The following is a 243,838-nucleotide window of genomic DNA, read 5'->3' as shown; positions in this document are numbered from 1 at the left end:
GTCCAGGTACCGCAGTGATGCCCTGGTCCAGATCTGGGAGGAGATCCCCCAGGACACCATCCGTAGTCTCATTAGGAGCATGCCCCCACGTTGTCAGGCATGCGTACAAGCACGTGGAGGCCACACAAACTACTGAGAATCATTTTGAGTTGCTACAATGACATTTTAGCTAAATGGACCAGTCTGCTGCATCATTTTTTCACTTTCATTTTTGGTGTGTCTTTGATTTCCCCCCTCTATAGGGTGATCATTTTCATTTCTATCAAATGATGTGGCATCATTTTGTTACTAATACATCACCCACTTATTATCAGGAAACATATTCAACATCATTTTCCCCCAGTTTAGATCTGATGTGTTTTCCAAGTGTTCCTTTAATTTTTTTGAGCAGTATATATATATATATATATATAAAACAAACCTGACAGAACATCATTGTGATGATCAAGACTCTTCTGCCTTGTATTTAACAAACATCAACTGCTTGTATTGTTTTTTGAATGTGCTCATCTCTGTACTTTGAGTTCCTTACTCAATCCGTTCCATCATTTAATTCCACATACAGAAATGCTGTGGCTTTTCAGCGTTGTTCTCGCATATAAAAGTTTAATTTTCCTCTAAGATCATATTTCTCCTCTCTGATAGAGAAATACTGAGTGGGGACAATTTTGGGCATTTGTGCATATAACTCCACAAAAAATGGTCAGAGCACTTGGAAAAAAAAAAATACACACACGTTTCCAACAGGTTCTACAAAACATCAAAGACTGATCCAAAAAATGTAGAATTATTATTTTGCCGTGAATCACAATATGGGGGGAACTATGGTGCTGGGCGGAGGTCTGCACTCTCCGAGTGCTTCTCTAGTTTATTTGAAAAACACTTTCATGGTGTTATATGGTTTAAAAATGACTGTTTTGACTTGACTTGTTTTGTCTTTTCAATAAACATATTAGAAAATAACACACTGTACTTACAATACAGTCAAGCCATTAAACAGTGATATTTTTGGCCAAGGCTATTCTACCAACAGAATCTAAACGGCCCATGCCTAGAGTTTTACACAATAAAGGTTCTGGAAACAACATACTTTGGCTACAACGGCTTCCCTTTGGGCCAAGGTAGCTATCATTTATATGCCAAAGAAGAAATAGTGATATGTGGCTGCAATGTTTACAGGTCAGATAGCCAATCTCTGCCAGACACTGATGCTTTTCTTCAGTCTATTTTCTTGAGTGCACTTGAGCACCTCTGCTGGTTGCAGCCAGGTGGTGCACTCTAGTTTTCCTAACAACGATTCTAACAAGCGAGCTTTTGCATTAGATTTTAATATGGTAATATGGAAACCATGTCCTGCAAATGCGTCCCCAAGCCGTGTTGCAATGAACACGGTAGTATTAGTTTGCAGCAGGATGAGTTGTGTGGCTCAACGCTGGCGGATTGTGTGTCCCCATATCGTGCCGTCTATCTTGCATGGGTCCATTACAGAAGGCGGCACCGTGCAACACCTTTCCACCAGCCAAACATGTCCCCAGCGCCTGAACAATGACGAGGAGCGTGCGTCTTTCTCTGCTCAGTGGACTCATTCAAAGGGAAAGGCACACAGATGATGCTGTGGGAAAGACGGCCTTGGGATGTGGAGATTAAAAATAACAAAAAAATGACTACCTACTTTGCTCACAAGAAGCATCTTCAGTGGAGGTCAGACAGAAATGAGATAAATGAGCTTTGTGTCAAGTGCCTGCTACTATGAGCTGCATGACGTCTCGTGAAAATAGAAATGTATACATTCCTCCCTCGCAATATCACCGTTCCATTATGTATCGCAGCTTTCACAAATGAATGAATGAATGAATGATGGCTGTTTGGTGGCAGACTACGGTCTATTATTAGTCACAACTTAAGGAAATACAAGTGGTATGTAGTATTGTAGTCACTAGGTGGCAGTAATGACACATTAGCTTATATGACATTACCTTAACACTGCATAAGGTCATGAAGTCAGCCATGGCATGTCCCACATCATGGAGGGAAAAAACTCCTGTCATTCCTTGTGGAAGTGGTAATTTTTTGGTTTCTTAAGTCATTTAATACAAAGACGTATTTATACGAGCGCACGAGCCCAACAACGTATTTCTACGTCTTTTATTTTGATTTGTGTGAGAGGCAAAAGGGGTGATGATGCAACTCTGCACTAATGCACATTTCAGAGCATTTGATGAGAACTCGGCATGGATCATTGCAATGGAACAATCACACATGACAGCAAGGAGGAAGTGAGAGAGCATGGAGGAGTGTAGCGCGCAGAAGGTTACGCATTATAGGGAAATTTTAGTGCATGCGCACACACACACACACACACACACACACACACACACACACACACACACACACACACACACAGTTGTTTACATATTTCAGCTGTCACAAAAGAAAAAAATATTTGTGTCAAAGTGAAAGTTACACTTGAAATTTATCTTTTCAAAAAAGCCGTTTTTCTCCCTTTTTTAGTCGGGAACTGATATTTTCCTGAAACTTACATAGTTTGTTCTCCTGCTGACTACTAAAGAACGGAAAAAGGTGCAAAAACAAAATGTTTTTTTTTTTTTTTTTTTTTTTTAAAGACAGAGGTTAATCTTTCTTTTGGTAGGTTCCATGTTTATAAGGCCATAGAACACAATATTCTGTGTGCCAGAAGGGGTTGTATTTTGAAAAATGACTGGGATTGAATGGGTTTAGATTTTAGAGGAAAGAAATTCAAGGCTAACCGGTTAGCTCGCTAGCTAGCAGCTGTCTCAAGTCCCTGCAGCAAGCAACAACAATGAATAACAGGAGAGTAAAGGTGAATATAGGGGTGTTATTTCATGTCTAAAAGTCATAATCAGGTTTTTATTCTCCAAATATAAAAATATTCAATTTTTGAACACTGAATCCTATATTACAGAACTTCAATTCTGGTCATCAGGTGTGGAACCAATGAACCGTGATAAAAACAACATGAAATACTTTCTGGGTTTAATTGCTAATCGTTTGATTCTTTTCCCCCCATTTTTAAAAAACAGAAACACAGTACAGTTGTCCCTCATTTATGGCAATTAATTGGTTCCAGACCCGACTGTGATAAATGAATTTCCGCAAAGTAGGATTCCTTATTTATAAATGAAATATAAATACGTTTATTTTACATGATTAGAGCCCTCCAGACATGAACTAATACCCCTATAGTCACCATTACACTCCTATTAGCCAACATAGTTGACATAGGAAGGACAGGAAGTGGCGTCAGGCGTTCAGAGTTGAGTATTCGCTTGGTGTAGGTCATGGCCACAACAGCCTGTGCTTTTATTATAAATTGGGGATTACTGTGCCTGTTGTGAGATAATTCCAACCTGCAATAAAAGCCTGTTGTTCTGGTGCTTGTGTGTCTCAGCCAACATTGGAGTAATATTACTGACACCTAGTAACCAGTGTACAATACTACATATCATTACAATGTCTTTCATTGCGTCATATGGACGCCTTATATTTGTATTTTATTTCATTTAGACATTTTTAGGCTGGAAAATGCTTCATTTAAGACAAAAATGTGCGAAATTTGCTTAAATATGCTAACTAATAGGCTGTAGTCAACCACGAAACGGCCTGATTTATTAATGAATATATTTTAGGAAAAGTGTGGTAGGGTGAAGCTGTGAAATTGTTAGCGTGAAGTGGTGAGGGATTACTGTATTATCACTTTCTCATTCAACGGCATGAGCAAGTGTCTGAGTTACATCCCATCATTCCCAATCACTTCAAATATAATGTTGGGTGATGCTGTAGGCTAGTTTGAACATGCGTTAGCGTAGCCGCCTAGCTACATAGCTGCATGCGGGACTTGCAAGGTAAAAAGAGCCTCTTCTACGAGTAGAAGGAGAGGCAGGCAGCTTCTTCCTCCAACCTACTTCCTCATTCTGTCACATTTTCACAAGCAAGCTACTGATGTTTGTGAGCATGTGGACGGAACACAAGGTCCAGAGGTAGCGCGTTCTTTACTCAACGTAGCTAATGAGCTGGCCTTCTGTTTTTGCCTCGCTGTGCTCCACTGCGGTCCTGTGACGTCAGGTTACCTAGCAACCCCTCTTCTGAGTCGTCAGCAACATTTCAGTGGGATTTTCCCATGCATGTGAAGCACAGAGCTCTGACAAAAACACAACGCCGCATGTAAATGTCATGGTGCATCTTTCCACAGCAACACAACAGAGTGGGCATTGTCATCGTTCTCTCGTTCACGGAGCCTTTAGCTCATCTGTTACTCCAGTAAAAAACCGAAGTCCCTTATGAATATCAGTGGGATGCTGTTCGGGCTGGAAGCAGGGGCATGGCAACAAACCAAGACAGGAACAGGCTTCTTTCATATTATTTTTGGTGCAGGGTGGAGAAAGCCGCAACAGATGTGGGCGGTGCCGACGGCAGGGAGAGAGATGGCGTCAGAGCCCACCTGTCAGCTAAACGACGACCGAGTGCTGTGAGGAGATGAGTGACAGCCGTGGTGTCAACCAGGATAGCAGGACAGTCCTAGTGCGTCCACCATAACACATTTTGCTGGACGATGATTGTCCCACTAATTGCCGATAAACAATATCTTTTTTTTGGTAACATTATTTTGAGACCTTTTTTTCATTCATGTAATGATAGTATATGGTATAGTGGAGTATTTAACATACTTAAAATGTCATGCGTTTAAAATAGAATGAATTAAACAAACAACTTAATACATTAAAAACAACATCCATCCATTTTGTATGCCGCTTGTCCTCACTAGGGTCGCTGACCTGTTCCCAGATGACTTATGGTCGAAAGGTGGTGTACACCCTGGACTGGTATGACAATGACATGGACTCTCAGTCTCTTTTAACAAAAAAACACAACCAAAAGCAAGAAAAAATAGACCTCTGTGAAGACGAAAAAAACACTCCAATAAAAAGCACACACAAGAATAAAATCAATAAATAAAATGGAGTATCAAGTACGGATGTCCTGATCCGATCTTCAGGATCGAGATGGGCTGCTGAGCCGCTGTGTTTTGAAGATGGGTAGTATCGGCTTCTGCCACGAGATCGGGCCGATCCGGTTGCCGTATAACTGTGGGCCACCCTCCAACACGGTTGGTACGGTAATGCGCCTCAAAGCTGGTTGCCACTCGACTCCCGCCACCCGCAAGAAGAAGAAAAGGCAACACCACCATGCAGACATGTCAGTGGTGTACCGTGGTGAAGTTAGTTTCACGTTGGACGCTGGACATTCGGCTCCGTAGCTGTGCCTGGAATGCTGTGTCAAGATACTAAAAGGGGTGGGGGAAATAATCCATTCTTAGATACATCGTGATGCAGACATTGACGATTATTAATCGATCCGGAAAGCGGAAGTGCCGCCTGGACAGTTTATGCCGGTGCACCTAAGACGCTATCAGAACTGCTGAGTGTGAACTTCGACTCGCACCTGCTGGATTTAAAGCGAGCGTCTGTTAGCACTTTGGCTTTCACGTAGTTGAAGGTAAAAGCTTTGCAAGCTTTGTCAGACAACCTTCAGATATTTTGGGAACACAACAAATATGAGAAACCACATAGCACGTTTCCACCCCAACCAGGAGGAAAAATAGCCAGCTGAAGTTGCTGCCGACCGGGGAACCATCCAGCAGGTGATAACTCATTTTCCACCCGGCTCGGAAAAAAAGTCCTTACAGCCTCCATCACTGTTTGGTACGGTAACTGTACAACACGTGATAGGAAGGCACTCCAGCAGGTGATCAAGACCTCACAGAACATGGTTGGGGCAGCCCTCCCCTCACTGCAAGACATTTATAAAACTAGAGTCCTACGAAGAACACACAACCTCATCAAGGACAGCACACATCCACAACACTCATTATTCACACTCCTACCGTCAGGCAGACGCTACAGGAGTTTGAAGTCCAGGACCACAAGGCTGGCAAACAGCTTTTACCCACAGGCCATCAGGCTTCTCAATGAAGCACTCACACACGCCGCACGCAACACACACACACACTCATAGCACTTTATTTATTTATTTATTTATTTATTTGTATTATTTATGTGTATTAATGTCTCTTCTGTTGTTGTTGCTTAATTTATTGGTATTTATGTTTCTTATGTTCTTATTCTTTCTTGTGTTTTCTTTCTTTTCTTGGGAGAATGAACAGAATAAGAATTTCATTGCATAGTAGAACTGCTGTTTTACTGTGCATATGACAATAAAACTCTTGAATCTTGAATCTTGAAAAGGTGACGCGAATCACAAAGTCAATGGCAACTTTTATTACGGCCGTATTGGGTTGTTGAGAAGCAGGGCTTTCGTGCTTTGTTGCGCACTTTGCAACCCAAATAGAAACATCCCATCGCAATGTTATTTCACTGCCACTACAATTGTGAATAAGGGCAGCCTAGTTGTTTTGCTTATTCATAATATCCTGACGTCTGCAAGCATGATTCTTTGAGAGCCGCTGGTACAGAAATCTATATTTTGCATGAAAGCTATACAACAACAAAAATAATTTTTGTCATATTCTATGCTTGAGATTTTAGTTTGAATTCAGAAGTCCTTATTATTTCTTTATGAATAATGACATTTGTTTTATGCTTAAGTTTTCATTTTCTACACGCTGCTACTGGTGCACTTGGCTTTTCCTGCAGGTTCTGTGCAATGGGAAATATGTTGGTAGATGGAACCTTCCAATCATTCACAGATCATGGAAGACAATTCATCTGTTTCATGTTTATTTCCCTTGTGGATCATTACAAGCATGCTTTGTTTTAGAAATGATGTATAGGAAAAAGTATGCATTAAAAAGCTGACAAACTATTCATCACAAAAAAAGATGCATTGATAATCGTTTTATCATCGCATCGCAGGCCCCTGAATCGTAATCACATGGAATCGTGAGGTGGCCAGAGATTACCACCCCTAATCGGTACCAGATTGGATCGGCAAAACTAGAAAAAAAAAATCATACCGGGAGCCAAAACATGTTGATCAGGACATCCCTAGTATCAATCTATGTACACAAAGTTGCACTTGAATAAATAATGAACATTGGCTATTATTTCTTAACAGGAATGCAAATTAATAAAGCTATGGGGTGATGCCTGCTGTTGTGTGATCGTGCAAGGCACGCCCCATGCAATACACGCACACTAGCCATGTACTGTATGTTGTCAGCTACTGACAGCGATGTGGCAAAGTTTAGCTACTCACATTAGCCATCTTTGAATGTATAGCCCAACGCAACGACAGCACAAGTGCAGCACATGTGTGCATGTGCATGCGCGAGACAGCCATCTTATTTGGGCCAAATGACACATTTCCACTCAACTGAAATTGTGAAAAAACAGAGTGGCAAAGTGGCATCCTTTCATTTTTCACTCCGTGGTCCTTGCTGGAAAAAGTTAACCCCTGGTCTAAGTGGTTAACGTAGCTTTTACAAATGATATTAGTGAACGATATTGAGTCACATGATGGCAACCTCAAAGCATATCACATCTATTTCCATTTTCAATTCAAAACAACGTTTTAGTACGATTGTTTGAGGCGCACCTTCGGTTTGGTTGAGTAGTTATTGCATCCCTGGCAGATCTGCTCACTGACATCGACAGAAATATCCAAACATTACATGCTCAGACTTGGGCAGTAAGCCAGACTATAAGGGAGACAGAAGCCCTAATACTACTTTCAAAGAGAAAGGACACGTTTCAGAAGCAAATCATGATGCATTGTTAAAAATAGTGCAGGCAAAGAGGCCACCATAGGCAGTAGCCAGGTCACATGACCTTTGAGGGGCACGTACACGCTTGATAGTCCCAGACAATGGCCTGCCTGTCGCCCCTCCTCCATCATTGTCATCTCCTGCGGTCGTTGACCTCCTAAACTTAGGAGTGGGACGGGGGAGTGAGTGAGTGAGCATTTCTGCATACGATGTACATTACTTCAATTTCTCATCGGCCTGCTCATTTAAATCGACAAACACAAGAGGATTGTTAGCCACGCAAATAAGAATATATAATCCTATGGGTTGTGCCATACAACCCCCTCCCCCATAAGACACAACTCATCCTGGGTGACTGTAAGAAAAGATGAAACTATTACACCTACGCGCTTCCAACGTCTTTATTTGTGCTCTTATGGTCTCACGCCGCTCAAACTGCGGGTCAAAACGGAAATAGAGACGGGGTTGCTGCAATCGCCTCAGTCATGCTTCCTCTGAACTCACGTGAGCGCCACATTCTCTATTGTCTTCTTCTCAGCCACGCACGCACGCAGTAGTTGTCACGTCATACGCAGCAGTGCCGCCGATTGGCTTCGATTCTCCCCTCCCCTTTCCTCTTGCGCGTCACTTGATTTTCTTATTTAACAAGCAAGCCTGAAAACGCGTAGGAAGAGACGATGTCTAAATATAGACGCAGCCAAAACAGCTCATGCTGCACACGCACGGCAAAACCTCTCTCCCGCACGGCAAGGAGACAAAACACAATGACGCATGATCACTGCAACAAACATCGCTCAGAAGACACGCTGGCCCATTTCTTTTGTAAAAGATGACCGATGCTTTGAAATCCCACACTGAGAAAAGTATCAAGAGCTGGAGTAAAAGAAGCACGTAGGTGGCAGGAGAGGCAGACAGAGGCCAGACTGAGTGGGATTAACATGCATACGGTGAAGGAGCGTTTAGCTCTCCATGTGGAGAGCCTGCTATCATTATCCTCTCACTGGCGAGCCACAACAACACACAGTTCAAGTGGAATAATAAAGCTGCCTCAATGAGCGAGTCCAGTCCATTGGAGCCGCTCCTGATGACAATATTGGAACAACACCTGTGCGACAACTACTTTCACCTCACCTGCTTCACACACTGGCATCAAAAGTCACGCAGTCACGCCATCTAGCATGACTCAGTACTTCTGCTAGATCACCCGTTTGCTGATGGAACGATCTGGAGTCTTCCCAACTTGACGCAAGGAATGGGAGATGTAGGGGCTATGCACACGGAAACATTTTCAAGTATTTTATGGTTTCAGCCGCTCGTCCACACGGGAACGGCATTCCGGGTGACCTGAAAAGGTATTTTTTGAAAACAGCTTCCAGAGTGGGAAAACTTGAGAATGCCAGCTTGTCGTTGCCGCGTATATCGGCAATATGAAAACGATGCCGTCAACGACTCACCGCCATCACGTCACCAGAAGTGAGTTTTGACGACAAAGCAACATAAGCTCTGAATATTTGGACGGACAAGACTCACCCCAGTCGACGTTCTCCTCCTATTTTTCTGTCTTGTACTCCATATTGACTCGCAGAAGTACTTCCCCTTCTTGTAAGTCTTGAAAAGCCGAAGACGACGGACCTCTATGGTTTGGTGCGTCACGTGGTTTGTTCACAGCGCCACACGTAGGTGTGCTTGTGTATGACATCCTTTTCACTCAGTGATTTGTCCCGTCTGGATGCAACTATTTAACAATCCACAACAGTTTGGACACGACTTTTTTTCAACCCGCCAAAAGAAAAAATCTCAGGAACATTCCCGTGTGGACAGGGCTACAAACTATTTGGAAAGGATGGAATTGTTTGGGAAAATATTCCATTCCTAACGTAAAACTGATATAAACCATATCATTTGGCCTACGGTCGAGACTTTCATTTTATCCATGTAACCTCGTCATGTCCTGCAAAACAGAGTCGTCAATGTAATGTAGCGCTGTGGCTAGTGCAGCCACTGCAGCCAATAAACTACATTTCTGACAAGTATCATTAGCACTAGAGGAGGACGAGGACTAGCGCCAAGCTAAGACAAAGAAGCCACGTAACAGCCTTGCTAGCTTGAATGTAGTGAAGTAGTGAAACAACAGAAGCATAAGTGCTTTTTGGTGCACTTTAACAGACGTCAAGCTGGAACGGCGTTGCAGAGGAGACTAAGCATCTATGAAGAGGAAATGAGCAAGTTGATGAATAAAAGTCTAGGTTCGGGTTATTAGGTCCAGATAAGCTAAGCCAAGATCCGGACAAAAGGGCTTGAAAGCTTTATTTTCGCTGTCCACTTTCCTCTTCTAAGAGAGCCCGTGTGGATTTCCTTTTCTCTTCGTCTCGTTGTCCTCTGTGCCGTATCTCTCTCTTCTTTCTCCGTAACTTTCACATGTTTTGGTGTCTTCTTTATCCGCATCTATCACTCCTTTCATCTTCCTTCACTGTAAGTCGCACTCGTTCTTCATGTCTCTCATCATATCTACCACTCCTTTCCCCGTTTCGCACTCATTTTTCTGTCTTCTTTATCCATATCTACATGTCTCACTCCTTCTTCTGTGTCTCTTGCCTCATCTATCACTCCTTTCTCTCTTCCTTACTCGTATCGCACTCGTCCTGCTGTCCTCTTTATTCATATCAACCCTTGTTTCTATCTGCTTTCCCTGTGTGTCTCACTCACTTCTTCATGTCTCTAGCTTTAGCTATCACTCGTTTCTCTCTTGTTTCGCTGTCCTCTTTATCCATATTTATGTCTCAATTGTTCTACCATGTCCCTTGCTTCTCTGTCTCTCGCCATATCCATCACTCGTTTCTATCCTGTTTCTCACTGGTTTTGCTGTCCTTTTATCTGTATCTATCCCTTGTTTCTATCTTCTTTCCCAGTGAGTCTTGCTTGTTCTTCCATGTCGCTCGCTTCACGTCTCTCTTCTTTCATGTGTCTCTGTCGTATTTAGAGTGTTTAGCGCCACATCTGATTGGCTGAGTATGAGTCTAAAAGAGATGCACTGGTCAAAACACGCCCCGTCAAAGTTATGAAAACATTTCTTGACTATAGATCCAGGTCTGTATAGGACAGAGTCTTTATATGCCAAAGGCATATCAGGGGTGTCCCCGTCTGATATTGATACTGGTCCAATATCAGCAAACAACAAGATGATGATGATCAGGATTCTGATACATGCCAAATTAATCCTTCGATGTTTGTGTTGAATTTCTACTAGGTTCTTCCATGTCGCTCGCTTCACGTCTCTCTTCTTTCATGTGTCTCTGTCGTATTTAGAGTGTTTAGCGCCACATCTGATTGGCTGAGTATGAGTCTAAAAGAGATGCACTGGTCAAAATAGACACGCCCCGTCAAAGTTATGAAAACATTTCTTGACTATAGATCCAGGTCTGTATAGGACAGAGTCTTTATATGCCAAAGGCATATCAGGGGTGTCCCCGTCTGATATTGATACTGGTCCAATATCAGCAAACAACAAGATGATGATGATCAGGATTCTGATACATGCCAAATTAATCCTTCGATGTTTGTGTTGAATTTCTACTAGGGATGCAGCTAACAATTATTTTCTTAGTCATTAATCTGAAGTGTGTTGTTTTGATGAATGGAGTAATGGGTTATGCCCTACACGCACCAAATCAACATGAAGCAAACACAAACAGTAGGTGCTTTTGGTACGCAACATGTCACAAAACAGACAAAAATGTCTTCCAAAGTCAAAGCTGATGTGTGTGAATATCTTGTTTGGCCTAAAACACAAACATAATAGCTCTGCTTTCATGCATGACTAAGGACTTAAAAAAAAAATCACATTTGATAGGCTGAAATGAGAGGATACTTACATTTTTACATCAAAAAGCGATTAAAATAGTTAATAATTAATTGGATGATCTTATTTATTATTTATTCGATTAATTGTTGCAACTCTAATTTCTACAAACAACTCTTTGATATTGCATAACAAAATGTTGAAAGTGGAAAAAAAGTGAAAAAAAAGGTGGTGGAATGAAATAAGAATGTATATTTTCAACAAAAAAGAAAAAAAAGAAAGTGACAGGTGCAAGTTTTAGCAGGTACTGCTCATCCATGTCGTGTGTGGAGGAGTGTTAAACAAACCACAAGAGGTAACTAAAAGATGGCAAGCGAACTGACTGAATCCATGACACATACCAAAGGTTTCTACATGAATCAAAGTATTGACTCCATGCAATCCTAACAATGATTGGTTACTGTATTTATGTATTTCAAGCATCTAATGGAGAAACACCAAGAAGTGATGTTTCAGTGGAAGACACTTATGTCCACACACCTTTCATGAGAAAACTACTATGAGTAATACTTCACAGAAATATTACTTCACTGCATTTTGCAATCTCTTCATAAATGACATTTTTGGAGGAAAAGATACATAATACATGCGAGACAAGTGATTCTGCAGAGAATATGCAAAGAGAAGGTGTGTGTCAGGCATTGGAAACATGAACTTACAAAGAGAAGACAAAGCGAGAAGAAATGAAAGTGGCAAGATGGCAAGAAGTGGTGACAAAACAGTGCTGGTAAAGACAGAGGAAGTAAGAATGCTGACAGCTCCTCTTGACCATAAAAATGCTGCAAAAGCACCTGAAGACTTTACTGGGTAGCTCATCCTTACACCTCCACATCATCACTGCAATGCATCTTTACAAATACCACTTTACAGTGAAACACATCACATGCAGGGGTGTCTGAGCCCATAGTCCACTATTCCACAATTCCATTCAGAGGAGTCTGATTCAACTATCAGTCTATGAAGATGTCATATGATGAAGATGGTAGCATGGTGACTACGTGGGGGGTGGACACACAATGTCTCTGTTTTCCTTATAAGTAGCCTATTTTGATTGTAAAACAGCCCAATTTGTGTTAGCAAGGAATGAAAAATGAGATGCATGTTTAACAGAAGACGTATACTTATCACGCATTCATAAAAAAAACACCTGCTACAAGTGGTACAGTCCAAAGGAGTGCTGGCTTTGAATGCTAGCAAGACAGTCAACATCCACAGTGTGCAAGTATTTTGAAAAGGTTGAAGAGGACTCCAGAAAGTGAAATGCAACTTGTGTCAACTGACAACGTATCGTTTCAAAGAGGCGATCCTTGTGTTCCTATTCTACGTGCCCTTTTCTCATGTGTGCTCACAGCGACTGTGTTTGGGTTTCATTCGTCGTGCTTTCTGTGTCACTTAAATGAAGGTACTGCTGGTGCACACCTACCATGCTTATTGCTTTATCTGAGTGTTTTAGCCTGTTTCTTTCAGGTGGAAAATGTCGCAAATGAGATCTATTTATTTGTCAGGATCGCCAAAAAAAAGTCGACTATGGACAAAACGTAACGATCAGCCCTAAAAACATGGAACTAGCTTTCCAAAGCTTGATACTAGGAATGGTCGATAGAAACAATAGAAAGCATACAAATTTGAAATTTCATTCTAGTGCCATAATGCAAGCTGATGATGCAACCCATCATAACCCTAACCCTACCCAAACCCCACCCCTACCTATAGTACGGGTAATCTCGACTCATTGGAGCATTTTTTTTAAATGATCAGTTATCGGAGCTATTTTGGTATGAGATTTATGGGATTGATGTCATAATTCCCTCACATTAGCCCGATAGTTATGGTGCACCCCTAGTATTTATAGTAATAAAAGTCTAGAGAGAGAACGCACAGAGCAGCTACACTGCCAGCACACGCATCTGAAAACCAGCGATCGTTCCCAAAGTGGGGTACACGTACATCTACAGTACGTACATCGCAGAGGGCACAAAGATACAAATGAAAAACAGTGTGACTAGATTTGTGCTTCACACTGAGAGTTACGTAATGCGCCTGAACGCACTGAGTGAGACTTGTATTGAGTTCATTTCCTTCGTGATTAGGTAATGATGTAGGATCATGATGGTTATGTGTTACATTGTTTTACTGTTTATTCTTTGAATGCAGTGTTGTTAAAGAACCACAGCACAAGAGCAGAAAGATCACAGTTTACCACCCCTTATCATATACTACACACTATAAATATATCAAAAAGATCTTTTATTGTGTGTTTATGCTTTTTGTTGGTGTGCGCGAGAATATTCAATAGTCATAGCATTCTGGAATATTCCTTTTATGGACTTCTAAGTTATACACACATGGATAATTCATAACCAATCAGCAGCCTTCCTTGCATCCATTCAATAAATAAACTGTGAGCTAAAAATAAAAACATCCATCATGCCTCCACGATGACAGCATGGGTCAGGAAGACATATCAGTCCATCTGAAGAAAAACACTACACATCAAAACACACGAGCACTTCATCCCTTCCTCCTCCTCCTCATCATCATCAGGAGAAGTGGCATTGTTCCTAACAACACGATGCTCTTGGCATGGAGTGATCATCGTGGGTCAATTAACACAGGGCGCACCGTCCGCTTGAATAAATGAACGCCACACCTCAAGCAGGCGCCTCTTTGGCCGTAATTACCTTTCCAGTGACACCCGATAGCGACGCGTGTCACGGTAGACGCACAGCACCTGCAGTGTTGGCATGGCATCTGTAAAGCCGACGTTTATGCTGCAAAAATTGCTGATAATTTAAGGTTAGCATGGACAGGAAATGTTTAGAATGGATTGATTCTGTCTGAAATAGAGTACATCCATCCGGGTCAAGACAGCGACAGAGGATGGAGTGCAACAGATAATATATTTCCAAAGTTTACAAAGTACACTCAACACAGAGTTATGTAACACGCCTGAACGCCTCGTGTGAACAGTCTGTGCAGTGCAGGGACAGTTTATGCGCATGTGTTTCCATCATTATTGCTAAATTATAACGTTTGCGTACTGGTTATTCATTCTATGCCGTGTTGTTGCAGATCACAGCAGAAGAGATGAATAACAGCTTTTGTGTTGCCATATCAATGTCATCTTCTCAGGGCCTTCAGAATTAGGAGTGCTGGCCTGTGTCATCTAAACTATTAGCAAAGGGGCTGTTTCTTTAACCAGGAGACCAGATTGGCCTCACGGGGCCAGCTAACTAGCGTACAATATTATACATGATTATTATTATGATTTTTATGATTACAGTCAAACCTGTCTATAGCGGCCACTGAAGGGAAACGGCAAAAGTGTCCGCTATAGGCAGGTGGCCGTTATAGACAGGTTGGCGGCCATTTTGAATTTGTGCATGCACATATTAACATGCCTGTGATTAGAAGCTTGTTGTGTTTGCAGATACATATTAATTATATTGTTACATGTTGACCAGTAGAGGGCACTGTGGGACTGCGGATAAAAGTTGTAAAGAACTACTAGGTTCATAAACCGCTGTTAATAAAGCCATTAAAGTGCATCGGCGACGTGAGTCTCTCCTTCCCCACAACAAGCAGAATTACAGTATTGACCAGTGCACATTGTCTCACACCACGAAATAAACGGTGTCACTGTCTGCAACAAGCTCAAAAGAAGACGGCTTTTTTATGTGGACCAACTGACAGTTTAGACTCAGTAATTAAAGTCTACACACGACGGCTTCATTGATTAAAAAACAAAACTTTTCCATGCATGAACTTGCTTGAGTCGGCATTTTGGCCGCTATATGCGGTCAGATATTGACCAAGGGAGGCAAAATGGGTGGCCGCTGGCAGCGTTAGACAGGTGACTGCTATACACAGGGTCTATAACATGTAAATTTTCTGCGGGGGATTTTTCAGTGGCCGCTATAGGCAGGTGGCTGCTAAGACAGGTTTGACTGTATTATGATAATTATTATATGTACTCTCAGAATATTTCCTTCCTTTGATTGGTTGGTCAGAGCAAAACAAGTTCAGACAAGCAGAAGGTGGTGGCGGTGATGCCAACGGACAACAAAACCACAGAAGAAGAAGAGTAGGCAGTGATTTGCCCACAACAATGCTCACGATTGCTGACGGAGGAGAACAAAATGACTCGTGTCGGAAACAGTCGTCCCTCACAATGTTGCAGTTCGATTATCGCTCCCTCACCATATTATGGTTTTTCAAAAAATAATTCATAAATGTTTGCTGTTTCATGGTTGAATACTGCCTATTATTAGTGAGAAAAAATCATATTTAAGCAAATTGTATGTATTCTTGGCCTAAATTAAGCTTTTTCAAGCATAAAAATGGCTCAATAAACTAAAATACAAATACAAGGCAGAAGAATCATTCTACTTGTGAATGTAGTATTCTACATTGGCCACTGGGTGTCACCAGAAGGTAAGATGTGATCGCCAGCACAGGCAGTTATTGTAGGTTGAAATGATCTCACACAATAATAAACAATAAGAACATGGGCTACTGTTGGTGTCATAACACATAACCTCCGACGTCACTTCCTGTCCGCCTGGCACTAAGGTCCCCAGGGAACACGAGCGGGAGTTTTATTTGTTTTAAATAGCTTCTTTACTCCTACTATGTCTACTACTTGTATAATGGCTAATATGAGCCATTTAAAGCCGCCATTGATGAGACAATAGCCAGGGAATACGCTGCCCAGAAAAACAACAACAAGGAACTGCTAACATGAGTCTGTTATCTTATTTATGTCTTATTTTATCTTATTATGGCTACTATTTTGGGTGATGTCAGCGTAAAGGTGATTATAGGGGTGTTATATCGCATCTAAACTAAGTGAGCGGTGAGATGTCTATCACTATAACAAAAGTTATCTTTGACTTGTAGCGGGTAGTTAAGTACAAAAACATCAATTGTTTGATGTCTTTGCTTGGCGTCATGAACTCCACTATAGAAATGTGTGTTTTCTACACTTGCCTTTCTTAAACTATGATTTCATGATGAATTGGAAAATGTGCTTGTTGAAGAAAGCGTTTTAATATGCTGCCTTGACTTAGGCTGCATTGTCTTTTGCATCATCATTTTCATTTATTGTGTATGGGGCATGTTTGATAGCAAATGCTAACTGGATGTAATACATGAGGTGTGTGCCTGATGAACGCTACGTAGCTATTTTCACTTACATACTACTCAGGTTATGTAAACTATTGAGGAATTATGTGTCATTATCTTTACTGCCATACTGAATTGAATTGCGCATTATTTGACAATAATATCAACTACTTTGATGACCTGTCAACTTTGAAATTGTGAATGTGAAATATGAATTACTATTTAGAATAGCGGTTTCAAACTTTACTGGTTAGACTTGATATAAACGTTATATGTTTTATAGTAAGAGATAGATCATAGATCAACAACTTGCATGCTGAAAAAGTGCGTGCACCCTGATATACATGTGCAATGTACATAAATACTGCTATAAATAATAATAATAATAATCTATAAAGACAGTAAATATATATTTTCTATATTTGTAGAAGGAGGTAGATCTTTGGGACCTGGCCATTTTAAAAGTAGCTGGCAGGCTGAAAAAGATGAGGTAGATGACATATTGGTAAAAAATGGTATTCATGTAACGCCACGCATTGTTATATTGAATGTTTGTATATTATTGATGGGTTGTATAATTGTGATGTAATAATGATGGCATTAAGAGGTGGACTGGGTTGCTCAAGACCCACTCAAGGCCCAGGGATGAAATGAATGAAAGCATGCCATTAAATGAAGACTGATTGGCGTAGGGTCATTATTTGGAATAACGCAGGCGCGTGCATCCATCAAGTGGCATAGCATGGTGCGTAAAGCAATGTCAGGTCATTGCAATGCTGCACAGCTTCATGCAACGCATAGAAACACAAGAACATGTCTTTGTTTGCTAGCGGTGTGGGCCTCTCGGCTCCAATACTACATGCACACCGCAGCATGTGCACTTCTACAAATAAATGCAAAGATTCTATATTAGGTCGAGATGAATGGTGCTATGAAGCAAACAAGGACACAAATCAGAAAGAGGTGAAAGGGGAGGACATGTTGCATCCTTTAGGAGGCGATGCACATAAATAAAGATAATTTTGGGGTCTCTCCAGAACGCCTGTGAGCGCAGGACGTCATGACTCCGCAGTTTGACAAGACACACGACGGCTGGCTCGGCCTTTTTTGTCACATTAGCAACATTTACCTCCAGTGTGCGGATTTCCTGCTGCGTGAGGTCGTTGGACGCGGCGCATTTGGTCCTGAGCCCCTGCAGGCTGGAGATGGAGATATCTATCATGTTCTGGATCAGTTCGCACTGGTGGAGCGCGGCCATGGCTAAGTCTCCTCCATCGCCGCCGCTGTCCCTCTCCGGCTTCTCGCCACTCTCGACCATGTTCCCGCCGCTAGTAGACACACTATCCATTCCTCGGCATTTGGGCTCGGCTGGGAGGGCTGGAGTGGAAACGTTAATGGCTAAAATCCGACATATGCAGCAGCCACGGCGACCTATTGTGGAAGGAAAGCACCTGACCGCGCCGATGTCCCCCCAGCGTCCACACTGGAGCCTGCGAAACCAAAAAAATAAATCTTAATCCGAGGGGAGGCTCGACGCGATGAGGTTGTTTAAAAGTCCCTCGACGTGACGATGAAGTCCGTTGTTGAGCGACAAGAGCGTCCTCTTCCCCACCACAGCAGACAGCTCTATGCTAGTGGCTTCACCGTCTGTCAGCTGTTGGGAACATCATGGGGCTCGCAATGCACTCTGGGAAACGTAGTCGACAAGGGAATCGTCTCTGCCCCACGCCTGTGAAACACAGGGGAAGGATACAAATATCCATATCATGTTGGATCGATACTAGCTTCATGGGATCGACATTTTGGCGATCTCTTTCATGTACGGTCGACGTGTTATTGTTGTGTTGCCCATAATGTTACATCTGTCATATCGTTACTGTATCTGCATATAAATGCATATATTGTATAAAAGCCACCTCAGATAACCACTCCTTTTTGCTTTTCTTTACTTATTTTGCACTACTAACTTTATTTTGATTGTATGCCATGAAAAGGAATAATGATATCAGACACTGTGGCTTGTCATTCAGTAATACATTCATTCATTCAGGATAAATGATATCAGAGACTGTGGCTTTCATGAAGTAATATTAAAATAATGAATTCAAGATAAATAATAAAAAATAAAGTCATCTGAATAAATTATATCGGACAATGCTTTTCATTTCATGAATGCATTCGGGATAAATTATATCAGACAGTGTGGTTTTCATTCATTGTTTGCTGCAACAAAAGTGTTTCTTGACAAAGTAGAGCTGCAAGTTGACATAAGAGTGAAAGAAAGTCAGGTGTCTTGATGAATAACAATAAGAGGTCAAGGGATGCCATCCAAGATGGCTGCCATGCGTCTTAGGAAAAGAAGCAGCCATTGTTTACCAGAGATGTGATCTGTCTAACCGTGGCACAACAATAACACGCATGTTCTACTTTGACGTCACGATTCAACTGCAACGTCTGCGTGGAAAAGAAATATAAAAGGATCATTCTCATGCGCTTTCCTTCTGCCAAGCCACTGCACGGGCATGCCGTCCATTTTCTTATCCTGTTCAGGGTCATGGGTCAGATGGAACCAATCCCTGCTGACTGTGGCCAAAAGGCAGATGGACTACACCCTGGAGTGGTCACCAGTCAATCATACAGCACGTATGAAAACATTACCATTACCATTAGCATTACCACTACCACTACCATTACCACTACCACTACCATTTCCACTACCATTACCACTACCACTATCACTACCACTACCATTACCACTACCACTACCACTACCATTACCACTACCACTACCATTTCCACTACCATTACCACTACCACTATCACTACCACTACCACTACCATTTCCACTACCATTACCACTACCACTACCACTACCATTACCACTACCACTACCATTACCATTACCACTAACCATTACCACGACCAATACCACGACCATTACCATTACCACTATCATTACCACTACCATTACCATTACCACTACCACTACCATTACCACTACCATTACCACTACCACTACCATTACCACTACCATTACCACTACCATTACCATTACCACTATCATTACCACTACCATTACCATTACCACTACCACTACCATTACCACTACCATTACCATTACCACTACCATTACCACTACCATTACCACTACCATTACATTACCATTACCACTACCATTACCACTACCACTACCATTACCATTACCACTACCATTTTCATTACCACTACCATTACCACTACCACTACCACTCACACTACCATTACCACTACCATTATCATTACCACTACCACTACCACTACCATTACCACTACCACTATCATTACCATTACCACTACCACTACCATTACCACTACCATTACCACTACCACTATCATTACCATTACCACTACCACTACCATTACCACTACCATTACCACTACCACTACCATTACCATTACCATTACCACTACCATTACCACTACCACTACCATTACCACTACCACTAACACTACCATTACCACTACCATTATCATTACCACTACCACTACCATTACCACTACCACTATCATTACCACTACCATTACTATTACCACTACCATTACCACTACCATTAACACTACCACTACCATTACCACTACCATTACCATTACCACTACCACTACCATTACCATTACCACTACCATTAACATTACCACTACCATTATCATTACCACTAACCATTACCACGACCACTACCACTACCATTACCATTACCACTATCATTACCACTACCATTACCACTACCATTACCACTACCATTACCACTACTATTACCACTACTATTACCACTACCACTACCACTACCATTACCATTACCACTACCACTACCACTACCATTACCACTAACACTATCATTACCACTACCATTACCATTACCACTACTATTACCACTACCATTACCACTACCATTACCACTAACACTACCATTACCACTACCACTACCACTATCATTACCACTACCATTACCATTACCACTATCATTACCATTACCACTACCACTACCATTACCACTACCATTACCACTACCACTACCATTACCACTACCACTACCACTACCATTACCATTACCACTACCACTAACACTACCATTACCACTGCCATTATCATTACCACTACCATTACCACTACCATTACCACTACCATTACTATTACCACTACCATTACCACTACCATTACCACTACCACTACCATTACCACTACCATTACCACTACCATTATCATTACCACTAACCATTACCACGACCACTACCACTACCATTACCATTACCACTATCATTACCACTACCATTACCACTACCATTACCACTACTATTACCACTACCACTACAACTACCATTACCATTACCACTACCATTACCACTACCACTATCATTACCATTACCACTACCACTACCATTACCACTACCACTACCATTACCACTATCATTACCATTACCACTACCACTACCACTACCACTACCATTACCACTACCATTATCATTACCACTACCATTACCACTACCACTACCATTACCATTACCACTACCACTACCATTACCACTACCATTACTATTACCACTATCATTACCATTACCACTACCATTACCACTACCATTATCATTACCACTAACCATTACCACGACCACTACCATTACCACTACCATTACCACTACTATTACCACTACCACTACAACTACCATTACCATTACCACTACCATTACCACTACCATTACCACTACCACTATCATTACCATTACCATTACCATTACCACTACCACTACCATTACCACTACCATTACCACTATCATTACCATTACCACTACCACTACCACTACCATTACCACTACCATTATCATTACCACTACCATTACCACTACCATTACTATTACCACTACCATTACCATTACCACTACCATTACCACTACCATTATCATTACCACTAACCATTACCACGACCACTACCATTACCATTACCACTTTCATTACCACTACCATTACCATTACCACTACCATTACCACTACCACTACCATTACCACTACCACTATCATTACCACTACCATTACCATTACCACTACCACTATCATTACCACTACCACTATCATTACCACTACCACTATCATTACCATTACCATTACCACTACCATTACCACTACCATTACCATTACCACTATCATTACCATTACCACTACCACTACCACTACCATTACCACTACCATTATCATTACCACTACCATTACCACTACCATTACCATTACCACTACCATTACCACTACCATTACTATTACCACTACCATTACCATTACCACTACCATTATCATTACCACTAACCATTACCACGACCACTACCATTACCATTACCACTTTCATTACCACTACCATTACCATTACCACTACCATTACCACTACCACTACCATTACCACTACCACTATCATTACCACTACCATTACCATTACCACTACCACTATCATTACCACTACCACTATCATTACCATTACCATTACCACTACCATTACCACTACCATTACTATTACCACTACCATTACCACTACCATTATCATTACCACTAACCATTACCACGACCACTACCATTACCATTACCACTTTCATTACCACTACCATTACCATTACCACTACCACTACCACTACCATTACCACTACCACTATCATTACCACTACCATTACCATTACCACTACCACTACCACTATCATTACCATTACCACTACCATTACCACTACCATTACCATTACCACTACCACTACCATTACTATTACCACTACCATTACCATTACCACTACCACTACCATTACCACTACCACTACCACTACCACTACCACTACCATTACCATTACCACTACCACTACTATTACCACTACCACTACCACTACCATTACCACTACTATTACCACTACCACTACCACTACCATTACCACTACCATTACCACTACCACTATCATTACCATTACCACTACCATTACCACTACCATTACTATTACCACTACCATTACCACTACCATTACCACTACCACTATCATTACCATTACCACTACCATTACCACTACCATTACCACTACCATTACTATTACCACTACCATTACCACTACCATTACCACTACCACTACCACTACCATCGTCTTTCTAGTCTGAACAGTAGGGGTGGGCGATACTGCAAAAAAGCAACAGCTTGTTTTGGTTTTGGTTTGCTTATGCGGACATCAGTGAGCCAGTGGATAAAAGCAGGTTCTACTGTAGTTGAAAAACATTCTACTTTGCTCTGATGTTAGCATAATACATGAACACACAATGTCCTCCCACTCACACTGGGACACAATCCAGCAAATGTTTGGAAACTTATGGCACCTCAGCGTGAAGTCCTCACGTTTCAGGATTCAGTCAAGTGAGGGGGAGTGTGCCACTTTCTAAAAAGAATAACATCGTGGCACACCAAGGTGTGATGTTCCTTCTTGGAATATAGGCTGATTACACAATAGAACGTGAGTCGCCTCTCATGGACTGTTCCTTCTCTCCATCTGCCATTCTTTTCTTTCCTCAGTGCAAGACCCAGCAACACTACACTATGTGCTAAATAGTGGTATGCTCGGTGTATATGTGCTAAATAGTGGTATGCTCGGTGTATATGTACATCAGTGCAAGGCACTATATGCTAAATAGTGGCATGCTCGGTGTATATGTGCTAAATAGTGGTATGCTCGGTGTATATGTGCTAAATAGTGGTATGCTCGGTGTATATGTGCTAAATAGTGGTATGCTTGGTGTATATGTACATCAGTGCAAGGCACTATATGCTAAATAGTGGCATGCTCGGTGTATATGTGCTAAATAGTGGTATGCTCGGTGTATATGTACATCAGTGCAAGGCACTATGTGCTAAATAGTGGTATGCTCGGTGTATATGTGCTAAATAGTGGTATGCTCGGTGTATATGTACATCATTGCAAGGCACTATGTGCTAAATAGAGGCATGCTCGGTGTATATGTACTGTACATCGGCTTGTGCACAAGTGATCCAACAATCATTTACAAATCTAACCTGTAGCCATGAAATCCTACATCTAAACAGCAGGGATTATTTTCTTATTACGCAACTTTTCGTTTGAATGAGGTCGTGGTGTGCTAGCAGCACAGACTTGGTGGTGTCCAGCCAGCAGCAGTGTGTCTTTTTCAGCTTTGCCGTGACACTCAAAACATTAGCACACTCGTAAAAAGACACAATAAAGTTTTGTTTTAGCAATCAGTGGTGGGCGATGCATTTGGTGCCTCAGCCTTCAGTGGAGTTTAACTGTGAAGGCCAGTATTGTTCAAAAAGACAACTCTAAACCTCTACACTACAACATCCTTTGGAGCAGTTCAGAATCTATATATAAAAACAGCAGGAATAAAAAAACAGGATAATAAAAACAGCCCCATTGTGACATGCACTCCTGATTCTGAAGGCGGTGGGCAGATTGCATTGACATGGCAACACTGAAGCTGAATCTGATTGTACAACAAAAATACAGTAACATACACATACATGCACATATACTACTGGAAGCAGTGCACCCAAATGAAGATAATCAATTGGTGAAACAAATGAACACAATTTCATGAAACAAATCCTAGTTGTAAATGTTGGTCAGTGCTTATGATAGTGTTTAGGCCAGCAGAGAAGGTGTTGCTGGCCATGGCTGAGATGGAGTGTGGAAAAAAAGGTCCTCCTCTCATTCTGTGTGGCTTCTGAGTCCTTCTTCCTCACACTATCTTAAGTTTAGAATAAATGAATTGGAGAGGCTAACTAGTTAGCTTGCCATGCTAGTGGTGGCCGTCTGTTATGTCCATGCAGTGAAGTGATCCTGTATCCTGTGCAATGTGATGTAAACAAAGACTAATAGGAGTGTAAATGTGACTATAGGGGTGTTATTTCATGTCTGCAGGGCTCTAATCATGTGAAAAGGTCATACTGAGAAAGTCCTCAACAGGTTTTCTATGCTCCAACTACTGACATATTTCATTTATTAATATTGAATCCTACTTCGTGGAAATTCACTTATGGTGGTCGGGTTTGGAAGCAATTAACCGCCATAAATGAGGGTGACTGTATTACTATTTGTGGTATCCATCTAATCACATGATATGAACTCACTAGCCACAACATTTAAAACTAATGGGATCCACTGTTTTTTTATTTTTTATTATTTAGTGATTCTATTTTTTCCCTATACATGTTATTTTTCTATCTATTGTATTTTTTTTGTATGTATAGCATGTATGCACATTTTTCCATTTGTAAGTTATATGTTAAGAAAATTCAATAAAAAGGTGCCAATAAATAAATAAGGCATATTGTTGTACACACTAGCACCAGAAACATAGATGTGTATTTTGGTAGCACTGCTTTAAGTTGTCAGTGTGCAATTTAATGTTATAAGGCAAAGTCTTTTAACCAGTGTTGGCGTTAAAAACAATAGTTATTGTCTACTACTTCAAACGTTACAACGACTTGCATGTCGCTTCAGCGGCCATGGTTCCCCACTAAGTAGTACCACTGTGACTAGTACACTCTACACACTACACAGGAAACTGTCTAGCTCGTCAGAGCCAACGACAACTGTGGTTGCGCACACTCAGGAAAACACTGCGCCCTAGCGTTTCGGTAGAGAATTGCACGTCTTCTCACGGAACTACAAAAACTACACCCCGATTATTTGACATATTTCAAGGTTTTCATAAAAGTAGCGCAATAATGACTTCTGACAGTATAAGAGGCCACGCAGCCCCACTGGCTGGTTAAAAGTGCGCTATTTAGCCACTGGAAGTTGCTAAGTCGTCACGTTGCTTCACACAGGAAGGAAAGTGTATGTGCTGAGCTTTCACACCTTGTGTCTTATTGGATCATTGGCAACACGTGACTGAGTGCGACATTCGATTTCAGAAACTTCACGCGCTTCATCAGAGAATACAAAAGTCGGGGCGCTCACCTCTTGTTTGTCGTTCGCTTCGCTGCAGTGCTTTTCTCTTCAGAGTTCATGCTGTTATACTTGAAACAATGACACAAATCTACGGTATATACACAGACATAGACCATGTAGGGGTAAAATAAGGCAACACTACCCACCTTATGAGTCACTCACCTGAGGACAACATTAATCCCGTCCCCGTCCAATGGTGTCTTCTTAAGCGGTTTGAAGCCAGAAGGCTACACATAGCATGGAGCTAACTCCTTCATACGAAAGCAGATTGGAGATCATCCGACAGAAAGATAAATGACAAGACATTAATACTGTATATATATATATATACAATACCAGTCAAAAGTTTGAACACACTTTCTCATTCGATAGCATGAACACACTGTGGTGCTCTTAGAGCCAATTTGTTTGTGAGAAATTTGCATGAAGAGATGTGACGTAGTTTGACCTAATTTGTCTATTCATTGAGTTTTAAATAAATCAACTTAAATGATGCACTTATGATATAATGTATTTTTACATTAGTAATTCATTTTACACAATACACTCAATTTTGTAATAAATTCAAAACAAAAACATCTGAGGAGCCACTTGGGAGTCGAGAGAGCGCCCCTTTTTTAGTGAGCCGAGGCAAAAGAATCGACACTCTACAAAGAGCCAACATTTCCATCACTAATGCCGGGATATACTTCAACGAATCATTTCAATATGAATCCATGGCGCCATCTGCTGGACACCTCTCATTAGTCAAGTTTCTTTTGTTTTTTTACAATGTAGTTTTTCATGGTTTGCAATATATATGGTCCTTCTAAAAAAAAATAGCATATTGTGATAAAGTTCATTATTTTCTGTAATGTACTGATAAACATTAGACTTTCATATATTTTAGATTCATTACACACAACTGAAGTAGTTCAGGCCTTTTATTGTTTTAATGTTGATAATTTTGGCAAAAAAGTAAAGAAAAACCAAAAATCCCTATCTCAAAAAATTAGCATACCATGAAAAGGTACTCTAAACGAGCTATTAACCTAATCATCTGAATCAACGAATGAACTCTAAACACCTGCAAAAGATTCCTGAGGCTTTTAAAAACTCCCAGCCTGGTTCATTACTCAAAACCGCAATCTTGGGTAACACTGCCGACCTGACTGCTGTCCAGAAGGCCATCACTGACACCCTCAAGCAAGAGGGTAAGACACAGAAAGACATTTCTGAGCGAATAGGCTGTTCCCAGAGTGCTGTATCAAGGCACCTCAGTGGGAAGTCTGTGGGAAGGAAAAAGTGTGGCAGAAAACGCTGCACAACCAGTAGAGGTGACCGGACCCTGAGGAATATTGTGGAGAAGGGCCCATTCCAGACCTTGGGGGACCTGCGGAAGCAGTGGACTGAGTCTGCGGTAGAAACATCCAGAGCCACCGTGCATAGGCGTGTGCAGGAAATGGGCTACAGGTGCCACATTCCCCAGGTCAAGCCACTTTTGAACCAGAAACAGCGACAGAAGCGCCTGACCTGGGCTACAGAGAAGCAGCACTGGACTGTTGCTCAGTGGTCCAAAGTACTTTTTTCGAATTAAAGCAAATTTTGCATGTCATTCGTAAATCAAGGTGCCAGAGTCTGGAGGAAGACTGGGGAGAAGGAAAAGCCAAAATGCCTGAAGTCCAGTGTCAAGTACCCACAGTCAGTGATGGTCTGGGGTGCCATGTCAGCTGCTGGTGTTGGTCCACTATGTTTCATCAAGGGCAGGGTCAATGCAGCTAGCTATCAGGAGATTTTGGAGCACTTCATGCTTCCATCTGCTGAAAAGCTTTATGGAGATGAAGATTTCATTTTTCACGACCTGGCACCTGCTCACAGTGCCAAAACCACTGGTGAATGGTTTACTGACCATGGTATTACTGTGCTCAATTGGCCTGCCAACTCCCCTGACCTGAACCCCATAGAGAATCTGTGGGATATTGTGAAGAGGAAGTTGAGTCACCAGACCCAACACTATGGATGAGCTTAAGGCCGCTATCGAAGCGTCCTGGGCCTCCATAACACCTCAGCAGTGCCACAGGTTGATTGCCTCCATGCTACGCCGCACTCAAGCAGTCATTTCTGCAAAAGGATTCCCGACCAAGTATTGAGTGCATAACTGGACATAATTATTTGAAGGTTGACTTTTTTTTGTTTTAAAAACACTTTTCTTTTATTGGTTGGATGAAATATGCAAATTTTTTGAGATAGGGATTTTTGGTTTTTCTTTACTTTTTTTTGCCAAAATCATCATTATTAAAACAATAAAAGGCCTGAACTACTTCAGTTGTGTGTAATGAATCTAAAATATATGAAAGTCTAATGTTTATCAGTACATTACAGAAAATAATGAACTTTATCACAATATGCAAATTTTTTGAGAAGGACCATATATATACTGCTACACCTGGAGGACAGCGGGAGCGCTGTGAGGGTCATGTTTGTCGCCTCCACCTGCTGAGGAGACTGAGGTCCTTTGGTGTGTGCAGGACTCTCTTACGGACCTTTTATGACTCTGTGGTGGCCTCAGCCATCTTCTATGCTGTGGGCTGCTGGAGAGGGGGCAGCACGGACAGGGACAGGAGCAGGATCAATAATCTGATCAGGAGAGCGAGCTCTGTCCTGGACGGTCCTCTGGACTCCGTGGAGGAAGTGGGGGAGAGAAGGATGTTGGCTAAGCTGACATCCATCATGGACAACACCTCTCACCCGCTACATGACACTGTGGGTTCCCTTAGCAGCTCCTTCAGCAGCAGACTGTTACACCCACAGTGTAAGAAGGAGAGGTTCCGCAGGTCCTTCATACCGACCACTGTCAGGCTCTACAACACCTGCACCACCTGAACCATGTTGTAGTCACTATGTATTCTTTACTTGCGTATCTTGCTTGCTGCTGTAACAAGTCAATTTCCCTGCTGTGGGATTAATAAAGTACTATACAATACTATATATATATATATATATATATATACACATATATATACATACGTACATACACACATATACTGTATATATGTTGTACCCCCCCTGCAAAGAAATAACCATTTAGTTGAGCATGGTTTGGTTTTAGGGGGTCCATGCTTAATTCTATGAAACAAAATAAACATGAAAAAAAAACAAACAACCAACCAGTCCACTTTCTATTTACTGTGCAAAAATAAATGAACTAAAAGTGAAGTTTGCTGAGCTCGATGGTGATGAATACACTCATGATGCTTTTCTTTTATTTAGACAACCCAAATAAAAGGCACATAACATTGCGCATGTTCATGTAATCATTTGACATAACATACATTTTTTAAAAATGCAGGAATGTTTCAGCGTTCTGCTAACCAGTTTTCTTGTATATACAAAATTACCAATGTTAATGTTCTAATACAAAAATTGTTTTTTTTAATTAAAAAAAGTGTTATCTTTCTATCTACTGTATCTTCACTACCATATCGTCAGAGCTAAAATAGCTTTGTACAAAGATATACATTCAACTGCTTTCACAAGGGTGGTGGAATTTCCAATTCTTATTTGTTTTCAAAAATAAAGAGTGTTCAATTCAATAGGAAATCATCACATTATTGATCAAATTTGGCAACAAAGCTATTTATAGTGTATCTACGTCATACAATAAGAAAAAATACACTATTTTGTAAAAAAAAAAAAAAAAAAAAATCTAACAATGACAGTCATGCATATGTGTTGCAACACTGTCGAGACAACAAGGCATTGTTTAAAAAAACAGATTAGTGTTTGGGGTCATGCAATCTCAGTCTCTTCGCTGACTGAGACCCATTTTTCTTTTAAAAAAATATCAAACGTACAGTAGATATGCTATTGTACAGCAAATGCTCATCTCATGGACGGTTATGCTTTAAAACTATTATTATTATTATTATTATTATTCGTGTCCCTGATGGAAGTCAACCAAACTCTTGTTGGTCTAACGTCTGCCAATAACTTTCAACGATACGCTGTTTAAAAATCACTCAGCTTGGTTTCAATCACGTTGAGCTGCTGAGTGACTATAAATGTGAAATATGGGGGCTCCACTAGACTGCACCTCTTCTGCTCTTCATATTCCAGTGCCATCAATATCACTAGAGGAAACAATCATTGGAAAAAAAAAAGTCGACATAAGCCACTCACCTCTGTACGGCACCCCAGAAGGGACATGGAAAAAAAAAAAGATTCGAGGAAAAAAAAAACTAATCTTGAGAAAGTTTTGTGAGATCCTGAGTTTGTTTCCACCTTCCAGCACCTTAGGAGCTGTGCAGTACGGAGTGCTACTGGAGGTCTCACATGCAATGTTTAGCCTCTCGAGGATAATCAAGTCCACATTTGAGAAGTCCAGGTGCTTTTCCTACTGGACCGGGTCCAATGCCGCAGTCGCACTGCACATCAACTTTGAAATGCAATCAGACGCTGAGCGATGGGAATAACTTCAGCATCGTAAAGTCCTCTTCAAACGTTTACCACGTGCATAAAAGTCGTGTTTACGATTAACAACACATTTTAGCTTTTATATTTGAGGTCAAGGTCAATCTCAAAATAAAATTCTATCAAAGTTCTCCTTTAGGAGAAAAAAACACAGGAAATACCACAAGTAAACAAAAGCTATTTCTCAGGATCTCGCAAAAGTTTCTCCGCAAAGTTTTTGCAAAAGTGTCTCGGGATTTTGCAAAAGTTCCTCCAAAAAAGGTTTCTCGGGAAAGCTTCTCTGGATCTCGCAAAACCTTTTCAGAATCTCACAAAAGATTCTCGGAAAACTTTTTGCACAAATTTCTCAGGATCTCACAAAAGTTTCCAGAAATCCATCAACTTACTCGGGCTCTTGGAGAAGTTTCTTTGAAAAGCATCTCGAAATGTCGCAAAACTTTCACAAAATCTCGCAAAAGTTTCTCAGGATCTCACAAAAGTTTCCAGACATCTGGCAAAACTTTCTCTGGAAACCTTTTGCAGAAGTTTCTCAGGTTCTCACAAAACTTTCTTGGGATCTGGCAAGTTTCTCAAGCTCTTGCAAAAGTTTATCCAGAAATTTTTTGCAAAATGTCTCTGGATTTTGCAAAAGTTCCTCTGCAAAAGTGTCTCAGGATCTCACAAAACTTTTTCAGAATCTCGCAAAAGGGTTCTCTGAAAACTTTTTGCAAAAATTTCTTGGGATCTCACAAAAGTTTCTTGTAAATCTTGCAAAGGTTTCTCAGAAAAAATGTTGGCACAAGTTTCTCAGGATCTCGCAAAAGTTTCCAGAGATCTTGCATAACTTTCTCGGGATCTGGCAGAGTTTCACAGGAAAGCTTTTGCAAAACTTTCTCGTGATCTCGCAATAGTGTCTCGGGATCTGGCAACATCCCCCCCACCACATCATGTCCCCTTAGGGGTTCTGTACTTCTGCAACTCAAATGAATAAAAAAAAAAAAAAAAAAGATTTGACGTGGAAGTCTACAGAGAGTGGAAGCCAGATTTTTGTTGTGACATGAAATTCCTTGGGTGCCAAATGATTTTCCAAAGGTAAGAAAAAGAATCCCAGAATGAAGACGTGCAGCACACATTCCTTCAAAGATACGTGTTTCCTGAGTGAGTCTTTTTGGGGCAAAAGGAGATAAAGGATAAAAAAAACAAACAAACAGATGCACAGACAGCGGATGACAAAAAGTTTCCCCAGATAGCCACTAGGTGGCCCCATAGCGTAAGTAGGCATACTACTGTAAGTAATACTGCTCCTGTGTAGAACATGTGCTCAGTGCAGTAGTCCATCCACTCGGACTACGTTGGGGGGAAAAATGATAAAACCTAGCATTCAAAAAAATAAACAAGCAATATAAAAATAGAAACATTTCAGAATCAACTGGAGACTTTTGGAGGTAAAAAAACATGAAAATACATTACTATGTCAAAAGTACAAGTAAGCTGTACCTCAAGAGTGTAGTAACTACTATCTGACAAGGGAATGGTCCCTTTTACTATTCCTACGTGAAATATGGATTAGCAGGCTAGCGTTACACAACAAGCAAGATCCTCCTCTCCCGCATCAACATAAACATCAGTCGTCTTGTCTGGCCTGTCGTGGTACAAATCACAGTTTCATCACTCCAACCGACTACGCTACGTCCTACATGCGTCCTCATGTCAACGTCAGTCCTACTTGGGTTCTACTCAAGTCTTCTCCAGTGGCTTGGAGAGCGTCCCCTGGCTGCAAAACTCATGGAAATACAGCATCCACATCCACTTGATGGGGAACACAAAAATAAGATGGGCCTGAGGAGCAAATGGTGAGGAGTCTCATCTTCCCTTTCTTTTGATTTTTACCAAGGTGGAGAAGACGGCAAGACTTGGGACAGGAAAGGCATGCTATCCACCGGCCTCATGGCAATGTTGAGTGGCCCGGCAATATTCATTGGCATGGGCGTGGTTATCGCCACCGGGTGGGCGATATTCATGGGCGCGGTGGCGGGGATGTTGACAGAGGCGATGTTGACGGGCCCAGTGATGGTGACCGGGTGCTGGAGGCTGACCGGTGACGTGATGTTGACTGTGTTGGTGCTAATGTTCATTTGCGCCGCTATGGTGACGGCGTTGTTATTGTTTGAGTTGCCGCGGTTCAACGCTGTGGTGATGGGAGCTGAAACACTCACGGGGGTCGCGGAGGCCGAGTTGCAGACCTCGCTGCCGTCTGGGGAGGGACAAGGAAGGATTGTCAAATGTTGGTTTGGCAGCCACGCACACACAGTACAGTCATAACTGCAAAGCCTAGCAGCACCACAACTCAACTACACACGTGTCTTTTCAGTTTTATGCCAGCCTGCAAACCTTGCTTAAAAAATACAAAATTGCTTAAATGTGGGGGCACATTTATGGATTTAAAAAAAAAGTATTCTATGTATTACTGAAAAATTAAAATGAAAAACTGTATTTTATATTTTATGCATTATTATTGTTATGCATAATTATTATATATATAATATTTCATATGATCTAATGCATTTTAATGCCCTTATATGTGTATGGATTTTTTTCTAAATATGAACACATTTTATGGTTTCATGTATTTTATGCATTTCAAAAATGTCATATATTTTATATTTTATACATTTAAAATATTTTTAATGTAATTAAAAAAAAAATATTGATGTATTTTATATTTTCATTTAGCCCTGCGATTGGCTGGCGACCACTCCGGGGTGTAGCCCGCCTCCTGCTCAAAGTCAGCTGGGATAGGCTCCAGCATACCCCTGCGAACCTAATGAGGATAAGCGACATAGAAAGTAGATGAATATTTTCATTTATTTTTTGAAATAATTATAATGTATTTTTATTTGAATGTATTTCGTTTTTTTTTTTTAGCGCCGTGGGCCGGTAAAAAAAACAACAACAAAAACACAAGCCACGGGGCACAAATGGCCCCCATGCTGCACTTTGGGCACCCCTGCTTTTATAGCTGTTTGCCAAGGTGGAGCATGTGATGTGATGTGCCAACTGTGTGAGCGATTAAATATGTAGCAATTCAAGAGAGAACGCTGCAACTAATCGATGCGTGAAAACAGTCAAGTCGGAGGAGGAGGCATATTTTCCAGACGACAAGTTGCACTTTCTTTCCATAATTTGGCTGGTCCTGAGACTTGCATATGTGATAAGAAAATACACAATATTGTATAGTTCAACATATGCAGCCTTTAAGTTGAAACTCAAGGTGATCAGTGACACAAGAACGCTGCTGAGATAAAAGCATGTGACGTGAACAACGGCTGTTGAAGTAAAAGAAGAAAATGAAAGCTGTTAACCACACGTCAGGCTCCTGGTGGACATTTAAGTCAAGGTGTCAAATACCTTTGTTGCAAGCGTTGAAGTTGCTTTGTCCGTGAGTCTTCAGATGGCTGGTGATGTAGGCGGCACTCAGCATCTTCCCGCAGATGCTGCAAGTCACCTTGCCCTCATGTCTGATCATGTGAGAACGCAGCCGGTCTTTGGTGGCAAAAGCAGAGGTACACGCCTGCACACACACGCGCGCGAACACACCGGGTTACAGGGTGAAGGGAGTGTCAATGGTAATGATGAACGTCAGCCAAACAACAGTCAGACGGACACTTACTGTCACTTGACATTTGAACGGTCGTTCGGAAGAATGAACATGCTTCACATGGCAACTCAAGTGGTCTGGTCTGCAAAAAACAAACAAATTCATGAGAAAAACTCCAGTAGAAGCTTGGTGAGTGTAACCCCGGTTAGCGTCGAACATTTAGGCCAACATTTTGCCCCCGTTTGCATACAATACAGCACGTGTCTTGCAGTGTTATTAGTACACTGCACTAATAATTTACTTTATCACTAATAATAATAATCATAATAATGAATTAGATTTATATAGCGCTTTCCAAGGTACCAAAAGCGCTTTGCGTTGCAGTCATTATTCATTTATTCCTATTCTACATCTGTGTCCACAGTTAAACGTGGCTGTCAATTCGCACCCATGTCCTCTCCGCCCACCACCAAACATTCATTCCCATTCATACACCAGTGTGGGCAGCGGTGGAGGTGAGGAGCTTGAAGTGTCTTGGCAACAACAACAGTGACTGGGTGAAGGAATTAGCTTGCTAATAAGTGGAAACAGGAAGCGCAAGTTCGCGCCGTCACCTGTCTATGATGTCATCAGTGGTTGACTCTGTAGTTCTTTGCTAACTAAAACAGTTACACCACAAGTCCCAGAAATGTTAACACAAAACACCTTTTTATAGTTTTACAAAGATACTTTTACATGCATAAGACAATTGTAAATGCATATAAATGACAAATGAAAGGAAACATGAATATTTGGGCTTACTTTACCTTTATTGAGACACAATGTGGCAGTGAGATCAAGACGTTATTTGTTGAATTCAATAGTGTTTCTCACCTCTTTTTTTTAAATTATTTTTATTTAATCAAAATGCTGCCGCTTGTGACTTCCTTGAACTCAGAAAAGCAGAGACTAGAGATGAGAAACACTGTTGATTTCAACAAATAACTCATGGCTCGACTTGTCACCATAACAAATTTTGCTGGTCGATAATTACGCTACAAATTATCGTCAATAATCAATATCAAGGACATATTGGAGATCTTTTTGTTTGTTTGTTTGTTTGTATGTACTTTATTTATCCCACAGCGGGGAAATTTACTTGTTACAGCAGCAAGACAAGTAAAGAGAACAGTGTAAAGAAAGCATAGTGTCTACAACATGGTTCAGGTGGTGCATGCCATGAAATGTATAATTCACATTTGAACCACTAGATGGTACTAAAGTATAGTGCACCTGTGTGAGCCATATTAGCTTGACACAGAAGTTGCGTATGTACAGTATGTTGTTTAAAATGTATGCCGTATAAATGGTTGCGTTTCTTTTGCAGCGAGCGACACTGTCTGTGAGCACGCACCATTTTGTTTATACTGTATTGGTCCGTGTCGGTCGTCGGTGTTCATGTGCTTACCTTGTTCATTCTGTTTAAAACCAATGTTTTGGTTAGTCGGACCTGCTGGAAGGGATTGTGACACTAACCAAGGTTCCGCTGTCATTCATTCATCAGCGATCAAGAGGCGTGCCATTCAGACTTGGACTATACACGAGTTCTGAATTCTAAGACAATGACTTTGACTTTACTTTTCTGGTTAATGCTAAAATTGCTCACATGCTAATGTGACGCGCTTGCTTTGATAATGAGGGGCTCGGCCAAATCCTTCAAAGTCGAGTCAGAGGCAGTTGATTGTCTGTGATCAACCATGCGTGATTCAGTTTGGCCTAGTTTCAGGAAGGACCACACTGAGATGGTAAAGCATTATATTATACACTTGTTTACTCTCCGTAAAGTGGCAGTTGATGCGGGCCCAATTCCGAGCCTCCTGTATTTTATTGCATGAACATAATGTGAGGAATATGGTTGTGCAAGATTGGTCATCAGTTTTTCTGCTGCTAAATTTGCACAGCATCTCTCTCAGGATTAAGAGGAAAATGGAGTTCAACCTCATGAATACCGCCCTGGAGTTGGAATGCTGTATGCCCAACAACAACAAAGCACTTTATTGCTGAATGACCTCCAAGACTAAAGTGCTGTTTTATTCCATAACACACCTCACTCAACACTGACAAAGCGCAACAAAAATCTTCCGTTTTTAGTGTTAATATGCCTTTGTCTGATTGCTTTCTCATCCTACTCTAAAAATAGGTTGTGTATAAACCCTTTGGAATGCTTGCGCTGTCATGCTTTATACTGTAATATACTGTACAGAGATACTGGATATGGAAATGATATGATGCTGTATATAAAAAGCCGTGGTTGACAAGACTGTGTCTATTGCTTCATGGAAGTGCAGTTCCTTGCCTGCTGACCTTTAACAGTGAATCTCCAGTCTTCATAAAAGTCAGCTTGGCGTGGATCCACTGCTGACAGCTGGATGGTTCTGGTGACGCTGATAGCTGAATCACGTTAGCAGGGTGACTAAGGGCGACTGTGTTGGCAACCGCTTCCAAACCGGAAAGTTTCATTCGTCTGGAATTCCATTTATTGCTTATACATACAAAGGAGGAGTCGCACTAAAGCTTTTCGGTGGTGCTATGAAGCAGATATTTTTTGGGGTTGCTTTTCTGCCCGGGACGGGGTTGAGTCCAGACAGTGCATGGCAACAGATCCAGCTAAGTGCCAGTGACTCAGTGGCCTTTTCTTCGCTGCCCATTCTGGCTTTCCAGCCTGCAGATGAATGCCTTACCCACGTCACTGTGCTGGAGGCGTGCCTGTCCGTGTCTCACATAGCACAGACTGAACATCACCGTGTAACACCAATATGCCCTTCTTATTACTTATTAACCCTAACCCAATTAACCAGTTTTACGGCAGCGGACAGGTGAAGAATGTGGCAAACCTGTTTTCTATGCTCTTAAGTACCTAAATATTTCATTTATGATTTAGGAATCATAATTTTCAGAAATTCACCACTCATCACGGTTGGGTGTGGAACTGATTAACTGCAATATACTACAGTCAAACTTTTGCAGACTCCCTCTAGTGGCCGCTATAGACAGGTGGCCTCTATAGGCAGGTTGGCGTCCAGTTTGAATGTTGACCAGGAGAGGAAAAAAAAGAAATAAAGGGGAAAAAAACGATCTCAGTTTTGCTCCCGCTGCTTTTTAAAAACATATGCTAGCAAGGTTTTAGCGTGCAGGCAGTATTATATTGTATTGTAGCGTCGCTGGGAGCACGTCCTGTTCCCAGCCTACTTTGCGGTAATGTTTTGGTGCAAATGCTCTTAAAGTTACATGTTTGACCAGGAAATAGCAAGCTCAAAAGAAGACGGCTTTTTTTTATGTGGAACAACTGACAGTTTGTGTGGATCTTGTGAATGATTGTGACTGAGCTAGGACTCAGTAATTAAAGTCTACACACGAAGGCTTCATTGATTGAAAAACGAAGTGCATGAAGCTTCTACTTGAGTTGGTAATTTGGCCGCTATATGCGGTCAGTTATTGACCAAGGGAGACAAAATGGGTGGCCGCTGGCCGCGTTGGACAGGTGACTGCTATACACAGGGTCTATAACATGTAAATTTGCTGCGGGGGATTTTTCAGTGGCTGCTATAGGCAGGTGGCCGTTCTATAAAGGTGGTCGCTAAGGCAGTTTTGACTGTGTGACTGTGTGTGTGTGTATATATATATATATATATATATATATATATATATATATATATATATATATATATAAATAAACACACACACACATACAGCAATATATATCTCCTTGTCATGCCAGTAACATTGGAAGCCATCTGGACCGTCAAGGTTACATTTTTTCTCATCAGAGAATAAAACTTTTTTCCACATTTCAATGTCCCATGTTTGATGCTCCCTGGCAAAGTCTAAACGGGCACTTTTGTGGCATTTTTGTTTCTAAAGCCTTTTCCCGCAGATGGCGTCTGATGGTTACTGCACTGCAGTCGGCACCAGTAAGGTCTTCATGTGGGTGGAAGACCGCCCTGTGTCTTGATGGACAGCCAATGGGATCCTCTGGCTCAGCGTAGGTGTGATTTTTTTTGGGTGTACCACTTGACTTTTTTGTTCCATAATGCTCAGGATCTTTCCAAAAAAGTAGAGTGAATGATTTCCTGCTCCCAACCTCAGCAGCCATGGCACACTGTGAGAGGCCTTGCTAATGCAGCTCCACAATCCCACCACGTTGAAAAAGAGAAAGCTTCTTAGCTTTACCATCAGGAGGGCATGACAGTGGGAATGATGACGCTACATCAACATTTGGAGCACATTTGGGCTTTTATAGCCTGTGGTCTTTTCATCAGCTGATAAACAGCCTATTTCAGTTTTTTTTTTAATTACAAACTTTCTTTAGATTTTAATCATATATATATAGTCAAACTTGCCTATAGCGACCACTAGAGGGAGACTGCAAAAGTGGCCGCTATAGACAGGTGGCCAGTTTGAATGTTGACCAGTAGAGGGGGGAAAAAAGGGGAAAAAAATAATAATAATGTTGGCCAGTAGAGTGCACTGTGGGACTGCGGATAAAAGTTGTACAGCACTACTAGGCTTGTTATTATCCACGACCCACAGAACAAAGCTGTGCTAGTAATGTCTTACGCTTGTTTTTAATATTTTACTTTTTATACGGCAGAGTGTCATTACAGCTTTAGTTCATCAGGAAGTGACGGGAAGTGACGGTGGGCGTCCCGAGCAGGAGAGCTAGGCTCAGTGCTAGCTGTGAGTTTGGAGAGAGTTGGGAAGTGTGTTTATGTTGGCGTGGATGTAAAGTCCTGCAGTGTTCTCCGCTGTTAATAAAGCCATTAAAGTGCATCGGCGACGTGAGTCTCTCCTTCCCCACAACAAGCGGCATTACAGTATTGACACACATTGTGCATATTGTCTCACACCAGGAAATAAACGGTGTCATTTCTTACAGGCATTGGCTGGACAGCTATGTAGTGGGGCTTGTTTAACCTTTGCCTTGTGGGCAAGCAGGAAGGAGAGACGATGCTGAAAGATGTGTGTGTGTGTTCTGAGCTGCTCTCTGGTGGCCGCGTTCAATAAATAAAGTTGGCAGAAGCAACAGGAGAAGTTTCCTTCTTTGCTGGAGTTAGGTTGCCCTTACTACGGTTCGGAGCTGAATAACACTGACAATTTAACACACTGTAGTAGCGAACGGAAAAGAAGACGGCTTTTTTGTGTCGAAGACAGAAGATGAGGACTTTGATGGATTTGTGGATGATGATTGATCAAAAATAACGTGAGTACATTCTAAAATACTTCAATTAAGTACAACCAAACTCAGTTTTGCTCCCACTGCTTTTTAAAAAACATATGCTAGCAAGGTTTTAGCATGCAGGCAGTATTGTATTGTATTGTACTGTAGCGTCGCTGGGAGCACGTCCTGTTCCCAGCCTACTTTGCGGTAATGTTTTGGTGCAAATGCTCTTAAAGTTACATGTTTGACCAGGAAATAGCAAACTCAAAAGAAGACGGCTTTTTTATGTGGAACAACTGACAGTTTGTGTGGATCTTGTGAATGATTGTGACTGAGCTAGGACTCAGTAATTAAAGTCTACACACGACGGCTTCATTGATTGAAAAACAAAACTTTTTTGTGCATGAAGCTTCTACTTGAGTGGGTAATTTGCCCGCTATATGCAGTCAGATACTGACCAAGGGAGGCAAAATGGGTGGCCGCTGGCCGCGTTAGACAGGTGACTGCTATACACAGGGTCTATAACATGTAAATTTGCTGCGGGGGGATTTTTCAGTGGCTGCTATAGGCAGGTGGCCGTTCTATAAAGGTGGCCGCTAAGACAGGTTTGACTGTATACATATCATCCACGGATGATGCAGTCAACACTGCCATCCACACAGCCCTTTCTCACCTACAGGGCCAGGACACATACGTCAGAATGCTATTTATAGACTATAGCTCTGCTTTTAATACAGTCTGCCCCCACAAACTCACAAATAAGCTCCTCACACTTGGCCTGTCTCCCTCCCTCTGTAACTGGGTGTTTAACTTTCTCACAGGCAGACCCCAGTCAGTCAGAGTCCACAACTGCACATCCAGCTCAAGAATTGTGAGCACTGGGACCCCACAGGGGTGTGTGCTGAGTCCACTCCTCTACACGCTCTTCACCTACGATTGCGTGGCCTCCCAGAACAACACCAGCATCATTAAATTTGCGGATGACACTACAGTCATCGGACTGATCACTGGTGGTACTGAAACATCATACAGAAGAGAGGTGGCGGACCTCATAGCTTGGTGTCGTGATAACAATCTCCTTCTCAATACAGATAAGACTAAAGAGATGATCATTGACCCGAGAACAAGGGAAAAGGAGCCGCATAGACCCCTGTTTATTGATGAGACTGAGGTGGAGAGGGTGAAAACCTTCAAGTTCCTTGGCACACACATCAGCGAGGACCTCACCTGGTCTCACAACACCCAACAAATTCTGAAGAAGTCCCAAAGGAGACTGTACTTCCTGAGAAGACTGAGGAAATTTGGCATGTCCACCACAATCCTGAGTTGCTTCTACAGATGCACTATCGAAAGTGTCCTTACCGCCTCCATCACTGTTTGGTACGGTAACTGTACAACACGTGATAGGAAGGCACTCCAGCGGGTGATCAAGACCTCACAGAACATTGTTGGGGCAGCCCTCCCCTCACTGCAAGACATTTATAAATCTAGAGTCCTACGAAGAACACACAACCTCATCAAGGACAGCACACATCCACAACACTCATTATTCACACTCCTACCGTCAGGCAGACGCTACAGGAGTTTGAAGTCCAGGACCACAAGGCTGGCAAACAGCTTTTACCCACAGGCCATCAGGCTTCTCAACGAAGCACTCGCACACGCCGCACGCAACACACGCACACACTCATAGCACTTTATTTATTTATTTATTTATTTGTATTATTTGCTTGTATTAATGTCTCTTCTGTTGTTGTTGCTTAATTTATTGGTATATATGTTTATGTGTTTATGTTTCTATGTTCTTATTCTTTCTCGTGTTTCCTTTCTTTTCTTGGGAGTATGAACAGAATAAGATTTTCATTGCATGGTATAACTGCTGTTTTACCATGCACATGACAATAAAACTCTTGAATCTTGAATATGATCAAAATCTCTATATATGATCAGATATCATATATATAAAATCTATATGATCAAAATATATAAGGACTGGAGAATATGGACTGGAGACCCCTAGATCTCAATGGGAAACACCTCCAAAGGGGGTGGAAAATGAGAGGGCTAAGATCCTGTGGGGCTTCCGAATACAGACCGATAAGATGGTTGTGGCCAACCAACCGGACATCATGATCATGGATAAGCAGCAGAGGACAGCCATTGTGATGGATGTAGCCATCCCCAATGATGGCAATATCAGGAAAAAGGAACACGAGAAACTAGAGACATACCAAGGGCTCAAGGAAGAGCTGGAGAGAGCCTGGAAGGTGAACGCAACATTTGTTTGGACAAATATAACAATGACAACAAAAATAGCTCATAAGAGTTCCATGTTTTGACAGTATAATGCTATAGCTATTCATGTAAGAAGTTATTATCAAGAAAAGCATGGAAGTTGCTCGAGATCAGCTCTTATTATGAGCTATATTTGTTATCATGATATTTGTTCGTAGCTTTAATGTAGCTTCAGTTGTAGCAGGCATCACAATGGATCGATCATCTGAAGAAACAAGGCTGCTCTCATCACTTTTTCCATGACTGTATATGATTAAAGTTCTTGGACCTCGCTATGAAATACCATCACATCCTCACTTTAGCCAGAAGGTTATACAGCATTTTATGAAAAAGCTCAAAGTAATGTCAACAAGCACATGAGTCCAAAAATTAACCGAGCACTTAAAAGAACTGAACCGAACCGCTAGCACGGCTATGTTGTAAAAAAGTGTCTATATTTGGACATTGAAATGTTACATGTAAAGCATGTCTACTTTTGTTGTGAAATTAACAATATTTTCTCTGATAATTTTGTCATGAATTCTACTTAGAATTAAAGAATGATGTCTGAAATTGGTTTCTAATGTGTTTTATTCAAATATTCTCAGTGTAAAAAAAAAAAAAAAAGAACTGTTGCATAATCATTAGTGAAAAGTACATAGCCTCGTGTCCGCCTGTCGATGAAAATTTTGAAGAACATAATTCCATGGAAAAACAAACCCCATGGTGATTACAATGGTATATATTCATGGAATAATTACTCAACTCTGCAACTAAAGTGATTTTTTTGTGTATAAAAAGAGTAAAATAAGATTATTTGAACTAAAGTCTAACACCGAGTGGACACCGAGTTATGTACTTTACATTTAAGAAAGAGTGAACTTCGGAGGGTTGCTATGGGAAATGGAAGATCAATTAATCAATCAATCAAAGTTTATTTATATAGCGCTTTACAATAGCCCACGGGCTCCCAAAGTGCTTTACAATAAGACAAAACATAAGAACACAGCATAAAACATAAACACAAAGTAAACACAGAATAAAAACTCTATAAGAAAATGCTTCAGTGCTGCAGAGTGCTAAAAGCCTTTAAAAGTACTTTAAATGGGAGTCAACAAGAACTAAAAATGCATAAAATACAAGACCGCCCTAGTCGGTGTTGTACGCCTGTCTAAAAAAATGAGTTTTCAATTTCGATTTAAAAAGGCCGACTTCAGTAGTGGTGCGAATATCAGTGGGCAGTTTGTTCCACAGTCTGGGAGCAGCGACGGAGAAACAGCGTTCGCCCCACTGTTTGTATTTTGCCCGTGGGACTTCTAACAGAAGCTGTCCCAAGGAACGCAGGGCCCTGCCGTGATTGCGGATAGTTAAAAGCTCCGACAAGTACGACGGAGCAAGGCCGTTAATGGCATTAAAAACAAATACTAACATTTTAAAATCGATTCTAAAACAAACTGGAAGCCAGTGGAGTGATGACAGCACCGGGGTGATGTGCTCACGTCTGGGCGTGTTTGTTAAAAACCGGGCAGCAGCGTTCTGGACCAACTGCAGACACGAAATTGAGGTCTGACTGAGGCCAACGTAAAGTGCGTTGCAGTAGTCCAGTCTTGAGCTGATGAAAGCATGGATCGCTTTCTCAAGATCCTGCTGACCTAAAAAAGGCTTCACTTTAGCCAGAAGATGGAGCTGAAAGAAGCTCGTCCTAATGACACAGCTAATCTGTTTGTCGAATTTAAGTCCACTATCGAATATGACCCCAAGATTTTTGACATCAGGTTTAAAAAAGGGGGCCAGAGAGACGAAATTCGCTGCAACAGTGTGCAATGTTGGTGACATACCAAATAAAATACATTCTGTTTTGCTGTCATTTAAATGTAAAAAGTTCTGATCCAGCCACTGCTTTACGTCAGTAATACAATCGAGCAGCCTAGTGGGAGCAGTATTGTCAGTGGGTCTAATAGGCAGATATATCTGCAGGTCATCAGCATAGAGATGAAAAGACAAATTATGTCTTTCCAAAATTGAACCCAGGGGTAATAAATACAGAGAAAACAGAACAGGGCCAAGGATTGATCCCTGTGGCACCCCGTACGAGAGGGACGCATGGGAGGAGCAGAGGTCATCGATCATAACGGAGAAGCTCCTATTTGCCAGGTATAACCTAAACCACTGGAGAGCAATGCCTTGGAAGATGTCTCGAGCTCTGGTATGTTGGGTGTGTGTTTTACAATGTTTGAAGTTTGTGTTTATAACATTACCAAGGTCTATCCACCAGTTTAAAATTTTAAATGTAACACTTGGGTACCCTTGATCTGAGCCATGCACACACACACACACACACACACACACACACACACACACACATATATATATATACACATATATATATATATATATATATATATATATATACACAGTATATATACACACATACACACACACACACATATATATATATATATATATACACACACACATATATATACATATATATATATATATATATATATATATATATATATATATATATATATATATATATATATATATATATATACATACACACACACATATATATACACACACACACACACATATACATATATATATATTATTGCATGTTGGGCCAATGTGTCATATACTTTCCTCAAGTGAATACTGTTAAGGAACAGCTTGAGTAAAAGTTTGGATGAACGTAGTCTTACCTTGAAAAACCTTTCCCACAGACGGAGCACACGTAGGGCTTATGAACGCCACCATCATGAGAGCGAACGTGGTAGGTCATCCGGTCCTTCCTTTTGAAGCGCTGATGGCAGATGGGGCACTCGAAGGGCTTTTCGTCAGAATGGGAGAGCTTGTGGCGATTCAGGTGGTAAACATCGCGGAAGGCCTTGCCACACATCTCACACCCGTGGTTTTTCTTGACAGGTTTGGCAGGTTTCTTAGGGACAGTGTGCTGTTGTATGTTGCCCATTGCGGACGATGTCATGACGCTTGCGCCCGAAGAAACCGACGTGGTTGCTGTGGAGAGGATGCCCGCCGCTGTCGAGATGTAGGAAGCGTTCCCGTTGTTTTCTCGCGTCATCGTCGAGATCATTGGGACCATGGTGGGGGCCGTCTGGGCGGTCTTCTTTGGCCGCGACACCATTTTGATACCTGTGTGGCTGGACTCATGGCGTCGAAGGTGGTAGCTGTCGCGGAAGGCCTTGTTGCAGTAGCCACAAACGAAGGGCGTTTTGCCTTTGTGCTCCTTCTTTATTCCAAGCAATGGCCGTGCACTGCCTCCACTGGCCATGTTGTCTTTAAGGAGATCTGCAGCATTGGAGGGGGCTTTCGGTTCTATTTGGATGGGCAGAATAGGCTTTTGGTCGATTGGTTCGGTCCCTGCGTTGAGAAGAGGCAGTAGGCTGTTCTGCGCCACCTGGTGCTGGTGGTGGAGGGCTTCATTGGCCTGCTATTGGAAAAAAAACATAGCGATAAATGCTCGTACCAGTAACAGATACACTAGATGTGACGTGACCGATATTAGTTCAATTATCATCAAAGTGCATCTGTAGGACATCTATTACCAATTCTGCGAAGTCCTTGAAAATATTCCTCCTATTTTTTTTAAGAGCTGTCAAATAGTGCAGTTGAGGCCCAACATCAAAATAAGCGTTCCAAATGGTTTCCACGGTACCCAAGCAGCAGTGCCTCTCAGTGCAATGAAGTGACTTGTGAACGTACGCATGACAAAAATGCATTCTGAACAACTTTTTTTTTTTATTATTTAAAGTGTGTCCTCCTTTTAAATCAAATCTTTCATTCAAGGGCTTCTATGACTGACAGACAGATATACATTTATATGTCATCCTCGCCTTCCAAACAAGTTCCGTTGCGAGACTGTCTTGTAGGTCAAGTTTTGGTTTAAGTCGGAACTTCTACCAAAAGTAACTCCTAAGCCACTCACACTGTACACACAACACATAAAATACAGTAATAACAGACTAAATACAAGAAAAAAATCTAACCAATAAAAAAATAGGCTTTCCATGTCAAAAGGTCACTACACTACTGCTTTTAGAGGGTCAGCGACTGGAAGTTATGTGTACTATATATATATATATTAATTTAAAAATTTAACAAGATATATATATATATATATATATATATATATATATATATATATATATATATATATATATATAAACATCAAAAATTAGCTGAAATTTTACAAGAACAAAATCAAAATATTTAGAAAAAAAGTTGTAATTTAATGAGGAAAAAGTCATACATTTTACGAGAATAATAAGGGGAAAAATAACAGTCTACAGTTGAAATGTTCAAGAAAGTGATGGGTTTTTTTTAAGTTGTAATATGACGAGAAACATAACAAAGGAAGTTATATTTTTGGGAAAATTTGGTTATGATCTTACAAGAATAAAGTCCAAATATTATGGGAATAACATCATAATTGCGAGATTAAAATCTACAAGAAGAAAGTTTAAATAGTTGGAAACAAAAAAAACAGCTGTAATTTTAAGAGAATAAAGTCAAAATATTAAGAGAAAAAGTCATTGTAATGAGAAAAAAAGCTTCAATTTTGTGATAAGTACATTATTTTCAAGTAGTACATAATTACATTATTTTTAAAAAGTTGGAATATAATGAAAAGCAGAGTCAAAATATTACGTGGATAAACTCAAAATTATTAAGAAAGTTAAAATATTTGGGGGGAAAAACAGCAGCAAAAATAGAAAAAAAAAGAGTAAAGATTGAAGTTGTTATTAACAATATGCTTTTTCACATATATGACAAAGCTAAATGACAACACCTCAATGAACACAACAAGAATTTCATTGCATAGCAGAACTACCTGTTTTACCGTGCATATGACAATAAAACTCTTGAATCTTGAAGCGTAGATGAAATATACCGTAAAGCACCGTGTATAAACCGCAATTTTTTCCACTGGTAAGAAGCAAAAAATCGGGGTGCGGTTTATACACGATGACAGGTCTGTGACCAGACGCAGAAATTGACTAGAAGCCCATTTTAGAATCGCTGTCTGTGGGTCAGACAGTTGCTTTGATTTTAGCGCCCTCTGCTGTACAGTTGTTGAAAATGCTTGTGTATGCAATTTCTTTCTAACTTATTTGACGGCTGTCTTTATTTTCACACAGTGAAACGATCTCTATATACACTAAAGCTAACCTAAACTTCCATTAAACATTGCAGATGATGTAAAATACAATACAACGTTGGAGTTTATTCAAATTCACACTGAAGCAATGCAGCGTTGTGTTATGTACAATACATGGATAACTGATCCCCATGCAAACTTGCATCCTTTCATTTTTCACTATGTGGCTCTCTGCGGGAAAAGTTTGGACACCCCTGTGTTAGAGTTTTGTGATTTCCGACAGACTGGGAATGTGAAATGAGTCCTGTGTGTGTGTGTATGAGAGGTGTGAGAGAGAGAGAGAGAGAGAGAGAGAGGGTGCGAAAGGAGAACACCTCCTCGTCATCCTACAGAATGAATTATGGTTAATGTTGGTGATGACAGTCTAGCGACTGAAACAAGTGCGTCCAATATCAAGCACATAGTGTGTTCTTCTGCGCTGTAACTTGTTCTGCAGCGAGTTTCATGTTAACGGACCAAGATGTAGTTTTCATTCATTTATGGAAGCGTGTTTGTAACCACGAAACGCTGTAAACCTCAGACTACCTGTATTCACAACTATTAATACACTGTTTTCAAAAATATAAACAAGAATGTCAAAATTAGGCTTCCAAAAAATGTATTCAATGCGGTCTTACGGGAATCATCTTTATGCAACTAAATAACAAATTACAGACCTGAGAGTTGCATTATACTCACATACAGACCATATAGCACAAAGACAGCAGCAAAGGTGAGAGACTAGTGTGACAGCAAAATGGGTTACAGAATTTTGCTTACGGAAAGGGGCTGGTCATTAATGTAGCCCACACCGCATGATACCCATCCATAAGAATCCAAATACTGGATAAAAAATGCTCCAATTATGACCCCACTGAGTCATCCTTTGACCGAAGCAAGCATTCCAAACAGAAGGCAGTCTAGCGTGCTGCCAAAAGACTCTCAAGAGTAGGCCATTGTTTTTGCAATTGAACAACTACACATTCATGTAATCACAATGTGGAATGTGGCACAGAATCTTATTGGTTTGGGTTTGGAACCCTGCCACAAGTTGATTTTTCATTGAGCATCTTTTAAAAACCTTAGTCTGTTCCTGATTCGAGTGGATGGCAGCAATCAGTAAATTGTGGCATTCTACACACTCTTCTTGAGAAAATTGCCCTTGTCTAAGACACAACGACATTGAATACTAATTTGTTGAAGCAGAGACATTTAAAGAACAAGTAGAACTTGAAGGTTGAATTGGAAACTCCAACTTTTCCATGTCAGACCCTGATGCCCCCAGAAGGAATCAGTAGTTGTAGTGGCAGTTTCCCTCTTGCACACGAGCACCTAAACCAGGGGTATTCAACTCAAACTCAAATACAGGACAGATACAGAACATTTAGTCAAACTAAGATCCAGTCAGAAAATACAAGCTACGGACCAAAAATGGAACCTGGGCCACACTTCAGAAACCTGTGGGTTAGGATTGAGAACCACTGTAAGGTTTCCCTGTAACTTTCACCTATCTAGCTGTCTTCTTTATCCGTATCTATCATTCGTTTCTCACTGTCCACTTTATACCAATACACTAGGTCCCCAACTTACGAACACCTGACTAGCGAACATTCGCGGTTACGAACACAAGCCGACTGGTCAGTATATTTTATTTTATTTTGCCTTGTAGTCGCTGAATCAGTATTTATACTGCTACTGTACATGCTTGACCAGTAGAGGGCACTGTGACACTGCTAATGGGACCAACAGAGGAAGAGTTAGACTGGGGAGATACAGTGTAAAGCTAAATGGAAAGCTAAATGATACAACCCGGACAGAACGTGTGATTAAAGTTGATGAAGAGTTAATAGGCCTGCTTAATTCTACACCACCCACAGAACACTACCTCTTTTAGAAGAGTCTAACGACGACAACGATTTGTTCGTTTTTTCAATAACTCCTCCTCCAACTCCACCACAACGACGTATGCTCGACCACTCCTCTTCAAAGGTAAATAACATTTATCATTACGTATTATTATATCACTTTTATTATTGTTTTTACATTAATTATCCTGGTTTAATATTACTACTGCATCCAAACTCATTTACATACATACACATATACTGTATATGTATCTACTTAAGAACAATTCGACATAAGAATGGTCGTCTGGAACCAATTGTGTTCCTAAGTTGGGGACCTAGTGTATATCACTCCTTTCCCGCTGTCCACTTTATCTGTATCTATGAGTTGTTTCTCACTGTCCACTTTATCCATATCTATCACTTGTTTCTTACTGTCCACATTATCCAGATCTATCACTCGTTTCGATCTTCTTCCCCTGTATGTCTTCATGTATCATTCTTCTGTGTCACTCACTTTGCTTTACTCCTCTTTCACCTGTCTCTGTTGTATTTAGAGTCACAATGTGTAGTGCCAATGCACAGATTCGATTGGCTCAGTAGCATCACATGGGATGGCTTAACTCGCATGCAATTGATCAGTGGATTTCCTGAGCTGATGAACCATTACCAAAGTCTAAAAAAAGACACACCAGTCAAAACGGAAGCGCCTCCTGAAAATTGTACAATCAAACTTGTCTATAGTGGCCACTAGAGGGAGACTGCAAAAGTGGCCGCTATAGACAGGTGGCCTCTATAGACAGGTTGGTGTCCAGTTTGAATGTTGACCAGTAGAGGAAAAAAAAATAAAAAAAGGGGGAAAAATAGTGTTGACCACTAGAGTGCACTGTGGGACTGCGGATAAAAGTTGTACAGCACTACGAGGCTTGTTATTATCCACGACCCACAGAACAAAGCTGTGCTAGTAATGTCTTATGCTTGTTTTTAATATTTTCCTTTTTATACAGCACAGTGTCATTACAGCTTTAGTTCATCAGGAAGTGACGGGAAGTGACGGTGGGCGCCCCGAGCAGGAGAGCTAGGCTCAGTGCTAGCTGTGAATTTGGAGAGAGTTGGGAAGTGTGTTTATGTTGGCGTGGATGTAAAGTCCTGCAGTGTTCTCCGCTGTTAATAAAGCCATTAAAGTGCATCAGCGACATGAGTCTCTCCTTCCCCACAACAAGCGGCATTACAGTATTGAAGAAGCATTGCAATTGTGAATGTATTATTCTAAATTGGCCTCTAGGTGTCTGTGTTTGGTGAGACAGGAAATAGACTCCTCACTAAGGTTCCCTAGGGAACACATTTACTGTGACACTGCTCGAGCAGGAGTTTTGACGTCTTACATGGCTTATTTACTCTTATTCTGTCTACTATATTTGCTAATATGAGTGTAAAGACATTTAAAGCCGCAAGGAAGTACGCTTTGCAGAAAACAACATTGAGCAGCTAACGTGTCAGTCTATGTTATCTTATTTATGTTTGATTCTTATTTTCTCTGATTATATCGACTATGTTGGGTTATACAAATGTAAAGGTGACTATGAGGGTTTTATTCCATGTCACTTTTCGCGGTCGGGCCTGGAACCACTTATCCGCCATAAACCAGGGATTACTGTACTAGACTTGTAGCAAGTAAAAGGTTTTACTCTTCTATTTGTGTTTCTATTACCAGAGGTGAGTACCACACTGGAAGCAGACCTCTCAGTCAACGGGCTGAGACAAGAAAACGTCCACCAGTGGCAAGAAAGGCCAAGGTGAAATGCTTGACCTTTCCCTTTGAGGATCAATCATCCATCAAAGAAGGCCAACCAAGAAAGAAGTTGCAAAAGAGAAGGGCTGGGGCCAGGAAAGAAAAATGAACCACACAATGTCCTCCTTATGTCATCTAGCCCATTGTGAAAGACACAAATCTGAGCAGTGATGCACTAGGGCCACAGCAGGGGTGCTTTGTATGCTCATCTTCATTGATTTGGCTCATCTATTCATGAGACAGGGACATTGTTTATCCACACACCACTCGGCAAAACTAGCCGTCACTTCGCCGTGATACGCAAGGGGACCTGGGGATTCGTGGAGACCGCCAATGAGCCCACCCAGCCACCCATTTGTCTGAGCACCTGCTCACACTTACCACCTTCCAGGATTAGTCACCACAATGCCAATGCGGGCCCATCCACTGGCACATCAGCGGTGGTGTTTCTGTTTGGGTTGTGAACAGCAGACATAACCAAACAGTGCAGACGGCTGGCCCCAATGCAGAGGTGCAAGGCCTGGAAAAGCTGCTGTGCCTTCATGCAGCTCTGACCATTTTGACACAAATGCGCTCTGACAAGTGAGGCTGCTCCCTCATAAATAACATCAAAATGGAGGGAGTGTCCTGATGGCTCCACAGGCCACTGTAGACTTGCTCACGGTCTGAGTCAGATTATGCGCCGTCTTTCCTCCATCTTTTGTGTCACACTTTACAGCTGCTTGGCATAATCCCATTTTGGCCAAAACAAAGAGCATGTAAAAAGTGATGGAAGGGAGGGGGGTGGGAGACTCAAGCTGCGCAAAACAGAACTTCATGTAAAATCCAATTCGGTACAGAGTCTTTGAGTTTGGTCTTGAAATGTCCAGGAGAGTTCTAATATTTTTTAGCACGGGTTTTCAAATACAAAAATATTTACAGATGGGGCTGTGCCTTATATTGAAAACTATACAATGTGCAATGTAGTCAAGAGCCTATCAAATGTGAATATTTTTGAATGTTCTTAGTGATGCATAAAAGCAGAGCTATTATGTTTGTGTTTTAGGTCCAACAAGATATTCACACATATCAGCTTTGACTTTGCAAAACACTGATGAACGTTTTTGCTTCATTTCTGATATGTTGCGTAGCAAAGCACTAACTCTTTGTGTTTGCGCCATGTGGAGTTGGTCCGTCTAGGCCAGGGGTCACCAACGTGGTGCCCGCGGGCACCAGGTAGCCCCCACGACCACATGAGGTGCCCGCAAGCCTGCTTTTCATTCAGGTTTTCAGTTAATAATGAAAGAACAGTAGAAAGAAATGCATTGTGAAATACAACATGTGAGTTGTGGACACCAGCATTTTGTTCATGTTCTGGTAAAACAAGCATATTCGCTTTGTTTGGGTTTAAAATAAGCTCTGAAAATAAATGTTACAAAAATGAGTAGCTATTGGACATTTTCATTTTGTAAAAGTAGCGCTCACAAGGAAAAACGTTGGTGACCCCTGGTCTAGGCCCTAACCCATTACTCCATTCATCCAAACAACAAGTTTCAGATTGATAGACAGTCGAGCTAGCATGCAGCATCAATCACTTACAACCATTATTGCTATAATCATGACAATGATTATTTATTTCCTAGAGGTTTACCGCACATCATACTTTTCATTTATTTGATGTTGAAATTTTTCATGTGCTGCTGGTCCACACAATTTCTGATAATAAAAATACAGTCGTCCCTCGCCATGTCACAGTCCCAATTCCACGGCTTCACTATCATGGTTTTTCAAAAATATAATAGCCTAGTGGTTAGCACATTGGCTAACACAGTAACAGCCTGGAGATCGGGAAGACCTGGGTTCGATTCTCCCCTGGGCATTTCTGTGTGGAGTTTGCATGTTCTCCCCGTGTGCACGTGGGTTTTCTCCGGGCACTCCGGCTTCCTCCCACATTCTCAAAAACATGCAGGTGAGGTTAATTGGCGACTCTAAATTGTCCATAGGTATGAATGTGAGTGTGAATGGTTGTTTGTCTATATGTGCCCTGCGATTGGCTGGCGACCAGTCCAGGGTGTGCCCGAAGTCAGCTGGGATAGGCTCCAGCATGCCCCCGCGACCCTAATGAGGATAAAGCGGTATAGAGGATGGATGGATGGATATTAATTAATAAAGCATGCGGTTTCGTGGTTGAATACAGCCTATTAGTAAAAATAATAATAACTTTACATACTTTATAATAACATAATAATCATAACCACAATAATAACACGGGATACTGATATGGCCATAACCCATGCCAAGCTAAAACTCAACTCTGAACCCCTGATGTGACTTCCTGTTCTCCACACACCTGGAACGCATTCACTGGAGCACACAAGCACGAGTTTTGTTTATGTCTTAAATAGCTTATTTTCTCTTATTATGTCTACTATATTGGGTAATAGGAGTGTGAGCACAGGGGTGTTATTTCATGTCCAGATGGCTCTAGTGTTAAACTGCGCATTTACAGTAGAAGGTAGTAAACAGGTTTTCTCTGCTCTCACTACCAAAATATTCCATTTATAGATAAGGAATCCTACCTATGACGTTTGGGTCTGGAACCAATTAACTGCCATAAATGAGGGACTACTGTATTCGAAAATAGTAAAATATTTCCACTTCAATTAAGTATAGAACTACAGTCAAACCTGTCTTAGCGGCCACTTGTATAGAACGGCCACCTGCCTATAGCAGGCACTGAAAAATCCCCCCTCCTCCCCCGAAAATTTACGTGTTATAGACCCTGTGTATAGCAGTCACCTGTCTAACGCGGCCAGCGGCCACCCATTTTGTATACCTTGGTCAATATCTGACCGCATATAGCGGCCAAAATACCGACTCAAGTAGAAGCTTCATGCATGAAAAAGTTTTGGTTTTTTTAGCAATGAAGCCGTCGTGTGTAAACTTTAATTACTGAGTCGCAGCTCAGTCACAATCATTCGCAAGAGCCACACAAACTGTCAGTTGTTCCACATAAAAAAGCTGTCTTCTTTGGAGCTTGTGGCAAACAGTGACACTGTTTATTTCCTGGTGTGAGACAATGTGCACTGGTCAATACTGTAATGCCGCTTGTTGTGGGGAAGGAGAGACTCACGTCGCCGTTGCACTTTAATCGCTTTATTAACAGCGGAGAACACCGCAGGACTTTACATCCACGCCAACATCCACACACTTCCCAACTCTCTCGACACTCACAGCTAGCACTCAGCCTAGCTCTCCTGCTCGTGACGTCACACCGTCACTTCCCGATGAACTGCCATATATATAGTAGCACAGCTTTGTTCTGTGGGTGGTGTACAATAACAAGCCTAGTTTTATTTACAACTTTTATCCGCAGTCCCACAGTGCCCTCTACTGGTCAACATGTAACAGTATTATTATATGTATCTGCAAACACAACAAGCTTCTAATCACAGACATGTTAATATGTGCGTGCACAAATTCAAAATGGCCGCCAACCTGTCTATAACGGCCACATACCTATAGCGGCCACTTTTGCCGTTTCCCTTTAGTGGCCGCTATAGACAGGTTTGACTGTATAGTTAAGCTATCAAAAGCAGGCGTTTCATTGTTTTTTTTTATTGAAAAATGTAAATTTAATGTAAATGTAAATTTAATTTGCTGATATATCAGAATTTTTTTATTCCCAAATGACTGGTATTAATGATCAGCTGCCCCCAAAAAATACATATCGGTGGGGCGCTAATAAATATTGCTGTGGCTAAAAACCTGTGCCAACATTTGGATTCTGTGTGCTGGCAAAGGAATTCAGAGCCTGCATAAAAATAATTACAGACAGAATTATTCTGCTGGGAAAAAACCCCAACATATTTATATGACTAACACCCAAAACATCTAACCTAAAAAGGATAACACGTGGCCAGGAAATGAAGTAAACAAGAATTTCAATCCATGACTGACATATAGGGCAAGTCAACCTATTGACTGTGTTGTAAGAAGTATTTTAGCTTCAGTATATCCAGTTAGTAAACTGTGTTTGCACTGCCTTCTGAGCCTTGTGAGAGCTCTGCTTTTCTACAATGATGCTAAATCCTGAGGTTTACTACGGGTGTCAGAGCTGTAGTCATTAATATTCTGTATAAACAGGCTAATTCCTGTGTGTTACACAAAAAGGGCCTGCTGACAAAAGACGCTGTATGCTTCCCTTTCTGTTAAATAGGACCAACACTGAGAAGAATACTGGACTTGCACTTTGCACACAGTGTACAGACATGATTGGAACTGGGTGAATCAAATCATGTGCAGGATAGTGCAACCTACTGCACAGGCTCACAAAGTTAGAGCGGAACATTTGTCCACTTGAGCCTTTGTCTGTTGTATTATTTGTTGCAGCTGCCGTTTCATTTTTACTGCTTCATCGGGTTGTCACAAGATCTCGCCAGATTAAAAACCTGACAAGATTTGTCGTTCAGAAAAAAAACTGTCTTGCAATAATGAATAAATAAATTAATTAACCATATATTAATCATCAATTAACTCATTCAATACAAAGATGCATTTAAATGTTTTTTTTTTTTAAACCTGAACGCTTGCTCCCAAAGACGTATTTATATGTCTTTTACATTTTTTGAGCGAGAAGCAAAAAGAGGTGATGATGCAACTGCTGACTAAAAGAAGTCACTTTTCAAGCAGTTGTAAGCTAAAAGTGCATTTGATAAGAGCTCAGCATTGATCTTCTGCATGTATTTACACACTCAACAGCAAGGAGGACATGGAAGAGCATGCAAGAGTGTTGCGTGCAGGAGGTTACGCATTGGAGGGGAACTTTAACGCATGCACTGGTGTTTGGTGGACAATGTAAATAGAAAACGGAACAGTGCAAATTGGTGTGCGTTCACAGAAAGTCAGGGCAAAAGAAATGTAGCTCTTTAATACTGTTGAAATGCCAGCATTTCAAGAAATGCTGCAAATGTTAGACAGTACCAACTGCGTGTGAGAAAATACATGTCACAAACGACAACTCCACAACTTTCCAACAGTGAAAGATGTAGACTTATGACGTAATAAATGAACTATTGCATTATTATGACATACTATTACTGTTTATTATACATTATCATAACAGTGGTTTAGTTGGTCTCCAAAAATGTTGACAATAATATTGTTTAGCGTCAATTTGTGGGACAAACATTTCAAATGAACTTGAAATCTTTGGTGACGTAGTTAAATAAACGTTTGTTTGTCCAGTCACATTTTTTTAACTGTATTTTTTTACAGTTAATGTTAAAATCTTGTCTCGTCTTGTGGACCCAATCTTGTGCATTGTCTCGTCTTGTGACACCAGTCAACATATCCAAGTTCTAAAGAAGTTGGAAAGACACTTGGCAAATGCTGCTATAAGCAAGGATTTTGGTGCCTTCATGATCACAATGCACACAAAAGACAAACAAAGTAACAGTGTGAGGTAGAAAATACAAACCTGACCTCTGGCAAGATGCCAGATATTTTAAAACAAACTACACTGTCCATCTGTCTTCATTGTGCAAACAGCAAAGTGCTTAAATAGGCACCAATAAGCCGTGGTGGCATAAGACAGATAATACATACTGTAGTGGGGCTGCACAGGTATGGATGACCATCACAGGTATGGATGACCATCACAAAAATTCATCAGTTCACAAAACTTTTGGCTCATCTCAGTACTTGATAGCAAATTCCAGGCTGTCTTGCCTGTTCTTCTTGCTAATGAGTGCTTTGCATCTTCTGGTGTATCCGTTGTGTACCTAAATATATCAAGTATTGTATTTTTATGATATAATTTCAAATACAATACTTTGGAAAGTACTTTTGCAGGTTGTTGCTGATGTTGTGTCTTTACACCACTCACTCGCTTTCTGTCATCACCAGCTGATATTTTCCTTACTCTACCTGTTCCACGTCTGTTACTTAGTATACCAGTGTTTCTTTCTTCTTCAGAACATTCCAAATGCTTGTGCTGGCTACGACCAATGCTGGTCTCACAATTCCCCAGAGACAGCGCTCTGCTTTTCATGTTGTTTTCACCTTTAAATGCAGTCTACACAGAAAAAAAAAAAACAACCCAATCTGAAAGTGATCACAGACATTCAGTGCTATTTTTAGATTGACTAAGCAATGGAAATGGACACACCTGGGCAACAGAACACACCCGTCACATGTCTCAAGACTTTTGATATTGTCTACGCTGCTGTGCATGGGATCCACATGTAAATACCTGCAAATAAAAGCTGAAATGTTGCTCTCTGGTCTCATACAGGTATTTGTCTTCTGATGTCAAACCAGAATATTTTCAGCCTACAGCAAAACATCAAAGAATCACCCTCACTGTTTCAATACTTGTGGAGTATAAGTGTTACCAGTCGCATAGGATTATGTAAGAGTATGTTTAATCATCGCTGGCTGGTATGGGCAAGAACCCAACAGAAAGCTTAATACCTTCATAACCGTAAACGTCACATTTACATCCATTTCTGCTCATAAGTACAGCAATATACTGTACCTACTGTGCATGTACTTTCAGGCATGTGCACACCACTAAAAACAGTATTCATGTGCAATTTGTGACCTGAAGTTTCGGGCTTTACAATATGAGAACAGGGTTTCCCATACATTCATCTGTGGCGGAAAAACAGACCGCCACAGATACTGGTAGCGATGTTGCTTTTTTGAGTGTTTGGCACTACCTACTCACCCTGTATGTTATAATTGCGTGGCCATCCAACTGTCTGCGTCGCAGGTCTGCACTGTCAGGAGCAGTTCAGCATGCCATCGCCACTAACCAGCTTTACAACACAGCGCAAAACGGACCCACCGTCAAACCGAACAACAGTCTTACTCATGGTACACACAATAACAACCAAGCAACAATCATTCTATGTGGTTAACGACGACCAAACGCACACGCTAACACACAACTTTAACAGTTTTTTTTTTTACAAAGTACAACTACATCTTGTAGCCGGTAAACATCCACCTTCAAAATAAAAGCATGCCAGTAAAATATCACTGTTGGACCACAAAACCAATACGTTCATGTTCTGTTGCTAAACAATGTTTAAAAACATGCCATAATGTCGCACTTTTCTTATGACACAAACCAAAAAGCGTTGTTTTACCTGTCCACACACAAACACCAAGTTTTACGTCATAGGCGATGGCATCAGTTACCAGCAGTGACCAGTTTTCGCATTCTCTGAGATACTGTGTACTGTATAGTAAGTCTACAGCATATACGCCATCACATTTTCAATGGAACTACTGAAATGAATGACCTTTTCCAGGATATTCTAATTTCTTGAGACGCACCTGGACGTAAAAGCATCAAGATAGCATGTTATGGTAACACATTAGTCAATCCATCATCCTCATACAAAATCGCATTCATTGCATAGTTACTGAAATCATTTCAGTTACGTGAAGAGAATATTTGTTTGAATATTTTCGAGCTAAAAAGAAAAGGATAAGCGAGTATTAGCATCATCGCAGCTAGTGTTAGCTGCGCTGTGCTTAGTTTACCTTCCTTTCCGACACTCACTATAAGCAAATAGACACATAAATGAACAGATAGACGGCCTTTTAGTCGCAAATAAGTTAGTGCAAGGTGAGTATGTGGTGAGTCACCTCGGCTGTTGGAGAGTGTGAGGGAGGTCGGTTAGCTAACTTGGCTAGTGAACGCTACAGTCGCAGCGGGAGGAAAGTTGGCCGCGAAGCACCGTTATCAGCTGCTGAGATTTACTTAGCGCTCACAATTCCTCGGCGTCAAGGAAAACGCATCTCTTTCCACGCGAGGCAGGTTTGCTCAACACTGGGCGTCCGAGGAAAGCTTTTATTCAAGGGCTTAAACTGCGTGTGTGGATTGTAACGGTGCAGTGGCTCACTTGAAATAATCCCGCATGTTTTTTTTCTGGCGTCGACTTGGAAAACTTTGGAAAAAATTACTAACGCGCAATTTACAACAGCATTTATTTTGTTGATATAAACAAAAACAAATTGAGGAGGATTTTTTTTCGGATAAGCGTCATTCCTGAGCCTCACAGCTGGAAGCCCGGATTCATTTACCATTGTTTTGCTTGCTTATTTGTTCTTCGAACTACTCGTTTAAAAACTACTTTTGCCGCCAAAAGACGCACTGGTTACGGTTAAGGCGTTTATCCCCGCCGCCGGATCATCCCATGAGCCCACAAAGAGTGAACTTACTTGGAAAAGAAACGTACTCCAGCTCGGCTCCATTTCCACACTTAGTAATTCTGGAGGAAACCTAGTGGAAGCCTACAACAAAGCAACCAAACATGGCAGCTGAAACAACTTCCGGTAACCTTAGGGGCTGTACCATTTTACCAATAACACGGGGGTTACATCCTTGTGTGTTCCATAAACGCGTATTGTCTCCAAACTGACTTCAGACCAATGATTTATAATGATTTACCGTACAAACTAATATTTAGCAGTAAATCGCCACACAGATTTTTTTTCTCACCGTACTTCTTGCCTAATTAAGCATGTTTTCTAAACACCCTCGTGGAATCGTTTTTGATGATTCTTCGAGAGACATGTTTTTTTTATTTATCGAGTATTCTCTCTGTCTCTCTGCTCCATAGGTGCTTCACGACTCCGTCATTAATGGATGTGTTATATTAAAAATATGTATTTCTCCTTTCAATCAATGAATGAGTTTCTTTCTAAAAAGAAACCGTGTGGATAGTAGCTTGTTTTCATTCATAGAGAGGGAATGAATGGACATCCTTGGTTTATATCGCCTCTAGTGGACCAAAATATCAATTACTGCACAGCAAATTGAGGAGTGTTAATTTTTTGGTGTTGATGAGAATCTTGAAGTTGGAGTGTCAATCTTGCAATATTTGGAGTTGATCTAACACTGCATTTTCTTAAAAATGTTAAATTTAACACTGGATCATGATAGTGTTGTAGTTAAAATGGAGTGTTGAAAATGTTCAAATCTTGTTAGTGTCACAATAAAGACATTCAACACTTCCACACCCCATTTAACACTTAACAGTGTTCACGTGTCTTAAGCTCCGCCCACGGACATTTCATTTAGACTCCACCCCTCACTTCACGTTGCTGATGGAAGAAGTTGATAATTAGGAATCATTTTGCATCAGTCGGTAAGTAAACGTTTAAATAGATGAACTAATGAATTGTGTTGTACCTTGTTTACACATAAAAAACGTTACTTTTTGGTGTGATATTTAATACTAATAAACTGAGGCAGCTGTTTCCACCCAAAGCCTTTGCTAATGTTAGCTCGTGTTTTTTCTAAGTTATATTTTCTATTTAGTGTTGCTGTGAGCTGAATCGGCACTGCCTGTGCAACATTTGGCAAAGTAAGTGAACGCTACGTTATATCTTCATTTTGAATGAGCTAATGGCTAACTAGCTAATTGGCAGGAGGAGCCCCCACACGTAGGCCTGCTGGCCCCCAGCAAAGGACTTGATATGCTGTACAAGATACAAGATATCAAGGTTGGCAACTCTAATTGTTACTTTAACTTTAAAATAATTGTCAGGCATGTGTTGGAAGTGAACTACACATTTTTTTTTACAATGATGCATCTTTATTTTTCTTCTTGATTCACAGAAAACCTTTGCTTGAGTCTTACATGAATGTGGTAAGTAATACTGTATATATATATATATATATATATATATATATATATATATATATATATATATTTTTTTTTTTTTTTTTTTTTTATCAAGGCATAAGCCCTGCAACTGTGGCTTTTCTTGAGTCTTACATGAATGTGGTAAGTAATATATATATATAACACCTGCAACTGTGGCTTTTCCATATTTATTTAATTATTTAAGTAGGATTTTTAAAAATATTTTATTTATTCTTATTCTCAGAGGTGGATGGAGATGTCTTTGATGAGCTTGTCAAGTCAGGTGTTTTGACTTTCAGGGTCCTTTTATCAGTGACAGGTAAGGATGTGAAAACGTTTGAAAATGCATGAGGTGGTTTAGATATCACAGACAGTGTGGACCCATCAGGTACCTTGGTTTTGTCCAAATGAGATATTGTTGTCATGATCTTTGAGGCCTCAAAATGTATTTTTGGTCTCACTTTACAATAAGGTACACAAAAATACAGTAGTTACTGAGGAACTAATTACTAAAGCACAAATTTACAGGAGTAGAGGATCTAATGAAGAACTAAAAAGGAACCAATGAGCAGAGTAGTTACTGAGGAACTAAAACACAATATGGACAATATACATTTAGAGTAGTTACTAAGAAACTAATGAAGAACTAATGAGTAGTGGTTAGGGTTAGATAGGTTTGTTCCTCATCCTGCACGACTGTAATTTTGTGTACCTTATTGTAAAGTGAGACAGTATTTTCATTTGATATTCAATTTTTAGCCCCTTTTCCATAGGTTGAAATGCCCCAAAATTATTTTTTTGGTTTTAGTAGTATTTAGTGTTTTGTACTGTTTTGTAGAGTAAGAGATTCATTTGACTGGAGATGAAGCATCCTCCACTATCCCCAGCTTCACCCCAGTTATCGCCAGTTGGTGGCGATAACGGGTTTGACAATTTATCCTTCAGCCCACAAGAAAGAGGAACCCAACAGAACCAATGGATCAGGATGAATCAAGACAGGTAAGCTTTGAGTAAATGAATGTAAAGTGTTTAAATGCATGACATTGTTTTATTTAAAAATCTTCTTGAATTCCCATGAACACACTATTTAATGTTAAATAATTAATAATAAATAATTAATTAATAATAATAATTAATAATTTTAATTTTTAATTTGGCAGAAAGTCGGTGGTGTTTCGAGGGCCAATCCGAAAGGTGAGGAAATCTTCAAGGAGCGCAACAAGACTAAAACACTACCCGATGCAACGTGTAAACGCATGGTGAACATCCTGGTTGCAGATACATGTATGATGGAGCTGCCTGGGTCACTTCCCCCTTTCCATTAGAACAGTCATTCCAGACTGTCATCAACTGCAGTAAGACCATGTAGTGTGGGAAGGGTTCTATCTGTGATCATTAACTATGACGTGTTTTGAAAGGAGGGTTCCACCATCATGTGTGACGACAAATTACGCCCTTTTGTGACTTGTTTTCCATACCTCAAAGATCCATTCTCCAAACCTGGATATGTAAGAGTCTTTTCAATGTAAAACCCAAAGTACTGTTTTTGTTTTTCCTTTAGGTGTGTAGTTTGCATTAAAATCTTGTTTCGAATATGTTCATAGGATGCTTAGCTTAGCGGCAGTGGCTCAGGAGGTAGAGCAGGTCGTCCAGAAATCGTAAGGTTGGTTGATCCTTGCTCCCTCCCCCTAGTCACTGTTGTGTCCTACACTTCTCCTGGCTCTCAAAGTTGTTCCAAGACTGTTTCTTCACGATGGTCCAAAAACCAGAGGAGAACATCTGTTAACTGGTCAACAGCTGTTTGATGAGGAGTGCAGGGAGGCACTACCTACAATAAGACATTCAACCGATGAATCCGTGGTCGAAGAAGATGAGAGCAACTTTCCAGTATCGACAGAATATGATCCAAGCACAAGATGTATACAAGATACAAGATACAAGAGAGTTTCATTGTCATGTGCATAGTAAAACAGCAGTTATACCATGCAATGAAAATCTTATTCTGTTCATTTCATCGTCTGTCCTCAATGTGTTCCCTCACTTCCTTGATGTTCCTGGATTGGTAAGGAAATCTTTAGTATTTGGACGAGTTCAGTATTGGATTACCCATTACGTCAGCCATTTGTAAACCTGTAGGCCTACAGTATATGAAATATTCATGTCTTGTTTCTAGATTGACCAGGATTTCTCAATGATGTTTGCTGATGAATTATCTCAGAGGTTCCTGGCTAAGTGGTCAACTGTCTTCAAAGCAAAAGTCATTGCAGACTGCAAGACTCTCCGGCAAAAGCAGAACATTGATGAGTTGCTGTCAGGAACTGAACCTCAACCCGATGTGGTCAGTAGAAACAGTTCTGTATTACGCAAATAACTTCAAATATTTATTTCCTAGCTGTTTTAAAAATGATTTTTTTCTTTTAGGCTGGGGCAGTGATACATCCTCCATCCTTCTACTCCTGCATCTGCTCCCTCTGACTTCTAGAGGCCATGAAAAAAACAGCAAAGATCAGTTTGTCAAGCAACCAACCATCTTCTCAGACATCTTAAGGCATGCAAAGGTCAATTTTTACATATCAAATATGATTTCTGTCTAAAAGCATTCATTTTAGGTTGCAGATGTTCTTGAATTGGCTAATTGTGTTGATTCAATGTCGTAATAAGGTGTGCTAAACGCCTGAGAAATGGAAACAATGCAAACGGGTTTTAATTGTTGTTGTTGTTCAAGATTCAAGATTCAAGAGTTTTATTGTCATGTGCATGGTAAAACAGCAGTTATACCATGCAATGAAAATCTTATTCTGTTCATACTCCCAAGAAAAGAAAGGAAACACAAGAAAGAATAAGAACATAAGAAACATAAACACATAAACATATATACCAATAAATTAAGCAACAACAACAGAAAAGACATTAATACAAGCAAATAATACAAATAAATAAATAAATAAAGTGCTATGAGTGTGTGCGTGTGTTGCGTGCGGCGTGTGCGAGTGCTTCGTTGAGAAGCCTGATGGCCTGTGGGTAAAAGCTGTTTGCCAGCCTTGTGGTCCTGGACTTCAAACTCCTGTAGCGTCTGCCTGACGGTAGGAGTGTGAATAATGAGTGTTGTGGATGTGTGCTGTCCTTGATGAGGTTGTGTGTTCTGCGTAGGACTCTAGTTTTATAAATGTCTTGCAGTGAGGGGAGGGCTGCCCCAACAATGTTCTGTGAGGTCTTGATCACCCGCTGGAGTGCCTTCCTATCACGTGTTGTACAGTTACCGTACCAAACAGTGATGGAGGCGGTAAGGACACTTTCCATAGTGCATCTGTAGAAGCAACTCAGGATTGTGGTGGACATGCCAAATTTCCTCAGTCTTCTCAGGAAGTACAGTCTCCTTTGGGACTTCTTCAGAATTTGTTGGGTGTTGTGAGACCAGGTGAGGTCCTCGCTGATGTGTGTGCCAAGGAACTTGAAGGTTTTCACCCTCTCCACCTCAGTCTCATCAATAAACAGGGGTCTATGCGGCTCCTTTTCCCTTGTTCTTGTTGTTGTTGTTGTTGTTGTTGCTGTTGCCCCTTTTCACCCACAGGAAGGAGCCAGTGTGACCCCCTTCCAAGACTGTTGACACAAGACAAGCATTTCTCCTCTGCATCAGTGAGCGAAGGTGACATCCAGAGGTTCTACATTATTATTGACCAAAAGCCGGTTCCATGCAAGGCACATACATTTATTGCAGCTTTTGATGAACTGTTCAAAGCTCACTATGTCTTCAGTCTCCCGTATGGTTAAAAATGGATAAGAGCAAAGATTTGGGTCTGAATGCTTCCCAGTCATGGTGTCTTCTATGTAACACTCCACTTATATTTGGTGATGTCATTGAAAGGAAGAATGATCACTGGAACTTCCTCCTCCTTTTGATGCAGATTGTCAACATACCTGCAGTGTTCTCCTACACCATAACTGATGGAATGATGCTTTACTTGAAACATCTGATAAGTGACCACCACACTCGGTACAAAGCATTGCTTCCTGGTAAGAAGTTGATTCCCAAGCATACAAAACATTGGCCCTCTTATCCATACGTGGTGCAAGTGTTTTGAAGCCAAACACAATTCTTTCAAAAGGTGTGGTTAAAATTTTCAAAAATCTCAGTCGTTTGTCATGGCCTTTCACTATGAAAATGATTATTTTAGAAGATTTGCATTTGGCCCTACAACATGAAAAACAATCTGCAACTTCAAAGGAGGGGAGGAGCGTGGTCAGGCATGATGTCTGCAAGCATCTTCCAAGTGTGTCAAGTATCAACTGGGTGAGACGTTACAGTATAGAGTACCATGTTGGTGTGTTCATATGTACTGGATGTAGCTTTGATCTACCTGTGTTCAAGAAGATCTGTGATATACTAAAACTCAAAGAATGTGCTTTCATAATCACCTGTAATGTAGAAACGATGTACTATGAGGACCTGTTTAACGCGTACTGCATAGAAGACCAAATGCTTGAGTTTTCTGTCATGTGTTTACATGAACTGACTCATTTCAGACCATTTGACAAGCAGTGCTCTAATGACAAGTGTCAAGGAGCATACATACTGTAGTGCCCTGCTGTTATTTAAGCTACTGTCTGTTTGAAATAAAATGTTTTTGAATCAAATGTATGAAGCCGTCAACTAGTCATATTTTTTATTTTTTTAAATTTTATTTTGAAGTAGTATATTAACACTTTTATATTGTTAATGTTGCAACTCCTTTTGAGAGTAAAATGACACTATAAGAGTCAATAAATGACTCTTAAGAGAATTAATTTGTGACACCTCACACTAGTGTTAAAAAAATGCAACACCGGTTGGTGTCGAGGAGTGTTAAATTTTAACTATATAAATAGTTAATATTGACTCTACAATGGTGTAAAAATGCCTACACTTTCAAAAGTGTTAAAATAACACTTTGAAAGTGTTGAGATTAACTCCTACATTGTCATTTTAGGCCTGCTGAATTTGCTGTGTGTATTCAGAATACTCCCAATTAAATACTGTATTTTTAATATTTTACTGTGTACTGTGCATTCCCCACCTCCAAATTACAAAAGGTTGGCACAGCACAAGTAATAAAAGAAAAACAACTGACACTGAGTAGACGACTTGCAATATCAGATCAAGCCAAGGTAATGCCAAAGTTAAACATTTCCTCCAATCTTTTGGATAGTCAGGTAAAAAGGTATGCACAAAGCTTATACAGGCCTTCAGTTTGGCATATTTTTCACAATTTAAATCCAAATAATCTACGCAAACTTCAAATTCAGATAGGCCTCTTATTTAATAAGACAGCAGTCGGGAATACATTTGAAAGGAAGACGTTTTGTGCCCTCACATGCTTATAATGCCGGCATATGCAGTATAATAAATGCAGTATAATCCAGCATGCTCTTTCAACTTCCTACTCATTGTTGTTCAGTGATGGTGTTCCTATTGTGTATTTGAAACTTTGTCCATCGGATGCCTTTATTCCCGTCCTGTGCAATGGGCCCCTCAGTGAGTCAGCTGATTCTTTTCACATCTTAATCATAAGATGAAAAACACACAACACAATCTACCAACAGGATGAACAACTGTAAGGCTGTGTAACATACTCGTATTTAAAGTGTGTTGGCTCTTTGGTGGCAACACAATAAATGATACAACTGGTTGTACGACCTGAACTTGATCCACTATTCAAATTGACCTTTAGGTGTCGCTGCTGCTCAATTGCACCAATGCTACCTTCATGTGCAGTGGGAATATCACACAAGCAGCGTCAACACACAAAATAGTGGAAACAAAACATTTAAATAACTATTTTTTAGCTACTTTCGGGGCGCTACACACAAAATGGAAGTAGAAACTGCTCACCTTAATAATCATGTTTTTCCCCCGACCACACCGACTTTGTTGCTAACATGCATGTTTCTTTTAAAAGTAAACAATGGATGAATAGTGGTTTTATGTTGTCCATTCCATTACTTTCCCACTATACCTTTAGGAAGTCTGAGTTTACCGGAAGACATGACAAGGTCATCTCACTTTTTGGTAATTTCACGGAAGTACAAATCGAAAAGTTCATATAACACCTCACCTTGACGTGCCGACAGGCTACAGGTAGGATGCTGTTTATTGTGACTTGTATGTACCCGTTATACTATGTGTGTCAGACGCTGTACCGACATCCTTCCCCGAGGCTAGCAGGCTTTTAATGAGGGCAAAGCAGCTTAGAATTATATCCAAGCACTCGGGATGCGGTAGACACACTTGGTAGCATGCAGTCACCTCGCTAGTACTACTACAGATATGCTAGATCATAGCCAAAAGTATTCACGACAATTGACAAGATGTAAGGCAACGTTAATGATATTTCTTTTTTTTAATCGACTTTTTTTATTGGCTTCCTGACCTCAGTAGACGTGATTGCGGTTGGATTTGGAGGGAAATTGCTGCTTATAGATTTGGCACCCCAAGGTTGGGATGCTGCATGCACGTGCAAGGTAAGTCTATGCTACTTGTATTTCATAAATGTTTGTTCCATGGTGATGTCCAATGTGCTTCCATGTAGGGCAACATTGCAAGCCACAACATTAGGTACACTTGCACAGTCTAATGACATCAAAAAAAGATAATGATGCTAAGTTTTCACTGACACCGTCAGACAGGTGATTTAACAGCATGTTTATTCGTGTGACTTGACTTTGCTACGGTGTGCAACCACACACATACTGGAATTAATGTATTTAGGTGAAATTCAAGCTGTTGGGGATGGGCATAGTATTAGAATTACTGGAGTGTAGCTCTGCACAACTACACAAGTACAGCCACAGTAAGAAACATATTGATGATGTCAGTCAAACTGAGCACTGTAAAGGCAGAGTTGTTGGTACGTGTCATGTATCGATTCATCATGGACGAACGTGTTACAGCTGGTGAGTGTCTGGGCATGAATGTGTGTCACTGATCTGTGGTGATAATTAGGTCAGTGATCATTTCTGTTATTAAGAGCATGATGTATAACCCGACTGGTGTGGGGATCCAACCAGAGTCCAACAGATGAGAGTCGAGAGCACTAGGGATCTCACTACAAGCCACAGCTATCAACTCCACATCCAGCACGACTCTGGAGGCATTTTTTGGACAGCTGGCAGCCATCCATCCATCCATTCATCCATCTTCAGCTTATCCGAGGTCGGGTTGTGGGGCCTTGTACAAGAATCCCAGACTTCCCTCTACCCGGGTGATTCATCCAGCTCCTCCGGGTGGATCCTGAGGCGTTCCCAGGCCAGTTGAGAGATAAAATCTTTCCAATGTGTCCTGGGTCTTCCCTGAGGCCTCCTATTGGTTGGACATGCCCTGAACACCTCCCCAGGGAGGCGTCTGGGAGGCATCTTGACCAACCACCTCATCTGGATCCTCTCAGTGCAGAGGAGCAGCGGATCTACTCTGAGTTTCTCCCGGATGACAGTGCTTCTCACCTTATCTCGCAGGGAGAGCCCAGCCACCCTACAGAGAAAACTAATTTTGGCCGCTTGTACTCGCCATCTTGTCGTTTTGGTCGCTACCCAAAGCTCATGACCATAGGTGAGGGTAGGAACATAGATCTTACACACAGTTTTTACCCACAGGCCATCAGGCTTCTCAACGAAGCACTCGCACACGGCGCACGCAACACACACACACACTCATGACTATTTATTTATTTATTTATTTATTTGTATTCATGTCTCTTCTGTTGTTGTTGCTTAATTTATTGGTATTAATGTTTCTGATGTTCTTATTCATTTTCTTGTTTTCTTTCTTTTTTGGGAGAATGAACAGAATAAGAATTTCATTGCATAGCAGAACCACCAGTTTTACTGTGCATATGACAATAAAACTCTTGAATCTTGAATCTTGAGATCCACCGCTAAATAGAGAGCTTTGGCTTTCGGCTCAGCTCTCATCACTGCAGACGCTGCACCAATCCGCCTGTCCATCTCACGTTTCATCCTTCCTTCACTCTTGAACAAAATTACAAGGTACTTCAACGCCTCCACTTGGGTCAGGATCTCATCCTTGACCTGGAGATGACACCTCATCCTCTTGTGGGCATCTATGACACTCGCCCCCTAAACTTTACTCTCATCCAGGGTCATGGCACCAATGTAACCCAACTTGTGTGCCCCCGCACCTGCCCAGTTATCCAACCAAGGTGTACTGAATGAGAGTCGAGAGCGTTAGGCATTGAGCTAAAAGCCTGGGCTGTTAACTTGACATCCAGCGCACGTCTGGAGGCGTCAGGGAGTGAGGTGTACCGACGTGCTTTTGCACAGTTACACCTGTACAAATGCATGAGTTGTTTTTGTTCACATAAATGCAAACATCTTGACTGCCTGCTAATTGAGTGTAGGAGACAAGCTCAAATTGTATCCCCCTCCCCGCTCACATGATATCATAATGCTTTCCAGGGCTCGATGGATATCTCCCATTTGTGGCTGTAAACACACACCAAGCAAGGGTCTCTAGAAGATGTTTCATTTGATAAAGAAAGACAAGGAGAAGGAGAAGAAAGACAAAAAGGACAAGAAAGAGCGCATGTCCCCTGCCGAGTTGAAGAGTCTGGAAGAGATGAGCGTACGTCGAGGCTTCTTTCACCTCAATCGGGGGAGCTCCAAGAAGGAATCAAGGAGCAAGTTGGAGATCTCAGGTCCTATTCCTATTAAGGTGGCAAGCAGCCAGGATCTGGGCCTGACACACCTGGATGCTGAACACCTGAACAGCTGCGACACCTTAGCGCAGGATGTGTTACCTGGTGAGGAGATGAAGGATGTTGACCACGACCAAATACGCAGCTCTGTGAAGGAGAGAGCGGCTAAGTTTGGGGAATTAGCGAGGGTGAATTCTGGAGCAAGCCTCCGGTATCTAGCTAGCTCTCAGAGGAACAACGCATTTGATGCTTCTAGACTTTATGGGCAGAAATTGAGGCCGCAAATATTTTACCAAGGCAGCAAAGCACAAAACCCATACGGGGTTCACATACCCGAGCTGGTGGAAAAGACCTTCCCAGGGGTTGACCTGCAGTTGCCTGCGCTCGTTGCACCCCCGATACCCCACCCGAGAGAACTGAAGCTAAAGCGGCGCAACACTGGGGATTTTGGCTTCTCTTTGAGGCGGACCACCATGCTGGACAGGCAGCCTGATGGAGGCGTGTGTCGGCGAGTGGTGCACTTCGCAGAGCCCGGTGCTGCTGCCAAGGACCGGGCGCTGGGCCTGGTGCCAGGAGACAGGCTGGTGGAGATCAATGGGATCAAGGTTGAGAACAGGAGCAGGGATGAGATTGTGGAGATGATCCGTCAATCTGGAGAGTCTGTGCGGCTGAAGGTGCAGCCCATTTTGGAGCTGAGTGAGTTGAATCACAGCTGGCTGAGGACCTCGCAAGGCCACAACAAGGAAGCCTTAAATGTAAGTTACACTTTTCAATCATATTTACTCCTTTCAACCCCCACGGGCCTGCCCGCGGGCCGGTGTGTCATACATCACTAGAAAGCTTAGTTCAGTGACATTCTACTGCTGTACACCAACCCATGATAGAATTACAGATGCAGGCTTGGTAAACACTACTTTTACACCAGTCACAAACAAAACAAACATGGATGCAACTCACCTTTCAAGCCTCAGACAAACGTGCACATTTACTGTGTGGAAACAGTCCACAGCCAGCCCTACAGCCGTAAACACACTGTTCAAAGTGGGGCCTGGGGGCCATTGGATTATTTCTTTTATTTTGTGTTTGCTTTTTTATTGGCCGGCTGGCTGCACGTTCTAAAAATGTCACTGAACAAGAAAACAAAACAAAACAAAAAATAATAAAGGATCTGAAATTTAATTTAAGAACGACATAATCTAATGAGGAAAAACTTGTAATTTTATGAGAGTAGTGTTGTAAAATATTATGAGGAAAAATAAGATGATGTGAAATATTAAAGAAAAAATATTTAAAATTTTTTTGGGGAAAATTACATTGCAGAGAAAGTTATAATATTATGGGAATAAAGGCAAAATATTCTGAGAATAAAGTCATAATAATGAGAAGAACATTTACAAGAGGAAAGTAGCAATAAAATAATTTTCCGATAATAAACGTATAGTATGATGAGGAAAAACAATGTCATGTTGAGTAGCATAAAGTTGAAATATTGAAGAAAGAAATTGGATATTTTTTCAAATGATAATATGATAAAACCAAAAAAACCAAAAACCAAATAATGTTGGAATTTTTGAAGGATTAGGCTGGGGAAAAAGTTATGTGGAAATAAAGTTCAAACATGATGGGAATAAAGTGAAGCTATTGTGGGAGTAAAGTCATGAGATTAGAAATTGAAGAAGAAAGTTGAAATATTAAAAAAATAAAAAAACAGCAAAAAATAAAAAAAAGAGCAAAGAGTGAAGTTGCTATGAATAATGTTCTTTTTCACCTAAACTGAGATGAAATATATATCTATATATATAAAACTTGTTAGCATATCTTCATGTGTTGCTTGTGGCAAAGTCGCATCCTTTCATGTTTCACTATGTGGCCCTTGGAGGAAAAGGTTGGGACGCCCCTGGTCTAACCGCCACTGCAGACTTTCATCATTTTTGTCAAGTGTGCATATTTTTGATGCATGATGGACATATTACACATCTGGTTAGCCTGGATAGATTAGACACGGAGTGCTTTGAACTTTTGACTGATGTCTAAGAGACTCGTCTGCTGTGACACGCTAATGAACTTGTGTGCGTTAAGAAGTCTTCTAACGTACGGAGCTCGTGCCAGTTACGTGGAATGTTAATATATGATAGACGTGTATAGCATTGAAAACACACACGCGTCATGATGGCAAAGAACTCCTACGTAACGGAGCAAGCATGGCAATTATGGATGGTGCAATGACGATGTCTTTATTTTACAAACAATCATGACAAAGGGCCTTCAAAGACAAGATAAAGTGTCAGGTTTGCTTTGACCCAGTGTGACCAAGGGTCTCCTAACCTGTGTAAAAGAATCCATTTTTGTGGTACTGGGGTGAGTCAAGTCCCCAAGATATGGTCCCATTGTGTTTTCCAGTCCATACCTGTAAAGTAGTTACGTTCAAGGCATACTGCATTTTTATGAAACAAACTATTCCAAGTCCGGTAAAGTTGGTCATTATCAGCAGCACTTCTACACATTGTGACTGTTGGTGAGACAAAACGTGTTGGCTTCCAAAGAGCCCAAAGCCAACGCCTGTACGCCAAGGGTTGCTTTTGCGTGTCGTTCCTCATCTGCCGCTTCTTTCCATTAATCGGGGCTTGCACCAAAGAATATTCCGACTGTTCAGACATTGCTTGTGTGTGCTTTTGTGCTTGTATTCACTGGGGAGCGAGTGTGTGTGTGTGTGTGTGTGTGTTCTGGTGTGTGTATATATAATCCACCCCATCCCCCATACCCCCTTTGACACCAAACAATGGGACGCTGAAGTAGACAACGGCCCAAGCGCCACTCCAGCGCTGGGCCATATGGTGGTGTGAGCCTATTCAACTCTTTTGATGTGGATTATCATGTGCAAGCAAAGCTCACCCTTTACCGGATTTCATTCCTTTCCACTGTCTTACATACGCTACAGAAGAACACTGTTCTACCTAAAACTTACAAAGGTCCATTTTAAGCTCAGGTATAGGATGCATATGTTACGTACATACAGTATTAGGGCTGCAACTAGCCATTATTTAATTAGCTGATTCAACTGAAGCTTGTTGTTTCAATTGATGAAATCATTCGGGAGGCCCGAGACCACGGGTGTCCAAACTTTTTCTGCAAAGTGAACACGTTGATTTTTTGTGAAGATGCTAAGAAGTTGTATACTGTATGTATGTATGTATATATACTCTATATTCACATTGTTGCTGGTTTTGCTTTTTTAGTTTTCCAAATATTTCAACTTTTTATTTTTTATTTTTTTTAAGTGATGTTCGGAAATGATCTTTTCACAATATTATGACTTTACTTTTTCCCTGACCTAATTTTCCAAAGATGACCTAATTTTGTTTTGTTTGTTTCTCATAAAGAATGCCTTTTTTCTTTAACTCATTCAATTGCAGCCATTTTTCAGAATTCAACCCTTTCAGTAGTGGCCATTTTACACCATGTTGACTGATCTTTCAAGGCACACAGAATATTGTGTCGTATGGTTATATAAACATGGAACCTACCGAAAGAAGTATTAGACTCTCGTCTTTCATCAGAAAAAAAGTTTGTTACTACCTTTTTCCGTTCTCTAGTAATCAGCAGTAGAACGTAAGTAAGTTTCAGGAAAATATCAGTTCCCAACTAAAACTGGGAGAAAACAAACTTTTTGTGAAAAGATACATTTCAAGCATAACTTTCACTTTGCACCAATGTTTTGCTTTTGTGACAGCTGAAATATCTAAACAACTATACCAACATAAACAACACAAAACAGGGTTGTTTTTACAACAAAATAGCAATTGATTTACAAATATAACACCATGAACTATTTACACTTTTCACATTTGGAACTAAACTGTGTGTGTGCATTTGCATGCGTTAAAATTTCCAGACAATGTGTAACCTTCCGCACGCTACACTCCTCCACGCTCTCTCACTTCCTCCTTGCTGTTGAGTGTGTACATGCAAAAGATCCACGCCAAGCTCTTATCAAATACACTTCTGCCACCTAGTGGCCGTTTTTATGGCTTAAAACTGCTCTAAAAGTGACATATACGTATAGGTAATGACATAAAATGATATATATTATAATTCTTGTCAAATTTTGACTTTTTCTTGTTAGATTACAATTTCTTTTTTAATATTCGGACTTGTAGGACTTGTTGCTGTTATTTTTTTTTTTGAATGTGCCATGGGCCAATAAAAAAACATGGCAGTGGGTTGCAAATAATCGCGCTTTGGACACACCTGGGTTAGGCCGTAGACGGAGCAAATCAATATGAAGCAAAGACAAAGAGTTGGTGCTTTGTAGGCTTGTCATGATAACACATTTCGCTGGTTGGTAATTGTGCTATAAATTATCGACGAAAATTGATCATTTCGACCTTTTTCAGACCATGTTATCGTTAAGTTTCATTCAATGATAACTGTGTCATGTCCCATTTGAGCCACTAGATGGTACTCAAGTGTGAGCCTTGTATCTGTGTGAGGCACAGATGATGCCTACTATAGCACTTACGAATCGCGGGGCGTCACCACTTCACATACCCTGGGTATCGCAAGCTTGCGCCGCCCGGCACTACACATTCACTTCTCCGATCAAACGCCCCAGCAAGCCCCAACTGCCTGGACGAATGCCCCACAGCACATCCACACTGGAACTGTGGCAAACTATCGCTTTTGTGCTTTCATTCATATTAGCGTTTACTTGCTAACTGCTAGCTAGCACTCAGTGTATTCGATCACTACGTAGTTAGCCCCTGCCTCCACGTACTGTGACAAAGACGCTGGATAAATGACAGGAGGCTCACTCTTTCCCTCCATTTGACTATACAACCAATGCGCTCAGACACAAGCAGACTGAACCCTCTTGTCATCCAGCCTGTGTGCTGCAGCGAGACGAGGAAATGGAACAGGCATACGTACGTGTATGTAGCGCATGTCCATTTATCCAGGCCTCAAAATGATCGACCTCGTTTGTTCATTCGATTCATTGTTTTAGCGATTATTGTGACGGGCCTAGTGCTTTGGTACGCAACATATCAGAAAAGAGGCTAAAGTGCCCATCAGTGATTTCCAAAGTCAAAGCTGATGTGTGTGAATTTCTAGTTTGACCTAAAACACAAACATAACAGCTCTGCTTTCAAGCATGACTAAGAACATTTAAATATATTATTCATTTGAGAGGCTGAAAGCAGGGGACATTTACATTTTTACATAAAAAAAACCTCTTAATCAAATAGCACAATTGTTGTTGATGAATTGTTTACTGTGCTGGATTAATCATGGATTAATCATGGATGAGTTGTTGCAACTGTACTATATCATGTTATAGTTTAGCAGCAGATATGATGTGATAACAAGCGAGTACTCCAGCTGTAACAATATTAATAGGTTGACTTTTGCTGGTGTAAAACCCGCAAGAGGTGTCGTCGGGATGATGGTATGCCATAAAAGACAAGTGAGTGCAGATTGTGAATGTGGACACGGCAGCAATAACAGTCCCAGCTGGTGTTTGTCATCAGATCACTGAAGACGATGCACATCATTCACGCCCCCCTCTCCTACATCCATTCATGACCTGTATGTCAGCATACAGGTTATTTAGGGAAGATGAACAGATCTACGTGTGAGGCTGACCTAGAACCAGCAGCACTATTTATAGGCGCTGATTAGAATATCATCCTGGCTGTGTAGATAGCACATATGCTGCACAAACGTGCCTTGCTCTATTTAGGGGAGACATTTTGGCAAAATATTTCTTTTGAGACAAGAACCTAAGCAGAAGGTTTTGAGAGTCGTACTTAAAATGAGAAGATGTGCTTTTACAAGGGTTGCTTTTGTATTTTTTATTTCACGGGGTGCATTGATTGGCTTTTCTTGTGATGTTGCGTGCGGTTGCTTGGCAACCAATTGCAGCGATGTGGTTGGAAACGATAACAAAAACAACTTTGTTATTAGGTGTGTGCCTGGTCTACCTTCCATCGTTTCTGTTCCTATATTCAACACCAACATAAATTGATTTTTTTCAAGCTGATATCGATACCATTAACTTCCCCCCTCACAAGACCTGCATTGACTGATAACTCTTTCAATCTACATTATTTTTTAAATGGATATTTAATCGTAATCTCTGTGTGGAGTTTGCATGTTCTCCCCGTGTGTGTGTGGGTTTTCTGGGTACTCCGGTTTCCTCCCACATTCCAAAAACATGCATGTTAGCTTCATTGGCAACTCTAAATTAAAGTATGAATGTGAGTGTGAATGCTTGTTTGTTTATATGTGCCCTGCCATTGGCTGGCCACCAGTCCACAGTGTACCCCGCCTCTCGCCCAAAAGTCAGCTGGGATAGGCTCCAGTATACCCCCGTGATCCTAATGAGGATAAGCGGCACAGAACATGGATGGATGGTAGTTTGTGTACACCTGGAGGCAAGAAACTCAAACAAAGTTGGATTATACAAACTGTACCTGTACATTTATCCCAAGTTTCCATATCATGACATCGTCTGTGTAGGCTCTCAGTCATACAGGAGTTGTCCAACGAGGGAAAGGCTTCTTGAGACGTCATCTGTACTTCTGTGAAGAAGGTGTCGGACGTTTCGCTCCTCCACTGAATTTTCTCATCTGTATGTACTGTAAGGCCTAGGCTACCAGCACTTGTTATTTCGCTGACGAAGCTCTTCGGATGAGGAGCGAAACGTCCGACACCTTCTTCACAGAAGTACAGATGACGTCTCAAGAAGCCTTTCCCTCATATCATGACATCGCTACTATTAAATAAACATAATAAAGTAGCATTGGCTGAGAAGTACAAAGCGTGGCTCAAATGACTTTACTAGCTGTTATCTTCAACGGTGGTCACCCAGCATCATCATTTCCATGATGCTTTAGCCCTCCTGTCGTCCCTGGCAAACTTTCTGCACTTTTCAAACGCTGCGGCGATAGGGACAAGTCCCGGGTCCTTGGGTGTTGTATGTTGTAGCAGTGATGGTGTTTCAGGTGGCTGATAAGGTTTGGTGTGTTGAAGTGCCACGTTTGTGTTTTTTCCCCTCATCGTGGAACGTTGGCAGAGCGTTTGGTGAAATGTCTTCCTCCAAAACACTTTCTGCGCCATGTTTGTTTACAAGCGTGACAGGCATAACCCACCTGTAGCACATTACGGGTAATCTTGCCTGGGTTCATGGATCCCAATATGCAGAGGACAGAGGTACTGTATGTGCACAAATTGTCTTTTAATAGTCACTGCAGCACAAGAAATGTCATGAACAAAAAACAATGGTGCCAGTTGCGCAAAAGAAAAGGACACCGCGGGAAAATGGGCAAAAGGAGAACAAATTTTAACAGCCTAACGGAGCTACAAGACGTGCAGCAAAACCGGATGGCAGTCTGGAAGGCCAACCGCAAACTAGCATACCTGGCGGAGGAAGAATGGACACCAGGCTTGTCGTCTCCAGCACGTGGAATAGATGAGTGCCAACCATTCGCCAACCAGTCGTGAACTTAAGAAGATGAGGGTTCCGATGAGGGGCAGCTGTGGCACGTCTCATAGCTCCGCCCAATACAGGAGTCGTCAGAATCTAAACAAGAAGCACAATGTCAGAACAAATGGCAAGGAAGGAGCAAACAGGACAGAGAAAAAACAAAACAAAAGTAACATCACAACTAAACCGGAGTTGCAGGGAGTGTGACAAATCATTCATATAGGCCCGATAATTCTAATCTAATAATTAGGGCTGTCAAAAATAGCGTGTTAATGACTATTTTATTTCATTAATTATGTTACATTTTTTAGCGTGATTAATGCATGTCACTCACTCCCCACAGAGTGACGCGCTTCTAGAACTTTATTCTGACCTGAACACATCAACAGCAGTGCAATTCCAACACCACATATGCATCTCCAACTCACAAACAAACACGTCTCTCGTCAGCCTCGGAACCACACTCCCTCACTGTCACTTGACCACCGCCAGATGCATTCATGGACACAACGACGTCCTCATTATGCGTGTACATGTGGTCTAAATGAACAGAAAGACAAAGAAACAGAAGAAGTGGATATTCTTATCACTCACTTTGCAACTATTAATGCGGAAGTACAGTTTGCCACATTTAAGTGTGCCCGGAAATCCCAGACAAATAAACTCAAAACATGTGAATTCAACTTAAGTCACGTGGTGTCTTTGAACGCAACCCCTCATTGCATACATGTTGTGCTCCTACTAAAGAAAATAGGTTTTCAGACTTTGAGCTTGAGTTACATTTTCAGTTCATTCGGAGCTCTTCATACATACAAATATACTGCATGATCATCCTGTCTTTCATCTTCCATTAGAATACAGTCAAATACTTGCAAATGGAGATTAATTCATTTGAAACCTGTGATTAATTTGATTAAAATGTTCAATCCTTGGACAGCCCTAATACTAATATGAATGCTCCCATTTTTCATGAGCTGAACTCAAAGATCTCAAACGTTTTCTGTGCATACAAAAGACCTGCACATTTTGGAGTGGCCTTTTATTGTCGCCAGCTTAAGTGAGGCCCGCCTGTGCAGTGATCATGCCGTCTTGATATGCTACGCCTGTGAGGTGGATGGAGTAGAGGTGTTCACCAGGACATATTTATACACACGTGAGCAATATTGGAGCCAGACGGGTTTTTGCGTACAGAGAAAAAGTTTCTGATGTTTGAGTTTAGCTCATGAAAGATGGGCGCAAAGACAGGTTTTATTTACTGAATAAGTGGAGTCAAACATGTCCATTGGAATTGTTGGGTGCCAAGTGTGTCCATTAGGTAGCAGCCAACTGTACAGTACATGCAGTACATACTGTACATACTGTACAATACATGCAGTACATGCGATACATGCAGTACATACTGTACATACTGTACATACGATACATGCAGTACATACTGTACATACTGTACAATACATGCAGTACATACGATACATGAAGTACATACTGTACAATACATGCAGTACATACAATACATGCAGTACATACGATATATGCAGTATATACTGTACATACTGTACAATACATGCAGTACATACAATACATGCAGTACATACGATACATGCAGTATATACTGTACATACTGTACAATACATGCAGTACATACAATACATGCAGTACATACGATACATGCAGTACATACTGTACATACTGTAAAATACATGCAGTACATACAATACATGCAGTACATACGATACATGCAGTACATACAATACATGCAGTACATACGACACATGCAGTACATGTTTTTGTAGCACAACCACGTAATGCTGCTTGAGTAGGGTGAATGAATCCAGAAAGGTGATTGTTCCCAAAGATCAACCACCACCACCACCTTATTCATTTTCTCCTGTTTTTCTTTCTTTTTTTTCCTGGGAGAATGAACAGAACCAAAATTTCATTGCATAGCAGAACCACCAGTTTTACTGTGCATATGACAATAAAACTCTTGAATGTTGAATGTTGAATCTTCCTGTTTTCACTCACGTCAACAATCACTGAGGGTGAAAGTAAGCTGAAACGTTCATGTATCCCTTTCATTCATCACTTCTATGCATTTCACATTGTTTTCCTCATGTCACACCAGTGAAACTATAGTAAAACTATAGAAACGTGTTTTGGGTCAACATTTTTCATGATTTCTTATCAGGAAAATGAATTTGGTTAGAGTCCAACCTTCTGGAATGAATGAATAACGCTAACCAAGGTTCTGCTGGACAAATTAATTTCCCATTTTTCTCATCTTATTCCAACAAAGCATGGCCAATGTTCACACTTGTTCCTGTCCTTGCTGTTTTCCAAAGTCAAAGCTGATGTGTGTGAATATCATGTTTGACCTAAAACACAAACATAATAATAGCTCTGTTTTCATCCAACAACAATATGAACTCTGAACAATCAAACATTGGATATCAAGAGCATGTTAACTCCTAATGACGACCTAATCAACATATTCTGCAATGAAGCAAAAATGCAGCAAAATGTTGGGAGAAAGAGTACCACAGGCTACCCAGCATGCCTTGCGGAAGGAATAAAGGTGTTTTTTTGGCATGGGTATTCTGCGTAGATATTTATTTGTATGCCCACATGGTGCAGTAGCTAGGTTACTTTGTGCGTCGTGTATATTGACGTTGTTATGTTGATTGGATGACTTTTTTGTACACGCTACAGATTGCATCCGACCATTTTGGCGACTCAAGCGCGCCACAATAGCACTCCAAATCATGTTGCCAGCAGCCCTTTCCATGTTAAACGTTTAAAAAAGGAATTTGGTAATGCCCAGTGGGCCGGATTAAGATGCTTGGCCTGATGTGGCCCACGGGCCATAGTTTGCCCAACCCTGCTATTGGCGGATTGAAGTGGGTCAGAATCAGTTGATATGCTTTATGGGTTTTTAATCTTTGCTGTACGCTAAGCATGTGTGGACTAACAGCTTACATGGTGTTGCGTCCCACTAACTAACTGAGGATTAGATTAGCAGACAAGCTCGTCCATGTGGCGCGGTGCTAATATGCAAAGATCTAAAGCTTTATTGCACTTGAAAATGAAGTTGAGTTAAAATACAGAACATAGGAAAAAGAGTAACACTATAGTTAAAAAAAAAATAGTGATAGGTTGCATATCCACCCAATGACTATGGCAGCGGTTGTCACTTAGAAAGACGTACGATTTGTCAGACCTGTGTCTTGTTGATGCTTAACATGCATCATCTGTTTAATGTACATTTAAATGTCTAATTAGTTGTCACATTTCCACGTGTTTGAAATCCGCATGTAAATCGCTAATGCTAACCGCTAGCGCGTGTCTGGAATTTCCAATGTGAGTTAGCATCATGCCTCTGATGTGGGTCATAATTGACTAGAACTGCAGCAATTCATTGATTAATGGATTATTCCATTAATCAACAACTATTTTGATATTTGATTCATTGTTTTTTTATATAAACATGTAAATATCCACTGATTTCAGCCTCTCAGATGTGAATATTTTTAAACGTCCTGAGTCATGCTATGATGCTATGGTGTTTTAGGGCAAACAAGACATTCACACCCATCAGCTTTGACTTTGGAAAACACTGATGGACATTTTTGTTGTGCACCAAAGCATTAACTCTTTGTGTTTGCTTCATATTGATTTGGTGCGTTTCAGCGCTTGCCCGTTACTCCATTTATCCCAACAACAAGCTTCAGATGAATGGACTAAGAAAGTTGCTATTTTGCTTTATTTCTCCATGTTCTCTTTTCAATGTAAAGGCTGTGAAATAAAAGTTTACTGACAACGTGTTGTCTGTCTGTCGACCGAGTAAACGTTAACGGGGGCAGACCGTCATTAAGCTGTTCCAGAAGGTCAGACTCTAACCAAAATGTAGTCAATTTTTCTCCTGAGAGATCCAATTAAAATGAATCAATATTAACACAAAACACTTTGAGAGTTTTATAGCTGTGAGATGGAGCTAACTCCTGGTTAGCATGCTAATAGGCTAACAATGCCCACGGTTGGCGGTGTATTAATAAGACAAGACACGTGCCATATAGTACGCAGACCGAGGCGGAATTTAGGCATGAGCCGAGGTTTCCATGGCCCCATCCGACGCTCCAGCCAACCAGTGTCCCTTAGCACTGTCACACTTCATCTTTTTGTCTGCGGCCATTTATTTAGACTGGACATGCAGTAGAATTTAAGATCCTGCTTACGTCAGTCGCCTGGATACACGAGGAGCTAAATCTATGACATCCAGTACAGCTAGGAAGCATCTCTTCATGTACTGTAGATGTGTGACAGAGTTGTACGTTTGATTGTGGCTCCCTCTTGTGGTCGTCCCGGCGAAGTGACGTGACTTTCTAATTTGAATTGCTTGACTAGATGAGCTAATGAGCCAATGATATGTTCTATACAGTATGAATATGATCATACACAGGCTGGGAGTGAACAGATAGCTTGTATTAATGGAGTTTTCCGTTTAGATGGTCAGTGCTTTTGCGCTTCAGTGTTTTGCTTGCTTTGTTGCAATTTTGGCTCAGCCAAGTAGGAGCGGGGTTACAAATTTGACACTTTGAGTAAGTGAATGGGGGAGACCCCCACTTTGATTGCCTGTCGCCAGGGAGGAGGGTGGCAGGAGTTTACGCACATTCTATTTATAGTCTATCTGCGTTTCAGCAGCTGTCCTATCTCACTGCTCAGCTCTTCTCACATTACACCCCCCAGCCCCCGCCCCAGACTTGTACCACTTTGACCCCGCCCTCCAGGATGCCCTCGCCCCTCTCTCATTCTAAACCCGACCGGCTCTTATACCCCACCCTGGCCCTGCTTCAGTGACGGAGCAAAGATTGGAAGGTTAACCAGGCCTAGAGAGAAGGTAATGGACTTGGGCCTCTGGTGGATTGAGTGTGTGTGTGTGTTATTTGCTGCTGTATGGGTGCTTGTGTTCTGCTTTGCGGTTCCATTTGGGCTCTGATGGCATCTGAGAATGGCCTCCTTTTGCTGCTGAAACTATTTATAGGTGCAAACTGATGAAAGCTGGGCGAAACCTCTCACTGTGACACTCTTTTCTTTTTTTTAAATACTTAGTGCTGTGAGAAAAAGGCCAGAATGTGTATTCTGTGCCGTAGAGACGAGGAAAACACACAGACCGGCGAAACTAGCTAGTTCATTTTCATTCCTTGTGTGAATAAGGAATTCATTTATTAGCGTCACAGGCCTAGAGAAATTTTTTTTTTCTTCTGAGTGAGAAATCTTGTCACATTTTAATCTCACGAGATCTTGTGACACCCCTAGTTGTTTATGTCATCAGTGTCTCATTTTCCCTCGTTATGTCTACTATATCGGGTAATAGGAGTTTTACGGTGACTATAGGGGTGTTATTTCATGTCTAGAGGGCTCTAGTCATGTTACAAAGTGTATTTAGAAGGAGGTAAACAGATTTTCTATGCTCTAACTACCAAAGTATTCTATTTATGATGAAGGAATCCTACTTTCCGGAACTCCGCTTATCACAGTCGGGTGTGGAACCGATAAACCCTGATAAAGGAGCGATGAGTGTGTAGTGATTGAGGCAAACGCTCGTGATTTGTACGCTTGTAGCAATCGTCTCATCCTGTTTTGTCATCATGTGTTCTGTCCCCAGTGCTGCATGGTCCTAGTGCCCTGTTGGTGTGTGAATTCCACTTCATAACCCCCCCGACCGCTTCATATCCTCCTGTGTTGCATACATTCATTCTCCTCGCCACCAGCAGCTTGTTTCATGACTTCTGGCCCATCACCATGGCGTACAAATCACGCTTTTCATTTTGGGAACAAAAGGGAAGTCCAGTTTTTATTGTTGTGCTTTTGCTTTGATGTCATTTCTCTATATTGATCCATCCGTCATATGTGACGTGAGAAAGGAAGCTGTGGTTTGATCTGTTGTGTTGCTTCTCCTTGTGTAGGTTAAAGTTGACAACAAGCCAGATGTAAGTGCTTTTTCATACTACTTAGTAATTTGCCCTTCTTGGAAGTTTGCCACCAATGTGATGAATTCTGGCAAAGATGAAGCGTTTGAAGCTGCCTTGGCTGTGGTCTAACTGCTTGAATAATGCAGTCACAGCATGCAAGACAGTGGAGCCTCGGCTTTGGTCGTTCATGTGTTCCAAAACCTTTCACCAAAACCGAAACATACCAAAACCCAATCCATAAGAAATAATATACCGTCATTTCGGGACTACAGAGTGAACCGCTATTTTAGCCACACACGCCAGATTTAAAGAGAAAAACAGCCACATGTGTCCAGAAAGTGACACGATGTGAATGAAATGCTGTCATTGTCAGTCGAAGGAACCTTCATGTGGGGAAGTATTTCCCAGGCGGACTGCTCAATGGTCGCGGAATATCAGCACAAACACTAACGGAACATGTCCAAATGGAAGTTGGCGGAAACTCCTCTTACAGAGCGTGAATGCAAGCTAGCAGGATTACAGCGTTGCCTCGCTTTCGATCGGCTTTTACATTTTATTTTATTTTTTTACAGCACATGAATGTGCATTGTGTTCTGCAGCCTTATTGTCAATCAATCCCGTTTGTGCTGAACTGCCGTGTTTCCTGTTGTATGATCGCTAGCAAACAGCTAGCAGAGACTCTGAACTTTGTATGTTTGCACGTTTTCTCCCCGACAAAACCAACAATGTTGACGAAACGTTCTGCATCCAAAAGGCAGAATAAGATGCTAACCATCGCACAAGAAGTTGGACTTCTGGAAATGCTGAAGGAAGGTAGACGTTACGCGGCTGTAGGGCGCCATTACGGAATAAATGACTCTTCGGTTGGAGTACGAGGAGGAGGAAAATATGACGACAGGAGCAATATGTTTTAACAAGGATACCAAAATGTTTCAGCGGAGCGGCGCCAGGACGAAGAGGCACAGTCAGAGGAGAAAAAAATAAGAGCATTCAAAATAAGAGCAGTTTGTTGAGGATTTTGTGTGTGCAGAGGCTGACATCCCATGAGAGAAGTTAGCCAGGCTACATCCCCAGCTGAAATACTGGGCAACATTGGCCAGCGATGTATTGCATCAGTAAACGCAAGGATTTTTGCATTTTTATTAACTGACACGTTATTTAGTATCACAAATGTACGCACTCTATGCTGGTAAAATAAGTGTAAAATGTAAAAAACGTCATTCTAAAAGATGATAACAGAACAAAAAGGAATTTGGAAAAAATAAAAGAGAAGTAAAAGAGAAGTAGTACACAGAAAGATGTTAGACACAAAGATTAAACATAAACAGCAGCCCACCCGAAAAGCAACACTGTCATTACCATCTTCATCCTTCTCTTTAAAAGACCAGACGTCTTGCTGAATGAGCCTGTGATGGAACACGGCAGCCTGGCACAGCAAGCTCAGTAGAACCAGGATGTTGAGCGGGTGGAGCCACCTGGCATGGCCCAGCAAGGTGCACTGTAGTCAGACACACTCATCGAGCAGCCCCGGTGTGCCACCACGTTCTCATGCTAGAATACCAGAAGCAAGTGTCTGGTCTTCAGACGCTGGCTCAACATTATTGAGGATATAACTACATCTACTGGTCACATTAGGTATTACCTCACTCTCACGCGCCTCATTAGCATACAGTGCCCAGTACTTATTGATAGGTACTTTATTCATCTCCAAGGGAAAGGAAAGTGGCACGTGTGTGTTCTATCGACAAATAAAGCATCCGCACACACATAATAAAGACAAATCTGTCTTTAGTGTCCCCAGTGGAAAATAACCACTATCCGTTCATCACAGAGCCGGAGTCGCCCATGTGTGAATGCTTTCTTTCCGCGGACTAGTTTGTTAGGCACACTGTTTGTTAGGCCCTACCAAAACGAGACATATTTTTCACAATAATCTTTGTCAAAAACTGAATCCTACAAAAACCAGGGTGTACGAAAACCGAGGTTCCACTGTTGAAAGTACAGAATTTGCTCCAAATTCACTATTTACTGTCAGCACTGGTTATCATGTTACCCCCTTCCAAATTGAAACATCCTCTTCTTTTTACGAGCCAATTTAGCGGTGATGAGCTAATGCCATAAATGTTTGCAGTTCCGCTTAATGCACTTTCATTGTCCCCTGAATCATTTAATTAAGTGATGCCCACAGCTAGTCGTTTGCCAGGAAAAAGCAATTAAAAGAAAGTGCTGAAGGTAATGGATTTATTGCATACACATTTGTTTTAATGGAGGCTTTAAAGATACCTTTCCACCGAGCAGTATAGTTGAGGAAAGGATACACACCGTAGACGTTACACTTGTAATGTATGGAAAGCAGCAGTATTCCATTTTCTTGAAAGGAAGTCAACAACATTCAGTCTGCTCTCATCAGCGTAATACACTTTACTCATCGAACATTGACCTACAGTGATGTGAAAAAGTGTTGGCCCCTTCCTGATTTCTTATGTCTTTGCATGTTTGTCCCACTTCAATGTTCCAGATCATCAAACTAATGTAAATATTTGTCAATGACAACACAACTCAACACTTTATGTACTTTTTAAATGAAACTTTTTATTCTTAAGGGAGAAAAGACATCCAAAGCTACATGGTCCTGTGTGGAAAAGTGATGGCCCCCTAAAGTGGTTGGGCCCCCCTCAGCAGCAACAACTGCAATCAACTTGCAATGAGTCTCTTCCAGCGCTGGGGAGGAATTTAGCAGAATTGTTGTCATTCAGCCACATTGGAGGCTTTTCCTTTTGAAAGTCATGCCACAGCATCTCAATAGGATTCAGGTCAGGACTTGGACTAGACCACTCCAAAGTCTTCATCCATTCAGAGGTGGACTTGCTGGTGTGTTTTGGATCATTGTCCTGCTGCACAACCCAAGTTGCTTTCAGCTTGAGGTCACCAACATTCTTCTTCAGCACAATTCATGCTTCCATTGATCACAGCAAGTCTTCCAGGTCCTGAAGACCATCACGCTACCACCACCACGTTTTACTGTTACTATGATGAAATGCGGCATTACTTTTACGCCAGATGTAATGGGACACAAGCCTTCCAAAAAGTTCAACTTTTGTCTGGTCAGACCACAGAGCATTTCCCCAAAGGTCTTGGAGATCATCAAGATATTTTCTGGCAAAATGGAAACCAGTCTTAATGTTGTTTTTGTTCAGCAGTGGTTTTGGTCTTGGCCATGCAGGTCGTTTTTGCCCAGTGTCTTTCTTATGGTGGAGTCATGAACTCTGACCTTAACTGAGGGAAGTGAGGCCTGCACTTCTTTGGATGTTGTTGTGGGGTCTTTTGTGACCTCTCGGATGAGTCGTCACTGCGCTCTTGGGGTCACTGCGCTTTTGGTCGGCCGGTCACTCCTGGGAAGGTTCACCACTGTTCCATGTTTTGGCCATTTGTGGATAATGGCTCTCACTGTGGTTGGCTGGAGTCCCAAAGCTTTAGAAATGGCTTCATAACCTTTTTCACACTGATCGATCTCAATTCATCTCAGTTATGTTATGTTTTAACGGTGGGGTGGGGGGGAAATCACTTTTTCACACAAGGCCATGTAGCTTTGGATTTTTTTCTCCCTTAATAATAAAAAAGTTTCATTTAAAACTGCATTTTGCGTTCAGTTGCGTTGTCATTGACTAATATTTACATTTCTTTGATTTGAAACATTTACGTGTGAAATAAGAAATCAGGAAGGGGGCACACAGTTTTTCGCACCACTGTATCGATACAGTAGCTTTACTCAAGATTTATTTGAGAATATTTAGAGTTCCTCCTTTGCCACGGATATTTTTGGTGACTAGGACTGTATGGCTACCCTTAGGAAGCGCACCATGAGCTTGGTAACACAATGAAAGATACAGAGCTTTTATTTTGGTATCCATGACATCATTTGATCTTGGAAAAGCAAGTAACTGTGGTCTATATCGTAGTGAAACCTACTGTACTGCATGGTGCCAATGGGCAAATATGCTGAGAATCCAATGACTTCATCCATAAAATGACTGTTTTGATGTGTTTGCACCAGTCAGATGTAGATGCTAGTCAGTCACAGGCAAGTACCAAACCTGGGCTAGACACAGCAAGTGGTCCACACTCAACTGCAACATCAGCTGAAGAGACCAATAGTAACGCAGCCATGGGCGGTCCAGACACTCCAGGGGAGGAGCAAAAGTCCAGCGGTAAAAAGGTGGTGAAGATTGTTAGAAGAGTCGTTCGGCGTGTGGTTCCTGCTGGGACGGTGCAGCAGAATCAACAAGCTGTGCCCGAGGCTGCTAAGGCCACCGCAGGCTCGGCACCGAAAACCACCAAGTCTTCTGGGGAGGACAAGGATGACATCTCCATGGGCTTGACCAGCCTCATGGGCAGAGGAAGAACGAAGGAACACCGGCCTCGCACTCGCACCCAAGACCACAAAGAAGATGTAAAAGAGGAGCTCAAACAGGAGGAGAATCATGCGGAAATACCCAAGGAGTCTCCATCCACAACTGGACCTAAGAGTACATCAAATCTTGCACCACCAAGCTCAAACCCCCTCACACCACCGACTGGCTTTATCCCTTCGCCCAAACCTGACCCTTTGGCCCCACCTGCCGGCTTCATCCCACCTCCAAAACACAATCTTTTGAATCCTCCGGCTGGCTTTATACCTACCAGAAAACCCAGTCCGGTTCCACCCAAACAAAATCAACTAGCAAGACCTGCAGGTTTCCTCCCTGTCCCAAAGACAGACCCTCTGGCACCCCCTGCAGGGTTTATCCCAAAGCCACGTCCAGTTGCTGTAAAGAAAGCAGAGGTACAGAGTGAAACAATCTGCATGTTTGCTGTTTAACCCCTGAGGGGAGCATGTGGGCTGATAATAACAAAGGTCATACCGTTTGCTGAAGGACAACTTCCACCTTAGAGACCTTGTGTGTGGGTGTGTGTGTGTGTGTGTGTGTGTGTGTGTGTGTGTGTGTGTGTGACCACCGCTTTTCTCAAAATGTCTTAATTATCTCTAACAAAAATGTGCTTTAATATAATGAAGCCTTCTAAAATGAACGTTCACTGAGTGCACAAAGCAGTTTATGATCAGTCCAGACCTCATCAGTGGGTATAATGGTGCGCTCACGGCCCAGTCTAGTCAGTAAGAGTTGCTATTAGGCACTGAGCTGTGACTCATTAGTGTCACTCTCTGCTAGCGAAGCGTTACCATGGTGCCAGGAGAGCCCTTGCTGAGGAAGGGTCTGTAAGAATCATGTTTTAGTCAAATCCAAATGAAAACTTGTTGTATGTTACGTGTCTTTAGCAGGGGTGTCCCCGTTCACATTGTTTGGCTTCCGATCCCATCCCTTCTTTTTATAGTCTTGCTGGTCCGATCCAGTACCGATCCATTTTTTTAATAATGAGCTTTTGTTACAAACCATGCATTTGTGGAATTGACTATGGTTATGAAAATAGCTCTTCAAAGCATTAAAAACTAATGCCACAAAAGCATTGCTGAATTTACGTTTTTGTTACACAGCATGACCAACAATATTGTTTGGCTTTTGTAACAAACCTCTGTGAGTCAGGTCCCTAATCCAATAAAAGATCCAATAAAAGATCAAACTGGAAAAAATGGGCATCCAAAATACTTTTGTGGTAGGACTAATCATTTGACATGCTTATAGATCAATTTGTGGTGTGATTTAGAATATATGACATTCTTTTAACAAACTCGCTTCAGCATAATAGTAATTTATGGACGGTCCCTAGTATAAACAACCAGCGGTTAGAGCAGCGCTTCCTGTGCGAGCAGTGGCAGACCCAGAAATGTTTCATTGGGGTGGCCAAGGTGAGACCATTACTCCCATCAGGGTGGCAATAATATGATACCTGACATGTCTAGATGGCTGGTGGGGTGGCCGGAGAGTGACCAAGGATGGCCACGGCCACCACGTAGCTCCGCCACAGCGGGCGTGCTCCCCGCACCATGACACAGCAGCCCGGGCAGAGTGAGGGGGAACTACCGTTGTAGCTACGGAACCAAATATCCGACGTCCAATGTGAAACTAACTTCACCACAGTACACCGCGGACATGCCAGCTTTGAGGCGCATTACCGCACCTACCATGTTAGAGTGTGGCCCAGAGTTATGAGTGTGATACAGCAACCGGATCAGCCCGATCTTGTGGCAGCCCTGATATCTCCAGCATCACACCTGACTGCAATCGTTGGGACAAAATGTTTCGTCAAACATCAAGAGATATGACAAATAGTGGGGTGTTGCATACCATGGATCGGTTGGGATTGAGCTTCTGAATCTAGTGGTGCAATATGGAGGGTGAACTTAAGCTAAAGCTGGGGTAATACATCAGTGCACCCCAGGGAAACCCCTAGACGACATGGCTTCAAGCTGCATGGGGGATGACATTGGAACAAATGGTTGTGTCTAAGGCAGGGGTAGGCAACCCAAATGCGGCTTTTTAGTCTTCTTGTTGTGGCTCCCTTTGGCCTTGGCAAAAGAAAGAAAGAAAATAAGAAAGTAAAGATTGCCAACCCCTGGTCTTACGGTTTGTGTGTAAAGTCTTTGTAACTGCAAACTGATAAAACTGTGTGGTTTCATCCGTAAGTTAACACGACAACGGTATTTGTGGAGTGTGAAAGTGCGTTTTTGAAAATGATATGGTTACATTCTCAGTTACACACAGACCATAGCTCTGTTGGTTTTATTGGCGCTCCAGAAAAGTCCTACAGTGACATGATATGCATTTAAGCTTTATTAAATTTGGACTTGATACAGTGATACAGTATATTTCCATATGGCAAAGAAAATGCAAAGCTTCAACAAAATTCATTCCTTCACTCATTGTCATGCTTCCGTTCCATTTTTGTGTTAAACTGTCTGTGTTCATATGAAGGAGACCTGTTGTCCATCTGTGGCCACCAATGGTAAGCCATCCCCCTTTGCAGCCCCCCAGGCCGGTGAACAGGTGTGTGTGTGTGTGTGTGTGTTCATCTTTCCATACGTACCGCTATGTATTCCCTGCATCCAAAAGCACATTTCATGGATGCATTCCATTGCATGCAATTGCTGGTCCTGCACTTGCAGGTCCCGGGGCTCATACCCACTGAGGAAGATTACAAGCGTGTGAAAAGGATCTTCACCATCTCTGGCAATGATGTAAGGTCTCTCCCTCAGTTTGTTTGTTTTGTGCCTGCCATGATTTTCTTTCTCTTTTAAAAACTCCCCCAGCCAGGAGGACACATCACCTAAAATTATACCCGGGGCTGTCCCCAACCTTCTCCCCTGACAGGGAGGTTTCCAATTACTGGGATCCCAGACAATGTGAAATTGGAGACCAATGAGATATTTTCATTGCACTCAAATCATAGACTTATGAAGGGAAGTTTAGGAAAACATGCAGGCTTTTATCGGCTTTGTTGCATTACCTGCATATGTAATGCACTTTTCCAGACACACGTTAACAGCGGAAACCCGTTTTTTTGTCATTATGCTGTTGAACGCCTCATCGCTGCACTATGCAGTGCTTGAAAGGAGGAGGGAAGGAGACAGATACAGAGTTGTTCATCATTCTGTGTGTGTTTTAGAACAAATAAACCACCACACACACATAATAAAGATGACTAATGGATTCCCTGGGCTGAATCTGTCTATAGTGTCCCAACTGTAAAAGAACAACAATCCATTCTTCACAGAGAGTCATCAGCGCATGGATGCTTTGTTTGGCCTGTAAGATCATTGAGATGTGTACAATGACCGAGACGGTGTACGATGACGAGACGATGTAGGATAACCGAGATGGTGTACGATGACCGAGACGGTGTAGGATGACTGAGACGGTGTACGATGACCGAGACGGTGTAGGATAACCGAGATGGAACGATGACCGAGACGGTGTAGGATGACGAGACGGTGTAGGATAACCGAGATGGTGTACGATGACCGAGATGGTGTACGATGACTGAGACGGTGTACGATGACCGAGACGGTGTAGGATAATTGAGATGGTGTACGATGACCGAGACGGTGTAGGATGACGAGACGGTGTAGGATAACCGAGACGGTGTACGATGACCGAGATGGTGTACGATGACTGAGACGGTGTACGATGACTGAGACGGTGTACGATGACCGAGACGGTGTACGATGACCGAGACGGTGTAGGATAACTGAGACGGTGTAGGATAACTGAGACGGTGTAGGATAATCGAGACGGTGTAGGATAACTGAGACGGTGTAGGATAATCGAGACGGTGTAGGATAACCGAGACGGTGTAGGATAACTGAGACGGTGTAGGATAACCGAGACGGTGTAGGATAACCGAGAGGTGTAGGATAACTGAGACGGTGTAGGATAACCGAGATGGTGTACGATGACCGAGACTGGGTAGGATAACCGAGACGGTGTAGGATAACTGAGACGGTGTAGGATAACCGAGACGGTGTAGGATAACCGAGACGGTGTAGGATAACCGAGAGGTGTAGGATAACTGAGACGGTGTAGGATAACCGAGATGGTGTACACAAACGGAGACATATTTTTTTCAATAATTTTCATCAAAAGCAAGGTTCTGCTGTATAATATTTTTGATCTATTATAAATTTTCAGTGCAGCATGTCCTCCATTTTCTGCAGTGTGTTGCAACAGGCCTCCTTGCCGTGTTTTGCAGCGTGTGACTGTGGTGGTGGGTTGAAGATAATACCATGGGATGAAATGCATTCACTTGAGCGTGCCCTTATCTTTGGCTTGTTGCTCGTGTTGTGTTGCTGTATTGTAATGCAAAAAGGGCAGAGGTGAAATACTTTGGTATCGTATGTGATGATGACACTGTCTTGTTATTTCTGCTCTCTGCTTCTCTGTGGGTCGTTGGATCTCGACATCCCGCTGTCCCCTTTGATGCTTGCGTGGTTAGCATGCGAGAGGCCACAAATCCTCTCAGGTACAACCTGCTTGACCGCAGGCTTTCCCTTCTCCCTCGGCTGTGTTTCTTGTTCCTTCTTTGTATACGCTACCTTGTCTGCACCTGGGTCTTCAAGGGCAATGCAGGGGGTCTGGAATGTTAAGTGTGGTGATGCTTCCTTGCTTGGGTCTCAAAAGACACATTTGAGCAGTGGCGCATTGACTTTGTTATGAATACCTTAATGAGTATTTGAATGCTGCTGTGCATTTCATTGATATGGCTGGCATGGTTATTTATTTATTGTCATATGCAGTAGCGTGAATAACATAATCACATTTCTCTAAAGGCTTTTTATGTATTTAAAATGTGGCATGCTGTGAATTTGTGTCTCACTGTGAATTTGGGCCACACGTTCACAGTAGGGATGTGAAGGATAAACTTCAATTGGATTCAACTGGATATCCGGTTTGACAAGAGAGCGATACGGTTACATGGGTATCAGCCTCTTGGATGGATAAGAATCAGCGATAAATCCTTAGATGAATGGATTGTAAAGACATGCGCCAGGTATCGCAAGACTAGCAACTGCTTGACAGTCCATCTCTTAAACAACGCGAGAGCCTGTGCTGCCGGAGAAAGGATTGTTTCGCTTCCTCTGTAGCTGAGCATGACTGAAGACCAGAATGGATGTAAATAGCATTAGCAGTGCTAACATTAGCAGTGTGCTAGCTAGTCACCGGGAAAGATTTTCAAAACATCAGCAAAACATAAGTACATCATAGATTATAGCCATCTAATTGATCTTTTACACAATACATCATATATAAGTCAGAAAGGAACAACATCAAATGAAAAGCATTAAATGAATACAGAGCCACCATCCACCAGTACAAGCCTGGACTTTGTTTTACAGAGAACAAATATGCACAGTAACACTCAATAGGGTCATTGAATCTTACCTTTATGCATTCCGACATAGTATCAGCATTTGGGAGCAAATACAGTATAGTAGTCTATCTGTGCAGCCTGGGACAAAGTTACATGGTGGCTTCAAGGACGGCCCAACAAAGTGGGACAGGTTGCTGCTAAACATGCGAAAACTGGGGGATTTCTAATTGTGTAATAATGGCGCACATTCCCAAAATCGATACCCATTTACATAACATTCAATGCAGTTATTTAGAAATTATTATTCTTATTAAGTGCTTTTTTTGTTGTTTTTTTTATCATTGCGCCTGTAAGTTTGGGGACCCCACTTTACAGCATGCTTGGGGATATGATGCGCTCTTTTACACATTTGAAAATACAGTAAGAATGACACTTTTATATAATGGATTCTTTATTTTACAATGTAAGATCCATGTCTACTGTATCGACAAATGTAACTGTCCAATCGTATCGTTTCTACATCGTATGGAATGGTTTAGTTTTTTGAATGGTACGGTGACCCGTGTATAGAATGGTCTACCACAAAGAGATGTCCATCCTTAGTTCATAGCAGACCATCTGCTGCTGCCACAGTTGTCCAGGTGGTCCTCGGGTTACGTACGAGTTCTGTTCCTAGCCTGTGACGTAAGTTGAGTTATACTGGTTCACACTGTACACAGAGGACATGAAGGACATATAAAGTAGGCTCCAGTACTAACATACAGTAGTAAGTATGGACTATTACTTGTTCCCTGTGACTGTGTGACTAATCATATTAACTGGGATTATTATGAAGTCAGATGTAAAAGTGTACTTTAGCAAAGATGGAAATGCCTCTTATGAACACATTGATGTGTCATTGCTGATACATTGTAGCGTTTACGCTAAGCTTGTTGCCTTTTCCAGCCCAAGCCTTCTGAGGACCCTGTGGCCATTCTACAAGCGGCACACTCAGCGGCAAAGGTTAGCATTCATGTTTGTAATATGTTACAGCATCAACAGAAAGCGCTCGTTTTGGTTTGGTGGCTGCTCTTTACGGATATTTTTCCATTGTGTTTGCCATGTAACCTGCCAGTCACTTGTCTTTTTCTCTATAGCGTGTTGTGTACTACCTTTGAGGAAAAACACTTTCTATCTGAGACTTTTATTCTCATGAATATGTCTGATAGGCTGTGAGGGTTCAAAGCAGCCTTTTGTGTTGTGCTTTGAAAGGGATAGTGCTGGAAGGAAGGGCTCAGGCGTAATGGACGTAAGACAAGGTGATGGAAACTGCTCATACCAGTTCACACCTCCATCAGCTGAGTGCTGTGGAAAGCTTCCATCAAGGATGCTTGTGGAGTTTCACGATAGATTATTTGTCACTCCACAGTAGGGCCCGACTGATTCACCGTCCGATCCGATTCTAGCCGTTTGAAAAATAATCGCTCATCGGCAAAATGCAGGTAATATGGTGTTTTTCTTAGAAATCAACTATCCTTGGTCTGAAGAAGGTTGGTGACAACTGATATAGACTTTCCTAGAGGTTTACTGCCCTTCTGCACATCACATTTTTTGGATTTGTAACACAGTCGTTCCTCATGACCTCGCGGTTCGAATATCACTCCCTCACTCTATCGCGTTTTTTCCAAAATGAATGAATGAATAAATGATTGCTGTTTTGTGGCTGACTATGGACGATTATTCCGTGTGGAAGTGGTATGTTTTAGCCTGCTTGTTTCTCGATTTCAAACCCATTATTACATTCGGAGGCTAAGTAGTTAGCTCGGTCTACAGTATTGCTATGTTCAAAGCAGCATGTCACTTCAGAGATGCCGTGCTAAATGGGATGTAAACAAAGGTAGCAGTACTCTCAGAGTATACGGGGAATATGTCTATGTATGGCAGACTTGCATGAATAGTATTGTTATTTTTTCAATGCCATGCTCAATTGACCCACATTACATGAGTGGAAATTTTCCCAATGCTAACGCTGAGTTATTTGGATATTATTGCTTAAATTGCTCTCCTATATGAGGTAATATGAGTATAAAGGTGACCGTTGGGGTGTTGGTTCATGTTTGCGGGGCTATAATGCTAAGAAATGTTTTTAGAAGGTCATAAACAAGTTTTCTATGCTGTAACTACAAAAATATCATTCGTGATCGAGTCTGGAATCAATGAACCGCCATAAATGAGGGACGACGGTAGACTGATAAAGACTTTCCTTGAGCTTTATTGCCCACCTGCACATCTTGTGTTTTGTGTTATGTTCATATTGTTTATCTGCTACTTGTTCCACACAATTTCTGATAATAAAAATATTTGAAAATATTAAAATCTTTTCATCATTTATATCTTTGTAACACTTACGTAACTAAATGTAAGCCATAAAAATCAGGTATTTTGTCATTTTTAATGAAAAATGTAAACATTTAATCTGCCAATTTTTCAATTAAAGTCATCCCTTCTTTATAGCGGTTTATTGGTTCCAGACCCGGCCGCGTGAATTTAATGTTAATAAAGTGAATATTTTCACAGTTAGAGCATAGGAAACCTCGACTTGAGACTTTCTAAATACAGTTACAGTTAGAGTTCTAAATACAGTCAAACCTGTCTTAGCGGCCACCTTTATAGAAGGGCCACCTGCCTACAGCAGCCACTGAAAAATCCCCCCCAGCAAATTTACATGTTATAGACCCTGTGTATAGCAGTCACCTGTCCAACGCAGCCAGCAGCCACCCATTTTGTCTCCCTTGGTCAATATCTGACCTGCATATAGCAGCCAAATTACCAACTCAAGTAGAAGCTTCATGCACAAAAAAGTTTGTTTTTTCAATCAATGAAGCCGTCGTGTGTAGACTTTAATTACTGAGTCCTAGCTCAGTCACAATCATTCACAAGATCCACACAAACTGTCAGTTGTTCCACATTTGAGCTTGCTATTTCCTGGTCAAACATGTAACTTTAAGAGCATTTGCACCAAAACTTTACCGCAAAGTAGGCTGGGAACAGGACGTGCTCCCAGCGACGCTACAATAATAAAAAAAAAAAAAAACATGCTAGCATGCATGCGGCAGCGGGAGCAAAACTGAGTTGGGTTGTACTTAACTGAAGTATTTTATCAGTTATCAGTTATTATTAAGCCTCTAGCTTCCTTTTAGTAAGTAAAAACCTTGACTATGATTGCACTACATTGTCATGTAGACCTACAAAGTACACTTGGAAGAACAAGAGGTGAATAAATGTATTGCAACTGATGTGAAACTGATGAGGGGTAGGATTAAATAAGCTTTGCTTCTTCCTACTCCTTTTTGGACATGCAAAATTGTGAATTGTACTATGTGATGTGCTACTGTTTGACTCATATGCATGTTCAGGATTAAAACCATGAACCATGATAATAACAAGCCTAGTAGTGCTGTACAACTTTTATCCGCAGTCCGCAGTGCCCTCTACTGGTCAACATTATTATTATTATTATTTTTTCCCCCTTTTTTTCTTTTTTTTCCTCTACTGGTCAACATTCAAACTGGACGCCAACCTGTCTATAGAGGCCACCTGTCTATAGCGGCCACTTTTGCAGACTCCCTCTAGTGGCCGCTATAGACAAGTTTGACTGTACAGTAACACCCCTGAGTCACATTTTTTGTCTTCCGAGCCAATCTGATTTTTTTTTTTTTTTTTGTAATCATCTTGCTGTTCCGGTACCCATCCTTTCCTTTGTTTGTTTTTTTTGTTGTTTTTTTTTTTTTGTGGAATTGGATATGGTTATGAAAATATCTCCTGAAAGCATTAAAAATAATGCAAGCAAAGTATTGCTGAACGTACTTTTTTATTACACAACAATACTGTTTGGCTTTTGGAACAAACCTCTGTGAGTGAGGTCACTGATCCAATAAAAGATGCAATAACAGATAAAATTGGAAAAAAATGGGCGTGCAAAATAGTTTTAGTGTAGGACTAATCATTTGACATGCTTATAGATCAATTTGTGGTGTGATTTAGTATATCCATTTTTTTAACAAATTCTCGCAATAGTAAACACAACGCAATAGTAAATTATTGACAGTCCCTAGTATAAAGAACCCGCGCTTAGAGCAGCACTTTCTGTGCGAGCTCCCCGCACCATGATACAGCAGTTCGGGCACATGGCGGGGGAACTACCGGTGCAGCTACGGAGCCGAATGCCCAACGTCCAACGTGAAACTAACTTCACCACGATACACCGCAGACATGTCTGCATGGTGTTGTTGCCTTTTCTTCTTCTTGCGAGTGGCGGGAGTCGAGTGGCAATCGGCTTTGAGGCGCATTACCGCACCTACCGTGTTGGAGTGTGGCCAAGCGTTACCAACGTTATGAGGCAACCGGATCTGCCTGATCTCATAGTGGAAGCCGATATTATCCAATCTTCAAAATGCAGCGGATCGGCAGCTGATCCCAATCCTGAAGATCGGGTCGGGACATCCCTATTATAGTCACCTTCTTTGTTGACACCACATTGCAACTCTTATGCTGCAAGCAAGCCAACAAGCTAGCAAGCTAACCAGTTAGCCTCAAATTTATTATAAGAATCCAAAAACGTTCCACGTCCACACGGGATGGGAGGGGGAGTTTTTTCACTCCATGATGTGGGACATGCCATGGCAGACTTGATGACTTCATGCAGTGTTAAGGTAATGTTATGTAAGCTAATGTGTCAGTGTTTTGTGTCATTACTGCCACCTGGTGACCACAATACTCCATACCACTTGTGTTTCCATACGTTTGGACTCATAATAGACCATAGTCTACCACCAAACAGCCTTCATTTATTCATTCATTCATTTCTGAAAAAACATGATGGAGCGATAATCCAATCACGATATTGGGAGGGACGACTGTATCTGAATGTTATATTCGCTACTATCGAGCCCACAAAAGTCCTGCTGTAGTTTATGTCGCGTGTCTTCACTGTGCGATTTGGTTTGCATGAATGTGACTCATCCTGGTTTGTGGACTTTTTAAGCAGGGCAAGACAGAAGAGCACATTGCAGCAGAACGAGCCTGGTACAACACTGAAAAAGTATGGCTTGTCCACAAGGATGGATTTTCCTTGGGTGAGTAAAGTGCCGTGCCCGTGTGGTCTCACTGAAACTTAGAAGGATTATTTGACAAATACAAGTGGCAGACAGGTAAACGATGCATTCTGGTTGTTTGTCATCGGAAGAGAAATGAATGTTGTGGTCTTGCAGCAACTCTCCTGAAGACCGAAGCGGGCAGTCTGCCAGAGGGGAAGGTGAAAATCCGCCTGGAGAGTGATGGATCTTTATTAGACGTGGATGAAGATGATGTGGAGAAGGTAATTCATCATCACCTCGGCTCTAAAATGGGTCAGGAAGGACGGCGTGAAACTTCTTGTTCCTTTGAACTCCAGGCAAATCCTCCATTGTTTGAGCGAGTGGAGGACCTGGCCTCTCTCCAGTACTTAAATGAGTCCAGTGTGATGCACTCACTACGGCAGCGCTACGGCGGCAACCTGGTGCACACCTACACCGGGACCAACATGGTGGTCATTAACCCCATTAGTGCCCCTTCCATGTACTCTGAGAAGGTAAGCGCTAGCCAGCACTGACAATATTTTACACCATATCAGAGTTTCCCAAACCTCAGCTGAGGCTCTAGACTGAAAATGAGTCACTGGTCAGGTTTTGTCCTTGTAAAATGATTTATGCCGGTCAACCAAGCACATTCTTTCTTGGCTATTTTATTTGTTTGAGTCCTGGGGTCAGAGAGTCATGTTTTTATTTTTGGGTCTTGAGCTAAAATACTTTTCCACTGCTTCAGAGTCCTCGTGGCAGTCACCGCTCCATCTGCCACAAAAGCATCGTACGCAGCTGTTGGACCATGAAACCTTTACCATCAAGCTCCAGGCACACTCGTTTGGCTTCATTTAACACTAGAAAGGCTTCATGTGTCCTTATTCACTCATTGGTCTTGCTGCTTTTTATCTTTTTATCTTTACAAGACAATTTATATATTTATGTATATTTATTTCTATTTCCAAGAAAAAGGATTTTCACAAACTGCCTAGTCCTGACCTAGACGCTGTCCAATACGGACCTGGACCTATAATCAACCTTTCTGCACCTTTCTTTACGGTACTGATGATCAGCTCAAGAAATCCACTGACCATTTGCAATCAAATTAAACCATCCCACATGATGCTACTCCAAATCTGTACATTGTGACTCTAAATAGCACAGAGGCAGATGAAAGAGGAAAGAAGCCATGTGAGTGATACGGAAGAACGATTGGGACATACAGTGAAAGAAGATAGAAACGAGTGATTGATACACATAAAGCAGATAGCGAGAAACGAGTGATTGATATGGATAAAGCAGATAGCGAGAAACGGGGGTTGATACGGATAAAGCGGATAGTGAGAAATGAGTGATTGATCTGGATAAAGTGGATAGCGAGAAACGAGTGATTGCAAGAAATGAGTGATAGGTATGGATAAAGTGGATAGAGAGAAACGAGAGTTTGATGTGGATAAAGTGGATAGCGAGAAACGATTTATACAGACAGAGTGGACAGCGAAAAATTAATGATTGATATGGATAGAATAGACAGCAAGATTCGAGTAATTGATACGGATAAAGCAGATAGCGAGAAGCGAATGATTGGTGTGGATAAAGAGGACAGCGAGATTCTGTATTTTGTGTATCTGGACCTGTTTGAATGTGTGTTTAATACTCTTGATATAGTCTCTGGCAAACAAGCCAGCGATACATTCCTCTATTTCTGCGTCTGTGATTTCGTGGCAGGTGATGCAAATGTTTAAAGGCTGTAGAAGAGAGGACAGCGCCCCCCATATTTACAGCATGGCCCAGTCTGCCTATCGGAACCTCCTGACCACTCGCCAGGATCAGTCCATTGTCTTAATGGGCAAAAGTGGCAGCGGCAAGACGACAAACTGTCAACACATCATCCAGTATCTTGTCACCATTGCCGGCAGCACCAACAAAACCTTTTCAAGTAAGCTGGAAGAGAAGCAGAGTACAAATGAAAAATGGGACATGGTTGTTTACCATACTCTTATTTGTCTGCAGTGGAGAAGTGGCAGGCGGTGTACACACTTTTAGAAGCCTTTGGGAATGCTTCCACCTGTATGAATGGGAATGCGAGCCGCTTCTCCCATATTGTTTCTTTGGATTTTGACCAGTCAGGCCTGGTGACTTCAGCCTCTATTCAGGTATTTTTCCCCTATTTATTCACATATTTAGTGTGTGTTGTAGTCACGCCGCTTGCGCTGTGGCCTTGCAGACAATGCTTCTGGAGAAGATGAGGGTGACAAGAAGACCAGAGGGCGAGTCCACTTTTCATGTGTTTTACTACCTAATGGCTGGAGTCGACAGCTCTCTCAGGTCTGGATCACTACCGACAGACCCTTTGAATGCACACTGCACCACAGTCTCTCTATCATCTTGATATACACTCACTAGCCGCACCATCACGTATACCGGCACGGGAAAAACACATTGCACCGGGCGATACGTCTCATTGACACGTATTTATGATCACGCTATCATCATAGCGCCACTTGTAACAACATTCAGTTCACATAAAGCCAGAGGGGGGGTCCAATGTTTACACCAACAAGGACACAAACGACAGCTACACAAGCTGAAATAAGTCACATTGTTTAAGCATATGGATGCAATAAAACCTTACCTGTTTAATAAATGTTGTGGAAGAAGACACTTGTAATATGTGACAAGACACCTGGGTGCATCCTGATGTGTAGAAATGTATCAAACCGCCGTATGTTAACTAGGAGTGCACCAGAATTATTGGACGCATAATTATGTGGCCGATATGAAGGAATTATGACATCATACTGATACATTTGATAACAAAGCAAGCACTCCTTTTTTCCCTCCTGCTGTGACGTTAACGGCCTGCCGTAACTTCCCCTGAGCTCACTTTTAAACAAACATTCACTTTCGGAGAAAATGCGCCGCGATGAGGGGATAAAAAAACATCGAGCACACACACACTTGAAACGCCAGCGCTGCGGCGTTTGAAAAGAGCGAAAGGTTTGCCAGAGACCTCCGTGGCGTCACACCGACTGCTTGGAGCGTGTGCCTGAATACAGTGCACCTTGCTGCGCCACAGCAGGTGGCTCCTCCCCCTCTATACTCTGGTTCTCCTTATGGTAGTGATGTGGTACTAGTAATAGTGTCATGATATTTGATTCGGACAAATCCTAATTAGTTCCAGTCCTTTACCTCTTACCAGGTGTGCACAAACTACACGTAAATCTACTTTTATATAAAAAAGTTACCAGTTTTGAGAAGTAGAAAGTTATTGGTATCTGAATCGGTAGAAAAAAAAAGATCTTGTGCATCCCTGATTTGAACACTAAAACTTCATTTTTGTATTCACCAATGAATGAAAACAGAGTGGAAATCAAAAGTGTCAATTTGTTTAGTCAGTGGCTGATGCAGCAGCTACAATGTCCAAGCTAGACACAATGAGTGTCCTAATGAAACAAGACTGCTGTCTAAAATAGCACATTTCTCTATAGTTGCACATTACTTACAGACAAGGCAGACGCATATTAGAAAGCATCCCATCGCAAAAAGCATGCGATATGTTGTGTATTATTCAATTTGTGTGTGCCAAACTTTGTCGCAGACACAAGTCAATGAATTATTGCAGCCATTACCTGTCACCAAAAATAAACAACCACCGCATGTTCAATTATGTTATGATATGTTAGTTTGATGTATAATCTGATCAGGCTGATCAGGAGAGCGAGCTCTGTCCTGGACGGTCCTCTGGACTCCGTGGAGGAAGTGGGGGAGAGAAGGATGTTGGCTAAGCTGACATCCATCATGAACAACACCTCTCACCCGCTACATGACACTGTGGGTTCCCTTAGCAGCTCCTTCAGCAGCAGACTGTTACACCCACGGTGTAAGAAGGAGAGGTTCCGCAGGTCCTTTATACCGACCGCTGTAAGGCTCTACAACACCTGCACCACCTGAACCATGTTGTAGTGCTTTACTTTACTGTTCTCTTTACTTGTCTTGCTTGCTTGCTGCTGTAACAAGTAAATTTCCCCGCTGTGGGATCAATAAAGTACATACAAAGTCGCACATGACAATAAGTTGCAGGACAAAAAATGCAAAAGTACTGTATATGCGGGCAAATATGGTAATGAGGTACGTGTATCCAAATGTCTGCCTTTACCAAGATGATCATGCTGGTGACTGGTATTCATGTACAACTGCATTCACGAACATGTCCGTCGTCATCTTCACCACAAAAGTACTTTTCATATACCTGTTGTGTTGGATCTCATTACATGTTCAAGCGGCTGGTGAGTGTAATCCATGCGTGTGAAAAGAGCGAAACTTTGTGTTTCTTCATCAGAACGGAGCTTCACCTCAACCACTTTGCTGAAAACAACGTATTTGGGATCATGCCACCGACCAAGGTAAATACTGCAACAAGTCCCCCATTCGCCAGTTCATCAGCGACTCTTCCATTCCTCCTTTTTTTCATTTCAAAAAGTAAATATCCTCTGATTGCAGCCTCTCAGGTATGAGTAATTGTTGAAGTCCTTAGTCATGCATGAAAGAGGAGCTATTATGTTTGTGTTTTACGTAAAACAACACATTTGGAAAACACCCATGGACATTTTTTTTGGGTACCAAAGCACTAGCTGTTTGTTTGCATCTTGTTGATTTGCTACATCCAGGCCCTAACCCACGGGTGTCCAAACGTTTTCCCTCCAGTGAGGACCACGTGGTGAAAAATGAAAGGATCCAACTTTGCCACTTTGGTATTTAGTAAAGCAACACATGTAGATATGATATAACAACTTAAATATATTTCATCATGTACGGTAGGTGAAAAGCATTAATATCAACTTCACTCTTTGCTCTTTTTCCCCCCATTTCTGCAGTTTTTCTTTTTTTATTTTCCAAATATTCCAACTTTTTTTCCTAAATAATCTTTTAAAATTGTATTCTGACTTTATTCCCATAAATCTAGTTTTCCAAAAATTACAAATTTATTTTGTTTTGTTTGTTTGTTACAACTTAAAAAAAAAATAAATCATTTTTTCTGTGCTATGAAAATGACATGAGTTTATTCTGCTAAAACAGCTATTTTTTTCTCATTAGAATGTGCCTTTTTTCTCGTAATATTTTGCCTTTATTCTCGTAAAACTAAGCTGTTTTTTTCCAACTGTTTCAGTTGTCTTCTTGTAAAATGTATTCTCATAATATAAAGACTAATTATTCCCATAATATTTAGACCTTATTCACATAATATTATCACTTTTTCTCCAACCTGATAGTTACAAAAATTACAACTTTATTTTGTTTGTCATAATATTAAAATAAATAAAGTATTTTCTAATATTTCATCTTCATGCTGATAAAATGACAATTTTTTATTTTATTTTTTTACATTTTGACTTTATTCCTGTAAAATGACTGCAGGTTTTTTTTTTTGTGTGTGTTAAATTGCAGTTTTAGAATGTGCCCCACACTGATGGCCCCCGGGCTGCAGCTTGAAGAACTCTGGTTGAGTTCCTGACTGATTACTAAATTCAGATTAATCGTGGACTGCTTCTGATATTGATGTAAAATGTAGCAGTAGTTAAATGGAACATGATTTCATGAATAAGGCTGTTTGTATTCACTAGTGTAGTGTACCTGTACATACAGTATACCTGTACAGTATTCTATACTCCACCACTCTTACATGATGGATGCATACCAATAAAGCACAAAGACAAATGGAATGTGATGTCCACCAGGTGGAGGACAAGCAGCGGGCTTCCCAGCAGTTTTCCAAGCTGCAAGCAGCCATGAAGGTCCTTGGGGTCAGTAATGATGAACAGAGAGCCTTTTGGCTTGTCCTGGGGGCCATCTACCACCTGGGAGCTGCAGGGGCAACTAAAGGTACATTTTTTTTTTCAAGTAGAGCGCAATTTTGTGATTCAAGGCCACTTTAACTGGATGAAGAAGGAACAAAAAATCTCTCTGAAAAACAAACTCCTAACAGTGTATGTGCAATTCAGCATTGTAGCACAAGGGGGCAGCAATGATCTCTTAAGTCTGTTGAAACTGATTTGAGGGAGAATGATGAAATGAAGTGAAAAAACTACAGTGCATTGCTGTAATAATTCATACTCCAGTGCTTCATTTTTACTCAACGATATTTAGTAATTCTGCCAAGTTAAATTTCTCCACCTTGGTATTAAAGCAAATGAAAAAGAATTGGTGCATCAATGCAAATCTGGAGCATTTAGGATTTACAGAAAAGTCTGTCCAAGCCTCCTGCTTATTAGCGGCCCCGCAGGGGATCCGCCGGCTGGATGAGAAGTTCCTAGCGTCATACATCACTACTGTGCACGGTGGGGACTCCCAGTCTGTCTGCTCAGTCTTAGAAGATGCCAGTTCACAGTCCATTAAAAGTCGTGTTTGCTCAGATATCACCATCACTTTTCTACTTCTTCACATAACAGGGCAGAAATGCTGATTTTGAAATATAAATGTAGATATGATATGAGTGCTCACGAGCACCACACTCACACACATCATATTCACAACAATATTTGGGAAACAAAAACCTGCCTTTTGTGCCCATGGAAAAAGTGCTGTGAGTTCAGCTGGAAAGTGTTGATGTTTTTGTTGAGTGTAAATATCCAAACGGCAGGGGGGCCACCCTTTGTTTTGCTGTGATGTTAGGAGTTGCACTGAGAGGTTATTCTGCTTGCCTGACAACCCTGATGTCAGCAGTTCTGTACCTACCAGGAAACGTGTATGAAATGTCAGGTGAACGAGCGCACCTTAGAAGGAGAAGAATTTGTTGGCGTACGACACATCAACGTTACTTTCAACGAGAACGCTTTGAGCTCGGACCTGGCAAGCTTACTTTCCTACTTTTCATCCGGCCTTCCAGAATGCAATGAAATCTCTTACATCTGAACAATACTGACATCACTGCAGTGCAACGTGGCCACACCCAAAGAAATGACATGGGTTCGATATCATATATCTATATTTATGTCTTTTCTCAGCACACAGTCATCCTTCCACACTTTGCTCTTCCAGTTTCACAGCTTCACTCTATTACGGCTTGTCTATTACTAAATCTACTAATAAATCATGGCGGTTTGGTGGTTGAATACAGCCTATTATTAGTAAAGAAAATATGCATATGTTATGTATTGTTTACCGAAATTAAAGTAGGGATCTCAAATTAAGGCATTAAATTGGCTCGTTTCGCATCGGCTGATAGGCTGCCTTTGCAGCTGGGAGGACAAGGCGAGGAGCGGTGAGGAGGCGTGAAAATGAAGGAGCATGTGAAAGATGTTTCCATTTCAACAATGCTCTGACATCACCACTGATAAAGATAACGTGATATGAAAATGAAAAGGCTTTCTAAAGCCACTTTTGTTTGTTATATCAGTATTTTGATCTGCCACAATAATGTCATGAATTTCAATGAAAATACTTAAAGGTGAGCACCTTTCTCAGCAATTTTTAAATGAAATTTAAAAAGACCATTCATAAAATCAACTAATTACAGATCAGCGGGAAGCTTTTAGGTGCAATGGTAAATAAAAAAAAATACATTTGTAAATATCTACAACTATAATGTGATGTAAATGCAATTTCGGAAGTAAGGGTCATTATTCTTTTTTTAAAAATAATATACAGTTACAAATCCCATAGTTTTGGCATTTATATGTTTTTTGTTGCAAGCCGCGACCCGTCCCACGTTGTTCGACGGTCCCTGAACGCATAATCGTGCGTGTGCTGTCTTTGTCTCATGCCGCACAGATAGACTACTATACTGTATTTTTAACATTTTTCTTTCACCTCATATGTGGTGTCAAATGCTGATACTATGTGGGAATGCATAAAGGTACGTTTGGATGACTTATTGACTGCTAATGTGCACATTTGTCTCAAGTGAATTCATGCTTTTACCACACACGTCAAACAGCCATGTAATCATCTCTCTGGAAAATAAACTCCAGGCTGGTACTGGTGGATGGTGGGTCTGCATTCATTTACTGCTTTTAATGTGATGTTGTTCCTGTCTTAGTTTTACACAATACATCATAAATAAGGTAAATTAGATCGCTATAATTTACAAACTCCCCCCTGGTCCGCGGGTGATTTGTGGGAACACAAGCCGGTCCGTGGGTCAAAAAAGGTTTGGGACCACTGCTGTATGTCATATATGTCTCATATTCTCTTATTAGGTCTACTACATTGGGTAATAGGAGTGTAAAGGTGACCACAGGGGTGTTATTGCATGGCTAGAGGTCTCTAATGTTTAAAAAAGCATTTCAACAGGTTTTCTATGCTCTAAGTACAAAAATATTTGATTTATATTTGTACTTTGTGGAAATGGACTTATCACGGTCGGGTCTGCAAGCGATTGATGCTGATAAGGAGGGATTACTGTACAAGCTTTTTGTGCATTTCAAAGCTGGCCAGCTGTGTCAGCCTCCTCCTCAACAGACACTGGAGACATCCTCCATGGTGCCAGAGACAGAATGATCACACATGCACGAGGCCAGCCATGTGCAAAGAAAGGGGTTGTTGGCGTCAGGGCTAATGAAGGTCTTCATGCACGCTTCTCAGCTGGCAGGAAACAATTTGCACGTCACGAGTGGGCCCAGAAGGCAGCCTACCTGCTAGGCTGCACCCTGGAAGAGCTCTCCTCCTCCATCTTCAAGCACCAGGCCAAGGGCACCCTGCCCAGATCCAGCAGCATCCGCCAGGCTTGGGAGGAAAGTGGCACAGCAGACGCAGGTACCCCACCGCCATCCTTTTTTTGTCACACTCATTCTTGTTTCCACAGCAGCACATGTCTCTGTTCCTTACCTGGGGGAAATTGCAAGTGTAGCTTATCTTGGTAATGAATACCGCAGCTGAACAATGCCTATTGACAGACTCTTATGTGACGACGGGCAATTTTGGATCCTCTCTTCATTGTCCTTGAAATCATAATTGCCTCGCATTGATTTCTCACATGTGACCGCCATGACACTTTGAAGGACACGAGGAGGCTCGCAAATGACCTCTGTTTCACCTGTCCTGTGCCTCCCCCAACCCCCTCCTGCTTGACCTGCGTTAGCACGCTTGCAAACATCCCCCGGGTATGATAAAAGTAACCCTTGTACGAGATGGCGCAGTCAATTAGATCAACTTAACAGGTGGCGATTGACACGAGCACACACGCTTTCTTTCGCTGCAACCGTTCAGGAGCACCCGAGGCCTCAAGTACATCCAGATCATTTCAGAAACAATCCAAGTCCTTGATATGCTCAAATATGATGCTATTATCCATGAATTTCCATGCAAATGTACGCAGCACCCACTGCTGAAAATGCCTTTCTTCATAGAATTCAGCTCATTGGATCAAGCTGATTGATGATGTGCACCTTTCTCTCTTCTTTCTTTCCACCTGTGGCTGCTTTGCAGGATCCAAAGCTTCAGCCACGGAGTGTTTAGAGGCCATGGCGTCTGGCTTGTACTCTGAACTCTTCACCCTCATCGTTTCTTTAATAAACCGGTTCGTAGTTCTCCTCCATTGACTGTACTAACGTGTAGAGCTGCAACTGACCTCGCTGTTCTTTGTCCATTCATCTGAACTTTGTTGCTCTTATCATTCATAGAGTAATCCGTTAGGCTGGGGGTGTCCAAAGGGCACAGCCAGGGGCTGTCAATTGGCCTATGGAAACATACTGTATAATTGTACAAGAAAACGTAAAATAACAACATAAAAAATAAAAAAAAACAGTAATTGTACAAGAATAAAGCCATTTAGTAAGAGAAAAAAAGTAATCTAAAGAATAAAGTCAAAATATTATGGGAATAAAGCCATAACTACAAAAAGAAAACTTACATGAAGAAAGTTGAAATACTTGAAAAAAAAAAAGCAGCAGAAATGGGAAAAAGATCTTGTCACTTTATGAAAGTAAAGTGAAAATATTAAAAGAAAAAAGTTGTATTCTATCAAGAAAAATAAAGAAGTAAATGTCTAAGTAAATGTAATATAAATATAACATCTAAAAAAGAAAATATTATAAATATAAAATATAATACACCCCTGGTGGCTGCACACTGAAGAATGACAGGATGCAGGCCCCATTGATATGGATGTACAGTATGTATACTGTATGTGTACAGTATACATACTGTATGTGTACAGTATGTATACTGTATGTATGTACAGTATACATACTGTATGTGTACAGTATGTATACTGTATGTATGTACAGTATGTATACTGTATGTGTACAGTATGTATACTGTATGTATGTACAGTATGTACACTGTATGTGTGTACAGTATGTATACTGTGTGTGTGTGTGTACAGTATGTATACTGTATTTATGTACAGTATGTATACTGTATGTGTACAGTATATATACTGTTTGTATGTACAGTATTTATACTGTATGTGTACAGTATGTATACTGTATGTGTGTGTATATGTACTGTATGTATGTACAGTATATACTGTATGTGTGTGTGTATATGTACTGTATATATATACAGTATATACTGTATGTGTGTGTGTATATGTACTGTATGTATGTACAGTATATACTGTATGTGTGTGTGTATATGTACTGTATATATATACAGTATATACTGTATGTGTGTGTATATGTACTGTATGTATGTACAGTATATACTGTATGTGTGTGTGTATATGTACTGTATGTATGTACAGTATATACTGTATGTGTGTGTGTATATGTACTGTATATATATACAGTATATACTGTATGTGTGTGTATATGTACTGTATGTATGTACAGTATATACTGTATGTGTGTGTGTATATGTACTGTATGTATGTATATACAGCCTCCATCTGAACTGTTGTGTTTTCGGTGATAAGTGTATTATGAATATATAACTTTTTGCACTTGCATTGCACTTTTAAAAAAAGCATTTTTCCATGTTCATTATTCTTTTTTCAATTGTCTTCTTTTTTTGTCGTAATATTCTGACTTCATCCCAAAATATGTTAATTTCAATCTCGTTATGCAACTTTTCCCAAACTCATTTTACAACTCATATCATCCATCCATCCATCCATTTTCTATACCGCTTCATCCTCATTAGGGTCGCGGGGGCATGCTGGAGCCCATCCCAGCTGACTTCAGGCGACAGGCGGGGTACACCCTGGACTGGTCGCCAGCCAATCGCAGGGCACATATAGACAAACAATCATTCTCACTCACATTCATACCTATGGACAATTTAGAGTCACCAATTAACCTAACATGCAAGTTTTTGGAATGTGGGAGGAAGCCGGAGTACCCGGAGAAAACACAACTCATATCACAACTTTGATATTCCAACGTTATGCTTGTAAAATATACTTTTTCCTCATAATGTCATGACTTCATTGATGGAAAATGAGGACTTTTTTCCTTGAAGGAGTACCACTTTTTTGTGAATATTCTAAGTTTATGCTTTTAATATTTTGATTATTCTTGTAAAATGACTGTTCTTTTCTTCCATTTTTGCTGTTGTTTTCTATGTTTTTTGAGTGTGCCATCAAATAAAAACAGCAAAAATAGTGACTGCTTTCATGGATGACGAAGGACATTCCAAAATATTGACAACTGAGAGGCTGAAATGAGAGGATATGTACATTTTTACAGGAAGAAATGATGAATCAAAGACCAAACTAGTTGGATAATTGATGAATGGTGGGTTGATTGAGTAGTAATATTGCGTGTGGTGTGATGATGGTATTTTGAGAGCGGGGTTGGGATTTGAGTGATTAGTGGATGAAAGAGAATGAGGCTTATCTAAGACTTTGAAAAGAAAATGTGGCTAAAGTTGAGGCAAGGCTGGGATGCAATGGAGAGAAGGAAGGTTAAAGCTTGGGGTGATGAAGTGAACGTTATCAATAAAACATAAAGTATTGCAATAATAATAATGTTTGTTTTCTCTCTTTGCTTCAGGGCCTTGAAATCAAGCCAACTTCCCTTGTGCTCTCTGCTCATCGTGGACACGCCGGGCTTTCAAAACCCCAGGCTGGTTAAGCGTGATTGTGGCGCAACTTTTGACGACCTTTGCCACAACTACACCCAAGAACGTCTGCAGAGCCTCTTCTACCAGCGCACCTACCTTCAGGAGTTGGAGCGATACAAGGAGGTGGGAGCACTTCTCGCTCGCTCTTCTACATGTTCTCTCTCCCCTTTGTCCAGCTCATCTATACTCTATCCATGTCTCATGTCTCATCTATACTCTATCCATGTCTCATCTATACTCTATCCATGTCTCATGTCTCATCTATACTCTATCCATGTCTCATCTATACTCTATCCATGTCTCATCTATACTCTATCCATGTCCTCTATCCATGTCTCATCTATACTCTATCCATGTCTCATGTCTCATCTATACTCTATCCATGTCTCATCTATACTCTATCCATGTCTCATCTATACTCTAGCCATGTCCTCTATCTATGTCTCATCTATACTCTATCCATGTCTCATCTATACTCTATCCATGTCCTCTATCCATGTCTCATCTATACTCTATCCATGTCTCATCTATACTCTATCCATGTCTCATCTATACTCTAGCCATGTCCTCTATCTATGTCTCATCTATACTCTATCCATGTCTCATCTATACTCTATCCATGTCCTCTATCCATGTCTCATCTATACTCTATCCATGTCTCATGTCTCATCTATACTCTATCCATGTCTCATCTGTACTCTATCTATGTCTCATCTATACTCTATCCATGTCTCATGTCTCATCTATACTCTATCCATGTCTCATCTATACTCTATCCATGTCTCATGTCTCATCTATACTCTATCCATGTCTCATCTATACTCTATCCATGTCTCATCTATACTCTATCCATGTCTCATCTATACTCTATCCATGTCTCATGTCTCAACTATACTCTATCCATGTCTCATGTCTCATCTATACTCTATCCATGTCTCATGTCCCATCTATACTCTATCCATGTCTCATCTATACTCTATCCATGTCTCATGTCCCATCTATACTCTATCCATGTCTCATCAATACTCTATCCATGTCTCATGTCTCATCTATACTCTATCCATGTCTCATCAATACTCTATCCATGTCTCATGTCTCATCTATACTCTATCCATGTCTCATGTCCCATCTATACTCTATCCATGTCTCATGTCCCATCTATACTCTATCCATGTCTCATGTCTCATCTATATTCTATCCATGTCTCATCAATACTCTATCCATGTCTCATGTCTCATCTATACTCTATCCATGTCTCATCAATACTCTATCCATGTCTCATGTCTCAACTATACTCTATCCATGTCTCATGTCTCATCTATACTCTATCCATGTCTCATCTATACTCTATCCCTGTCTCATCAATACTCTATCCATGTCTCATCTATACTCTATCCATGTCTCATCTATACTCTATCCATGTCTCATGTCTCATCTATACTCTATCCATGTCTCATCTATACTCTATCCATGTCTCATGTCTCAACTATACTCTATCCATGTCTCATGTCTCATCTATACTCTCTCCATGTCTCATCTATACTCTATCCATGTCTCATCTATACTCTAGCCATGTCTCATGTCTCAACTATACTCTATCCATGTCTCATCTATACTCTATCCATGTCTCATGTGTCATCTATACTCTATCCATGTCTCATGTCTCATCTATACTCTATCCATGTCTCATCTATACTCTATCCATGTCTCATCAATACTCTATCCATGTCTCATGTCTCATCTATACTCTATCCATGTCTCATCTATACTCTATCCATGTCTCATCTATACTCTATCCATGTCTCATGTCTCATCTATACTCTATCCATGTCTCATCTATACTCTATCCATGTCTCATGTCTCATCTATACTCTATCCATGTCTCATCTATACTCTATCCATGTCTCATCTATACTCTATCCATGTCTCATCTATACTCTAGCCATGTCTCATGTCTCATCTATACTCTATCCATGTCTCATGTCTCAACTATACTCTATCCATGTCTCATGTCTCATCTATACTCTATCCATGTCTCATGTCCCATCTATACTCTATCCATGTCTCATCTATACTCTATCCATGTCTCATCAATACTCTATCCATGTCTCATGTCTCATCTATACTCTATCCATGTCTCATCAATACTCTATCCATGTCTCATGTCTCAACTATACTCTATCCATGTCTCATGTCTCATCTATACTCTATCCATGTCTCATCTATACTCTATCCATGTCTCATGTCTCAACTATACTCTATCCATGTCTCATGTCTCATCTATACTCTATCCATGTCTCATCAATACTCTATCCATGTCTCATGTCTCAACTATACTCTATCCATGTCTCATGTCTCATCTATACTCTCTCCATGTCTCATCTATACTCTATCCATGTCTCATCTATACTCTAGCCATGTCTCATGTCTCAACTATACTCTATCCATGTCTCATCTATACTCTATCCATGTCTCATGTGTCATCTATACTCTATCCATGTTTCATCAATACTTTATCCATGTCTCATGTCTCATCTATACTCTATCCATGTCTCATCTATACTCTATCCATGTCTCATCAATACTCTATCCATGTCTCATGTCTCAACTATACTCTATCCATGTCTCATCTATACTCTATCCATGTCTCATCAATACTCTATCCATGTCTCATCAATACTCTATCCATGTCTCATGTCTCATCTATACTCTATCCATGTCTCATCTATACTCTATCCATGTCTCATGTCTCATCTATACTCTATCCATGTCTCATCTATACTCTATCCATGTCTCATGTCTCATCTATACTCTATCCATGTCTCATGTCTCATCTATACTCTATCCATGTCTCATCTATACTCTATCCATGTCTCATGTCTCAACTATACTCTATCCATGTCTCACGTCTCATCTATACTCTATCCATGTCTCATCAATACTCTATCCATGTCTCATGTCTCAACTATACTCTATCCATGTTTCATGTCTCATCTATACTCTCTCCATGTTTCATGTCTCATCTATACTCTCTCCATGTCTCATCTATACTCTATCCATGTCTCATCTATACTCTAGCCATGTCTCATGTCTCAACTATACTCTATCCATGTCTCATCTATACTCTATCCATGTCTCATCTATACTCTATCCATGTCTCATGTGTCATCTATACTCTATCCATGTCTCATCAATACTTTATCCATGTCTCATGTCTCATCTATACTCTATCCATGTCTCATCTATACTCTATCCATGTCTCATCAATACTCTATCCATGTCTCATGTCTCACCTATACTCTATCCATGTCTCATCTATACGCTATCCATGTCTCATCAATACTCTATCCATGTCTCATGTCTCATCTATACTCTATCCATGTCTCATGTCTCTTTTATACTCTATCCATGTCTCATGTCTCATCTATACTCTATCCATGTCTCATCTATACTCTATCCATGTCTCATGTCTCAACTATACTCTATCCATGTGTCATCTATACTCTATCCATGTCTCATGTCTCATCTATACTCTATCCATGTCATATGACAGTAACATTACTGACACCTAGTGGCCAGTGTACAATTCTACATATCACAACGTCTTTGAATGCATCTTCTGAATGCCTTATATTTGTGTTTTACCTCATTTAGACTTTTTTATGCTTGATAATGCTTCATTTAGGGAAAGCAAATACTTAATCTGCATATTTGGACTAATAATGGGTTGTATTCAACCATGAAACAGCATCATTTATTGGTGAATATATTCTGGAAAAAGCTGCTGTAAAGGGACTACTGTGTAAATGTAGTGTATACACAGCGCCATCTGCTGGATGGAGTGAGTGACTAGGCCACTTGGCTCCAATGCAAACATGAAATGTGAATACGGTCATGGATAAAATTAGAACATTGGAGATTCGAACCCTGATCTCCTCTATCTCATGACTGTGTGGCCAAAATGCTACCCACTAGGCCACCGTGCTGCCCTGACAAATCTAACAATGACAACAAAAATAGCTGATAAGAGTTCCATGTTTTGGCAGTACAATGCTATGGCTATTCATGTAAGAACTTATCATGAAGAAGTTGCTAGAAATCAGCTCTTATTATGAGCTGTATCTGTTCTCATCATTATACTGTATTTGTCCAAACAAATGTACCTTTACTTTTAAAACGGATCGATAAAGTGAAGAAACAAGGGTGCTCCAATCATGTTTTCCATGACGGTATGATACATATGCTGCTATATGAATCATCACCAGCAGCACACATCAAGCTTTAAGCCGACCAACGGTGATGTCATCGGGGTACACCCGTGTGTTTGTGATATTGTTGTCGATCCAGGTAGAATCTCACCAATTGTTCTGTGAACATGGAAGCTGCCAGGCTGGCAAATAAGTGGAAGAAAATGAAATGGTGTGTGTGTGTGTGTGTGTGTGTGTGTGTGTAGGGTAATTCTCTTTTGTCAGTGTATTTCAGACTATAAGAAGGCGTGAAAGTGTGGCAGAGAAGTGGGTCAAACTCCCTTTTAAAGCTCTCCCACTTTGAGTAATTGCAGTGACAGGCAGGTTTAACTGCAATGCACACAATGGACTTTGTACTTAAAGAATTGGCAGCTGCGTGGATTGTCTTTATATTTCTGCTGCATATTGCTCTGCCACGCTCCAGGAGGCATCATCATCATCATCAGACACACAGTCAAGTTGAACACCAGCATCTGTCATGCTTGCACCATTAGCTCCGCAAACACTTTTACCACATTTCCAGTGCTCACGCTTGAGAGCTGCTTGGCTTTTTTTTTTGCTCCAGCGCAGATCGTTTATCATTATTGTACTACACGTGATCCATGAAATGTTAGCATCTGCTACATAAATGACTTCTTCAGCACTTCCTTTCTGTCTTTCCTTCTTTATCCATGATGAAGACGTTTTAGAAGATGTCATACCTCATGGTTATTATAAAATACCTCAAATGTGGCTTCTACACTAACTGAACAACACGATACGGTAGATACGGTAGGTTAGCGTACGCGTCTCTTTCACTTAACCTTCAGCATCTACACCGAGGCTGTCCTAACTGTTCCCCCACGACATCATGAAAAATGAAAGGATGCAACTTTGCCACTTTGATATTTAGTAAAAATATGCCAACAACGTCTTCATACTGTATTTCATCTCAGCTTTGTCATATAAATCATATTATTCATATCAACTTCACTTCACTCTTTCCTCTTTTTTTATTTTTGCTGTTGGTTTTTCTTCTTGATTTTCCAAATATTTCACTTTTCTTCTAACATAGTCTTCGTAAATGTTCTTGTCGTAATCAGTCCATCTTCTCCTGCTTATCCGAGATCGGGTTGCGGGGGCAGCAGCCTAAGCAGGGAAGCCCGGACTTCCCTCTCCCCGGCCACTTGGTCCAGCTCGTCACAGCAGATCCCAAGGTGTTCCCAGGCCAGTTGGGAGACATAGTCTCTCCAACGTGTCCTGGGTCTTCCCCGAGGCCTCCTACCGGTCAGACGTGACCTGAACACCTCCCCAGGGAGGCGTCTGGGAGGCATCCTGACCAGATGCCCGAGCCACCTCATCTGGCTCCAGCAGTTCTACTCCGAGTTTCTCCCGGATGACAGTGCTTCTCACCTTATCTGTAAGGGAGAGCCCAGCCACCCTACGGAGAAAACTCATTTCGGCCGCTTGTACCCGCCATCTTGTCGTTTGGGTCACTACCCAAAGCTCATGACCACAGGTGACGGTAGGAACGTAGATGGACGGCTTTGCCTTTTGGCTCAGCTCCCTCTTCACACAACGGACCAATGCAGAGTCCGCATCACTGCAGACGGAGCACCGATCCGCCGGTCCATCTCGATTCCCATCCTTTCCTCACTCGTATCATATCTCAGCTGTATGCCACTAAAGTAACATTAGAATATTACAACATTATTCGCGTACAATTTCAACTTTTTCTCTTTAGATTACAATTGTTTTCTCTTATTTTGAGTTTATTCTTGTAAAACTACTACTGATTTTTTTCATTTGTTTTTTTTTTTTTTATTTTCCAAATATTGCAGTCGGCTTCTTAAGTAATCTTTGTAAATGTTCTTGTGGTAACATTACCACTTTATTCCCATGCGATCCTAGTGAAGACTCATTTGCACATCGCTGTGCTGTAAATGAATGTGCTATGATGCCGGTAGATGTTTCGTACTGGCCGCTACACTTTCATAGTACAAGAGACATGGCGCTTTGGGACTGGATCGTGGAAGAATCAACATACTGTATGTTGGTCCGTCCTTACACTTTTAAATGTTTGCTTTTCTCCACCAACTTCTTACTTTTGGTTCTGTTGGAAGATTAGCGGCATAGAAACTGAATGGATGGATGGTACCCGCCAAGTAAACAAACAATTTCATTGGCTCATTTGGAGCGACGTCACCTCGTTTGCTGTCACGTTAACCGTAATGCGTGAAGTAATTACGCCGCTGCAATTGGCCCGCGAGCATGGTGGCATGTTATTAGATTTCCTATTCACATGAATTGGTCACGTCTCAGTGAAGGGCCATCACGATCCGGTCCGAGGTCAGCCGTTTGGTGATGGCTGCCAAAGACGTATGAATGAATGAATTGTGCGCAGGAATACAGAGTTTTCCACAAGGTGGGCAAATGATGCTCTCCAAAGGATGCTATAATGGCCAACTCATGCAGTCTATGGGCCAAATACCATCAAAGGTCATTGTAAAGTCTTACCTGTGAAATGCGGTTTGGTCTGCAGCACATGAATGAGGCATCTGGCCACATCCAATATGGCGGCGACGTTGACGTACGGCTCAGCACTCGATGCGGCGTCTACGTATGTGTATGTCCACCCCGCTCGCCATTAGCCGTGTTTTGACAACCCACCCCGAACACGGTTAAGCAAAGCATGGGCTCTAATATACAGTATGCTGCCTGTTGAATTATGGCAACGGCAACGTTACTTGTGGCGCTTAAAGGACCATATCGGCTTTCATTATAGGGAAAAAAAAACATACCGATATCTGTGTGTGTGTATGAGAGAGTTGAGGCTTTTCTTGCCAGTTGCATATATTTGTAACCATTGGATCCATTTAAATGGAGACTTGAAGGTAGAGATAAGAGAAGAGGTGTCCTAAAAGAGGCCCATGATACTTGTGACCCAATGGTAGCCGTGTGGGACTGGGCCCATTAGGAAAAGGCCACTGGTATTGTCCAGCAAGGGGAAGATAGAGTATAAGACATACTGGAGCAGAAAATAAAAGGGAAGGTTTTTAATGAACTTAATGCGTGTGAGACATTCTATAGGGACTAGACCGCTTTCTGCTTGGCTTTCCAGTTTTTGACATTCATTGAAAAAGGGACTCAACATTCATTTCAGGAGGCGGGGTCACACGGAGGTCATGTCTCCAAGGACTTGTACAGAATTGCATCCAGTGTTTTCCTCCCGATACTCTGTTTTATTCGGCGCTGTGAAAGTAGATCATTTATCATAGATTTTCTACAGCAACAACGCTCCTGCATCACGCTGCAATGCAATAAAGAACTACTGAACTTTGCATCATTTACTGATGATATTATCCACTCCTCATCAAACTGTTAACAACAGTAGAGAAATGTCAAGAATGTACATTTTACACTGCTGGATGTCCTTCTCATTTCTGTGCCTTCTAAAGAGAGAAAAACAGCTTAAAAAAACAGCTAGCATGTTGGAACTAACAATGCACGTAACAAGACACACCTATTTGGACAATAAAGCCCTACAAAAAACCCTCCAAAAAAACACCAACAATGTTGTTTGTGCACAAGTGAGCTGTACTGTATCTAAGCCAAGCTACGATGACATTGTTATTGTAGCAGCTAACACCAAGAACCATTTTTCTGGCGTAGTGACACAGCGCATTTATCCAAAAGTAGTCATTGTAGGCAGTTCTCACAAGTCTGCCATGATTAGTAGTTGCAAAAAGACACGCCCTTTCTATGCCATTGTTGGTGATGGAAGAAGTGTCATCAAGAAGTCCTGCTAATGTTTAAAATGATGAAAATACTACAAGTATGACATGTTATCATGAATGTACCTGTTACTACACGCTCACAGGATGGATGGAAAACCACTAAACCTTCTTGGAGCTTTTTTAGAGGGATTTCTAGGCCAAATAGGTGTGTCCTATTACATGCATTCATTAGCTGCCTCTTTTTTACTAGTTTTTATATCTTTAGAAGGCACAGAAAAGAGAAAGACATTCATGTTCATGTCTCACATATGGATTGTGGATGATGGACAACATTCCAAAAAAAGTGCACTTTTCCCTTTAAGGAGGTTCTAAGTAGAGCTTGAAAATGCAAAAAGAAGAAATGGGAGTGACGCAAAAAAGCAATTTGTTGCAAAGAAGCATTCAAGTGAAATCGGCTGTTCATCAGCTGGTCAAAAATAAGCTGGAACCCCCCTAAAATAGAAATAAAGTGTAAAAAAGGAGTGAGTAACGAGTAGCTGTGCCATTCTCGTTAATGAGGTGAAAAATGGGTTTGGGCATGCTTGGATTTACATGAGCGGAACATGTAGGATGGTCCAAAAGTGTGATCTAAACAACTTTCCGTGCACCTTCTGACTGCCTTATGTTTGTATTTTACTGCATTTTGACATTTTTATGCTTGAAAAAGCTTCATTTTGGCTACACAAATGTACAATTTGTTTTAAACATTTTTTTAAAACTAATAATAGGCTGTATTCAACCACGAAACAGCATGATTTATTCATTGATATATTTTTGAATAAGGGTGATGTTGCCTGCCCCCAGAAATAAAGTAATTGAGATCTATCAGTGTGGAAAAGGTGATAAAGCCATTTCTAAAGCTTTGGGTCTCCTGCCAACCACAGTGAGAGCCATTATCCAGACGTGGAACAGTGGTGAACCTTCCCAGGAGTGGCCGGCCAACCAAGATGACCCCAAGAGCACAGCGATGACTCATCCAAGAGGTCACAAAAGACCCCACAACAACATCCAAAGAAGTGCAGGCCTCACTTGCCTCAGTTAAGGTCAGGGTTCATGACACCACCATAAGAAAGACACTGGGCAGAAACGGCCTGCATGGCAGAGTTCCAAGACCAAAACCACTGCTGAACAAAAACAACATTAAGGCACAAAAACATTTTGATAATCCCCAAGACCTTTGGGAAAATATTCTGTGGTCTGATAAAATAAAAGTGGAACTTTTTGTAAGGTGTGTATCCTATTACATCTGAAAAAGAACATCATAGCAACAGTAAAACGTGGTGGTGGTAGTGTGATGGTCTTCAGGACCTGGAAGACTTACTGTGATAAATGAAAGCATGAATTCTGCTGAAGGAGAATGTTGGTGACCTCAAGCTGAAAGCAACTTGGGTTGTGCAGCAGGACAATGATCCAAAACACACCAGCAAGTCCACCTCTGAATGGATGAAGACTTTGGAGTGGTCTAGTCCAAGTCCTGACCTGAATCCTATTGAGATGCCGTGGCATGACCTTCAAAAGGAAAAGCCTTCAATGTGGCTGAATGACAACAATTCTGCAAAGATGAGTTCCTCCCCAGCGCTGGAAGAGACTCATTGCAAGTTGATTGCAGTTGTTGCTGCAGAGGGGGGCCAACCACTTATTAGCTTTAGGGGGCCATCACTTTTCTCACACAGGGACATGTAGCTTTGTCTCCCTTAAGAATAAAAAGTTTCATTTAAAAAGTGCATGACGTGTTGAGTTGTGTTGTCATTGACTAATATTTACATTAGTTTGATGATCTGGAACATTGAAGTGGGACAAACATGCAAAGACATAAGAAATCAGGAAGGGGCCAACACCTTTTCACATCACTGTATACAGTATATCCAGTACTGTATAGTTCTTGCTACATCTTGCTTCAGTTGAGTGTGTTTTTGTGTGTCAGACTGTAATCTTCATGTGTCTCCTCCTCCAGGAGAACATAGAAATCATCCTGGATGACTCCGAGGCCAACACGTCTTTGTCCGTGGCCGTGGTGGACCAAGCATCAAGCCAATCACTTGTAAGTTCAACAAGCTCTATCTTGTTTTATATTCATGCACGGTACTGTTAATAACTCGTCTCTGAATGCGTGTCATCAAGTCCCAGAGGGACCCTGCTCACCTTTCAAGGTCTATCATCACTCACTAGTTTATCGCTGCAGCTTTCATTGAGAAATAAACATCCTCCCTCGCCATCACGCTTTCTTTCTGCAGCTTTCATGCTGTGAAAGGGCTGCTTTGGCAAAGGCTTTGGAGAAAAGGTAGGAGCAGGGAGGAAAAAAAGGTTAGCATGTCGACTTGAAGAGAAGAAGAAGAATCAATGTTTGGCCTTTGCAATCTGTGGTCTGCACCATGGAAACACAAATCAGCAGACTTCACACAGGCAGACATCATCTTGCTATTATTGCATTCACTTTCATTTTTCATTTGCTCATAAAAGACACTTTTTTTTAATACACTCCTGATCCAAATCTTCAGACCAGTTGGAAAATTGGTAGAATTTGCATTTTTGCACATTTGGATCTTAATGAGGTTTTAAGTAGAGCTACAATATGCAAAAGCAAGAAGGGGGGTGAGACAAAAAACATTTGGAGATTGTAATTTAAAGAAAAAAAAAAACTGAAATAGGCTGTTCATCAGCTGATCAAAAGTTTAAGACCATCGCTCAAAAAATACAGAAAAACTCTCCAAAGCAGAACCAAAAATGTTGTCAGTAGGACTCAGTAATGAGGAGCTCCACCGTTGTTGTTCATCACTTCCAAAATGGCTTTGGGCATGCTTGATGCCAGTGTTTCCAGGAGGCTAGTGGGAACATTGCTCCAAGTGGTGAAGATGGCTTCACCAAGGGCATCAACTGTCTGGAACTGATGGCCATTTTTAGAAACTTCCCTTGCCATCCATCCCCAAATGTTCTCTATGGGATTGAAATCAGGATGGTCCAAAAGAGTGATGTTATTCTCCCTGAAGAAGTCCTTGGTCAAGCTAGCATTGTGACCTGCAGCGTTGTCCTGTTGAAGAACCCAGCTGTTACTAAACAGATGAGGGCCCTCGGTCATGAGGGATGCCTGCCGCAACATCTACATCCGTTTGACGACCCTGCACCACCTGAAGCTCCGGTGTTCCACTCAATGAAAAAGCACCCCAGATCATGATGGACTCCCCTGTGCTGGGTAGAAAACATCTCAGGTGGGATCTCCTTGTCATGCCAGTAACGTTGAAAGCCATCTGGACCATCAAGGTTACATTTTTTAGCGTCTGATGGTTACTGTGCTGCAGTCGGCACAAGTAAGGTCTTCATGTGGGTGGAAGACCGCCCTGTGTCTTGATGGACAGCCAATGGGATCCTCTGGCTCAGCGCAGGTGTGATTATTTTGGGTCTACCACTTGACATTTTTGTTCCATAATGCTCAGGATCTTTCCAAAAAAGTAAAATGACTGATTTCCTGCTCCCAACCTCAGCAGCCATGGCACGCTGCGAGAGGCCTTGCTTATGCAGCTCCACAATCCCACCACGTTGAAAAAGTGAAAGCTTCTTAGCTTTACCATCAGGAGGGCATGACAGTGGGAATGATGACACCACATCAACATTTGGAGCACATTTGGGCTTTTATAGCCTGTGGTCTTAAACTTTTGATCAGCTGATAAACAACTTATTTTGTTTAAATTACAACGTGACACCATTATTGAAGATTTTGACGAGTTACGGATATGACTTTCACTTGAAGCATCATCAGACGCACGTGCTGTACGTGCACCTGCTGACATGCACGGCCATTTCAAAAACATTCATGCTGTTTTTTGTTGTGAAAAGATAAATGTACACGTCATTGCACATCTAATAGCTCACAGTGTGGAGCAACAGAGGCGTTATAATGCGCAACCAAGGTTGCTCTGTCAGGATTTTGATTGGACAAAATGCAAAAGACTGTTTTTATGCTTGAAAATGTAACATTTGCTTAAATAAGCATTTTTTTTACTTGCAGTGTCCAAAGGCCACTTGGAGCCCAGGGGTGGTTTCTTATTGGCTTATATGTATCATTAAACGAGAAAACTATTTTTTTTTAAAAAACAACAAATAACAGAAAAATAATAAAGAATTTAAAAAGAATAAAGTGAAAATATTACAAAACGTTGTAATCCACAGAGAAAAGGTCATCATTTTATGAGAATAGACAAACGCATGCGCCCAGCAGCTCTGCAAAAGTGTCCTAATAAACCTAATCACTTAAAAATAAAACAAACAAAGCAAAATAGGAAGAAAATGGAATAAGAATAAAGAAATAACTATGCAGCAGATGACTTTAGTTTCAATAACATGTAATAATAATAATACAGCGTGTATGGAATAACATCGTAATATGAGGAAAAATGTCATTTTAGGAGCACAGAGTTGAAATATTGAAGATAGAATGTTGTTTTTAGTCTCATTGATGTTATGATAAATAAACAAAATAAAGTTGTAATCTTTGGCAAATTATATCGGAGAAAATGTTCTAAGCTGACGGGAGTCAAGTCAAGGCACATAAAGGAGAAAGACGTGTGTTCGTGTCTCACATAAGGATCGTGGATGATGGGTATGATGGGTAAGTGCACTTCTCCTTGAACACAACACAACATGTATTTCTACTTTCCACAGTGTGTTGCCTTCGTAAGAAGAAGCAGTTTGTTAGTGAAAAGTAAGCGTCAACGTGGGAGATGACTTTCTAATACATTTCTCTGACTGTGTGATGAACTAAGTGGCCGTGGCCGTGTGGGCGTGGTCTAAGATTAGCAACTGAGTGACTGAAGCTTTGTTTATTTGTGTGTAGTGAATTGCGTTGACAAAAAAGACATGTAGTCGAAAAGTATTTTTTGGATATGTTTAGTTATTTTATCACATTTCAATGCAAGTTGTCACCTGTCTCTTCCAGACTGACACCTTGTGTTGCAGTCAGTGTGGTGTGCACGGCTGATAAGGATGTCACTTTCTGATAGCCGCTCAAAGCCACTTTGCTTTTGTGGCTCGGGTTTCTCAGAGGCTAGCAGGGAGCATTCAGGCCGCAGACGTGTTGGACGGAGCCGGCTACCAGAACGTGGGGATCATTATCTCTGCAGCTCATTTTCATCCACAAAACAAAAGTGACTTAGGCAGAGTTTTGTTTATGCCCGTTCTTTGTTTATCTCTCCTGACTGTCAGCAGCAACCATGCCAGAAAATAAACCTGTGTGGCCAATTTAGAAGCAAAGTTGTGGAAATATGCAGAGTGACACCAGGCCAACCCATTCGGTTGTGCTGCGCTGCTTTTCCCACCTTGATTTCACTTTGTAAGAAAGGACATTGTTGACAATGTGGAGGGAGAGCAAGCGTATTTACTCTGCTGATCTTTACTCAAGGTTGATCACAGCCTCGGTTGACGTTTTTAGTCACAGAGGAGGCTGCAGGAACATGTTTGGTTACTCATAAAATAATGCTGTAATTTGGTATGCAAGCTGAGGTTCATTGGAGACTCTAAATGGTCCATAGGTATGAATGTGAGTGTTTGTCTATATGTGCCCTGCCATTGGCTGGACACCAGTCCAGGGTGTACCCTGCCTCTTACCCAAAGTCAGCTGGGATAGGCTCCAGCATACCCCTATGACCCTAATGAGGACAAGCGGCATAGAAGATGGATGGATGGATGGATGGATGGATGGATGGATGGATGGTTGGTATACAAGTACAGTGGATCCTTGGTTAGCATGTTTTCTTGGTTTAAAAAAAAAAAGCCAAAAAATCCTTGTTAGCAGACTTTCAGCGTGCTAATACATGGAAACAGGAAGTGGAAGTCAACTTCGTCACCCGTCTATGATGTCATCACCGGTTGACTCTTTGCTAACTGGTCCTAACCTAGTTACGCTACAAGTCTCAAAAACACAAAACATGTTTTTTATGCATAAAACAATTCCAAAGGCTTACAAAGTAATCCCTCCTTTATGGCACTTCATTGGGTCCAGACCTGAAACCAATAAGTCCATTTTCACAAAGTAGGATTCCTTATTTATAAACATAGAAAACCTGTTTATTCCATCCATTTTCTTATGGGTATCTGGGTCCGGGTTGCGGGGGCAGCAGTCTCAGTAGAAAAGTCCACCTCTTCCAGTTGCACCTGAAGGACACCAAGGCGTCCCTGGGCCAGCTGTGAGACATAATCCCTCCAGCGTGTCCTAGGTGTGCCCCGTGGTCTTCCCCGGCCGGCACGCCCGCCAGGGTGAGTCCAGCCACCCCACGGAGGAAACTCATTTCAGCCGCTTGTATCCATGGTCTTGTTCTTTTGGTCACGACCCCAAGCTCATGACCATACTGTATGTCAGTGTGGGAACATACATCTACCAGTAAAACCTGCTTACAACCTTCTAAATACACTTGTTGACATGGTTAGAGCCCTCTAGACATGAAATAACACCCTTATACTCACCTTTACACTCCTATTACCCAATATAGTAGACATGATCGCAGAAAATAAGATATAAATAAGACTTGTGCTGGTTGTTGGTTGGTTGTTGCATGCTGCATGCAGGATGCTACATGTTGGTTGCTGCATGCCGCATGTAGGATGCTACATGTTGGTTGCTGCATGCCGCATGTAGGATGCTACATGTTGGTTGCTGCATGCTGCATGTAGGATGCTACATGTTGGTTGCTGCATGCCGCATGTAGGATGCTACATGTTGGTTGCTGCATGCTGCATGTAGGATGCTACATGTTGGTTGCTGCATGCCGCATGTAGGATGCTACATGTTGGTTGCTGCATGCCGCATGTAGGATGCTACATGTTGGTTGCTGCATGCTGCATGTAGGATGCTACATGTTGGTTGCCGCATGCTGCATGCAGGATGCTACATGTTGGTTGTTGCATGCCGCATGTAGGATGCTACATGTTGGTTGCTGCATGCCGCATGTAGGATGCTACATGTTGGTTGTTGCATGCCGCATGTAGGATGCTACATGTTGGTTGCTGCATGCCGCATGTAGGATGCTACATGTTGGTTGCTGCATGCTGCATGTAGGATGCTACATGTTGGTTGTTGCATGCTGCATGTAGGATGCTACATGTTGGTTGTTGCATGCTGCATGCAGGATGCTACATGTTGGTTGCTGCATGCTGCATGTAGGATGCTACATGTTGGTTGCCGCATGCTGCATGCAGGATGCTACATGTTGGTTGCTGCATGCTGCATGCTGCATGTAGGTTGTTCCGGTGATGAAGTCTGGCGCCTGGGTGTCTCACCGAACACGACATTACTTTTTGAATGCATTTGTAATAGTTTTGTGCAGGTAAAAGTATCGTGGTAAAAGTATAAACATGTGTTTACAGGAACAAAGGATTGGGTTAACGTGCGTTTGGGTTGGAGGCGGACCGTGTAGAACAGGTTAATGACACTAAGTTTGTAAGTTTAGGTTCCAGTGAATTAATTGTGTCTTTGATGCTGAGTTGCACTTTCTTTCTGTCCGTCCCAACCCTAACTGTGTTACTTGTTTAGCCCCCCTTTTATTTTTTTCAAATCATGGACATCTTTATCTTTCCATTTGAGGAAAAGCTGAATTGATGATGTAATTATCAGTGCAGCAGGATAGGGCGCAGGAGCACAATTACTTTTCAAACTTGAATTTCCAATGTCAGCATGAGGTCTGCTGCACTCTGGAAGCTTTCCACGTTTAGTGACCTTTCAGAGAACACCTTGCATTCAAGTAAATGAACAATTAAGGCTGAAATATCCTGCCTATTTATCATTGCTGACCGTTTGGGAATGTGCTGTTGGATTGGGTTGGTGGTCCATCCTTCTGAATGACCGAACAGGAAGTCAGGAAAATGGCAATAAGGACTTGTTTGTTGTGTCTTGTGGGACAGGTGCGTAGCGGACAAACAGATGAGGCCCGTGGGCTCCTGTGGCTGATGGAGGAGGAGGTTCTGCAGCCTGGGGCATCGGAGGAAACGCTGCTGGGACGCCTTTTTAGCTACTACGGCCCAGCTGAAGGCGAGGCCAAAGGTGAGGGTCTACGCAGAAATAACAACTGACTAAATGCAACTGTTACTGTCTATAATGAAGAATTCTAGCACATATCAGAGCAGGGATGCTCACACTCTGTCAGCCCGCAAGCTACTTTTAAAATGACCAAGTCCCAAAGATCTCCTCCTACTTTAAATATAGAAAATACATATATTTACTATATTACTAAATGTGAGTATTTCTGTAGGTTGCACATGTTTATCAGGGGTACACACACTTTTTGAGCATGCAAGTTACAGGTTGACATGATCTATCTTAAAACATGTAACACATATATCAAATGTAACCACTATACTCAATACTGATTCCTATTTCACATTCACACTTTTACAGTTTACAGGTCGTCAAAGTAGTTGATATCCTTCAATAATTCACAATTCCATTCAGTATGGCAATAAAGATAATGACACATAATTCCTCAATAGTTGTGTACATAACCTGTCAGTGAAAATAGCTACTTAGCGCTCATCAGGCGCACACTTCATGTATTCTCTCCAGTTAGCATTTGCTATCAAACATTACCCATGTGCAAGAAATGAAAATGATGATGTAAAAGAAGTCAAGGCAACATATTAAAAAGCTTTCAGCAATGAACACATTTTCCAATTCATCATGAAATCATAGTTTAAGAAAAGGAAGTGTAGAAAACACACATTTCTATAGTGGAGTTCATGATGCCAAGCAAAGACATCAAACTATTGACTTTGTTTCCACATAACTAGTCGCTACAAATGAACACATAACTTTTGTTATCGTATATGTTATGTCATGAAGTTGTATGACGTTGTATGACGTCCGCATCAGCAGTGTAGTACATCAAGAGTGACTTGAAAAATGAATGATGAATTGAAGAAATCTTCTAATAGCTGAAGTTGTTTGGGCTCTATTGTTTTATAATTGTAATGTTTAAGAATGTTAACATGGATGCGTACATGAGGTGTGGAATTAATGACGGGAATAGTAAGAATTGTCTTTACATGAAGTCTCCTTTAACTACGGCTTCTTAGCTTTTGGAATTGCATGGACATCAGGAACCAAGCGCCAATGGACTCCACCAAGACAGAACAGATTGACCAGCCATTAAAATCCTTGCTGCGTTATTGTTGTTCTACCTCAGTTGCCATGGTTACAGACCATGCAGAGCACTCCCCCAGGAGCACTCAAAGCAACTGCAGGCAAAGTGTGATTTTTCTGTCAAACACAACCTCGGAGAGCATCTCATTTGTACCCGTCTTATGCGGCAGACTCAGAGTTTTTTTCTGGAGTTCACGGCCCTCTTTGACAGGCGACCCTTGAGTCATGTTGTGGTTTTTACGTATTGGACAGTCTTATGGATTTTGACATCAGAACGACATTGGATGGGCTCACGGGGCCCACGAATAATGAGATTTGACGGAGAAACACATTTCAGGCTTTTATTGTTGTTGTATGCGGAAATGTACAGTAACTTGTCAGGCTAATTAACGCTACTTGCATTGAAAGAACTGAAGTGCTGCGTGTGAATCTTAATTTCCATCACTGTTCCACATCCTCATGGTTTGGTACATACTTTGGCATTAAGATCACAGTTGGGTGCGTACTTGGATATTAAGGGCACGGTTCAGTGTGTATCCTGGTATTAGTCGTATTGGGACCTTGATTCGGTACGTGTCTCGGTATTAAAGCAGTGTTTTGCTACGTACCTTACTATCAGGGTCATGGTTCGGTACTTACCTTGGTATGATGGCCTCAGTTCTGTAGGTACCTCAGTATTAAGGCCGCAGTGTGGACGGTACCTTGGTATTATGATCATGGTTGATGTGTTCCTCGGTACTATGGTCACGGTTCGGTGCATACCTCAGAATCACGGTCAAGGTTCTGTATGTGCCTTGCTATAAAGGCTGCAGTTTGGTACATGCCTCAGTATTATGACCATGGTTGAGTGCCTACGTTGCTATTAAAAAAAGAAGGCGCACGGCACCTGGAGGTTGGGCTGAGGAACCGCTTCTGGAGTCGCCTCCGCTTTTAGGTAGGCTGTCCCTCACTTGAAATATGTGCAGTGTGGGAAAATGGGACATTACGTCATGGGGAGGGCATTTCACCACCCTGGATGCACCTGCAAATCAGTAAGGGCGTCCTGTCCCGTGCAGGGCAGACCAGCACTGTACCGCTGCATCCCTAATATCTTGATCTCCATTTTCATCAGGTCATACTTTCCTCCTGAAGAGTGAAAAAGATAACCACTTCCTGCTAGGCCACAGTCACGGTACTGACTGGGTGGAGTATAACGCCAGAGGATGGCTGAACTACGCCAAGCAACATCCCGCCTCAACCAACGCCATCAGCCTCCTGCAGGACTCCCAGAAGTAGGCGTGATCCACGACCTTTTGCGGTGTATTTCTGATGTCAGGTTGATCTCATTCATGTGTGCCTCACAGGAAGATCATCAGCTCCTTGTTCATGAGCAGAGCAGGTGGAGCGACGGTGCTGTCGGGCTCCATCGCGGGTCTGGAGGGCGTTTCCCAGCTGTCCTTGCGACGGGCCTCGAGCATGAGGAAGACCTTCACTTCAGGCGTGGCGGCTATCAAGAAGAAGTCCGTGTGCATACAAATAAAGCTTCAAGTGGTGAGATGTTCATTTCTTTCTTTCTTTTGTCCTGTCCAGCCATTGGGGCAGGTCGTGATCTCCATGCCCTGACATGCTAAACAGATACTATACTGTAAGATGATCTTACTTTAGTTGATGCTTAGTGTTATGCACATTTGGACGTGTCTGGACCGTAGAAGGGAGGGACAGAGGAGAAGAGAACAGAAGACAAAGGGGGGACAAACGACACCAGCGACAGAAACAAACAACAGGACTGCATCAGCAGAGGTCAAAACACCATAGTGGAAACAACAACTAATATCAACAATCACAGTGATGATACTGTATCCGTATTAATTAGTCATCAGTGGGAACAGTTAGTTATAGCAGTGAACAGATTGGTTGGTAATCTTAGTGCCGAATAATAAAACCAACATGTTAGCACCGTGGATGAATCAGTGAGTTTTGTGGGCAAGTACGTGTGTACTGTGAGTGTGTACATGTATACTATATGTGTACTAGGTTGGCAGGTCTGTTCATGTCTTTGAACGATGTTGGTTCCAGCAACTCATGCAGTGGTTTGTACACATACATCAATGAATACCATCATTTGTAGATGAAGAAAAAAAACACCTTACAATGTACTGTAATTAAAAGGAAAATAGTAAAAAAGAACATTCCAAATATTTCAATATCGCAGAGGAAAAGTGAACCCAACAGAAGATTACGGATGTGGAGTACGGCACATCTTTCTCCCATATGTGCAGTATAGATATACGGTATATAGAAGTTTCCATGTTAGTTTAGCCAAAGCTAAGTAAGCCACTGCAGCTTGACAGGCTGGCCAGGGCTCACAGCTGAGAATGTGTCATGTGGTCAACTGTAGGCCGTAAAGCAATCACGGCTTGTTTCATGAGGCTTAGAAGGAAAATGGATTGGATCAAGACCGTTTCTTTTTTTTCCAGCTGCAGTCAGAGCTCAAGTTGAAAATGATATCAGGCTCGGTGTGAGTACACCGTGAGGACAAGTCCAACGAGTTAAATGGCAGAAAAAAAACAGTTGGAGCCAGTCTGAAACAACACCTGCAACATTCCACCCAAAAAGTGCACTTTGCTATCATATGTCATGCTAATGATGTCAAGGATCGCTTGATTCTCTCCCACGTGTGCTTTTGTCTGTGCCAGGATGCTTTGCTGGACATGGTGCGGAGGTCCAGGATTCACTTTGTTCACTGCATAGTGCCCAAGGCGGACGCCCTCAAAGCTCTAAGTGGATCCTTCTTCAAAGGTGGAGAAAGTGATTCTCAGGGGGAGGGTGGAGATTGTGCTTTAATGCAGCTAGATGTGGCCTTGCTCCGCGCTCAGCTGCGTGGATCCAAGCTGCTTGATGCTCTGCGGATCTATAGACAAGGTGAGACGGTTGCTAAGTAACATATGAAGACTAACCCGAGAGCTAGTCACCATTTTTCTCAGGTCACTTGTTAAAGAAATCATTCCACCAAGTGAAATGTCGTTATTGTTGACTGACCTTGCCAGGTTACCCCGACCACATGGTGTTCTCTGAGTTTCGCCGACGTTTTGATGTGCTGGCGCCGCACCTCACCAAAAAGCACGGGCGGAATTACATCGTGAAGGACGAGCAGAGAGTGAGTCAATCAGCGAGAGAGCGCTGCCACTGGCCAAACAGTTAAGATTAATGTTGTGAGAGGGGAGCTTCATTACATCTGCCCCTGATTTGTCAGCAGCCGTCTGACAGGGAAGTAAGCCGCCATTCATCAAGAGCTGCTGTCATGATCTAATCAACTTGACCATATCGCTCTCTTGCCTGCTAAAGAGCCAGGTCGCCTCAAAGCTTTCATCTGGAAATGCTGACGCTGAGTCAATGCTAGCATACTGTAGCTGTGTGCTAAACACAAAAGAAAAAAGGAGTTGGAAAAACACATTCTACTATTCTGATAAGGTCAGCACAAATGTAAGTGTTTTTCCATTCTCACTTTTTTTTCATAGTTTAGCGGCTTCTATAATTGTATATACAGTCAAACCTGTCTTAGCGGCCACCTGTATACAACAGCCACCTGCCTATAGCGGCCACTGAAAAATCCCCCGCAGAAAATGTACGTGTTATAGACCCTGTGTATAGCAGTCACCTGTCCAACGCGGCCAGCGGCCACCCATTTTGTCTCCCTTGGTCAATATCTGACCGCATATAGCGGCCAAAATACCAACTCAAGCAGAAGCTTTATGCACGAAAAAGTTTTGTTTTTTAAGCAATGAAGCCGTCGTGTGTAGACTTTAATTACTGAGTCCTAGTTCGACATAAAAAAGCTGTCTTCTTACTTTGCAATGCCGCCCTGAAAAGATTCAATGACGGCCAAAACGGTAATATTCCCACTTTGCAATGCCGTGAATAGATTCTAAAATAGCCAAAACACCTGAATAAAACATAAAATATCACTTAATTGCCGACTAATTAGAGATTAGAAGCCCATTCAATAAGAAAGGAGCGATGGTATTGTTAGTTTACGACGATCTTCGCACCTCCTCCGCACTCAATTGTTCACGTACACACCCATTCATGACTGCTTCACGTGTATCCTGTACTTATATCCTCGGGCTCGTTCACTAACATTGTTGTCATTGTTGTTATTGATATTACTAGTTTCCTCAGCGGAGCTGTTACCTAGATTTACCTACCTTTATGTGTCAACAGAGCCTTTTCCCCTACGTCTCTTGGCTTTGCTCCAGTCTTTTTGGGAATACATGTTAATATGTGTGCGCACAAATTCAAAATGGCGGCCAACCTGTCTATCGGGGCCACTTTTGCCGTTTCCCTTCAGTGGCCGCTATAGGCAGGTTTGACTGTAATTACATATATACTGTGTATCTGTATATGTGTATATGTCTATATATATTAGAGATGTCCAATATTTGCTTTTTTGCCGATATTGTCCAACTCTCAATTCCCGATTCCCGATTCCGATATCAACCAATACTGATATGTGTAACATCACGTATCTCCTTTGGTGGAATGAAAGCTAATGGATACCGCTACAGCGATTAGCTTCTGGACGTGGCTGTAAACAACATTGTACCACTGGAAGCAAACATCTGAGCAATACTTGGATTGGGCATGGCAAAGCGTGGCTCAAGGAACTCCACAAGTTTGGTGAATCTGGTGTCTTGCATGATAGAAAAGGGCTGGTTATCCAGTGCGATGCACTCCATGATGTCCCTGGGAATTGGAAGTATTGAAGGAAGAAGCCTGGCACACACTGGCAACACTTTGCAAATGACAAGTTTCATATCTGAAGGAGACACCACAGACATAACGAGCTGGCTTGTTATTTGCCACCCACGGTTGCTTACTCGCTGCAGACGCAGTTAGATGAGGTCATCATTTGTGCGCCGGGAAATAGGGGAGCCCATAGGCCTATATATAGCATTTTTCAAATCGTTTTCATTATAGGGATAAAACCCGATACACATATTACATTTTATGCCAATATCAGGCCGATCATATTGGTGGGCTGATATCATGGGACATCCCTAATAATCCATCATAATAATGATGCATGTATGATGTCATGCATGCACATCCCATCATCATCCCCTATACCCTCATGTTCATACGCTCTTCTGTTATCGTTCTGCTATTGTGCAGCACGTGTGTTATGTCATAACCAAAGTTGGAGTCCTGAGTTCAGGCCAACAGCGTTTCTCAATATTCACCTGCAATTTCCATGCCAAGCGCACTTTTTAGTGCTAATGTAAAACCTCTGAGAGGAAGCAAGGTGAGCTTTCAATTCATTGATATTTTTCCAAAATGGTGCACTTTTAGGGCCCTATGAACGGAATCTGGGCATTGGCTAATAAAAATGGAATTTGCTGTTCAACACGGAATCTCGCAGAAAGTGACATATGTGAATAAAATGCTGTCATCATGAGGAGAAAGAACGTATGGGTGGGGAAGTACTTTCCCGGTGGATCGCTCAGTCGTGGCGGAATCTCATCACAAACACTAACCCCGCCCCCCCCCGAGCTAAGCATGTTGAAATGGCAACCTGAGACACTGGCGAAAGATGGTGGAAAAGTCCTCTTAGGGAGCGTGAGTGGAAACTAGCTGGGTTAGCTGGGTAAGCAGAGCATGCTAGTGCAGTTGTGTGTGTGTGTGTGTGTGTGTGTGTGTGTGTGTGTGTGTGTGTGTGTGTACGCGTGTTTTACCGCTTGAATGTAAGCGAGCGTTTTGCGATGCCCACTGACACCGTGCAGGTTTTGAGTGAAAAAAGACAGGAGGCACGTTTATTCTTGCGCCCTGCTCATCTTAACCACCAACAGACATTGGCAACACACACGGAACACTTTCGGCCGTCAAAATAAGAGCGCTTTTTGCCACATCTTCTAAGCACAATAAGGGTGTCATCAAAAATATCTTACATTAATTCGTCCAATCCCAGTTTAGCCTTCTACATGCTACACTACTGCACGCTCTTCCACGTCCTCCTCGCTGTCGAGCGCGTTAGTACATGCAAAAGATTATCAAATGCGCTTCTGCCACCTTGTGGCCGTTTTTATGGCTTAAAACTGCTTAGAGATTGACATCTTTTATTGTGCAATTGTGTCATCACCTCTTTTTGCCTCACGCAAAAAACATAAAATGCGTACAAATAATATGCATCTTTGGGATGGGGTGTCCGGGTTTATAAAAAGGTATAAATACCGTACGTCTTTGGGACTGAATGACTTATTAACACGTTTGGAATCGCATGGGGGACTACATCTACATCTACGTTGATGTTGTAGCAACGTGTGCAGAGGCTGACATCCCTTTAGAAAAGTTAGCCTAGCTTACATCCATTTCTCAAAGACTGGACTCAATCGCCCAATGATGTATTCCATCGAGAAAAGGAAGGATGTTTGCATTTAATTCATGGACTTTTTATTCACTAACCCAAAAAGCACACCCTATGCTGGTAAAAGAAATGTAAAAGGTCCAAAAGTACAACGTAAACAATTACAACAGAAAAAACAGAATTGGTAAAACACCCCCAAGGGATTTCATAGGGCATACGGTGGTGGCAGTGGTGGTCTGGGTTGAAGTGTAGCAGGAGTTTGCTTCTGAGGGGAAATAAGCAAGAGAGTGAAAGAATGGGGTTAAGGGAGAGAGAAGTTCTTTCCCCCTGAGCCAGGATACTGAGGCTGAGTTTCTGTGGAAACACCAAACAAAAGCCCCTCAATTCTTGGGGCGAACGTCTGCTGCTGTAATCTAGCTCTGGTCTTTCTGTCTGACGGCATGATATACACAAAGCATACACACAGACGTGCTCCTTGGTATCATTGCTCTTGTGTGTCTTGTTTAGGCTGTGGAGGAGCTGCTGGAGAGTTTGGATTTGGAGAAGAGCAGTTACCACATGGGTGTGAGCAGGGTGAGTAAAGACGCGGCATCTTTTCAAATGGTGACATGAACCTTCCATTTCCACACACACGAGGTGTACACTGCTCCTCTTATTCCCGGCATGGGGGTGTTTGTCCTTCATTCCACCTGTCCCTCTTTGAGATGCGTTTTGTTTTTTTGGAAAGTAGCCAACCTCTGCCCCTCCTCATCTGGTCTTTTTGAGAGTTTGCAACTCCAAAGGCGTGTGTCTGACTGGCTGGCTGACTCTAAGTCACCATTATTCCCTCTTCTCAGGTCACGAGTGCAACATTTTCCAAACGGATGTCTGGCTTTCTTTTGTAGTGCAACTTGTAAAAGAATGACAATAACAGGACTGGCTGCTCCGAGGTCTAATCCCAGCAGCAGGCGAGTGGCTGCCAACCAAGAGAGAAAGGTTATGTTGGTGTCTCAGACATGCACGGCTCCCCAATTTAAGAACACAACAACAAAAGGGATAGTTTGATGAAAGCCGTGTTGCCCCGGACTGTACCATTAGATTAGCAGACAAACTAAAAAAAAAGCAGAAAACATTTCACACAAAGGTATCGTTAAAGCTGAGGTCCTCTTCAAAACCCCCCGACCCCCCCGCCAGACCTGACTTTGATAAATTAATTTCCACAAAGTAGGATTCCTTATTTATAAATGGAATATTTTGGCAGTTAGGGCATATAAAACCTGTTTACCACCTTTTTTTAACATGATTAGAGCCCTCTAGACATGAAATAACAACCCTATAGTCACCTTTACACTCCTATTACCCAATAGAGTAGACATAATAAGAGAAAATAAGACATAACACAGAAATAAGACATAATATAGACCCAAACAAGACACAACAAATATGTGTTCAAAAAGTAGAAAAAGTCAAAGCAAACTTGTCCCACCCCCAGCCAGAGCAAGGACCAATGAAAACAGACCACACAAAGAGGCGGAGAAGGTGTGAGAAATGTAGAATACTTGGAAGCAGACCAATTTGGTACCACTCATTTGGGTCCAGAACTTTGGGAATAAAGGCAGGTTTCATCTATCCATGAAAAACGTATTTATTTCATCCCTTGCAGGTACGCAAGCTGTCTCTTTTGGCGGTTTAGCAGTTTTTCAACCTATTGGAAAAAGACGAGGCTGATTGTCTGAGATGACTTGATCAAGCTTCCCCACAAAGATAAAACCCCACCTGTCATTCTTTCCTATTGATGGATGCTTTAGCACTCCTTCACTTTCTAGCTCACTTCTGGATTTGACCTGGCTGCTGTACTTAGTGCCATTTCCCCCATGCACTACATCATCTACGTAGCCCTGATATCCCGCTTTGCTAGTACGTTCAAACCTGTTTTTTTCTTCTCTAGTTATTCTTCAAAGCTGGCACTTTGGCTAGATTGGAGGAACAAAGGGATGAGCAAACCAAGCGCAATCTAATCCTATTCCAAGCTGCATGTCGGGGTTATCTGGCACGGCAAGCCTTCAAGAAAAGAAAGGTAAGCAAAACACCTCCTGCTTATCAGTAAAAGTCAAAATACGGTGGATGTAAAACATGGTTCATCCTAATTACCATTTAAATGACAAAACAATGCACTGCTATACATGCTTCAGGCTAGCAAACATCCATAAAGAATACAAACACTCGATGGTCGCCTTCAGTGCACCAACAATTCCACTCTTCTGAGCTGCTTTTAGTGGCTGTTGGCTTTGCACTGACTGTACTTCCCACAAGCATTTACAAATATTGCCTTAACTGTCCCCCTCGTACCTGACAAGAATTTGGAATGCTTCCCTGCGCCGTTGTAGCTTGCTAGCATCTTATATGCACGGCATGGTCTCATAAAGTGGCCTTTTCAACTGTGGTGGTCAATTACGTCACCATGGTTGCACAGAAAACTAAATTCCCGCCATGGAGACCTATCCAGTGATATAGCATGTGTTGGGGTTCTTTGCATGCTGTGTGTTGCTTTGCAGGCCCATAAGTCTCTTTTATTGCTTTTACTTGTTTGAAGGCGTACAGTAGACCCTATTTATATGGGTGTTGTTACATGTGTGTGTGTTTTAGGCTAAGACAAATGAATTTCCACTTTTCGGGGTTTAAAAGAGTTTATCTAAGTGTTTCTACAACGGAGTGTGACCTAACTCGGTGGAAATGCACAAGAGCAGATGTGACAGTGGCATCCATCCACGGGTGTGGGTCCAGGATTGAAGGCTTTGATGTAAAGCGATTGATGAAGCAGCAAATAAACAACAAGAGTTGAGTAGTATTTCCACATAGAAGAAGATCTTCTATTATTCGGGATACCAGCAGTGCAGTTTGACCTCTCACATTGTGCACGTCAATCTAATGAAGTGAGTGTAAACACGGTACAGACGAAATGATATCGTCCATTCCCCACGCTCACATGATGGTCTCTGCGGACATATGCGGCCCCACCTTCCTTCTCCGTGTGATGACTGAACCAGCATCCCCACAATCCACATGACTCCCGTCCTCCCAGTGCAGCACGATATAGATATCACAAGATATCTTGTTCAGTGGTATCTACACGTACGTATATGTTTAAAGGCCATTATTCACAGTTTGAAGTGGGCAAGGAGCCCGGTGCTTTTTAATCTGGCATTTCCACAGCACAGAAACCATCTGAAATTGCGCAGCAGCTGCAATTATAAAATCAATTTGCAAAGCGTCCAGTCCTCTGCTTCTGTCCCCAAATGGCCCCTCTTCCCCGGAAATGGATATATAATAGAAAGATAAGACTTTCTGTATATTTTTATCATTTAATGGTATTCTCTTTAACTCACCCAAGATGGGAAATGCAATCAAATGCAAACGTGATGAATGCTACAAATAAGAGCTAGTGTAGAGGTTCCTCTCTGGACGAGGGGGTTATTCAAGCAGTGCTTATGGTAATTGCTTTCATGCTCCTGCTCTAGACTGTATATACTGTATATTTTCTCTCATAAATAAAAAGCCACATAGAATGGAAGAAAACAGGCCCAGTCTTCCACGGAATACGTCCGTGTTGATGAATCCTAGTGCATAAAGAGTGGTGCCATCCAGCCCTCCTTCTGTATTACGCAATTCCATCAGATTATATTTCCAAGTAGAGATAGATGGCACTGACACGACAGCGTGCAAGTGTGAAGCAGCTACATAAAGATGAGAATGTTCTTATAAGTCATGTTTATGATCGTGGAAGTGAAGTTGATCAGGTGCTTTGATGCAAGGGAATAATTGATCCTTTTGCACGTGAAATAGGAATGACTCAGCAGAGCCTCGTGTCATTCCAGTTCCTTCTTCAATTTGACTTTCCTTCCAGTCAGAACCAAGCTCATTACCACATTCTAGCATGATCCGTTCTGTGGCTTGCAAGTTGTGATTTGAATGTTCCAATAGAAAATGATGTAAAGAGATTTCAGTGTGTTTCAGGCTCAAACTGTCGCCATCGTTACACATTCATCAGCTGTACTGGCAGTAGTATTTGAATATATCTGTTATACAAGCATGTGGCATTACAGAATCGGGGATGAATACCGACCGTTACAGTAATCCCTCATTTATCACAGTTCATCACTTCCAGACCTGATGTCCCTGCAGTGATCCCACAGGCTGAGCTGTGGTGTAAACAAAGAATAATAGGAGTGTAAAAGTCACTATAGGGGTGTTGTTTTGCATCTACAGGGCTCTAATCATGTTAAAAACTGTATTTAAAAAGTCATCAAGAGGTTTTCTATGCTTCAACTAGCAAAATATTCCATGTGTTAACATTGACTCATGTATTGCAAAAGTTCATTTAACGCAGTCGGGTGGGGAACCAATTAACCGCGGCAAACGAGGGATTCCTGTATATCGAATTTGTTGCAAGTAAACTGTTGTGCAGTATATGTTAGACAGGCCCTGCTTGATGTGAATACCAAAGGGCGTTTTGCATACATTAGCTCTGATTAGTGAGCAGCAGAGGAATTGAAGAGAAGCGTGGCTGCAGCGGATTATTGAGTGATTTCCATCTCCATGTAGATGATTTACAGACTGTCTTGCTGATCAATCTTAGAATAATCATCATGTAATAGCATCCGCTTGTGCCCTTGCTGTTAACCTATTATCATTTTGGGGCCCCCGTGCCAGTGTGTGAACAATCGGGTGGCAGGTGTTGTGGATGTTAGTGTCCCTGCGGAAGACTGGCTGCTTGATGGATGAGGATGTGACAGAAGGTCTGCTGATTGATTTTGTCTGGCATGTTAGGCATGCAAAGCCGTGCCAGCCCAGGTGACATGAAATGACAAAATCACATCTTGTTTTTGTCCTTGTTCAACTGTCAAGGGCAAACACAACACTTTACTGACTGCTTCAGCAGTCATTTCCCGCTCTCTGAGTTTTGTCCTTCAGGTACCCGACAAACACACAGGAAATGTTTGTCACATATTTGCATTGAGGTCAGGCTGAAGCAGAAACATTCCTCCAACTACACAAGCTTGGAAATCCTCTTTGTACCTTGCAGTGGCTTCATTTGGTGCCTGGGCCTTCACTGGGAGCGTAACCACCCACGATTCTTCTCAGCAGACACCGGGGACCAGTATTGTTAAAAAATACTAATACTATATACTGCCGTACCTTGTCATGTACGCTGCCTGGGATCCGACCCCCACCCCACAGTGCCAAACACCTGCGTCGTTACCACTTTGCACTCCGCTTTTTCAAAAATATGTTGATTAAAAAAATAGCTTTTTTTGTGGCTGATTTGTGGCCTATCACCGTTCCATTCCATTCCATTTTCTTCCACTTATCCCGGTCGGGTCGCGGGGGCAGCAGTCTCAGTAGGGAAGTCCAGACCTCCAGAAGTCTGGCCACCTTTTCCATTTCCACCAGGAGGACCCCAAGGTGTTCCCAGGCCAGCTGTGAGACATAATCCCTCCAGCATGGGAGGCGTCCTAGATGCCCGTGCCATGTCCATGTCCATGTCTTAGGGTGAGTCCAGCCACCCTACGCAGGAAACTCCTTTCAGCCTGTAGCCGTGATCTCGTTCTTTCAGTCATGACCCAAAGCTTATGTCCTTAGGTGAGGGTGGGAACATCGGCCTATTGGTAGCCAGAAAATCTACATAATTAAGCAAATGTTACATATTTTTTGTCCAAATGAAGTATTTTCAAGCATAAAGATGACTGAAGGAAATAAATACAAAAAACAGGCATTCAGAAGACATGTTCAAAGTCGGAAGTAAAACAACAAGGTACTCTGCCTTATTATGTCTTCTATATTGGGTAATAGGAGAGTGAAGGTGTCCATGGCGGTGAGCTACTGGTTGGGCTTGCCCTGAACACGCGAGTCCAGCCACCCGACGGAGAAAACTCATTTCGGCCGCTTGTACCTGCCATCTTGTCTTTAGGTCACTACCCAAAGCTCATGACTGTAGGTGAGGGTAGGAACGTACAGTAGATGGACCGGTAAATTGAGAGCTTTGCCTTTTAGCTCAGCTCCTTCTTCACCACAACAGGCCGATGCGGAGACGTCACACCAATCCGCCTGTCCATCTCACATTCCATCCTTCCCTCACTCGTGAACAAGACCCCGAGGTACTTCAACTCCTCCGCTTGGGGCAGCATCTCATCCCTGACGCGGAGATGGCACTGCATGGACTCGGACTTGCTGCTGTGCACTCTGCTGCAAACCGAGTGTGAGTTGAAGGTCACGGCTCGATGACGCCAGCAGACCCACATCATCTGCAAAAAGCAGAGACCCAATCCTGCAGCCACCAGACCGGATCCCCTCAATGCCCTGGCTGCGCCTAGAAATTCTGTCCATAAAAGAAACGAACAGAATCGGTGACAAAGGGCAGCCCTGGCGGAGTCATTTATTGCTGGCGATGCGAACTCTGACACCGGTCATACAGGAAGCGAAGCGCCTGAATTAGGTCATCACTTGATGAACGTCGTCATCAATTAATGAATCCATCACAATTTGCCCCCTTGTTTACTGGATAATTGTATTCATCCAAGTTTTGGTCAGTCCCTTTGTCGTCCCGAAGTCCATGAAGACCTCCTAGTGGGATGAGGGTGGTGTGGACCTCACACACCTGAAACTGCTGCGGGATGACCCTCTTGACCAACATCAGTGTCTGGAGATAATCCTTTGAAATGATGAATATACTTATCTCACTAATGGGATTAAGGTGTCAGCAGTAAGAGCTGAGAGGTGTTTGACTTGCATACAAACACGAGTATCCACGCTCACCCTAAACACGTCTTTAGCGCTAATGCATTTGTCTTGACGCCGTCATTTGCCTTCACGGTTGTCACACTGTCTTAATGTAATGTGGATGCTCAAATGTTTGTACACGGTGCTCATGTATTACAATTATTTGTTTGTTTTCCAGTCATTGCAGACTAGCTGTGACAAGTCAGGCTTATTCAAATCTTCTGGCAGGAATTGGGAATGCATTTTCCTCCGTGTGAGGTTTCCTCAGTGTGACAAATCCTAATTGGTCATAGGGAGTACCTTCAGGGTGCTGTGTACCTGATGCTGAGAATTGTGTTGCTCTAATTGGGTTTTCCCCTAATCTGCTGCTGCTCGAGAGCCTCGTGCATAAGCAGCATGGAAATCGTGTCATACTTAGAATGAGCTGCCAACGTGTTTGATTTAATTAATCAGAAATTAGCTTCCAGCCTTGGAACGCACTTGGCTGAAATTGTGGGTAGGAGGCTGGCAAGCCCTTGGATGGCTGCTAGCAATAAAACACACACAGTCATTCATGAAATGCTTTTCATGTGGTGGTTACCTGCGCTAAGGTAGCAGGAGGTGGCAGAAGCAACAAATGACATGCATACATAGTGAATACCCTGAGTCCTGCAATCAGCTTCTATGGTGTGTGTAAAACGAGGGGAGTTGTGCTGAATTGGCAGAAATATGTTGAATTTCACAACAGCTTTTTCTGTTTTTAACGTTTTCTCTTCAAATACAACATCACCTATACGCCTGACTTTGAGCATGAGTAACTTCCACCGCTGCTTGTAAATTTGGTGCGCAGCCGAATGTAACGAGCCTAAATGGAAGGGCACAGCAAGGCAGGATTATTTTATGTGGCAAATTGGCAAAATACATTATTATTTCTTAGTTGATTCATCTGAAGCTTGATGAATGGAATAATGGGTTAGGCTCTAGACCACACATGTGGCTCTTTTGATGACTGCATCTGGCTCTGACATCTTTATTTCTTTTTTGCTAACATTTTAAAGTAAAACACGACAGAAATCAGTGTTAAAAATAACGTTCAAAATATCAAATGTTTTTTATGCATCATAATCTATCATCCATTTTCCACCAGCTGTCCTTCGATATTTCCGGTCAGACACTAAAACTTGATTATTACTGGATAATGCGGTAGCCTATCCGGGTCATTGAGAGGTCAAGAAGTAAGCTTCCCTCCTTTAATCAAATGGTCAGATAGCTACTTCTGCAGCACCAACCGTTTTGACGAAGAAGTTGGCAAAAAGGAAGAAAGATAGAGCGTACGGTGCAAAACCATGCAGCTCCTGAAGTCGCATTAATAATAAGAAGTATTTTATTGATTATTGGTTGGCTGCAGTATAACAACGTTATTAAGAAGAATACATTCAGGGACTTATTATAGTCTAAAATTCTTGGTCTTGCTTAAAAATGCATGTATTAAGTTGCATTCAATGATATAAAATATGCTATGGCTCTCACTGAAATACACTTTAGAGTATGTGGCTTTCATGGCTCTCAAAAAGCCAAAAAGGTTCCCGACTGCTGTCCTAGACGAATCAGAATGAAGCAAACGAACAGTTAGTGCTTTGGTACGCAACAAAAATGTCCATCAGTGTTCTCCAAAGTCAAAGCTGATGTGTGTGAATGTCTTGTTTGCCCTAAAACACAAACATAAGAGCTCTGCTTTCATGCATGACTCAGGACAGTAACAAGTATTCACATTTGAGAGGCTGAAGTCAGAGAATATTTACATTTTTACGTATAAAAACCATCCACGGAATACCAAAATAGCTGTAGATTAATTGTATAATTGATTAATCCTTGATTAATTGTTGCAAATGATGAATAAAGGAATACACGATAAAGGGTTCAGATAACTCCAAACCTCTGGAGCACAATCAAAATGTATGTAAAAACATAGCACCATACATAAATAAAATACATCTACTCACCAGAGGTGTCAGTCTCACATCCACGTGTCAGCCATTGTGGGCGCAACTTGGCTTGTTGAATAGCTTTGCTCTGATCAGCCAATCAGAGGACAGAAAAATGCTGTTATTGTAGGCTCGCTAGCTGGCCCTGAGAGGTGAATCTGAAATACCTGATTGGTTAAAAACAACAGCCTCATTGCTAGTAGCGTTTATGACATGGGCCAGCACTCCTGGCCCTGAAGGCCTGACATGGCAACACATAGATGCTGAAATCTAAAAAAAAGTAAAGTGCACGTACGTTACTAGAAGCAGTGCAGCCAAGAGACACGCGAGAGACTGTTGGGATGAAATGAATGCAATTTCATGGAAGAAATACTGGATTTTAACTTGGAACTGTAGGTCTGTGCTGCTGGTAGTGTTCAGACCAGCAGAGAAGGCTTTGCTGGCCCTGACTGCATACCACACAAGTAACTCTATAATTATTCTCCTATTTGACTAGATTTTGTTTTAGCACTTGAGGGGAATCACATGCTTCTTCAAGTCAGCTTTATGACCACTTTGTGTTATGTTCTACAGTATGTCGTCTTCTTCTTGGTACTTTATGTCAACAGATTCAGGATCTAGCAATTCGCTGCATCCAGAAGAACATCAAGAAGAACCGTGGTGTGAAGGACTGGCCATGGTGGAAAGTCTTCACCACAGTCCAGCCACTCATTAAGGTTCAGCTCTCCGAGGAGCAGATGAGGAGCAAAGATGTGAGACAATTCTAACCCTGCATATACTCTATGACATTTCTCCTAACACCTGATATTTCATGACCTCTGACCAAGGACGAGATCCAGATGCAGAAGACAAAGCTGGAGAAGGTGGAGAAGGAGCGTAACGAGCTGAGACTGAACACGGATCGTCTGGAGAGCAGGGTGGGCTGTGGCGTGAGGCTGACGGGGCAGATTGGTGGTGGACTTCTGTGAACTAAGTTGTCTATCTTGTGTGCGGACAGATTGCAGACTTGTTGGCAGAACTGGCTGATGAGAGGAGCACAAGTGAGTCAGCATCCCAGCTGCTGGAGAGTGAGACCGCAGAGAGACTCCGCCTGGAGAGGGACATGAAGGATCTGCAGGTAAATATGCAAAGTCAAATGAAAAAGCTTTTCACAGCCACACTGAAAGACAATTGCTTTGTCAATCAGGTGAAGTTTGATGCCGTGAAGAAGCAAATGGAAACCCAGGAGATGGAGGTGATGGAAGCTCGGCTCATGAAAACATCAGAACTCAACGGGGAACTGGACGCTGATGATGATGCTGGTTAGTTGATGGCGTAACATCAGGGGCAATTCATCAACACTGATGGTAAACTGCAGTGTTCTAGTCCCCCATTGCACCCACTAACCCTCAAAGTCAACTCAACTGGGGGCCGATGGCGGTCCCGCATCAAGTATATCAACCACGACCAACATGCCAACAAACACCAGTGTGAGTGATGCCAGCCCACTCACGAGGTGTTCAGGAGATGGTCGGAGGCACTTCAGTTTGCTAAAAGCAGGGGTGCCCAACGTGCGACCCGTAACACCCGTCGTAGAAATAAAAACAGTAAAAATGGTAAAAATAGAGCAAGGCTCGAGGCACAATGTAAAGAAAAAAAGCTGAAATGCTGATACTAGTAATTAACAAGACAGAACTTTGGCTGTAAATACAGTATGTGTAAATAGTTATTTTGTTGCCTTTTTATACATAAAAATATATAGAAAAATATCAAAGTGCCCCCCAGGGGTGGGGGGGGGGGGGTCCAAATAGCAGGGGTGTCCAAAGTGCAGCACCATTTGGAGTTCCCAGCTGTTTTTTTTTTTTTTTTATTGGCCCGCAGCACATTGTAAAAGTTTAACAAGAAAACCAAAAAAAACAAGAGCAGAAATAGAAAAATCTGCAGGAATTTTACAAGAATATGGTGAAAATATAAATTGTCTGAAAGTTGTCATCTTACAAGAAAAAGTCACCATTTTATGAGAATAACAATATTATTATGAGGAAAAATAACATTTTTGTTGCATGAAGTTGAAATATTAAAAAAAAAAGTTGTAATAATATACGAAACAAAGAAAACAATGTTCCAATTTTTGGAAAATTAGGTTGCAGAAAAAGGTCTAGTGCCATGAGAATAAAGTTAAAATATTATGGGAATAAAGTTGTAATTATGAGTAAAAAATTTACAAGAAGAAAGTTGGAAAAAAAACCAAAAACAGCAGAAATGGAAAAAAGAGCTGTAATTTTACAAGAAAGTAAAAATATTAAGAGAAAAAATATTCAGACTACAAATTTTATGAGAATAAACTCATAATATTATTGTTTTTAAAAGTTGTAATATATGAGAAACAAACAAAATAAAATAAAGTTGTCATTTTTGGAAAATTCGGTTGGGCAAAAGGTGTAATACACTCCTGATCAAAATCTAAAGTCCAGTTGAAAAATTGGTAGAATGATCATTTTGCACATTTGGATGTTAATGAGGGTTTAAGCAGAGCTACAATATGCACAAACAAGAAGGGGGGGGTGAGACAAACAAAATGAAATAAGTTGTTTATCAGCTGATCAAAAGTTTAAGACCACAGGCTATAAAAGCCCAAATGTGCTCCAAATGTTGATGTGGTGTCATCATTCCCACTGTCATGCCCTCCTGATGGTGAAGCTAAGAAGCTTTCACTTTTTCAACGTGGTGGGATTGTGGAGCTGCATAAGCAAGGCCTCTCGCAGCGTGCCATGGCTGCTGAGGTTGGGAGCAGGAAATCAGTCATTCTACTTTTTTGGAAAGATCCTGAGCATTATGGAACAAAAATGTCAAGTGGTAGACCCAAAATAATCACACCTGCGCTGAGCCGGAGGATCCCATTGGCTGTCCATCAAGACACAGGGCGGTCTTCCACCCATATGAAGACCTTACTGGTGCCGACTGCAGCACAGTAACCATCAGACGCTAAAAAATGTAACCTTGATGGTCCAGATGGCTTCCAACGTTACTGGCATGACAAGGAGATCCCACCTGAGATGTTTTCTACCCGGCACAGGGGGGTCCATCATGGTCTGGGGTGCTTTTTCATTCAGTGGAACACCGGAGCTTCAGGTGGTGCAGGGTCGTCAAACGGATGCAGATGTTGGGGCATCCCTCATGACCGAGGGCCCTCATCTGTTTAGTAACAGCTGGGTTCTTCAACAGGACAACGCTGCAGGTCACAATGCTAGCTTGACCAAGGACTTCTTCAGGGAGAATAACATCACTCTTTTGGACCATCCTGATTTCAATCCCATAGAGAACATTTGGGGATGGATGGCAAGGGAAGTTTCTAAAAATGGCCATCAGTTCCAGACAGTTGATGCCCTTGGTGAAGCCATCTTCACCACTTGGAGCAATGTTCCCACTAGCCTCCTGGAAACACTGGCATCAAGCATGCCCAAAGCCATTTTGGAAGTGATGAACAAGAACGGTGGAGCTCCTCATTACTGAGTCCTACTGACAATATTTTTGGTTCTGATCAGCTGATAAACAACCTGCTTCAGTTTACTTGTTTTCAATAAATGACTTTTTTAAAGTGTTTTTTGTCTCACTCCCCCTTCTTGTTTTGCATATTGTAGCTCTACTTAAAACCTCATTAAGATCCAAATGTGCAAAATGATCATTCTAGACATTTTTCAACTGGTCCGAAGATTAGGATCATGAGTGTATGAAGGAAATTAAGTCGCAATCTTATGGGAATAAAGTGATGTTTTGAAAACAAAATTTATAAAGATTATTTAAGAAGAAAGTTGAAATATTTGGAAAAGTAAAAAACAAAAAAATTCCCAAAAATGGCGAAAAAAAGATAGTGAAGTTTTTCACCTACATGACAAAGCTCAGATGCACCTTTTTCTAAAAAAAACAATACTGTATGTATGTACGGTACATACACAGTACTGTATATATACAGTACTGTGTATATACAGTACTGTACATACACAGTACTGTAAATTCCAATGCGTAAGCCACACCCACTAAAGTTAGATGAAAACCCAGATTTGTACATAGATAAGATGAACCGGACTATAAGCCGCAAATGTCCATGTCATAAAATGGCATATTGTGGCACACACAAGTCCGTGAGGACCAGGCAGGTCCTTTTTTTGACAGGAGCCAATCATGACTGATGAAAAAGTCACAACGATCTTGTCAACCCATAGGAAATTGCAGGAGGTCATTACTATGTTTTTTCCCCCCCATAATGCATTGCATCTGAGCTGGATGACGTTGCAATGTTGCCTCTGTCCACCACAGGCAACCAGATTGTCCCAGAGCCCAGTGGGAGGCTGACGTCATTGCAGCTGCCCAATGAATGCTTTGCTCAGAAGCAATGCATTATGAGAAAACTTTAAAATAGTTGCATTTGTTTTATTTTAAACTCATGTTGGTACTTGTTTGCATATTTGTTAGATACACAGTACCTTTTGAGTTAAGTTGCTATGTGATGAGTTCAGTGATCTTAGCAGGATGACGGCATCAGTCAGACTGTTATGTTGTTATCCCGTTATATAAGATGACCTCCTGCCATTTCCAGCTGGTTGTGACTGCACTGATAGCTCCTGATTGGCTCCTGCCAAGGAAAGAGCTATCGTTTCCTCGCCGACTCGCGAGCGGTGCTGTATTTAAACAATTAGCAGTAGCTCTGAAGTAAAGATGGCACACGTTTAGAATTTAGCCATTAATGAGCCGCACCGCTGTATAAGCCGCAGGGTTCAAAGTTTAAGAAGACAGGAGGGGCTTATACACCGTAAATTACGGTGATTTATAGCATATTGGACAAAATATCAACGTGGCAAAGTTGCTCCCTTTCATTTTTCACTGTGGACACTCCTGGTGTGTAGCGACCGTACGTGGGAGGTGGCAACGGTTCGAAACGAGCGTGTGTCCCATGCGAGGCAGCTGAATGAATAAGAATAAGCACAGTAATAAAGATAATGAAACGTAGTGCTGAGATATCGTGCAGGCCTATAGGAGGGATGTGCTACGTGGTGCAGACGTGTACGCCTAATGGGCCTGCAGGCTCAGGTTAGGGCTACAATTGACTAAAGTCACATTATGTGCCCAGTTTGTCAAATGTGACTCATTCTAAGTGTAGCTGCAGGAATTAGTGGCTTTCGTCGCCTGTTTCAGCGGGAGACGTGGCAGTTGGACATATTGCATATGCTCCAAGTTTGGGATTTCACACTAGGGGATTAAAATGTTCTCTCCCAGGCGTACAAGTTGTACCGGCTGCTGATTGGCCGACACCTAGCGAGAAAGAGAGCTCCCACTGAGAGAGCATTGTCCATGAGGCTTTTTTTCGCCCCCCTCCCACCTCCGCAGACAAGCTATTACGGAGCATATCAGAATTCTTAGATGAATGAGAAAATAATCGCTGGGATCAGAGCCGGTGGCCTGGCACGTTGTCATTATGCTATATATATGCTAATGAGCGGCGCTGATGGAGGAGCCGGCGTCGCTACGTGGAGGAGACACGGACAGCGTCAAAAAGTGATAAAGCTCGGAAATGAACCTAAACCTGAATGTGTGCCTGGACGCTGTCATAGTTCTGATAGCCCCTGACAGCTCCAGAATTAGGGTCGGCTAAGAGGCGTGCAAAGTGCCACTTTGTCACGTCCTCCAGCTGCCGATGACGTGCGCTCGCAACCGGGAGCTCAGCTTTATCCAAGATTAGAGTCCAAACGCCAGGGCCGCTTTGTTGGCTTCCTGTCAAATAGTTTCACCTTTTAAGGTCATGACTTGATGAAAAGAGCTTTTATTTCATATGAGATGATTTTTATTTCAGTCCTTCAAGGTGATAAGCATCGCAGGCTGTACAACATGCCACATAATCCGCAGCATCAGTCATCCCTGAGCTCTTGAGCCCCTTCCTCTTTGTGTAGCACACGCTTTGCATTAAAAGCAGGAGATGCCCAAATGTCATCAACATGACATCTGCTCAACATGCTTTTTTCTGCAGGAGGAGAGTGGCGGATAAAGTACAACAGAGCCATTCGGGAAATGGAGTTCACCAAGAAGAAACTCCAGCAGGATTTTGATGACAAGCTGGAAACGGAGCAGCAGAACAAAAGACATCTTGAGAGACGGGCACGGCACTTTGTCACCTTCAATCATTTACAAAGGCTGTCCTCAATATTTCATGTTCAACTAAAAGCACACAACTTGCACACCGCAGCTGGCCGACTCGAAGACGGACAACGAGGACGTGCAGCGCTCGGTGCAGCAGCTGAAGAAGAAGTGCCAGAAGCTGACGGCTGAGCTGCAGGACACCAAACGCCACCTGGAGGGCCTCCACAGCCGCAACCATGATTTGGAAAAGAAACAGAAAAAGTCAGTTTGAACTCTTTCATTGTGTCAGTCAGCTTGTGTTTTTAGGAGCGACGCATGTTAGCAATGTGTGGTTGCATCGTGCGCTCTACAGCACCTCCACTGCTGGAAACTCAAAACCTTTCAGTCTGGCATGAAAAGACAAATATGAGACCGGGAGCCGTAGTTCAGCTTTTATTTCCAGGGATTTACATCAACTTTCAGGGCTCCAGACTAACTTTTTTTGGCTAGCAGCACAGTGACCCCCTCACTTTTTTTTACTCCACTCTCATAGTTGATATTTTATTTTGTGTTATTTTATGATGCACTATTGTTTTTATCTTGAATGAGTACCGTAAATTCCCGTGTATGAAGCAGGAGTGACGTCCCGATGCACGAGTTACTACACACAAGCAAGGTTGTTTAAAAGCAAGTTAGCGCACCCCATGAACATGACAGCCATCCTAGCTGCCCTGTGGGACAAAACTCCGCTCCGAACGAAGCGCATTGCTTGCTTGTTTTAAAAACAAAATGTCACCGTGGTTAAAAAAAAAAAAAAATCACATTTGGAGTTCGTGGACCAGGCGCTAGGTGCTAGCTAGCTGCCGCCACAGAGACAGAAGAAAGTGTGAACCACTACACAGGCAAAACCTATCCTACCCGACGCGGACGTGTACACAGACATTCAGGTCTGGTAGTGGTCTTTTCACGTCTAAGCCAAAGGTTTTGAGTCTCCAGCACAAAGAAAGGAATAGGCCTCATTCTTCCAACGTGTTGGCATCAGAACTTCCCATCTGTTGTTTGCTAACTCGCCCAACCATTGAGACACGCTTTTCAGTCGTGTCATGGCTACGTCTCTCCAGACGCACTTGGCTTGCATTATCATTATTAGATATTGATTCTTTTCTCTGGAATTAGGATAATGAAGATGAGAAATGTTTCGCGTGCTGCTAGAGACACCGTCTACTGCCAGTCGCAACAGGAGCAGCTGATGGCTTCCGCCTGTGGGGATTTTGATGTCAGCTGACTGATGTCACATGACATCCATGTCTGGGTTACAGAATGATTTCATTGATAGAAGCATCAAATGTTTGCATCCAGATGCATGTACTGTTGCAACATCCCCAAAAGAGGTCCTCTGCACCCTTCCACCCATTCTTACTCCTTTTGTGTCCCTAAAGCCACTGTGGCCTGATATTCCATCAGCAGAGAACAGCAAATGAATGGAAAGACTCTTTTCTCAAGCAAACGCCACACGCCAAGAAGAAAGAACACAAAATGCTGGATGTCCTCCATTCTTGTCCTTTGTTTCATTCACTGGCGGCTGCAGCTGCATCCTGCTGCTATAATGTCATGCTATTTATGTAGCTGATGCAGTTAACGCCATCCCGCCCAGACACCCCAAGGTGAAGACATTTCCACAAAGTACCGTGGAAATCTGAACTAATGGTTCTGCTTTGGAGTCCAATAATTAGCCCTACAGGGTACATTAGTGGAAATTGCACCTGGAAGGGCACAACGTGACATGTACGCCTATTTCTGACTGGGGTTGCGGAGGGGGTGGAGCCTAACCTTGCTGACATTAGGGCACGTTTTTTTGGAATTTTGCCCATCACCCACAATCCTGATGTGAGACATGAACACACATGTCTTTGTCTTCTCTGTGTCTTCTAAAGATATAAAAACGGCTCAAAAGAGGCAGCTAAGAATGCACGTAATGGGACACATCTATTCCGCCTGTAAAGCCTTCTGAAAAAACCTCCATTTCCATCCTGTGAGCTGCATATGAACCACATTGTTATTATTATTGTTATTAACGTTGTTATGCCCAAGAACTATGTTAGTGGCGTAGTGACACCTCGCCACACCACAGCGGCTAGCTACTAGCCGGCTAGCGACTACCTTCACCACACACTCGCTCACAGCGCCTCAGGCCACTCGCGGAAAGTAACGCTACATATTGGAGCTGCCGCCACTGCTGCTGTGTTTTTGTTCCTTTCTATGTTGCTATGTGAAATCAATGCACCCAGGAAGGAAGTTCCCAAAATACTACAAGTATGACGTGTTATCAGGAATGTACCTGTTACTACACGCTCACAGCATGGATGGAAAACCACTAAACCTTCTTGGAGCTTTTTGGACGTGTTTTCACAGGCAGGATAGGTGTGTCCCATTACGTGCATTCATTAGCTGCCTCTGTTCACCTGTTTTTATATCTTCAGAAGTGAAAGATGTGTGTTCATGGGCAAAATTCCCCAAAAAAGTGCACTTTTCCTTGAAGAGTTGCCAATGAGGCTAACATGCAAGTTTGGGCGTGTGGCAGGAAGTACCTGGAGAAATGACAAGTGACATCGGTGCCAGGATGGACAATCGGCCACCTTTCCTCGGAATAGTGACTGAGACGTAGTTCAATCTGCAGACTGACATTAGCTGGGAAAATGACTGCCGACTTAAAGCAGTGGAGAAGCCATCACCGTGGCAGAGCGTGATCTCTCCCCCGCGGCTAATTGAAGATGCTCTGTGGGTGAAATTATTTTCAGCCGCGCTTCACGGGAGGGAAAATTACAACAAGCTGACAGCATGAAACACTTAGCTTTTACATTCACTAACTATAAGTGTTTCTTCTCCACAATTGAGGAAAACATTGTGCGCACTATAACAACCCAGCTCCAATAAGCCAGCCACGTGAAAATAAGAAAGTATTTCCAAGAGAGGAACATTCCAAATTGGTCAAGTGAAAAGCAGTTGGATCAGTTACAGGAAGTTGCAATGTTATAAGCTTGATATTGGGGTTGTGAAGGACAGACCCATGCGACCACATATCCTGCTTGACAAGTGAGAGATACGGTTGCATGGGTGTCAGCCTCCTGGAAGGATAAGAATCAGCCATAAATCCTGAGATGAATGGATTGTAGAGACATGCACGGGGATCACAAGACTAGCAACCGCTTGACAGTTCGTGTCTTAACGCGAGAGCCTGGGCTGCCGGTGAAAGGTTTGTTTGGCATCCCCCATAGCTTAGCATGACTGAACACCAGAATGAATGGAAACAGCATTAGCAGCATGCTAGCTAGTCACCGGGAAAGATTTTCAACACATCAGCAAAACATTATAGCCATCTAATTGATCTTATATGTGATGTATTGTGTAAAACATCAAATTAAAAGCACGACATGAATACAGAGCCACCATCCACCAGTACCAGCCTGGACTTTGTTTTTCGGAGAACAAATATGCACACTAGCACTCAATAAGCTCATCGAATCTTACCTTTATGCATCCCCACATAGTATCAGCATTTGGGAGCAAATATGAGGTGAAAGAAAAAGGGTAAAAATACGGTACGTATAGTAGTCTATCCGTGCATTGTGGACAAAGTTACGTGGTGCCTTCAAGGACCATCAAACAAAGTGGGAAAGATTGCTGCTCACAGCTATTGATGTATGGATCGATACTGAAATATCAGTATTCCAATACCAGCTCTTCAGGCTCTAAAATCCATACTCATGCCAAAATATTAATACTTTGGATACCATCGGACTTCCTTCAGAGGGAACCAGCTACGAGATGGTTCCATTAGATGGAGGGCAGCAGGGCTCAGGTGGTAGCGTAATTGCCCAACTTGAAAGTTGTGGGTTTGATCCTCCATCCTCCAGTGATTGTGTCGAAGTGTCCTTGGGCAAGACACTCAATCCCCAGTTGCTCCTTATGCTGCGTTATCAGTAGGTAAATGTGCTAACAGTGCCAAAGGTCATCCATAGGTAAATGTGCTAACAGTGCCAAAGGTCATCAGTAGGTAAATGTGCTAACAGTGCCAAAGGTCATCAGTAGGTAAATGTGCTAACAGTGCCAAAGGTCATCAGTAGGTAAATGTGCTAACAGTGTCAAAGGTCATCAGTAGGTAAATGTGCTAACAGTGCCAAGGGTCATCAGTAGGTAAATGTGCTAACAGTGTCAAAGGTCATCCATAGGTAAATGTGCTAACAGTGCCAAAGGTCATCAGTATTTAAATGTGCTAACAGTGCCAAAGGTCATCAGTAGGTAAATGTGCTAACAGTGCCAAAGGTCATCAGTAGGTAAATGTGCTAACAGTGTCAATGGTCATCAGTTGGTAAATGTGCTAACAGTGCCAAAGCGCTTGGAGTGCCTTGGAGGTGGCAAAGTGCTATACGAGTGAAAGACCATTTACCATTGGTCATACGGAGGTCGTACAAACTATTTGCACATCAGGACCAATGCGGTACTCCACCAGAGTTTTCTCTGGTTACGCCCTGCCCAGATCCTATCGCACGCGCTCAGGCTCCACCTCCCTGACACTGCAGGCGGAGACGGGCCGGTGGTGCGTCCGTGTCCCAGAAAAGACGGGATCCCAGTGAGGGCCGGCGTGCGCTGGCCCTCACTTTCATTGTGCCTGGGGGTTTTGCTCAGACCCTCCGATTCACACGGGCATTAGACTCCTTAGTCTGTGTTTCAAGATGGGTCGGGCCCCGGCCCCAGGCCCTCATCGAGGGTGGGAGGCGGGAGGCGGCACCGTGGGCACTGTGGGATCAATGTATGGCGGAGGTGCTCTGGCTACTCCGGGTCAGAGCGTCCCGACAGGTGTCGTGCCTTTCAGAACCCACCTGTGAGTTAACCCGCTGTTTGGCGGGGGGTCACAGGTACTCAACTCACCTCCCTCGCCTGTCTGGCAGTCATACTTGCAAATGGAATTGTTTGTACAGTGTATGAAATCGTTATTGTTAAAATAGGTGTTTTTTGCGTCATATTGTAACAAGTGTGCAATCGTGTCCCACAAAGAGCTTTCCATCCCTCGTTGATATACTATGTTGTCCTTGCATAATGTGGTATGTTTACTGGTCGTTTTTCTGTAGATTTGACACTGAGCAGAACCAGGCCCAGTCTGACGTCCAAAGAGAAAAGAGTCTGCGGGAGAAGCTGTCTCGAGAGAAAGACGCAATGACAACGGAGATGTTTAACCTCCACCAGCAGCTTCAGGTACAGTGGCGTGAAAAAGTGTTTGCCCCCTTCCTGATTTTTTTTTTTTTTTTGCATGTTTGTCACACTTAAATGTTTCAGATCATCAAACAAATCACAACTAGTATTTAAAACATAACTGAGATGACTTGAGATCTATCATGTGTGTTCTTCGTAGGACTCTAGTTTTATAAATGTCTTGCAGTGAGGGGAGGGCTGCCCCAACAATGTTCTGTGAGGTCTTGATCACCCGCTGGAGTGCCTTCCTATCACGTGTTGTACAGTTACCGTACCAAACAGTGATGGAGGCGGTAAGGACACTTTCCATAGAGCATCTGTAGAAGCAACTCAGGATTGTGGTGGGCATGCCAAATTTCCTCAGTCTTCTCAGGAAGTACAGTCTCCTTTGGGACTTCTTCACAATTTGTTGGGTGTTGTGAGACCAGGTGAGGTCCTCGCTGATGTGTGTGCCAAGGAACTTGAAGGTTTTCACGCTCTCCACCTCAGTCTCATCAATAAACAGGGGTCTATGCGGCTCCTTTTCCCTTGTTCTTGGGTCGATGATCATCTCTTTAGTCTTATCTGTATTGAGAAGGAGATTGTTATCACGACACCAAGCTATGAGGTCCGCCACCTCTCTTCTGTATGATGTTTCAACACCACCAGTGATCAGTCCGATGACTGTAGTGTCATCCGCAAGTTTAATGATGCTGGTGTTGTTCTGGGAGTCCACGCAATCGTAGGTGAAGAGCGTGTAGAGGAGCGGACTCAGCACACACCCCTGTGGGGTCCCAGTGCTCACAATTCTTGAGCTGGATGTGCGATTGTGGACTCTGACTGACTGGGGTCTGCCTGTTAGAAAGTTAAACACCCAGTTACAGAGGGAGGGTGACAGGCCAAGTGTGAGGAGCTTATTTGTGAGTTTGTGGGGGCTGACTGTGTTAAAAGCAGAGCTATAGTCTATAAATAGCATTCTGACATATGTGTCCTGGCCCTGCAGGTGAGAAAGGGCTGTGTGGATGGCAGTGTTGACTGCATCATCCGTGGACCGGTTCTGGCGATATACAAACTGTAGAGGGTCCACAGTTGCTGGGATGCTCTTTTTGATGTGGGTCATGACTATTTTTTCAAAGCACTTCATAACAGTAGGAGTGAGTGCTATAGGGCGATAGTCATTCAAGCAGGTCACGTTGCTCTTCTTGGGTACGGGCACTATGGTGGTGGACTTAAAGCAGGTCGGTACAGATGCTTGTGCAAGCGACAGGTTAAATATGTCAGCAAGCACATCAGCTAGCTCTGATGAGCAAACCCGAAGTGCACGTCCTGAGATGTTGTCTGGCCCTGCTGCTTTTCGTGGGTTTGTTTTGTTTAGAACCCTGCGCACATCAGCTGATGTCACCATGAGAGGTGAGTCCTGTGTGCTCCCCAGGTTCAGCCACCCTCTCTGCTCATCAGGAGTTTGGGTGTCAAAGCGGGCATAGAACTCGTTCAGCTCATCAGGAAGTGTGGTTTGGCTGGACGTGGCTACGCTACTCTGCTGTCGATAGTCTGTGATGTGCTGGAGCCCCGCCCACATGCGGGGTCTGAGGTGGAATAGTAGCCCTCCAGCTTCTGTCTGTACTGTCTTTTGGCCTCTCGTATGGACCTCCTCAGGTCATATCTGGCCTTTTTGTAGTCCTCAGCGGTGCCCATGACAAATGCAGTCGAACGAGCACGTAGCTTAGCCCTTACATCACAGTTCATCCACTGTTTTTGGTTAGGGTATTTTCTGTAATACTTGGTGGTGGTAACAGTCTCTATGTATGTGCTAATGTAGCCAGTAACAGCAGAAGCATATTCATCCAAATCAACAGTACAATCTTCCCTCCCCGCTGCAGTTTTAAACACATCCCAGTTTGTGCAGCCAAAGCAGTCCTGAAGTACTTGATCAGTTTCTTCATTCCACACTTTAACTGCTGTACTTACAGGGGGAGCTTGTTTGAGAAGTTGTCTGTATGTTGGATAAAGGAATATAGAGATGTGGTCAGCCTTTCCAAAGTGGGGTCTTGGAACAGCCTTCAAAGCACCTTTCATGTTGCTGTAGACTTGGTCCAGGATGTTATTTTCCCTTGTGGGAAAGCTCACATGCTGGTAATATTTGGGGAGGACAGTCCTGAGGTTACAGTGGTTGAAATCGCCAAATATAATAAGTAGTTGTTGAGTTGTGTTGTCATTGACTAATATTTACATAAGTTTGATGATCTGGAACATTGAAGTGGGCCAAACATGCAAAAAAATAAGAAATCAGGAAGGGGGCAAACACTTTTTCACACCACTGTATATAGAACATGCTCCTCAAGCCCCCCAGGTATGGCCTTCATTGCTCCCCTCTTTGAACCACAGGAAAAGGACTCGGACTTGTCTGCTGCCAACGTGAAGGTGCAGCAGCTGGAAGCCGAACTGCAGGATCTGTCTTCACAGGAGTCCAAGGATGAAGCCTCACTCGCCAAGGTCAAGAAGCAGCTTCGTGACCTTGAGGCCAAGGTGAAAGACCAAGAGGAGGAGCTGGATGAACAGGCTGGAAGTATCCAGATGCTGGAGCAGGTATGGACACATGGCAGCCTGCTTTGCATTTGAATTTCTCTTTGGTTTTCATCCATGGACTTGTCTTGTCTTTGGGGACGCAGGCTAAGCTGCGTCTTGAGATGGAGATGGAAAGGCAGCGCCAGAGCCACTCCAAAGAGATCGAGAGCAAGGATGAAGAGGTGGACGAGATCAGGCGGTCCTGCAGTAAGAAGGTAACTCCCTCTCACTGTCACGGTGATGTACGTACGCTTCACAGACACTTTATCACACCCGGCCGCAGCAGCAGCCTTTAAAATTCTTTATTTCACTCCAGTTGTTAACAAAACCAACATCTGCATCACTTTAATCTCTCCTTTGTGGCACTTAGTTGGTTCCTGACCAGACGGTGATAAGTCATTTTTTGGAAAGTAGGATTTCTTATTTATAAATGGAATATTTTTTATTTACAGCATAGTAAAGCTGTTTAACACCTTCTAAATATACTTTATTATTATTAGCCTCCATCACTGTTTGGTACGGTAACTGTACAACACGTGATAGGAAGGCACTCCAGCGGGTGATCAAGACCTCACAGAACATTGTTGGGGCAGCCCTCCCCTCACTGCAAGACATTTATAAATCTAGAGTCCTTCGCAGAACACACAACCTCATCAAGGACAGCACACATCCACAACACTCATTATTCACACTCCTACCGTCAGGCAGACGCTACAGGAGTTTGAAGTCCAGGACCACAAGGCTGGCAAACAGCTTTTACCCACAGGCCATCAGGCTCCTCAACGAAGCACTCGCACACACCGCACGCAACACACGCACACACTCAAAGCACTTTATTTATTTATTTGTATTATTTGCTTGTATTAATGTCTCTTCTGTTGTTGTTGCTTAATTTATTGGTATATATGTTTATGTGTTTATGTTTCTTATGTTCCTCTTCTTTCATTTGTTTTCTTTCTTTTCTTGGGAGAATGAACAGAATAAGATTTTCATTGCATAGTAGAAACTGCTGTTTTACCATGCACATGACAATAAAACTCTCTTGAATCTTGAATTAGAGCCCTCTGACATGAAATAACACCCCTACAGTCACTATTGCCCAGTACAGTAGACATAATAAGACATAATATAGACTCGCAAACACACAAGCGTGTTCATTTTAGACACTTTTATGCTTAATGCAAAATGTGAGTAAATATTCATATTTTTGATTATAATAATAGGCCCCCAGTCAACCTCCAAAGCGCTGGAAACTGTGATTTTTTTAATGAATGCACTTGGAATATGTGTGAAATAGTGAAGCCACAAAGCATGAATTTGTACAATATAAATACCCACAAAATAACAATGCTGTCAATCAGTGAATAAATAATAATAGTCATAGAAATAAGAGTTTATAGTAATAACTATAGTTGTAATATAATTGCAATGAAGCTGAATATATTTATATTTTTCATTTATCCTGCCTCCCACCCGAAGTCAGCTGGGTTAGGCTTCAGCTTCCCCCCACGTTCCGAGTGAGTATAGAAAATGGGTGGATGGATGATGAATTTTATTCCGATTTTTTTTCACCCCCTGGGGGCCACAGGGCCCTTAGCGGCATTGCCTAATGTGCCAGCCGACTCGGGTGACTCACTAGTATCCCAACACAGTGATGACAGTGTATGGATCCACAGCAAAATACATCATGATACTACTGCAATATCAATATTTAGCTTAGCTTCAACGTGTTCCACGTTTCTCTTCCATCAGGCTGCTTTGTTTACTGTCTCACTGCAATATTACTGTACACGCCTTTTGCTCATTCTGCTGATAAACTGGCTATCATTTGCTTCGTTGTTGTTCTATTCTATGACAGAGACTAAATATTAAAATGATGGTCAAGATTGGTTCTATACTGTGGAAAAAGGATAAACAATAATAAACAATGCTTCGTAAATGACAGTCACAAGCTTTGAGTGTTTTTGTACATTTGTATTTGTAAATTATCATATTATTTTGAATTATTATTATTTGTACATGGATATTTTTTAGCACCTTGTTGATGCTGAAAGCTTTCTTTTCTGATGCATGTTTATCTTTATTTTTATCATGATTACTATTAGACATGAATCGGTTGGACGTGAGCTGAGAACAGCAAGCAGGATGGTGGAACGTGTCTGCATGTGTGACTTTGCGTGTGTATTGTGAGCATGTGTCCGTGTGTCTCGCAGCTGAAACAGATGGAGGTGCAGCTGGAGGAAGAGTACGACGATAAGCAAAAAGTGTTGCGCGAGAGACGTGAGCTGGAGTCCAAACTGCTGAGCGCACAGGACCAGGTAGTCCCATCCGTCTCATCTTCATCCTCTGTCAGCCCAGCGTGTGTGCGTGTGTGTGTGTGTGCGTACGTGCACGTGTGTGTGTGTTTTAATTTGCTGCTGAGCCTGGTGAGACGCTGAGGGTTGTGATAAAAGGAGAACATGTTTATCCACACTGGCTAGACAGGAAGGATTTGTCATTCAGGTGAGCCAGCGGGACGTGGAGACGGAGAAGAGGCTGAGGAAGGACTTGAAGAGAACTAAAGTCCTGCTGGCAGATGCTCAGATTATGTTGGACCACCTGAAGAGTAACGCCCCGAGCAAGAGGGAGATTTCCCAGTTCAAGAATCAAGTACGCCACTCTTCACTTTGATATGATACACCCTCATTCCTCTGCCAAGCGCAAGTACATCCTCGACCTTCTCATGTTTGTCCCTCACCTTCTCGCTGCTTCTCACAGCTGGAGGAGTCCGAGTTCACGTGTGCGGCGGCAGTGAAGGCTCGAAAGGGCATGGAGTTGGAAATAGAGGACTTGCATATACAAATGGAAGACGTGGCCAAAGCCAAAGCGGCGGTGAGTTTATGCCATGGAATGATGTCCAATACAACACTGCGAATTGTCTTCTTTCCCTGAAAGCTGAGTTGACTGCTCATCACTACGGATGCAAATCTCTTTGTGATGCACCATACCAGTTAACTCGTAATTAATCACAATTAATGGCAGATAGAAATAAGATTTCATCAATAAGTAGGGATGGAAATCTTTTTGTGATAGAGCATTCCAGTTAACTCATAATGAATCACAATTAATGGCAGATAGAAGTATGCTTTCATCAATAAGTAGGGATGGGAATCTCTGGTAGACCATACCAGTTAACTCAAAATTAATCACAATGAATCACAGCTAAAAATAGGTTTTTATCAATAAGTGGGGATGGAAATCTCTTTGTTTTTCCACACTTACTTGTTGTTGCTCTTATTTAATGATGAATAGGAAAAATCTTATTTCTTAAGTTGCCTTGACTTGGGCTGTATTGTCATTTCAATTATGGTTTTCATTTGTTTTATCATTGGACTGTAATCCCCCTCCACTTGCCACTTTCAATTCCACGGCGTCACTCTAGGACAGTTTTTCAAAAATATATTCATGCATAAATCATGCTGTTTTGTGGTTGAACACAACTATTATTCGTCAAATAAGCATATTTAAGCTGTTTTCTTGTGCCTAAACCAGGAGTGTCTGAACTTCATCCAACGAGGGCCACATAGGATGCAGATATTTTGTAAAGCAACACGTGTAGATATGCTAGCAACTTCTATGTATTTCATCTCTGCCTTCTAGGTGATATATATGTGAAAAAGCATATTATTAATATGACTCTCATCTCCTTAAAGCCCTTCGGGGGCTCTCTGACACTAAATATTGAATTGAAGTGAACTGTGAGTTGCACAATAGTAAGGTTGGTTTATTGCTTCCCTGACGGTCATATATTCTTATGTAAGAACTTGACCTCTCCATCAGGCCCAAACATTATGATGCCAGCATCATCACTTCCTTGTGGGATATCGGAATAATAAATGCCCTTTGGCATATGTCTGATTTCTGCAATTTGCACAAATGTTGTTTTTCTGAGCATCTGCTCATTAAAAGCTGTCACACGAGGGCACTAGCTGCATTTCTAACTTGTTGACCCAGGATGTTTGTGTCTCCGGGGATGTTTGTTAATTGTTATATGTGGCAAGGGAACGTCCTGGAAATGTCTCACATGAAAGGACCCCGGCATTTGGAAGAATCAGCTCTTGGACATCACGAGCAAGTTGCTCATTTTCCTGCCTAAATGAGCCTGTTGATTATCTACGATGCCTCTCATCGTCCTGCCAGTCGCTCCTCCACGTTTGACTAATGAGCGTTTATTATATCTCATGAATACTCATGTCGCTGTCGCTGGTGCTGGATCAGCTGGAGGAGCAGGTGAGCCGCCTTCAGCGAGAGAAGAACGACGTGCAGTCTCGCATGGAGGAGGACCAGGAGGACATGAATGAGCTGATGAAGAAACACAAGGCCGCCGTCTCCCAGGTAACCACCTCTCAAAATGTTTCATTATCTACAAAATCCATTTGTGACACCTCACTTGGCATGTAGCAAAGGGAAAACATGATATCTTCAGTGTTTTCACTCTGTTTTCCATATACAGAAATATATACGCACTCCTGATCCACTTGTTAAGAACCGTTGACAAAAAAATGTGAAGAATGTACATTTTTCCCTGTTGGATCTTAAGGAGGTTCTCAGTGGAGCTTCACAATGCAACAAGAAGAAATGGGAGAGGAACAAGAATTGATTGATTGAAGAGTTTTATTGTCATATGCACAGTAGAACAGGTAGTTCTGCTATGCAATGAAATTCTTGTTCTGTTCATTCTCCCAGCAGAAAGAAAGAAAGAAAAACACAAGAAAGCCAATTATTGCAAGGAAGTGAAATAGGCTGTTCATCAGCTGATCAAACGTTTAAGTCCACAGCTACAAAACAAAACATCTTCCCCTAAAATAGAAATCAAATGTCTAAAAAGGAGTGAGTAATGAGTTGCTGTGCCAGTCTTGTTCATGAGGTGAAACATGGCTTTGGGCATGCTTGATGCCAGTGTTTCCAGGAGGCTGCTGGGAATGTTGCTCCACTGTATGGAACTCATGTCCATTTTTGTAAATCCATCCCCAAATGTTCCACATTGGGTTTAGATGAGGGGAACACGCAGGATGCTCCAAAAGAGTGAGCTTATTCCTCTTAGTGAAGTGTAGCGTTGTCCTGTTGAAGAAGCCAGTCATCACCACACAAACCAGGACCTTCAGTCATGAGGGATGCCCCCTGCGACATCTCCACATATCCGGCTGCCGTTTGACGCCCCTGCGCTACCTGAAGCTCCATTGTTCCACTGAAGGACCATGATGGTGGAAAACATCTCCGGTGGGATCTCCTTGTCATGCCAGCAACGTTGGAAGCCATCAGGACAGTCATGGGAGACAAGGGAGACCTTCATTTGGGCCGAGGATGGTCCCGTGTCTCGACGGACAGCCAATGAGAGCCTCTGGCTCATTTTTTTTGGGTCTACCACTTGACTTTTTTTTTCAATGAGCCTCAGGATGTCTGAAGAAGCGTCCAACCTCAGCAGCAACGGCGCACTGCAGGATGCCCAGCTTATGCAGCTCAACAATCCCACCGCCTTCAAAGAGACAAAGCTTTTTTGTCTTTGCCATCAAGACATCATGACAGTCACGAAATCACATTCAATCCACGTTTTTACCAACATTTTCCTCAACGTTTGATGAACAGCCTATTTCACTTTCATGCTTCTTTGCAATAAATGGCTTTTTTGTCTCACCCCCATGACTTCTTTTTGCATGTTGAAGCTCTACTTAGAACCTCCTTAAGATCCACCAATGCAAAATGTACATTCCTGACATTTTTCAACTGCTGTTAACATTTTGATCAAGTGTGTGTGTGTGTGTGTGTGTGTGTATGTGTTTGTGTGTGTGTACAGTATATATTATCCTTCTCATTAACTATGATGCAATATTTGTTGATTAGTCTGCCAGAGACTTGGGCCAAATCAGTGACCTGCAGGCGCAGCTGGAGGAGTCCACCAAGGAGAAGCAGGAGATGCAAGAGAAGGTACATGTGATTGATTACCTTCCTGCTATGTCAATTCAAGCGAAGAGCTTCAACATTTAAACACATTTCCATGGTGGATTCACAAAGATAAAACAAAGTAGTTTTGTCAGAGAGCACAGCTGTTTAGTCCCAAGAGTTTTAACACAGCACACTCCCAATTCTGTTAAACTTCACACTCTGGAGTGGCCTTTTATTGTGGCCAGCCCAAGGCACGCCTATGTGGTTTGTGATCAAATTTCACAGTTGGATTTATGTAGTGAATGAACTCATTCAATACCACAGACATATTTATACCTTTTTATAAACTTATAAAGCGTACGATCACAAAGACGGTTTTATACGTTTTCTATGTTTCTTTGCACGAGAGGCAAAAAGAGGTGATGACGCAAATGTGCACTAATATATGTCACTTTTAGAGCAGTTTGAAGCCCTAAAAACGGCCACGAGGTGGCGTAAGTGTAGCTCGGCACGGATTTTTTGCATGTACTTACACACTCGACAGCAAGGAGGATGTGGAAGAGCGTGGAGGACTGTAGCATGCAGTAGGCTACGCACTGTAGGGAATTTTTTACGCATGCACACGTACACACGCGTGCATGTGCGTGCGTGTGCCCACACAGTTTGGTTCCAATAGTTGATGGTGTTATATTTGCAAATAAATTGTTTATGTTGGTATAGTTGTTTAGATATTTGAGCTGTCACCAAAGCAAAAAATGTTTGTGTCAAAGTGAAAGTATCTTGAAATGCATCTTTTCTCCTGCTGCTTTTTTTTGAAACGTACCTATGTTCTACTGCTGATTACTAAAGGAAAAAGGTACTTTTTTCCTGATGAAAGACAGGAGTCTAGTCTTTCTTTTGGTATGGTCCATGTTTATATAACCATTGAACACAACATTCTGTGTGCCCTGAAAGATCAGTCAAAATAGTCTAAAAGGGCCGCTGCTGAAGTGGTTGAATTTTGAATGAGTTAATAAGATGACAAGACACGTGTGGTATTTTATGCTAACCAGAGAATGTATGCAAACACAGGAAAATGTTGGTGTACATTTTCTACAGTAACCAAGAATCATGCTAACACTCTTGTAATAGTAGTAGTAGTAATAATAATAATAATAATAATAATAATAATAATAATAATAGATTTAATTTGTAAGGGCCTTTCTAAAAACCCATGGACATTGCACATGACACAAATAAAACAACAAAGGATACAAAGAACATAAAGTATGCAATTTTGAACAGAAGAGTTTTGAGTCTTGGCATGAAGATGGGGAATAGGCGATTATCTCTGTTATGTCTTCATGATATCCATGGTCTTATCTTCATCCTCTGCAGCGTTGTGAGAATGCTTGTGTTTGGTGGTACACGTGAAGCTCCTCATCCTCTCCAGCGTCGGCCTTTTCATTCTGGGCTGACTGATTCAATTATTGTGGAGTCTGTCATGAAAGTGTTGAAGCTCAGCATTTATATGCTAAACAGGTTAATGCACTCATTTAACGCAAGCACAGTAATTGTGCTTTGTGGTGTTTTTCTGCTGGAGTGTAATTTGCAAGCATAAGCCCGTGTACCGCACCTATTATATGTTATATATTCATGTACGCTTATCCTTTTGCTTTTTGATGATGAATGCAGCTCAGACAAGGTACATAAAGGTATATTATTAAGCCTTTTAAGTGTCTGGTGACAACGCAGAAGTGAAGAGAATTTGTGAGTTGATTCCACTGCCGCCCAGCAGCTCCACTTCCACTTAGCTGGAGACAAAGCTTTCTTCCACGTGCGTCTCCACAAGGCCCACCCATGAGTATGCTTCCGCCCGAGGAGTCGTTAAGACCGGGCCACGGGATAGCCATCTTAAGCATTTGACCTTGAAATGATTGTCTCCTCCCGAGTAGGAGGACAATCGAGCTTAAGTAAAATCAAGGAAGTTAAGAAATCCTCTTCACTTCACATGCTAAGTCACTCATTTAGGATGATGGCTGTGGCTCTCCTACATTTACATGATAAAAAAAGACCTTTGGAAGGATTCTTAACCCTAAATGACAACATTAGGACACATTAACGATTACTTTCATCCCTCACCACTTCACACTTTCAATTTCACAGCTTCACTCGATATCACCATTTTTCAAAATGTATTAATGAATAAATCATGGTTCAATATGGCCTATTATTATTCCAAATTATGCATATTTAAGCACATTTTACATATTTTTTGCCTGAATGAAGCATTTTCAAACATAAAAAAATGGCTAAATGAAGTACAATCCAAATAAACGGCATTCAAAGACATTGTGATATGTAGTATTGTACACTGGTCAATAGGTGTCACTAATGTTACTGTAATGTTGGCTGAGACACACAAGCACCAGAACAACAGGCTTTTATTGCAGCTTTGAGTGATCTCACAGCAGACACAATAATCCCTAACACGACTACTGCTGCTGCTGTAACCCACGTCAAGCTAAAAGCCAAGTCTGAACCCCCGACGTCACTTCCTGTCCTTGTTACAGTGGTACAAATATTGGCCATTAGTTCTTAAAACTTTGACATTTAATAATGCTCTGGAGTGCATGAGAAAGTGGAAACGTCGCTCTCTCTGACCACGTGTCACAACTGCCAATCCTGGCAGGGAAGAAACCGCTCAGTCAGCATGAATGGCGGTGATGGGTTGGTTATAAAGAGCAGCACAGCATGACTTACACACGAAGCACCATTTTAAAGCGTATGTAGAGATAAAATTAAGCTGACCACTCGTGACTGATTCAAATACACCTACAGCAGCACCACTTTGTGGAGTGGTGTTGGAAAAACGAAATGAGGAGGTTGCTTACAGCCACAGAGCTGTTAAAACTAATGTTATTTGACTTGAGACTGTGGTTACTTGAGCTGGTGCATATTTGACATTTTGATGTTGGAATAACGTTAGAGGGAAGGCCTGACTCATAAATCCAAAACACCTCGTGCACATTTGTAGTAGATTGGGAGCTTATCTCCAAGTCATTACTCACTCTGGACATGTGGAATTTACTTAGCGGGTGAAAAGTCAACATGAATTCAATTTCCATACACAGAATGTTTGATTTTTCCTGGCCTGTATTTAACAGGACGTCTGTGTTTGCATTTCTGAACGTGTGTATTCCTCCCCACAGCTGCACTCGCTGCAAAGTCAGCTGGAGTTTCAGGAGCAGTCCATGGTGGACAAGTCTCTGGTGAGCCGTCAGGAGGCCAAGATCCGTGAGCTGGAGACCAAACTGGAGTACGAGAGGACGCAGATTAAACGTCTCGAGGTCAGACAGTGTCTTGTGCTTCATTCAGTTGAAAGGAGCATCCTTAGAAAGCACAAATTCAACTTGACAGGTGGTTCAGTACTTATCTTATGCACTGTCATCCAACACAAGACAAGAACCACACTTTGCAGAGTATAAATCACTCTTTTTTTTCATAGTGTGGCCAGTCCTGCTACTTCCTGTCAGGTGCCACTTATATATGAAAATATACAGTGATGTGAAAAGGTGTTGGCCCCTTCCTGATTTCTTATGTCTTTGCATGTTTGTCCCACTTCAATGTTCCAGATCATCAAACTAATGTAAATATTAGTCAATGACAACACAACTCAACACGTCATGCACTTTTTAAATGAAACTTTTTATTCTTAAGGGAGACAAAGCTACATGTCCCTGTGTGGGAAAAGTGATGGCCCCCTAAAGCTAATAAGTGGTTGGGCCCCCCTCAGCAGCAACAACTGCAATCAACTTGCAATGAGTCTCTTCCAGCGCTGGGGAGGAACTCATCTTTGCAGAATTGTTGTCATTCAGCCACATTGGAGGCTTTTCCTTTTGAAAGTCATGCCACGGCATCTCAATAGGATTCAGGTCAGGACTTGGACTAGACCACTCCAAAGTCTTCATCCATTCAGAGGTGGACTTGCTGGTGTGTTTTGGATCATTGTCCTGCTGCACAACCCAAGTTGCTTGAGGTCACCAACATTCTCCTTCAGCACAATTCATGCTTCCATTTAAGTCTTCCGGGTCCTGAAGCAGCAAAACAGCCCCAGACCGTCACACTACCACCACCATATTTTACTGTTGCTATGATGTTCTTTTTCTGAAATGCAGCAAGATGTAACTGGACACACACCTTGCAAAAACCTTTGTCTGGTCAGACCACAGAGTATTTTCCCAAAGGTCTTGGGGATCATCAAGATATTTTCTGGCAAAATTGAGATGAGCCTTAATGTTGTTTTTGTTCAGCAGTGGTTTTGGTCTTGGAACTCTGTCATGCAGGCCATTTCTGTCCAGTGTCTTTCTTATGGTGGAGTCATGAACACTGACCTTAACTGAGGCAAGTGAGGCCTGCACTTCTTTGGATGTTGTTGTGGGGTCTTTTGTGACCTCTCGGATGAGTCATCGCTGTGCTCTTGGGGTCATCTTGGTTGGCCGGCCACTCCTGGGAAGGTTCACCACTGTTCCATGTTTTGGCCATTTGTGGTTAGCTGGAGTCCCAAAGGGGGGGGGGGGTCACTTGTTTACACAGGGCCATGTTGGTTTGGATTTCGTTTCTCATTTTTCAGTTGTGTTGTCATTGACTAATATTTGATGATCTGAAACATTTAAGTGGGACAAACATGCAAAAAAAAAAAAAAAAATCAGGAAGAGGGCAGACACTTCTTCACACCCCTGAATTATGTTTTACATTGTTCCATGTTTGAAAGTGAATGGTAAATTCTCAAAAATGACATTTATAGTTTACTGTATGTCTCTAGCCTCTTTTTACCTGTTTTTATATCTTTAGAATGCCCAGAAAAGAGAAAGAAACGTGTGTTCATGTCTCACGTAAGGATTGTGGATGATGGCCAACATTCCAGTGCACTTTTTCTTTTAGTTAAAGTGGGGTGGTGGTTGATTTTTGGGCGATACCTAGTGGCCACAATCATTGAATGAGTTGAGCTTGTGATGCAGATAGGCACACAAATGGCATCGTACACGGCATACCAGATGCTTTCTGCTACACAATACAGCTTTCAGCCTTCTGCTTTGGAGACTGTAAGTAATGTGCAACTATAATGATATAATTGAGAAATGTACTATTTTAGACAGCATTTCATGAGGACACAAATGATGTCTAGTTTGGAGATTGTAGCTGCTGCGTCAGCCATGGACTAACTAAATACAGATGTGTGATTTTCACTTTCTGTTGTGAAGACAAGAATGAAGTTTTGATGTTAAAATAGAGGTGTTTGGGAAGTTTCTACACACCAGGATGCATCCAGGTGTCATGCTGTGTATTAAAAGTCTTGTTCCAGAACATTGCAACATTTATTAAACAGGCAAGTTATTAAAAAAGTACACAAATGATATGAAAAGTTGCCATTGTACTGTCCGACATCCAGAAATGATGCAAGCATGATGAGATATCATTTCTAAGGATGAACATGCACGTCCCCTCCCTAGAGTCTGGTTGGTCGTCTGAAGGAGAACCTTGAGAAGATGATGGAGGAGAAAAACCAACGTATTGCTTCAGAGAACAGGGAGAAGGAGCAGAATAAGCGCATGCAGAGACAAATACGAGACATCAAAGAAGAAATGGCTGAAGTATCTAAGAAGGAAACTGAGGCCAGCCGAAAGAAACACGAGCTGGTAGGTGTTGGGTGCTTGGAGATGACTATGTTTGGACCCAGAACTCATTATTGCACAAAGTTGGCTTTCTTGCCGATATCCGATATACTGATACTGTCCAGAACTTCATTACCGATACCCATTCATTATTTATAAGTGGTTTATTTTGGTACTTAGAGCATAGAAAATCTCTTTAACACCTTCTTAATATGCTTTTTTTAACATTATTAGAGCCCTCTACAAAGGAAATAACACCCCTATAGTCACCGTTACACTCCTATTACCCAATACATTAGACATCATAAGAGAAAATAAGACATAATATAGATTCACGTTAGAGTTTTTAACATTATAAGAATGCATTACATCCATTTTTTTCTGCTTATCCGGGTCCGGGTTGGTAGGGGTCCCCGGCATGCCCGGAACACCTCAGCAGGGAGGCGTCCGGGAGACATCCGGACTAGATGGCCGAGCCACCTCAACTGGCTCCTCTCCATGGGAAATACGGCATATAAGACATAAATAAAATATAATATAGACTCACACATGTTAGCAATGGGAGAGTTTTTTGCTCCTTTTTTACTTCCTGGTGTGTATAGTACTTCCTGTCGTGGCTGTTGTCTCATCGATGTAACGTTACTGACACCTAGTGACCAGTGTAGAATACTCCATCGGACGTCTTTGAATGTGTCTTTTTGTCTTTAGCCGTTTTTATGCTTGAGAATGTTTCATTTTAGCAAAAATAAAGAACATTTTCATAAACATGCATGTTTTTTGACAACCACAAAACAGCATGATTTATTCATTACTATTAGGGCTGTCAAAAATAGCGCATTAGCGGTGGTAACCAATTCATTTCATAAATTCTGTTTCCGTGTATTTTAGAGTAATGAACACGTACGCATCATGGCTAGCCACGCCTCTGTTATGGCGACGGACGGGGGCCCAGTGTAGCTCCCCACAGAGTCACACAGAGTCTGACGCACTTCATGGTTTAAATACCTGCAAGTCAGTGAGGAAACGGTCGCGCCTTCTTTGGCAGGAGTCAGTCAACCCAATGGATGGCCAGTATAAATACCCGATATAAGACCATCACAGTCTGACTGACGGTGCCATCTTTCATAGACGTTTTACTAACGGCACTAAATTCAGCACATAGCAACTTCATACTCTAAAAGTGTATATGCAAATATCGAAACATGTCCCGATATGATTTTAAAATAAAGAAAAAGCCAACATTTTAAATGTTTCCTATAATGCATTGCGTCTGAGCAACACATTCATTGGGCCGCTGCAATGACGTCACCTTCCCTCCGTCACATTTTCCCTGTCTTTTGGACCTCTGGCTCCCTCTGGTGGACAGAAGCAGCGGACAGCATGCGTCCTATGCTCTCCATCCATCCATCTATTTTCTATGCCGCTTATCCTCACCAGGTTCGCGGGGGTATGCTGGAGCCTATCCCAGCAATATGCCACTTTATGACATGTTCTGGGTAGTGGGTGGGTGGTCTGGCTTCTGGTGGCTGGTGGGGTCCGGTGGCTGGTCTGCTGCTGGTCTCGCCTTCTCGGCTCTGGTGCTCGGCCTCCCTGCGGCTTGAGGGTGCGGCACTCCCTGTGCGGGGATTTGCTGCCCTGTGGGTGTCGTCTGGCGCTGTGTGGTTGGTTGCCTTGCTGCTCGCCCATTTGCCCACCCGCTTGCTCATTTGCTTGCTTTCCTCCTTGCCTGCTCCTCTGTCTGCCTTGCTGGTAACGTCCTGCTGGATGGGGAGGGCCTGGGGTTTTCTTGCTCCCTAGTGGTCCTGCGTCAGGGGTCGGGCATGGGGTGGCCCGGGCTGCGTTCCCTGGGGGTGGGGGGTGGCGGGGGGTTCTGGCACTTCCTCCGTGGGTGGGCTCCTTTCAAGGTTGCGGGGGCGTCTGTGTCCCTTGGTGCCCGTCTGCCCGTGTGGGGTGTGATCTCTCGCCGGTCTCGGGGGCTGGCGGTCCTCCGGCCTGACGGTGCCCTGTTTCTGGTTGGGATTGCTTTGTGGGCTGGCTCTTGGGGGGCTGGCCTTTGTGCTGCCTGCCCCTGTGGGCCAGGTGGCTTTCTGGCGGTGGGGCCTCGGCCTGGCTGTGTGGGGCGGAGCTTGAGGGGTGGTGGGAGGCAGTCCCTCTCCTTTCATGCATTCTCAGTGACAATTACAGTACACAGTGACAGTTAATTTTTGAAAGACGGTGACAGAGTGAAGCCACGAAATTGGAAGCGCAAATGTCAAGGTCAGTCAAGGTCAAATGTTTTTATATAGCAACAGCCCACAGTGCTGTACAGCAGCCAATAAAACCCAAACGACACAAAACATACCCAAATAAAATAATACAGTAAAATAAAAACAATACAAAGAAACAACACCAAGCGGCGAGGGGAAGACTGCATCTCATTTTTTCTGCTGATATCGTCCGATAATGTTGATGTTTTTTTGCTGATTGTGTGAACCAGGAAATGGACATTGAGAGCTTAGAGGCAGCCAATCAGAGTTTACAAGTGGACCTTAAACTGGCCTTCAAGAGGATCGGTGACCTGCAGGCCGCCATCGAGGATGAAATGGAGAGCGATGACAATGACGACCTCATCAACAGGTAGAAAAAGTACATTTAATTGTTGGAACAATGAATGCTCTTAAAGTCGCGAGAAAGGATTCCTAACGAGTGCAGCCTGTCGATCATAACGTGTCTTACTCTTGAAAGCGCTTCCGTCATTGTGGGTCATGCCTCTCTGCTGCTGATCTTCTGTCTCCGTGTGAGCACTACTGACCTTTCACATGCGTCTCTTAATGTTTAGCATTTGAAAAGTTTGAAGCGTTTTGAAGACGTTTAAGAAAGAAGGCCAGCAGCAGAGTTGGAGTGGGTAATAATTCCAGTATGTGCCCTGATATTGTGCTGTGTTGTGCGTATCTCACCTGTTCTTTTCTTCTCTGTTTCTTCCTGTTTTGGCGTCGTCCACACTCCTGGCAGTTTGCAAGACATGGTGACAAAGTATCAGAAAAGAAAGAACAAAACGTGAGAGTGGAAAATGCATCCTTTGTGTCGCCTTCACACCTTTTCTAACCACATTAGAGAATAATGCAGTATTTCTTAGCCCTGGAGAAAGTCAGTACTGTGGAACTTAGGTTTGTGTACTGGTTTGTGTACGCCCCGATTTCACGTCTTTTTTGGTTAGTGACAAATTGACGCCAAAATGTTGCCAGTTAGTTAGCCATTTCCCAGTTAGTGTACGATATAGTGTTGTTGTGCTATTAACTCATTCAAACCCAGACATTTTTCGACAGACAACCCCCTCAGTAGCAGCCAAGTTAGACCATTTGGACTGATCTTTCAAGTCTCACACGATGTTGTGTTCTATGGTTATACAAACAAAAGAAACATTAGACTCTCGTCTTTCATCTGAAAAAAAAGTTTGTTTCTACCTTTTTCCCTTCTGTAGTAATCAGCAGTAGAACTTAGGTAAGTTTCAGGGAAATATCAGTTCCCAACTAAAAAAGGCAGAAAACCAGCTTTTTGTGAAAAGATACATTTATAGCATAACTTTCACTTTTGCTTTTGCTGAACAACTACAACTACAATTTATTTACAAATCTAACACCATCAACTATTTACAATTTTCACTTTTGGAACTAAACTGTGTGTGTGCACGCGCGTGTGCGTGTGCATGCGTTAAAATGTCCCTACAATACATAACCTTTTGCACGCGACACTCCTCCACGCTCTCTCACTTCCTCCTTGCTGTCGAGCGTGTTGAAACATGACAGAGATGCATGCCCAGCTCTTATCAAATGCACTCCTGCCACCTTTTACGGCTTCAGACGTCTTGAAAATGGACATCTTTTATTGTGCACTTGTGTCATCACCTCTTTTTGCCTTTTGCGCTAATAATGTAAAAGACATATGAATACGTTTTTGCTATTGAATGAGTTAATACACCCAACTTTCTTAACGTAAAACATACTTGTTAGCATACTTACCTTGCTAACAAAATGGCAACCAGAACCAGAAGTCAACCACGTCGTCAAAAATGTCCACACAAAACACATTTTTCATTTTACAATGAGAGTTTTATGAGCATAAAACGATACTCAAAGCATAAAAATGAGGAATGAAAGGGTGAAACGCTTACTTTGACCTTCCCTGACAGCATGAGTGTTCCCAAAGACACCACGCGGCAGCCAGATCAACACCTTCCTCTTCAACACCACCTTCCCGTTTTGAAAAAGCAGAGACTCCATGTGAGGAACTGGAATTCAAGAAGCAAAGCCCAATCCCGCTGCCACATGGTGTCTTTGTCAGCAACCACGTCATTCATGAAGAAGAACGTAGGCTTACATGTTCACGTGTCCCTATCATTGCAAAACTATTGAAACGTGTTTTGTGTTAACACTTTTGGCTTTCTGGAAGGGTTTCATTGGATTTACATGATTTTTTAATGGGGAAAATGCATTGGGTGAGAGCAGGTTCAGTTAGAGTCGGACCTTCTTGAAGGGATTCAGGACGCTGACCGAGGTTCCACTGTACGACTTGATGACTTTGATGAGTTTGCTCTCTGATTGAAAGAAAAGCATACATTTGAAGGACAACACAACAAATGCCTCAATACAGGGGTGTCCAAAGGGTTGGCCCCCAGCACAGTCTAAAAATAGAATGTTACACAAAAAAAACTCAAAAACAGCAGCAAAAACAGAAAAGTCAGCAGTAATTTTACAAGAATAAAGTCCAATATGACCAGAAAAAAGTTGTACTCGTACAAGAAAAAGTCATCATTTTACAGGAATAACGTCTGGTAATATCATGAGGAAAAACAACTTCATTTTAAGAGCAAACAGTTGAAATGTTCAAAAATAAAAAGATGTTACTGTGGAATATCCTGAGAAACAAACAAAACAACAAATAAAGTCCTCATTTTTGGAAAATGAGTTTAGTTTGTGAGAATAGAGTCCACATATGATGGGAATAAAGTCATCATATTATAGGATTAAAGTCATAATATTATAGGAATAAAGTCATAAAATTATGGGAATAAAGTCGTCATATTATAGGATTAAAGTAATAATATGGGAATAAAGTCATAATATGATGGGAATAAAGTCATAATATTATTGGAATAAAGTCATAATATGATGGGAATAAAGTCATAATATTATAGGAATAAAGTCATAATATGATGGGAATAAAGTCATAATATGATGGGAATAAAGTCATAATATTATAGGAATAAAGTCATAATATGATGGGAATAAAGTCATAATATGATGGGAATAAAGTCATAATATGATGGGAATAAAGTCATAATATGATGGGAATAAAGTCATAATATTATGGGAATAAAGTCATAATATTATAGGAATAAAGTCATAATATTATAGGAATAAAGTCATAATATGATGGGAATAAAGTCATAATATTATAGGAATAAAGTCATAATATGATGGGAATAAAGTCATAATATGATGGGAATAAAGTCATAATATGATGGGAATAAAGTCATAATATTATAGGAATAAAGTCATAATATGATGGGAATAAAGTCATAATATGATGGGAATAAAGTCATAATATGATGGGAATAAAGTCATAATATTATAGGAATAAAGTCATAATATAATGGGAATAAAGTCATAATATTATTGGAATAAAGTTATAATATGATGGGAATAAAGTCATAATATTATGGGAATAAAGTCATATTAAAGTCACCCACCAACACAAGCAAAGAGTGAAGTTGTCCCATCTAGGAATACTGCAGTATCATCTGCACGTGTTTACGTTTCATCTCCATCAAGCGCGTCGTAGTATTTGGTGAAGATGTGGTGTTTGTGGTGTACCGTGTGATATGATGTATGCTGTATGCTGTATGCTGTATGCTGTGTGCTGTGTGCTGTGTGCTGTATGCTGTATGCTGGTCAGCACATGCATGGGGAGTGATACCACCGGTGATGAGATGCTGTGTCTGAGTGTCCAAGCAGAACAAAAAAGTGTGCAAGCGTGTGGAGGGCGTGCTTGAAGTAATGGACTCATGAGTGTGCCGTGTGTGTATTCTTTAATGTGCTGGGGGGGGAGCACAATGAAAAAAGTGCCTATGTGTGAAGTAAATGTAGCATCTGCCGCTTGGCATCCGTTACCTGCAGAGTCGGCGAGGGGGCTGTGGACCACCCCCCTAATAAGCCAGCGTGCAACTCCTCACTAATCTGTTCTTCGTTTCTTTCATAGACGTGTGAAACCTGAACAGGATGTGTTGTCATTGTGCGCATAAGCCTGGCTTCCTGTCACATGTCCATCATGATGCAGTGGAACCTCGGCTAGCGTCCTTTTTGTTTAACATCGAAAATGTGGGCCGCAACTTTGCCTGGTTTGCATGCTTTCTTTGGCGCTTGTCTTCTTGTTACTTCCGCGAGCGCGAGCGCAGCGTGGAGGTGATGCTTTTGCATGCGCCCATCGTCTGTTTGTCTGTTTGTGTTCAAAATAACTTGAAAATTTCTGAATGGATTTGGATGACATTATCAGGATTTGTCGAAAATGGGATATTGAAGAACTGATTGCATTTTGGGGGTGATCAAAAATTTAAAAATGTCCCAAAATTCACACTTTTCCGTAAAACTGCTGTCACCCGCTACTACTTCCATATTCCTCAACCCATTCAGACCGTTCCAAGGTCAAAATTCTCAACTCATTTGGGAAATTGAGCCTTGCCGGTACATTGCACTATCATGATAGGTGTTGGCATGCTAATGTTACCATTGCTAGCATTTTAACATTAGCATTGTCACATTTTTAGCCATTTTCATAGACAGACACTTATATAAAGACTTACTGTAGCACTATCATGCTCGGTGTTAGAATGCTAACATTAGCGTGTTAGCATGCTATCATCAGCATAATAGAAAATTACACTTATATAAACTTATGTTACTTGTTTAGCATGCTAATGTTGGCATTTTAGCTTTGCTAGCATGCTAACTTTAGCATAGTAGCATTTTTAGCCATTTTCATAGCTAGATACGTATATAAACACTTACTGCTATTATACTAGGTGTTAGCATGTTAGCACTGCTAGCATGCTAACATTAGCAATCTACATATGTAGATAAAATAAATGTAGGACTAATATTTAGGCTGTAAATGACAATACGGGGGGAACTCTCCGAGTGCTTTTCGAGTGCTATTAATACACTGCAAGAGTCCCAACCGTGTTCATAATGTATTTTCTTTTTTATCACAGTTGTTAGCATCCTGTTAGCTAGCTAAACAAAATAGCAACCGGAAGTGGAAGTTACATCGTCAGAATGAAGCATTGTTCTGCTTTGAAGCTAAGTGAGCATTAGCAGGGCGGTGAAGGTGAAGAAACGGTAGGACGTGCACGACACTGCAGATATGACACCTGTCAATACGTCCAGCAATTCACTTGAAAAGCATGGCGCCAAGCCGTACGTGATTTAAGGCTGACTCTAAGTCTTTGTGACAAAGATTTACAACCAGCCAAGGCTGGATTGTCAGAAGCCGTTAACGTTCACTTTCAAAATTCTTGGGGCTTGTTTGTATCTGCAGGCCTCAGGAGCGCTTAGCAAAGAGCGGAGGACCAAGGACAAATTGCTTGTGACACCATTTGCACTGCACTCAATTGCAAGCCACCTTTTATTTCACATCGGCGCGTGTATCAGAGCGGCAAGGCAGGAGGGGGGAGTTGAGTTTTTGCTAGAAGAGAAGAGAAGTTGCAGTATCGAAGATGATTGCATGTGTAATCCTCTTGCAAGTATTATTCTAATCTTGTTGTGCGCTCGGCTTTCATTCCGCATTCCGTGGAGATGTACAACATGTAACAGATGAATTTGAAGTGGAGAAGGAGCTCGCCGTCACTCCTTCACCCGCCGCCGCCGTCGCTTGTCGTGCATTAGAAAAATGGCTTTTTGGGCACAGCCCCGCCCCCGGTAGCCCGAGAGATGGAACACTTTGTTCAGGGAGGGAAAAAGACTGACTGTGTGAATGTGCACGCCGTGATGGAGCGTTCCAGATGGATACGAGGACACATGACGGAGCTTCGCCGTGCGTCTATCGCCATCACCAAGAGTGTTTTCTCCTTGTAATCAGCAACTACGCCGAGATGGATCATCTTGTCACTTCTTTTATTAACGACAGGCTGGTGTCTGCCGACCAGATGAAATACAGAACAAGACACCTCCCACAGATGAAACATGACCTCCCGGAGCAAAGCGCAGTGAAAATGAAACTACTATTAATCACACACTTTCCCTTCCAAACACATTGTTTTATGCTCAGAACGTACCTTCCATGTCTCATCCCTCCTTGATGGCACTTCATTGCTTCCACCAGAAATTCATAGAAAGCCTGCTTACAATCTTCCAAATGCGTTGTTTACCAAGCCGAGAGCCCTCTAGACATGAAATAACACCCCTACAGTCACGTTACACTCCTCTTACCCAGTGTAGTAGACATTTTAAACATAAATCAGATAACAGGCTCACATGCCAGCAGTTCCTTGTTGGTTTTCTTGGGCAGCGTACTTCCCGTGGTGGCTGTTGTCTCATCCTTGTATTGTGATGGCAACTTGGAAAGGATGTACACTCCTATTAGCCAATATGGTAGACATTATAAGCGCACATGACCCAGTAAGGACCTAAATAAAACTCCTGCTCGTGTTCCCAGAGGGACCTCAGTGCCAAGCGGACAGGAAGTGATGTCGGAGGTCCCGAGTTGAGCTTTAGCTTGTGGGTTACGGACCCAAAGTCAAGATAATTGAACTGAACACGACTAAAAACAGCAGCGCTTCAACTCTTGCACCCTGTCTGTCCTTTAAGGACGGTCCAAACGACAGCAAAGCATGCTGGGAAATGTGTAACCTGCCCATTGCGGATTGTGATGTTTTTGTGATATCAAATACTGTAGCTGTTGCCCGGACATTGAGAGGATGATGAGGAGGTGGTCCATCAACAAGGAAGCAGGCCAAAGCAGCCACAGACTGGGGGAAAGTTTTAAAAAAGTGCACGTGCACATAAAACCTCATCCGCCAGCTGTCAGGCACACTTTGCCCCAACCTGAAAAGGCAACCGCAGGGGAGCCTGATATTGGATGTTCGATGCCGGCTCTGCACGCTTAAACTAGAGTATGTGTCAGTACTAATAAGACATTTTCTCCACGCTAGCTCAGGTTTCTCATACTTTCAATATGCAGAAATACTCAAGAGTTCCAATCTCAGCATAAGAATACTAAGAAAGATACAAAGTTGGGCGTGGGCTGGGGCGGGTCATTGAGATTTGGCACCACTGATGTAGAGGCTTCAGCTAGTTAGTTTCTCTACACACGTGTTGCTAGCAGATGACGTATTTAAAAATAACGTTATTGTGCCACCAAGAGAGAGTTTATCCACGGGGGCCGTGCATATGATGCCAGACAAAAGGATTATGCTGGCATTTCTCCAACCTTAGCCATTTGTGGGAGGGGGGTTGGGGGGGGGGGTGCGTAGTAGAAATCTTGTTTGCTGATATTTCGGCCCTGCAGATGGACAGATGACGTCGTATCAGCTCGCCCAGCACGAGACTGCCGACCGGATGCAGACGTATTCTGAAGCGACGTGTTGCCGTTGAACGCGATCCCTCATCGCTAATAATAAGATCAAGTGGTTTCATTTTATTCAACATGCATGCAACTTACAATGGAATGCATCAGTCCGCAATTCCTCGCGCCCAAAAAGGAGTAAGAAGTGCTACCCCCCCCTCCGCTTCATATGTTTGTTCACTAAACATGGACCCTTTACCAACCTGCTATCAAGGAGACCCGTGTTGGCCAAGCAGATGTTCAGTCATGTGTGCTGTCGTTGAGCTTGATTGAGCTCCTTTGCAGCTGTGGCTACGTGCGTAGCGTACATCCAGCATGCGCAGTGAAAGCAAGCCAAACTGCATGTGCATGATGCATACCAGTTGGGGTGGGCTGGGGGTGTCAGTATCATAAAGACTAAGTGCATATTTGCAATCAGCAAATTCTTTCTACTGTTCTTTTATTATTAACTGAAACGCTGAATGAAGCAGGCTTGCGGGCACCTCGTGTGGTCGTGGGGGGCTACCTGGTGCCCGCGGGCACCACGTTGGTGACCCCGATGTAACGATTCCAGGAAGTTTTCTTCAAATGTTTTTCCTGCTTGGATGTAGAATAGAAGTACAGTAGATCAATACGAAGCACGGTGAAGCGTCACCATTGTATTTAAGCCACAGAATGAGGCTTGAGTCGGTGCAGGTGGAATCTATGGTGTTTTTCCCCGATGGAGCCACAGGTCTCTGTATCGATTGTTATGTCAAGCGTGGGGGGCCTCGGGGTGCTCGTGGCTCCGCTCCATTACAAGCATCAGGAGCGGGTGACGTGCCACACAGATGCTAGCAGCCAACAGCCAAACAAGTTGATGATCCCTCCGAGGAGTCCATCTGCATGGGGCATGGATAATGCATGTGTTTTACAAGGACTGTGTTGAATGGGACATCATGTGATTGATGCTTCTTCTGTCTGCGCTGCACCGCATCAGTCTAAGCCTTCCATGGCAACGTCGCCATTCATGACACTGCATAAATATTCATCCAACTACTGTACGTATATGAGTGGAGCTGATCTAAGTCGCTCCCATTTGGACTAATATCGTACAAAGACTGTTGGAATGGAGGTTTGTGTTGTTCTGTCTCTCAAGAGCAAACCTTCGTGTGCTTGCAGCGGGGATGAGACAGACACAGACTCTGAGGTGGAGGACCGAGTGGATGGCGTTAAGTCCTGGCTCTCCAAGAACAAAGCCTCCTCTAAAGCCCAGTCAGACGAAGGAAGTCTGAAGAGCGCCAGGTTAGTGCTTCTCTCTCATCCTCTTGCCTCATCACTGATAACCATGAGGATCCCTGCGATCGCGCTGTGATAAAGACGATATTGCGCAGCCCTCCGTCGCTCTTTAGACGTGCTGCCGTGCCAAGACTTCTTATGTGAGCAATGATAACATGACCACATACGATTCTTGGAACTTTACAGACTCAAAAACAGCTTTTCCCACAAAATAACGAGGATACAATCTGAGGGATAGATTTGTTCTGTTTGCTAGTTGGCACACTAGAGTAGTCCCTCGTTTATCACCGTTAATTGGTTCCAGACCCGACCCCAATAAGTGACTTTCCTCCAAGTAAATTGAATATTTTATAGTTGGAGCAAAGAAAACCTGTTTACCACCTTTTTTTTATTATGAAAGCCCCCTAGACAGGACATAACACCCCTACCTTTACACTCCTATTACTCAATGTACTACACATCATAAGAGCAAATAAGACATAAGACATAAACATGATTAGAGCCCTCTACACATGGGATAGCACCCCTATAGTCACCTTTACACTCCTATTACCCAATGTAGTAGACATAATAAGAGAAAATAAGACATCAAATAGACTCACACGTTAGCATTGGAAGAGTCCCTTGTTGTTGTTCCTTTTCTTACTTCCTGTTTTGTACTGTAAAGTAACATTACTGACATCTAGTGACCAGTGTGGAATGCTACATATCATCACCACCTCTTTCAATGCGTCTTCTGAATGCCTTATATTTGTGTTTTACTTCATTTAGCCAAATGCTTCATTTAAGCAAAATAATAAACATGCGCGTAAATATGCTTACTGTTTGACTAATAATAGGCTAATAATAGATTCATGCTTATATTTATAAAAAGTAGGGTTGGGCAATACGGACCCTGGCATGATATTTTTGCGATGTATCACAATATGACGATATCATTAAATTCAGCAGAGTCTTGTATGGAAAGCTACAAACTTCGCTCCACATCTGCTCTATTGAAACCAAACCACTTCCACATTACAGAGGTACCTCACTGTTTAGCAACATTTTGTGTCTATAGTCTCCTCATAGCCACGCTCATGTTCTCTCTTTTGTTGTCTCTGCCCTGCTTCTCTGCGCCACGCTGGGCCATGCTGTGGTACACGCGAGGCGCCAGTGCGTCAGTACAGCGCGCCGCGGCGAGCAGTCGCAGGAAAAACCCGTCAATAACTGTGCTTTTTTCCGCTTAAAATGATCATTTGTACAGATAAGCCAGGTGATTTTCTTATCATTGGAAGAATACATGCCGGTGTCCCGGGATATAAAAATGATCACCCAACCCTAATAAAAAACCGTGACAGAGTGAATCCGCAAAACTGGAAGTGCATCGTGGCGAGGGATTGCTGTACTTCCTGCTTTGTGGAGGATGAAAGACGGTCACATTATCCCTTGCTGCCTTCGTCAACCAAACGCTGAACAACAAATTCCTGCGTGCGTGGGTTGAATGGGAGTCCTGGTAAGTGTACGCGTCCTACGGTTGGCTGTTGTACAGTTCTGTAGAAGGTCATTGAAAACAACAAAGCGAGTAGAAGTCTGCTCCAAGTGGGTTTGTTTTGGTGCTTTGATCAGATTTAGTCATTTTTGGATAATCCTGCTGACAGACAAACCTATTATGCCCACACCATAAATTCCACAGCCTTCCCAGCATGACTTGGGGCCACAAAGAAGATGGGTAATTCCTGCGATTAGGTGTCATCGCTCTCCCTTCCAGTAATCTGTCTAATGACAGCGAGCGGAATGGCGAAGTGGCTGCTGTCAAGTTTATTGAAGTGGCCTGTGGCCAGTTGGCGCGGCTGCTAAATGATGCCTACGCTTCCGTAGATCTTCTCACTTGTTGACTCCTGCACTGCCCGCGATGCCTAGCCTACATAGACCGCAGCAGCCAGCGGGACGGAGCGTGTCCCTTGACATCACCCTCCCGAGGACAAAAAGAAAGTGACAAATTTGCAGATCTGTGTGACATTATGGATTAGCATCAGGAAGAACAATATGCCGCTCATTATATTCATTTCTCTGCCTCAACAGAAATGCATATTTGATTTTATGTGTGCTTTACTCTGATACCATGTAGATATTCAGCAAATGCAGATGGCAAAGATGGGAAAGAAGGTAAGGAGAAGACAAGTGATGGAAGTCCAGATGGCAAAGATGTAGAGCACAGCAGGTCTGTCTCTGTCATGAGCTCCCTGAGCTACCGGAAGCGTTCCAACCTCAAAGACTCCATAGGGGGCACGGGCGATGAGAGCTCCCTCTTTAGCACGCTAAAAGAACAGCCCGACACACCCGACCACACCTCCATCCGCAAAGCCAAGTCCAAGGATCTCCAGGAAGACTGGAAGAAGAGCCAAGCACAGGAAGACATTGATGACAAAGGCTCTGTCATCTCCATGGCTTATTCCGAGGCTACCAGCAGAGCGAGGAAGGGTCTGGAGTCACGCTGGACCTCCCGAAGCAGCCCTGAGTTTGATAAAGACTCTATGGTGTCTTCTGTGGCTCCCAGCAGGATGTCCACCAGGAGGGGGATGTTGGATGATGACAACAAGTCCACCATCAGCAGCGTGAGCCACTCCACCCCACGATCTCTGCATCGTAGCAGCTCTTGGAGAGACGACAGGCGCAGCAGTTCCCGCCTGTCCGTCGCTCGTAGCTGTGGCCTCAGTGAGTTTGGTGTTCATGTAGATGATGATGATGATGATGATGGGCAGAGTGTGGCGTTTACAGAAGGAGGGACTTCCCCTTACAGTCCTCGCTCCCACACCCGTAGCCTCTCCACCCCTGCACGACCTCGTTCTTCTGACGGCAACCCGCCAGATACGTCTGACATCAAGCCTGTTACGCACCGGAACTACTTGGACCCGGACTTGGAGGCTGCCATTAACGAGGTGCTCAGCTTCAAACCTATAAAATTCAAGCGAAGCAAGCTTGATGAGTCCAGCGATGAGAACGCAGATGAGAATAAGGACGTGGGAAGCAAGGATGGCAGGAAGAAGGGAGATGATGAAGGACTGGGTTGCAGCAAACCCAGCGTGCTTTGCTCAGCATCCAACTCCGCTCTGGACTACGCAAGTCGACCTTCCAGCACCCTCAGTACCGCTTCTCGCAGTCGTAAGGATAAAAAAAGCAAACTCTCTCCATCGGATGACTCATCTTCAGACGATCGTCACAGCAGGAGGAGCTCGAGGCGAAAGAAGGGCAAAAAGTCCGAGAAGAGATCCAAGAAGAAGGAGAGCGAGTCAGAGGATTCCTCCTCATCCTCAGAGTCATCCGAGTCCTCCTCTTCCGATTCCACTGTCTCATACCGCAGCTCCAACAGCGTGAAGAAGAGCCCCAGACAGCCGTCTGATGATGAGAAGGGAAATGGGAGCGGTGGGACGTCCAGCAAGAGGAAGCAGAAGAAGGTGGATAACTTGATGATGAAGTACCTCTACAGGCCCGACAGTGACTGACAGCAACCCAGCAAGGTGATGCCTGCTGTGACAATAACCTTGGAATCTCACTGAAACTCATCCTGGATCTCCCACTTAGCAGACTAACATGCTAACATGCTAACTACCTGCATGTGCATCCTGCCCTCACTCTGGCATGTTGTCCTTTTAAAGCGCTAACTTGACGTGAGGCGCCTTCACACTGGATAGCGTTGCTAGCTTTAACTGTTTGATTGCATGTCATCGGTGCCATCTGCACTCTGGTGTGAACCAAACCTGTAGAACCAGACCACTTACGCCACAAAAGTGCTCCGGCTAAAAGCACAGACTTGTGTTGAAGGCAGAAGAACCTCAGGAAGCATCACAACATCTCTGACAGTTCATTCTCAATCGCAGCTGGCCTCATGTGAGCAGGCTTCATCAGTTCATGCTCATCGACGAGCTGGGACAACTCACTAGGTAGGACTGGACTGGTCTTCCGAGACAACCTGGACGGTCCAGTTGCGATGGATTCAGTGCCCTGAGGATACAATGACGTGACGAATGAGAATATTCACACAGTAAAGTCCAGCACCGTCATCAGAGCATCCATCTCCTTGCAGCGTATCTCCAACTTGGAGGTGCTAAGTGAATCAGAACCAAATGGACGGTGCAGCAGTAACTGTGTGTCATTTATTTATTTATTCATCCTATCATAACCGGACTATGAGAGGAACGGCCACGTAAGCACCAATAACCCTTTTAAAAACCTGAATATTACACCTGGATCCTTTCCTAACCCGAATATTGGGTCATGTGTACTCCTATCGGGATATCCCGATGGAAAGGGGCATTCATTTGCGTTGCGTGCATGTTCTATTGGAAAGGAACCTCGTGTCTTTGGCAGGAACTACTTGTAAACGTGGCGAAACGCAAAAGCCCACACTTTTGGAGGGAGGGGGAAACAAGCCACCTGGTTAGTGTGGTGAAACAGGAACATCATGTCTTGTATCGACGCTAGAAAGGACCGCCTTTGCCAAATCCATCAGAAGGTGAGCCAGAAGTTACGTGAAGCAGGGTTTGTGCGCATGCACCTTCATCCGACGTGTCCGGGGGGCCTGTGGTGGATGGCATAGCTCCGCCTCCATTTCCTATTTCTTCACGTTCTCGCCTTCCATTAATTAAGAAGGTGAGACAGAATAGTGTTCAGTACTGCTGGTGGGTCAGTACCAGCATCAAAGTGCAAACAAAGGCGTTCTTTGTCCGTCGTGCCGGTGTTGGTGTTGGTGTTGTTTTGGTAAACGTAGCGATGCTGCTTTGGTGAGAACTGGAAGACAACAACAAATCACCCAAGCACTTCCTTGCTTTTGCAGTCACAGCTAAACCCTGAAGGCTATCAATACCTTGGAGTCCAAAGTCCAAGAACAGCATGTTAACCGGAGACTCCAAGCCAGGGGTGTTCAACTAAAAGGTACACTTCCAGAAAATGTTCCTGGGCAAAGGTCTGGCGCTTTAGCGTTTTACTTCTAGAATGTGCCACAGGCTGCAAATGGCCACATTTTGGACACCCCTGCTTTCAAGTCTGTGAGCAACCACAGCTCTTGTCGACTTTTTAGCCTGTTGTCTTCCCCTTCGCTAATGAACCATGGTGACTGCAGACCGTTCACGGAGGTGGTCCGTACGCCCTCTGAACGGCTCGTATACACACAGGAAATGTTCGTATGTTCCACAAGCCGACCAATCACAGCCTCTACGGTCTGTGTCGCCTCGGCACGAGGTTTGACTTTCTTGGGGGTGCGGAGAGAAGAAAGAAATGTAACAAAATGCGTGGAGTGGAGTGTCATCTCCGGGTAGAGGATGAGATGCTGCCCCAAGGAGGAGTTGAAGCTCCTCGGGGTCTTGTTCACGAGTGAGGGAAGGATGGAACGCGAGACGGACAGGCGGGTTGGGGTAGCACCTGCAGGGATGGCCCACATTGTTCCACTGTGGTGAAGAGGGAGCTGAGCTGAAAGGCAAAGCTCTCAATTTAGCGGTGGATTTACGTTCCTACCCTCACCTATCATGAGCTTTGGGTCGTTACCGAAAGGACAAGATTGCGGGTCCAAGTGGACAAAATGAGTTTTCTCCGTAGGGTGGCTGGGCTCTCCTTTAGAGATAAGCTGAGAAGCTCTGTCAGGAGCACTGCTCCTCCTCATTGGGAGGAGCCAGATGAGGTGGCTCACGCACCTGGTCAGGATGCCTCCCTGGGGAGGTGTTCAAGTCATTCTGGTTAGATCATGAGCTAGCCACTGAAATAACCAACTGGAAGTTCATTTGTGTCACGATGCCAACATTTTGTGTTATAAATGTAACATTTCTTACATTTTCCATCGTAACGTGAAAGCTGCAAAGGGAAACAGTCCCACTGCCGCCAACCGTGGGCGTGTGTGCTCGGGCATGTGGTGCCGTGGATGTATGAAACACCTGCATTGAACTCTGCTGGCCTTCAACATGAATGAGTTGTCATGGAAACATCAGCCACTGTACATTCTTCAAAGCTTGTCGAAGAATAGTCTGACATGAAAGAACATAGACTTCCTGCATGCAAGCGTTACCAGCAGGGGTGCATGGTAATTATTGGACTCATGTGAGGGAATCATGACGTCATACCCATAAATCCCATAACATTAAAAATACCTCCCATAACTGATTGCACACAAAAAACCTTGTCAGCCGCCTGAAACGCCAGAAAAGTGCAAAAGGTTTGCCGGACACCTCCTTGCCGTCACGCCGGCCCCTCGGAGCATGTGCCCGAATACAGTGCACCTTGCTGGGCCACGGCACGTGGCTCCTCCCCCCCGTACTCTGGTTCTCCTGGTAGTTGTGATGTCAGGATATTTCAACAGGTACACTTGGTCACATCCTCGTTTGCTCCTGTCCTTCTTAGCTCCAGGTGTGCACGAACACTTAATCTACATTTTAAAAAGTAGATATCAGTTATCCGTATCATATCTCTAGTTCCCAGTACGTTATCTTTGTGTTTGCTGTATTTCAAATATAAACTCGTGTGTGTGTGTGTGTGTGCGTGCACGTGTGTGTGTTTTGAACTTTCCAGCCCTCCCGCAGCCAGGCGACATCCGACCCTCGGCAGGTCTGACCAAGAGGACGAGGTGGACTGAAACAGCAGCAGGCAGCCACCAAGGCTGAGCGGCATTGAGGGCAGGCTGGCCGTGGGCGCAACGTAACCCAAACTCGGGTCACCTTGTGCTCTCGAGTGAAACCAGACACGGGAGGGAGAGCATCCCGCAGAGATAACTGCTTTTTGGATACTCTTAATTTGTGGATTATGCCATTTTTGTTCTTCATCCCCCCTTTCATGCATCATATTGACGTTAGGCAGAAGTCAAGTTGAGATATTTTGCAGGAAAAGGTTCTTGCTGCTTGTGTATTTTAAAGAGCTGCTTTTCAGGCACATTTAAGCATTCCTCTGCACTTCCTGTCTACTCAGCCCTGCCAAGAGGATTTAGATAAGCCTGCTCTGGATGGACTTCTCCAAGAAAGTCCGACCAACTGCTGAGACTTCTCTTATCTCTTCCTTATTCACGTGGACGAGCACAGGGGGCTCCTTTTTCAAGTAATGACCACGCACCCGCATTGACATGTAATTGACTTGATACATTTGAAAAAGAAGTGTAAAAATGGCATCCCATCATTTCAAGCATGCATTGTGTGCGATGTGCATTTGTGTTTGTTTAACACTTTTCATCACATTGTGGAATGTAGGGGGGGTTCATGTGGAGGAGCACCTCCTTTCGGAGGGACGTTATTTGCTTGTGCTTTTTATGTGCAGATATGAAATGTTTTTTCTATGCATGCGCATTTCATTCATTGTCTTTCATTCTAATTGATGGAGTTCATATCTTTGAAGGCCAAGCTTGTCGCTGTTGCATATTTCAACTTTAGAATATTTAGCGGGGGTGTCACGAGACAAGACGCTGCACGAGATTGGGTCTACGAGAGGAGGCAAGATTTTAACTTTTAAGAAAAGTACAATGAAAAAAGACAATATATTACACTCTGCTAATGTCATTTCTTCTATGCTACACTCTGTGTGAATGCCAGTGGCCCCGCCTCCTGCCACCAAGACAGAGACGATGACTGACAAAAGGGCTCACTCCATTCAAGCCGTTGTTCTATGGAACAAACGCACCAAGGTGCTGAAAGCCATGCACAGAGTGAACTCTCTTGCTGCCTGTTTGGAGGCGAGAGACGTGGCAACATATTGTTTAGCAACATATTGGTTAGCAGCATATTGGTTAGCAACATATTGGTTAGCAGCATATTGGTTAGCAACATATTGGTTAGCAGCATATTGGTTAGCAGCATATTGGTTAGCAGCATATTGGTTAGCAGCATATTGGTTAGCAACATATTGGTTAGCAGCATATTGGTTAGCAGCATATTGGTTAGCAACATATTGGTTAGCAGCATATTGGTTAGCAGCATATTGGTTAGCAGCATATTGGTTAGCAGCATATTGGTTAGCAGCATATTGGTTAGCCTCTTCATTGTCGCTTATTGTGTGATTCGGTGGTTTGTTTATTAAGGTTATTAAGGTCGCCCGGCCGAGTGCCCACGAGACTGAAATCTTGTCCTGTTGTTGACTGGCGACCGGTCCAGGGGGTACCCCGCCTCTCACCCAAAGTCAGCTGGGATAGGCTCCAGCATACCCCTGTGACATAGAAGATGGATGGCTGGAAGTCTTGTCACGGTTTATTTAGCCTGGCGAGGTCATGTGACACCCCCAACATTTAGTGCCAAATTGTGCAGTTTTCTGTTTTCTGAAGCTTCTTCTTTTGAGTGATAGACGGAGCAAATCGATACGAAGCAAACACAAACAGTTCGTGCTTTGGTACGCAGCACATCAGAAAAGATGTCCATCAGTGTTTTTCAAAGTAAAAGCTGGCGCGTGTGAATATCTTATTTGACCTAAAACACAAACATAGCAGCTCTGCTTTCATGCATTTCAAATATTCACATTTTAGAGGCTGAAATCAGAGGATATTTACATTTCTGCACCAAAAAAAACATAATTGATTAATGGTTGATTTATTGCCGACTTGTTGTGGCTGTAGTGTGGATTTAATATGTCAAAGGTCAAAGCATCACATGGGTTGAGATCGCAAAGTGAAGTTTCCTTCTGTTTGTTGACTTTGTCGTGACCTCATTGTCGGGGTGTAACGCTCCACAAACATCACGGCTCATTTTGGCTTTTGTTTTCTTCTCGCTTTATCTTGAACTTGATTGAAATGTTTGCACTCTGTCCCCCCCGCATCGTTGGAATGAAAACAGTAGAGATATTGACAATAAAAAGAATAAAATCCTTCTGTTTTGTTTTTTTTAACTTTTGATCGCCTGCTTTGAACCTATTGGACTCGGCAGAATGATGCAGTCACCAAAACATTGTTGCTCATCTTGTCTCGCCGATCCTTCCACGCTCATTTGTTCTCATAAGCTGAAAACCTGATTTGGATTCTTTTTTAGCAACATCTTAAAATGAGAAAGTGTTTCCAGGTTTCACAGTGTTTGTGACAATAGGTCGCCTTTCAGCTTGGCCCTAATATCAGCAAAATGACTGATATCAGCAAATTTAAAAAAACTATCAGATGATATCGGCCGCCATCTCCAACCTCCGATACCAGCGGTCCATTCCAGCACATCCGGATGGAGCCCGGAAAAAGAAAGAAGGCGTTCCAGCTGAGTGCAAAACTTGGCATTCGCAAGTCAAACTGGGAAGTTGAATACGACCAGCCTCGTCGCCGTAGCTTTAAAGATGAGCAGCCCCTGTCGGTGGCGACTTTCATGGAGCACCTGCAACATCCATTATATTTGATGATACCTGCACTGCTACACTGTCCATAAAAGTATACACTGCATGCTTGATGGCTGACTACGTTTGACTCGTGACTTCATCAAGGCTTTCCTAACGTCACACACTACTATTGTAAATACAAGTATCGGCTTTTTGTGTTGTGGCTATTTGGATGGTACATTTCAGGACTGCTTTTCATCTGTGGGATGGCACCAGCAGGCCTTGAACCTGCTAATAAAAAACTAAAACTAAAAAGTATGCAGGATTCCTGCTGTTCTAACATTCCACACTACCAAATAAGTCATACAAGTATGTATGATTCACATTGATATCGGATCAATATCGGTATATATTGCTATTTGGTATGGCTGAGACGGGCACACCACGGCCACAACAGACACGCCTTGGCTGACATTGAGTGGAAAAAAGGTTCTCCTCTCATTCCATGTGGAAGTGGTAAGTTTTTGGCTTATTTGTCCTTCTGTTTGAAACACTTTTTTAAAGTTTAGAATAAGTAAATTGGAGAAGCTAACTAGTTAGCTTGTTAGCTTGCTATGCTAGTGGCATCCGTCTCATATATCCGTGCAGTGATTCCGTAGCTTGTGCAATGTGACAAAGAATAACAGTGTAAAAGTGGCTATACTGTAGTGGTGTTATTTCATGTCTAATAAAGTGATGTAATAATAATGATAATAATGTGAGTGTGAATGCTTGTTTGTCTATATGTGCCCCGCCATTGGCTGGCCACCAGCCCAGGGTGTACCCCGCCTCTTGCCCAAAGTTAGCTGGGATAGGCTCCGGCATACCCGTGACCCTAATGAGCATAAGAAGATGGATGGATGGGTAATAATCACGTTAAAAAGTGTCATTAGAAGGTGCTAAACGCGTTCTCTATGCTCGAACTACCAAAATATTCTCCATTATTGTTGAATCCTCCTTTGTGGAAATTCACTTTTATCGCAGTCGGGTCGGGAACCAATTAAGCGCCATAAAGGAGCACCCAATAATCCGGTACAGGGTGGTGCCCAACCTGCAGCCGTGTAGCTAACAAGTGCATAGAAATATGCAAGGGTTACGGCATCGTGTACGGCACGTTCAAGTAGGAGTGGAAGCGCGCCAGCACGGACGTGTCTAGACTGATGTACATACGAGTGGATATTTCTATTTTGGGCCTTCCAGGATGGTAATGTGCTGCTGAGATGATTGTGATCTTGTGAATGGAAATGATGTCTCAGGGAGGATGGAAGTGCATGTGGACCGTGCTCGCCTGCAAAGAAGTGACTTGCTATTAGCATATCTTCCCACAAGAGGCTAATCTGCATTTCATGTCTTATTTTTGCACCTTTTTTTCTTTGCTCTTTGCTTCACACATGAATATTAACATTGGAATGCAGAGAACTTTGATGGCAGTAATCCCCAATACTTACGCAATGAAAAGCTTTATTTCTTCCTTCATCTTGTCTCCATTTGCGGAGCATTTTTAGTCCAGAAGCACAGCTTGCCATCGTTTGGAGGTCACGTGATGTGTGTTGGAGCGGAGGAATGAAGGTCAGGTAGGAGTTCTACCCAAACAAGTGGCGGATGTCTTTGATGACATTTTATTTTGCAAGAACCCCCGGGTACCTTCTCGGCCTTTCCATGGGCTTCTCCCGGGAGACGTCAGAGGAAACAAACAATCCATGGAAACGAATGAATTCAAGCTGCAGGGAATGCGGACGGAACGTTGCTGGCGGTGTCTGAATGTTTTAAGATGTACGCCGCACACCTCCCCACTGCAAAGCAAGATGGAGGCAAATGAAGGAAAGAGTTTCTCCTCCCATCAATCTCCATCCTTGCACACAGTAGGCAGAATGAAATAGATTGATAGTTTCTAGATTCACAACCTTGCCTGATAGTCACGCTCGGTGTGTTCCTTATTTATCCAAGCAATCTGTAATCCCCACTCCGACACACAACCTCAGCCTTCCATGCAATTTCACCTGGCTGGTGTGCACCCCCCCCTCCGGGTGGCTGCTTAAAGGCTTTCCATTTAGCAGCGCATTCAATTTGCCTTCTGATTTGACTTACACTCCTCCCTCGCCACTTTGCTCCTCCACTTCTGCAGCCTCACCCGATCGTGGTGATCCAGATATATCCACGAAATAATAGGGGGGGTCACAAGACACTCGCTTCGCCAGACGAGATTTTAACATTACCTTTAAGAAAAGTACAATGAAGCAAGTCTTTAGAATGTATAACTTTATAGTGCAATCTACTCATTTCATTCCAACTGTGTTACACTCTTCGGCACTCTGTGTGTGTGTGTGCGCGAGGGGCCCCGCCCGCCCCCACTGAGACAAAGAGACTGTATGACCGAGAGAAGGGCTCTCTCCGTTCATGCCGTTGTTCTACGGAAGGTGCTGAAAGCCATGCACAGAGTGAACTCGCTCCCTGCCGACCTAATTCAGTTAAAGGAAAGTTGTGATGAATTCATGAATGTACTTATTATCATCCCAAGCCTACCCCCCTCCAGATATATACTCTATATTTTTTTTCTGAAGGAGAAATCTTGTCACATTTGAATCTCGTGAGATCTCGTGAGATCTTGTGACCCCCCCATGAAATAATCATATTCTGCTTCCTGGCTGCTTCATGGTTGACTACAGCCTCGTATCAGCCACAAATATGCATCTTTAAGCACATTTTACTTGGTTATTTTTGCTAAATGAAGCATTTTCAAGCATAAATGCAAGCATGTCTAACTGAAGTAAAATACAAAAATGAGGCATTCAGAAGACTCATTGAAGTAAAGGATATGTAGTATTGCATACTGGTCACTAGGTGGCAGTAATATTACTCTAATGTTGGCTGAGACACACAAGCACCAGACTTGATGATGCTTATAATAATAATAATAATAATAATCATGCACCGCCTTCCAAGGAACCCAAGGACAGCGTTCACAGAACAGTAGAAAGCAACGCAGTCATGAAGCGCACATAAATAAAAGACATAAGATCAAATCAAATAAATGATGAAGAAGATGTTCTGAGTGTCATTTGAAGCGAGGAAGAGGGTCTGTGTTGCGGACGTCCGCTTCCAAAGTTTTGGAGCAGAGCGTCTGAAAGCTCTGCAAGCCATGGTGCTGAGGCGAGCAGGTGGGACGGTGACGTGCACGGAGGAAGAGGAGAATGTGAGGGAGCGGGAGGAGGTGGCAATGTTGAGGAGATCAGAGGGGTGGGGGGAGCTTGTGGATGGCCTTGAATGTAAATGAGAAGGATTTTGAATTCATTTCTAGATGTGATGGGGAACCAGTGGAGGTGGTGCAGGATGGGGGCGATGTGATGAAAAGGGGGGGTTCTGGTGGTGATGTGGGCGGCTGAATTGTGTCCCATTTGAAGCTTAGGGAGGGATTTGTGAGGGAGGCCAACGAGGAGGGAGTTGCAGTAATCAATACGGGAGCTAACCAGGCTGTGAACAACAGTGGTAGTGTGGGGGCTGAGGGAGGGGCGCAGGCGATAAAGGAGGAATTACGGTATTTGGTGACAGCACTGGACTCTACGTGGATGGACGAAGAGCCCGGAATGAAAGTACTTGGAGTATATATAGCTACTGACACGCCCTTCTAGAAAGTGAAAGTTAAGCTTGTGTGAGTGAGTTGAGTTTGCTTTTTCTTCCATGAGTCGTATCTACACTGTGTGCACAATCCTCATGCAAGTCAGGGTTTTGAGCGTGTTGTCATGTTGATGCATACTTTCCAAGCCCAAGCTGAATAAACCTGAATGCCTTTTGGGTTTAAGCGTACCAGCTGATGCATGTGTACCGAGGGAGGGTGTGGCCTTTCAACAGCCCGTTCAGAAGACCGGGATTCTTTTGCAGGACAATCTTCATCTCATGCATCCAAGTACTCCACTGCATGGTGGATAGCTAGCAAAGGTCTCCAAAAACAACGACATGACCCCCTTGCTCCTCTGACCTAAACCCTGTTGAGTGCTTAAACGTAAGATTTCCAGTGAAGACAGAAGGTCCACCTCTCTGAGCAGCGTCTGGGAGGCTTTGGTTGCTGCTGCACAAAGCCTTGATGGTCACATGATCAGTCAAATGTGACAGACTCCATGGATGGAAAAGAAGGGTGGCTATATCGCTCACTCATTCATTTTTGGAAATGCCAAATATTTATTAGGGAAGTTTGTGTTTATGTTCATTTCTTGAAAGTCGGGATGATAAAACAAAGTCGTGAGATGGGAATCGTTTTGTTTTCTTTGAGCTGCCTAATAATTCTCAACAAAAGCCACAACCTCACTTTCACTTCCTGGAATATTCAACTTTCAGGTTTATTAGCATCCTGGATTGACCAAGAGCACGGCTGTTGTTCAATAATAAAACTAATCATCAATAATGCAAATTGCCTCATAATTGTGCAACGTGTAAGAGTTGCGCAACTTTGAATGTGCTATGTGAGTGGATTGTCAAGTTGGCCTTCTATGAGAAGCTAATAGACTGAACCTAAAGGTGTAATAATAATATGCAACAAGTGGAAAGTCATTAGCCAGTACAGGCCTTCTCGCCCAAAGTCAGCTTGGATAGGCTCCAGCATACCCCCGTGACCCTGGTAAGGACAAGCAGCAATGAAGATGGACGGATGGATGGATGGATGGATGGATGGATGGATGGATGGATGGATGGATGGATGGACGGATGGATGGACGGATGGATGGATGGATGGATGGATGGACGGATGGATGGATGGATGGATGGATGGATGGATGGATGGACGGATGGATGGACGGATGGATGGATGGATGGATGGATGGATGGATGGACGGATGGATGGATGGATGGATGGATGGATGGATGGACGGATGGATGGATGGACGGATGGATGGATGGATGGATGGATGGATGGATGGACGGATGGATGGATGGACGGATGGATGGATGGATGGATGGATGGATGGATGGATGGGGAGTCATTAGCCCGACCAAACACAAGCAGATGTGTTTCTGGAACATACCCTCTTTGTTGTTTATCTCGGGAATTATGACCACTCAAAGTGCTCCTCCTTTTGCATGAATAGCGGCGCCACATGCCATTATTTTCCATCTAGTGCATTTGCTTTTAAGTAGCACGTTTGAGTATGTTGTTCCCGCGCATGCTTTCCGTGTCGTGTGCAATTTCCATGCAGCTGTGTCCTTCCCGACATGAATGGAAATGACTTGTCTCCTCCAATAAGACCCTGCTCCACTCTGGACAAATATGCACCTTTTAGAATTACAAAGAATGTGGAGAGCGGCCAAACCTCAGTCAGATGCACGAATAACACAGCGTGTTTCAAAACAGCTCTATTTGCCTCGCATTTCCACACGGTGACCTCGGTGGGAGGTGGGAGGATCAGGGCGGGTGTAGCAAAAAGAGACAATGTGTTTAAGCAGGTATTGTCCTTTAATCTCAGGGCTGGTTGTGTTTTGATGCATACCTGCTGTCAATAAAGCGATGATTGGAGACCCTGGGACAGCGCCTGCAGGGAACAGCTGAAGAGGCTGCATTCATTTGCAATTGCAAGAAAGAGTGCACGCACCGCTCGGGTGCCTCTCTTTGTTTGCACATATCATTTCCACTCTAATGAACGCTGCACAGTAGCAAGCCCTTGGAACAAGGCTCAAAGGTAGCCTCAAACATTGTTTACATTTTGCATGGGCCTTTGCAGAGCCTGGGGGAACAATACAATCATTTCCCCCCCCTCTGTGTGGAAGCTAGCATAAAAGTAAATCACACCTGCAGCTGTGGCAAATCTTTGATATACTTTGTTGTATGCGCATCCTCGCAGCCCAGCACAGAACCTTGAAAACAAAATAGCTGAAATTGGCAGAGCAGGGACGTCTCCATGCCGGATTCATCGCCTGGTCGCCGCCAGTCATGCTTGCTAAATGACTCCCGTCCGTGCCGGATGCCCCTGCTGAAAGCCCTTGTGTTGCTTTTGCATGTTTGTTAAAAATGAAGACTTAAGATCTACGCCTGTGGTCCACCACTGGGGGAATTGGGTGGATGGGGGCGTGGGGAGCAAATGGCTGTTCCGCTAAGCTCCTCTCAGCGGGAACGTATTAAAAAGATCATTCACCTGCTTCCCACATGCCCCGAGTGCTTACTTTGCCACTAAAGTGTGAGTTCATTGCTGAGAGGTTCACCTTTTGCTATTTCTTGCTTTTATTCTCTTCTTCTCTATTCACTCACGTTCTGGCTGGTGAGGCCTTTGGAATGTTTTCATCTTAATACAGGTTGCTCATTAAAATGTTTTCTGAGGGGCTAGCCACACGGTCAAAAGCTTCAAGTATTTGATGGTTTCAGCCCCTCATCCACATGGAAACGTTGTTCTGGGTGACCTGAAACGGTATTTGTTGAGAAGGGCTTCCAGAGTGGGAAAATCTGAAAGCGCCAGTTTGTCGTTTCCGTGTAGACAAGCAACCCGCTTCTTTCTGAAAACGATGACCTGTCGCCATCACGTGACCAGAAGTGAGCTTTGACGACAAGTCAACATAATGTGTGAGTATCTGGACGGACATGATTCACCCCAGTCCACATCCCACTGCTGTTTTGTTGTCTTACTCTCCAAAATGGCTCGTAGAAGTACTTCCACGTGGTCGTAAGTCTAGATGGGCCTTGGAAAGCGGAAGACGACGGACTTATGCACGTGCGTTCTTTCTTCTTCTATTGTTTGGTGTCAAGTGGTTCCGTCTGTGTGTGTTTACAGCGCCACACGTAGGCGTGTCTTGTGTATTACATGTTTTTCACCCAGTCATCCGTTCCTGTCTGGATGCAACTATCTGCTAATCCATCACAGTGTGGACGCTCTTTTTTTTCAACCCGCGAAACACAAAATCCCAGGAAGGTTTCCGTGTGGACTGGTCCTCAGCCCCATTTTTTTTATTAGCAGAAAACATTTGTGGTTGTACCTTTTTATCATGAAGCACATGAGCCCTATCCTTCCCCAGGGAAAGTTCTGATACTTTGTTGTAAAAGTCTGATCACCTCCTGGTGAGCATGGATATATAATCCTCCATCTTGGCAATCAAATTCATTCGTTCATTTAGCAGAGCATAAAAATATCTTTCATGCATTTGATTTGCTGCTATTAAAGAAGTCATGAAAGTATGTATGATTTGTGCTGATATCGGATTGATACCGGTATCAATCAGTATTCAAGGCTGCATTATCAGAATCATGTTGGAAATTAGAAAGCTGTATTAGAACACTAATAATGAGAGATGCACAATATACTTTTTGCATACCGATAACTTTCTGCGTCTCCACATGGATAACTTGTACTTTTAACAAGTAGATGTTGTACAGGCTAGTCTGTGCACACCCGGAGGTAAGAAGGACTGCAACTAATGAGGATTTGTTGATTCGTCCTAATGAAATAAGATGACGTTGCTACTAGCGCATCACTGCTACCAGGAAGGTAGACGTGCACTTCTTCAAGACACGGCGGGTTCCCTCCGGTGTCCATGTTTTCACACTGTTTTCCATTGTTACCATTGCAGTGCAATATAATGAGGTGGAGGTAATTTGCTGACTTTTTTTATTTTTTTTCAGGTAACCCCGCCCACCTCTGGAAAAGCAAAGCTTTGATAACCAGCTCCAAAAAAGCTCCAAACCAGTCACAGTGGAAAAGGGGTACGAGTGCGCTCACGCTCAGGCAGAGGAAGTCGAGACGAGACACATCTTGGCTTTCTGATCAGGAAATGTGCAAAGTCAGCCAATTTCAAATGTTTAAATGTTTAAAGCAACTGGAATAACACAGGAAATACATTTGTAATACAGTTGGCAAATATTCATGTCAGATTAGTGTAGATTAGCTTGTCTGGAATCAGTTTGTATGATTTCAGTTGACATTGTTGAGTTGACTCGCCTGTTCCCAAATGAGTTATTGCGCTCAGTCTACAACAATTCAATCGTTTTGTGGAACAGACTTTATTTTTTTGAATGATCAGTTATGTGATTAGCTAATAAATGCCACATTATTAATAGTGGCCAAATTTGTGAGAACTGAGTAGGAAATTGTGCAAGACCGCCTTTGTGAGCAGATGTTTTTCAGTGTGTCGGCGTCCCTGCTGGAGCTCCTAATGCATGCATGAACACCTGCAGCACCATCCTGCCAAAAAGCACACCGTCAAAGTGCTCCATCTCGCAGTCATTTCAAAGCCGTTAGGCGGGTAAGTCAGCTCGTTCCTTCATTTTTAAAGTCAGCCTTTCGTCTTGAAAGGTTGTTGGCTTCCTATGTTGAAGTTTCACTAGTTTCTAACGGGGCGACAATCACGTGTAGCAATAGACTACATGTTCTCCACTTAAACGACATGCATGCAAAGAAAGACAATTCTGATGCTACTAAATTATTGTGAGAAGTGTTTGCCCCTCCCTGATTTCTTATTTTTTGCATGTTTGTCACACTTAATTGTTTCAGATCATCAAACAAATGTAAATATTAGTCAATGATGACACAACTCAACACTTTATGCACTTTTTAAATGGAACTTTTTATTTTTAAGGGAGAAGAAAAACCTGAATCCTATTGAGATGCTGTGGCATGACCTTCAAAAGGAAAAGCCTCCAATGTGGCTGAATGACAACGATTCTGCTAAATTCCTCCCCAGCGCTGGAAGAGACTCATTGCAGGTTGATTGCAGTTGTTGCTGCTAAGGGGGCCCAACCACTTATTAGCTTTAGGGGGCCATCACTTTTGCCAACACAGGGACATGTAGCTTTGGATGTTTTGCCTCCATTCATAATAAAAGATTTCATGTGAAAACAGTTAAGTCGGACAAACATGCAAAAACAAACGAAATCAGGAAGGGGCAAACGCTTTTTCACATCCGTGTATATGTGTGTTTTTGTGGTGGATTGGTGCAAATTTGCTGAGGTGGAGTGTGTACCCAGCTAATGCCATCTGATGCATATTCCACATACCATGCAGAATGAGTGTGTAATTACTATTATACCAATTCTTCCTAATGCCACTAGTTTGTGTCATAACTAAATGTGGAGCTGCATCAATGAAGGCCTGATGTACGCAACAGGCAGGCTATTTTTTTAATAGTTGTTGTATGATGAATAAAACCAAGACATTACAAGAAGTGCATTATGGCATGGGCAGCTGTGATAACACTGCAGGCGTGGTTGCACGGAGACATACCTGACCTGGTGCCAGCCCTCCACAGCCTGGTGCCACCAAAAGCCCAGAGCCAGCAAGAACCACAGCCATAAACGCAAAGATAGCAGGAGTTAACAATGCTTTTTATTGCACAATTCACAAAGATGTCTCACTGAGCAGATGGCATGTTTGGACTCACTCCAAATATCAGCAAAATACATCACATCAATGTCTCAATGTCCAGTCAGCTCATCCTTTTTCTCTAAAGTTGCATTTGGAGCCATTTGGCATGGGCTCATGCCAGGGGTGTCCAAAGTACGTCTCAAGGGTTATTTGTGTCCTGCGGTTGTTTCTTTATTGGCCTGCCGCACACTCTAAAATTGCAATATAACAAGAAAACTACAAAAAAAGGAAAAATCTGCTGTCTTTTTTATTAATGAGGGGACAGCAAAAATGAAAAAAAAATCGTAATATTATGAACCAAAATAATGTGATTTTAGGAGCATAGAGTTGAAATATTCAAGAAAAAAGTCATAATATTATGAGAAATTAGCTGGTTGGGGAAAAAGTCAGTTACTATGGCAATAAAGTTTGTGGGAATAAAGACACAACATTACCAAAACAAAACCTATGAAGGCTGTTAAAGAAGAAAGTTGAAATATTTGTGGGGAAAAATAATGATATTATGAATAGGCATATATATATATATATATATATATATATATATATACCATTAAAGCGCACCGTTTTAAAAGGCGCAGTCTCAGTTCCAGGTGCTATTTTTGTATTTAACACATACTCAAGGTGCACCGTATTATTTGGTGCGGTCAAACATACGTAGCATGCTTTTGTGTCACTCAGAAGTCAGTGAGGAAGCGATAGTGCTTTATTTCTTTAGACAGATTAAAAGCAGAACTCTCATTCAGTTTATCAAACCCACTTGAAATCAGGATGGTCATCACTCAACACAACAGTCTCAGTCATGGTGCACTATGACTAAACTACACTAAAACTACTAACTACTACTACTCACAACTAAAAACATCACACAGCAACGCAAAAACAGACAAGACGCTACTTTTGCAGAACAATAAATAACAACCATGTAGCTCAAACACATAACTTTAAGAGCATTTGCACCAAAACACTACCGCAATCCCTGTGGTCCCTTCTGTATCCCAAATGAACAGCGGGGCGAGTTCTCCATCAAACACGCCAGGTTCCCCGTCGTCATTGTCAGTCAGTCTCGTTGCCGTGCGGCGCCTCAGAAATGATGCTGGCTTTTGTGAAAGCTCGAACAACAGTGCATCAGACACGTTAGCCCAAGCATCCACAATCCATTAGTGAAGCTGTGTTCGCTAGCTGTGATCCATCGCTCCCACGCCGCTCGCAACTTCACTTTAAACGCTGTGTTTACACCGATGTCCAGCGGTTGGAGTTCCTTCGTCAAGCCTCCCGGAATGATACACAAGCATCTGTACCAACCTGCTTTAAGTCCACCACCATAGTGCCCGTACCCAAGAAGAGCAACGTGACCTGCTTGAATGACTATCGCCCTATAGCACTCACTCCTATTGTTATGAAGTGCTTTGAAAGGATAGTCATGACCCACATCAAAAAGAGCATCCTGGCCGCTGTGGACCCTCTACAGTTTGCATATCGCCAGAACCGGTCCACTGATGATGCAGTCAACACTGCCATCCACACAGCCCTTTCTCACCTACAGGGTCAGGACACATATGTCAGAATGCTATTTATTATAGCTCTGCTATAGCTATAGCTCTGCTTTTAATACAGTCAGCCCCCACAAACTCACAAATACGCGCCTCACACTTGGCCTGTCACCCTCCCTCTGTAACTGGGTGTTTAACTTTCTAACAGGCAGGCCCCAGTCAGTCAGAGTCCACAATCGCACATCCAGCTCAAGAATTGTGAGCACTGGGACCCCACAGGGGTGTGTGCTGAGTCCGCTCCTCTACACGCTCTTCACCTACGATTGCGTGGCCTCCCAGAACAACACCAGCATCATTAAATTTGCGGATGACACTACAGTCATCGGCCTGATCACTGGTGGTGTTGAAACATCATACAGAAGAGAGGTGGCGGACCTCATAGCTTGGTGTCGTGATACCAATCTCCTTCTCAATACAGATAAGACTAAAGAGATGATCATCGACCCAAGAACAAGGGAAAAGGAGCCGCATAGACCCCTGTTTATTGATGAGACTGAGGTGGAGAGGGTGAAAACCTTCAAGTTCCTTGGCACACACATCAGCGAGGACCTCACCTGGTCTCACAACACCCAACAAATTCTGAAGAAGTCCCAAAGGAGACTGTACTTCCTGAGAAGACTGAGGAAATTTGGCATGTCCACCACAATCCTGAGTTGCTTCTACAGATGCACTATGGAAAGTGTCCTTACCGCCTCCATCACTGTTTGGTACGGTAACTGTACAACACGTGATAGGAAGGCACTCCAGCGGGTGATCAAGACCTCACAGAACATTGTTGGGGCAGCCCTCCCCTCGCTGCAAGACATTTATAAAACTAGAGTCCTACGAAGAACACACAACCTCATCAAGGACAGCACACATCCACAACACTCATTATTCACACTCCTACCGTCAGGCAGACGCTACAGGAGTTTGAAGTCCAGGACCACAAGGCTGGCAAACAGCTTTTACCCACAGGCCATCAGGCTTCTCAACGAAGCACTCACACACGCCGCACGCAACACACGCACACAGGGGGAGAATGAACAGAACAAGAATTTCATTGTATAGTAGAACTACCTGTTTTACTGTGCATATGACAATAAAACTCTTGAATCTTGAATGATGTTAAGCTCCAAGTTCATTTGCTGCACTTGTGACGCGTGTGAAAAAAACATCCGGTCTCTTTCCGTACACGTCACTTAGCCACTCAGCCATTTTCTCCTCGTCTTTCCAGCCCCTTTGATTGGTCCGGCTGGAAACTTTTCTTTGGGCAGCATCTTCCTCTTAAAAATCACCACAGGTAGCAGTTTCTGTCCATTACCATGGCAACCAAGCAGAACAGTAAAAGCCGACTTCTCGTGCCCCGTTGTGTGTATCTACCGTGCTTGTCTTCTCTACAGTGTGCTTCACCAGGATGTGGAAAGTGAGCGGCATGTCGTCCATGTTGGTGATGTAGTTGGGCTGGATGTGTTTGTCTGCAATGTTTTTACTGCAGTAGGAGCGGAAGGTGCCCGGCTTCCCATGTAATCGGCTGGATGTTGCTGCACCACGGTAGTCCTTGCCCGGATGGATAGATGGCGCCATTTCATAAAATATACTTCCATAACTACTGGGGCGTGCCTTTCGCGTCCTCAGTCACGTCGACCTTTCCTTTCCTCTATACAAGCAGCGTGTCGGCAGGAGACGCTCCCAGTCAGTCGAGCGGAGCGCTTATAAAAGTCACACAGCAACACTTACAGATTTTGGAACTCGGTGCACACATAAGGCTCCGCCCATTTTGGACAAAATTTAAGAACATCTTCCAGTTGGGTCCTTAGGCAAGGCCCTTAACTACCTCATGATGAGTGACATACTGTCTCAGACGCCGCCTAGGTCAACAAGGTCTGCATCAGATGCTGAGGAACCAGGGCATTATGACGAGAAATAGGCCAGTGGAACATGAAACAGACGGCAATGGACACGAGATGCAAACAAGGCACTGTTGGAATGCTACTACTGTAGTAACCCTAATGAGCGAGGCTACATGAAGAGAATGCAGGACATATGGATGCTTCGATACCCACAGTCTACATTGACATCAAAACAGCTAGTGGCTCAATGTTCCAAACGACAACTACTATCACAGCTAGAGATTGAGGAGGTACAACACGTTAATGCTCCTGCAAGGGGGAGCCAGGACGATAGTTCAGAAGGGGGAGTTAACGCCCCCCAGAGATTGAGTACCAAGCCCCAGTGACAGACAAGCTTCATGAGAGAGTAACTGACCTGAGAGATAAGATCATGGCTAAGATACGAGCCTGTCAACCCCGACACAGGCTCGCGAGAATGAGGGAAGTACCACCAGAAAGTCTCCTAGCTGATGTGAATGCAGCAATAAGAACAATCCTTACTGCGACAATCACTGAAACCAATGAGCACCCTCCCTGACCAAGGTCCAGTAACCATCACAGTGGCAGACATCCAACAAAGAATCTCAGGCATGAAGAACTGGACAGCACCTGGCCCAGACATGAGTCACACCTACTGATTAAAGAAGCTAACGTCACTCCATGAGCGCCTAGCAGCACAAATGAACCAACAGCTGACGGATGGGACCCACCCTGAATGGCTGACCAAGGGGCGAACAGTCCTGATTCTGAAAGACCCCCAGAAGGGACCAGTCCCATCCAACTATCGGCCGATAACCTGTCTCTCCACAACATGGAAGCTCCTGTCAGGAATCATAGCAGCTAAGATAAGTGAGCACATGGATCAATACATGACAGAAACACAGAAAGGCATTGGTAAAAACACCAGAGGAGCCAAACGCCAACTACTGGTTGACAGAACTGTCGCCCGAGACAGACAAACCTGTGCACTGCCTGGATTGATGACCAGAAAGCCTACGACTCAATGCCGCACACATTGATCCTGGAATGTGTGAACACCACTCTAAGAGCCTTCGTTGCAAACTCAATGAGGCTGTGGAAGACCACCCTTGAGGCCAACTTCGAGCCAATTGCACAAGTCTCCATCAAATGTGGCATATACCAAGGAGATGCTCTGTCCCCGCTGCTGTTCTGCATAGGCCTGAACCCCCTCAGACAATTAATCAAAAAGACTGGCTATGGATACACACTTAAGAATGGGGCCACCGTCAGTCACCTCCTCTACATGGATGACATCAAGCTGTACGCTAAGAGCGAGCGAGACATTGACTAACTGATCCACACCACCAGGATCGACAGCGGGGACATCGGAATGTCATTGGGACTGGAGAAATGTGGCCGAATGGTAACAAAGAGAGGGAAGGTAGTCCATACAGAGGGCGTTGCACTCCCAGAGGGCAGAATAGTAGATGTTGAGGAGAGCTACAAGTACCTTGGAATACCACAGTCAAATGGTAACCATGAAGAGGCCACAAGGAAAGCTGCAAAGGTCAAGTATCTGCAACGTGTAAGGCAGGTCCTGAGAAGTCAGCTCAATGGCAAGAACAAGATCCAGGCAATGAACAACTATGCCCTGCCAGTGATCCCGGCTGGGATAATAAGCTGGCCAAAGGAGGAAGTTCAGACCGCAGATGTTAAAACACGGAAGCTGCTCACCATGCACGGAGGGTACCATCCCAAATCCAGTATCCAGAGGCTGTACGCTAAGCGCAAAGAGGGAGGCCGAGGATTAGTGAGCATCAGGACCACTATCCAAGACGAAACATCCAAGCTCCAAGAATACATAAGAAAGATGGCCCCAAGAGATGAAGCACTTAGTGAATGTCTCAGACAGTGGAAACTGGAAAAGGAACCATCATGGGAGGAAAAACCCCTGCATGGGATGTATCACCGACAGATAGCTGAAGCGCCGGATATGAACAAGTCCTACCAATGGCTAGAGAGGGCTGGACTGAAGGACAGCACAGAGGTGCTAATCATGGCAGCACAGGAGCAGGCCTTGAGCACGAGAGCAATAGAGGCCCAGATCTACCACACCAGGCAAGATCCCAGGTGCAGGCTGTGCAAAGAGGCCCCTGAAACAGTCAAGGGTGTAAGATACTGGGAGGAAAAGAATACATGGAACGCCATAACCAAGTCACCGGTATAGTGTACAGAAACATCTGTGCAGAATATCGACTGGGGACCCCTAAATCACATTGGGAAACACCTCCCAAGGTGGTGAAAAATGAGAGGGCTAAGATCCTGTGGGACTTCCGAATACAGACTGATAAGATGGATATGATGATCATGGATGAGCAGCAGAGGACAGCCATTGTGATGGATGTAGCCATCCCCAATGATGGCAATATCAGGAAAAAGGAACACCAGAAACTAGAGAAATACCAAGGAAGAACTGGAGAGAGCCTGGGAGGTGAACGCAACAGTGGTGTCATAGGAGGGGCTGTGTCCCCCACACTGGAGAAGTGGCTCCAGCAGATACCTGGAGAAACATCGGACATATCCTTCCAGAAGAGCAGTCCTAGGAACAGATGAGATACTGCACAGGACCTTCAAGCTCCCAGGCCTCTGGTAGAGAACCCGAGCTTGAGAGGAACAGACCACCCACCCTACCAGGGGAGATGGGGGGTTGAGTGGGGGAAGAGTTTATATATATATATATATATATATATATATATATATATATATATATATATATATATATATATATTCCTGATAATAAGTATTAGTAACAAAATGATGCCACATCATTTGATAGAAATGAAAATGATCACCCTATAGAGGGGGGAAATCAAAGACACCCCAAAAATGAAAGTGAGAAAATGATGCAGCACACTGGTCCATTTAGCTAAAATGTCATTGTAGCAACTGAAAATGATTCTCAGTAGTTTGTGTGGCCCCTACGTGCTTGTATTGTACATCATTTTGTTACTAATACATCACCCACTTATTATCAGGAAACATATTCAAGATCATTTTTCCCCCAGTTTAGATCTGATGTGTTTTCCAAGTGTTCCTCTCATTTTTTTGAGCAGTGTATATACAGTATATATATATAAATATATATATTTGGAGCTCTGTGGATGATTCCAATGAACTTTTCATTCCAGAAAGAAAGAATTTCTTTCCCCTCCCAACACGACGCCACAGATGTTTGAGGAAATGCGAGCAGTTGGAGGAATACCAAGGGAGAACCAATCAGCAGCCAGCAGGCATTGAGTAGCCATGATCAGGCGCTTGAATAGAAAAGAAAAAGTTGTAAGTAGTTCCTGAAGCAAAGATTGACAGATGGACACAGAGGGAGTCAGACGGGGTAGCGCAGAGTCTGCTGACAGTCGCCGTTTCCTTTTGGCGGCTCCATCTCGCTAAGCGCGTGTGTCGGAGTGACGAGCGACTGACATTTACAATCTCTCAGCACTCAAGTGTGACCGAGCATGTCCATGACAAAACTTGGCCACAGTGGATGGTCTGAGTCATTGGTAGGCACTTTTACATCTTCATCTTCATCCACCTGCACTCTGCTTTCTGCAGCCACTTTCATTAAAACCCTCTTGCCAGTTTACTCTTAGTCTTGGTCTTTTGAGACATTCTAGTCATTTCTAAATCTCATAGTTTTCATCCTGATTTATTCGACCAGAAGTAACAACATTTTAGTCTAGTTTTAGTAAAAAATAAAACATTTTATTTCCAGTATGTCAATAAGTATTGGAACTTGGATGGGGATGAAACAAAGAGGGGGTACAAGGACACCCTGTATATACAACGATACAAAGCACACCTGTCAAGTCTACTGGTGAATAGCTATATCATTTCTTCAAAAACACAATACCCACACAGTGTCATCTCCAAAAACATAATCTGTGCACAATAGACAGAAGAAATGTCATGCATAGCAAGGGTCCCCAACTGGGGTGGGAAACTTTCAGGTGCAATGATAAAAATATTTAAATAAAAAATACACTGACATTATTCTCATAAAATTGCGACTTTTTCTTGTCAGATTACCTTCGTTCTCTTAATATTTTGACTTTATTCTTGTGAAATTGTAACTGTTTTTTTTCCCATTTCTGGTGGTGTTGTTTTATTTCAACTTTTTTTTTGTGAATGTTCTTCTTGTAATTATGACTTTATTCCCATAATATTTTAACTTTTTTCTGCAACCTAATTTTCCAGGAATGACAACTTTATTCACTGATTTGTTTGTTCCTCATAACTTTACTATTATGACTTTAATATTTCAACTTGATGCTACTAAAATGACATGATGTTTGCTCCTAATACTATGATATTATTCTCAAAAAGTTGTAATCTGACAAGAAAAAACTTTTTCTTGTCAGATTACAACTTTCTTTTCTTGATGTTTAGACTTTATTTTTGTAAAATTACTCCAAGTTTTTTCAATATTAGCAGATTTTTTTGTTTTTTTTTGTTGTTAAATTATTTTTAGAATGTGCCACAGGCCAATATAAAAACAAAGGAGCCAATCAGAAGCTATCTGTAAACTCACAACGAGCTTGTCAACCCATTGGACATCGCAGATCATCATAGCAGTATAACAACATGACAGTCTGACTCTTAATGAGAACACTAAACTCATCACACAGTAACTTAACATTCAAAAGATATACCTGAGAAATATACAAACATGATCTTTGAAAGGTTTCCCATAATGCATTGCGTCTTAGCAACGCATCCATTGGGGTGCTGCAATGACGTCAGCCTCCCTCTGGGCTCCTTTGGTGGACAGAGGCAGCATTACTGCGCCATCCATCCATTTTCTATGCTGCTTGTTCTCCGATGAAATGCTTTGCTCAAGTTTAAACTCATATTGGTGCATATTTGTATATTTATTAGGTATACCTTTTGATGACCTGCAATTTCCAATGGGTTGAAAAGCTCGTTGTGAGTTTTTTTGTAGCTCATTATTGGTTCCTGTCAAATAAGAGCTGCTTGCCTCATGGACCACAATATGCCATATTATGACGTGGACACGTGCGGCCTATACAGAATTTACCGTAGTTTTTCATTTTAGCTGCTACACCAACAATATGGCGGTAGCTTGGTTAATATACAGGTCAGTTATGTAAATGCAACATTGTTGCTGTTTTTTTTAGGGTTTTTTTGGGGGGGTTTATCTTTGAAATAGGTGCCTCCCATGGCGTCCATTGTTAGCTCAGTCATGCTAACTTGTTTTCTCTCTTTAGAACGCAAAGAAAATCTGTGTTCATGTTTCACATAAGGATTGTGGACGATGGGCAAAATAAAAAAACTGCAAGGCGTGTGGCTAATTGAACTTGACAGAGAGAAGATTTGCTGGAAATGTGTAGAATTGTCTAACAAAACAAGGTCAACAAGCTCTGTAGCTTTGTTGAACAAATAAAAAAAAGCATTTGGATCAGAAAAAGCCAGTTGAATTCACAAGATGATGGAATAAAATCCGTTAACAAGTAGGAATATTGAAAGCGAAGGATTAAAACCCGTGAGAACCTTGAAGTTTATAGCTTTAGTGTTAGCTTTTAGCACATACGCTCATTTCCATGTTGGCAGCGTACTTACTGGTGAATGTAACTGCATTTTTACTTTCTTTTTTTTACAATGCCAGACTGCCAGATCAGCTTGCTTTGCCCATAAAATGACTTGTTTATGCTGAGCTTCGTGTTAGCAAGTAGCGCAAGTGGATGCTAGCCAAGGACATGATTACATCCAAAGCGCAAACCAATCCAAGTCCACATCTGCAACTGTGTGTGTGTTTGAGCAGAACCAAATGTCCATCTTGTAAGAGGGGAAGCTCTGTTTCCGCCCGTCCCTCAAGGGACCGCCTGCAAACGCTCAAAGCGCCTGCCACTAAACTGAGCAAGCCGGCTGAAGAATGGCCTCTGACAAGATATATGGCTGCTGCTTTATTCCCACGGCTCTTTACAGGTTGTCTTTGGTCAAGTGACCTCAGCCCCTCGTTCGTCCCCCGAGTCCTAATCTGCTGTCCGAGTGTAAATATGATCCATGGCACTACAAGGCATGGACTCAGTCTTGTTGCAAGCATTAAGTTGAAAAGCTAGAAATATTGATCTTATTTATCTTACTATCGAGTGGATGGCTAATGTCATTCATATGCTTGCAGGATTATTGGGATTACTGTAATCCCTCCTTTACCGCGGTTAATTGGTTCCAGACCCGACCGCAATAAACGAATTTCCACCAAGTAGGATGAAAATTTTATTGAATGGAATATTTTTGTAGTTTTGACAGGAAAACTTTTTACAATCTTTTTAATATGCTTTTTAACGTTATTAGAGCCCTCTAGACATGAACTAACACCCCTATAGTTACCTTTCCACTCCTATTACCCAATATAGTAGACATCATAAGAGAAAATAAGACATATTAGACATAAATAACATAACATAGACTCACACAGCAGTTCTCTGTTTTTTTCTGTACAGCGTACTTCACTCTATCACATGTTTTCAAAAGCATATCAGTAGTAGACCATGCTTTTTGTGGTTGAATACGGCCAATTGTTAGTCAAAACTAGGGTTGGGCGATACGGACCATGTATGAGGATTCAATTCAGCGTAGTCTTGTATAAAAAGCTGCAAACCTTAACCCATACAAGTAAATACACGTGTCTCAAATTGGAAAGCACATGTATTGATATATTGGCAACAAACTGCAATACAGCAATTGCATTTAGTGCCCCCCCCCAACTAAGCATTGTGTATTTTTGACTGGGTAAGTGTAGACGTGCTGGCTGACTGTCTCATGCTTCATGACACACTCTTCCTACTCAACTCTGTGTTTGCACTTGAGGTGCCATCACCGTTGCTTTGCAAACTTTGCATATTATGGTCTCTTGCTCCACATCTGCTCATTTTACACTTATTTTTACCAGCATAGCGAGTGTTCTTTATGGGTTAGTGAATGAAATGTCCGATAATTCAATGCAAAAATCTTTATATTTATTGACGCAATACATCAGTGGACAATTTGGCCGAGCACATGAGAAATGGAGTTAGCCTGGCTAACTTTTCTAATGGGACATCAGCCTCTGCACACGTTGCTCCAAAGGTGCCGTGCTCGTCATGAAGGAAGATGTGGTCACCCATGCAATTCCAACTGCATATGTAAGATGTTTTTTATGACACTCTTATTTTTTTTTACACAGTTAGATGACACGGAGCAAACAGCGAGCTTATTTGAAGGCCATAAGCGTGTCCTGTGTGTGTTGAGAGTGTCTGTACGACGAGCTGGGCGCAAGAATAAACGCGCTTCTCGTCTTTTTTGTTACTCAGAACCTGGATGTCGTCATCAGGCTCCTACAGTAAAACACAACACGGTGAAAATATACTCATCCAGCCTGAGTCGCACACACACACCCGCACTAGCATGCTAAACTAAGCTAACCCGTTCCATCATTTCAACCTGTTTAGTTCGAGAGGGTTTTTCTGGGTACTCCGGTTTCCTCCCACATTCCAAAAACATGCATGTTAGCTTCATTGGAGACTCTAAATTGTTCATAGGTATGAATGTGAGTGTTTGTCTATATGTGCCCTGCCATTGGTCGCCGACCGGTCCAGGGTGTCGCCCAAAGTCATCTGGGATAGGCTCCAGCATACCCCCGCGATCCTAGTGAGGATAAGCGGCATAGAAAATGATTGGATGGGTGGATAGTTTGGGAGGAGGCAGCTTAGTGTTTGCAATGGTTGTACTCTACTGAGTAAATACTTCCCCGCACGAACGTTTCTTCTCACAATGACAGCAACATTCACATTTAACAGTAAATTCCATTTTTAGTGGCTAATTCCGTGATACATTCAATGCGGAAATCACAGGGCCCAAATGCTGTGGTACATGTGAGGCGCCAATGCGTCAGTGTAGTACGCCGCGGCACGCATTCATCAACGCTGCTTGTTTCTATGTATCATTCATACCGTTAGAAGTCATTTTCTCACCATTGGAAGAATGTATACCTGGATATAACAATTATCGCCCAGCCCTTGTCAAAACATATGAATATTCAAGCAAATTTGACAGATTTCTTTGCTAAATGAAGCATTTTCAAGCATAAAATGTCTAAATGAAGTAAAATACAAATATAAAGCATTCAGAAGACGCACTCAAAGAGGTTGTGATATGTAGTGTTGTACACTGGTCACTAGGTGTCAGTAATCTTACTGGAAAGTTGGCTAAGACACACAAGCACCAGACGTGATGGGTGGAACAACAGGCTTTTATTGCAGCTTTGAATGATCTCACAACAGGCACAATCATCCCGAATAAAAACAAGGGCTACTTCTGTGACCGTTACCCATGCAAAGCTGACACTCATCTCTGAACCCCGGACATCATTTCCTGTCCCCGACAGCAACACACACTAGTAGAAGTCGTATTTGCAGTATGTCTATTATTTTCTCAAGAAGGGCATGAGCAGACTCTACTTCCCGAAGAAGCTTAGGTCCTTCAATGTGTGCAGCAAGCTGCTGGAGATGTTCTACCAGTCTGTGGTAGCCAGGGCCCTGTACTTTGCTGTGGTTTGTTGGGGGGAGCAGCACTAGCAAAAAGAATATAAACTGGATGGACAAACTGATCTGGAAAGCCGAACATATCAGCACTCAAAAGTTGAAGGTGTTTGTAACAGTGAGAGACAGGAGGACACTGGACAAAGTGCTCTCCATCATGGACAACCCCACCCACCCATTCCATGGGACAACAGAGGGGCAGCGGAGCTCATTCTCCAACAGACTCCTCCAGTTCCGTTCCCACAGTAAACGCTACAGGACTTCACTTATTCCACACCCATCCAGCTCTACAATACCTCACCTGTCTCCATCTATTTTCAATGCCACCTATCCTCATTAGAGTTGTGGGGGTATGCTGGAGCCTATCCCATTTGACTTTTAATCATGTTAAAAAGCATATTTAGAAGGTGCTAAACAGGTTTTCTATGCTCTACGTATGAAAATATTGGATGTATAAATAATGAATTCACTTATCACGGTTGGGTCTGGCCCTGATTCATCGCCATAAACGAGGGATGGCTGTACTGTTACCAAGATTATTTCCGATGGGTAAACGTGCTTCGGTTTTCGTCGCAGCTTTCGGAAAGGATTAGTAAGGAAAAGGTATGACTGTACCCACTCATAAACAGTGGATATTTTTACTTTGTGTATCCTGGTAATTGTGAAGGACGAGTAATTCTACTCACACTCAACCCTGGAGCGAGAAAGGAAACAATCAATGCATTGTGTGCATTGGCCTGCATGCCGCACACAATCATTTGCATAAGACTTCAGCATAGCTGCAAGTTCTTATGCAGGGGCATATTAAGGCTGAATCCCAATTCCACCCCTTAGCCCTTCCCCTTCAGCTTACCCCTACCCCGTAGAACCTAGGGCCAAGGGGAAGAATCCACTAGAAATGGGACACGGCTTGATTCTTATTACGTCATCACCCTTCACCGCTTGCTGGCTGTGACATAAGCAGGTGAGATCATGAAATGGTTTCTAAAAAATGTTTCCTTCCATAAAGTAAGGTGCATTCGTGTCCACAGGATTTCAGTGTTGTACAGCCTCCCTCACAAAACCTTCTTTTTCATAAACTGTGACATTTACTGCAAAACCAAACCAACCAAACCAAAAAGGAGATTATTGACATTGTTAAACATTTTAAGGCAAAAACATCAACTGATTGTCATGGACTTGAAATGGAAACAATGAAAAGGGTCATCAATCAGATAGAAGACCCGTTAACATATATTAGTAACTTATCTTTTCAGACTGGAATATTTCCCAGCAAAATGAAAACAGCCAAGGTGGTTCCAATTTTTAAAAAAGGAGACAAACACCAATTTGCAAATTATCGGCCCGTTTCCTTGTTACCTCAATTCTCTAAAATTGTGGAGAAGCTATTTAATAATAGGTTGGACAAATGTATTAATAAGAATGAATTATTCATTAGCAGTCAATGTGGATACAGAGCCAACGGCAGACGCTACAGGAGTTTGAAGTCCAGGACCACAAGGCTGGCAAACAGCTTTTACCCACAGGCCATCAGGCTTCTCAACGAAGCACTCACACACGCCGCACGCAACACACGCACACACTCATAGCACTTTATTTATTTAATACTTATTTATTTGTATATTTATTTGTATGAATGTCTCTTCTTTTTGTTGCTGCTTAATTTATTGGTATATATGTTTATGTTTCTTATGTTCTTATTCTTTCTTGTGTTTTCTTTCTTTTCTTGGGAGAATGAACAGAATAAGATTTTCATTGCATGGTATAACTGCTGTTTTACCATGCACATGACAATAAAACTCTCTTGAATCTCTTGAATCTTGAATCTTGAACATTTCAACTTCTATGGCACTGATGGAAATCACAGAGGAAATCACTACTGCCATGGACAACAGAAGATGTGCAGCAGCAGTATTCATGGATCTGACAAAAGCCTTCGATACAATTAATCACAATATCTTAATTTCAAAATTAGAAAGGTACGGAATTAGAGGATTAGTTTTGAATTGGGTTATAAGCTACCTAGCAAACAGGAAGCAATTAGTAAAGCTAGGAGAATACACATCTGGGAGTTTATACACCACGTGTGGAGTACCCCAGGGGTCCATACTGGGACCAAAACTGTTCACTTTGTACATCAACGACATTTGTAAAGTAACAAAGGATGTAAAATTGGTCTTATTTGCGGATGATACCACCGCTTTTTGTTCTGGTGAAAGCACACAACAACTCATTAAAAAGGTCAAGGATGAAAAGGTCATATTAAAGTCATGCTTTGACAGGAACAGATTATCCCTGAACTTAAGTAAAACTAAAATAATGCTATTTGGTAATAGCAGAAAGGACGACCAAATACAAATAAATGGAGTGGATATTGAAAATGTGGAAGAATATAAATTCCTGGGGGTCATAATAGATGAAAAAATGAGTTGGAAATCTCATATTAAAAATACAGAACAAAAGGTGGCGAGAAATATCTCTATATTGAATAAAGCAAAATATGTTCTCCACCAAAAATCACTCCACACTCTGTACTGTTCCTTAGTATTAGCATATTTAATGTATTGTGTGGAGATATGGGAAATAATTACAAAAGCAATCTTCACTCACTCACTGTACTGCAAAAAAGATGGTGAGGATCATTGATAATGCCAAGTACAGACAACATACAAACCCTTTATTTTTAATATCACATATTAGTGAGGATCATTCATAATACCAAGTATAGACAACATTCCATTCCATTCCATTTTCCTCCGCTTATCCGGGTCCGGGTCGCGGGGGCAGCAGTCTCAGTAGGGAAGCCCAGACTTCCCGGTCCCCGACCACCTCCTCCAGCTCCACTGGGAGGACACCAAGGCGTTCCCAGGCCAGCTGTGAGACATAATCCCTCCAGTGTGTCCTAGGTCCTCCCCGGGGCCTTCTCCCGGCTGGGCATGCCCGAAACACCTCACCAGGGAGGCGTCCGGGAGGCATCCGGACTAGATGCCCAAGCCACCTCAGCTGGCTCCTCTCGATGTGAAGGAACAGCGGCTCTACTCTGAGCTCCTCCCGGATAACCGAGCTCCTCACCCTGTCTCTTAGGGTGAGTCCCACTACCCTGCGAAGAAAACTCATTTCAGCCGCTTGTATCCGCGATCTCATTCTTTCGGTCATGACCCAAAGCTCATGACCATAGGTGAGGGTGGGAACATAGATCGAACGGTAAATTGAGAGCTTTGCCTTCCGGCTCAGCTCTCTCTTCACCACGACGGTCCGGTACAGCGACCGCATTACTGCAGACGCTGTGCCGATCCGCCTATCGACCTCACGCTCCAACCTTCCCTCACTCGTGAACAAGACCCCGAGATACTTGAACTCCTCCACCTGGGGCAGGACCCCATTCCCAACCCGGAGGGAGCAATCCACCCTTTTCCGACTGAGAACCATGGCCTCGGATTTGGAGGCGCTGAGTCTCATCCCAGAAGCTTCACACTCAGATGCAAACCGTCCCAGTCAACGCTGAAGGTCACAGCCCGATGAGGCCATCAGGACCACATCGTCTGCAAATAGCAGAGATGAGATCCTAAGGCCCCCGAACTGGACTCCCTCGACACATTGGCTGCGCCTAGAAATTCTGTCCATGAAAATTATGAACAGAATCGGTGACAAAGGGCAGCCTTGGCGGAGGCCAACGTTCACCGGAAACAGGCTTGACTTACTACTGGCAATGCGAACCAGGCTCCTGCTCCGGTTGTACAAGGACTGAATGGCACGTAGTAGCGCGCCACCAATCTGAACTCCCGGAGCACCCCCCACAGGACACCGCGAGGGACACGGTCGAATGCCTTTTCCAGGTCCACAAAGCACATATAGACCAGTTGGGCAAACTCCCAAGTACCCTCCAGTACCCTTGCAAGGGTGTAGAGCTGTTCCGCGACCAGGACGAAAACCACATTGCACCTCCTGTAGCCGAGGTTCGATTAACGGTCGTACCCTTCTCTCCAGCACCCTGGAATAGACTTTCCCAGGGAGGCTGAGGAGTGTGATCCCCCTATAGTTGGAACACACCCTCCGGTCACCCTTCTTGAAAAGGGGGACCACCACCCAGTCTGCCAATCCAGAGGTACTGTTCCCGATTTCCACGCAATGTTGAAGAGACGTGTCAGCCAAGACAGTCCCGCAACATCCAGAGCCTTGAGGAATTCAGGGCGAAACTCGTCCACCTCCGGAGCTTTGCCGCTGGGGAGCATTTTGACTACCCCAGATACCTCAGCCACGGTGATGGAACTGTCCGCGTTCGTGTTTTCAGTCTCTGCTTCCTCTATGGAAGGTATGTCAGTGGGATTGAGAAGGGCCTCAAAGTATTCCTTCCACCGCCCAACTATATCCTCAGTCGAGGTCAGCAGGCCCCCGTCCCCACTGTAAACAGTGTGGACTGGGCACTGCTTCCCCTTTCCGAGGCACCGGACAGTTTGCCAGAACCTCTTCGAGGCCGACCAAAAGTCGTGTTCCATGGCCTCACCGAACTCCTCCCACACCCGAGTTTTTGGCTCGACCACCGCCGAAGCTGCGTGCCGCTTGGCCTGCCGGTACCTGTCAGCTGCTTCAGGAGTCCCACAAGCCATCCATGCTCGATAGGACTCTTTCTTCAGCTTGACGGCGGCCCTGACCTCTGGTGTCCACCATCGGGTTCGGGGCTTGCCGCCACGACTGGCACCGACCACCTTGCGGCCGCAGCTCCGATTGGCTGCCTCAGCAATGGAGGCACGGAATAGAGCCCATTCGGACTCAATATCCTCGTCCTCCCCCGGGATGCAGGAGAAGCTCTGCCGGAGGTGAGAGCTGAAGACTCGACGAACAGGAGACTCTGCCAAATGTTCCCAGCACACCCTCACTACACGTTTGGGTCTCCCAGGTCTGTCCGGCATCCTCCCCCGCCATCTAATCCAGCTCATCACCAGGTGGTGATCAGTTGACAGCTCAGCCCCTCTCTTTACCCGTGTGTCCAAAACATGCGGATGCACGTCTGATGATACGACTACAAAGTTGATCATAGACCTGCGGCCTAGGGTGTCCTGGTGCCATGTGCACTTATGGACATCCTTATGTTGGAACATGGTGTTCGTGATGGACAAACTGTGGTTCGCACAGAAGTCCAACAACATCACACCGGACGGGTTCAGATCGGGGAGGCCATTCCTCCCAATCACGCCCCTCCAGGTAACACTCTCATTGCCCACATGGGCGTTGAAGTTTCCCAGTAAAACGACAGAGTCACCAGTTGGGGTGGTCTCCAGCACCCCTCTGATGGACTCCAGGAAGGCTGGGTACTCTGAACTGCCGTTTGGCGCGTACGCACAAACAACAGTCAGGACCCTTTCCCCAACCCGAAGGCGTAGGGAAATGACCCTCCCGTTCACCGGGGATGACTCCAACACAGAGGCACTGAGCCGGGGGGCTATTAATAAGCCCACACCAGCTTGCCGCCTCTCCCCTGCAGCAACTCCAGAGTAGAACAAGGTCCAGCCCCTCTCGAGGAGTTTGGATCCAGAACCCAAACTGTGGGTCGAGGTGAGTCCGACTATATCTAGTTGGAATGTCTCAACCTCTCTCACAAGTTCGGGCTCCTTCCCCGCCAGAGAAGTGACGGTCAATGTCCCAAGAACCAGATTTGGCCGCCGAAGACCAGGTCGCCTAGGTGCCCGCCCTGGACTGCCACCATTTGGCATCATTGGCATCATTTTGTTACTAATACATCACCCACTTTTATATATATATATATATATATATATATATATATATATATATATATATATATATATATATATATATATATATATATGTATATATCATATATATCATATATATGTATATATATATATATATATATATATATATATATATATATATATATATATATAATTTTTTTTGCTTTTGTTTTTTTTAAGGAAAGGGGAGGAGAAAAAAACAAAAAGGAAAAAAAATCTGTTTCTTTATTTATATTTAATTTATATATACATTTATTTATTTTCTTGGTCTTATTGTTATTTATGATGTATTATTATTCTGATTATCATAGAAAACATGACATGGAATGCAGGAAGTGAACAACATGTACTGTACTAGATGTAGAATAGATGGGGGGTAGGATTAAATAAGCTTTGCTTCTTCCTACTCCTTTTGGACATGTGGAACTGTGAAAGAATGATTCATGAGATGTATTCCATTGGAACCTTCATGTTCAAATAAACTAAACCAAACCAAACCAAACCAAACCAAATAAGGTGCAATTTAGGCCACTTTTTTTTCCTGCTCTTATAGTTGTCTGTTAGCTTAAGTTGCTAGTTACATTGCCATGTTTACTACCCGCCCCCCCCCCCCATGTGTTTTCATAGGCGGGATAGGTGTGTCCCATTACGTGCATTCATTAGCTGCCTCTTTTTTTTTTTTTTTTTACCAGTTTTGATATCTTTAGAAGGCACAGAAAAGAGAAAGGCGTGTGTTCATGTCTCACTTAAGGATTGTGCATGATTGGCAAATTTAAACAAAAAACAAAAAACAAAAACAATAATCAGTATTTATGAGACATTTGGGGACCTTTGGAAATCCTGGCCCTGGGCAATTGCCTGTGTTTGCCTAATGGTAAGTCCTCCCTGTTCTTATGTCCACTCTTCTTTATGTCCTGCTGAATTCCATCAGCGCACCTCATTACCTTTTATAGGCTACAACTGGTGGAGGCGCTTGGTTCAGTGCTGCAGTCAAATATCTCATTTCTAAGCATCCCATCATGTCATTTGTGATTTTATTATTTCTGCCCCCCCCCCCCCCCCCCCCGCCACCGTACACACACAACCCTCTGTCAGTCAGTGCCAATCACAGCACTAAATAATGGGTCAGTGAACTTCCATAACACAGACTCACCAGACGCTGACACAATCCATGAGAGCTACTCTGGTAAATAAATAGACACAGTGAGAAATTACATTTGGCAGGTCAGTCACAGCCCCCCCCCACCCCCCCCCCCCCCACCCCCCCCCACCCCACCCCAGAGGGATCTGCAAGTTTGGGACACCATTATTTTTCTTGAGCTGAGAATACACAGTTCTTCTTCAGCAAAGTGCAGCAGTGAAGAGTAAAGCTTTCCATGGCATGGCAGGCATTGGGTGGCGTTATAGCTTCCTTTTTGAAAGGCTGCACCTTTACTTTCAGTAAACAATGCCTTGGCATGCCACTCCAAAATAAAAGAATGAAAAAAAAAGACAGAAGGCAGCAGACTTCTAGCTGGAGGAGGATCTTCTTCTTTCTCCAGTTGTGCTCAAGTAAGGAAATCATTGCCCTCACCTCCAACTTGGCCCTGAGATGATGGCAGCGCTGAAGGATAATCTTCTGCTCACAGCACTTCCGGATTATTCATGTATGTCCGCTGCATCTCCCTTGGCAACCCTCGGCCAGTGAAGGAGCCCATTGAACTCACGCAGCTCCTCATGCAGAGGTGGTGCTCACATCATTCCCTCTTCACATCTCAAGATGCTCCCGCTGAAGAGCCTGCAAACTTCAGTGGAGCACATTGAGGAATAAATTCATCCTTAAACAAGGAAGCAGCTTCGAGCGATCAATGCAGCGGGCCGGTTACATGCGGACCGGCCCATTTACACTCTACAGTTAACCCCCCTTTAGCACAATTAATTGGTTGCGGAAGCACTGTACTAAGTGAATTTCTGCAAAGTAGGATTCCTTCTTTAGAAATGGAATATTTTGGTCGTTAGAGCATAGAAAACCTTCTAAATACACTTTTTAACACCATTAGAGCACTCTAGACATGAAATAACACCCCTATAGTCACTTTTACACTGCTATTAGCCAATATAGTAGACATACTAAGACATAAATAAGACATAATATAGACTCACACATGTTAGCATTGGGAGAGTTCCTTGTTCTTTTTTACTTCCTGTTTGGACTGTTCTGTGGTGGCTATTGTTGCAAATGCTAACATTACTGACACCTAGTGACCAGTGCATAATACCACATATCATCACAACATGTTTGAATGCAACGTCATTTAGCCATTTTTATGCTTAAAAATGCTTAATTTAGGCCAAAAAAGTAAAAATTGCTTAAATGTGCGTCTGTTTACACTCACAATAGGCCGTATTCAACCACACAACAGCGATGAGGCTCAACCTAAAGAAAAGCACACGCCTCATCTCCATCCATCCATCCATTTTCTATACCGCTTCATCCTCATTAGGGTCGCGGGGGCATGCTGGAGCCTATCCCAGCTGACTTCGGGCGACAGGCGGGGTACACCCTGGACTGGTCGCCAGCCAATCGCAGGGCACACAATGCAGACAAACAACCATACACTCTCACAGTCATACCTATGGACACATCTCAATGAACAAAATCCAAAGTGATTCTAAAAATTATTGGTCCAAAAAAATAAAGAGGACATCTGGTCACCCCTAACAGAATGCCTCATCGTAGTTGATTAATTGACTCGTTTTGGCCAATCTATGTTCCAGCTTAAGATAGTGCTAAGGATTTTCTTACCAATGTATGTAAATGCTCTTTATGCTGTAATCTGAAGTTCAAACATTCACTGTGACTTTTTGTTTGTGAAGTGGACTGAAAAAAAGCAGTTGAGTTGACCTAAGTGCTTCCCCCCCTTGCACCTGGGGTGTGAGATAAGACCATGGTTGACCCCCGTGCATCGGCTTGGGGAGCAACTGGGCCATATAAAGGTCATGGTGCACATTCCACCAGCGTGTGAAGACAGCAGTCCACCTCTTGAACTGATCGTGCCTAATAACTAACTGAACTCACGACATCCATTTCTGTGGTACCGCCCATCTGTGACAACAAAAGAAGCGCTCTCCTCGCGCACGAGAAAATCTCAAATCTTGTTTTCTGTGTCATTTTGTTAGTTCTTTGGTGGTTGGGGGCAAGTCCCACTGACAGATAGACAATGTAAGATGTCTTTATTCTTCATCACCTGCTAGATATGTTGAATGAAATAGGATATGCGTTATTGTTATGACAGTTTATTGCTTTCATTGAATGTATTGAATCGACTTGCATTAGTTGAACCATTTAAGAATGATCATATCCAAAAATGAAACGATGTCCGTCTCCTTTCCTCTGCACCGTACTCCCCACGCTGTGCTCACATGATGGGGTGTTCAAGCGCACTGCGTAACTCAGCATGAGGCTCACAGACACCTGTGCCGTCAGGCTGTTTTTGATTTTTGCAATAGCTCCTCGTTTATCGCGATGAATTGGTTCCAGACCCGATTGCAATGAATTCATTTCTGTTACATAGGATTCACTCTTAATAAACGCAATCATTTTGTAGTGAGCGCATAGACAACCTGTTTTTTAACATGATCAGAGCTCTCTAGACATGAAATAACACCCCTATAGTCACCTTTACACTCCTATTACGCAATATAGGACACACAATAAGAGAAAAGAAGACATTTAAGGTCCTGTGGCCTATCCCTGTTTTTTGGGGGGGTTGAAAAAAAGGCGCGTCCACACCGTGCCGGATTAGTATAGAGTTGCATCCAGACGGGACAAAAAAAAAAGAGACAAGAGACAAGAACAACAGCAGCAACAACGACAATTGTGACAACAAGAACAGAACAACAGAAACACACAGAACGACATCAGCAAATAAATGTCTGTGACAACTATAAAGACGAACAAGGACAAAGGACAAAACAATATCAACAACCACAATGACAACGAGTTGGATTTTTATTCCAACTTTATTTGTTGACAACGTTTTGCTTTTTCAACATTTGACAACAGCACCCACGACATACAATAATTACAAAAAAATAATACTGTCGGCCCTCGTTTATGGCGGTTAACAGGTCCCAGACCTGACTGCCATGAATTAATTTCCATGAATGAATTCATCTTTTCTAGACTTAAGACGCTAAAAACGTACCACTTCCACACAGGTTAGGAGGAGAGCTTTTTTTCCCCTCTGTGATGTGTGACATGCCATGGCTGCCTTCATAACTTCATGCAGTGTTAAGGTAATGTCATGTAAGCTAATGTCTCAATGTTTTGTGTTTACTGCCGCCCAGCGACCGCAGTCCTACATATCACTTGGATTTAACAGGCATCACTTATTCATTCTTTTCTGAAAAACTGTGGTGTAGCGAGGGATGACTGTATAAAAAGTTGCGTAAAATAAATGTTTATTTTACGGATTGAAAGAAAAAAACTCACTTCGGTGGTTCTGTTGACCCCCGTCAGCTGTTGCCATGTGCATGCAAGAGTTGGAGCGCGGCAAGCTGCCCCTTCGTACCCTCGGGCAGCCCAGAGCCGATAAATCCGATTTGTCTTGACAGAAGAAACTCACTGAACCTGAAAATTGAAGTATGACACACAAATTTACACGGTAGATATCATCAACAAGTCATTGCCACAATCGGGAGGAACAAGGTCCGCCTTTTGCTTCCCATTTTTCCCCATCGCCGCTCACTCGTTTCATTTGTCTAATAATGTTTGGTGCACGTGTGGTGAATGATGAATATCATGTTATTGTCAAGCACTTGCACAGCATTTTCCCTTTCACTCGGCACAAGCTTCACCTTGCCTCCTTCCACTACATTCCTCCACACAAAGGTCTCCATTTATCTACTTCAGCCAGATTGATGGATGACCTTCAGCTTCTTCACTGGGTAAGAAAGGGGTGCTGATGCTCGTGTGAAGACCATCACCTCCAAATTGCTGATGATGAATGACTTTGAGCTGTAAATGCCAACATAGACAACAATCATTTAATCAGGTCAGGGATGCATCTTCTCAACGCCTTATATTTGGATTTTACTTCATTTTTAAGCTTGAAAATACTTAATTTTGGAAAAAAAATCTTACTTTTCTAACATTATCAGAGCCCTCTAGACATGAAATAACACCCCTATAGTCACCCTTACACTGCTATTACCCAATATAGTAGACATAATAAGAGAAAATAAGACATATAAGACTCGTACTCTTGTGTGTTGTTGTCAATGTGTTCTAGTGCTAGCTAGGAAATTGAGTGGGGGGTTGGACAGGAAGTGGTGTAACATTCCTGACACCTAGCGACCAGTGTACAATCCTCCATATCAACACAACCTCTTTGAATGCATCTTCTGAATGCCTTATATTTGTATTTTACTTCAGTTAGCCATTTCTATGCTTGAAAATACTACATTTAGGCAAAACAAATGATGAAATTTGCTTAAATAAGCTTTTTATTTTACTAATAATAGGCCGCAGACAACCACAAAACAGCAATGAGTTATGGCCCGTACTAATACAGCATGCAGCCAGCAGCGAGCCTCCCCCACCCCACCCACTTTCCTTCACACTGCGTAGGCGTGCCAAACCCAAAACAAACATGTCTGCTGTGCCAAATAATTTTTTTGCACCCTGTAAAATATACCCAGAAAAATACGTGGCCAGGTTAGCACGTTAAAAAGCTTTCATTTGGTATTTGAAGAACAAACACTCGGCAGCGTATGGGCCGTGCCAAACGGCAGCTAATGGAGGCAAAACACTGAACACTTGCCCGCATGTGCGTGGAAGTCAGAAGTCTAAATCAAATGACTCAAAAAATAATTGAATTCATCGGACGAGATGGAAGACACTGGGTTCGCCGGTGCTCGCTCTCTTGGAACCCTCCATGTGCTACCTGGAAGTCCTGCTAGACCCCCACCAATGAACTCTCACACCCAAAGTCTCCTTAAAGGAAAAGTGCACTTTTTTTGAGAATTTTGCCCATCATCCACAATCTTGAACACATATTTCTTTTCCTTTTCTGTGCGTTCTACCGAGAGAAAACGAGTCAGTACGAGCTAGCTAACATTGCACGTCATGGGAGGTACCTTTATCGACTGTGACGCCCTCTAAAAAAAACGTTTAATGGTTCATGCATTCACAAATACATTGATGATAACATGTAATACTTTCAGTATCTTGCCCTATTTTGTTGATTTAAAACATTAATGAAACGTCTTTCCTAAGCGCATCGATGGGACATAGCCCATAGGAGCTAACGCTACTTCCGTCAACAACAGCAGCATAGAAACTTCCAATGTCCGCTGTCAAACGAGCATCTTGTTGAGTCTTGTTAGTGAAATTGAGAGCCAGTAGTATCCACTCTTGCTCCAGTCCTGTTGCAGTGGCTTGAGGCATTGTGAGTGAAGCTGACACTAGAGGCTAGCAAGGCGTCGTGTTACTCCCCCTATAGTTTTTTGTGTTAGCAGCTAAAATAGCAATATCGCTGTAGCTTGGTTCATATACAGGTCACTTATGGCAATGGAACACTGTTGGGGGGCTTTTTTGTTAGGGCTTCATAGTCGAAATAGGTGCCTCCCATGACGTGCAATGTTAGCTGGCTCATGCTAACTCGTTTTCTCTCGTTAGAATACACTGAAAAGGGAAAGAAAGATGTGTTCATGTTTCACGTAAGAATTTATGATGATGGGCAACATTCCAAAAAAGTGCGCTTTTCCTTTCGAGAAGGCATCTCATCGTCTGGAGGTTTCACCAGTGATGTTCCCTTGAAAAAGTAAATCAAATATGTTTTTGTGTAAAAGAAGGTGATTGTATGTTACATCTAAGAATTACTGGGCGTGGATCCCAAACCATTCAGTAACTTTTTAGCCAACAACTCAAGCAGTGTGACTGTGACATGAATAGCTGGATACTGGACCGTGCAGGTGAAGCTTCCTCTGTTCCTGTTATCTGTTGTAAGGGAATCAGATACAAATGAATTATGGGTCTGAACAAACAAGTAAACAACAAGTACACTTTTGGCCTAGTCTGTGCCTAAACATGCTGGCGAGGCCTGAGGCTTCTGCAGAGCAGAGCTGATGTTACCTTGCGCTGCTGCTGCTGCCTGGACGCTGGACGAGTGAAATCCCATGGCGCCTGACCTTTCCATATCCTACAAACAGCGAGCAACTTATTTAGACCATCTCCTCCTTCACAAAAGCCAAAGTGTTTCCACACACTGGACCACAATTGTGGCTTCATTATTTCTCGCTCACCAGCTCGTCCTCCGCCATCCGCCGTGCTACGTTTTGTTGTCTGATGACGCAGACACAGACAGGCAGACTCTTTATCATCAAAAGTGCTAACAACACACATCCCTATAAAGCCTGCCGTGCTTAAATCCAATGCAATCCATCCATTACCTTTTTAAACCATGTTTCATCGATATATGGTGTCCGTAATGGAAACTTGCCAGATGCAGATGGATGCGGGTGAATCATAGGAATATAAATCGATACATGGATGTAGTTGATGAATGGTTACACCCCTAATAATTACCTATTCTTTGGCCACACTGGCAGTCAGGGGGCCTTGGAACGATCTGAACTTTTCCCCGCTATACAGCACCCTTTGCCAGTTGCCAATAAATGTAAAAACGTACACATAATCTATGTGATCGGCATCAGCTGATTTCACTCATGGATGATCGGTATCGGAATTGGCAGCATAAAATCTCGATTGGAGCATCCCTACTGATAACCGATCATTTAAAAAAAACGCTCCGATGAGGCGAGATTACCCGCACTGTGCAAGTGAGCAAATCAAGCGGTCCTTTTTTTAACGTTGTAACGTCCCCTGAGCTCACTAGGAAACAAACATTCAAACATTCGTTGTACCAAATACTCTGCAATGAGGCGGAAAAAAACATCAGGCACACAAAAAACCTCATCAGCCATCAGAAAGGTTTGCCAGAGACCTCCGTGGCGTCACACCGGTTGCTCGGAGCGTGTGCCTGAATACAGTGCACCTTGCTGGGCCACAGCAGGTGGCTCCTCCCCCTCTATACTGTGCTTCTGTGATGTCATCATACTTCATTAGGACTAATCAACAAATCCTAATTAGTTCCAGTCCTTCTTACCTCCACGTGTGCACAAACTACACTGATAACTGATAACTACTTTTTAAAAAGTAGTTATCAGTTATCGGCATCATATCGTTTTGAGTAGCACGAAGTTATCAACCATCCATCCATCCATTTTCTATGCCACTTCTCCTCATTAGGGTCGCGGGGGTATGCTGGAGCCTATCCCAGTTGACTTCAGGGGTACACCCTGCGGTGTCCAGCCAATGGCAGGGCACATATAGACAACCACTCCCATTCATACCTATGGACCATTTAGAGTCTCCAATGAAGCTAACATGCATGCTTTTGGAATGTGGGAGGAAACCCACACACGCACTAGACCACCGAGCGGCCCACGACGTTATCAATATTGGTTTAAAAAAGAACATTGTGCATCTCTAGTTCAAATGTGTTAATATTACATAATAGTATAATATGAATATGATATTATTTATAACATAATATTACGTCTGCCTATCAGTATGCATACACACACACACATTTGGCCTCCTGCGGTGTCTCCAGAGTAACCCTCTAGCAGGTGTTAAAAAGCTGCTCTGCTTGAACTTTCCACCCTGGTTGATTGTACACCTGCCAGGCCTTACACCCCTGCCCCCCCACACCCCACCCACCGGCTCCAGTCGTAAGAAAATGAGTTTTATGGCCATCAGCATGATAGAACGCTAATGTTGTTAATTGAAAAGCTAAGCCAATGTGGCCTGTATCTCCACCATGCAGGTGGGAGTGATTAACTTGAACGCATCTTTTCATTTGGCTCCCCGTGAAGTGCGATGAATAATTGAATTCACTGGAAGAAATATTGACTTTGGCCTTTCCACACACATAAATATTTCTCTAAGATGTACGACAATACAGCAGCCGCACACACGTTGTGCACGTTTGGAGATTTACCAGTTTGGGAGTGTCGCTTCAAGTGTGTGTGCGTGTGTGTGTGTGTGTGTGTGTGTGTGTGTGTGTGTGGCCGAGCTCAACACATAAATGCATCACATGCTGACACTGGGCAATATTTTAAACTTAAAGCAGAGAGAAAATAATTCATCTGAGTCACCGCAGACTAAGAAGTGAACTGAATCACTTAAAGCTGGGGTGTCCAAAGTGCGGCCCAGGGGCCATTTGTGGCTGTATTTTTTTTAATTGTTAAAATAAGTTAAAAAGAAAACAAAAAAAAAACAAAAACAGCAGCAATGGAAAGATCAGCAGTAAATTTCTAAGAATAAAGTCAAAATATGAAGAAAAAAATGTTGGCATTTTTCAACTGCTCCTAACATGTGGATGGGGGGCGTATGAGAGATGGATAGGCTGCAGGTACTTCATATACAAATAAAAGCTAACACCACAAATGGGACTAAGACCAATTTGAAAACATCTTTTAACCAAAGTGAATTATTCTTTCTTTTGTAAGAGTAACCTGAATTCACATAAAAAAAAACAACAAAGGAGCCTCACCAGCCATGATCCTGACAGCACGTCACTGGCAGGACTGTAGCGTAAGAGAAGAGAATGAAGCCAACCAATCAGTGTAATTATCAATCAAAGTGTTTTGGTGAGAGGTCTGTGGCGTGTGTTAATTACTCGTCACGTGTGCTTATTTCTGGAGCAAACAGCACTCTGCTGAATATTAATGGCACACTCCAGGTTACGTACAGGTTAATACACGTCTTTCCTGATGAATGACTCAGGGCTGATGTTTAATGCATAAGACTGGCGCTTCCCTGCTTTTGTGTCAGCTTGATGCAAGCCACCATCACGCAGGACACGGCAATATTTCCTTTAAGGGTGATCATTTCAAGTAAACACTTCAAATAGTGCCAGTGAAGAAGGATGCGCGGTTATTTCTGTCATTGGCAGCACCCCTCTGCCTGTATGCTGTGATGCTGAAAGCATCCCCTCCATCATTGTTGCTGCTGACAATCTCATTTACAGCCACAGCTTTATAGACCACATGCTACTAGCAAACTCATGTTGGCTATAAATCAACACGCACACGCATTCTTAGCACATCGATTTGCTGTAGCGCTTTGCTGCCAATATGTAAACAACACGTTTGACATGCGCGCCACCTCAAGTAAAACATGCACATGGATTTATCAAGTGAAACACTACACATGCATTCATGAAGTAAAACACATGGACTTATGAAGTAAAACATGGATTTATGAAGTAAAACATGGATTCATGAAGTAAAACACATGGATTTATGAAGTAAAACATTTATTTATGAAGTACAACATATGGATTTATGAAGTAAAACATGGATTTATGCAGTAAAACATGGATTTATGATGTTAAACATGGATTTATGATGTTAAACATGGATTTATGAAGTAAAACACTACACATAGATTTATTTTATTCTCTTATATGTGAAAATGCATATATTTATATATTTGTTGCTGCATGTTATGGAGGATTCAGGTTGTGTGGACTAGCGGTTAGCATGTTGGCCTTACAGTCAGGAGACGGAGGGTTTGAATCTCCGTCTGTGTAGGGTTTGCATGTTCTCCTCGTGCGTGTTTCCTCCAGGTACTTCCTCCCACATCCCAAAAACATGCATGTTAGTACAGCTGCAACAATGAACTGTGCGACTCACCCACAACTATTTTGGTATTTGATTCATCGTTTTTGGATTAAAAATGTAAATAACCTCTGATTGTAGTTTCTTAAATGTGAATGTTTCCATTTCTTTAGTCATGCATGAAAGCAGAGCTATTATGTTTGTGTTTTAGGTCAAACAAGACGTTCACACGCATTTGGAAAACACTGTTGGACATTTTTGTCGCGTGCCAAAGTTTGCGTCAGCTTCGTATTGATTTGGTGCGTCGAGGCCCTAAGCCCCACCCATGACCCGATTAATTCAAACAAGCTTCAGATGAATTGATGAAAAACAGGAATTGTCAGTTGGCGCCCTAGTCCACTTTGGTCCCTCCAGGGCGTGATTACACCATTCAGAAGCTTCAGATGAATCAACTCAGGAAATAATGGAAATAATGGGCCGTTGCAGCCCCACGTTGGCTGAGTTGTCCATGGGTGTGGAGGTGACGGGGAATGCTTGTTGCTGTGCTGTAGACTGCACGTGCCCTGTGTCCAGTCCAGTCCAGTCCAGTCCAGTCATTTGTCATTAGTCATTTGGGGGCCCAAGGAAAACCTAGTCACTGGGGCCCTCCACATCCTTTTTTTTTTTTTTTTACATTTTTACAAGAATGTGATTTTCTGTAATTTAAACCACTTTTTCTTTCCTGCTCTTGAAATCTGTTATCCGTCAGCTTAAGTTGCTAGTTACATAGCCCTGTTTATACCCCCCCCCCCCAACACGATTAGAAATATGGATGTTTATCATCTTCATTGATACCAACATTTAACATAGTTTACCGCTTTAGTACTCACATCTTTGTGATGAAAACACATTCTCCTCGGCTGACACTGACGGTAGCGGTGCTGCTGTACTCGTGTTTACGTTTGTTGTGACTGTGAAAAAGGTTGACACCTTCGGTAGTTCGGATATATTTTATTTTAAAAACAGTTTTCCACTCGCCTTCGCCTATTCTCTGCTCCACTCGTGCCAACAGGTTTGCTTGCTTCGCCCCCGTCACGCAGTAACACGGAGCAGTCCGTTGCATCGCAACACTGATGAAACACGGTGAAGCTTTCAGCACGTGAATTAAGACTAAAACACGAGTATGTACTTTAAACTAAAAAAAAATCAATACTCATTTTTTATGAGACGTTTGGGGCCCCTGGAAATTGCCTGTGTTTGTTTCATATTAGGTCCGTCCTTGGGTGCACCCCATCTCTTGCCTGAAGTCATTCTGGGATAGGCTCCAGCTCGCCTGTGACCCCAATGAGGACCAGCGGTCAGGAAAAGGGACGGATGGATGGATTGAAAGAAAGATTTAGCTTTTTGGCGATCTGAAATGAATGAGCATGAAATGAAATGTGAAAGCTGTTAGGAATGGAAAGGTTATTATGTGTGCCCGTGCTCTGTCCTATCTTGTGATGGCACACGTCTTGGCGCATGCTGCGAGCGTTCCCGCTGAGCTGTAATAACATACCTCGCGGCTGTCTGAAATATTCATTGCTCAGGTAAGGCCGTCACTTTGTGCTAGTCAGATGGATTCCTTAATATCACCCCCCCGCTCTCACCTTCAGGTCACTTTCTTCCACCTGACTTTTGCTGCATCCAACTCACCTCTCAGCCCCTTGCTGCACCTTGCACAGCCATCCAGCGTTCAAGCCTCCAGCTCCAAATGCCATTCTTTATTGCGTGTGCTTTGTCCTCAAAACAACAACTGTCTGGATTCCAATAGGTTTTCTTTTTCCTACTCCGAGCTCAGAAAATTCTCCGTCACCACCAGGCTCGCCTTTTCAGGCTCCCGAGTGCATGCCAAAGCTCCAGGAATCAGGTGTTCCAATTCATTTCAAGAATCAAATCATTCATTTAAGTCATTTATTTTAAACCCTGAAGTATATTGAGGTTGGGGGTGAGATGGGGGGGGCTATTATTGTTCCCGTTGGGGTCAGACAACGTATGGAAACATGCAGCGTGCATGGCGGTCTGCACACGTCTGGCAGGGAGCGGCCTACTGACGACACTGTTGTACTCCATAGTGTGCAAATGAATGACATTGTAAGAAAAGGGAATGGCTTCCCCGACGCCGCCTTGTCTACAGGGGAGAGCTTACGTACCAGAGGGACGTCCTCTGGCGCTGTTGGTCACACCCGTGCTGCAGATAACATCCTGCCGAGCGGCCAACCAAGTTTGAAGGGAAGTTCTCAGATACAAGATCCAAAAGGCCATAAAAAGTCATTGACATAATAAGATCATGTGTTACCTGAGTTACACCTGTAAACTATGCATGTTCCCGTCAGTCACAATAGAACATGTTTTTTGGTGAATGTGTAGAATGAAATGCAAGCGTGTGTGTGCTCGACATGCATGACATGCATGCCATGCATAGCTGCTTTTTCACTTTTATGCATGCGTTAGTATTGATTCAATCTGTTTTTCTGTTGTTTTTGTTCAGCAGGAAGGTTTTGTGTCGCTATGCTGACCACAGTCGCTCAAACTTGATGGAAGTTTGTGCTTTGCTGAGTGCCTTTCTAATTTTTTTTACTTTGAGAACTGATTAAGGTTTTAAATCCATAAAGTTGGACTAACATGAGGTCCAAAACCTTGCAGCAAAAGTGAGGTCAGATGAGGGCAGAACATGCCCGTAAGCGGCTTTCCTTAACAAACAACAGTCATCATCTCTCCACGGTCGAGGTCGTCCCACGAGGTCACAGCTGCAACAGGTCAACCACCATCGGTTCGGTAACAGCAGAAGACGAGGAGGCGGGGAACACAAACACTTCTTTAAGAGTCTTATCTTATATTCTCAGCAGTGATGTGCAGTGAGGCTTTCGGCTGGTGAGGCACTGACTCCTTTGGAGGTTTTTTGTTGTTAATAGAGGTTGCTCATTAATAGGATGAATGAATGAACTGAAAAACATTTGTGTTCTTGAGGCACCTCCATGACCTGAAAAACAGTAAGATTGGGATCTATGATTCTTCTTCTTCTTCTTCGTGTGACTTCAGTGTACACCTCGAAGCACGCTGTGAGACCACGCTTCTCATTCGCCAGCTTCCCGTCCGCCACAAGGGACATTTAAGGTGGAATGAACCTATTGTGCGGTGCTGCCGTTTGTTCTTTTTATTTGTATATGAAGTACATTCAGCCTTTCCTTCTCCAGGAAAAAGTCTGATTACCACCTGGTGAGCGTGGGTATACAGACCTGATCAAAATCTTAAGACCAGTTGTAAAATTTGCATTTTGCACATTTGGATGTTAATGAGGGTTTAAGTAGAGCTACAATATGCACAAACAAGAAGGGGGGGTGAGACAAACAAAATGAAATAAGTTGTTTATCAGCTGATCAAAAGTTTAAGACCACAGGCTATAAAAGCCCAAATGTGCTCCAAATGTTGATGTGGTGTCATCATTCCCACTGTCATGCCCTCCTGATGGTGAAGCTAAGAAGCTTTCACTTTTCCAACGTGGTGGGATTGTGGAGCTGCATTAGCAAGGCCTCTCGCAGCGTGCCATGGCTGCTGAGGTTGGGAGCAGGAAATCAGTCATTCTACTTTTTTGGAAAGATCCTGAGCATTATGGAACAAAAATGTCAAGTGGTAGACCCAAAATAATCACACCTGCGCTGAGCCGGAGGATCCCATTGGCTGTCCATCAAGACACAGGGCGGTCTTCCACCCACATGAAGACCTTACTTGTGCCGACTGCAGCACAGTAACCATCAGACGCTAAAAAATGTAACCTTGATGGTCCAGATGGCTTTCAACGTTACTGGCATGACAAGGAGATCCCACCTGAGATGTTTTCTACCCAGCACAGGGGGAGTCCATCATGATCTGGGGTGCTTTTTCATTCAGTGGAACACCGGAGCTTCAGGTGGTGCAGGGTCGTCAAACGGATGCAGATGTTGCGGGCATCCCTCATGACCGAGGGCCCTCATCTGTGTGGTACCAGCTGGGTTCTTCAACAGGACAACACTGCAGTTCACAATGCTAGCTTGACCAAGGACTTCTTCAGGGAGAATAACATCACTCTTTTGGACCATCCTGATTTCAATCCCATAGAGAACATTTGGGATGGATGGCAAGGGAAGTTTCTAAAAATGGCCATCAGTTCCAGACAGTTGATGCCCTTGGTGAAGCCATCTTCACCACTTGGAGCAATGTTCCCACTAGCCTCCTGGAAACACTGGCATCAAGCATGCCCAAAGCCATTTTGGAAGTGATGAACAAGAACGGTGGAGCTCCTCATTACTGAGTCCTACTGACAACATTTTTGGTTCTGATCAGCTGATAAACAACCTGCTTCAGTTTGCTTGTTTTCAATAAATGACTTTTTTAAAGTGTTTTTTGTCTCACTCCCCCTTCTTGTTTTGCATATTGTAGCTCTACTTAAAACCTCATTAAGATCCAAATGTGCAAAATGATCATTCTACCAATTTTTCAAATGGTCTTAAATTTTTTTTATCAGGAGTGTGTATATATATATATATATATATATATATATATATATATATACTGTATACTGTATATATAATTTTATTTATTTATTTTTTTAGCAAAAAATGCTGTTGACAGATGTGAGATGAGGCGTCTGTGGGAATGTGCAGAGCAGGAATAAACAAAACACAATAATCAATCATTGTAAATGTCTCTCGGTAAACGTGCGTAAATATTTCTGTTGTTTTCTCAGAGATGGGGTGAAGATGTGGCCCGCATATATTGTCAAATATTGAGCTCCCTTTCATTTTGTCTGGCGCTAACATCTGGGGAGGAAAGGTTGTTGTCTGATTTGTGTTGTGACTCATCACACCACGGTCAGGAAGACGTCTGAAAGTGAACTTATCAGAATGTTCCAGACACGATGTTACCAATCATGAAAGCAGAAATGATACCGTGCGCTCAATTGTTTCTGCGGCGCTGTTGATGAGAAGCTTTGTTGTCTTTGATTCGGCGATCGATATGCAGGCGGCCTGACAAAGGTGAGAGTTAAGCATCTACTGGGAGATATGATCGGGAATACAGAAACAACCTTGTAAAAAAGTAAAAGTGAGTGACTGCAGAGCATCATCTTTGACTAGCGGGAATGTGCGATACGGAGGCGAGGCACGTCCGTCATTGTGATGAGTCGGATTCTCCTGAAACCGCCCTGAAACTGGTGACGTAGAAACAGTCATGTTGTCCATTGAACTATATTGTTAATGTGTTTTCCGTATGATTCCAATCATTTCTAACATTTTCTGACGTAGAAATGAATTTGCCCATTTCCTCATTCAATACACGTCAGAAGCCTCCTCTGGGTTTTGTGCACAAGCCCAACCTACCGTCTGAGTCAGGGGTGTCAAACTGGTGCCCTGGGGGGCCGAGACACTGCAGGTTTTCTTTCCAGCCAGTCACTAAAGCAGGTGATTTTAATGATCAACACCTTCAGTTTGAGGGAAGGAGCTCATCAATTAAATCACCTGCTGAAGAAACTGGTTGGAGAGAAAACCTGCAGCGTCTCGGCCGTCCTGGGCACCAGTTTGACACATGTGGTCTGAGTTCACTCAGTGAGTACCTGGAGTTGGAGGGTGGTGCGTGCCGATCATATCATGTTGCAGGAGCATTTCTGATACACCATGACTTTGTACAGCCTGTGTGGTGTCTGTCATGGAAGTGTGACATCATTATTCCTGCTAATATGGACAATCAAATACGCAGAAATGTCGGACGCTGACTAGTCGCCTCATCCTGAAGGGGCGGGGGTGTGTGGGAGCTGGAAGGTGCTAGTCACTGCTCTCACTGCTCAAAAGACGGTGTTTGGGTTTTTTTGGAGAGCAGCAGCACCAGCTGGAGAGCAGCATCTTTACGATCCAGTCGTCCCTCTTTTATCACAGCGAGCTGGTTCCAGACCTGACCATGATACTTGAATTTTCGTTTCGTAGGATTCAATATTAGTAAATGGAATATTTGGGCATAGAACACAGTTTTTCATCACCTTTACACTCCTATTATTCTTTGTTTACAATACATTGCTCAACTGTAATGTGCAGGCTACGGGATCACTGCAGGGACATTCGAGACGGCCGGCACTAGCATAGCCAGCTACTGAGCTAACAAGTCAGCCTCTCCGATTGCTTATACTTATTGTAAACCTAAGAAAGTGTTTCAAACAGGGTGGGGAAGAAGGACAAAGTAAGAAGCCAAAACCTTACCACTTCCACATGGAATGGGAGGTGTCGGACATGTCACGGCTGACTATATGAAGTGTGAAGGTAATCTAATCTAATGTTATGTAACATTACTGACACTAATAATAGTCCATCATCAACCACCCCAACAGCGGCAATTTACTCATTCATTCATTTTTGAAAAACCATGATAGAGCGAGGGAGTGATGTAGTGAAGGACGACTGTAGTTTTATGCTCCACTAAATGGATTTGATTGTCAGAATGGAGGGTTTTGTACCCAAGCTCACCAGAAGGTGGTCATACTTTTACAACCAAGTATGAGAGCGTTTCCTGGAGAAGATAGTTTTCATGTACTTCATACATAACAAAGAAAATATAAGAGCACAAATGTTTTTCAGCTAATAAAAAGACATAAATAAACCAGAGTCTAAGAAGAACCTCATCCTACTTGTTTGCTGTAGAGCTGATCTTTCCACATGTTTTCATCACTTTGTCAAAAAAAACAAAAACATGTGACAGCCAGGACATGAAAGCAGAACTTATCCTTGGAATAAAAACAGGATTTTTGTTCACCCACACTTAAAGCAATGTGCTATGCTAGCCTTCTACTGTACTAACTGCTGACGTTACCTTCATGGAAATGATGATTATATTATGTCATGATGAAGAAAAATTATAGAATGAGCAGCCGTCCTTCTTGACATTTCGAGGTTCAGGAGAAGAAGATGTTGCTGTGAAGTCCTCATTTGAACTCACAGTGGTGTGCTCTACTTTTACAGCAAAACATTCCATGGACTGAGTCATCTTACTGTCAGCAAAGGTCGCATTTCAGGCCGTTAGCTGACGCTTACACTCAGAATTACAGAATTAGAGTGATACACATCCATGGCGCAGTCTAGCACAAGTCAGGGATTCTCAACTGGTGGGTCGCGACCCACTGCTTGGGTAAAAAAATTAGCTTGAGCGGGAGGGGAAAGGCATCAAGTGGGGACTTACTGTAACGTAACATCCGTCCTACACAGCTGCAGATGCCTGCTGGAGAAGAGCGCAGTCCCTTTTAAATACCGTGGTGCCTTGGTTAACGTCAGAAGCTCTGACGCCAACCAAAACGGACTTTAACCAAAGCCAAATTTTCCATAACCTAAATCCAATGAATATGTTCCAGACCCCAAAAATGTTAACATAAGACACATTTATTTAGACAATAATTATAGTTTTACTTGCAGAAAATGATGCAAAAATAATTACAAATGACAAATGAATGGAGAACTCAACATTTAACATCACTTCTGTCAGTTAACAAAATAAACACATTCTGCTGAAACCACAAATTGCAAAAACTGAGTTGATAAACTGTTACACCGGAACCGGAGCAGTGGTGTGTGCATGGATGTGTGTGCACGCAGCAGATGACATTTACATACCTCTGAAATGACCGCCAAATTGGGAGGTCTTGCACCCTTGTCTCAGTACGGTCCATGTGTTTGTTACGTCGTGTAGCTCTCTACCACTCTGATATAAACAAATAATAAAACGCTGTTGACCTAAAATGGCGCCCGCGGACCACAATGTGTTGCGCGATCACGTGCAAGTATCGCAAGATATCGTCCTGGCTGAGTTATCCGCATAAACAAACCGTCTGGTATTTTGGATGCTAAACAAGTGGATGAACACAGGCCAGATTTTGGATGTTAACTGAAAAACACACTGATTTCTGCAGTTTATATAAAAGCCAAGCTGACGGACGAGCGCCAACATTTCATCTCAAAGACACTGAAGACACAGAAGAAGGGGTCAGCTGCATCTGCAGCTCAAAAGGCAGCAGATACGGCGGAGAGGCCCAACAGAAAGTAATCCAGTATAAGAATAAGTATTAAGTGACAGTAATACAAGTAATGCCACGTGGTGCTCATGCGGTGGAATGGGCGGCATCTTGAGGCAGCAGCAGCAGGGACGTCTGGAGGACCGCAGGTCGTCTCACGTTCATGGCTCTTGAGTACGGACAGCACGTGTAAGTACGGCCTCCGTACGATAACGTGGCAATCGGGCGGAGACACGTCGCAAGCACGTGCGACTCACTTACCGCAATGTACGATGCACGCAACCGCTCACGCCCAGGCTCGGCGTGCGGGCCACATACTTACCTTCTGTAACCATGCGAGTGACAAGCGTTGATGTACCGGGCCTTAACTGAGGCACCACCATAAGATACCTGAGAAGTCTGAGTTGAAAAATGTCCTTCATCTGGATCGCCGCTTGTCATTGAGGGGTTCTGGTGGGCCCCGCAGCCAAACCAGTTGAGAACCACTGGTCTCAGTGACATGAATTGACGGTCTATAGGTGGGAATTAGCAGGCTGCAAAGGAACACAAAGCCTGCCTGTACGTCACATTGTATTTCCCTCAAAAAGATTTACGCTTGAGTCTCTCCCAAAAATGGAAGCATGTGATCAAAGACAAATGAGAGTCAGCGTGGAAGCAAAGTTAGCTGTTTTGCAGAGCTATAGATGAAAACAATGTGTTGATGAAGTAGAAAGAAAAGCTTGTATGGTGTAAATCCTCCTTGCATCTTGCCAGGGTTCAATCAGACTGTCATTCTGTCACTCGACTGATACTGGAAAGTACAAAGACAAATGAAACCCTGCAGCAATAAAGTCAGAATGTCTTTTCAGCATTTTAATTAAAAATGGCTTTCCAGCAACAATACACCTTTAATTCCAGTCATACAATAGTTGTAATAAAGCAGCAGCTTAATCACACTGAAATGAAATTGGAGCAGAAAGAGCGGTGTGGAAATGAACTTGTCTAATTTGTTCTAATTGGCGTGAAAATAAAATATGACGAGTTCTACTTTAGTGAAAACAAACGATGCAAGGTGGTTAGTTAAAAATAAGTGGTGTATTACAAGCTAGACGTGCCCCATATAGAGATAAGCCATGCTATATATAGCACAATTAGCATGAGTCGGATATAAATCACGGCAGTGTGTGTGAGAGTATCTTTTATGGGTCCGCCGGGAGTCGTGTTAATGATGTACATTAACACTATTCCTAAGGAACGACCACTGCTGGCCCCCCTTCTGATATGACGCCGCCAATCTCCCAGCCTTTCAATGCAAATACCTCCAAATTACACTTCAGCCAACCAAAAAATAGAACAATGATTTGTTAGAGATTTGAAAATATGGTGAATTGTCTGTGTTTTACGAAGTGCCGGGAAATTGCAGAAAATAAGTCATATTAACCAGAAATAAGAAATATTAACATTACTAGAGCTCTGTAGACATGACATAACACCCCTATAGTCACCTTTACACTCCTATTACCCAATATAGTAGAAATAATAAAAGAAAATAAGACATATTAAACATAAATAAGAAATATTAACATTACTAGAGCTCTGTAGACATAAAATAACATCCCTATAGTCACCTTTACACTGCTATAACCCAATATAGTAGACATAATAAAAGAATATAAGGCATATAAGACATTAATAAGACACAATATTAACATTATTTGAACCCTCTACACATAAAATAAGACCCCCATATTCACCTTTACATTCCTTTTACCCAATATAGTAGACATAGTAAAAGAAAATAAGACATTAAGACACAATTTTTAACATGATTAAAGCCCTCTAGACATGAAATAACACCCCTATAGTCCCCTTTACACTCCTATAACCCGATATAGTAGACATAAGAGAAAATAAGACATATAAGACAAAAATAAGCCATACTATAAACAATGTTTATTTCTCGTAATTAAGAATGAATTTACATAAAAAGTTTTGTAACACATTTGATCTCAGGTTCCTGTGTCGTTCTGTTTTTGGAATTATTTTTGTGCCGGTTTTTGAACGTCCTTCCTTTTGAATTCCTTTTGAATTTGTGTTCTTTGATTATTTGATTATATTATCATATTATAAACCCTCGTTTATCACGGATAATCAGTTCCGGACCCGACCGCGAAAAGTGAATATCCACAAAGTAGGATTCTATATTCATAAAATCAATCAACTCTAAAGTCATAACTAAAAATCACTGCTGTTTGTGACCTTCTAAATCGGCGGTGTTGTGCCATGGAGGGCCGACACACTGCAGGTTTTCTTTCCAGCCAGTTTCTCCAGCAGGTCACTTAATTTATGAGCTCCTCACCTCAGATCGAAGGAGGTGTTGATGATTAAAATCACCTGCTTTAGTGACTGGCTGGAAAGAAAACCTGCAGTGTCTCGGCCCTCCATGGCACCAGTTTGACACCCCTGTTCTAAATAAAATTTTTAACATGATTAGAGCCCTCTAGACCTGAAATAACACCCCTATAGTCACCTTTACACTCCTATTACCCAATATAGTAGACATAATAAGACATAATATATTATAGTTAGCATTGGAAAACGTCCTTCTTCTTGTTCTTTTTTTAACTTCCTGTTTCAGTACAGTACTTCCTGCGGTGGCTATTGTCTCATTACTGACAGCTAGTGACAGGTGCATAGTACTACATATCATGACAACATCTCTGAATGTGTCTTTTGAATGCCTTATGACTTCATTTATTTATTTTTATGCTTGGGAAAGCTTCCTTTAGGCAAAAACTACTTAACATGTCTTAAATTGTTTGACCAAGGCTGTAATGAAGCAGCATGTTGAATTCATGAATACATTTGTGAATACCAAACCATGATGGAGTGAAGTCATGAAATTTGGGGCGTGAAGTGGCGAGGGAGGACAGCACATTGCAAGAAGGTGAGCCACGTAAACCTTCTGACGGAGGCTTTGACGCGTTGCCCCGCACTCGAACATTCACATCTCTGTTTGCCACCCAACCCCTCCCCTCCCTCTCCTTGACCTTCTCTTTTCATTAGTCAGAGCGTGTCCCGCGCCTCCGAGCATGCTGATAGTGCACGGCTCCAAGGCTGCATTTATCAAGATGATAAAGCACTCTCAGGCAGCGGCCCAGCATCTCAAGGCTAGCGGAAGCGATGCCTGACAAGTGACAACAAGTCACACAAACAGCCCCGCCCCCTCGTCTATGCACTGTACCAGCTTATCCATTTGTGTCACATGACCCTCTAATGAGGAGTTGAAGGAAGGGTGGGCGATTGAACGGTGCCATCACTTTTTTCTTAATATATTTCTAAAATACCATTTCAGAAAAACTGAAAATTCTACAAGAATAAGAAGACAATATGAAGCAAGTCACAATATTAAGAGAAGAAAATAGCGTAAGGTTGAAAAAGTCAAAGAAAAACTGTCATAATATGAGAACAAAGTTGCAATTCTCTGAAAAAGTTAAAATATCACAATAATAAAGACAACAACAGACAATAATATCGAACAAAAATCCCGCTAATATTTGACATTTTATTTGTGTGTATTTTAAAACATATTTATTTTTTCATTGAATATATTAACATTATAATTAACACTTTGCTACTGTTGGAGCTGTATCCTGGGCCTGACCCAAAGTCACTTCCTGTCCGCCCACCACTCAACCCCCCAAACCCTGGCACACATTTAAAGCAAAACACACGCCAACATTATTTGTGTCGTAAATGTCCTATTTTCTCTTATGTCTACTATATTGGGTAACAGGAGTGTAAAGGTGACTATAGGGGTGTTATTTCATGTCTAGAGGGCTCTAATAATGTTAAAAGGTGAATTTAGAAGGTGGTAAACAAGTGTTCTATGTATTATGTGTCTTATTTTCTCTTATTATGTCTACTATATTGGGTAACGGGAATGTAAAGGTGACTATAGGGGTGTTATTTCATGTCTAGAGGGCTCTAATAATGTTAAAAGGTGAATTTAGAAGGTGGTAAACAAGTGTTCTATGTATTATGTGTCTTATTTTCTCTTATTATGTCTACTATATTGGGTAACAGGAGTGTAAAGGTGACTATAGGGGTGTTATTTCATGTCTAGAGGGCTCTAATAATGTTAAAAGGTGAATTTAGAAGGTGGTAAACAAGTGTTCTATGTATTATGTGTCTTATTTTCTCTTATTATGTCTACTATATTGGGTAACGGGAATGTAAAGGTGACTATAGGGGTGTTATTTCATGTCTAGAGGGCTCTAATAATGTTAAAAGGTGAATTTAGAAGGTGGTAAACAAGTGTTCTATGTATTATGTGTCTTATTTTCTCTTATTATGTCTACTATATTGGGTAACAGGAGTGTAAAGGTGACTATAGGGGTGTTATTTCATGTCTAGAGGGCTCTAATAATGTTAAAAGGTGAATTTAGAAGGTGGTAAACAAGTGTTCTATGTATTATGTGTCTTATTTTCTCTTATTATGTCTACTATATTGGGTAACAGGAGTGTAAAGGTGACTATAGGGGTGTTATTTCATGTCTAGAGGGCTCTAATAATGTTAACAGGTGAATTTAGAAGGTGGTAAACAAGTGTTCTATGTATTATGTGTCTTATGTTCTCTTATTATGTCTACTATATTGGGTAACAGGAGTGTAAAGGTGACTATAGGGGTGTTATTTCATGTCTAGAGGGCTCTAATCATGTTAAAAAAGTGTATTTAGAAGGTGGTAAACAGGTTTTCTATGCTGCAACTTTGAAAATAACAATTTCTAAATAAGGAATCCTACTTTGTGGAAATCCACTTACCCCGGTGGGTGAATTCCAACGTACGCCCCAAAATATTGTCCTCCATGACAAAATAGTTTTGCTCCCAATTTTCTGTGCCACCACAGTCCTAATTACGTTTGACAAGAGGGGTTACATTAATTTTGCTGTCCCCATATTACTGTTGACATATTCCTTCTATCTTGAGCGTTATTACAGCAGGTGTTGAGAAATTCCAGCACGGTGTTAATTTGGGACTCATCAAAGTGACAGCGTGGAGCACCGGAATCCTTTTGGGCTCATTAGCATCGTCTGCTGAATCTATTGGCAAGGCTCTGCATGAGTGGGAATGCTGCCGCTTCTGCCTCGCCGTCAGATAGGAGTAATGATCGGGAGGGGTGGGGGTGGGGGTTACGGAATGCTTCTCAGTCTTTTTGGGTCGGAGCACAGAACAACAAATATGCAGAAAAATGAGAAAATGTGCATCCTGGAGAGTTGCTTCTCCCTGCAGCACGTCTCCCGAGTGTCAAGAGTCCCAACGAGCGCTAAGCAGATGTGAAATGTTTGAGTTGAAAGGTCACACGCAGCCTCATATACGATTCCCTTTCCCGCCCCTCAGAGAATGGATGAGGAGGAGAAGCCGTCTCGTGCGCATCTGACTTGCTCAGCTGTTTTGCAATGCATGCATGCTAATCAGGGAGCGCAATTAAGCTAGCTCCACCAGCAGCGAAAGAAACCCGCTGTGATCGACGCACAAAAGGAAGCTTCATGTGAAAGAAGACGTTTGACATCTGTGTGGCAACGAGGTCACTGCAGTCATGACACAGATGAGGGAGGGGACCAAAGAATGCAGCGGGACCTCGCTTAGAATGCGCCGCCGTTGGTGGGTTTACGCTAAGTTGAAAACGTCTTTGTGTACATCTTCCAGGCGGCGTAGAATATGACACACGTCTTGTTGCCATTCAAATATGGGGGATAGGTTCCCAAAATAGCCCGCAACAAGTCAGATCCACCAAGTAGCCAACTTTATTTTTTCACCATGATTCTATGTGTTTTAAGGCTGGAAGCCGTCAACATACACTTGGTACACTTTTCTCAAACAGGCATGGACACTTTCTCACATTTCTCTCTTGTTTAAACACTCAAAGTCCAAATTTCGACACAAGACATTATTAGGTGACTCGCACGTATTTCACTCCGCCGACCGTGCCTCTTCATCCTGGTGCCGTAGTGTTTGTGTATCCTTGTTAAAACACGTTGCTCGTCCTCCATGAACCGATGATTCATTTACAGGATTGCATGATGGCGCCCTTCAGCTGCGTAACTTGTACCTTCCTTCAGCATGTCCACAACGTTTTTGCCATGGTTGGCTTCTTCTTCCTTTTGGGTGCAGAACATTTCGTCAACATTGTGGGTTTGTCGGGGAGAAAACTCACAGGGTTCAGAGTCACGCGCGGGTAGCATCTTCTGTTCCTTCTATTGTTTACAGTATTGGCGGTTAGCATGCGGCTCACACGGTCAGCTAGTTTGCTAGCCGTGACCACAACAGGAGACGGCATGGAGGAGATGGATTGACAACAGTCTACAGCCAATTAGGACGCAAAAGACGATGGGCGGTGCAGACAGACGAGAGAGGGAGGAGACAGACACTCACCTTCCCACAATGCAGTTCTTCTTAAAGGGCCAGGCTCGGCCTGTAACAGCGTTCATACAAAAAAATTGTACAAAAAAAAAATCTGCATAACAGCGAGTCCTCAAAAGGTGATGGCGATGGAGCGAGGGAACACCGTACTTCGTGTCTGAAGCCATGTATCTCGATGCGTATCACCAAGACATTTACTTCCCTACTTTCAAATGTACTTTTTAGGGGTGCACAATGATCGCGGGATGATGACATCACAGAGATAATCTGATCACTCCCATAACCGACAACTGTGGCGCCACAGGTCTCAAGACACATTTTTATAGCTTCACACGCATAAACCTTTTCTAGATGCGTATACATGATGGATGAAAGGGAGACATGAACACTTTTTTTGGAATGTTGCCCATCGTGCAGCATCCTGATGTGGCCATGAACACACGTGCTGTCATGTTCCACACCTGTGGGTTTGCTTTCCCTTTCTTCATTCAGAGTTCCTTATTTTGTTGTACCCGCTTCCTGTTTTGCACGATGTGGAGTTGTCTTGACCTTCCTGTGAGGGCTACTGGTCTACTGGTCTCAGCTGTTCCTTGTTAGCAATCAGCAGCATCTTCAGCACAATGCTGGACCGTTACGTTTGCGTGGGATTACTGGAAGTCATTTCAGTGGTGAGTTTATGCATTCTCGACTCGACTCAAGTAGTTTTACATTTAGTTGTGTTGTGTCGTGTCGTGTCGTGTCAGCCTTGGTGAGCTCAGTTTTGGACGATAAAGACCTTTTTGGACTACAGCAGCTGACATGTCTTTGCTTCCTACAACAAATAATAGCAGAACATAACACTTTCTCTTTTCTGTGCCTTCTAAAGATATAAAAACTGGTAAAAAAAAGAGGCAGCTAATGAATGCACGTAATTGGACACACCTATCCTGCCTGTGAAAACACGTCCAAAAAGCTCCAAGAAGGTTTAGTGGTTTTCCATCCATGCTGTGAGCGTGTAGTAACAGGTACATTCATGATAACACGTCATACTTGGAGTATTTTGGGAACTTCCTTCCTGGGTGCATTGATTTCACATAGCAACATAGAAAGGAACAAAAGCACAGCAGCAGTGGCGGCAGCTCCAATATGTAGCGTTAGCTTTGGCTAGTGTGTGGTGAAGCTAGTAGCTAGCCGGCTAGTAGCTAGCTGCTGTAACAATGTTAATAACAATAATAATAATAACAATGTGAGTGTGAATGTGAGTGTTTGTCTATATGTGCCCTGCCATTGGCTGGACACCAGTCTAGGGTGTACCCCGCCTGTTGCACGAAGTCGGCTGGGATAGGCTCCAGCCTACCCCTGCGACCCTAATGAGGAGAAGCCTATAGAAGATAGATGGATGGATGGATGGATGGATTTGGATGGGTGGATGGATGGATGGGTGGATGGGTGGATGGGTGGATGGGTGGGTGGGTGGGTGGGTGGATGGATGGATGGATGGATGGATGGATGGATGGATGGATGGGTGGATGGATGGATGGATGGATGGTTTGGTGAGTGGATGGATGGATGGATGGATGGATGGATGGATGGATGGATGGGGCTTGGATGGATGGATGGATGGATGGATGGATGGATGGGTGGGTGGGTGGGTGGATGGATGGATGGATGGATGGATGGATGGATGGATGGATGGATGGGTGGATGGATGGATGGATGGTTTGGTGGGTGGATGGATGGATGGATGGATGGATGGTTGGATGGATGGATGGATGGATGGATGGATGGATGGATGGATGGGTGGATGGATGGATGGATGGTTTGGTGGGTGGATGGATGGATGGATGGATGGATGGATGGATGGATGGATGGATGGTTTGGTGGGTGGATGGATGGATGGATGGATGGATGGATGGATGGATGGATGGATGGATGTGGTTCAAATGCAGCTCACATGATGGAAATGGAGCCGTGGAGGCGGGATAGGTGCGTCCCATCACGTGCATTCTTAGCTGCCTCTTTCATTAGTTTTTATATGTTTAGAAGGCACAGAAAAGGGAGACGTGTGTTCATGTCTCACATCAGGATTGTGGGTGTTGGGCAACATTCCAAAAAAAGTGCACTTTTCCTTTAAGGTTACTTTGACCTTGACTGAAGACGTGCTTGTGGCCAAAGACGCCACGTGGCAGCGAGATCAACATGGACACCACCTTCCTGTTTGTGAGTTGTTGTTGCTTTTTCTGGAATCCATTAATGGTGTTTCTCACCTTCTTTATCAAGATGCTGACACTTGCAACTTTCTTGAGGCTCCTTTTGGGTGATTTTGCAGCCGTGGTGAAAAGAAAAGCAGAGCCTGGAGGTGAGAAACGCTACTGATTTCAAGAAGTAATGGTAATAGTAATAGTAATAGTAATAGTAATAGTAATAGTAATAATATCTGCAAGTGATTCGGTGAGAGGAACAGTCAGGAAGGGATTAATGATGCTGACCAAAGTTCTGCTGTACTTAATTGAAGAGTGTTGAGTTGAAGGTGGCTCGGATTCATCAGTAAACATAGAATGTTTTTGTTTTTTTCCCTGGTGGAAGAATATTACCAATTTGCACAAACCAAATTCATGAGGCGTTTGCATGCATGAGTGATGAGCGGGTCGTCTCATCTCGACAGATCCGTGCTGTTATTCCGCACGTCAGCTGTATTTCACATTTAGTGCTTTTGGAATGTGTTGTTAACCGTGATGATCTATTCCATTTCTTTTGGCTTCTTTGTTTTGTTCCACGTAGATTTGTGCTCACTCACAGGCATCAGATGGAAACGAGAAGAGCCGTGAGTAAAAGTTTGATTACCTTTCTCATTCTTCTACTGTACTTGTGCTCCAATATTGTCTATTATACATGAAAAAGCCCCAAGGATTGTTTTTGGAGGTTTTTTTTTGCTCTGCTTCAGAAGCAGGAGGAATCAGCAGAGCTTTGCAGAATGACTCAACTCTGCTCTGGTCTTATTTTATTGATATTATTTTATAAGCCGGCCTCTCCTCACCAGAAATATGGATTATATAAATAAAACACTGGCGGAGTATATGAGCACTGCTGGGGAAGCATTATTCCTTGGTGATATCGCTGCAGTCCTATACAAGAGTTTAATGTGGAAGATCAAACACGCTTTTCTCTTATCTATTTTCAGCACAAAACATTTCACGTTGCTTTGTACTCGGGAAATGACGCCCTGCTCTCGTGGTTAAATGAAAAGAAACAAAAGATACGTGGATGCTGACATTTACTTCACAGCATTCGCCATCGCCGATGAATAACGCAGACTCACAGACTCACAACAACAAACACAAAACTTCTTCAGCCGCAATCAAGCCTTCTTTTGTGTCTCTTTGTGCCAAAAAGGAGCGAGAGGACAAAACTGCATTCTGTCAAAAGAATGTGATTCCAGAACATGGCTGGTTTATTCTTAGATGTGTCTAATCTGGCTTTTTAGCGCTCTATGTCGCCATCTGTCTATCTCGCGGTGATTTCATGGCTGCCGAGGCACCGATTCCTTTGCGGAGGTCATGTTTTGACCGGCGTTTGTCCATTTGCATTGAAAATAACGCAAAAAGTTCTGAATGGATTTAGAAAAAATTGTCGGAAATGGGATATGAAAGAACTGTTTACATTTTGGAGGTGTTCCAAAATTCAAAATGCTCCCAAGATTCACCCTTTTCCCCGCAACAAACTACCTGCTACTGCTGCCACATTTCTCAACCCATTCAAAGTCACCATACCAGCAGTTTTAGCTGTTTTCATGGCTAGACGCATACATAAACACTTACCTGCATATAAAGACTTATATTACATATAAAGAGGTGTTAGCGTGCTAAAATTAGCATAGTAGCATTTTTAGCTTTTTTCATAGCTAGCCACATAAACACTTAGCACTATTATGCTACATGTGAGCATGTTAGCATGCTAACAATAGCACAGTCGCATTTTTAGCCATTTTCATAGCGAGACACATATATACACTTAGCACTTTTATGTTACATGTGAGCATGCTAGCGTGCTAACAATGGTATAGGAGCATTTTTAGCCATTTTCATAGGTACACTATTATATCAAGACTCAGCAGTATCATGCTAGGGTTTAGCATGCTAACATTGGCATGTATGGTGCTTGGCAGAGGTCTATACCCTGTTTGTTTGTGTTAAAATAACTTGTAAAGTTCTGAATGGATTTGGATGAAACTTTCTGGACTTGTCAGAAATGGGATATGGAAGAACTGATTACATTGTGGGGGTGGTCCGGATCACCGTCTGGATCCAGGATTTTTAAAAATGATTCTTTAACATTGCGAGATCGGACCATTTGTGCATTTAACTCCACAACAAATGGTCAGAGCACAAAAAAATTACAAAATATCAAAGACTGATCCGGATAATGGAATCATACCGGATACTATGATCCAGAATATGAACAAATCAGGGACCTTTGGAATGTTCATCCTAGGAAGACAAGAAATGAAGCTATAAAGATGCAACAAACACCATTATATGTAGCCTATATATACAGTGTGTGTGTGGATGGATGGATGGATGGATGGATGGATGGATGGATGGATACGTATGTCCGTCCAAGACACTGGAATCTGAAAGTGCCATTTTTGTGTACTGAAGTAATATTGATTGCATTCTTCTGTCACGCCTTGCAGCCTAAGAAGCAAGGCTAAGACTCCCCCCCCCCCCGGCTACTTTGTCCACATTCTCCTGGTGAAGAGACATAGTAAGAGAAGAGACATAGTAAAAGAACATCTTCAGGCTTCAATTCCAGATCTTCAGGAAGCTGTCCCAGGATCCTGTGGCGACTGCCATGCCATCATCAGTCACTGGGTCACAGGGAGACTATGTCCCTGGGTCTTCCCTGAGGCGTCCTGCTGGTCGGATGTACCCTGAACACCCCCCAGGGACCACGAAGTACCAAACTGTTGTCTTTTTGGGTTCTTCAAGACATTTTTTTTACTGAATATAATATACATTTAAATAAGTGAAAAACGATATATAAACAGTGTTTTTACAATATTAAAAGAAGAAATAAAACAATATATAAATAATCATATATATATATATATTTTGTTTAAATAATCAAATAAAATAAGTGTCTTTTTGACATGCGTTATTTCCAGGCTTTCCTGGGCCCCATAAAATGATTTGGGGAGCCAAACCCAGCCCCCGGGCCTTGAGTTAGA

At 42.6% G+C, this 243,838-nt stretch overlaps 3 protein-coding genes and 1 long non-coding RNA gene across 28 annotated transcripts in view; 2 read left to right on the top strand and 2 right to left on the bottom strand.

The window, feature by feature from the left end:
* LOC129168953 (kinase suppressor of Ras 1-like) overlaps positions 1–18,430 on the bottom strand; it is a 53,134-nt gene extending 34,704 nt beyond the window's left edge. For both annotated transcript variants that reach the window (XM_054754827.1, XM_054754828.1), the window contains exon 1: positions 17,875–18,430. In XM_054754827.1, coding sequence (XP_054610802.1) covers positions 17,875–18,093 — 219 coding nt within the window. In that variant the 5' untranslated portion in view covers positions 18,094–18,430. The remainder of the gene's footprint in view (positions 1–17,874) is intronic.
* Positions 18,431–28,922: 10,492 nt separating this feature from the next.
* Positions 28,923–58,346, bottom strand: LOC129169297 (vascular endothelial zinc finger 1-like). The gene is made up of 5 exons (XM_054755597.1): positions 58,221–58,346; positions 43,915–44,663; positions 33,811–33,880; positions 33,549–33,711; positions 28,923–32,394 (listed from the first exon to the last, which is right to left on the bottom strand). The coding sequence occupies exons 1-5, from the start codon at positions 58,251–58,253 to the stop codon at positions 32,027–32,029; spliced, it is 1,383 nt and encodes a 460-aa protein (XP_054611572.1). The 5' UTR covers positions 58,254–58,346; the 3' UTR covers positions 28,923–32,026.
* Positions 57,429–64,231, top strand: LOC129169298 (uncharacterized). 8 transcript variants are annotated; one of them, XR_008566410.1, is made up of 12 exons: positions 57,429–59,149; positions 59,323–59,368; positions 59,433–59,507; positions 59,623–59,653; positions 59,745–59,791; positions 59,895–60,649; positions 60,811–60,844; positions 60,929–61,005; positions 61,069–61,158; positions 61,255–61,313; positions 61,448–61,988; positions 62,072–64,231. It is a non-coding gene; the product is annotated as an uncharacterized LOC129169298 (long non-coding RNA). The 8 variants fall into 8 exon arrangements; XR_008566405.1 differs by having other exon boundaries at positions 61,255–61,988; XR_008566406.1 differs by having other exon boundaries at positions 59,895–59,969; positions 60,489–60,649; positions 60,929–61,988.
* A 1,363-nt stretch (positions 64,232–65,594) lies between these two features.
* Positions 65,595–185,974, top strand: LOC129169030 (unconventional myosin-XVIIIa-like). 17 transcript variants are annotated; one of them, XM_054754975.1, is made up of 44 exons: positions 81,791–81,807; positions 85,848–86,611; positions 88,698–88,769; positions 88,889–88,960; positions 92,536–92,592; positions 96,614–96,704; positions 96,840–96,946; positions 97,022–97,198; positions 98,415–98,625; positions 98,700–98,842; positions 98,914–99,014; positions 101,029–101,092; positions 102,425–102,569; positions 105,270–105,440; positions 106,113–106,203; positions 108,620–108,812; positions 118,646–118,732; positions 124,579–124,717; positions 126,924–127,083; positions 127,156–127,342; positions 128,488–128,713; positions 128,839–128,948; positions 132,660–132,725; positions 134,080–134,208; positions 141,481–141,624; positions 141,700–141,789; positions 141,870–141,989; positions 142,059–142,173; positions 146,874–147,001; positions 147,090–147,244; positions 152,092–152,215; positions 154,577–154,777; positions 154,861–154,971; positions 156,970–157,074; positions 157,259–157,405; positions 157,514–157,627; positions 159,014–159,130; positions 160,637–160,720; positions 163,870–164,007; positions 166,171–166,356; positions 168,809–168,948; positions 169,324–169,368; positions 177,070–177,192; positions 179,297–185,974. In XM_054754975.1, the coding sequence occupies exons 2-44, from the start codon at positions 85,955–85,957 to the stop codon at positions 180,669–180,671; spliced, it is 7,218 nt and encodes a 2,405-aa protein (XP_054610950.1). In that variant the 5' UTR covers positions 81,791–81,807; positions 85,848–85,954; the 3' UTR covers positions 180,672–185,974. The 17 variants fall into 17 exon arrangements, with proteins under 17 accessions (XP_054610940.1, XP_054610941.1, XP_054610939.1 ...); XM_054754965.1 differs by lacking the exons at positions 81,791–81,807; positions 85,848–86,611; positions 88,698–88,769; positions 88,889–88,960 and adding exons at positions 65,595–65,765; positions 66,063–66,148; positions 68,099–69,092; XM_054754963.1 differs by lacking the exon at positions 81,791–81,807 and having other exon boundaries at positions 85,714–86,611; positions 96,617–96,704.
* Positions 185,975–243,838: the final 57,864 nt, after the last annotated feature.

The sequence above is a fragment of the Dunckerocampus dactyliophorus genome, chromosome 16 (assembly GCF_027744805.1).
Source record: "Dunckerocampus dactyliophorus isolate RoL2022-P2 chromosome 16, RoL_Ddac_1.1, whole genome shotgun sequence".
In the NCBI taxonomy this organism is placed as follows: domain Eukaryota; kingdom Metazoa; phylum Chordata; class Actinopteri; order Syngnathiformes; family Syngnathidae; genus Dunckerocampus; species Dunckerocampus dactyliophorus.
This window is presented reverse-complemented; position numbering and strand designations above follow the sequence as displayed.

Bases quoted from the DNA above. Each gene is read 5' to 3' on its own strand.
- LOC129169030 (XM_054754962.1), top strand. From the start codon at position 85,817: ATGACTGTTTTGATGTGTTTGCACCAGTCAGATGTAGATGCTAGTCAG. The intron at 101,093-102,424 runs GTAAATACTGCA...GATGTCCACCAG, and splicing joins GGATCATGCCACCGACCAAG to GTGGAGGACAAGCAGCGGGC. The intron at 154,778-154,860 runs GTATGGACACAT...TTGGGGACGCAG, and splicing joins GTATCCAGATGCTGGAGCAG to GCTAAGCTGCGTCTTGAGAT.
- LOC129169297 (XM_054755597.1), bottom strand. From the start codon at position 58,253: ATGGAGCCGAGCTGGAGTACGTTTCTTTTCCAA. The intron at 33,712-33,810 runs GTAAGTGTCCGT...GTGTGTGTGCAG, and splicing joins CGTTCAAATGTCAAGTGACA to GCGTGTACCTCTGCTTTTGC. The intron at 32,395-33,548 runs GTATTTGACACC...GTCCCTCCCCAG, and splicing joins CTTCAACGCTTGCAACAAAG to ACGGCAGCGAGGTCTGCAAC.